The following is a 288,358-nucleotide window of genomic DNA, read 5'->3' as shown; positions in this document are numbered from 1 at the left end:
TTTACATTGTTCACACCCTGCCCCAAATTATGAAAATGAAAAAGAGAAAAAGAGAGTTTGGTACCTCAGTAAGAGACTCCATGGAAATTCATGACTTGATTTGAAAAAAATTGGTGCAATCTTGTATTGTTGCAGAAATCTCGAATCATAGATCAAAAGCCTCTCTTCACGGTCACTGGTAAACAAGGAAAATCTTTCTTCTCTTTGTGTGGACAGGGGCCAGCTAACTGTTTCTGTAAACAGCTGGATAGTAAATATTTTTAGCTTTGTGAATCATAAAGTTTCTGTTTCAGAAACTGCAGTTGTAGTGCAAAAGTAGCCATAGACCATACATAAACAAATGGTTGGGGTTGCTTTCTAATAAAACTTTATTTACAAAAACAGGCATTGGGCTAAATTTGGCCAAGGGCTCTAGTTTGCAGATCTCTAATGTAGAAGAAATGGGAGATTCTTGACAAGATATGTTTCTATAGTAACTTTAGAAATGAACAAGAGAGGATGCTTTTTTATTTTTCCTACACAGATGTTTTACAACTGGACTTGGCTTCTTATTACCCTGGGTGGGTCAACTGATTGATTTTGCAGAGGTTATTTGTCTCTTTCCCTTATCAATTTTATTTTTTTTTATTGCTAGGACAGCATCTTTGAAGCATTTAAAACTAGATCAGAGAGAATTTAGAAAAACTTATTCTCATTTTTTGATTACTCCCTTTTTTTCTTAGGGTATGAGAGCACATAAGTCTTTAATTATTCCATTAATTTAATCAGTTATTTTTTGATCAGTTTAAACTTTTTCAGTTGCATCTCATTTCTATTACAGTGGAAAAACCTATAAAATGATACTAGTTATTTATTTTTTAAAATATTATTTATTTATTTATTTGACAGACAGACATCACAAGCAGGCAGAGAGGCAGGCAGAGAGACAGGGGTAAGCAGGCTCTCTGCTGAGCAGAAAGCCCAATGCGGGGCTCAATCCCAGGACCCTGAGATCATGACTTGAGCTGAAGGCAGAGGCTTAACCGTCTGAGCTACCCAGGCGCCCCAATACTAGTTATTGATAGACATGAGAGGACAACCAACTAGAGAAAACAAACAAACAAACAAACAAACCTCTAATGTTTCATTTCTATGTCTAGATTACTAGAGCTGTTGTCTTTAAAAATACTCTTTAAGCAGCTTAACCAAATCAAAATTTAGAGTAAAATAGAAGCATGAAGTGAATAACTTTCTGGGCTGAGAGGATAGGCGGGGGGCATGGGTTTCAGGAAATGTTGAGCCACATCTGTGATTTTTCCTCAGACCCTTCCTAGCTACATAATGCAGTAGATTCCCCTAGGGCTCAAGCTAGTCGAGATATATTTCTATCGCTTGCAACTTAAAAAGTCCTACCTAATACAGAAGACTTCATATTGGCATTGAGATTCAAAAGATAGTGGCTGCATTCTAGTAGATAAGGGAGGGAACAGGGTCCAGGCAGAGGGAAAAGTAGGCACAAGTTACAGAGCATGGAAGCAGATGAAAATATTGTGTGTTCTGGGAACACCAGGGACTTTACTATTGCTGGAGATTACAGTAAGAACAGATAAAGGTAGAAGATGAGGCTGAATACAAAGACCAAATCATGAAGGGCTTTATGTGCTTTTCTGAGGTGTTTAGGTTTTATACTGTAGGTGAGAATTTTGAGCAGGGGAGCTTGTCTTCTATTCATGTCTTCTGCCCATTTCTTGACTGGATTATTTGTTTTTTGGGTGTTGAGTTTGACGAATTCTTTATAGACCCTGGATACTAACCCTTTATTGGATATGTCATTTGCAAATATCTTCTCTCATTCTGTAGGTTGCCTTTTAGCTTTGTTGACTGTTTCCTTTGCTGTGCAGAAGCTTTTTATCTTGAAGAAGTCCCAGTAGTGCATTTTGCTTTTGTTTCCCTTGCCTAGCAAGAAGTTGCTGTGGCTGAGGTCAAAGAGGTTGCTTCTTGTGTTCTCCTCTAGGATTTTGATGGACTCCTGTCTCACATTAGGTCTTTCATCCTTTCTTTCTTTATCTTTGTGTGTGGTGTAAGAAAATGGTCCCGTTTCATTCTTCTGTATGTGGCTGTCCAATTTTCCCAACACCATTTGTTGAAGAGACCATGTTTTTTCCATTGGGCATTCTTTCCTGCCTTGGTTGAAGATTCTGTTCTCTATTCAGTTCCATTGATCTATGTGTCTGTTTTTGTGCCAGTACCATACTGTCTTGATGATTATAGGTTTGCAATGTCTTGATAATTACAGCTTGAAGTCCAAAATTGTGATGCTACCCGCTTTGATTTTCTTTTTCAACATTCTTCTGGCTATTCAGGGCCTTTTCTCGTTCGATACAAATTGTAGGATTATTTGTTCCAGCTCTTTGAAAAATATCAGTAGTATTTTGAAAGGGATTGTATTGAATGTGTAGATTGCTCTGGGTGGCATAGTCATTTTAACAATATTTATTTTCCAATCCATGAGCTTGGAATATTTTTCCATTTCTTTGTGTCTTCCTCAATTTCTCTCATAAGTGTTCTGTAGTTTTTAGAGAACAGATCCTTTACCTCTTTAGTTAGGTTTATTCCTAGTTATCTTATGGCTTTTGATGCTATTGTAAATGGGATCAATTCCTTAACTTCTCTTTGTTCTGTCTCATTGTTAGTGTATAGAAATGCAAATGATTTCTGTGCATTGATTTTATATCTTGCCACATTGCTGAATAACTGTATGAGTTCTAGCAATTTTGGGGTGGAGTCTTTTGGGTTTTCCACATAGAGTATCATGTCATCTGCAAGGAGTGAGAATTTGACTTCTTCTTTGGCAGTTTCAGTGCTTTTTATTTGTTTTTGTTTTCTGATTGCTGAGGCTAGGACTTCTAATATTATGCAGAACAACAGTAGAGAGACTGGGCATCCTTGTCGTGTTCCTGAATTTAGGGGAAAGCTCTCAGTTTTTCCCTGTTGAGGTGGATATCCTCTGCGGGCTTTTCATAGAATGCTTTTATGATATTGAGGTATGTTCCCTCTATTCCTGTACTGTAGAGAGTTTTAATCAAGAAAGAATGCTGTAGTTCATTAAATGCTTTTTCTGCATCTATTGGGAGGATCATATGGTTCTTGTCCTTTCTTTTTATTAATGTGATGTATCACATTGATCAATTTGTGGATGTTGAAACACATTTACAACCCAGGATTAGATCCCACTTGGTTGTGCGATAGTCCTTTTAATGTACAATTGGATTCTAGTAGTCATTTTTTCCAGAGAAGAATAGATGAACAAGAGAACAGAATAAAAAATATTAACCACAGACCTCAGAGAAATACACACTAGACTAATCTGAAGAGGACAGAAACCAAAAAAAAAAAAAAAAAAAAAAAAAAAAAAGGGAAAATAGAATATAATCTCACGGGTGGACAAAATAGGGTGATCTACTTGGGCCTGGGTATATTTTGGTCTGTTCGTTAGAAGATGCTAACTCCCAAAATTGTAAAGAAAGAAAAAAATATGTATATGTTTATATACAAAAATAAAATTGAATACAGTGAAAGGAAGTGAAAAATGAAGGATATATCTATAAAATATAAACATAAGCATGAAAATTTTAAAAAAGACTTGAAAACAAAGAGTTCAAAAAATAAGAAACTAGTTGAAAGGGGAAAGAAAGAAAAAAGGAAAAGAAAATTTGGACTGAAAGACCAAAGACATGAGAAAAAATATCACATTCTATATACTCTTTTCCCCTTGCTCAGGACTTTTCCAGTTCTATGTGATCCATAAACTTGGTATTCCCTTGATGTTCCTGCTGGTCTTCTGGGGGAGGGGCCTGTTGCACTGATTCTCAGGTGTCTTTGCCTGGGCAGAGTAGCACAGGGGACCAGGCTCAGTGTAAGCTGTTTCCAGTTGCTCTATGTGGTTTTGCTCCCTGAAGGATTTTTGTGCCACTAGCAAAAACTGGTCGTTTTCCTATTTGTGAACTTGTAGCAATTCTTTCTTAAATCTCAGGTTGAATTCACAGTATGTTCAGTATGATTTGATAGATACCTACCTGAATTCAAGGGACCAGATGAAATGCGGGTCCCCTACTCTTCCTCCATCTTCCCTCCTACTTGCGACATGGCCATTTAAACTGTAGTCAGAAGGAATAGTCAGAGAAAGAAGAGAAATAACCAAGGGGTGAAAAAATAAAGGGATGAAATAATTCTAAGAAGAATGGAAAGGTTAAGGGTGTCTGATATTCTAGAGAGGGTGAGCTTTATAAGAGCTGAAAAGAATGTACTGAATTTGGCCACTAATGGATAGCTGGTGATAAGCACAAAAAAAATAATTTCAGTGAGTCTCCATGAGGCAAAGACCCAGATTGAGGAGGTCAGAAAAGGGGTGGAAGATGAGGACTTGCAGGTGGTCAGTGTAGACCACTCTTTTTCTGTGTTTCACCGTGAAGGACAAGAGAAAAAATAGCAGGGAAGATGGGAGCACACGTGTTCACGTGCTGGGGAGAGAGTCGCTGAAGAAGGAAAAGATGAAAATAAAGGAAAGAGAAGGAATATTGATTTAGCAAGGACCATAAAGATGGAGTGGAGCATAAGATCCAACAAACAGGTAAATGGATGCACAGAGGATGAAGTGATTGCCTTGGTATCTGTTTCCTTTTTACCCAATTTTTCCATTGTGGTGAAATACACATACCGTAAAATGTACCATCATAATGATTTTCAAGTGTGCAGTGGTATTAATTACATTCATAATGTTGTACAACGTGACCACTATCCATCTCCATAATTCTTTTCATCTTGTGAAACAGAAACTCTATATTCATTAAGCAACATCTCCCCATTCTTCCCTCTTCCCGGTCCATGGCAACCACCATTCTACTTTCTGTTTCTATGATTCTCACCACTCTAAGTATCTGATACAAGTGGAATCATTATAGTACTTGTCGTTTTGCAATTGGCTTATTTCACTTAGCACAACGCCTTCAGGTTTTGTCCATGTTGTAGCACATGTCAAAATTTCCTTCCTTCTTAAGGCTGAATAATATTTCAATGTGCGAACACTGGACAATTGAGTTCCTTCCACCTTCTCGCTACTGTGGACATGGGTGTACAAAAGCTCTTTGAGACCCGGATTTCAATTCTTGTGTGTATATACCCAGAAGTGGAATTGTTGGGTCATATGGTAATTTTATTTTTAGTATTTTGAGGAACTGTCATACTGTTTTCCACAGTGACTGTATCATTTTACATTCCCACCAACAGTGCACAAGGGTTCCAAATTCTCCACATCCTGGCCAATGCCTACTATTTTCTGTTGTGATGCTATATAGCCCTTCTAATGAGTGTAAGGAGGTATCTCACTGAAGTTTAGATTTACATTTCTTCATGATGAGCGATATTGAGCATTTTTTCATGTGTTTATTGGCTTTCTGCATATATTCTTTGGATAAATGTGTATTTAAGTCTTTTATCCATTTTTGAATTGGGTTTTGTTGTGATTATTAAGAGTTCACTAAATATTCTAAATATTAACCCATTATCATTGCAAATCCCTTATGCTTTGCAAATATTTTTTCCTCATCCTGTGGGTTGCCTTTTTATTCATTTGATAGTTTTTTTTTGATGCACAATACTTTAAAATTTTCATGAAATCCCACTTGTCAATTTTTTCTTTTGTTTCCTGTCTTTTGGTGTCACACTTAAGAAATCATTGCCAGGGGCGCCTAGGTGGCTCAGTGAGTTAAAGCCTCTGCCTTCGGCTCAGGTCATGATCTCAGGGTCCTGGGATCGAGTCCCGCATCAGGCTCTCTGCTCGGCAGGGAGCCTGCTTCCTCCTCTCTCTCTCTGCCTGCCTCTCTGCCTACTTGTGATCTCTCTCTGTCAAATAAATAAATAAAATCTTAAAAAAAATTTTAGAAAAAAAAAAAAAAAAGAAATCATTGCCAAATCCAATGCCATTAAGTTTTGTCCTGTGCTTTCTTTTGAGAGTTTTTTATTTTAGATCTTGTATATAGGTCTTTGATTATTTTGAGTTAATTTTTGTATATGGTGTTAAGAATCCAATCCACTTCATTCTCTTACATATGGATATCCAGTTTTCCCAGCACCATTTGTTGAAAAGAATCCCCTTTCCCCATGGAATGATCTTGTTACCCTCGTCAAAAACCACTTGACCATATATATGAGGGTTTCTTTCTGGACTCTATTCTATTTCATTGTCTATATGTCTTTCTTTATGCTAATATCACCCTATTTCGATTACTATAGCTTTGTTAAGTTTTGAAACCAAGTGTGAATTCTCCAGCTTTGTTTTTCTTTTTCAAGGTTATTATGGTTATTCAGGGTCCCTTGAGATTCCATATGAATTTTAGGATGGGATTCTAGTAAAAAAGTCATGAAATTTTGATAAGGATTGAATTGAGTCTGTAGATTATGTTGGATAGTATTGACATCTTAACACTAGTGAGCCTCCTAATCCATGAACAGGGAATCTGTTTTCATCTATTATGTCTTCTCTAATTTCTTTATGCAGTATCTTGTAGTTTTCAGTGTATAAATGTTTCACCTCTTTGGTTATTCTATTCTTTTCAATGTTATTGTAAACAGAATTATTTTTATAATTTCCTTTTCAGGATTGTTCATGTTAGTATATAGAAATGCAACTGGGTTTTGTATGTTGACTTTGTATCCTTCTACATTGTTGAATTCATTTATTAGCTCAGACTCTGTGTGTGTGTGTTGTGTGTGTGTGTGTGTGTGTGTGTGTAATCTTCAGAGTTTTTTGGGAGGGGGTTGGGTACTATTTTTTATTTAATTTTTTTTTCAGTGTTCCAAACAGGGTTTTCTACATATAAGATCATATTATCTGCAAACAGAGATCATTTTACTTCTTCCTTTCCAATCTGGACACGTTCTACTTATTTTTCTTGCCTACTTGGTATGGCTAGAACTTCCAGTACTATGTTAAATAAAAGTGGTGAAAGTGGGCATCCTTGTCTTGTTCCTGATCTTAGAGGAAAATCTTTCAGTCTTTCACCAATGAGGATACTGTTTGCTGTGGGTTTTTCACACAGGGCTATTATTATATTGAGGTAGTTTCTTCTATTCCTTGTTTGTTTAGTGTTTTTATCATGAAAATGTGTTGAATTTTGTGAAAAGCTTTTTAAAAAATTTAAAGTTATTTATTTTATGTACTTATTTTTAAAGATTTTATTTATTTATTTGACAGAGAGAAAGAACGAGAGAGCACAAACAGTGGGAGTGACACAGGGGGAGGGAAAAGTGGACGCTGAGCCAAGGGAGCTGGATGTGGGTCTTAATCCCAGAACCCTTGGATCATGACCTCAGCCAAAGGCAGACGACTGAGCCACCTAGGTGCCCTTATTTATTTTTAAAATTTGAGCGTAGTTGACATACGATGTTACATTGGTTTCACATATACAACTTAGTGATTTAACGAGGTTATACATTATGTTATATTCACCATATGTGTAGCTACCATCCATCCCATCCCATTACTATTACCAATCACTGACTGTATTCTTTATGCTGTGACTTGTGTTCTTTTTTTTTTTTTTTTAAGATTTTATTTATTTATTTCACAGAGAGAGATCACAAGTAGGCAGAGAGAGATATAGAGGAGGAAGCAGGCTCTCTGCTGAGCAGAGAGCCTAATGCGGGACTCGATCCCAGGACCCTGAGATCATGACCTGAGCCGAAGGCAGAGGCTTAACCCACTGAGCCACCCAGGCGCCCCGTGATTTGTGTTCTTTATGCTGTGACTTATTCATTCCATAACTGAAAATCTGTATCTTCCTTTCCCCTTCATCCATTTTGCCCAAACTTCCACCTCCCTCCCCTCTGGCAACTATCAGTTTCTTCTCTGTATGCACAGTCTGATTCTGCATTTTGTTTGTTAATTCTTTTTTTTTTTTTTTTTTTTTAGGTTCCACTTATGAGTGGAATCATATGGTATATTTCTTCCTTAGGCTGACTTATTTCACTTACCATAATATCCTTTAGATCCATCCATGTTGTCTCAAATGGGATAATCTCACTTTTTAATTTTTTAATTTTTTAAAAAGATTTTATTTATTTATTTGACAGAAAGAGAGATCACAAGTAGGCAGAGAGACAGGCAGAGGGGGAGGGGAAAGCAGACTCCCTGCTGAGCAGAGAGCCGGATATGGGGCTTGATCCCAGGACCCTGAGATCATGACCTAAGCCAAAGGCAGAGGCTTAACCCACTGAGCCACCCAGGCGCCCCTAATCTCACCTTTTTTAACAGTTGTCTAATATTCCATTGTCTATCTGTCTATCTACTATCTATCTATCTAATATCTCACATTTTCCTTAACCATTCACCTATTGATGGATACTTGGGTTGCTTCCATAGCTTGACTATTGTAAATAATGCTGCAATAAACATAGGAGTGCATATACCTTTTTAAATTAGTGTTTTCATTTTCTTTGTGTAAATATAGTATTTCCATTCTAAAAATTTTTTGAGGAACCTCCATGCTGTTTTCCACAGTGGCTGTACCAATTTACATTCCCACCAATGGTGCATGAGGGTTCCTCAAAAACTTTTTCTGCATCAGTTGAAATGATTATGTGGGTTTTCCCTTCATTCTGTTAATGTTGTGTTTTACATTGATCAATTTTAATGTGTTGAACTGTTCTTATGTTCCTGGAATAAATCCCACTTGGTCTATCATTAGGTGTCTAAATATTTATAATTGTTGTAAATTCTTGCTGTATTGAAACTTTTATTAATATATAATATTCTTTGTCTCATAAAATTTTTAGATTTAAAGTCTATTTTGTCTGGCATTAATATAGCTACCTCTGCTCTCTTTTGGTCACTTATTTGCATGAAATATCTTTTTTCCTTTTTTCACTTTCAGATGGTGTATAGTTAGATCATATGTTTTTATCTAGTCTGACGATCTCTGCCTTTTGATTGGAGAGTTTACCCTACTTACATTTACAGTAATTCTTGATAAGGAGGGACTAACTTTTGTCATTTTATTATCTATTTTCTCTATGCTTAGAGCTTTTTTGTCCCTCATTTCCTGCATTGCTGTCTCCTTTTGTGTTTAACTGTGTTTTTTTTTTTTTTTTGTAATAAAATGTTTAAATTTCTTTCTCGTTTCGTTTTGTGTATGTTATAGCTATTTTCTTTGTGGTTATGGGCTTATAATTAACAGCCTAAAGTTGTAACACTCTAATTTGAATTTATACCAGCTTCACTTGAATGATATACAAAAATGGTGCTCCTTTACAGTTCTATTCCTATCCCTTTCAGTTGTCAACGTTACAGAGTTACATCTTTCTACATGGTGTGCCCCAAAACATAAGCCAAAAATTCTCTTAAGACCAATGGTCTTAAGTCTCTTGGGGCACCTGGGTGGCTCAGATGGTTAAGCATCTGCCTTCAGTTCAGGTCATGATCCCAGGGTCCTGGAATCGAGCCCCACATAAGACTCCCTGCTCAGTGGGGAGCATGCTTCTCCCTCTTCCAATCCCCTTGCTTGTGTTCCCTCTCACTGTTCCTCTCTCTATTAAATAAATAAATAAAATCTTAAAAAAGAAAAGACCATTAGTCTCATAAATATGTAGAACACAAAATATGGAGTTACAAACCAAAGTTACAATAATTCTAGCTTTTAGACAAAATCTTAAAAAAAATGTGTTAGTCTCTTAAATCATGTAGAAAAGAGAAAGTAGAGTTACAAAAGTTGTTACAATAATACTAGATATTTTTCATTGTCCTTTTTTGAGATCTTCATTTATTTCCTTTTTTTTTTTTTTTTTTTAAGAGAGAGAGGGAGAACAAGAGAGTGAGCAAGTGGGGAGTAGAGAGGGAGAGGGAGAGAGACAATCTTTTTTTTTAAGATTTTATTTATTTATTTATTTACTTATTTGTCATAGAGAGAGAGAGCACAAGCAGGGAGAGGAGATGAGGGAGAGGGAGAAGCAGGCTCCCCACTGAGCAGGGAGCCCGATGTAGGACTCAATCCCAGGACTCTGGGATTGTCATGACCTGAGCCAAAGGCAGACACTTAACCAACTGTGCCATCCAGGCATCCCAGAGAGAGAGAATCTTAAGCAGCCTCCAAGCCTGCCACAGAGCCCAATGCAGGGCTCAGTCTCACAACCCTGAGACCGTGACCTGCTCCAAAATCCAGAGACAGACACTTAACAGACCGAGGCACCCAGGTGGCAAAGATCTGCATTTCTTCAAAAGACTTTAAGTTACTGTCTAGTGTTCTTTCATTTCACCCTGCAGGACTCCTTTGAGCATGTTTCAAGGCGGGTCTAGTGGTAATGAACTCCTTCAGTTTTTGTTTTTCTGGGAATGTCTTTATTTCTCCTTCACTTTTGAAGGACAGTTTTGTCAGATACAAGATTCTTGGTTGAGTTTTTTGTTTTAGCACTTTGAATATATTGGCCCACTGTCTTTTGGCCTCTAAAGTTCCTAATGAGAAATCTGCTTATAATACTATTGAGAATCCCTTGAATGTGATGAGTGCTTCTCTCTTGTTGCTTTCGGGATTCTCTCTTTATCTTTGTCTTTCCAAAGTTCAATTATAATGTGTCTTGGTATGAGTTTTTTCAAGTTCCTTTTACGTGGAGTTCACTGAGCTTCTTGGATGTTTATATGCACAGTTTCCATCAAGTTTGGGAAGCTTTCAGCCATTATTTCTTCAAATATTCTCTCAGCCACTTTCTGTCTCTCAAGGTCTTCTGAGGTTTTTCTGAGCCTTTCCCTAAACATTTCTAATTTTCTAATTTCCCCTTATATGCAATTGTTTTTGGATATCCTAGTTTGTAATGCCTGGTTTCCAAAAAGGTTTTAAAATGTTGTAAGTGTGGGGAAGGGCACCAGCCCTTTAAGTCCCCTGGAAATCACTTCAGCTGCAGAGAAGGGGGCTTGTAATAAATAGGGGGAGACACAACAATGGCTGCCCACCTCTTTGCACCTCTGTGATCAGAAGCAGCAATGAGCAATGAGCCATTAGAGCACAGATCCCTCATGATCGGAACACAGCGTCCTTTTGCCCACCTTAACTCCCACAAGCTGTGTGCAAGCTGCTCCAGGGACATGGTGCACAGCTGCCTGCCCCATGGCTGAGGGTGGGGGGATGGTTGGTGCTGTGATAAGAGCCAAAATATCCTGAAATTAACTACAGTGTACCATTCAGTCTTCTTCCCCTGGAAGTTATGGGCTTCTCTAGTCTCCAGAGTTCCCACATGGTTACATCAGACATACTCTGCAATTGTTGTCTAGGTGGGCACACAGATTCCTGGTGCTTCTTACTCCGCCATCTTTCCAGAAGCCCTCTCCTTAGCTGTTTGTCACATTATTGTGTATTTTTACAGTTCTTAATACTGTGCTACTTTGTGGGGATTCTAGGTAAGTAGAAGATACAGTACTGATGGCTATCCTGAAGTTCATTTTACCTGGAGAGACAAACAGAAACAAATACTTATTAATGCTAAGCAATCAATAATGCATAACAAAGTACAAGAGTTTTGGCAGGAATGGCCAGGATATGACACTCTTACCCTTGCTTATCTCTTCCTGACCTATGACAAACAACAAAAACTAATCATAGTGTTTTCTCCTATGCCCAGTCTTGGGCTTGGAATGCATCACAGGCTTTCTCTAACAGTTTATAAGGGTGATGCTTGAGTTAAAAGCCCTTTGTCATCCCTGGTTTATGGTAAAAATGTTAAGTACCCTAAGAACTTGAAGAAAGTTACATTGTTTCCTAGGATAAATTGTATGTTTTTCAAGGAAAAGGACAATATGTTCTATTTCTTTGGTAGTTCCCACACCATTATAATAAGAGGTTCAGTTAGGGCTTATTGAATTAATTTTATAATTTTATGAGATTTTACCATAAGGAAACATCAACTTAATATGTATTAACACATGGTTTATAGCACTTCTATAAATGCTAAAGGAAAAGCATACTTTTCTTTTTCTTTTTTCTTAGAGCATACTCTTTTCTTTAAGAGTTTCTATTCCAGCACCCGACAGCTTTTTCTACCCTTGTCCTTTAAACTCATTTTTAATCATTTAAACTCATTTAAACTCAAAGGAAACTCTTGTTTCCTTTGTCCTTATGAAAGATGGAAAACGGCTGGTCAGCATCCTCAGCTAATACATGTTAAATGCCTTCTTAAAAAATACCCTTTAGCTTGAGGACATGATGCTAGATGAAATATGCTAGTCTCAGAAGGACAGACACCGCACAATGCACTTGTGTGCGGTGTCAAGAGCGGCCAGAGCGGCCTAACTCCTTGGATCCGGAGTAATGGAAGCGGCCTGGGCCTGGAGGGAGGAGGCCCCGCTGAGTTATTGTTTTATGGATACAGAGTTTCAGTTTTGCCACATGAAAAGAGTTTTGTGGTTGGAGTAGTGATGGTAGCGCCACAATGTGTATGTACTCGATGCTCCTGAAGTATCCACTTAAAATCCATTAAGATGGTTAAAAAGTCCCTCGCATGCATGTGTGGAGAGGCAAACCTGTGGGGCTATCAGAGAAACCATTGCCAGGGACCTCCTCGTCGGCAGGAATCTTGGCTTTACTTCCCATTTGTTTCTCATCTTCCTTAGTGGCCCCTCTTTCCATGCTTCCAGGAACTTCTGCTCTCTTCTCTGGACCATCTTCAAGCCTTCCACAAACCAGATGTCCTTTTGGAAAGATGGCAAGGCCGTGCAGCAGGAAGGCTGTCTCAGAGGTCCTCCGGTTTTGTGCTGCATTAGGGCCCTGTTGCTAGACAGCAACACAGCATCGCCCGTGGTTTGTTCTAATCCACACATATGCCTTCTGTTCTTTTCATCTGTAAAATTGGGGTCGATGAGCTCCAGTGGAATTTATAGCTCAGAATCACCTTTGATAACAATTACTTTTTCACTGTGGACTTACAGATGAACGTTGCTATCATTTGGGGGTTTAAGTGACAAAATATTATGGTTTGGTTTTTCAAAACTAAGAATTCAGTACAAATTGAAAGCACCTAACTTGTTTTTCCATTTTCCCCTTCTCTTTTCTGTACTGAACTTCACTCTTTCGAAAAAAATTTTTTAAAGATTTTATTAATTTGTCAGAGAGAGAGAGAGTGCACAAGCAGGGGGAGTTGCAGGCAGAGGGAGAAGCAGGCTCCCTGCTGAGCAAGGAGCCTGATGTAGGACTGGATCCCAGACCCTGGGATCATGACCTGAGCCAAAGGCAGACGTTTAACCAAATGATCCACCCAGGTGTCTCTGGAATGATTTTTTAAAGTTAACCCCCCCCTTTTTTTTTTACAGCTTTATAAACATATATTTTTATCCCCAGGGGTACAGGTCTGCGAATCGCCAGGTTTACACACTTCACAGCACTCACCATAGCACATACCCTCCCCAATATCCATAACCCCACCCCCCTCTCCCAACCCCCTCCCCCCATCAACCCTCAGTTTGTTTTGTGAGATTAAGAGTCACTTATGGGGACGCCTGGGTGGCTCAGTTGGTTAAGCAGCTGCCTTTGGCTCAGGTCATGATCCCAGCGTCCTGGGATCGAGTCCCACATCGGGCTCCTTGCTTGGCGGGGAGCCTGCTTCTCCCTCTGCCTCTGCCTGCCATTCTGTCTGCCTGTGCTCGCTCGCTCTCCTCTCTCTCTGACAAATAAATAAAATCTTAAAAAAAAAAAAAGAGTCACTTATGGTTTGTCTCCCTCTCAATCCCATCTTGTTTCATTTACTCTTCTCCTACCCCCTCAACCCCCCCCTTTTTTGATTAAGGATTGTGATTCCTAAATGGAGCACCTGAATGCAATCAGACATTATGTCTTAATTAGTGTGCTTCTTTTCTCCCCAGAAACACTGAGCCAGCTGAAAGTCCTTAATTTCCTAGTTTGTAGCTTATAATTAAGTATTATAGGTTGCAGGCTTTACTGGGAATGCCTCATCGATAAAGTAGATCAGCCTGGCTTGATTTTAAATCTTTCTGCCCTTATCTAGTGGAAGAGCCTCTGGGTGAAGACGTGGAAACTTGGAAAGGAATTCTTCCTCTGTTACAGCAAGTGCATGGCTATTTTTCAGTTTCCTCTAAGAGAAAAATGATCATATAGCAGAGATACGGGTTTACGTCCTTGTCCACATGATTTGATGATAGAGTTGTTGGTTTGGCTTATTATTTGCTTTCACTCATCAGCTGTTCCAGTGAGGTGCAGAGGAGAATGGGGAGGTAATTAGTAGAATAATGGTATTAGTAGAGTAAGAGATTAAGATTCATCCACCTCCCCAAAAATTTTTACCAAGAACCCAACCCAAGCAATTCCTATGAAATTGATGTTGTGCTGGTTAAAAATTGAGTTTGTGTGACTTTCTCTTTTGTAACCACCACTCTGAAGTCTACCTCATGTCCCCTCCCAGCCAATAACCGCCCCCCAAAGGCTGCCGTTGGCACAATTCGGTGTTGTGGCTCTCTGCTCTGTGGACATGCACTATAAGAAATGAGGCTTCAGTTTCAGTAAAGCAATCACATTCAGGACCTAAGTGACTTTGGGTCTGTCCTGGTACTTCATATTGAGGTGACACTGTTGAACAAGACGGTTGTTGACCTCTGTGGTAGGTCCGAGTTTTACCCCGCACCAGAAGAGCTTAGCTGTTGCCATTGATTTATAGAAGGTGATGTTGGTCTGGAGGGTGATCCCATGCTGGCGCCATGCTGTCTGCTGGCCTTTCAAAGGGAATTCTGGCCTTTCCTAATTTGGCTTCATATTTTTTGGATGACCTGTGTGTTTTGGACGGTATGCTGCCTGTGTGGCAGAGTGTAGTGGCGCCATTACCAGAAAGTGGCCCTGCCTTACCAGAAAGCACTCCTGGCCTAGTCCTTACGTGAGTGCTGTGCTTTGTGACCAGAGCCGGCCTTAGGCTTCAGTCCTTGTTACCAAGCTGATGCGCCAAATGGGCCCAGATCAGTTGTTTGTATTAGTCCGTATGCAGTCGACAAAGCAGTGTTTTGATGATCTCAGTAGGTTAAGAAGAAAGCTGTTTCCCCAGTGTCTGGAATGTGCAAATTTGTACTCCCAAGGGAGATGGCATGGCATTTATTAAATAAAATCCATTACGCCACAATGTTGTTGTATTGATGAAGTTAGAGCACTCTAAATTTCACACATGCAATCAGAAAATGCTGGAGAATATTTTTATGCTGCCAAATGAATCATGGAAGCTGTTCCCCAGCCCCTTAACACAATGTATGACAATGAATCTGCACTCAAAATATGTGTGAATAGATGTGTGAACAAATGAACAAATTTAATTAGTAGCTCTCAAAGTCAAGTTCTGCAAATTGTGTTAAAAATTTCCATAAAGCCTCTATATGGTTCCTTGCTATTTTCCTCTACCTATGACATAGCAAAGACCATATCCCCCCAGCTAAGTTGTCTGAGGCTCCAGAATGTGTCTCAACCACTGATGGTGAGAAACGAATCCCAGAGAGCTTTTCCTGGGATCTTAGATAAGAAAAGAGATCCCCTTCCAGTGCCTTCTGAGAATATAACTGAGATTGCAAGAGGTACTCCTCTCAACCCCAGAGAAAATAGCAAAGGCGATCTGAGAACTCAAGAGAGTAGAAGTCAGCAATGACTCACACGTGGGAATCATCAGCTCCAGAGTCAGAACCCAAGTGAATCGCTGCTAGACTTGATGTTATTGACCTGGCAAGGAAAATGTTGTTTTCAGGAGGTCGCTGTAGATTTTGAAGCTGTTGGGGAGGAGGTTGCAAAAGTGGTTTTCTCTCGGGGTGAAAGGGCACAGCCACTTAAAAGGTGTTGGAAAAATAATACGTTCAGAAGTGCAGATCCCAGGGAGAACTCAGCGCATCCGGGACGATGATGGAAGAAATAAAGACCAAAACAAATACGAGAGGACAGAAAAGAGTAAAAAACATGCCTTTCCACCCCAGCTGATGTGCTGCACGTGGAAGGGACACAGAAGGAAAGGTTCTTCTGTTTTTAAACAAAAAATTACTTTTAATTGAAGTCTGGTTTTATTAGTTTCAGGTGTACAACACAGGGATCTGACATTGGTAAACATTACGCAGGGCTCAGCGTGGTACGTGTCGTCACCATCTGTCTCCAGTTATTTCAGTACTATTCACTATATTCCGTCTGCTGTACTCTTCATCTTCCTGACCTACTTACTTTATAACTGGAAGTTCAGATCAGTGTCAAATAGCCTTTTAAACACCAGGTAAGCATAAAGTCCTCATAGAAGGCACATCTGCTTTAGATTGGAAAGACAGTGTTTGTCTTTTTTGTGTTTTGTTTCGATCACAAAGAGTTAACCTAGGTTTGATAGAGTGAGAAAAAGCAGTGCAGCCTGTTTTTTTCCAGTTATTTTCTCTATAAGGGTCAACAACCCCCTCTATGGTGTGTGTTAGTAAGGGTCTTTTAAGAATCAGAGATAACAGTGGGAAGCCCAGGTGACATGGAAATAATGGGGGGATTGTGTCTGCAAAGGCTCTTGCCCCAGCACACACATCCTGGGTTCTAGGACTCCGGTGTCCCTCTCCCTCCCTGTTTCCTTGTTTGAAGTGGCTGGAGGGACAGCCCACACCTGGAAGCTGATAAGACAGACTTGCTGCACACTCTCAGGGTTTTCCAAGAAAAATAGCAAAGAATGTACTTGTGCTGGGGCATGGGGGTTGCTGACTGGCACCGTCTCTCAAGAATCAACATGCCCACATTTCTGCCTCCTCTCATGTTCCCAAGCTGGTTCTCAGCTCAAAATGAATAAAATCGATGTGTTTTTGTAAATCAAAATACAAACCCTCAGCTCATTCTTGAACTGTTGCCGTGCCCATATGAAAGCATTCCCCTCTGTTCAGAACACTCCTCCGCTGACCGCGTTTGCATAGAGGGCATTATCCAGAGAGTGGAAAGGATGGACCTCACTTGCTGTATGTTTGTTCAGATTAATGATAATTCAGCTAAGAGTTACTGAGCATGACTATGAGGTATTGGGTTCAGCTTCTTTCTTGTGAGAAGCTTTGGTATTGAAGAGAAGCTCTTGATTATTTTGAAGGGATATTGTATGGAAAAATTAAACAGTAAACAAAATTGCTGTGTGGTATTACAGGCTATATATAACTCCTCAAAGATGTGCTTTTCATACTTTGGTTGGAGAACAACATCAATATCAAAATTGCTCTCCTGAGTGGCCATAATGAAAGAGAAGGAAACTCAAACCCCAGAGGCTTGCGATGGTAGCTGGAGAGCTTTTTCTCAGAGCGCGGTCTCAAAAAGAATATCTGTGGGAAGGAAGTTTAGCTTTGGTCCTCTCAGAACTTACTGTTCTGTGTTATTGGATTGATTTATAGTTTCTTGACTTATATTTCAGGCAAATTTCCAAATACCCAAGGCACGAGCTTAATGAATGGCTCAAGTTCTCAGTACATTGTGTCTTATTATTTTGCATAATAGTAACTGTATTTGAGAGCAGCATGGAGTCCTGAACAATTTCCTCTAGTGAATCTGGAAGCTCTCCCTGAGACGGAGCAGGGAGTGGAGAAGTAGACCTAACCACGTTCCTGTGGAGGAGTATACCTATTTAAAACCACTGTTCCCTTGGAGCTTTCTTCGTTGATTTTATTTATTTTCTATTTTTTGCTATCTCCTTTTACTGGAAATAATAGCCTTAAGACCATTAGTTCGAGCCTGATACGTTTTACCTGGCAATTTGCCTTTTCTCTTTGTCCTCTTGCCCCTTGCCTGCTTGTCTCTTGAGGCTGCCTCTTCCATGTGTCATTTGTTCAGCCAGTTTGTCTGTGAAGACATTCTCAGCCCTCCATTCCCATTTGCCTTTGTCCCCTCAGTGAGGGAGAGCTTTGATTGGAGGAAATCCCCAGTGAGATGGTGAGCGTTCAGGCTGCCACTCCTTGAGAGCGGTCCCCAAGGCCCCCAGGTGCAACTCACAGGAAGCAGCGAATTTTTATGCCCCAGGCAGCATGCATAATCTTAGGCAAACAAACAGTCCTGCCAGAAGGGGCTTCCAACAGCTCCTCAAGACAGAGCAACAATTCTTGGCTCCTGGATCAGTAAAATTATCTATTTTCAAAACAATCCTTAAAAAAAAAGAAAGAAAAGAAAAGAAACTAACAAAGGGGATAGTGTTGTTTATGTAACTTCTTTGTAAGGTTATAAAAAGTTTTTCTCCCTGGGTACAAAACCGGGTACGGTACGTGTTCCCGAGCCCAGAGAGTTTGTTTGGGAAAGCAGTGCTATCTCTTGGGATTTTCCTTTGCTGATGACTTTAGCCTTTCTCCCTTATGGGAAAAAAAAAAGTTTTCTTTACAACCTGCTCTGAAAGTTCTTCAGAACAGTGGTCGGGAACTCTCTCTGGTCTCAAAAGCTGTAGCGAGCAGCCCCCGGGCCCCTGTGTTAAGATGGGGTGAGGTATAGAGGAGTGATTTCAGCAGCCCCTGCAGCTTGAGACCAGGCATCCGGGCCTCTCTGGATGCCCACCATGACCTCCTTTCTCCTGGGCCAAACACACTCACTTGGCGAGCTCCTCTTTCTTACTGCTTCTTGGCCATTGGCCTCTACTAGTAGCCTGTGGGTTGGAGTTAGCATACCTGAAGTCCACCTGGAAAGACGGCCACATACAATACGTGCTGGGGGAGTGAGGGGTTTTGTGACAGACTTCAAGAGGCCTTCAAAATGGAATCAAAAACTTAAAATTCATAAAGAGATTAAAAATCTGATGTTCTCAGAAGACTTCTGTAGAGGGGGAAAAAGCAAAGATGAAAGAAAGCAAAGGGCACACTGCCATCTTAAACAAGGAACGCAGAATAAATTATTGTGAAGAATCTTTAGAGAAGGAAGAATATCCAAACACAGATGTGTGTAAGACCTGACTTAAGGATCAGGTGAAATGGAATAGGTTCGTGGGTGAATCTGTACCTCACGCAAGTACCGGTCACCCAGCCTGAGGGTGGGAAATGGGGGAGACAGTGGGATCTGTCCTCCACAGAGGGATTCGGGGCTCCCAGTGGGCACCAGTTCCAGGCCCTCTGCCTGGGGACTGCCCCCCCCCACCTCTTCATGTCTCATGTAGTTGTGTGGCTCAGTCAGTGGGGACAAAAATAAAAGTAAGGTAGTTATTTCTTTCACTTTCAGGTCAGCTGTATCTATGAGCTACATTTCATTTGTTTGTTTGCAGGGAATAATTTAGAATCTCCCATCTTAACTGTTGACTTTGCAAGTCATCAGTAAGAAGCATTTCACAACAAATTTCAACTATATGCCACATTTTCATGTCAGGTCCAGGTTTAGACTGGACCTGGTCTTGTGCCCCTCTGGGATCTTGAGGGCATTTCATTTTTCTGTGTTTCTTGGCTTAGTGAGAATTTTCAGATTTGTCTTAACTTATAATTTGTTCAGAGAGAATCTTCAGGACACAATGAGGAGTAAGGCTCTTGGGCCAAAGGTCCTTCTGTTGGTTTAGAATTTCTGGAAACTGGGGCTCCTGGGTGGCTCAGTGGGTTAAGCCTCTGCCTTCGGCTCAGGTCATGAACTCCAGGTCCTGGGATCGAGCCCTGCATCGGGCTCTCTGCTTAGCGGGGAGCCTGCTTCCTCCCCTCTCTCTCTCTCTCCCTGCCTCTCTGCCTATTTGTGATCTCTGTCTGTCAAATAAATAAAACCTTAAAAAAAAAAAAGAATTTCTGGAAAGTATGAAAAATCTTGTTACTTCTGGTTATATGAATTTTAAATTTTAATAATTTTGTTTTTAAAGTGTATCTTTCTCTTCTTTGATTTTGGAGGACAATTTTTATCCGCCAAGTGTTAATTTAGTATCTACTAAATGCTGTCATAGAACAGAGTGTAGAGAGGGCCTGATTTGTGTTGCCGTAGATTTGGGCAAGGTTTCCCTGAAGTGGGCTTTGTCAAATTGAGTAGAAGCTCCTCAGATTGAAATGAGGGAAGAGAACATTTCAAACGCAGCCAAGTCCCAAACTCCTGAAGAAGAAGGACTTGAGAGGGGCAGTGGCAGTTCATGAGTGACAAGAGCCTGTCAGGTGGTGGGGCAAGTGGTCACTGAGGTCAGGGTCAGGCTTTGTATACAAGTGGGTTCAGATTTTATCCTATAAGCACCTGGGCATTCACCTAGAATTCGTAATCAGAATCCTGACCTGGGGGGTTTTAAAGGACATTTTTCACTCTTCTTGGCTGCTCACAGCAAATGATAATGTTGGAGAGGTGATGGAGAACCTACTTCCCGTCTTAGAGGAATTCCCTACCTTATGATGCAGAGTATGCCCCCAGTGTAGTAGCTGAAAGTGTTAAGTACTTTTTTTTTTCTTTTAAGATTTTTAGAATTTATTTGAAAGAGAAAGAGAATGTGAGAGTGAGCATGAGTGGGTGGGAGGGACAGAAGGAGAGGGAGAAGCAGACTCCTTGCTGAGCAGGGAGCCAGCTGTGGTGCTCGATCTCAGGACCCCGGGAACATGACCTGAGCTGAAGGCAGACAATCAACTGAGCCACCCAGGTGCCCCCGAACAGTATGTACTTTCTTTGCCAGTCTCCTTTTTGGTTGACCTAGGCTCTGTCACTCAGATGTGTCCAATCTAGACCTTAAAGAGTGATGTGAGGAACCTGGGACCTCATACAAAATCCATTTGTGGAGTTGGAGCCATCAGTTTCTAGAGGCAGCAGAGGCGAGTACCCAAAGGTTAAGAGAATTGGTTCAGGGTGGTGTTGGAGACTGTGGTGTCTCTGCCCAGCAGCACAATGATTTCTTTACTCTGCCATTTTGCGTGATTTGGGGCACTGCTGCTGGCTGCTTAGCCTCTAAACCTGATTTTTCCAGCTCTCCAAGAAATGCTGTGAGCTGTCCGGTTTCCTTCTTCCCTTCCTGTACTGAGGTGTAATGTATGATCACATGTACTTTTTTAAAGTTTATAATTGAGGGCACCTGGGTGGCTCAGTCCATTAAGCACCTGCCTTTGGCTCAGGTAATGATCCCAGGGTCCTGGGATGGAGCCCCTCATCGGGCTGCCTGCTCAGTGGGGAATCTGCTTCTCCCTCTCCCTCTGCCTGCCTCTCTGCCTACTTGTGCTCTCTGTCAAATAAATAAATAAAATCTTTTAAAAAAATAAAGTTTATAATTGAATAATATTTGACAAGTGTATTCAGATGGTAACCAATACCACCAGATGCAGACTGTTTCCTCCACAACTTCTCTTGTGCCCCTTTGTCAATTGCCGTTCTTATTCCCAGCCCCAATCTTTTTTTCTCCCACTATAAAAATTTATTTGTTTATTTATTTTTACATTTTTCTAGAACAGCTTCTTTCTTTCTCTCTTTTTTATTTATTTTTATTTATTTTTTTATTTTTTAAAGATTTTATTTATTTATTTGACAGACAGAGATCACAAGTAGGCAGAGAGGCAGGCAGAGAGAGAGGAAGGGAAGCAGGCTCTCCGCTGAACAGAGAGCCCGATGCGGGGCTCGATCCCAGGACCCTGGGATCATGACCTGAGCCGAAGGCAGAGGCTTTAACCCACTGAGCCACCCAGGCGCCCCATCTTTCTCTCTTTTTTAAATTAACATATAATGTATTATTTGCCCCAGGGGTACAGGTCTATGATTCATTACACACTTCACAGCACTCACCATAGCACATCCCCTCCCAATGTCCTTAACCCAGTCACCCTGACACTTCCCCCACCACCCAGCAACCCTCAGTTGGTTTCCTGAGATTAAGAGTCTCTTATGGTTTGTCTCCCTCCCTGGTCCCATTTTGTTTCATTTCTTCCCTCCCTGCCTCCCACAAACCCCCGCCTTTTGTCTCTCAAATTCTTCATATCAGAAAGATCATATGATAATTGTCTTCCTCTGATTGTCCCAGTTCCAATCTAATCTGACTTTTTGTCTTTGGAGTTTTTTGCCTTTCCCAAATACTCACATAAAGGTATCCTACAATATGAGGCTTTCGTGTCTCTCTCTCTCTCTCTTTTTTTTTTTTTCCACTTAACGTAATGTTTTTGAGATTAATCCATGTTGTTGTGGGTACCAGATCATTCCTTTTTATGTTTGAATAATCTAATACTATTTGCTTACCTTACAATTTGCTTAGCCATTTATCAGTTGATAGACATTTGGTTCCTTTCCAGTTTTTTTTTAAAGATTTTGTTTATTATCTGACAGAGACACAGCGAGAGGGAATACAAGCAGAGGGAGTGGGAGAGGGAGAAGCAGGCCTCCTACCGAGCTCGATCCCAGAACAGCGGGATCATGATCTGAGCTGCCCGCAGAGGCCCAACCCACTGAGCCACCCAGGCACCCCTCTTTCCAGTTTTTGACTATTGTCATAAAGCTGTTTTGACTAGTGTGCAGAAAGTCCTTCTATGGATATAAGTTTTTCTTAGGTAAATACATGGGAATGAATTCATTGGGTCATATGGTTAAGTATGTGTTAAACTTCATAAGAAACCACTAAACTGTTTTTGCAAAGTGCTGATGGAAACGCACAATGTTGAAATCAAAGTATGAATGTGCCAGTTGCTTTGCACCCTCAAAAGCACTTGGTATTGGGGAGGGTATGTGCTATGGTGAGTGCTGTGAAGTGTGTAAACCTGGCGATTCACAGACCTGTACCCCTGGGGATAAAAATATATGTTTATAAAAAATAAAATTTAAAAAAAAAGCACTTGGTATTGTCAGTTATATTAATTGTACTCATTTTAGTAGATATGTGGTAATAGTACTCATTTTAGTACTCATTTAGTACTCATTTTAGTAGATATGCGGTAATATCTTATGGCATTTATGATTTCTCATGTTTTATAATGTGCTTATAAATGATACTGTTTTAAAATTTCAGTTTCTAATAGTTCATGGTTAATGTTGTCCTTGAAAGTAAACCACCCAGTTATTTTACCAACAAAATGGGTTTATTCCAGAATAACACAGGAATTGCAATTCAAGGCATGCAAGCTCTCACAGGCAAGTCTGGAGATCAAAGGAGGGGAATGATACTTTATAGAGAAAAGGAGGAAGTTGGAAGTGGCTTTTTGAATGAAAGTCCATTGGAGAAATGAGGGGGTTCAGAGTGGTGATGGTTTCATATTGGCTGAGTTGTGGTATTTTTTTATTGGCTGAGCTTGTTGCTGGGCAAGGAGAAAGTCTTCCTTCTTATTATGGGTTACAATTGAGGTCATGAAGAGGTAGGACATGAGAACTCCCCTTCTGGTTTCCTGACTCCATGTTTTTAAGAATGAACTTTTAAGTTATTATTATTGTTTTAATTTTTTATTTAAATTCAGTTTAATTAAAATAAGATATATTAGTTTCAGAGGTAGAATTTAGTGATTCATCAGTTGCATGTAACACCCAGTACTTATTCCATCAAGTTCCCTCCTTAATATCTATCATCCAGTTGTCCCATCCCCCACCCACCTCCCCTCCACCAATTCTGTTTGTTCCCTGTAGTTAAGAGCCTCTTATAGTTTGCCTCCCTCTCTGTTTTTATCTTATTTTTTTCCCTTCCCCTATGTTCATCTATTTTGTTTGTTAAGTTCAATGTAATGAGTGAGATTATATGGTATTTGTCTTTCTTTGACTTATTTTGTTCAGCATAATATCCTCTAGTTCCCTCCATATTGGTGTAAATAGCAAGATTTCACTCTTTTTGATGGCTGAGTAATATTCTGTTATATATAATATATATTATATATAAATACAATAATATATTAGAATATTATATAATATATAATGAAATTTATATAATATATATAAGTATATATTAACTATAAATTCCATTATTATAAAAATATAAATACTATACTATTATAAAAGTATCTATATATCTATATATAAACTTTTTAATCCATTCATCTGTAGACGGACATCTGGACTCTTTCCAGTTTGACTATTGTGGATATTGCTGCTATAAACACTGGGGAGCATGTGCCCCTTTGAATCACAATGTTACTATTCTTCAGATAAATACCTAGTAGTACAATTTCTGGGTCATAGGATAGCTCTATTTGTAACTTTTTGAGGAAACTTCATACCTTTTTCCAGAACAGCTGTACCAGTTTACATTTCTACCAACAGTGTAGGAGGGTTCCCCTTTCTCCACATCCTTGCCAACATCGATTATTTCCTGACTTGTTAATTTTAGTCATTCTGACTGGTGTGAGATGACCTCTCATTGTGGTTCTGATTTGTATTTCCTTGATGCTAAGTGACGTTGACCATTTTTTCATGTGCCTGTTAGCTATCTGGTTGTCTTCTTTGGAAAATCTTCTTTTCATGTCATCTGCCCGTTTCTGGACAGCATTTGTTCTTTGGGTGTTGAGTTTGATAAATTCTGTATAGATCTTGGATACTAATCCTTTATCTAGTGTCATTTGCAAATATCTTCTCCTATTCCATAGGTTGCATTTTAGTTTTATTGGCTCTTTCCTTTGCTCTGCAAAAGCTTTTCATCTTGATGAAGTCTTAGTAGTTCATTTTTGCTTCTGTTTCCCTTGCCTTTGAAGATGAGTCTAGCAAGAAGTTGCTATGCCCAAGGTCCAAGAGGTTGCTGCTTGTGTTCTCCTCAAGGATTTTGATGGATTCCTTTCATCCATTTGAATTTATTTTTTTGTATGGTATATGAAATTGGTCCTGTTTCATTCTTCTGCATATGGCAAAAATTTCCCAACACCATTTTGTTGAAGAGACTGTCTCTTTTCCATTGGATATTCTTTCCTGCTTTGTTGAAGAGTAGTTGACCATAGAGTTGAGGGTCTATTTCTGGGATCTCTATTCTGTTCCATTGATCTACGTGTCTGGTTTTGGGCCAGTACCATAGTGTCTTTATGATTACAGCTTTGTAATAGAGCTTGAAGTCCAGAATTGTGATGCCACCACTTTTGGTGTTCTTTTTCAACAATCCTCTGGCTATTTGAGGTTTATTCTGGTTCCATATACTGGCTAAGGGTTTATTGATCTTAGTAATTCTTTCAGAGAACCAGTTCCTACTTTGGTGATTTGTTCTACTGGGTTTTTGTTTTGTTTTGTGTTTTTAATTTCTATTTCATTGATTTCTGCTCCAATCTTTATTATTTCTGGGTTTAGGCTTTATTAGCTGTTCTTTCTCCAGCTCTTTAAGGTATAGGGTTAGGTTGTGTATTTGAGACTCTATAGTTTCTTGAGAAAGCCTTGTGTTGCTATATACATCCCTCTTAGAACCATCTTTGCTGTATCCCAAAGGTTCTGATCTGTAGTGTTTGATTTTCATTTGTTTCCATGTATTTTTTTTTATTTTTCTTTACTTTCCTGTTTGACCCATTCATTCTTTAGTAGGATGCTCTTTAACTTCCATGTATTTTAATTCATTCCAAATGTTATCTTGAGATTGAGTTCAAGTTTTAAAGCATTGTTATCTGAGAATATGCAGGAAATAATCTCAGTCTTTTTTTTTTAAGATTTTATTTATTTATTTTACAGAGAGATCACAAGTAGGCAGAGAGGCAGGCAGAGAGATAGGGGGAAGCAGGCTCCTGGATGAGCAAAGAGCCTGATGTGGGGCTTGATCCCAGGACCCTGAGATCATGACCTGAGCTGAAGGCAGAGGCTTAACCCACTGAGCCACCCAGGCGCCCCTAATCTCAGTCTTTTGCTACAGGTTGAGACCTGATTTGTGACCTAGTATGTGATCTATTCTGGAGAATGTTGGATGTGCACTTGAGAAGAATGTGTCTTTCATTGCTTTAGGATGGAACATGATAAATATATCTGTGTAGTCCTTCTGGTCCAGTGTGTCATTTAAAGCCCATATTTCCATGTTGCTCTTCTGTTTAGATGATCTGTCCAGTGCTGTGAGTCAGGGGTCAAAGTCCCCCACTGTTATTATATTATTATCAATGTATTTCTTTAGTTTTGTTAGTAATTGGCTTATATAATTGCCTGCTCTCAAGTTAGGAGCATAAATATTTATAATTGTTAGATATTTTTGTTTGATAGACCCTTTTATTATGATATATTGTCTTTCTTCATCTCTTATTACAGTCTTTGGTTTAAAGTGTAGTTTGCCTGATATAAGTATGGCTATTCCAGCTTTCTTTTGATAAATGGTTCTCCACCCCTCACTTTCAATCTGGAGGAGTCTTTGGGTCTAAAATGAGTCTCTTGGGGGTGCCTGGGTGGTTCAGTCAGTTAAGCATTTTTGTTTCTCATGGAAACTCTTTATCTCGGCTTCTATTCTGAATGACAGCCTTCTTGGATCAAGTATTCTTGGCTGCATATTTTTCCCATTTAGCATTGAATATGTAATGCCAGTCCTTTCTGGCCTGCCAGGTCTCTGGGGACAGGTCTGCTGTCAGTCTTACATTTATACCCTTGTAAGTTAAGGGCCTCTTGTCCTGAACTGCTTTCAGGATTTTCTCTTTAATCTCTGAAATTTGCAAACTTCACTATGGTATGTTGAAGGGTTGACCTATTTTAATTTTATAATTTTTATTTTTTTTCAAAGGGGTTCTTTGTGCCTCCTGAACTTGAGTGACTGTTTCCTTCCCCAGATTAGGGAAATTCTCAGCTATAAGGGAAATTCTCAGCTATAATTTGTTCAAATAAACCTGCCCCTCATCTTCTGGGACCTCTATTATTTGCATATTATTTTGCTTTATGGTATTGCTGATTTCTTGAAGTCTCCCTTCATAATCCTGTAGTTTTCTGTCTTTTTCCTCCGCTTCCTTATTTTCCATCATTTTGTCTTCTATATCACTGACTTTTATGTCTCACTTATCCCAGTTGTTAGAGTCTCCATTTTTTTACTGCATCTCAGTAATAGCATTTTTAATTTTGGCCTGATTATATTTTTATCCTTCTATTTCTATTCTTCTATTTCTACAGTAAGGGATTCTTGAGTGTCTTCCATGCTTTTTTCAAGCCCAGCTAGTATCTTTATAATTGTTGTTTTGAGTTCTATTTCTCACATTTTACTTATATCTATATTGATTAAATCCCTGGCAGTGAGTTCTTCCTGTTCTTTCTTTTGGAATAAGTTTCTCTATCTCCTCTTTATGTCCAAAAAAGAATAGAAGAGAGAAAAGACAAAAATAAACAGCAGAAAAAACAAATAAAACTAACTGAAGAAAATAGAAAACAGGGGTAGGTGGGGGGAGAGAGGAAAAAAAATCAAACAAGAAGTAAAACAGAACAATTAACTAGATCCTGGGTGTATTTTGGTCTGTTTGTTAAACAAATTCCAAAATAGGAAAGAAAGAAAAACTAATATATATACAAAAATAAAATACAATGAAAGGAAATAAAAAAATAAAACCTATATATGAAAATAAAAATTAAAAAATTGAAAAAATAAGAAAACAGCTGGGAAAAAAAAACAACCCTGTAAGACTAGAGAATAATAATAAGGAAAAACCCCCCATTAATGCTGTATACTGTTTTCCCCAAGAGCTGAAGTTTTGTAGTTCTCTATGATCAGTAAACTTGGTGTGAGCTAGTTGTTCCTTCTGGTCTTCTGGGGGAGGGGCCTGTTGCACTGATTCTCTTTCTCTCTCTCTTTAAATATTTTATTTATTTGAGAGAGAGAGAGAGCGAGTGCGCAAGCACACAAGTGGGGAGGAGAGGGAGAAGCAGGCTCCTCACTGAGCAGGAAGCCCAATGCGGGCTTGATCCCAGGGCTCTGGGATCAGGACCTGAGCCAAAGGCAGGCAACAACAGACTGAGCCACCCAGGTGCCCTGTGCTGATTCTCAAGTTCCCCTGCCCTGGTGGAATTTCACCTCCCCTGGTAGGGGGCCGGACTCAGTGTAAGTGGGTTTGGGATTGCACTGTGTGGCACGGTTTTGCTCCCTGAAGGCTTTCAGAACCAACTAGGGGGCGGGAAGGTGAAAAGAGTGGTGCCCCATCTCTAGCCCCAGAGCTGAAAGTTTGCACCCTCCATCAGGAGATATACTTTGTAGTATATATTTTCTATGAGGAAAAGCAGTCATAATTACTCTTGTCTCCCTGGTTTCTGTCCAAACTCTGTGTTTACCCACCCTCTAGCAGAGCGTTTTTATTTGAGTCTCTAAGTTTTATGGACTCCTGTGGCATGCACCTGCACTGTTCTTCTTGGGGGAGAAGGGGGATTGGCCAAGCTTCTGCCTTTTGCTGGTCCCTTCCCAGAGAGCAGTTGCACAACTGTGCAGCACTTCGCAGTTTATGGCAACACAGAGCAGAAAGTCAGTGCCTAGACATGCTGTTTTCATCCAGTTTCCCTGCTCTGATGCCTGGGAACTCTGCCACTCTGGGGCACTCCTATTTTTATAATCCTAGGAATTTTAAGACTATACTGGCCCACCTAGGATTCCACCTCACCTCACCATCTGAGCACCTTTAAGCCAGGAATGTCCCCCACCGTAACTGCCTTATTTTCTGACTCTTTTGTTGAAGATTAATTGGTCATATAATTGTGGTTGGTTTTTTTTTTTTTAATATTTTTATTTGTTTGACAGAAAAAGACAGCAAGAGCAGGAGCACAAGCAGGGGGAGTGGGAGAGGGAGAAGCAGGCTTCCCACCGAGCTGATGTGGGGCTTGATCCCAGGACCCTGGGATAATGACCGGAGCAGAAGGCAGATGCTTAATGACCCGGGCGCCACCACCCGCCCCCCCCCCCTTTAAAAGATATAATTGTGGGTTTGTTTCTTGACTTTTTTTTTTTTTTTAAAGATTTTATTTATTTGACACAGAGAGGTCACAAGTAGGCAGAGAGAGAGGAGGAACCAGGCTCCCTGCTGAGCAGAGAGCCCAACACAGGGCTTGATCCCAGGACCCTGAGATCATGACCTGAGCCAAAGGCAGAGGCTTTTACCCACTGAGCCACCAGGGCACCCCTGTTTCTTGACTTTTTATTCTGTTCTAGTCATCTGTCTATTTTGTGCCAGTACCATGCTGTTTTGATGACTACAGCTTTGCAGTATAATTTGAAATCTGGAATTGTGATATCTTCTTCTTTGGCTAATCAGGCTATTCTTTCATGGCTCCATACAAATTTTAGAAATATTCTAGTTCTGTGAAAAATTTTTGTTTTGATAGGGATTGCATTAAATGTGTAGATTGCTTTGGGTCGTATAAATATTTCTACAATATTTGTTTTTCCAATCTATGAACATGGAATATCCTTCCATCTGTTTGTGTCATTTTTAATTTCTTTAATTAGTGTTCTATAGTTTTCAGAGTACAGGTCTTTGGCCTCCTGGGTTAAGTTTATTCCTAGGTATTTTATTCTTCTTGTGCAGTTGTAAATGTAATTTTTCTTTCTGTTGCTTCTATTGGTATATAGAAATACAGTAGATTTCTTACATTGATTTTGTATCCTGTAAACTTACTGAATTTATCAGTTCTAGTATTTTTTGGTGGCATCTTTAGTGTTTTCTATGTGTAGTATCATGTCATCTGCAAAGAGAAAGTTTTACTTCTTCCTTACCAATTTGGATGCCTTTTATTTCTCTCTGTTGTCTGATTGCTGTGACTAGGACTTCCAGTCCTATGTTGAATAAAAGTGGTGAGCATGGACATCCTTCTTATTCCTAATCTTAGGAGACTAGTTTTTAGTTTTTCACCAATGAGTATGATGTTAGCTGTGGGTTTTTCACATAAGGCGTTTATTATGTTGAGGTTTATTTCCTCTAAACCTACTTTGTTGAGGGTTTTTATCAGGAATAGATACTGTACTTCATCAAATGCTTTCTTCTGCATCTATTAAAATGATCATATCGTTTTTATCTTTTATTGATGTGATGTATCACATTGACTTTTGCATACTGAATTACCCTGGCATCCTGGAAATAAATCCCATTTGATGGTAGTGGATGATTTTTTTAAATGCATTGTTGGATTTGGTTTTTTGAGGATTTTGGCATATGTTCACCAGAGATAATCACCTATACTTATCTTTGTTTGTGGTGTCTTTATCTGGTTTTGGTAGTGCATGCCTAGTAGAACAAATTTGGCAGTTTTCTTTCCTCTCTTCTGACTCCATTTTAAATGAAGTTTCCTCTATTCAGTTTCATAATAGTATATGCAATTGATTTTTGTATATTGGCCTTAAAACTTGTCACTTTGTTAAACTTAACTATCAATTTTTGCAACATTCTTTGGTATTCTCTGTGCAGATAATCTAGTCATCTGTGAAAAAGACTTGTTCCTTTCAAATTGGATGCTCTTTATTTCCTTACCTCATTATTATTATTTTTTTTAAAGATTTGAGAGAGCATGTGAGTGGGAGGGGCAAAGAGAGAAGGAGAGAACATCTCAAGCAGACTCCCTGCTGAGCACGGAGCAGATACAGGGCTGGAATTTGTGACCCTGAGGTCACAACCTGAGCTGAAACCAAGAGTCAACTCCTTAACTGACTGGGCCACCTAGGTGCCCTTTTCTTTACCTAAAGGACCTATGTAGGTCCTTTAATGGTTGTTGAGTGAGAGCAGTGAGAACAGACTCAATTTGAAGTCTCCCCACCAAGTATGATGGTAACCATAGGTTTTCATATGCATTCATTACTAGTTTCAGGCACACCATTTATACTACATGGCTGAAAATGTTTATTACGAAGGGATGTTGAATGTAGTCAAGTGTGTTTTGTTTTTTTCTGCATCTGTTGAGATCATCATGGGCTTTATCTTTTCTCCTTTTTCGTGGTGTATTAGACTGATTGATTTGCAAATGTAGAATCAGTTTTGCCTCGACCCTCCTTGGTCCGGATGTATTCTTCTTTCATAGTCGTGGCTTCAGGTTGCTAATACTTTGTTGAAGACAAATATATTTTTCAAATTTATTTTTCTTCAGTATGTTGTTTGGTTTTTGTGTTAGGGTAATGCTGACCTCATATAATGAATTTGGAAGAGATTGAGTAGAATAGTTGTTTTTTTCCTTAAGTGTCTGGTAGAATTAATCAGTGAAATCATCTGAGCATGAAGTTTTTTGTGGGGACTTTTAAAACTAGGCCTCCAATTTCTTTAATAAATACTGGGTTACTCAGGTCATGTATTGTTTTTTAAGTGAGTTTTAGTAGTGAAGTGTCTTAAGTCACCCATTTTATCTAAGTTATCAAATTATTGTCCTAAGTTCCTAATTTTTCCTTATTATCCTTTATATCTTTGACATCAGCAGTGACTTTTCTATCATTGTCAATATTGGTAATTTGTGTCTTTCTTCTTCTAGATCAGTGTGGCTAAAAGTTTATACATTTTATTGAAATTTTTAAAGAACTAGCTTTTAGTTTCATGTATGTTCTGTATTTTTCTCTTTTCCACTTCATTGGTTTCTGTTCTTTATCATTTGTTTCCTTCTGCTTATTATGATAAAACTTGCTCTTTTCCAGGTTTTTAGCCTAAAATGCTAAAGAAAAACTCTTCAAAAAATCTATCTCCACTTTTTACCATCTTCAGGACACTTTAATCCTGTATGACTCCAAATTGCAATCTAGTTTCAGCTGCAAGAATTACCTGTTAACATTCATGCTGAACCAGAGCTGATAATGCATCCTCTTTGCCTAAAAAAAGTTTTTATTTAGTCATTACTTTTGAAAGATGTTTCGTTGTGCATAAAATTCTGACCTGACCTTTTGTTTACTGTTGTTTATGCACTGTAAGACAATGTCACTTGTATGATCTTGAGGTTTACAATTTTTCTGAGAAAAGGTTTGCTCTCTTTCTTTCTTACTACATGATATTTCTTACTTCTCTGATTTTTCTTACTTCTTCTTCTGATATTTCTTACTTCTTCTTCTATCTAGCTTTTCTCTTGAATATTGATTTCTAGCATCTCGACTCTGATGTGTCCAAGTGTGTGTGTGTGTGTGTGTGTGTGTGTGTGTGTGTGTGTTCTGGTTGGATTCCCTGAGCTTTTTGGTTTTGTGATTCATGAATTTTGGAAAAATGAATAACTATTTTCAAATATTTATTTTGCTCCATTATTTATCTTTTCTCCTTTTGTATCTTCAGTTACTTCTTTTTAAAATTATGTCACAATATCTTGAATGCATTTTATATCCCTCACTCTTTTTTCTCTTTGTGCTTCAGTTTGGATAATTTCTATTTACCTATTTTCAGGATCACTAAGTCTTTTCTCTGCTGTGTTGAGTCTTCTGGTAAACCCATTAAAGGAGTATTTCATCTCTGATAGGTTTTTACTTCTCGAATTTCCATCTGACTTAAAATTTTCACCTATCTGCTGAAATTCTCCATCTGTTGTTCTGGTCAAATTAGTTTTCATTTTCTTTGGATAAATACCCAGTAGTGAAATGACTAGATCATAGGGCATTTCTATTTTTAATGTTTCAAGGGACCTGTGTGCAGTCTACTACAGTGGTTGTACCACTTTACATTCCCTTCAACACTCCAACACAGGTTTTTACTTCTCGAGTAAAAACAATCAGAGATGAAATATTCCTTCAATCGGTTTACCAGAAGACTCAACACAGCAGAGAAAAGACTTAGTGATCCTGAAAATAGGTAAATAGAAATTATCCAAACTGAAGCACAAAGAGAAGTGTTCCTTTTTCTCCACATCATCACCAGCACTTGTTACTTATCTCCTTGATACTCCCCATTCTGACAGGTGTGAAGTGGTATCATTACGGTGCTTTTATGCTCCTGGCTAATCATTGTTGAAGTGAAACTTTTCATATATCTATTTGCTATCTGTATGTCTTTGGAAAATGTCTATTAAGATACTCTGCCCATTAAAAAATTTTTTTTTAATTTATTTTCAGCGTAACAGTCAGTATTCATTGTTTTTGCACCACACCCAGGGCTCCATGCAATATGTGCCCTCTCCAATACCCACCACCTGGTTCCCCCAACCTCCCACCTCCCTGCCCCTTCAAACCCCTCAGATTGTTTTTCAGAGTCCATAGTCTCTCATGGTTCACCTCCCCTTCCAATTTCCCTCAACTCCCTTCTCCTCTCTAACTCCCTTCTCCTCTCTAACTCCCCTTGTCCTCCATGCTATTTGTTATGCTCCACAAATAAGTGAAACCATATGATAATTGACTCTCTCTGCTTGACTTATTTCATGCAGCATAATCTCTTCCAGTCCCATCTATGTTGCTACAAAAGTTGGGTATTCATCCTTTCTGATGGAGGCATAATAGTAGCAAGACAGGAAACAACATGTGGTAGAGGGGATGTGGAGAAAGGGGAACCCTCTTACACTGTTGGTGGGAATGCAAGTTGGTGCAGCCACTTTGGAGAACAGTGTGGAGATTCCTCAAGAAATTAAAAATAGAGCTTCCCTATAACCCTGCAATTGCACTCCTGGGTATTTACCCCAAAGATACAGATGTAGTGAAAAGAAGGGCCATCTGTACCCCATTGTTTATAGCAGCAATGGCCACGGTCGCCAAACTGTGGAAAGAACCAAGATGCCCTTCAACAGACGAATGGATAAGGAAGATGTGGTCCATATACACTATGGAGTATTATGCCTCCATCAGAAAGGATGAATACTCTGCCCATTTTTTAAGTGGATTATTTGGGGCTTCTTCGTGTTGAGTTGTGTAAGTTCTCCATACAGTTTGGATATTAATCCTTTATTGGATATAACATTTGCAATATCTTCTCCATTCAGTAGATTGCTTTTTCATTTTATTGATAGTTTTCTTTGGATGAAATTTTTAAAATTTGGTACACTCCCAATAGTTTTTTTTCTTTGTTTCCTTTGCCTGAGGAGACAGATTCATAAATATGTAGTAAAAGCTAATGTCCAAGAAATTACTGCTTGTACTTTTTTCCAGGAATTTTATGGTTTCAGGTCTCCCATTTGGGTCTTTAATCTATTATTTTGAGTTTATTTTTATGTATGGTGTAAGGAAGTGACCCAGTTTCATTCTTTTGCATGTAGCTATCTAGTTTTCCCAGCATCACTTGTTGAGGAGGCTGTCTTTTCCCCATTAGATATTCTTGCCTCCTTTGCCATAGATTAATTGATCATACAAGTGTGGGTTCTCTATCCCTGGGTCCTCTATCTGGGTTCTCTATTCTGTTCCATTGATCTGTGTTTGTTTTTGTCCCTGAACTGTATTGCTTTGGTTGTCATAACTTTGTAGTATATCTTAATCTTTTTCAAGATTGCCTTAGCTATTTGAGGTCTTTTATGGTTCCATACAAATTTTGGTATTATTTGTTCTAGTTCTGTGAAAAACGTTGGTATTTTGAAAGAGTTTACATTGAATCCTTGCATTATTGCCTTAGGCAGTATGAACAATATTCTTCCAGTTCGTAAGCATGGACTATCTTTTTATGTGTTTGTGTCATATTCAATTTTTCTCATCACTGTTCTTTAGCTTTCAGAGTTCACATCTTTGTCCTTTTGGATTAAGTTTATTCCTAGGTATTTTATTCCTTTCGGTGCAATTGTAAATGGAATTATTTTCTTACGCTCTTCTGCTTTGTTACTGGTGTATGGAAACACAACAGATTTCTGTGTATTAATTTTGTGTCCTGAAACTAAATTTACTTATCAGTTCTAATAGCTTTTTGGTAGACTTTTTAGGGTTTTCTCTGTATGATATCAAGTCATCTACAAATAGTGACAGTTTTACTTCTTCCTAACCAATTTGGATGCCTCTTATTTCTTGTATGATTGCTGTGGCTAGGACTTTCAGTACTATGGTGAACAAAAGTGGAGAGAACAGACATCCCTGCCTTCCTGATTTTGGAAGAAAAGCTCTGTTTCTCACCATTGAACATGATGTTACCCATGGAATTTTTTTTTTTTTAAAGATCCTATTTATTTATTTGACAGACAGAGATCACAAGTAGGCAGGGAGGCAGGCAGAGAGAGGAGGAAGCAGGCTTTCCGCTGAGCAGAGAGTCCAATGCGTGGCTCGATGCAGGGTCCCGGGATCATGACCTGAGCTGAAGGTAGAGGCTCTAACCTACTGAGCCACCCAGGCACCCCACCCATGGAATTTTTATATGTGGCTTTTCTCTCATATTGTAGGAAGGTTTTATCATAACTTATCAACAGATGTTGAATTTTGTCAAATGCTTTTCTGTATCTGTTGAGGTGGTTATATGATTTTTATCCTTCATTTTGTTAATGTGTATCACATTCATTGATTTGTGGATATGGAACAGTTCTTACATTTCTGGAATAAATCCCACTTGATTATGGTGAGTAATGCTATTTTTTTTTTTAAGTAGGCTCCATGCTGAGTGTGGAGCCCAATGTGGAGCTTGAATTCATGACCCTGATATTGAGACCTGAGCTGAGATCAAGGTTTAGATGCTTAACCAACTGAGCCACTCAGGCACCCCACTGATCCTTTTAATGTATTGAATTTAATTTGCTAATATCTGGTTGAGGATGTTTTCATCTATGTTCATCAGGGATATTTGCCTATAGTTTTCTTATTTATTTATTAGTTTATTGGTGTCTGTCTGATTTTGGTATCAGGATAATGCTGGATTCGTAGAATATATTTGGAAGCATTCCTTCCTCTTCTACTTTTTAGAATAGTTTGAGGAGAATAGGTATTAACTCTTTCTTGATTATTTGGTAGAATTCATCTGTGACTCTACCTGTCCTATACTTTTTTGGGGGGGGAGGAGTTGCATTTTTTTTTTTTAAAGTTGGTGTGTGTGTGTGTGTGTGTGTGTGTGTGTGTGTGTGTATGTATGTATGTATGTAAATCTTTATACTCAACATGGAGCTTGAACTCATGACCCCGAGATGAAGAGTTGCATGCTCTTCAGACTGAGCCAGCCAGGTGCCCTTCATAGGTTTTTCATTACTGAATTAATTTTGTTACTACTAATTGGTCTGTTCAGCTTTTCCACTTCTTCCTGATTTTGTTCTGGAAGTTATGTTTCTAGGCATTTATATATTTTTCTAGGTTGTCTAATTAATTGGCATGTAGTTTTTTGTAGTGTTTTATTATAACCCTTTATATTTCTTTGGTGTTGGTTATATTTCTCCTTCATTTCTGATTTTAATATTTATTTAGGTCCTTTTTTTTTTTCCCTGAATAAGTCTGGCTAAGGGTTTATCAATTTTTTTTTTTCTAAAAAACCGGCTTCTGGTTTCATTGATCTTTTCTGTTGTTTGTGTGTGTGTGTGTGTGTGTGTGTGTGTATTTCATTTATTTCCCCTTTGATCTGTATTATTTCCTTTCTTCCACTAAACTTGGGCTTTGTTTTTCTTTCTCTAGTTCCCTTAGGTGTAAGATTAGATTGTTTGAGATTCTTCTTGTTTCTTGAGGTAGGCCTGTGTTTCTCTAAATTTCATGACATTCACTGTAACTTGAAGATTGTTGACTGTTTTCATTTTCATATGCCTCCATGTATTTTTGAATATCCTTTTTTTTTTTCCATTGACCCATTGCTAGTTTACTAGCCTGTTGCTTAGCCTCCATGTGTTTGTGTTTTTCCAGGTTTTGTGTTTTTTTTTGTAACTGATTTTTAGTTCCATTCCATTGTAGTTGGAAAATATCCTTGATATGATTTCCATCTTCTTAAATTTATTGAGACTTGTTTTGTTGCCTAACATGTAATCTATCCTTAAGAATGTTCCATGTGCACTTCAAAAGAATGTGTATCCTATTGTTGTTGGATGGAATGTTCTGTATATATCTGTTAAGTCCACCTGAGCTAATGTGTCATTCACAGCCACTGTTTCCTAATTGATTGTCAGCTTGGATGATCTATCCGTTGATGTAGTGGAGTGTTAACGTCCCCTACTATCATTATATTACTGTCAAATTCTCCTGTTATATCAGTGAAGATTTGCTTTATGTATTTAGGTGCTCCAATGTAGAGTACATAAATATTTATAATTGTTAAATTCTTTTGTCTGATTGATTCCCTTCATTATTATGCATTGTGCTTTGTCTCTTGTTAGTCTTTGTTTTAAACTTTATTTTGTCTGATATAAGTATTGACACACTGACTTTTTTTCCCACTTTAATTTGCATGGAATATCTTTTTTTATCCTTTCACTTGCAATTCTTATGTATCTTTGGGTCTGAAGTTAGTCTCTTGTAGATAGAATATTACATGGGTCTTGGTTTATTTTTATTTTTTATTCATTCTGTCACTCTGTCTTTTAATAGGAATATTTAGACCCTTTATTTTTTACTTTTTTTTTTAAAGATTTTATTTATTTATTTGACAGACACAGATCACAAGTAGGCAGAGAGGCAGGTAGAGAGAGAGGGAGAAGCAGGCTCCCTGCTGAGCAGAGAGCCCGATGTGGGGCTTGATCCCAGGACCCTGGGATCATGACCTGAGCCGAAGGCAGAGGCTTTAACCCACTGAGCCACCCAGGTGCCCCATATTTAGACCCTTTAAATTTAAAGTGATAAATGATTTTTTCCATTTTGTTAATTTCCATTTTGTTAATTATTTTCAGGTGGCTTTTGTAGGTCTCTAATGCTTTCTTTTGACCTCTTTCCTTGTAATTGATGATTTTCTTTAGTATTGTGCTCGTTTTCTAATTATTTTTTGAGTATCTATTACAGATTTTTGGTTTGTGGTTCCAAGAGGTTCATATATAATAACATCCTAAGTATATAGCAGTGTATATTAAGTTGATGGTCACTTAAGTTGAACACTTTCTAAAAGAACTTCATTTTTACTCCCTGTATCCATTTCCTAATGTGTAATGTTGCCTCTTTTACATATTTTTATTTTGTGAATCTCCTTTCCTTTCATGATTTTCTTACTTTTAATTATTACCTTTTATTTTCCACCTTAAGGAAGTTTCTTCAATATTTATTGTAAGGCCAGTGGTGACAAACTTAACTTCTGTTTGTCTGGGACACTATTTTTCTCTCCTTCGATTCTTAATTATAACCTTGCTGATTAGAATATTCTTGGTTATAAATTTTTTTTTCCCCTTTTAACACTTTGCAGGACATTAGGGAGTAGTTTGATAATATTCAAAATTTTTGCTGAAAAATAAGCTGGTAGCCTTATGGGGTTTCCCTTATATGTAACTAATTGCTTCTCTTTGTTGCTTTAAAAATTCTCTCTTTATCTTTAATTCTTGATATTGTAATATGTGTCATGTGTGGGCTTCCTTGGGTTCATCTTGTTTGGAACTCTCTGTGATTCCTGAACATAGATGTCTCCAGGCTAGGAAAAGTTTCCACTATCATTTCTTTAAATAAGCTTTAAAGAATAGGCTGACTCCCTTGTTAGGGTCTAATGCAGCTAGTTACTCTAAGTTGAAGCCATTGTTCATTTATTCCAAAAATCCTAGGGCTTTCAAGAATCATGCTAAGTCTATATTACCTGTGCTCTATAAAAACAACAAAGCCTGGATGTCAACACATTTTTTTACAACATGGTTTAATGAGTACTCAAAGCCTCCTGTTGAGACTTACTGCTCAAAAAAAAAAAAAAAAAAAAAAAAAAATCCCTTCCTCAATATTGCTTCTCATTGACAATACATCAGGTCACCCAAGAACTCCGATGGAGATGTACAGTAAGATTAATTTCCATGCCTGCTAACACATGCATTATGTAGCCCATGGATCAAGGAGTAATTTTAACTTTCAAGTCTTATTATTTAAAAAAAAAAAAAAAGTTTTGTAAAGTGATAGCTGCCATAGACCGTGATTCCTCTGATGGATCCGTGAAAACTAAATTGCCATCCTTTTAGAAGGGAGGACAAAATATTAACATTAACAGGAGTTTAGAAGAAATTGATTTCAACCCTCATGGATGACTTTGACGGACTTAAGACTTCAGTGGAGGAAGTAACTGCAAATATGGTGGAAATAACAAGAGAGCTAGAAATAGAAGCAGAGCCTGAAGATGAGACTGAATTGTTGCAATCTCATAATAAAACTTGAACAGATGAAGGGTTGCTTCTTACTGATGAGCAAAGAAAGTAGTTTATTGAAATAGAAATCTACTCCTGGTGAAGATGTTATAAATATCCTTGAAATGACAAAAAAAAAAAAGACTTATAATATCACATAAACTTGATAAAGTTTGTGGTAGAGTTTGAGGGGATTGACTCCAATTTTGAAAGAAGTTCTACAGTGGATAAAATGCTATTAAACCATCATATGCTTGAGAGAAATCACCTATGAAAGGAGTGATTTCATTGTTTTATTTTAAGAAATTGCCACAGCCACCCCAACCTTCAGCATTCACCACTCTGATTCATCAGCAACCATTACTATTGAGTCAAGACCCTTCACCAGTGAGAAGATTACAACTTGCTGAAAGCTCATATAATGAGCTTAGCAGTAAAGTTTTTTAGCAATGAAATTTTTGAAATGAAGGTACATTGTTTTAGACATCATGCTTTAGCATACTAGACAGACTATAGTATTGTATAACCATAACTTTGTATGCACTGGGAAACCAAAAAAATCTTTTGACTCACTTTATTGTGATATGCCCTTTCTTGCAGTGGTCTGGAACTGAACCTACAGTATCTGAGGTATACCTACATTTGTAACTTTTCATTGAATGCTGGACACTGTGTCTAGAATAGTAGATAATGAGAGAAATAAAAAATAGGCACACTTTTTATTCTATCAGTCCATGACTGTGGGGAGTTGAGTTAATCTAATCAACAGTTTTGATGGACTTGAGTTTTGTTGTTTGTATGGTTATCTGTTGTTGAAATTCTTCTGGTAGTTGTTGGCTAGTACCTTATATGTAGTAAGTGGCCCTAGATGCTCAAAGGCTTTTTTAAATTTTGTTTTGTTGCAATGTGTGTTCTCTACCTGCAGCTTTTAGGAGACCTTTGTGACCTGATCATCTCAACAAGTTAAAATTTTTTATACTTAATTACTCAGTTTTCATATGGTTAGGGTATCTTGTATATATTATATATATATATATAATTATAGATATATAATTGTATTGTATATATAATATATATATTGTATATATTATAATATATACAAGATATATAAGTATATATATTAAGTATATATAATATATACTATTATATTATGTAACTATATTATTATATAATAGTTAATATTATAACTATACAATATTTTTTTAATAAACCACTTTTCTGTTTAAATCAGTTTACATAATAAGAATTTTGGCTGATAAACGAGGCAATATATGGCAGTAGTTTAGGGCAAGCAAAAGCATCAGACAGAACTGGTTTTGAATCCCAGCTCTACCACTTAGCTTGTTAATTTTATTAGCTAGGTGATCTTGAACAAATTATTAAACTCTGTCCTTCACTCTCCTCATTTGTAAGGGAAGGATTGAATGAAATAATGTAAAATGGTTAACAATACCCGACCATAGAAAATGCTCAGTGAATGGTCATTATTGCCAGTTTTAAATTTTGTGTGAGTAAGCATGGTTAGAGTGGAGCGCAGACGGTAGGGAAGAGATCCCATGAGTCCAGAAGAGCAGTTAGCAAATACATTCGGGAGATGAGATGAGAATCACGAGGGCTTGAAATAAGACCGCGACGGAAGAGATGGAGAAGATGAAATTAAAAAGGCTTTATGTATAATCACCAGTTCCCTCGTGTGGTGCCAAGGGCCTGTTCTTCCATCATCCCTCTGCTTCTCTCCCTTTTCCATTAACCTCTGTTCAGTCTAGTATGCCATAATCTTAAAGTTGTTTGTCTAGATGTCTTTCTCTCTCTATTCAATGGGAATCCTTTGAGGGATGGGCCAAGTGTGACTCTCTAGTGCTTCATACAGTATCTGGCATATAGTAAGCATCAGCAGGTTTTTTGTAACTAAACAGAAAAGTTGTTCTGTTCTCTTTATTGCTAGTGCAGCTACTGTTCATGTTGTTATTTGATGTACAATTGTTGGGACATTTCCAGTAGTCGCGTCAGGCTGAGTAATTCTTAATTTGAATTTAGCTAGATTGTACATTTTCTGGTGATCTTGTCTTATCTCTTGGTGTTCTGGAGGGAGAAACGGGTGGTACATATGCTGTGAAATATGTTGGGGCTTGGGGCCTCAATCAAACAGCTAGACAATCCCACTGCTTTGATTTGTTTGAGAGTTTCGTACTCTGTTACTTTCTACTTATGTCTTATTCCACAGAGATCATTTCCTTGATTTAGGTCCCTATTTTATTGCCCATGAGTACACAGTTAACCAACGGGTAACCTGAAGGGCAGAAGTTACCTGTGCTGCCAGTGTCTTTTCCCTCCTCACAGGAAACCCATGATGGGGTGTGCTTGCTGGCTTCTAGGGTTTATCAGCTCATTTCCCCAGGTGTAGGTCCTTATGTAACAAGCTGAAGAAAATTATATTTAGCAGAATTCCTTTCAGCAAGAGGGTTGTTTTGTTCAGAAGAATTTCCTTGACAAATTTTCTTGGGGTGAAAAAGAGACCTCAAGGGACCTCACTGGGAAGAGAACAAATGGTGAAAAATGGGAGGTTTGTCTCTGGCGCCTGCAGGAGACCCAGGATCTGGAGCCAAAGAGATGAGGGAAAGCAGCTCGCTTTGTAATGTGACTCCTCTTGACTCCGCTTCACCATCTCCCACATTATTAGTAAACCTACCAGGTTCCTGTCACACTCGTAGTGAGTGGCTTAAAAAAAAAATGTAAAAAAGAATCGAAAACAAAAAAACTTGTACATGAATGTTCATAGCAGCGCCATACATAGTAGCCAAAAGTGGAAATAGTCCAAGGGTCCGTCAGTGAATGACACATGAATAGAATGTGGTACATCCATACAGTGGAGTATTACTCAGCCATTGTAAAGAGTGGAGTACTGAGGCAGGCTCCAACATGGACAAACCATGCAAACACTGCTAAGTGAAAGGGGCCAGGCACAGAAGGCCACATACGTGGCCTCCACTTACCTGAAATATCTGAATAGGCAAATCCATACAGACAGAAAGCAGAGGTTCTAGTGTATAAGGCATGTAGTGCGGAGTGAGTGCTTCCCGGTTATGAGGACTCTGTTTGCAGTGATGAAAACCAGAGCCAGATAGTGATGACAGTTGTACAACATTGTGAATATGCTTAGTGCCACTCAATGGTGCACTTCAAAATAGTATGTTTTACCACATACACGCAGCGTAGGGGCTGGGCTCTGAATGCACATGGGTAGGAGAGGGCAACCAGGGAAGACAAGGGGATGTGAAATCAGAAGAAGTAAATTACAAGAATACCTAGAGAAATGTGGAAGGCCTTTGACGCCTTCAGCCCATGGCATTGGGGTTTGGGTTGAGGTTAACCATATATTTGGCAGCCCTGATGGATACCCAAAGAGAAATGAGAAGTTTAGAGACTGTTAATTAAAATTTGAAAGTGCAAGCAACATCTGAATGATGTGTAGTATAATGAAATCCAAAGTACATAGACATTTATAGACTTGCAGTTGATCTAAATTTATAGTATTGTGAAGAATTATTTTTTTAAGGGGGCACTTGTGTGGCTCAGTCAGTTAAGCATCTGCCTTGGGCTCAGATCATGATTCTGGGGTCCTGGGATCGAGCTCCACGTTGGGCTCCCTGCTCAGCAGGGAGCCTACCTCTCCCTCTACCATTCCCCTTGCTTGTGTTTTCTCTTTCTCTCAAATAAATAGATACTTTAAAAAATGATTTTTAAGTAATTTTATGGGATGAATGTTTATATCCCCCAAACCCAAATTCTTATGTTGAAATCCTAAATCCCTATATAGTTGTATTAGGTAGTAGGGTCTGTAGGAGGTAATTAGATCATAAGGGTGGGGCCTTCATGAATGGGATTAGTATCCTTGTAAGAAGAGACAAGAGAGAACTTGTTTCCTCCCTCTGCTCTCTCCACTATGTTTGGATATGACAAGAAGATGGCCATTTGCAAACCTGAAAGTGGCCCTCATCAGTCACTGAATCTGCTGGCACTTTGATCTCAGATTTCCCTGCCTCTAGAAGTTGGGAGAAATAAATGTTTGTTGTTCAAGCTACCCAGCCTGTGGTAATTTCTTATAGCAGCCTAAACTGACTAAGACCTATAGTGCTGGGTGATCACTTGATCTACTTACCATTATCAATTGTGGGTATGGTTTAAGTCTGTTCAGCGATAGAATTCTCAAAGTTGAGCTTGGTGAATATGGAAGTAATACTGATTCCAGTTTTTACCACCATTACCATATCTCAAATATGGATATAGGAATTCATATAATAAAACTGACCCTAGTATAAAGCTTTCCTTATAATTGCCTGTGGAGGATGATGCTGGGGAATCCCAAAATACTAGAGATGCAGGCTGGGGCAGAGGAAAAAGAAGGGACTTTGTCATCGGAACACATGCTTGCATCGCAGCTTGCTAGCACTGATGGGCCTGGTTGTGAACATTGCTAAAGAGCTGGTGTGGAACCAGCACCAGCAGCTCATCCTGAAGAAGAGCAGAGAAATGCTAGGTTTGTTGTCCTTAGCCCCCATGTCTGTATTGGAATCCTGGAGGGCCACTTGATCCTGAATGCTGAGTCATGTTGGCAACACTCTTGTATGAAGAGATCACAAAGCTTCATCTCCTTCAAGTCTTTGCTCAACTCTGACCTTTTCAACAAAGCCAGCCCTGAACCATTGAACACTACTTTTCCCAAACCTACTTCCCATCCCTGACCTTGTAGTACTTTTTCTTTCTCCAGTAGAATTTATGATCTTTTAACATAATAGGTCATTTATCAAAGTAGTTATTTATGTTGTGTCCTCTCTCTAGAATATAAACTCCATGAGGGCGATGGATTTGTCCTTGTGAGAACTTAGAATCCTTTTCAGTATAAATTATATTGACCTGCCAACTTAGAGATGACTTTACCTATATCATGTCACCCTCCTGTTGGCCCTCAGGGATAAAATTATCATTACTCACCTCATCAAGATCATTCCTGCTGGAAATCCAGTTCATAGGTACCTGACTTCTGTGGAAATCTTCTCAGCAAAAATTAGTTTTTATTTTGCATGTTAACAATGTTGATTTTGAACTTCAGTGAAGTAGTTGAAAGTGCAGTATGTACAATTTCAACCACAATGGAAAACAGATAATGATGTTGCCAATTCTTAAAATAGAACTTGTTTGGCTAGTAAGAGCCACTTTTTTAAATAGAAGCTTTAGCTACATAATTTAACATTTAAATTTTAGCTTAAAAGTAATTTGTATACTTATTATAGCCACAGTAGCTCTGTTCTGAAATGACTCTCAGTGGGGGGACATCTAAGAGGACATGCAGTAAGACCACACTGTCCAGCGACATCTCCAAACATTTCCTTAAAAACACGAAAAGAATAGCCACATTGTTATAGACACAAACAGGTCAGTTCCAGTCCTACGTGAAGATGGGCTGAGGACTTTGATGATTTCATCTTTTTTTTTTTTTTAATGTATGACAGAATGTACATGTTCAAAGGATAATTTGACCTGAGAAAAAAAATGTGGTCAGGAAAAGTGAGGACAGCTTGTGCTTCTTCTTGGTAATGGGTAGGCTCAGGAGATTTTATAATATCAAACATACAATTTGATGTGTGGTCCTAAAATTTATTCATGTGTGCTGCCCTCTCACCACTTCCCATTCTCCATCAATCCATGATTTATGAGCCTTTTTCAAGTATCAGGCCTCATACTAGTTGGGGGGTGCAGACTGAGACGAATAAAACTCTGATTCTGTACCGGATAACACCTTCTGGCTTAGTGAGTAGGTCAGTTTACATATTGTAAACCTCTATCACTTAGATGTGTAACAGGCATCGCGAAGATCTGGTATGGTGGAGAGACACTCTTACAAATAATGCACTAACAGGCCCGAACTAACACACATTTTTCATACCTGAAGAAATATTTTCTTCAAAATTAAGTGTTAAATGTATTCAGGCCTTCCTAATAATAACAATAAATCAGAGTCCAGGCTAAGGGGTAACTGAAATTTTCCTAGCCCCATAGCCATCCAAAGTCCCAGGCATGAGAAAAACACGAAAGGATTTTTGATTAAGACCAGCAGTGTGCCTTAGAGTGGGAGAGCGGTCACATTTGTTAAAAGCAGAAGAGAGTAAAAACTCCAGTGGCAAACCTTGGCTAGCATGGGATGTTCTGCAATGCCTGGAAAGGAGGCCAGACCACTGTTGCTTTGGTTTGGTTGTAGATTGGCCAAGGGAAGTATACAAAAGTCAATGAAGACATGGTAATATTTGTAAGAGATGGCAGTGGCAGGCTCCAATCAATGTAACAGTGGTTTTTTTTTCTTTTTTCTCCCTTTTTAAAATCAGTGCTTTTTGCCTCTCAACTCCAAGAGTATCAGATCTCGTTGTGCAAAAGGAAATAAGATCATGTGTGCAGATAAGTTGGTGGAGATACTGAGACTACATAGAAGTGCTTGTGTGATTTGGGATGAGGACCAGGAAGAGTACCAAGGCAGTAATAGCATGGAAAAGCCAAGCCAGACATATTCCCCATAAGGCACAGTGTCTCAGCTTGTTTGCTTCCTGCTCTGCCTTTGCTAAATCTTGATGTTGTATTGGAAGAAGTAATCATTCCTCAAATATTTTCATTGAAGTAGAAACTGACTTTGGTTGGTACATAGTGTAACAGTATAGTTCTTTTGGTGGTTACTAGCTGTGTGATCAGAGACTCACTCAGCCTAACTCCAAGATTGGGTGGCTTCACTGCACGGACTCACATAGACCCAGGTAACAGTCCTGTTGCCAGGCTCATGGGAACCCAGGAATACCTGTGGCCAGGCTTCATGAGCTGGGGAAAGAGTTCAGTCCCCAAAAGGTCAATGAGGACCCATTGTGACTGCAGTGGTATAGTCTTCTTCCTTTGGGATCAGGACTTCACAAAACCAGCCCTAGTTCTCTACCGTCGCCCACCTCAGCCAGGCTGAGTTCCCTTTGTTCTAATAGTCTCTGAATGTCATTCTGCCTAGGAAGCTGGTCCTAACTGCTCCTTCTTCCTGAAAACTCTTTGAGAGAGAGAATCTTTGGGTTTAGTCACCACCCAATGTGGGATTCCCCTCTCAGCCTAAGATTGCCTTACAACCGCTTATAGGTTGATGTGACAATCTGGTCACCAGTAGCTCCGGTGGTAGGTTACATGCTACAGAATGTGCTTAGGGCAGCGGGGTCAGTAAATAAGGCAGTTCCCCTCAGAAAGGGCCAAGCAAGGGGTAGGTACTCAAAGTTTTTGCTAGAGCAGTTTCACTATTACTAGAAGGCAACTAACCATAGTCCAATCCCCCTGGGTGGGGTGATATATGTCACATGCAAAAGATCAAGGATGGCCATGATGTCAGACCCTATCCAGAGGTTTATAAATAAACCAACAAAATTCATACGAACACATCCCTGTCTCTCTTACACATCTCTGGGGCTATGTCCAGATAATCCAAATGCTGCCAAGGGGATGGGGCGGCAAAGTCCAGTGAGAGCGCAGTCTTGGGAACCACAGTCCTGGCTTCTACTCCCAGCACTGTGACTTGCCTTTCTACACCTGTGATAGATAACTTCTCTCTTTCTTTGTGTGTGTGTTCTAAGTAATCTCTATACTCACCAGTGGGTTAGGACTTACAACCCCAAGACCAAGAGTTGTATGCTCCACCAACTGAGCCAGCTGGGCGTCCCCAGAAAACCTCTTTCTATGCCTCAGTTGCCTTACCTATAAAATGGTATATGAATACCTATCTTATGGAGCTGTGACAAGGCTAGAGAAGAGGGAGTATTGTATCCGGGATGTTCTAGGCTTTGCCGGCACAGTGCAAATACACATGTGATGCTTAATGCCTCTGATGTCAGCTGGGTAGACTCTCACATCTCCCTGTTCTTGGGGCCATTTTGGTGTCCCCTGGAAGAGCCTGGTTATCCACCTTGTCGAAGTGAATTCCTGTGAATCCGTAGTTCTTGAGACACAATAGATATTTCTTCCAGCCACTTGGCTCTCTTTCTACTGAACTTTCTCTCCAACAGGAAGGGAACTCCCTCTTTCCCCCTTATTTCTAGTTCCTATTGGGAGACCAGCAGAATCTACCATGGTAGCCCCTTTCATTGCCCACTTGTCACCTCCTTGGAATGGGGTACTTCCAGCAGCATGGGTTGACTTTGGTGGTGCATTTTGTTTTTACCCCAGAATCTTCCCTTTCCTGGACTTCTAGACTGTCTGCAAAGGGCTAGTTTCACTCTATTTCTTCCCCCTTTACTGGTGATGATCTTCCTCCAGGGGCTTCTCCTGGCTCTCCTCCTTGTCTATTACCTGCATTCAAATACAATCAATGGACAGGGATTCTCTCCATCATGTGGCTCAGAGAAAACTGAGAAGGTATTTGATACAGAACACAGCTCTTCTCTCTGTGTCGTGGGCCCAGCAGAACTCTTGAAGGATGGTCATGCCTTAAACCCACAACCAGGGCCTTTCAGTCCTCTCCCCTCTTAGCTGCAGCCCCAGGATGCATATATGAAGTACTTGGCCCTTTTCCAGCACAGGAAGAAGCTCAGGCACTGGTGGTTACAATCATTTTTATTGTTGCCCAGGACTACTTTAAAATTTCTTTCTGATTTTGTCAATCTAATCTACCCATCCAGCCATCCAACTTATCTGGTCTCTCGGTATTGAAGTTCTCCAGAGAAACAGGAACAAAGTCAGTAGGAATACATACATATGTAAATCTATATCCTTATATGTATATCTATATGTGATATATTCCAGCATGAATGTGTATATATGCACATACAAAAACAGGTATAATGAGAGCTTTGTTATGAGGACTCAGCTTCCGTGATTAAGGGGGCTGGGAAGTTCTAGAGTCTGTTGTCTGCAAACTGGAGCTCCTGGAAAGCCTGGGGTGGAATTCTAACCTGGGTCTGAAGCCCTGCAAGCCAGGGGAGCTGATGGTGTAAGTCTCAGTCCAAGGGCAGCAGAAGACCAGTGTCCAGTGCAAGAAGGCAGGCAGGTAGAAAGAGGTCAAACTCTTCCTCTCTCCTCCCTTTGTTCTATCCATGTCCTCCATGAATTAGGTGATGCCCCCTCACAAGGGGAAGGGCAGTCTGCTCTACTGAGTCCACAGACTCAACTGCTGATCTCTTCAGGAAACACCGTCAAAAACACACCCAGGGATGTTTTGCCTGAAAACCCAGTGATACTGTTAAGCTGACACAAAATTAAACCTCCCACTATACTATCTCGTGTGTGTGTGCGCACGTGTGTATAAAAATAGAAATATATTACATATGATATATTTATAATAAATACATAAATAGTATATGCAGTAAGTATGTACATATAACCCCCAGAATATCCCCACACACGATATACATTACACACACATATGCATATGCACACCTGTGTAATCAGTTCTTTGAAATAATGGGCATTTTGGCTGGTTGCTCACCATACTTGGTATTTTCAAGGATGTTTAGGTAGTTTGTGTCAAGCTTTTATAACTTCAGCAACTGTTAAAAAGAGGCAGCAGCTTCTTAAGAAGAAATTAGCCTTAGACCTTGTTGGTAAGAACAGGCAGAACTTCTGCAGGACATTTGGATTTTCCTCCTTCTGGTCTCCTTTGTACACAACCAAACCTCTCCCCTGAAATGACGTGAGGGAGATGCTGAGTCTCACTGGGGCTCATTTGCGCCGATGACCAGGGTCCCGGCTCTCTGGGTCCATGGGGCACCAGAGAAATCAGGAGATGAGCAAAAGGAAGGCCGGCTGCGATCTGACACCAGAGTCTTTCTGCGATGACGGAGCCTCATGTTTTCTGCTCATGGTGGCAGGTGCCTTTCATCGGGGAGGATGCCAGCAGACCTACTTCCTATAATTCTGTTTGTGGATTCTAGTCCTCATGAACACCTGTGCTGCCCCACAGAGAAGATGATTTCCAGCAAGTGGAACTCATAAATCCTGTGTCATGGTTCATAGTCCCTTTATGACCAGGAAGACTTGAGGAGCCTTCGTGAGCCTTCTCCCTGCAAGGAGACTTCTTTTAGAGACACATGGAAACTTGTAGAATTACCTGCTCTCTGATGGCTGGTTGATAAGCATTTGCTTTAAGCCAGCTTGTGATCTGTATGGTTAGCAGTTTGTCATGCCCATGCTTACATGAAGGTGGTGTTCTGGAACTTTCTTGTGGTTTGGTTCTGCTGTGAGGATGCTGCATGTTGCCTCCGTCTTGGGAAGAAAGCACAGCCCCGTGCCTGGAGGGCTGCTGGCCTGGGTGGGGGCCAGCTTGGTGGAGGGGTCACGGAGGGGATTGGAGCAGTTCAGCTGGGTCTCTTAGGATCCCCCTTCAATTCTGAGTGGCTTTAATCTTACAGTTTCAGAGGTGTTATTGAAGAGAATAATAGGGCAAGGGCTCCTAAACCCTGATGTGCTCTATTCACTTACTACCATTCTTTCTTTCTCTTTCCTTTAAAATGAAATGATTTCTGTACAATATTTGAAAATAGGACATGCAGTCTGGACATGCAGACATAGGGACCTAGTGTGAGGTCTCATGACCCAGTGCTCTGGCTCCTTAATGAGAGTGCATGAGAGCTTCAGATTCAAAGTGGTCTCCTCCACTCTCACCATTGGAATGCTTTCCTCCCAAACATGAGCAGTTCATTACAAACCTGAGCATCATGAGCCCTGGAGCCAAAGCCTTGTCTCTGGAGCTGGCTCTATCCTCAGGTCAGCATGAGGGCTTCCACAGTCCAACATTTCTCTGGATTCAGGGAGCCTGAATGCCAGGGCTCATAAAGCCAAATCCTGGTCTTTAGTGAGACGCGGGGGCAGGCTCTTGATGTCGTGTCAGGATTCAGAGTCCACGCCAAGGCAGATACACGGGGTGTAGACACTGGCGGATTTGTCCACCTGAGCATGCAGGGGAGAGGTGACAGCTGGCATGCATTCCACAAGCAGACCACATGGGCTGGTCCCATAGGATGCGGTGCCAGGAGGGACACAGAGCAAATCACAGATAGTACCTGAGGAATGAGAAGATTGGTTGACTTATTTCCTTCCCTTTCTGTTACAACAGCTTGGAGACAAGTGGGGACATTTTGTGGTGTTCTGAGAGGAGTTGTTTGAACTGCTGCCTACACAGAGGCTGGTGAGGGAGTCTTGCCTCCTTAACTGGGGGAATATGATTGTGTACACACTGGGGGGCTGCGCCTTTGATCCCAATGTTGGGCAGCTGGGAAAGGTGCAGAATGGGGTACAGATTCTTGCCTTGCTGTCTACAGAATTGGACGCCCATGCCCCAAAGCTTGTGCGATGGCTGTAGCAGCCTTTTTTTTTTTTTTAAAGATTTTATTTATTTATTTGTCAGAGAGAGAGAGGGAGAGAGAGCGAGCACAGGCAGACAGAGTGGCAGGCAGAGGCAGAGGGAGAAGCAGGCTCCCTGCTGAGCAAGGAGCCCGACATGGGACTCGATCCCAGGACGCTGGGATCATGACCTGAGCCGAAGGCAGCTGCTTAACCAACTGAGCCACCCAGGCGTCCCTGTAGCAGCCTTTTGAACAAGTAACACCAGTCTTCAGAAAGGTCTTGGGACGTCTCTGAGGGGGCCACACAGCACACAAAGATGGCAGCGCTGAGGGGCGGCTCCTCGGTTGTGGCCTGTGAGAACCACTCTAAGACAGCCCACCGCACCTTGTGACTGGAAAGGTCTCTGTGGGCAAGTTAGCTAGTCCCCTGAAGGGAACAGACTGTCCTGCTCTTTGGAACTTAGGGTGCGGCCCCTACTTGTAGCTGACATGTCCTGAGCTTCAGACCCTAGACTTGCATGGGTGATGTCACTGAATCTGCACAGTGACTTTATGAAGTTGTGATGAGGAGATCAAAGTTTATAGAATTTAAATAGCCTACCTAGGGCCACACAGTCACTGAGCGTTAAGGCTGTGGTTGAATTCAGGCTGTCTGGCTCCAGATGCTCTGTTGGGGATTAATATTTTTAAAAAGATTTTATTTATTTATTTGACAGAGATCACAAGTAGGAGAGAGGCAGGCAGAGAGAGAGGAAGGGAAGCAGGCTCCCCGCCAAGCAGAGAGCCCGATATGGGGCTTGATCCCAGGACCCTGAGATCATGACCTGGGCTGAAGGCAGAGGCTTTAACCCACTGAGCCACCCAGACGCCCTGGGGATTAATATTTTTTAATAGAGACATTAGCAACAACCCTTGTAGTATCAAATAGCTGTTTTTTTTTTTTAAATTTTTTTTTTTTTAAGATTTTATTTATTTATTTGACAGAGAGAGATCACAAGCAGGCAGAGAGGCAGGCAGAGAGAGGAGGAAGCAGGCTCCCTGCTGAGCAGAGAGCCCGATGCGGGGCTCGATCCCAGGACCCTGAGATCATGACCTGAGCCGAAGGCAGCGGCTTAACCCACTGAGCCACCCAGGCGCCCCTCAAATAGCTGTTTTTAATTTTTCACTCCTGTCAAGATAGAGGGAAGTGAGCGGTAATTGTACAAAGTATTCTATGACAAATTCAGTGACACTTTCTTAACTTGATTTTTAAAAAATATTTATTTTGGGGGACAGTGGGGCACAGGGAGAGGAAGAATCTCAAGCAGACTCCCCCCTGAGCATGGAGCCCAACGTGGGGCCCGATCCCACAACCCTGAGTGGAAACCAATTTGGACACTCAACTGACTGAGCCACGCAGGCACCCCTCTTACCTTCATGCTTAACCAGGGTGTGTGACTGTCAGGAATGACTCCAATTGGTACTTTAAGACAAGGAGGCCAACAAAAGAGAATCTCAAGAAGGGGGTAGCCAACAGTGTCCCAGGCTAGAGAGGGAGAGAGTAAAATAGGAAATTGGAAGACTCCATCAGACTTGTGATTAGAGTTTGTGAGCTAAAACTACCTATTGTCTCCTTGTATAGCAAAAGAGGTCTTTCCCCCTCTCACTTTTATTTTTTATTTTTTTTTTTATTAACGTATAATGTATTCTTTGCCCCAGGGGGTACAGGTCTGTGAATCATCACATTTCATAGCACTCACCATAGCACATACTATTCCCAATGTCCATAACCCAGCCACCCTTTCCCTACCCCTTTACCCCGCCCCAGCAACCCTCAGTTTGTTTTGTGAGATTGAGTCTTTTATGGTTTGTCTCCCTCCCGATCCCGTCTTGTTTCATTTCTCCCCTTCTTCCCTCCCATGACCACTCGCCCTGCCTCTCAAATTCTTCATATCTTCCCTCTCTCACTTTTACTGAAGTAGATAATATACACCTGGAACTCGGTCCTAAGCATAGAAAGGGTCTACAGTGAAAACCCCACTGTTTCCCTCCCATCCCTTACCCCAGACACCTAGTTCCCTTTCCGGGAAGCAAACAATTGCCCGTTTATTGTGTATCCTTTCTGAGATTCTCTATACACACCTAGTAAACCTAAATAACTTTTTTTTTCTTTTTTTTACACATAGGTCACCATACTATATGTAGTATTTTACAGCTTTTTGTTGTTGTTTCTAATTTAACAATATATCTGTAGTCTTGTAGACCATCCTATAATAGTACATTAAGAGTTTCCTCATGACTTTTTGTAGCTTCCTGGGGTTCCATGGTATGGATGTATTCAAATTTATATAATGAGGGCATATTTTCAGGTGATACCCTACCCCCCAAACACTGACATTTAGGAAAGATACTGGAAATGGGTTTTTCTTTCAAGGACAGAGATGTGTTATCTGGAGCAGGGGGATAGAGTGGAGGACCAGTCATTTGCTGAGGGTTGTCTGTACTGGGTCTAACTGAACCCAGTGAGAAGCTGGGTTTACTTCTGAGAGGCTTTCTTAAAAACTACCACCTTGAATTATGACTTAAAAACTTTATTTCTGAAAATGGCATACCTTCTATACGCTGGTTAGAAGCGGCCTGGATACTATCTCCAGTCTTTTGGGAAATGATGCAAGTTATAAGTGTTTTTGTTTCTAACTTTGGCATCCCCAGAGTATCTAAGTATCTTTTCTATCTTTTAATTCCTAATATCCTAATACTCCTATTATCCTCTAATTCCTCATGTCAAATGGGAAAGGTTCTAGACTCAGATCTGGCCAGTTCAAATTCCACTACTGAATGATCTTGGATAGTAACTGAACTCTTACCTTGTAGTTCCTTATCTGTAAAGCAGGGTTTGTATTACCTATTTTCTTAATTTTTTTTTATTAGGATTAAATGAGCTAACATTTAGAGCACCTAACAAAGTTCTTGTCATATATTGTTGAATTAACAACAAGCTGTAGAGCACTACATATAGTGTGGGAGGCCACGGTAAGGCTTGAGACGAGGACCAAACCAGGCCCTGACTTGTGCCTCCTTTAAAGGCTGAATAGCCGAACAAAAGGCTTATGTCGATAAAGTCGAGTAGCACTGAGAAAGGGTCTGTGCTATGTGTTGTGTGTTCACCTACGTGACTTCCCACACGCTTGCTAAACAAATGAGAACAATTCAGTTGGGGTCATAAGTTCATGGCTGGTCCTTGCTGCCCTAGTACAGCCCATAAATTACTTTCAGGTTTGCTGTATCAATGCAGAACAATTGTACTGGCATCAGCCGTTTGGTGTCTCGAGGTCTGCTTGTTAAGTGTGTTAAGTTAAGTGTGAAACTTATTATGGGAACTCGTGGTTGTTTAACTAGACACAGGTGTATTGCTTCTCCTATTGTAATATCCCTATATATATGGCCTTAATGCTTTGAATAAACTTAGCACTGTTGGACATCCTCCTCAGTGCTCCTCCTGCCCCCATCTCTCTGCTTCTCGAGTTCTTTTCTTCATCCTCTTACCCTCACGTTCCTGGTTGATTTGTCGTGCCGGCCACGACAATATAGTATGATGCTCTATGTGTAAAAAAAAAAAAAAAAAAAAAAAAAGTTATTTACGCTTATTACACGTGTATAGAGAATCTTGGGAAGGATCCAGAAGTTTAAATTGTTCGCTTCCTATTCTTTGCTCCTCTGCCTCTAATATGATCCATACAATTGATCATTGCTGATTCTTGGATTATAATAACTTATAAATTGGAAAAGATGTTTGTAAATCCTTCTGTGACTTTGGTTGTAATCTTGGAATATTAATGATAGTAGCATACTTGAAGGTTACATAATCTGAGCTTTTTTTTTTAAAGATTTTAAAAAATTATTTATTATTTATTTGACAGAGAGATCACAAGCAGAGCAGCAGGCAGAGAGAGGGGGAGAAGCAGGCTCCCCACCGAGCAGAGAGCCCGATGCAGGGCTCGATCCCAGGGCCCTGGGACCATGACCCAAGCCGAAGGCAGAGGCCCAACCCACTGAGCCACCCAGGCACCCCCTAAGCTTTTTATAAAGGACCAGAAACTCATTTGTGCATGAACTGCAAAATTTAAAAATAAAAAAGCTCGCAGAATTAACAATTTAAAACATATTTCAGCAGCACAAATAAAAAGGAGTCCAAAAACAGTTTAGTCAGTCTTATTCTCACAAAAGTTTATGGTTGTAGACTTAGTGTAAGTAACTGTGGAATAATAAAAATCAGTGAAAATTCTGACATCTAGGGGTACCTGGATGGCTTGGTTGGTTAGGCATCTGCCTTGAGCTCAGGTCATGATCCTGAAGTCCTGCGATCGAGCCCTGCTTCCGGGCTCCCTGCTCAGCGGGGAGTTTGTTTCTCCCTCTCTCACTGCCCCTCCACTCTGCTCATCATCTCTTTCTCTCTCATAAATAAATAAATAGATAGATACCAGAATTTTCTTTTCTTTTCTTCTTTTTTTAAAGATATCTAGCAGAACAGGGACTTCTCAATTTGTGGCTTGTATTCTCCTGGCGCATTTCAATTCTGAATCTGTGTCCTTATCAGCATCAGTTTTAGCAGTTCTGTGAAACAATGTGTTCCTCAAAACCAGTTAGACTGATACATTGTCCAGAATTTGTCAGTTATTTCATGACTTATTTTTCCCCACAAATAGTAGAAACTGCTCTCAAACTGTTTTAAGCCCAAAAGTAAACATACTGATATGGGTAATTGGAAAGAAAAAAGGAAAAAAAGAGCTCCAGGTATGTCTTGATCCTGTCTATGTACGTTTTTGGTCATAAAAAAATTTGTAGGAGCTATTTTTGTTCAAAAAGTTTACTTCTGGGGTTTCTGGGTTTCGGTTGGTTAAACATCCAATTCTTGATTTTGGCTCAGGTCACGATCCTCAAAGTTATGAGAGCAAGGCCTACATTAGGTTCCGCATGCAGCAGGGAGTCTCTTTGGGACTCTCCTCCCTCAGTCTCTCTCCCCACTTGTGCACACACACTCTCTCAGTCTCGCTCTGAAAAAAAAATTTTTTTTTTAAGATTTTACTTATTTATTTGACAGAGATCACAAGTAGGCAGAGAGGCAGGCAGAGAGAGAGGGGGAAGCAGGCTCCCTGCTGAGCAGAGAGCCCGATGCGGGGCTCGATCCCAGGACCCTGAGACCATGACCTCAGCCAAAGGCAGAGGCTCAAACCACTGAGATACCCAGGTGCCCCTGAAATATTTTTTTTAAAAAGGTGACTTCTGGTTCAGTAAACCTGATCTGAAAAGCCCAGTTCTTCTTAGGGTTTAAATTCTATTCTATTCTATTTTAGATTTTATTTATTTATGATTTTATTTATTCCTTTGACAAAGTAAGAGACACAGCAAGAGAGGGACCACAAGCAGGGGGAGTGGGGAAGGGAGAAGCAGGCTTCCACCGAGCAGGGAGCCTGATGTAGGGCTCCATCCCCAGACCCTGGGCTCATGACCTGAGCCGAAGGCAGGTGTTTAATCACCCAGGCACCCCTGAATTCAATTTATAAATATTATTCTACAGATATATCTAGCAATTTTTAAATCTCTGACCTTGAAGTTGATCATTTCTAGGAGTCCTTTATGGGCCTTTAAAAATATTTCCTTGGGGCACCTGGGTGGCTCAGTGGGTTAAGCTGCTGCCTTCGGCTCAGGTCATGATCTCAGGGTCCTGGGATCGAGCCCCACATTGGGCTCTCTGCTCAGCAGGGAGCCTGCTTCCCTCTCTCTCTCTCTCTCTCTCTCTCTGCCTGCCTCTCTGTCTACTTGTGATCTCTCTCTATCAAAATAAATAAATAAAAAATCTTAAAAAAATATTTCCTTTACCTTAATGTCCTACCTTCTTGAATATATGGAATATAGTTATAGTAACTATTTCAGGGGCACCTGGGTGGCTCAGTGGGTTAAGCCTCTGCCTTTGGCTCAGGTCATGATCTCAGGGTCCTGGGATCGAGCCCCACATTGGGCTCTCTACTCGGTGGGGAGCCTGCTTCCCCCTCTCTCTCTGCCTGCCTCTCTGCCTACTTGTGCTCTCTCTCTCTGTCAAATTAATAAAATCTTAAAAAAATTATTTCAATGTCTTTGTCTCTTAATTCTGTCATCTGTGGCATTTCTCAGTCTGTTTGTGTTGAAATGTTTTCTCTTCATGATGCTCTTTCTTGCCCTGTGTCTCATCTGGTAAGATTTCATTGGATTGCAGATACTAAACTGACTTTGTTGGGTGCCTCCTTTTGTACTCCTCTATTCCTGAGCTTTCTTGCACGTGGTTAAGTTGCTTGGAACAGTTTGATCCTTTTGGGCTTTGCTTTTAAGGTTCGTTATGGGGGACTAGAACAGCATTTAGTCTAGGCCTAATCTTCCCTATCACTGATGAGTACTTGTGAATCCTCCATGAATTATGAGGTAATTGGTTGAAGGGACCAGATGCTATTCCTGGCCTCACTTGAGCAAAGAAGGTTGTTCCTGCTTCCTGTGATCCTTGTAGGTGGATCTTTGCCTGGCCTCTGGTTATTTCCTCACTATCTGCCCTGATCAGCATTCATCTGATCCTCTGCAGATCTCTAGAATTTTCTTCCTGTGTAGCTCTCTTTGCTCTATTATTCTGCCCTGTGATTGCTAGCTACCTTGACCTAATGCCCAACTTTGTTTCAGCAATTCAGGGAGCCCTCTCCCTCAGCTCTACTTGTGCTGCAGCCTAGAAAAAAAAAATCCTGACAGGAAGAAAGATGGGGCAATTGTAGGACTCCTCTTTTGCTTTCCTTCTCTTAGGGATCACTGGCCTGTGCTTCCTGATGTTCAGTGTCTGAGAATCACTGTTTCTTACATTCAGGGTGGCATTTCTTTGGCTCTTGTATGATGTTTAAATCATCCATTGGATTTTGTATCTTGTTTAAGGCTGTGTCTGCTACTGGCTGCACCACTCAAGTTATACTAATGATAGACCCAAGGGTTCAAATGATGTCATTAGGACATGTCTGAACTCCACATTGTCTTCATTCTCAGGTGCCTTGTGGCCATATCCATAGCCTCATTTTAAGGCCCTCTGGTTTATGTCAGGTAGACGGTGGCCCTCTTGTGCCTTTCCAATCAATGACATCAGCAGGAATCTAATTGCTTCTCATTGTCTGGGTTTGACTTCTCCGCTATCCCTTGATAAATTACTGTTGTTGTCGGGGTATAGTCAGCTCCACCCAACACACAGGAGTGAATGAAAAGGAAGACAAGATTAGGGTGACAAATATAGGAGAAGATGATGCTGAGAAGCAAATCAGCCTCTGACAATCACTTAGCCATAATTCTTCAGGAGATCCTAGAGTTCCTGGGGCTGTCTCTGCATTCTTAGAACATTCTTAGGACACAGTGTCATCATCTTGGTACCTGGAGCTTGCTTTTTCAGCACAATCAACTGTTCCTGTTTCAAGCTAGTCACACTGATGGGGTTGATGCTTGGTAATTTAGAACCATCCTGAGGTTTCCGTTGTAAAAGTAGTTACAAATATTTAAAGTCTGGTACACATTCATTAATATTCAGGGGTCTTTTGGATATCAATTTTTGAAATTCCATGATTCTTTTGAACCCAGGGTAACTCAAGAAAGTGAGGTCGAATAGTTCCTAGTTCTGTTTAGTCTGTGTTTATTGTGATGTGGTCATGACAACACAAGAGAAATTGTTTCCAGTTGTCTTTATTCACCTGTCACCTCAATATAGTCTCCTCAGCCTGTGGAGTCAGGTAGCTCTAGGCCTTGCAATTTGAAAACAAGAAATTTCTGTGAATGTTCACTGTCTGATAACCTGGGTATATCAAATGGAATTTAAATCTTCACACCTAGCTTCAAAATTCTTTTGAATATTACCTAAAAATTTTAAGTTTTAAGGGCATGATTGGAAGATGGACAATTTAGATCATACTAGGATGTATTTGTCTTACAGTTTGTCCCAGAACTAAGTATGTGATGGAGCTGAAACTGAAGCTTTGGTTTCAGGGCAAATGTTTTGACTTGAATATTCTTCTAATCTTTTTTTATTTTGCCTTTTATTTTGGAGCCCCATCTATGCCAAGTGAACTGATCTTACTATGTTGATACCAAACTACTCAAATTCTGTCAGGTGCCTATGCTTGCCAGTCCATGCGTGAGCTCATCAGGCGGTTTTGGTGAACGTCCTGTGCTGGCTAGCCCAGGTGAGCTGCATACCTTGAGGGCCCTGGGTTAGCCGCCCTTACTCTGCACAACTCATTCCACACAGGAGGAGAAAGAGGGAAAATGCCTGGCTCAGGCTCATCAGTGAGGAGTGGCTTGGCAAGACTTGAAGCCTCCTGCTTCTTGAGCTAGGTGGTTTCGAGCAGTGGAGAGAACGGATTTGGAGCAGATGGATGTGCACTCCATCTATGGCGCCACCATGTACCAGCTGTGACTTTGAGCAGGGTCCTGAGCTTTGAGCTTTGTTTCCATCTGTAAGATTGAGCTTTGTTTCCATCTATAAAATTGGTGCTGTACCACCTGTTAGTGCTACTGTGAGGACTGATGTAACTTTTGTAAATTGCCTGGCACAGCATTTCCCTTTCCTATTGACCTCTACTCCTGATGTGCACTTTACAATGGCAGGAATCAATTCCTGTGACACCCTTGGGGGCAGATAAAACTGGTTCCTGAATCAGCTAAGCTGGGGGCTTGCTGGGTAGACTTGTTGAGCTGCCCATCCCAAGACCACAGCAAAGTGACCCTTGCCTTATTGTGGACTGCCTGCTGGGGAACCCACACCAGAACAGATGGTGCTAGGCTGTGGACAGCTACAGAAAGGCCAAAGCTGTCCCAGGGGTTTTTTTTTTTTAATAGGTCCCACAGAAAGGTTTCTATCTCAGAACCTTGGCAATGACCTTCTTTTGTGTGAATTTGAGGCAAACTTCGAAAAAAACTGTGTATTCATTGATGAGACTAGTTTATTTTTGGCTGCAAACACAACATGAATAGAGACCACCTCCTGTGTCTTTCATGTAGTTTTAACCTAAAACATTACTTTCTGAACAAAAAGTCAAACTTCTTTGTTACTGAGGAAACTGGGACATTGCTTTATCTTCTCTATAGCTTATCACCTTGATCAACATTACTGTCTCTATAACACTGTCTCCTTAAGCCCTGAGCATGAAAGCACTTTGATCGTTTTGGCAGATGATGTGGTATCAGGTATCAAATGTTCCTGTTCCTTACAAATTCTTTTGTTGAAGCCCTTACTCCGAATATAATGGGATTTGAAAGTGGGGCCTTTGAGAGGAAATTGGGTTTGTATGAGGTTGCAGGGGTGGAGCCCCCATGATAGGATTAGTACTCTTATAAGGGGATCACAGTATTAGGACTCCTTACTCTGTGAAGATACCAGAAGATGGCTCCCAGCAGTACCAGAAAGAGGGTCTTCACCAAACACAGATCTGCTGGTTTCTTAGCCTCCCAAGCTATGTGAAATACGTATAAGCCATTCATCTATGGTTATGTGTTTTAGCAGTAAAAACATTAAATTCTATCTCAAGTCAGATTAGTAGGCCACTAACCAAATAGACCTCTTTTTCTTGACCTGAGCTTAGAATGATGGCATTGACTCATGAGGGCTGGGAGTACAGAAAGAAACAGTCCTATGACTGACTTTTCCATTTTATTATCAGGATGTTATCTATAACATTATAGATTCCTCTTAATGAGGCTCATTAGGAGGAAAAGGTCCCTGGCTTTTCAGTAAGAATTTTTTCTCTGTAGCAACTGCTTGCTTTTATCTTACAGCTGCCTTGAGTTTTAAGACTGATCAACATTCCTTGTTGGTGCTACATACCAGGAAGTTCTGAACCAAATTTAACACTTAATTTTACATATTTTTTTAGAACTTCATGGGATAGATGTTTTGTATTGGTCCAATCTAGATATTTGTTGTTGCCATTAGATAAAGAAGGATACTGTGATAAAATGTACATAGGTGTGCCAGAGGAAGATTATTATTAAAGTATCCATTAAAGGCTAGAGGCAACATGGGGGGACCAGAAAAACATGGGAAAGTAATTTTACAATTAAAATGCATACAAGTAAAAAAAAATGCATACAAATAGGAGATTCATGAACCAGTCAAGCAACATTTGCATGTTTCTTAAATTTTCACTGGCTTCAATCATAACAAATCAGTTACCATACTGATATATATATATATATATATATATATATATTTTTATTTATTTTTTTTATTTTGCCATACTGATATTTTAACATTATATTCAGGCAGAGTTTTCTTTCCTTCCTAAGCACTTTGTTTCTCAGTTGTCAAACATGAGAGAGATGTACAATTTAAAAAATTTATTTCTGAAATACTTTATTCTTTTAATTAGTACACATTATATTAAGTATAGAATTTCCTTAAAAATTAACTCTTAGTTTCACGGTTAGGACACTGATATGAAGAAATCCTCTGGCTCTTTTGACTTTTCTTCTACATTTATCCAAGTAGATTCTCATATTAAAGTTCTTCCGTGTTATTTCTGTCCAAGTTGTGACAGCTAAAACAAAACAGAATAACTTTAATCAAAAAAAGAAATTTATGCATTCAAACATATTTGTAAACACCTTAAAAATGTATTCTTAAATCATGGTAAAATCCTAGGTTCTCATTTCGTTCACTGCGTTTGTATATAGAATAATAAATTTTCACTCAATGTTTACCACCAATTCAAATGTTTAAGTAGATCTTTTAAAACTGAGTAATAATAAAGGCTGTCATGGTAAAAAAAAAAATCAATATAGGTAGAAATCAACAAATGGAAAACAAAAACTCAGAATAAAGTCAATATTAACTCAGTATGAGACGTAAAGGAAAATATCAGTTGCAGCTTTACTGTTGAGAGTTTACTTCTTCACATAATTAGTTTGATATTTCTAGCACATCATTGAAAATTTAAAAAAAAGGTTTTCAATTCTGGAAGGCTGGATAAACTACTGGCCTAATTCTCCCAGGGATAGCAATCATAAACCTTAAACAAAATACAAAAAACCAACTACTGGACGGCCATGGAGAGCAAGTGAAAGCTGGTAGGTTTGGGAAGAGAACAGATACTTGGAAGGGGAGACTAGCCAGCACTGGCTGAGTTCCCTGGTTCTTTGGCTCTTAGCCTAAAGAACCAGAGTACAGGGAGCAACTAAAGCCTCTGAATATTAGAGGAAATCCTGGAAACGAGAGGGAAAGAGTGAAGGAGCCCTAAATTTTGTGTATAAACTTTTCCTAAACCTGTAGTGAAACCCTGAACCATGCATGAATGAGAGAGACTAAGCAAGATGTGAGCGCTGCGCAAGAGACAGTTTGACACGTTGAGTCTAACCAAGTTAATTGCCTGCTCAAAGCCCAAATCAACACTCAAGAGAAACAAAATTTAGTTCCCCAAAAATACATTCACAATGTTTAGGATACAATCTATCTAAAATTAATGTATGAAGGAACAGGAAGATTGGAACCATTCTCTAGGGGTAAAGACAGGAGATACAGTGAGATAGATGATCCATGTGCTATAATTTAAAAAGACAGGGTTTAAAAGCAGCTATGACAATGATCCTCAATAAGATAATGGAGAGTATGTTCACAATGAAAAGACAGAAAATCCCAGTAGAGAAATACAAACTCTATTAAAAAACAAAAAACACGGGTGCCTGGGTGGCTCAGTGGGTTAAGCCGCTGCCTTCGGCTCAGGTCATGATCTCAGGGTCCTGGGATCGAGTCCTGCATCGGGCTCTCTGCTCAGCAGGGTGCCTGCTTCCCTCTCTCTCTCTCTGCCTGCCTCTCCATCTACTTGTGATCTCTCTGTCAAATAAATAAAATCTTTAAAAATAAAAAATAAAAAAAAACCCAACAAAAAAACCCAAAAAACACAAATGAATATTTAAAACTGGTAAATACAAAATTATTCAAATAGCAAAAAGAAGATAACAAAAGAAAGAGTGAATCTGAAGATAGTACAACTTAAAGTATATACTCTAAAGAACAGAATCAGGGGTACCTGGTTGCCTGAGCTGGAATGGCATGCTACTCTTGATCTTGGGGTCCTGAGTTCAAGTCCCATATTGGGTGTAGAGATTACTTACTTTTTAAAAAAAAAAAAAAATCTTAGACAAAAAAACCCAAACAGAATGTTCAGAGATGTTTGGCATAATATAAAAGGTTGAACATATAGGTGACTGGAGTCCAAAAAGGAGAGGAGAAAATTGGGCATAAAAGAACAGCTGTTAATGGCCTAAATTTGGTGAAGGTACAAACTGACAGAGTCAAGAAGCTCAGTGATCCCCAAATAAGATAAATATACAAGAAGTCATACATACACAAGAAGTCATATCTATATACACATCCTAACTGCTAAAAACCAAATATAATGAGGAAATAATGAAAAATTTCACATCACATGTAAAATTGTATCTTAATACTGCTGCCTTCCTATCAGAAACAATGGAGAGTATAAGACTGTGAAATAACATCTTTAAAGTTTTGAAAAACTATCAATCCAGATTTCTATATCCAGCAAAAAAATTTAAGAATAAAGGTAAAATACCTTCTCATATAAAAGAAAATTAAGAGAATTCACTGTTAGTATACCAGAGCTATAATAAATCCTAAAAGAAGTTTTGCAGTCAACAGATGGGAATTAAAACCTAATAGAGGTGGTAGGGATGAAGAACGCTGGAAATCTCAAATCTGTGTAAATGCAAAGGATTTCCTTATGATACAGATGACCGAAGTGGAAATGGTAACACTGTCCACTGTCTTGTGAGGTTAATGACACGTAGATGTAAAATATATCACAATCACAGAAGAGCTGAGGGAATGGTCTATAGGGTTGCAAGGTTTCTATATTTAATGCAAGTGGCAGAATATTAACTGTAGTTTCTGAACAGTTAAAGATGTATAGATTGTGATCTCTAGAGCAACTGTTAAATAATGCAGAGCTCAGCTAAAATACCGAAGTGTTCAAATAATACAAAGGCAGGCAGGAAAGGAGGAACAGAGGATAGCCCAACTATTTCAAACTAGCAGAAAGCAAACAGTAGGGGCACCTAGGTGGCTCAGTGGGTTAAAGTCTGTGCCTTCAGCTCAGGTCATGACCACAGGGTCCTGGGATCAAGCCCCACATCGGGATCTCTGCTCAATGGGGAGCCTGCTTCCTCCTCTCTCTCTGCCTGCCTCTCTGCCTACTTGTGATCTCTGTCTGTCAAATAAATAAATAAAATCTAAAAAAAAAAAAAAACCCGACAAACAAACAGTAAAATGCTGGATCTACACATTACTTTGTAATTACTGAAGTTGTAGCAATGAATTGAATAAAGAATGGATAAATGAGTAGGTATCTTATAAAGCCAGTACAGTAAAATGTTAATGGGGAGTGCACCTGTGTTCACTCTACCTTCTTGAACTTTTCTGTATTCCCCTATCAGTGGGCAACTACATTAAGGTTAAAAATACAAAAAAAACCATCCTGAGGATAAGAAAGTTATGCCAGAAAAGGATGGTAGGAATAGGGCATTGTTGGGGTTTTTTTGGCAGCCCAGGAAAAATGAGTGAACATTACTGGTTAGACTATGGAGCATTCCCAGTAGTTAGCTTCAAGAAAGTTAATTTCTTAGCCCAATTTGTGAGATGGTTGGCAAAGTCAGAAATGTGGACAGTATAAAAGGAAATGGTGAACTGAATTTTGCCTGAGTACACTACTCCACTTTTAAGTTCTCTGAATTTATCTTTTCATAGATTGGGATACTAGAAATAATGTTACTTATCAGGGTTTTCTGTATAGTTGTTCATAGCAAAATCTTGTATGTAGCAAAATCTATGGGTTTTGGCTTCAGCTGGTTTAAATGAATATGATGATTCTCTTGCTCTCTTTTGAAAAACATCAAGTTATGGTTTGTTAAGAGAAACTAACAAGGTACACTTTACCTGTTTTATGAACTGTGTAGCATTAAAAAGTTCACTGCAGCCATATAAAATGTGTTTGCCTTGTTTCCCCTGTAAAAATAAGAGAAAACTCCTATACATAAGTAACAAGTAATATTTTCAATGTTCCTAAGAACAGTGATCAAGGCTAATAAGACTTTTTATTATTCTTTAAGGTTTTCTTCAGGGGTGGAGGCAGCTGTTGAATTTTAGTGTACACATGTTGATCCTAAAACTAATGGAAAATGGTGAAATGGGAATTTTTTTTGAAAAATGTATTAGGGTACCCTGTTGGTACCATTTATATACTGAAAACAGAAGGAATCTGATGACCACCATATTTCACAGGAACAACAACTGTCTACAAAATCCTAGGCCAACATTCTTCCAATGTAGGATTTGTACTACTTGAAGAAAACATTCCTATGGTTTGGTTATGCTGACAGTAGGATATGGTACAAATAGCATGAATTGTCTCCGCAGTTTCATTTGTGCAATACAGTATTTATATATTAATACATTTCATTTTGTTACTCCTAATGAATTTCATTCCTAATTTTGGCAGAATGTTATAACTCAATTATAGCAGTCAAAATGTCTACCGCAGAATTTTGGTAAGTACTTATTCTATGTATTGTGTACTTCAAGGAAAATTCATTTCTTCTTTAATGGAAAACGTTTATTCTACAACAAAGCAAATATGGTAATTTGTCAAGAAACAGAATTATGGCTTTTGTAATACAAGAGAAGAACCTTTTTTTGTGATGTATCAACTGTATTAAACATGGTTGGCTCAATAAATGTCCTAGCTGGCCATTTCTGAGAACAAATAAATCAACAGTCACACATCACTCTCATTTTTTCAAAATGAGATGTTATGTGCAGCAACTACATAGGGTTGGTCATATAAGTGGGATTCTTGAGGCTCCACAGGATATACTTACACAAGACATTAATAAAGTTAGAGATCACAGCAAAGGAGGATAAAAAAAGCATAGGAAACATTAGAAGGGTCCAAATATCCCAGGCACAGCTTCCAGGATTCCATCTCAGTAGCATAGGGCACACCTAATTTTCAATTGTGAACCACCAAGTTATAGTGAAGATAGACACACCCTGGTTGCAGGGGAGCCCCACTCTTGTCTAAGGGGTCTTTTATACCTCTCTGATCATGTAACCAAAATCAGGGTGCATAACCAGGCTCAGTAGCAGAAGAAAACATGACAGAAATTGGGCGCAAATCATCAATATTTACATTTCTATTAAACAGTACTGACAAGCTAGTGCAAGTTGCCCCCAGTCTATCTTGGGCCCTAGCCCAGGACTGTATTAATGACTAGTTAGTACATTACATTCACAGTTAGCCAGATGTCAGCACATGGCTCCCAAGGTTCCCAGAGATAAGCAAGCACAGGGTTGAAACGAACTAGCTGAGATTAATCCTGTACTATAGATTTAAGCATTGCAGTTTACCAATATTCCTGTGCAAACTTCTCAATTATGCACAAACTTGATACTTCCTTCTTCCATTAAAAACTGAACTTTAAGAAATATGCCAATACCTGGATTCAAGGTAGCAATTATTAACTACATCTAGTTCATTCTCTAGCCAGTCATCTTCCATCAAGAGCACAATCTGTGGTGGCTTTTAAGTTCAATTACCAATACATCTGGTTACTTATTACCACCTTTTTTTTTTCCTTTTGGGGTCAGCATGCTTTTACTTCCAAATTGCTTTTGGATATCAGTGCATATTATTTCTGCAACTATTATAAGAAACAAAAGGCTACAGGTACACTTATTCAAAGCCTATTGTATATTTTATATATTTGTTCAGAGCACCTTTGCAAATGACTGAGTCCCCAAATACCCTCAAGAGTCTGAATTATTCCTTTTGGAAATTTACCTTATAACTTCAAAATGTCTGATACTATTACTGGAGAATCAGATATTAGAAATTTCTAAAGTATACTTTTGCTTTAATAAATATACCTCCACATGTAAATGTCTGCTCTCAAAATTAGACAAAGTAAAAAGATGGTTACTTAGGGGCACATGGGTGGCTACTTCAGCTAAGTGTCTGCCTTTGGGTCAGGTCATGATCCTGGAGTCCTGAGACTGAGCCGAGTCAGGATCCCTACTCAGCCCAGCACCTGCTTCTCCCTCTGCTCATCTTCCCTGCTTGTGTGCTCTCTCAAATTAATAAGATCTTAAAAAAAAAAAAAAAAGGAAGATGGTTATTTGTATGATGGAGGATTGACTACCAGTTTCATTTCACAGCTGGTTCTACTGGTATGTTCAGAAGGTCAATGTCCATGCATTTTTTTCTAGTACATTTCATGTGTAAGGCAGGTACATCTTTGCAGAGATGTGAAAAGCCTTTGTGAAGCATATTGATTTAGAGGCTACTAGAGTGTCATTTATCTAACCGCTGTCGTGGCAGAGCTAGTATGTTCTATGTAACAATCACAAATAATTTTCTTGTATTTTTGGAAAGTTGAGTCTTAGTCTCAGTATATTTGAATTTTTTTTTAACCTTTTGACCCCTTTCACCCATTTCTCCCACCTACCTCTGGCAACCACAAATCTGTTCTCTAAATCTAAGAGCTTTTAAAATTAATTAATTAATTTTGAGAGAGAGAGAGAGAACACGTGGGCAGAGGGGCAGAGAGAATCTCAAGCACACTGTATGCTGTGTGTGGAGCCCGAAGCAGGGCTCAATCTCATGATCCCAAGATCATGACCTGAGCTGAAACCAAGAGTCGAATGCTTAACTGACTCAGCCACGCAGGTGCCCCATGAGTTTCTTTTTCTTTCTTTTTTAAATGAGTCCACATATAAGAGAAACCATATGGGGTTTGTCTTCCTTATTTCACTTAGGATAATGCCCCCTCCATCCATCCATGTTGTCACAAATGGCAAGATTTCATTCTTTTTTATGGCACATATGCATGCACAATTGCTTTACCATTCATCTATCAATGGATATTTAAGTTGCCTCCATATCTTGGCTCCTGTAAACAATGCTACAGTGACTATGAGGGTACATATATCTTCTCCAGTTAGTATTTTTGTTTTCTTCACATAAATACTCAGAAGTCGAATTGCTGGATGGTAGTTCTATTTTTACTTTTTTGAGGAAACTCCATGCCATTTTCCGTAGTGGCCGCACCAATTTACATTCCCACCAACAATGCATGAGGGTTTCCCTTCCTCTGTGTGGTTGACACACTTGTTATTTATTTATTTATTTATTTATTTATTTATTTTGGGGGGAGGGGATAGCCATTTTAACAGGTATGAGGTGAATTTCATTGTGGTTTTGACTTACATTTCCCTATGATTAATGATGTTGACCATCTTTTCATCTGTCTGTTGGCCATATGTAGGTCTTGTTTGGAAAAGAATGTCTGTTCAGGTCCTCTGCACATTTTAAATTGGATTATTATTTTCTGGTGTTGAGTTGTATAAGTTCTTTGTATATTCTGGATATTAATCCCTTGTCAGATACATTATTTGCAAACATATTTTCCCACTCAGTAGGCTGCCTTTTCCTTTTGTATGGTTTCTGTTGCTGTGGAGAAACTTTTTACTATGATGTAGTCTCATTTTTTTTTTGCTTTTGTTGCTTTGGCTTTTGGTGTCAGATTAAAAAGATCACTGCCAAGAAGTATGTCAGTCACGGAATTGACTGCTTGTTTTCTTTTATGAGTTTTATGATTTCAGGTCTTATGTTCAAATCCTTAATCCATTTTGAGCTAATTTGTGTGTATAGTATAAAATAGAGATGGATTTCATTTTATTCTGTTACATGTGGCTGTCTAGTTTTCCTAGCACCATTTATTGAAGAGACTGTCCTGTGCCCTACTGTATATTCCTGACATCTTTGTTGTAAATTAATGTGCCATATATTATATGGGTTTAATTCTGGGCTTTCAGTTCTCTTCCACTGATATATGTGATTGTTTTTATGCTAGTACCATACTGTTTTATTACCATAGCTTTGTAATACAGTTTGAAATTAGAACATGTGATGTTGTCAGCTTTATTCTTCTTTCTCAACATTACTTTGGCTATTAATGGTCTTCTGTGGCTTCTGACAAATTTAGGATTGTTTATTCTATTTCTGTGAAAAAGTGCCACTGGAATTTTGTCAGGGATTACAATGAACCTGCGGATTGGTTTGAGGAGTATGGACATTTCAACGATATTGATTCTTTCAATCATGAACACAGAATATCTCTCTGTGTCTTCAGTGGCTTATAGTTTACAATAAACGCGCCTTTCATTAAATTTATTCCTAGGTACTTAATTTTTTAAAATGGGACTGTTTTCTTGATTTATCTGATAGTTTGTTATTAGTGTATAGAAATGCAACAGATATCTGGGTATTATTTTTGTATCCTGCAACTGTACTGAGTTCTGACAGTTTTTGATAGTCCTTGGTATTTTCTCTATATGTCATCTGCTAATAGTGACATGAGTTTTACCTTTCTTTCCAATTTGGATGCCTTTTCTTTCTTATTCTTGCCTAATTCATACTACATGCAAAATTAACTCAAAATGGATCAAAGATCTACATCTAAGAGCGAAAAGGTTTTTCTTTTCCTTTAGGCCTTTTCTTTTAGAAGTCTTTTCAAGACCTTGGATTTGGCAAAGGACTCCTAGATATGACACCAAAAGCATGAGCAACAATACAAACTGGATTTCAAAAAAAATAAAAAACCTCTTGCACTTTAAAAAACACCATCTGAAAGTGCAAAGGTAAAGAATGGGAGAAAATATTTGTAAATCACATATCTGATAAGGGACTTGTTTCTAGATTATATAAGGTACTCTTAAAACTCAATAATAAAAGGGCAGAATACCTAAATTTTTAAATGGGCAAACAATCTGAATAGACATTTCTCTGAAGAAGAGAGAGAAATCACCAATAAGTCATGAAAATATGCTTCACATCCTAAGTTATCAGGGAAATAAAAATCAAAACCACACTGAGATACCACCTCACTCCCACTAGGATAGTCAGAATCAAAAAGTCCAATAACAAGTGTTGGTGATGACGTGGAGAAGTCAAAATCTTCATACACTGCTTCTGTGAATGCAGAATGGTGCAGTCTGTTTGGAAAACAGTCTAGCAATTCCTGAAACAGTTAATCATAGAAGTTACAGTGATCCAGGAATTCCACTCCTAGGTATACACCTAAGAGAAATGAAAACATATATTTACACAGAATGACAATAGCATTGTCTCTGGTTCCAGGTGGACAGCAACAGGTTTCATCCAGAATCGACAATCATTTTGGATTTGGGTTTGTACACCTGGTTACTGCAGCAAACACCTTTAACACTCTATTAGAAGCCTCAGCAGAAACCATTTCATTTTGGGCTCTTTTTATATTTTACTTGACAAACCCATTTTGTTACAGGTGCAGTTCATTAAGTGTGCTAAGAAGCCTCATATACAACAGACTGACTTACATACCTCACCAGAAACAAAGTAGCAGACTGACTAAAAACTGGAACAGACATTTAGACACATTTCCTAAACTGGACACCTGTCCTGCTGAGACAGAGTAGCTTGTATGATGGAATGTGTGTTAAAATATAACAGGCATACAATTATATGGGACAATCAACAGGGGATAGATCTTTAAGATACTGCAGGAAGAATAAGGGAGAGAGGAAGAGGGTAATAACATAGGAACTAACAAAAATTTATTCTGCATTTCTAAAAATGTTTTTTTTCTCTATGTGATCCTGTAGTACAGGGACATGGATTAATTGCAAACATGACACCAAAATACTACCTCTAAATCTGTCTGAGGCATGATGGAAAGGGCTGTTTCTACTTGCTGCCTGTCTAAATTGGGATTACCAGGTGGACCAGACAGTCCTATAAGCTTGCACTTACCCAACCCTACGTCTTGTCACTAGGAAAGGACCAAGGGGAAAGCACTCTCACACTGCTGCCCGCACTACGGATCAGCCATCTTGCTGAATCTGACCGTCTTCTAAACCTGGGGTCAAATTCTGAGAAAAATGACCGACGCATGGAAAGAATGAAATCTTGGACTCTCCGAAAAGGAGTTAGTAAGTGAATAACACAAAAGGGAAAAGGTAACATTATCTCTGTACCTTGTAAGAGGCCAAGAGCAAGAGTAATACTTTGAGCTATCCTTACACATGCCCACAAGGTTTGCAGAAAACTGCCTCCTTCATTTGAAACTGAAGGTCCAAGATGGGTTCCAGTTCAAAAGACTGAATTTGCAGTTACCCATACTGTAAGAATGGTCCTGATGATGCTAATAACATCTAGGGGATAGACACTTGCAATAATTCTAATCCTTTTTCTTTTACAGGTTCTCATTTTATAGGTTTGACGTATTTTCTAAGATCCCTCTGGGGAGGCAAAATTAGGATACTACTGCCACTAAAATGGATACAAAATAATTCGTTCAACAACAGAGCTGAAGACCACAGTGTAGCTGTTAACCTAAGTAATGATCTGTTAAACGTGCTTGGATATGGGAACTTAATATCTACTACATGCCTGACCGGTCATAGTATCATGTGCTCTACTACCTATATGCCATGTTTTTGTGGGTAGAGGATAATAATCAGGGGAAAAAAATACTTAGTAAACTGTAATCAAGTAAAAGATAAAGGGCTTACTATTGCGGATAGCTTGATGTTCTTCTGATCAAAGTGACTGATCAGAGAAAAAAACTAGATTTAGTTATCAATTACTTGTTACAAAGAATCAACTTACTAAAACATTTCACAAAATTAAAAAAATTCTGTAGTAGAAAGAGATAAGTAGTCAAAATTATACATGATTAAAAACAAGTTTGCAGTAAAATATTTAGTAGACTGCAATGTTTCTTCAAAATTATGCTTGCAAATCTCGACCTTTTTAAAGCCTTACATAACATAGGACATAAGGAATGATCATTATTTAATGTTAATTCTGTTGCCCCTACATTTTAAGTGGTGTTTTCCTCTTGAAGTTACACCCTCTCCTTCATATACTTTTGCACAGCTGTCCTGGTCATTCCCTGCTGCTATGAGCTTCGAGTGGTCTCTGAATATTTAAAGTCAAATTAAGATAGCTTCCAAGTACATTACATCAATAAGATACATTATTTTCCAGAGTAACTACAATTTTAGGCTAGAAATGTGACAGGAATTGGAAAACAATGAGCTTACAGGCATTTCCCCTTTATGAGGACTTTTAGCCTACGTCCAGGAAAGGGGATATGTAAGAGTCAGAAGAGCCATCAGAGAATGCTAGTATGCTAAAGACACAGAACAACTGTGAAACATCAAAGGATTAAAGAATAAAAAGGCCAACATGTACCTTTATATAGTCAACAAGATTTTGGTATTCAATGTAGTTGCCTCCTCCTACTACAAAAACAATTGCCTAAAAATGCAGACAAAAAAAAATAGGTAAGTTGAAAGAAACAGTATTTTACCTTTTAAGCAACATGGTTTTTTGTTCAAAGCATTATTCTAAAAACTTACATAAAAAAAATACAAACTAGCAAAAGGTCACATCCTAAGCACCTAATGCTACTTCAATTAAAAGAAATTTGTTTCTAAAAAGTGTAAAGAGGAAAGTAAACCTCACTCTTCAGTTAAGTAATAGCAAGTAAATCTAAAGGGCTTCCTCTAAAAGGCTTTTTAAAAATTTAAGGTTATTTACTGTAGGTAGGAAAAACGAAACTTGGCATATAATTTCCAAAACGTTCTTTACTAATTTTTGTTAAGAAGCTTCTTATATTTCAAATGAAAACAGAGTCATGGTTATCTTCACAAAAGTTTGGAAGCCAATTTTAGAAATGAGTTCCACACATATAAAACTTTTACCATAGTCTTAGACTTCTTTTTCATGAATTACCTAATTTTGTGTCCCTTTTTAAAAAGATTTTTACTTAAATTCCAGTTAGTTACTATACAGTGTAGTATTAGATTCAAGTGTATAATACAGGGATTCAACAGTTCCATAAACATCAGGTGCTCTTTGCAGCAAGTGTACTCCTTAATCCCAGTCCCCCCACCCACATCCCCTCTTGTCACCATTAGCCTGTTCTCTATAGTTAAGAATATGTTTCTGGTTTGTCTCTTTTTCCTCCATGCTCATTTGTTCTGTTAATTCTACATATGAGTGAAATCATAAGGTATGTCTTTCTCCGGCTTATTTCACTTAGCATAATATACTCTAGCTCTATCCATGTTGTTGCAAATGCCAAGATTTTGTTCTTTTTATGGCCAATAGTCCACTGTAAAAATACATCTTCTGTACCCATTCATCAGTCAATGGACACTTATATGAAAAGATGCTCAATCAGCATCACTCATCATCAGGGAAATACCGATCAAAACCACCATGAGATACCACCTCACACCTGTTAGAATGGCTAAAATCAACAACACAAAAAACAACAGGTGTTGGGGAGGATGTGGAGTAAGAGGAACCCTCTTACACTGTTGGTGGGAATGCAAACTGGTGCAGCCACTGTGGAAAACAGTATGGTGTTTCCTTAAAAAGTTAAAAGAACTACCTTACAATCCAGCAATCATACTACTTGGTATTTACCCAAAGGAGACAAAATACTAATTCAAAGGGATACATGCACACCAATGTTTATAGCAGCACTGTCTACCATAGCCATACTATGGAAACTGCCCAAGTATCACTGGCTGTATCAGTCATTTTTAGCTTAAACTATTCTCAGTAGTTTTATAAATCATGAAAAGATGGTTACTAATTTGGTTACACAGAATTGGATTTATGAAAATTACCATACAATAATTTTAATAAAGCCATATTTAAGATGAAGACAATTCTTCAAGACTGCTTGGTAATCTGTTTTAGAGACAGAATTTCTATACAGAACTTACCTCCTGGAATGGATTTTTGTTCCTTGGAACTGAGCTGCAACAAAGAAAAAAACGGTGAAAATTTCACTGAAGGCTTTCACTATGGATAAAAGAAGTAGGGGAAACACACGTGCACACACAATTAGATACGTATTACAGTTCTTCCCCCTTCGCTTTCTTTGAGACAGGGTCCTTTAGTTCTGTGTACCCAAATAGTGAATTGGGATGCAGAGGAATATGAAGTACATGTGCAGTATCTAAAAGGAAGTAGGGCAATCTGTTAACTTTAAAATAAAATCTAAGAGAAAACTGGAAGGGAGAAGGAAACACTGAACAGCAGCTCTCAGAAGGAATAAGCTAAGTTGGTAAAATATATTTTAGTGGTAAATTATATGAGATTTTACTATATCCAACATAATTTTACAGTTTGTCAGTATCTACATCTGTGGAAAAAACTATAAACGCATGTATGGGAAGTAAAAGGAGGAGATGGGGGGGATGAGAGGAGGAATTTGCATTTTGCTACAGCTTATTTCTTTGTATTTCTATATACCACTATATGTTATTACATGTATTAGTCTCATATTTATATACTTAAAATGTATTTTAAAAAAACTTTTGGTGTCCAAGAGATCTTTTAATAAAGATATTTTTCAAAGCTTTTGTGAATCACATATATTTGTTTTGGTGTTAAAACAGGCTATACAAAGAGAACTTAGGTTTTCCTCACAAGCAATTTTTAAAAAATCTCAAGAGAAGAGTGCTATTACACCATCCTTAATTACTGAAAGGCCAATTTCACTGCTTTATCATCTTTTCATCATTTCTATGGCTTGTCTGAATGAATTCTCCATAGAAAGGGCCAGAAGCCCACTCGACTTCAACACCTCATCAGCAATTAACCTCCTTCCAGAGTGCTTTAGGTTCCTCTAAGAGTACACACAGAATGAGGAGAGATTTAAATAGCACAGTATTACTAGTTACTAATAACCAAGGTTAATCGTGATGAAATAGCTCAGGAGAAGGCAAAGAAGTTTCTAAGAAGCGAAATATGCCTACTTGTTAGCCATACGCAAATACAAGGATAAAACGTAAGCCGGAGAATATCAAGACAGGAAAAGAGTTGTAAATCCACTGTCTTAAAGTATACAAATCAGTGGGTTTTACTATATTTACAGAGTTGTACAACTGTCACCACTAACTTCAGAACATTTTGACCACTCTCAAAAGAAGCCCCATACTCATTATCTGTCACTCCTCATTCTCTCCCTTCTAGAATGTATTCTTTGCTAAATTCTCCTTTGCCGGCTGCAGCTGCTCTTAGCAGCTTCTTTCTCAACTTTAGCAATATTTCTGTTAAGAAAATAACCTTTTAAGTTACAGTATAATCTAACAATCAACTATCTAGTACTAGATTATCTGTTCTACTGATAAAGATAAAAGCTTAGGATAAAGCAGAGACAAAGTTCTAAAGATCCCAAACCTAAAATGTAGGCAAGAAACCAGCTTCATTCAAGTCTAGGTAGAGAAAGAAGATCATTCTAAGAAGGTTTTTTTCCCCTCCTATTTAGGCCTATTCTTTCTCTATGTCTTGTAGGCTATTTTTCATACTCCCATGAAGTAAATCCTGAAAAATGATATCCATAGTGAAGCAAACAAGAACCTTACCACACCATGTTGTGTTTGTTATAGAGAAATCATCTGTAGAATGTTTCCCTACCATAAAGAACTATTTACAATAATCTATGGAGGCTTAGCTTTTATGGGCCAGTTAAATAAAAATAACTGGTATCCAACACAAAGTTCCTGTCTTTGCTTTGGTTCAGTAAAAATGTTCATTTAAATACACATCCAAATTCCCCTCCCCCAAACGGTCTGTAATACTGCCATCTTGTCATAATAAAATACAAGCCCAATGTATTTTTTTGGTGTGTGAGTATATATACTTGAAAAGAACCGAATGTCAAGATTAGCAGTGATTATCTCTAGGTAATAGGATTATATATTTTGTTTACTTACCAGTTTTCTACATAGTTTGAATTTTTTAATAAGCAATTACTGATTTGTAACAAAAATTATTTCCATTCTTAGCTAGGTGGGAAGACCTACAAAACAATTACACAAGTCAAGAGCTGCTTACCTGTCATTGCCCCGTAACATTTTGGGATCAAAATATCTATAGTCATCAGTTTCCTATTAAAAAAACAAAATAAAACAAAACAGAACTTGATTTCTCTGTAGAAAGTTCCTGTTTGGCTTTGTATATGTTATTTAATTAGGCTATTAATCTGGTAGATTAATTAAATAAATCTGTGTCACCACCACTACTACTAACAGAGCACTTACTACATGTTAAACATTATTCTAAATCCTTTAGATGAAATTACTCACTTAAATCCCCATAACATCTATGAGGTAGTTATTGTTACCTCTGTTTTTATCAGATGGGCAAAGTGGGGTACAGAGAAGTTATCTAAATTTCCTAAGGTCATAACTAGTAAGTATCGGAAGTACAGGATTTGAACCCAAGTAGCCTAGTTTCAATGCCCAAGCTCTTAACCACTGTACTATACTACACTAATATTGCTATACTGTCTTGAAAATATACCCATTTTATAAACCAATATATTTTTATTTTGTTTCTGTTTTAGAATTTTATATGTCCATGATTTTACTGAATACACAGAATAACCTAATACAGGTTCATAATCTCTATTATTTGAAACATTTGGAGTTAGATGTATTCTGGCACTTTGAATTTAAAAAGTTTTTAGTGGTATCATGCATGAACGATACAGTATGACATTCCCAGTTTTGGGAGTGCAGGTATACAAAATCCTTCAGTTTTCAGAACTTTGCAGATTTCTGACATTGTGGATAAGGAGTTATGGAATCTCTCAACTGGAGACTAGCTTCTAAATAGTAAAGGATCTGCAAAGTACTGTTTTACTGCTAGCAGTGTAACCACTCCCTAATCTCTGCCTCCCTCTCCTTCTGCAACAGTCAGCCGAAGCAATCTGTGGCTTGCTGGAGCACAGATGGCTCGATGCAAACCTGACTGATGACAAACCATGCATTGGTTGCCACCACCTAGTACTGTACTCAGTGGGGGACAGTGCCTAACCAATCACAAAACTCTCAGTGCACTCAAGAGTAGCATCAGAACCCTTCAGCACGTTGCTCCAGGAAACCATTACCAACCAGAGTTATAAGACGAAACCCAGGGACACCTGGGTGGCTCAGGTGGTTAAGCGGCTGCCTTCAGCTCAGGTCATGATCCCAGTGTCCTGGGATCGAGTCCCTCATCAGGCTCCTTGCTCGGCAGGGAGCCTGCTTCTCCCTCTGCCTCTGCCTACCACTCTGTCTGCCTGTGCTCACATACTCTCTAACAAATAAATAAAATCTTAAAAAAAAAAAAAAAAAGACAAAACCCATCTGATATTTCTTTAATTCCCTTTTACTTTATCCAGTCAAGACAAATCAAAGGGGAACACCTACTAAGTGGTAAAAATGCATCTAGAATTAGGTTATAGCATTTTCAGGCCTTTGAGATAAGATGCACTGAAGACTACTAGCCAGATGTAACTTAGTCCACTTTGCTAAGCTCTTAAGTATTTTGCTAATCTCTCTTTAATGCCTCCAAATCAAGTTGTCTATCTGGGAACAGGAAAAGGATAAGAGAAAGTGCAGGTAACTGCCTCATCTAGCAGATGGATAAAGAAATGCTTTCAAAGCAGAAAATTTACTCTTTCTAGTTAAAAAATATCTGTCTGTAGTAATGTGTTTTCCGTTATACAGTTAGAGTTACCAGTTAACTAATAAAGGAACTTACATAATCTGGAGAAACATTAGAATAAGAACCATAATTTAGCCATCCATGTGCCTATGACAAATATTGTGGAACACGTGTATGCTGGAATGAGCAGTAAGCAGAAATACAGGAATAGTAGGTTTTTGGTTCCAATTCTGCTATTAAAAATAGTGTGACTTGGGAAAAGTCATTTAATATCTCTTGGTTTCCTCTCCTCCACTGTTTAAATTACTTCTAATGTTTCTTTAAACTCTAAAGCTCTGTGATTCCATGAAAAGCATGTTTCTTGGCCTCATCGATATAGCACGGTGAAAAATATGGCCTGCCCAGCTCTGCCATTTATTAACTTTGTGTCCTTGGGCAAGTTAATTAACTTTATTGTGCAGTTTCCTCACCCATAAAATGAAAATAACAATAAAACGGCATTTTCTCAGGGCGCCTGGGTGGCTCAGTGGGTTAAGCCTCGGCCTTCGGCTAAGTCATGATCTCAGGGTCCTGGGATCGAGTCCCGCATCAGGCTCTCTGCTTGGCAGGGAGCCTGCTTCCTCCTCTCTCTCTACCTCCCTCTTTGCCTACTTGTGATCTCTCTCTATCAAATAAATAAATTAAAAAACAACAACAACCCCCCCCCCAAATAACAAAAAAACCCGGTATTTTTTGTAGAAGGTTCTAATAAAAACTAAATGTGAAAAATGTTTTGAATGGTTCCTGACACATAAAAAGTATGTAATAAAAATGAGCTATTATCTTTATTATTGTCATTATTCATTATCTCAACTTCAAAATTAGGGACAGTAACAAAATATCCTAAATTTCCTTAACCCTGTGTGTATTTGGCATCTAAAATTCTGCATTTATATATATACATATATATATATTTTTTTTTAATATTTTATTTATTTGATAGAGATCACAAGTAGGCAGAGAGGCAGGCAGAGAGAGAGGGAAGAAGCAGGCTCCCTGCTGAGCAGAGAGCCCCATGCAGGGCTCGATTCCAGGACCCCGAGATAATGACCCGAGCCAAAGGCAGAGGCTTTAACCCACTGAGCCACCCAGGCACCCCTGCATTTATATTTTTAATCTTATTAGTGTTTGGGACAGAATCTCCCACAAATTGAAAGTTTATTATGAAGCAGTATTCTCTAAGATAATTAGTTATAAATGTATACTTCTCTCAAGCTTTCAGGCTTTTCAAGAACTACGTCTTTGTATATTCCAGGATGTTTTAAGGAAATCTATTGTTACACTACACTGTATACCATTTTCTCTGTATAAATTCCTAGACTGGAGAATCCAACCCTTTTTAGCTTATCATTCTAGAACATCCTCTCATTCCTTTCATAACTGTAATTTTCCCCCTTGGGGATGTTTTACTACACTCTTTGTTTTCACATGGGCAGATTTTTAAATATGTTTGTTAATTTAATGTTATTATCATGTTTCAACAATTACAAAAAGTGACATATTTATCTCAAGATTCTGTTCCATCTTTCTTAGCATGGGATCTTAAGCCTTGCTGCCAAAATCTCCAGAGACCCAGATCCACCCAAACTAGGGTTCTGATGCTGCCGTTCTTGATTCTAGACTCGTGATAACCACTTTCTAGTCGCCACAATAACAGGATGACCCGTTGTATGAAACGGACTGTGACGACCTTCACCTTCCTTTCTTGAATTGTAAATGGACAGCTTGGAAAGCCAGTAAAGGCTAACAATATTTACCCATTTCTCTATTCATCCAACAATTTCTCCCTCTCAATTTACTTTTCAGCTCAAGACTTCTGTGACATCTGAACACATGCACTATGTACTCCTCTCCTAATTTTCATAAAGTTAAATTGGTCTGGTATTCCTTATACTACACCAGCTGATGCCCACTAGTTCTTTGTCATTTACAGAAGCTTGCTCCTTAGAATATGTTTTACTATATAGAGAATACAATCTGCAATTAATTTCAATGAGAGCTGGCCAGAACAGTCAGAGCAGCTGAGAAAACCAATTCTCATTATCTGTGATAATGGCTAACAAGGCTCTTTGAGAACATGGACTCTTTCCTTAATGTAGTCTGCTGTATGTAGCCCACAATGAACTCAGATTTTACTGCTTTTCATGTACCGAGTTTGATATGTTCATGAACTTATAAGTACACTGTTAGATGCTACTCACAGGATTTGACTTCATCTCCATGAGGTTGTCTAAAATACGAGTAACAGGTAGATTCTGTGGAAGAGATAAGTATTTTGTTAAATATCAGAAGAAAAACTGGAGTTTTTCTCTATTAAAAAAACAGGTGAATCATTCCAGCTAAGTATGCTTACTTTTCCATTAAACACATTCTAAAATTAAGTGTTCTGTGAATGGTGATGTAGATGTAAATACCCCTGGCGCTACTTAAGTTTCCAGAGAAAAAATACAATTCTAAATCAAAAGGTCCTTTTGATGTGAAAGTGTAACCAGGTTTTAATACAAATACAAGTTTGGGATTTTTACGTTGCTGGAATGTTTGCTTTTTAATATGACCAATTGCAAACTTTTGATCAAATAAGAATCCCATTTTTTCCCCTATTTCCTTTGTGCAGGTAGTAAGAGTTTCTTTAGAAACAGAGTAACTTAGAGTTTGAAAATGTATGAGATTAAAGAACCTCAAGAGTCTTTCATTTCTAATGTATATTCTTCTGAGCCAAAAGGATACTTGTGCTCTTTGAAAAATGGGGAAATGGATACATAAATTTTATTGACCATTTTTGTTTTGCCTGGGATAAATTCCAAATTTCCAATGATATACTGCACTGTCTTCTTACAGAAGAAATTCCACTCTGAACATGAAATGTGTAACACTGCTGTTGGCAGAAGACTGACTCTTGACATGCTTTATGCCTTGGGATAAGAAACAGTATTGTGACATTTCAATCTACTTTTGCTGTTATTTTGAACAGAAGACATGAAGTACAGAAACTTTACTATTAGGCTTATTCAAAATGCATTCCTACTGAGATGGTATTCTGCCTACTATGAACTGATATTTCCTTTGCAAACTGTGGAGGATGTTCTATAAAGAATATTTTGTATCTTAGAGACTTCCTACAACAAAGGCGACATTAAATCTGATTATTTAAATAAATGTAGATAAAACATTACTATTTTAACAAGAGTTTTGCTTTCTTTAGGTTATAAAACATTTTATTGTTATTAAAATGGACTACCACTAGAGAAAATGCTGCTTTGGCCAGACAGAAAATATGAATTTTTTTTCTTTCTCTAAATTAGCAAATAAAACCTTTTAATATAATCTTAGCCAAGTAAAATTAAAGCTATTTGATTATTCCCTGATATCTGTGTTGGCCAGAAACTTTTTAATATAAACAAAAGCACCCAAGGTTCAATCTAACTGAATGTACTTCCTGAAATCTATTATCTGGAATTGAACAAAACAGCGTAGCTCAAAATTTTACCCTGTAAGTTTGGTTTCAAATAAAATTGAGTTTGTACATGTAGGAATAAGTCTAAACCATGACTTTCTCTGAAGAATGACAGGGGGCAGATTTACATCTATAAAAATGTTTTATCCCAAAGAAATAACTACAGTTATATATTTGTTCCAAGTAACATTAACAAACGATGAAGTACTTTGCAAAATAAAAGGAGGGAATAATTTTTAAAGACATCTGGAGAAAGAACACATTAAAATTGTAAGATTTTAGTAAAGTCAATTTTATATCAATTTCTCTATTTACTACAGCTCTCCACTGAGCTCCCTGAATTGCACTACTAGATCCGTGCCATGGAGAAAAATTCAGAAAAGATGTTATATAATGATAAAGCTGTAAGAGTCATATTATTTTTATATTTGTGACAATAATTGGAAATTTGAATATATCAACGTGTTACGATAAATCCTCATGGAGTATAAAAATGAGATTTTTCTAAAAGGTACAACTAAATTTTGCTTTGTATTTTATAGCAATACAAAATAGGTATCTGCAATACCTAAAGACAAGCCTGCTAGTGAACAGGTCATTAAATAATGCAAGAAAAACAACTTTCTAGCAGAATAATCCCAAACTTCATGAGCCCAGGGACAGTTCTTCATGTTTTTATCTGGTCTTTATAACCATATAACACCCAAAGAATCATCTACCACTGCTGCACCATAGGATATTCGCATACTACCAGAGGTTTAAGGAAAACTTCAAGTGTAGAGAATGATAAAGGTCCATAATGTTGTTAAAGGCATAAGAGTACTTCAGAAAACAACTTCTGAGATCCTTGTCACCAACTAATGCTCTACCTAGCTTTTGTTCTTTATTTAAATGAAGACTTGAACTGAGTTAATCATTAAATTAATATTTTTGAGAGAGTATTAGCAAGAATGGGGGTGGGGGGTGGGCAGGGAGTGGCAGAGGGAGAGGGAAAGAGAAGAGAGAATCCTAAGCAGGCTCCACACCCAGCATGGAGCCTGAGCCTGACGTGGCACTTCACTTCACAACCCTGAGATCATGACCTAAGCCAAATCAAGAGTCAGACACTTAACCACTAAGCCACCCAGTTAATCATTTAAAAGTTTTTTTTTTGTTTTTATTTTTTCTTGAGAGAGATGGGGATGGGGCAGGGAAGGGCAGAGGAAGGAGAAAGAATCTTAAGAAGGCTCCATGCCCAACCTGATGCAGGGCTCAATTCCAAATCCTGAGATCATAACCTGAGCTAAAATTAAGGGTTGGACACAACTGACTGAGCCATCTAGGTGCCTGCAAAATCAATTTTATATTAGTAATTTATATACAAGACTAATCAACTTTTGAAAAAAACTAAACTGTGGCAGCTAAACACTAACAAAGAGAAAACAACAGAACAAAATTATAAAATTTTCTTCGTTCAACAAATGTTACCTTACTCATCTTTGGAAACAAAAAATTTCTGTAACTCAATAAATGAGGTATAAATGAAATTTATTCAAATAAAAACCACTCCATTAACTGTTTAAAAAAAATGCCCAAGCATAGTTTTCAAGGTTTTTGGAAACTGTTTTAGAAAAGAATATAAAATATTATCATATAGATCAGCAAATAAATCTTCAGTAGTCAAAACCCTTATTACAGGGGGGCCTGGGTGGCTCAGTGGGTTAAGGCCTCTGCCTTCAGCTCAGGTCATGATCTCAGGGTCCTGGGATCGAGCCCCGTATCGGGCTCTCTGCTCAGTGGGGAGCCTGCTTCACCCCCCTCTGTGCCTGCCTCTCTGCCTACTTGAGATCTCTGTCAAATGGAAAAAAAAAGCCTTATTATAGACACAGATTTGAAAGACAAGTCTCATACACATGAAAATCCTAAATTAAAGATCAGTATTTATAAAATCTTCAAATTTCAGATACAAGAACTGGAACTTTTACTTCGAGAAAAAAAATCTATTTCTAAAAAACCCTTACAAGTTTTATGACCATAGTCATGTTGTATGATTTTAGTCACTGGAGAAGTTAAAACAAAAACAATGTTAGTTTTATCTTTGACAGTGTCATTGCTTAAAAGCAAAACTGAAATAAAATATGCAGAGAAATGAAAAAACAATCTAAGAAAAGCAATACAGCTTTATACCCAAAACAGTTAAAATTTTTTTTCCCTTTAGTTCTCCTAGAATTAGCTACTTGTTGCCCTATATTGCCATCTGGTCTATGGTGACTATTTCTAACTCTCCCCTTGCAGCCCTGACCTTAGGATGATATTCTGATGCTGAAGTCAGCATTGAGGCTGGGACAACAGTTGCTGCTTCTGATTATCAAAGCCCTAGACAATGAATACTAGTAATGTGGACTTCCTTGAAGAAAATGCTTACCTTGAAGACCGTATTAGCTAAGTAAAGAATAAGATGAAATGTGTGGACACCAGAAAAACAATGGGAATGAGCAATTATCAGTGATGTAAGGGACAGAAAGCTGTCAGTGAAGTAAAGACAGGAAAAGGGAGGGGGAATAAGATAGATCATCTATTTCCAAAATTTTGAAATTATAAATCAGGGATCTCTGAGTGAATCCAATATCCACATCAGTATCTTACAAATGAGGAAATGATAAAATACATAGTGTGTGTATATATATATAAAATGATACAGTATATATATATTACATATACAAATGATAAAATATATAGTCCTTTCATTTTGCATTTTTATATGAATAAATAATTTTTATATGAATAAAAGCTATAAATGAAATAAAAAGAGCATCTATTGTCTAGTTTTCTATGATGCTTGTAAGAGCTTTGTATACTTTGTTTATTGGGCAAGGTAAGTTTTATGCATCACAAGTATCAGTTACCACATAAAACCACCTGAATGATACTCACAGATTTGGAATTTATTTGTGTAATTGTACAAGAATGTGATGAATAATATAGCACGAAGTTGCATAATTTAGAAGTCTTATTTAATTTTTGCTTATTTGTTAAAATAATCCCTTTTAAAAATGAATAAACTGCAAGCACTGGCAATCAGGTTAAAAAAAGAGTTAAAAGAGTATTACTAGGGGCACCTGGGGGCTCAGTAGGTTAAGCGTCTGCTTTCCACTCAGGTTGTAACACCGGGGGTTCTAGGATCGAGTCCTGCATCGGGCTCCCTGCTCCTTGCTTCTCCCTCTGCCCTTCCCCCAACCCATGCTCTCTCTGTTTCTCTCTCAAATAAATAAAAGCTTTAAAAAATTATTAAACTGAGAAAGCCTACACACATACACACACACATATGCACACACAAAGGTTAGGAAGGATGTAGAGAAACCAGAGCTACAAGTTACTGCCAGTCAGTAAGTATATCCTTTCTGGAGGGCAATTTGGTAATATTTATTAAGAACAATGAGAAATGCTCACCCCTTTGATTCCATTATTCAGCTAGAGGAATTTATCACATGGAAGTAATCAGAGATGAATACTCACCCAGAAAAAAAAAAACTAACATTTAAAAATTAGGCATGTAATCTTCAGTATACTTATTTTTTTCTTTTTTGAAACAGAAGATCATATTAAACTTTATGTTTTTTAATATGGCATTTCTTTTTACTTCACAGTATAAAATGAACTACCCTCTGACCACCCCCAAAATCAATAAATATTTCTCTAATTTGAGCCTGAAGTGTATGTCTTATTAACACACACTTTAAAAAAAGCGACATGGCTCTTCTAGCTGTGGCAGCAGAACATCCTACAGATGGTGATAACTACCAATCATGCCAAATTTTACTATTTCAAAGTAGTTTGTTATTTGCAATGTTAAGAAAAGCAAAGGAATTTGAAGTTACAGATGCCAGTTTGTTTTTATACTAAATGAACTTTAAACAAAACAACTTTTGTGTTAACACAATAAAATACTTAAGCTGATCAGTTCAGACACTTCTTACAAACATTAGTGGACATGCAACATGTGACTCATATGGTAGTAAGTTAAAAAATTGATCATTTTTTTTTTTTTTTTTTTTAAAGATTTTATTTATTTGACAGAGAGAGATCACAAGTAGACGGAGAGGCAGGCAGAGAGAGAGAGAGAGGGAAGCAGGCTTCCCGCTGAGCAGAGAGCCCAATGTGGGACTCGATCCCAGGACCCTGAGATCATGACCTGAGCCGAAGGCAGTGGCTTAACCCACTGAGCCACCCAGGCGCCCCAAAAAATTGATCATTTCAAAGGTTAAGTTTCCTTTCTTAATTTCCATGCTACTTCTATACTACTGTGATTTCCTTGTAAGAGTGACCCGTTAAGAAAAATATGTAAATCTCCTTACACATCAATTTAACTGCATGTGGTTATACAACAGCCACTCTGTCTAGGGAAAGGCTGACAGTGTCTTAGGGGTTGGTGGTTCCCCTTCTGTATCACATAACAAAATCATCTTGTCCATAGTTAATGATAAATTAAGTGGTGTGACAGAGATTATCTCCTTGACAAAACTCTACTCAGGGTCCCCTGAGCTCTCTTTCAATGGGGCCTTGATTTCTGAACCGTGTCCATCTTTGCATAGTCCAATTTAAAAAGAATTCTGTTAAGTTGGCTTAGTGAGAATCTCTCATCTTCAATACCTGATCACCCTAATATCTGATCAGGTTCCTCATCCTCTACCATCTCCCAGGTGATGTCTGATCATTTGGCTTGCCTTTAGCAAAAATCCTGTTGGGTTGGTTTAGCCAGAATCCTCTTTCATCCCTGATGTTTCCTTGTAATTTTATATTCACTGATGCCTAAACTTCCTTGGCTATTAATTTCCACTTTTCCTTGATGGATTTGGAATTGAACCCAATCTTCCTCCTGAGCTGCAAAACCCTACGGAGATGGTCCCAATACCTTTTGCAGATATTGCAATATCTCGAATGTCTTACTATTCTTTAACAAGAGTCATGAGTAATCTTCTCTTTAAAGGTGCTAGGTTAAACTTTAAAATACAATACGTTGGTCTTTAATGTGCCCAACTTCCTATTTGTGCCTTTTGACCTTCTACAAAGAGAGTGAAGAACCTAATTCAGGGAAGTACAATAAACCAGCAAAAGAGTGGAGTAAGTACTTACTAGTAACTCCTTACCCAGAGACAGCTAGACTGGGAGGGAATGACCTGAATTCCTAAGAGGGATAGCAAAGCTCAAAAATATTCCCAAGTAATTATGAAATAATGCAAACTATCTGGAATGTATCCTAAGTAAAGTTTGGAAAGTCATCAGCTTTTTAATTAAATAAAACAAATTAGATTGTTTTCACTGTTCTTCACTAATACTACATGGCTTTTATAATAAAATGTTACCGAAATAAAAAACTGAATACCTACTGTATGCAAAGTGCTATTGAAAATTCAAAGATGGGGAAGGAACTGCTTTTCTTCAAGGATCAAGAAGTAGTAAAACACACATCAATTTTATCTCAATAAAACTATCGGGGGGGGCACCTGGGTGGCTCAGTGGGTTAAAGCCTCTGCCTTCGGCTCGGGTCGTGATCCCAGGGTCCTGGGATCGAGCCCCGCATCGGGCTCTCTGCTCAGCGGGGAGCCTGTCTCCTCCTCTCTCTCTCTCTGCCTGCCTCTCTGCCTACTTGTGATCTCTGTCTGTCAAATAAATAAATAAAATCTTTAAAAAAACAAACAAACAAAAAACCAAACTATCGGGGGGGGGGGAGTAAAAATAATGTCAATACAAAATACTACATGTAAATATTGTAATAAAGGTAAAAAGTATGGAGGAAGTTCAGAGAAAGAAAAGATCTATTTTTTTCTGAAAACAAGTCAATACTTAATATTCACATCTGAATAACTGCTAGTTAACTCTTTTTAAAATCTGTCTTTAAAATCCTTCTCATTATAAATTGAAATATTTACATGTACAATATTATGTCTCAGATTTTCCTTAAACTATCTCAGTAAAAATAAATTAAAAAAATATATATTAGGGAATACAAAACAAGAATGACAGGATGTTGAATACTGAAGCCTGGTGAAGGGTTCAGGAAAGATTGCTATACAATGCATATTTGAAAATTTCCATAATAAAAAGTAAAAAATCCTGTTTGAAAAGAAACCAAATTAATGGTGACTCTGAAGCAGAATATCTATATACTGGAATAAGAAAAATCAAAAGATCATTAAAAAGTGTCTTCTGTATAAAACTAAAACTATTATTACAAAATTAAGTGTAAAATCAAGCTACAGTTTCATTACCCCCAAACATAAATTCTACTTAAAATATTTTATTCTAATTTACACACTTTTAGACTACTAATTCATTCCCTTATTCTCTCAATATATAATAAACCCCTAAATCATAAGCATTAGATAGCAGTTCATTATTCCAAATAGGCTATGTTCATTTCTCAGTTAATGTACTTTCACAAACCTGACAGCAGTTAAAGGAAAATCAAAGTGTCAATAAAGTCCAAATGAAGAAATTAAAAAAAAAAACCTCTAACCTATGTATGTAAAAAGACTGTCATATTCTTAACTATGCCAGAACCAAAGACCCTTTGATTTTACTTTATTCCAAATATTTATAACTTGAATATATCTAGAAAGTTGTTCTAGCTGAACAATCAACCTGTCAACATCTATGTTACCAGAATGGGGGGCACCTGGGTGGCTCAGTCAGTTATGCATCAGCTTTTGGCACAGGTCCTGATCTCCAGGTCCTGGGATAGAGGCCGTATCTGGTTTCCTGCTTCGCAGGGGGTTTGCTTCTCCCTCTCTCTCTCCCCTTTCCCACTGCTCGTTCTCTCCCTCTCAAAGAAATAATAAAATCTTTAAAAATAAAGTTACCAGAATGTTTTCTAGTAAGTGTACTCACTTGCTGTTTCAATACCAGGTTCTTCACTCCTTCCATAACAAACTGTGATCCTGTATTCATGACTCGTGATAAGAGACTAGGGGCAAAAGAAGAAGATCACACTAAGTATAAATTATCTTTCTAATTTGTTCCAGATAAAGTATTGCCAATACACGACCTGCTGATGCTCACTTACTTACCACTTTTATTCTCAGTAAACAGAAGTGACCTTAACATTTTTGCTTCTATAGGTATCACTGCTGTAATTTTATCTAACAATAAAAGTGATAAAATACTCTGATAAAATACTCTAACTAGGGCTCCTGCGTGGCTCAGTCATTCAGTGTCTGCCTTCAGCTCAGGTCAGGATCCCAGGGTCCTAGGATCCAGCCCTGCACTGGGCTCCCTGCTCAGCGGGGAGCCTGCTTCTTTCTCTCTCACTCTCCTTGCTTGTATTCCTTCTCTGTCAAATACATAAATAAAATCTTAAAAAAAAATACTCTGACTAGTCAGTAATGATTCATAAAATCTAAAAAGCTGTCTTCAAATTAAACATTTTAATTGCTTAGTCTTAGCTGTTCAGGCATACCTTGTTTTATCATGCTTCAGTATAATGCACTTTGCAGATAGTGCTTTTTTTGAACAAATTGAAGATTTGTGGAAACTTTGCATGAAACAAGTCTATTGGCACCATTTTTCCATCAGCAGTTGCTCACATCATGGCCCTGTGTCACATTTTGGTTACTCTCACAATATGTCAAACTTTTTCATTATTACTATATTGGCTATGGTGATCTGTGATCAGTGGTCTTTGATGTTACTACTCAAACTGATTAGGGGTGCCACAATCCTCAGCCATGTAAGAAAGCAAACTTAACTGACAAATGCAGGGTATGTTCTGAATGTTCTATCTACTGTCTATTCCCTTCTCTCTCTTCCTCTCCTTGGGCCTTCCTGTTCCCTGACACACAATATTAAAATTAGGTGAATTAATAGCCCTATAATGGCCTCTAAGTGTTCAGGTGAAAGGAAGAATCACATGTCTTTCACTTTCACTTTAATTTTTGATGTCTGATCTTATTTATTTGTTACTCTCGGACAATCTCTTTTCACTGGACTCAGAGGTAGAAGCTTAGAGGACAGCCTCTGCCTCTTGGCAATCTGGTCCTGGTGTTTTCCTTGGCCTCCTTCATTCTCTTGGCAAAAACTTTAGCATATTCTGCAGCTTCTTCCTTACTTTTCTTAGTATGCTGTCTCTGCAGAGCAATATGCTGACGTTTGTGTTGGAGGACACGCGGAGAAACAAGATGTTGAATCTTGGATGCTTTGATTTCTGGTTTCTTACCTTCTTTGTTGAGGGCATTTCTTACAACACAGATGGACACCACCTTTACAGAGACTAAAAAGTTTACAGGTTCTGCTAGCTCATTTGGGCCCCAAGCAATGAGTACCAGTAGTATCAGTGAGTCCAGGTACAACCCTAGGAACATCCCTTCCCCGCTCTTTTCTCACAATGACCAAGTTGAGAACACTGAGATTGGCATCCACAAAGCAACCCCAGGCAGATTTATGCTTTCTTTCTTCAGTCCTCCTTGGTCTTTCTCCAGTCTTCATAAATTCTGTTGATAAAGCAGTGGCTAGGGTTTGCAGGACTGACCCCAATTTTCTATTCCAGGTAAAATGCTATCAAGCCATATGCACTGCTACAAAAAAACTGTGAAGGAAGAGTCCATCAACGCAACAAACCTTACTGTAATCTTACGGTAAGAAACTGCCACAGTCACTGCAACCTTCAGGAACCACCACCCTGATAAGTCAGCAACCGTCAACATCAAGGCAAGACTCTCCACCATCAAAAAGATTATGACTCAATAAAAACTCAGAGGATGGTTAACATATTTTAGCAATTAGTTGTTTTTAAATTAGGTATATACATTTTTTGACAATATGCTGCTACACCTTTAATTGACTACAGTATTGTGCAAACATAAATAACCTGCATGCATGGGAAACCAAAAAATTAATTTTGAGTTGCTTTACGGCGATAATCACTTTATTGCAGTGGTCTGGAACTTAACGCACAATATCTCTGAAGTACGCCTATAGTTTTTAGGCAAATTATAATTTGAAGAGAATTCCCTGCTTTCTTGATTGACTTAATACTAAAATAATAAAATTAAAGATAATAAATAACTTGTTTTAGGAATTCAAAACACACTAACAAGCTGAAAATATATATGAGTGTAAGTATTATATGAGTAGGTCAAAAGTTACTATTTTCTCTACATCACAGAAGCTAGACCAGTCCTGTTTATATGATCTCCCCACAATACATAACATCTATGATATAAAAATGTGAAGCACAACATAACTCAATTCTGAAGCAATGTTTATTGTCTGAATTTTTAACAACAAAAATAACACCAAAAAATGACGTGCCACATTGGGTTTACATTTGTGGCTTAACCTCTCACTGAATCAAAGGATGCTTTGTGGGATGGAATGGTATTCCTGTATTATGATTATCAGAAGGCTAGGGATATCCTTCAAATCAAGATTTTCCTAGAACACATTTTATTAAAATTCTCAAGTATGAAATCCATAAGAAACCTAATAGGCTTTTAATATTTAGTTAAAATTTTATGACATGAAACTGGAAAATCTATTAAAAAAGATGAGAGTAATTTTCCAAATAAATTTCCTTTTCCTTTACTCCTCTCTGAAATGAAGACCTGGATAAGATGGAAAATCCTTCTTTAATAGAAATAAGAGAAAGTAATCTTTGTTTGAATAAGAGTTCAGAGACAGTTCCCTGGTACCAGGAAACTTGAGTGCTAACCTACACAGCACTGCACGAAGGTGAGACTAGCTGCATTAATTTTGTCAAAGCACTTAAAAGGCCCTGCCTTAGGCTGAGTGTTTTTGCTTTTTGCAAATTGTTTCATTAAAACCTGAAGCTCAGGGTGGGGCTAGAATAAGACTTTTCCCCTGGGCTACACACTTTTCTTCTAAATTCTAAAAATTAAGGAATTTGAAATAAGTATGGTATAAAAAAAAAGAGTAGTGGGAATTACCTTGTTCAGCTACTTTGAAAATCATGCATACTATAGGATGTTCTGGAATCAGAAGTCAGACCCACCTCTGGGGACTTCCTCTTTTTATTTACCAACATGCCCAGATCTATCCTGAAGCTAAGTCTAGAATGCCAAGCTCCAAATCTATATTTACTTATCAACGCTGATTTAAGAATAGCTTTAACCTTCATATAACTTCTGAAAATGGAAAATGTAATTTTTTAAAAAAGATTTTATTTATTTGACAGACAGAGATCACAAGTAGGCAGAGAGGCAGGCAGAGAGATAGGGGGAAGCAGGCTCTCTGCTCAGCAGGGAGCCTGATTTGGGGCTCGATCCAGGAACCCTGGGATCATGACCTGAGCCGAAGGCAGAGGCTTAACCCACTGAGCCACCCAGGCGCCCCTGAAAAATATAACGTTTTAAGAAGGCAGCAGGAGAAGCCAATATCTCATACCATGTAAAATATATTAACTTACATTTAAAAATGAGAATTTAAACTTAAGGAAGGCAAAAGCATGTTGACATTCATAGCACAGTGAAAACATTCTGAATTCGAAGTGTCAGTGTGTTTCTGGGTGCCTGCGTGGCTCAGTTGGTTAAGTGTCTCTTTGTTTCAGCTTAGGCGCCCTGCTCATCAGAGAGTCTGCTTGAAGATTCTCTCCCACTGCCTTTCCCCCATCGCTCACTCCCTCTTTCTCTCTAAAGTAAATAAATCATTAAAAAAAAAATTAAAAAAACACCCCAACCTCCCCCCACCCAAAAACAAAGTGTCAGTGTATTTTGAAGGCACGTGAGTCTAATTATGATCTGCAGTACCAGACTTATTCAATCAGAATTATTAAAAATACTTACCCCATTGGTTTCGTGGTAGTGTTACCATAGCTGGTAGGAGCTGAGGCCATCTTGGCAAAAGCTCTGTGAAATAAGAAAGTTATATTAAAAAGTTGATTATCAGAGCTAACATTCAGCATCACAAAATTGAAAACTCTATTGGCTGTAACTTTTACTATGCAGACATTTTCTGAAAATAGCAATAATTTTTCAATACACTGTTTCAGTACAATTAGCACTGGAACAAGTACATAAATACCCTTTATATGATTTTTAATCACATAAAATGATACCCAAGTACAGTACAATTAGTGCTGAAACACTGAGATCCTTAAAAAAAAACACAAATGCATTTATTTTCTAAACTTCAAGATTTTTTTCCTATTATTATAAACTTATCATTAACATGAAACAGACTTGCTGCCTTAAAAGAATAATCATGTACTGATTAAATCTCTTTATTGTTCCCCACATTCCATACTTCCTCATCCTCAGACATATATTTTGCTCATGCTGTCCTTTGAGGGGAATAAACTGACTGCTTTCTTCTCCCACAGAAATTATGCATTTCCTTTTAATACTCAGCTCAAAACCACTTCCTTCATTAACACTATTCTATTTCTACTACCCGATGATTTTTCCTTTTAAGAGTTATATTCTACAACACACACTTTTATACTCAATTACATACATTTATTTTCAAATCTTTCTAAATGTCCAGAATCTACTTAACTAAACTACAGAACTCTGAGGGCTGGGCAAAAAGATGGCACTTAGATGTGTTTTTAAAAATACTTCCCTTCTGAAAATATGTTTACTGTGGAGAATCCAGAAAACAGAATGGTCCCAAAAGAAGCTTACCACTTTGAGGATCACTATTAGGATTTTTGTGTATATTCTTCTAATTCTTGGATATATGTATATTAACATATAGACTTTCAAAAATAAAATATTATAAATACTGTTCTATAACATTTTAACAGCATACCATAAATATTTTTATGCGACTCAATATTCTCTTGTAATAATTCCTAATTATTTCAACTGTTTTTGTAAAAGAAGAAAAGTCTGTTTAAATATAAGAAAACTTCATGAGAGTAAAAAAGGAATGAGAATCACTATGATGTGATAGTTGAGATGCTAAAAATACTCTTTCAATCTGGACAAAATTTGCTGATAATACCATTAGAGAAATCCCAAACACAAAAATCATACTCTTGTTCAGAAAGGAGGATGTGAATCAAATGTTTTCAGAAGTAGATGAGAATTTCTGCCCTCAACCAATATCTATTTTTCACTAGAATTAACTGAATCTATACAATAAAGAAGGGTTAAATATATAATGGTACACTTTAGGGCTGAACATCATGCAAACACTAAATACCACCACTGCAGAAAATTTAAAAAAACACTACTTAAGAAAACAAATTGGTAAAATGAAAGTTAATGAAAAACTAGAATACAAAACTGTATCTATAATAATGATTTCCAAGTCTTAAAAAAACATGTAATTTGCATATAAAAAGATATACACTAATGTTTAGTTGTAGGCTCTAGATGATGAGATTACAGGTAAATTTTTACTTTATACCGGAGTTTTCTAAAATTTTCTTTGAAGAAGTGGTGTTACTCATAATTAGAAAAAATAACCTGTTAGAAATTACATATTTTATAACTATATAAAATGATGCCCAAGGCTGGCTTTCCTCTTTTTTTTTTTTTTTTAAGATTTTATTTATTTATTTGACAGAGAGAGATCACAAGTAGACGGAGAGGCAGGCAGAGAGAGAGAGAGAGGGAAGCAGGCTTCTTGCTGAGCAGAGAGCCCGATGTGGGACTCGATCCCAGGACCCTGAGATCATGACCTGAGCCGAAAGCAGCGGCTTAACCCACTGAGCCACCCAGGCGCCCCAGGCTTTCCTCTTATTAACAACAAATGTTTGATTAAGGAGTTCCAGACAAATCGTAATATAAAAACGCAGTTTACAGTTTGTCTTTTTAAAAAGACATTTGTTGTATGTTTTTCTTATTGCCAAGAACACAGTCAAATAAAAAGAAATTTGAAAAAGCAGGGGTGCCTGGCTGGCTTAGCCAGTACAACATGTGACTCTTGCTTGAGTTTGGAGTCATGAGTTTGAGCCCCACACTGGGGGCAGAGATTACTTAAAAAAAAAAGGTGGGGGGAGTGCCTGGCTGACCCTCCAATCCTCCAGTCAGTGGACTGTGTGATTCTTGATCCCTGGGTTCTAAGTTTGAGTCCATGTTCAGTGTAGACATTACTTAAAAATAAAATCTTAAAAAAAAATCCGAAAAAGCAAACAAAAGTATAGATAATAAAAAGCACTCAAACTAAAAAACTCAGAGATAACCCCTGATAACAACTTGGCACATTTCTTAATACAGTTCAGCTTGGAAAGTATATTAAATCTTGTAGTTTTAATTAACTTAAGAAATATTGTGAGGTAAAGTTTGTTGTAGACAATTTGAAAAATAAAGCACACAAAAATTTAAAAATTCTACTACTTTGAATTACCCACTATTAACATTTTAATGTATGTCATTTCAGCTATGTAATGATATGTATATGTTCATACATACATACAAACACAGAGATGCATGGATAGAGAGCATACTGTAAAAATTGTCATCTAAGTTTTAGCTCAAATACCACCTACTCAGAGACTTTCCTGATCTCCTTGACAAATTTAACTCTCACCCCCAAGTTAAGATCTTATCACTTGCACTCGTATGTGGAATTTAAGAAACAAAACTGAAACTGATGAACATAGGGGAAGGGAAGGAAAAATAGAATAAAAACAGAGAGGGTGGCAAACCATAAAAAGCTCTTAAGTACAGAGAAAAACCGAGGGTTGCTGGAGGGGAGGTAGGTAGGAGGATGGAATAATTAGGTGGTGGGCATTAAGGAAGGCACTTGATGTTATAAGTGGGTGTTAATGATGAATCACTAAATTCTACCCCAGAAACTTAATACACTAAAAGTTAACTAATTTGAATTTAAATAAAATCTAAAAAAAAAGAAAAATCTTATCACTTGCTGTTATTTTTATATCACTTAGTATGGTTTAATATTATTCTGTTCATTTTTCACTTATTGGTTGATTTATTGCTCCCTCCATGTAAATTCAGTGAGCATAGGGGCTTTCCACATGTTCACAATTGTATTTCCAATGTCTAGAAGAATCCCTAGGCATCGAGAAGAAGAAATCAATGAACAGTGTTGTAAACTATTTTTTTACTTTGTCATATAACATACACATTTTCCAGTGTTATTAAATAAGTCTTCTACAACATGATTTTTTTTTTAAAGATTTTATTTATTTATTTGACAGAGAGAAATCACAAGTAAGCAGAAAGGCAGGCAGAGAGAGAGGAGGAAGCAGGCTCCCTGCTGAGCAGAAAGCCCCATGAGGGGCTCGAACCCAGGACCTGGGATCATGACTTGAGCCGAAGGCAGTGGCCTAACCCACTGAGCCACCCAGGCGCCCCTACAACATGATTTTTAATTTTCAATTGTATTCTATCTTTTGGAAATGCCTATTGTAGGACATTTAGGTTGGTTGCTTCTAAGATTTTACAACACCAATTACTTCCTTGGGATAAATCCTTAGGAGCAGAAGTGTGCTGTCAAAGATTTTTTTAAAACAATTATTTTTAGAGGGCTAACAGGATGGCAGAGGAGTAACCTAAATTTCGTCTGGTCCCAGCAACTCACCTAGTTATCAAACCATTTGAATACCTACGAACTCAACAGATCAAAGAAAAGAATAGCAGCAACACTATGAACAGAAAAGCAACCACTTTTTGGAAGGTAGGATATGAGAAGTGAATCCAAGGCGATATACTGGAATATAGACCATGGGGGGTGGGGGGAGCTCTGTCAGCTGGCTCCTGGCAACTGATAGAGCAGCAGAACACAATGCACAAAACTGGAACTTTTAAAAGTCTGGTTGACTGAGGGAGTGTCACTCCAGTGGCTAAGTGGGGGGTAGAGCCCTCACTGGCACACTGGTCTCAGGACCCTCAGGGTCACAGAAAGACTGAGGGTGCCTGAGTGTGGCAGAGCTCCCAGGTATCAGAGCAGGGAAGCCGGCTGCGAAAACAGAGCCAAGGAGTGGGCTCTTGGTTTGAGATTGCCATAAACCAGATCCACAGCACAGGTGGGCCACTGCTCTTTAAGCAGGGACCCAACAAGCAGCAAATCCAGGGAGACTCCCCAACCTCCCCCTGGGAGGAGTGGCATGGGAGCACACTAGAGGAATCTGCTGGGTTTGGAGATTCCAAATGGGGCCCTGTGCTAAAGATGGAAATGTTCAGTCATAGGCCAGGTGAGCAAGGAGTGTGGCCCGAGACCAGGGAGACAGGAGTGACTGACTGCTTTTCTCTGAGGGTGCACTGAGCAGTGGGGCCCTGAGCTCTCAGCTCCTCCAGGGCCAGAGATTGGGAGGCTGCCATTTTCATTCTCTCCTCCAAAGCTGTACAGAAAGTTTTCAGGGAACAAAAGCTACCAAGAGCAAACCTGAGCATATTAGTTAGCCTGACCCCTGGCAAGTGCAGTGCAATTCTGCTTGGGGCAAAGACACTTGAGAATCACTGCAACAGACCCCTCCCCAGAAGATCAGCAAGAACATCCAGCCAAGACCAAGTTTACCAATCAATGAGAACTGCAAAACTCCAGTGCTGGGGGAATATAGCACATGGAATTCATGGCTTTTTTCCCCATGATTCCTTAGTCTTTCAAAGTTAACTTTTAAAATTATCTTTTTTTCTTTTTCTATTTTTTTTTTTTTGAATTTTTCTTTTCCTTTAAATATTTTATTTATTTGCCAGACAGAGAGAAAGAGAGAGAGAGTGAGTGGACAAGTAGGCAGAGCAGCAGGCAGAAGAAGAGGGAGAAGCAAGCTCTCCGCTGAGCAGGGAGCCTGAAGCGGGGCTTGATCCCAGGACCCTAGGATCACAATGCCAGCTGAAGGCAGACACTTAACCAACTGAGCCATTCAGGCACCCCTCTTCTTTCCTTTTTCAACCAACTTATTATCTTAACAATTCCTTTTTTAAAATTTAATTTTCACTTTTACAGTCATATTTTATTCCTTCATTGTAGTTAACCTTATCTTTTGTATATATATAAGTTTTTCTTTCTTTAAAATTTTGGCAGGCAGTCTCTTCTAAAAAGCCAAAATACACCCCAAAATCTAGTGGGTGCCTCTGTTTTATTCCCCAGCCTGATTTTACTCTTTTTTTTTTTCTCCCCTTATCCCTTCGGTTTTGGGTCTCTTCTGATTTGTGTAGTGCATATTTTTCTGGGGTCATTGTTACCTTTTAGCATCTTTTCTCTCATATATCTATTCTTTTCTGGGCAAAATAAAAAAAACAGAAAAATTCACCTCAAAAAAAAAAAAAAAGAATAAGAGGCAGTATCAACTGACAGGGGCCTAATTAACATGGAAGGCAGCTATGCTCACCACTATACCAACAACGCCCTAATTAACATGGACGTTAGTAAGACATTGGAACTACAGGTCAAATGATGATTATAAAGATAATAGCTGGGCTTGAACAAAGCATAGAGGATACTAGAGAATCTCTTTTGGAGAAGTAAAGTCTAACCAAGTCGAAATCAAAAAGGCTATTAATGAGTTGCAAAAAAAAATGGAGGCTCTAACTCCTGGGATAAATGAGGCAGAAGACAGAATTAGTGATATAGAAGACCAAATGATGGAGAATAAAGAAGCTGAGAAAAGAAAGATAAACAATTACTGGATCACGAGGGGAGAATCTGAGAGATAAGTGATATCATAAAACAATATAATAATAAGGATTTGAGAAGAAGAGAAGGGCAGATGGTATACTGGACCACAGTATAGTGGAGAACTTCCCTAATTTGAGGAAGGAAACAGGTATCAAAGTCCAGAAGGCACAGAGAGCCCTCGTCAAAAATCAATAAAAATAGGTCAACACCCGATCATCTAATAGTAAAACTTACAAATCTCAAAGACAAAGAGAAAATCCTGAAAGCAGCTCGGGACAAGAGGTTTATAACCTACAATGGTAGAAACAATAGATTGGCAGCAGACCTATCCAGTGACCCAGCAGGCCAGAAAGGACTGACATGATATATTCAGAGCACTAAATGAGAAAAATAATGCAGCCAAGAATACTATATCCAGTTAGGCTGTCATTGAAAATAGGAGAGTTAAAAAGCTTCCAGGACAAACAAAAACTAAAAGAATCTGCAAACACCAAACCAGCCCTACAGGAAATACTGAAAGAGGTCCTCTAAGCAAAGATAGAGCCTTAAAGTAACATAGACCAGAAAGGAACAGAGACAATACACAGTAACAATCACCTTACAAGCAATGCAATGGCACTAAATTCATACCTTTCAATAGTTACTCTGAATGTAAAATGGGCTAAATGCCCCAATCAAACTGTTCAAAATCCTTGGGATTCAGCAAAGGCAGTACTAAGAGGAAAGTATACAGCAATACAAGCCTTTTTCAAGAAACAAGAAAGGTCTCAAATATACAACCTAACCCTACACCTAAAGGAGCTGGAAAAAGAACAGCAAATAGAGCCTAAACACAGCAGAAGAAGAGAAATAATAAAGATTGGAGTAGAATTCAGCGAAATAGAAATGAAAAGAACAGCAGAACAGATCAATGAAACTAGGAGTTGGTTCTTTGAAAGAGTTAAGACTGATAAACCCCTGGCCAGACTTATCAAACAAAAAAGCTAAAGGACCCAAATAAATAAAATCATAAATGAAAGAGGAGAGATCACAACCAACACCAAAGACATACAAACAATTATAAGAAGATATTATGAGCAACTATATGCCAACAAATCAGACAATCTGGAAGAAATGGATGCATTCCTAGAGATGTATAAACTACCAAAACTGAACCAGGAAGAAAGAGAAAACCTGAACAGACCTGTAACCAGCAAGGAAATTGAAGCAGTCATAAAAAAATCTCCCAAAGAACAAAAGCCCAGGGCCAGACGGCTTCCCAGGGAAAATCTACCAAACATTTAAAGAAGAATTAATACCTATTCTTCCAAAACTGTTTCAAAAAACAGAAATGGAAGGAAAACTTCCAAACTCATTTTGAGGCCAGCATTACCTTGATCCCAAAGCCAAACAAAGACCCCATCAAAAAGGAGAACTACAGACCAATATCCCTGATGAACATGGATGCAAAAATTTTCACCAAAACACTAGCCAACAGAATTCAGCAGTACATTAAAAAGATTATTCACCACAACCAAGTGGGATTTATTCCTGGACTGCAAGGTTGGTTCAACATCAATGAATCAATCAATGTGATACACTACATTAATAAAAGAACAAGAACCATATGATACTCTCAATAGATGCAGAAAAAGCATCTGACACAATAAAGCATCCCTTCTTGATTAAAAGTCTTCACAGTACAGGAACAGAGGGAACATAACTCAGTTTCATAAAAGCCATTTATGGAAAGCTCACAGCAAATATCACTCTCAATGGGAAAAACTGAGAGCTTTTCCCCTAAGGTTAGGAACATGGCAGGGCTGTTCATGATCACCACTGCTATTCAACATAGTACTAGAAGTCCTAACCTCAGCAATCAGACAACAAAAAGAAATAAAAGGCATCCAAATTGGCAAAGAAGTCAAACTCTCACTCTTTGCAGATGTTATGATACTGTATGTGGAAAACCCAACAGACTCCACTCCAAAACTGCTAGAACTTGTACAGGAATTCAGTAGAGGGGATATAAAATCAATGCACAGAAATCAGTTGCATTTCTTTACACCAACAACAAGACAGAAGAAAGAGAAATTAAGGAGTCAATCCCATTTACAATTGCACCCAAAACCATAAGATACCTAGGAATAAACCTAACCAAAGAGGCAAAGAATCTATACTCAGAAAACTATAAAGTACTCATGAAAGAAATTGAGGAAGACACAAAAGAAATGGAAAAATGTTCCATGCTCATGGATTAGAAGAACAAATATTGTGAAAATGTCTATGCTACCTAAAGCAATCTACACATTCAATGCAATCCCTATCAAAATACCATCAACTTTTTTCACAGAAATGGAACAAATAATCCTAAAATTTGTATGGAACCAGAAAAGATCCTGAATAGCCAGAGGAATGTTGAAAAGGAAAGCAAAGCTGGTGGCATCAGAATTCCAGACTTCAAGCTCTATTACAAAGCTGTAATCATTAAGACAGTATGGTACTGGCACAAAAACAGACACACAGATCAATGGAACAGAACAGAGAGCCCAGAAATAAACCCTCAACTCTATGGTCAACTAATCTTCAACAAAGCAGGAAAGACTGTCCAATGGAAAAAAGATGGGTCTCTTCAATAAATGGTGCTAGGAAAACTGGACAACCACAGGCAGAAGAATGAAACTGAACCATTTCTTTACACCACACTCAAAAATAGACTCAAAATGGATGAAAGACCTCAATGTGAGACAGGAATCCATCAAAATCCTTGAGGAGAACACAGGCAGCAACCTCTTCAACCACAGCCACAGCAACTTCTTCCTAGAAACATCGCCACAGGCAAGGGAAGCAAGGGCAAAATGAACTATTCAAGGGACTTCATCAAGATGAAGAGCTTTTGCACAACAAAGGACACAGTCAACAAAACCAAAAGACAACTGACAGAATGGGAGAAGATATTTGCGAATGACATATCAGATAAAGAGCTAGTGTCCAAAATCTGCAAGGAACTAATTAAAGTCAACATCCAAAGAACAAATAATCCAATCAAGAAATGGGCAGAAGACATGAATAGACACTTTTCCAAAGAACATATCCAAATAGCCAAGAGACACATGAAAAGTGCTCAACATCACTTGGCATCAGGGAAAAATAAATCAAAACCACAAGGAGATAACCACCTCACAGAAGCCAGAAGGGCTAAATTAACAAGTCAGGAAATGACAGATGTTGGTGAGGATGCAGAGAAAGGGGAACCCCCCTACACTGCTGGTGGGACCTGCAAGCTGGTGCAGCCACTCTGGAAAACAGTATGGAGGTTTCCCCAAAAAGTTGAAAATAGAGCTACCCTACAACTCAGCAATTGCCCTACTGCATATTTACCCCAAAGATACAAATGTAGTGATCCGAAGGGGGGCATGTGCAACCCCAGTGTTTATAGCAATAATATCCACAATAGCCAAACCATGGAAAGAGCCTAGATGTCTATTGATAGATGAATAGATAAAGAAGATGTGGTATACACACACACACACACACACACATATATGTATGTGATGGAATATTATGTAGCTATCAAAAATGAAATCTTACCATTTGCAATCACATGGATGGAACTAGAGGGTATTATGCTAAGTGAAATAAGTCAATGAGAGAAAGACAATTATCATATGATCTCACTGATATGTGGAATTTGAGAAACAAGGCAGGGGATCATAGGGGGAGAGAGAAAAAAATGAAACAAGACAAAACCAGAGAGGGAGACAAACCATAAGAGACTCTTAATCTCAGGAAACAAACTGAGGGTTGCTGGAGTGGAGGGGGTGGGAAGGATGGGGTGGCTGGGTGATGGGCATGGGGAGGGTATGTGATATGATGAGTGCTATGAATGGTGTAAGACTGACAAATCACAGACCTGTACCAAATAATAATGCATTCTTATGCATTATATGAAATAATGCATTATATATTAATTAATAAAAATTAATCAATTAAGAAATTACCACCTGAAAAAAAATTCTAGTTTTCTAAAAAAATTATTCTTATACCATCTAGCAAAAATTGTGACAATTTGTGTTTTTAATAGCAGAATTTAATGCACCAATTAACCTGCCTATATCCTTGGCATAGCATTTTGCTAAATCTTTGCCCTATGTTAATCTGCATTTCTCTACAAGTGAAATTAAAATCCTCTTTTAATGTTTTTGAGACATGTGACCCAAACATTTCAGTCTTTGATGTTCTTAATCTAATCAGTAAAGAAAATATAAACTTGTCTAGGAAAGAAAGTTACCACCATTTTATGTAATTTTAAATTGTGGACAGGGAGGGCCAGATAGGGAAATATTTATGCTACTGAATTTAAGAAAAAGAAGAAAAAAAGGTACTATTAAATTTTCTTGTTAACATTCCCATTTTATTGGGAACTTTACTTCTATTGTACTCTCTTATATAAGAAGAAAATAAAACTTACTTCCACTGTTTGATATATTGTAAGGGATTAAGGTTGCATCCTGCATCAGTTAAAGCTTTTTTGTATTGCTCCAAATCAGCCTGAAATAAGCAAAGAATGGTATCATAAAAAATTTTACTTTTGTGAAAGAGAAGACCATTTTGTTTGTTATTATTTGATTAATCAAAAAGTTAGACCAAAGGCATGAGTTTAAATTCTAGGCACCCAAGTAGAGTGGAGTCATATTTTAAGTGAGTATGTAAGTGAGCACCTGAGACAAAAATCATATCTAATGAAAATTACCTTTGTCAGGCTCCAAAATCACCTAGCCAGTATTCTGTCATCCCTCAGTGAGTCCAACAAAGCCAGTCTTTTCCTCCATTTTTGAAATAGACTGCCTTTCCTTGGGATAAGCACTAAATGAATATCTGACTAGACAAAGAGTATTTTAAAACCAGAAACACAAGGGGACATTATGACATGACACTGACTGAAGGTAAATGTAGATTCAGGTTTTCCCCTCTCATATGCACTCTTATGGTCCAAATTCATTAACTGAGTATCAGGTGTCTTACACTTTTTAAACTATTGTTTTCTCTTTCTTGCTATTTTTGTTTCCTGATGAATAAGTGTAGTTGAATTCTTGTACTTTATAAAAGCCTATCATCATAGTGACTCCACCATAAAAATTTTACAAGATAGGCATTTAAAGCTCAACAGAGATGTTTACTACTTTGCATTTTTGGGGCTATCAGGCTGTCATAATTTGCTTTAAGCCTCTTAGTGATCACTTAAACTTATGAAAAGACATGGTCCTTACCAAAAATAAATAAAAATATGTGGTCATAATAAGGGAACATGGAATTAAGTTTTAAAATAATAAATTCTTAAGAAAATACTATAAATAGGCTATAATCCTTTATATATATATATATATATATATATATATATATATATATATATAAACCTATATATAAAGCCTGTAAAAATCCCCTAAGATACAGGTATGAGATACTCCTGAAAAGAAAACCACACTTTCTTACTGAATTAAAATAAAAGCTATATGCCTAAAATAAAGCAGAATTGGCCTAACGGAAATACTGGGTTTAGTTTACTGTTTTAAACTAGAGATTTCTGACCAAAAGAAGTGTTATGATCAAACAGACTTTTAAGAATAAATGCTGCCAGAGAAGGAAAGAAGTTTACAATTATATCATTCTAGATGTCATCTCTAAAATTCTCATGCTTGTTGCTCATCCAGTAAAATTTCACTGAGTTAACAGTAGAGAGAGTTAGTTGGTCTCTAACCCGGCAACAACACTGACACCAAAATCACCATTTGCCTTCAAAATCAATTACCTATACATAAACATTTTTTTTTTCTTCAAAAGCAACTGATGGCCTACCACATAAAATGAAAAACAACAAAATTACCCACAAAATTACCCAATCTTCCAGTGAGGGAAAAAAAATCTTTCAGAAAGGAAAATGTATCATTTTCCAATCATTCTGAGAAATTTATTGATATAGAAGTTATTTGATTGCAATACAAAAAAGTCAACTTTATTTTTCTATGAATCATATGACAGATACAAATCTGAAGTTTAATCTCATTAAATTTAAAATTACAGTATTTACATAACTTTTTGGAACTCTGAGTATTCTCTCCTACAACTGACTCCTTATATTCTATAATGAACATTAGTTTTAATAACCTTAAAATATTACCAAATTTTTACCTTAGGTTATAGATAAATTCACTGGAAGACATTAGTGGCTATAGCTCAAAGAAACAGAGCTTTTAAGATTATCACATAATAAGAAATAAGACCAATGTTTCAAAAAGCATAGCAAACTTGGCTAATTTAGTTTACAATAGCTATTTTCCAGAAATAAGAATCTTGGCCATTTGAATCCAATTTATATTCCAACAACTTAGAAGTGGTCAGACATTTCATGAGTGGATAGTTCTCTTTGTGACAACAAATATTGCTATAAAACTCAGCAATAAATAGAACTAGCCTTAACAAACTGTTTTTCTTTTAAAGAAAGGAATGAGGTAGTTATTTGGCCATAGTGATCTGGTCTTCTATTTTTGAAACAGACAAATATTTCCCCTTCTACCCAATAACTGAACAAGGAGGACATACCTCAGAGGGTGCTTGCTGTGCACTTATATAATAAATAAGAAACAGCCTCATTTTATCTTCTGGAGTTCCTGCTACATAGGGGAATATAAATAAAAAAACTTTCATAATTCTGGTTAAGTATTATAGTCAACACAAGTGTATAAAAATTTAAGGCACATAAATGTGAAAAGATAAAATATGGTTCTTGACTTAACTGACTTAAGATTATAGGCACTATAACTATAACCATGGACAACACAGATATGGAAAAAATATTAAATGCTATGGGATTAAAGGAATGGAATACAGAAGTATGTCCATTCTATCTTTCAAAATATCTGTAAGAGATTTACATTTTATATGTGAACTAAGAAAGAAAGAAAGGCATAGGTAGGGTAATCACAGAGATGGAAAGGGGATGCCAGTAATAATTATGTAAGGACAACAGATATAAAAATGAGACTGTTCTGGGAAAGTAGCTATATGGTCATTCTAGGTTTCGGGTTACAAAACTTTGGTACTTCTCAAAAGTGTGGTCACCATATAAACGTCTCTTTCTGAAGGGTACCGTATCACAAGATTTGGAAAAAGAATACATTTATATTAAAATAAACACTGTTGTATAATACAAAATATATTTGCCTGAAATTGTTTAAGACAAAACATAAAATTTCAAGGAAATTTGCTTGTAGTGGGTCTGATCTGCTACTCCTATTACCCAGAACCCAAAACTGGACAGAGAAACTCATTTATTTCCCCCTCTGCTACTGGGTGTACTCTGGTGCAAAGCACTGGTCAGAGGTAACACAATTTCACCACCAACAAATAACAATATGCACTCTCACTTCAAAGTGTGTCCTAATACTCAAGAACTTGAAACTGTTACACTTTATTATAAAATAAAAACTAGGAAAATTTTTTCAAAACATGACTAATGAACTATCGATTTTTTATATGGTTCAGAATCCAGATAACCATTCTCAAATTATCCTTATTCCCTAAATATGACAACAAATGGTAATAAAGATCAATAATGGGTTTTCCAAAGTTCTGATATTTACAAATAAATGTATCTTGGACATTTTGAAAATCAGGTTATGAAATTCAGGGTCTTGTTTAAGTCCTAGGAGAAAGCTGCTATTTTTGTTTAGCAGGTAATTTGTTGGTTGGGTTCAGGCCAAAGTTCCAACAGCTTTCTGTGGGTTGTGGCTCCATCACACTGATTTATATTTTCAAAAACTTCTGCAGTGCTACTGGGATCTGTCCAACCATCTAGTGGCCACTATGGGAACTGGGAAACTGTCTAGCCCTTCAACTCGCAGTCTTTGAAATAATACTGTTTAGGATCTAATTCACGTATGTGCAGCTCAGGGGTGAGCCCAGGAATTCATAAACAACTTTATGAGGCTGCTTTCCTGAGCTCCTTCCTCTCCGCAATCTTGGTAGTTTCCAAATCCCCTGGCTTTCCCTTTTTGATGCTCTATCCTGAAAGCTTTGGCTTTAGTTACCCTGTTCCACTGTGCATTTCCTGCAACTATGGCTAAGTAGTTAGAAGGCAAAGAGAAAAAACAAACAAACAAACAATGAGGCTTGCTGCAGGCTCTTGGGACCACTACTCCTAAAACAGGAGACAAAGACTCCCCTCCTTCAGAGTGTTAGGGGACTGTAATGCAACATCCTCAGCATCTAGCATAGCCTTTCTAATAGCAGGCACTTATTCTGCTTAAAGAAGAGAGAGCTCCCATTCTCTTCTCCAAGGAGAAACATATTTTATAGTTGCTATAGTGTTAATAAAAAGCCCTCAAAATTTCTCCTAAGGGTTTTAAGAATACTATGATGGTAAGAGTTGGAGAATATCCTGATGCTTATAATAATATTAATCACAGGGGCGCCTGGGTGGCTCCGTGGGTTAAGCCTCTGCCTTCGGCCCAGGTCATGGTTTCAGGATCCTGAGATTGAGCCCCGTATCAGGCTCTCTGCTCAGTGGGGAGCCTGCTTCCCCCTCTCTCTCTGCCTGCCTCTCTGCTTACTTGTGATGTCTCTGTCAAATAAATATATAAAATCTTTACAGAAATATTAATCACAGAGGAATCAAATGGAAATTACAAAAATGTATCCTTTACAACTGCAAGTACTCTAGAACCTCTGGCAGCCTGGATCCTTTTGTCATACCTAAGATTCCACTGGAACTGCTTCAATTTTAAGGTCAGTTTTCTTACTGAGTAATCTGATGTATCTTAGGGAAAAGTTTTAAGTAGAATTCAGAAAGCTTTTTATCTACCTGAACAATCTGCGAGTTAAAGTTTCTGACCTGCTGTCCCCATCATTCCCAAATGTCAGAAATTCCCCAATATAATAAGCTCAATATAACAACTATTAAAATCAGGAAATCAGCATCGATAAATTAGTAATAACATATAATCCTCAGATGTCATTTCAAGTTTCACCACTAGTCTGTAATATCCTTTATGACAAAAGGATCAATTTTAGAATCATGTGGGATATACAGCTGCCACACAACATACAGTTAACTTCTTCTGTATGAAACAGTTCCTCAGTCTTTCCTTGACTTACATGGCCTTGATGTTTTAGGAGATGACAGGCTTTTTTTTGTTTTTGTTTTTTTGGCAGAATATCTCACAATTAAATTTTGTTTGATATTTCCTTATGATCACCTTTGACTTGAATATCACAAGGGAAAACTATATTCTTTGTACTGCATCTTTGTACTGGATGGGACATTATTTCAATATGTCTCATTACTGATGATGTTCACTGAGATTACCTAGTAAGGGATCTATCATACTTCTCCACTGTAAAGTTAGTTTTCTCTTTGTAACTAAGAAGTATTTTACAGGGAGGTAATTTGAAACTAAATATCCTGTGAAACTTCAACATTCATTTACTATATCTCTGTGGACTGATGGCTTCCTATTTCATTCAGTGAGTTATAATCTGTTATCAACATTTATTTTGATACTCATGATGTCATGATCTCGCCACTGGGGGTCTCTTCAAGCTGACTTCTGGGTCTCTTTGACATGTCCCATCACTTTCTGAGTATATTCTTTGTTTTCTGACACAACAAACTGTTCTAGGCTCATTTTGTATTTTCTCTGCCTACCTCAGCCCTGGAATCAACTACTTCTCCAATGAGTAGAAAATGGTATTTATAAGCTAAAATCTTTACTACTGGAGTATTGTTACTCCACCCCTGCTTATTTGGCTGGACTAGGGAACACATATAGGTGTACACACCTATCTGTATTTATTTCTCTGACAAATACGTAGTGAAAACACAGGTCTACAATGACACCTTAATTCCAATCCAACATTACAGGGCTCATTATATTTTTCTCCCTTTCCATATTTATAACTTCCTTCCCTGACAGCAGGAAACCTAGCTCCTTTTGTATTATCTGACATACACATTTATTTAACCAGTCTGTGGTATGTAACAAATTTCCTATCTCTGCAGCCATCCCCTTGCCTGCATGGACGTCCTCTCACTCCATTTGGGCTCTGATTCCCTACAGTGGACTCACTCACATGCCTGGCCACACTTATTACCCCACTTAGATTGATGCTGGGTTGCTCCTGTGTATAGTCACCTTCCTCAATCTGTTAGAGCTTTTTTTCTTTTTTAAGATTTTATTTGACAGACAGAGATCACAAGTAGGCAGAGAGGCAGGCAGAGAGAGAGGGGGAAGCAGGCTCCCCGCTGAGCAGAGAGCCCGATGCGGGCCTCGATCCCAGGACCCTGAGACCACGACCGGAGCCAAAGGCAGAGGCTTAACCCACTGAGCCACCCAGGCGCCCTGTTAGAGCTTTTATATACCATGCTTTCACATGTGGATACTCTGCTCAATTCACTGGGGGCTTTGACACTTCATGGTTGATCACCAGTCTTCCCTCTACCCCACATGTGGTTGCCCTTTTCATCTTGCTCAGGTTCCAACATCTTGTTCTGGGCTAAAGTGGCACCAGACTTCCACTCTGCATGAAGGCCTACCTTGTTCTGCAATTCTTAATGTTTACAAATAAACCAAAAAAGTAAGGGAAAGAAAACAGGAAGGGTCTCATTGTTTTTCTATCAACACGTTTATTTGCTTCAACTTTACTAAAAACTTATTGTAAATAATAAGGAATAGCTCTGAAGGGATGGGCTTATATATTTTGCATTTTTTCATTACAAATGCAGGAGGTTGAGCTCCACATTGGTGCTAGATATCACAAGTGTAAATACCTTCAAAATGCTAGGTTCTCACACTACAAATCTAGCTTCTTAAAAGTGTGAGCAATATTTACAGCTTCTTAGAAGTTTTTAGGAGTAGAATCTCTAATTACAATTTGTATTTTATTATTTTTCAACTTGGAATAAGGTCTAAAACTCATACCTAACTCTAACTCAAAAACCATCATCATTCAGCTAAATAATTTGTATGCAAAATATAAACTGAACAGCTTATATACTTTTTTACTCATTTTGGAAAAGCACTGAAATTTGAATTGAAAGCTATTCTGAAATGATCAAATCTCTAAAGTATAATTTTAGTATATGTGCTGCCGAAGCGAGCACTCTGAAGTATAATTTTAGAGGCTAAAACCTATGTGGATCCCATGATCATTGTAATTGAAAGCAATAATTACAATACATTTTTTAAGTACAAAGAATCCTATCTTGTTTTAAGAAAAGCTAACATATAAATAGTTAAATGCAAATATAAAGGGACTGATTTACTTTCTTCAAAAGTAAATTCCCTAAATATTTAAAACAGAATTCAGTTTTAGATATATCTTTTTAGGAAACTCTTTAGGGTTAAACCAAGGTAATTAGAAAGTATAACACTTAGAGACACCTGCTTTGAATGTTATACCTTTAAAAATCTTCCGAAAATCAGCAGAAATTGAACTTCAGATATATTATCACATTAAATAAATGAATATAACAAGTTCTTAAATACCATGAGAGAAAAGTTCAATAAAATAAAATGCAAATCATTTTTCCACTTTAAGAAATGCTTTGCTACAAACTTCTCAACAGAAAATAGCTCATTTAGTTATCTCATTATTAGCATGGGTTGTCAGAAAAAAAAATAATTCTATTCAGATATTACTTAAATTGAAATGCTGGTTTCATCAACTGTGAATCTTAACAGTAACCTTGAATTTATGGTACATACCATCAGGATCTGATATTATATCTAGAAGAGATTTATCCAGAGTAGTTTTGCTCATTATTTTTTCTTCGTATTCAAAATATACATCTAGTTTTCTTTCCTGTTTCAAAATAAATATTAGATTAGGCTACATCAAGTAATAAAAACATACTAAGGGCCTCTCAGCTTACAAGTTTCTATTTTTTATGATCAATTTTTAAAAACAAGCATTTTCTAATAGAATTTATTTTCAAAGTTTCTTACTTTTGATTACTTAATGTAAAAAATTGCCTATTTTATCATATCTGACTTATAAATTCAGAATTAATTCTGCATATTATATATATAAATTAACAAAGAGAAAAATCACACCAATCTCATTTACTATATTAATTAGCAACTAGCATATAAATTATATTGTATTCCATGCAAATTAATGTCAGGTGGTCATGTTATGTTTACTTTTTTAGTGCGCAAATCCATACATTTTCAACCTTAACTACTAGACAGAATATTACCCTAAATAATTTTCAGCAGTTTTTAAATAAAACTAATTTTCCTATTTAATACTTTGAAGTTTTAGGTAACGGAAAAGTAGTCAAACTTAGCTTTTCTGTATGATACCCCTTCTGATTTAAAATTATTAAAATTATCCAAAAGAAGTTAAAATGTTAGGTTCCTCCAAAGTAAATAAAAATTATCATTACCGAGTATCTACTAAATTATGATTCAATAATACCAAAGAGAAAAGAATATGATTTTTATTGAAAGTGTTCACAATCTAGGTGGGAGTAGAAATCATTCATGAAATAAATTAGAATACTCAGAGATACCAATGAAGAACCAAACTATAAACATAGAACATAAATATATTAAGCTAAAATGATAGAATGAAATAAACAGTTAACCAACTGTAGAGAAGAAAGTAATGTATTTTGACTTAAGTTTCGAAAGTGATTTGGGGACATGAACAGAGTTCATGTCAGTGAAATGGATCATACCATGGCATAATCAGTGCAGAATTCTGAATGGTAGACTAAGGAGTGATTTCATATATAAGGTAACAGAAAGTCAGTCAGAGTCCTTCAGTCCCATCCCCCCGCAGTGGCACACAAGGCCAGAGTTTTAAGTAGATGAAATACTTTAAAATACTTTAAAAATCAAAACAACATATAAAGGTGTATTTTGAGACCTGTCCTCACCCATCTTCTCTTCTACCCCTATGCCTATGGATATTTACTTCAATTATTTCTTCTATAGTTGTCCAGTTCCTTTATACAAAATGTAAGAAAACAGGGTCTATATCCTAGTATTCTGCTTTCTGACACAAAGGGAATATACTATATTCTTCTGTTCCTTGCTTTAACTCAACAATCTATTCTGTATCAATACATAGGGAATTCCCTTGTCAGTCAACTCCTGGTAAGAGTATAATAAACGCTGTAAACAGAGTTTTCCTTCTTACAAATCTTTTGACCCTTCATAGTGTTCAGGCACTATTTTAGCTACTGTATAAAGCTACTTTCAGTACCACAGATTAAGAGGTGAAGTCCTAGGAATGGAAAAATATAACACTAAAATGGACAAAAGAAATAGAAAAGAGATCCTAGGAAAGAGACCATGATAGTGGCTGTGGGAATGGAAAGAGACAGATATGTAATAACATATGAATGGATATTCACATATCCACAATGGATATTCACACAAAGTAGTGAAAAAAAGTCAAAGATAACTCCAGGGGAACTAGGATGATGGCAGTAGCAACTATGTTAATGTGAACTGAATATTAGACCGGAAAAGGCTAATTATCTGTAGAGTGAAGCCAGGAAAGAGGAGGAGAGAGGTGATAAAACTGTATTAAGCTGACTTTCAGGCCCTCACAATCTTCTCTAGCCAACCTTTTCTGTTTCACCACTATTCACTGTATTTAGTTTCCTTTAGTCACATCAAATAACCTCACTTTTCATTAAACATCATGTATGCTTTTAGTCCTCTAAGCAGAGGCTTGGGTTATTCTCTTAGCTTTTTAAGAATATATTCCTTCTTCATTACCTGTGCAGTGAATTCTATTCATTAAGGATGAGCTTCTCTGCAACTCTCTTCAATCTCTATTTCTTTCTCTTCTTGCCCCTCCCTCAATCTCCTTCTTGGCTAGAAGAATTTATTATTCCCTTGAATGTGTACCATCAGCATCATATATACCTCTTCATAGTATGATCACACTTTATTACTCTTCTTTGTTTACATCCCACCCCTCTAGAAATTGTTTAATCGTTTCACCCACGGAGTCTAAATAGCACCTGGCTGATAACAAGTACTTGACAAAGTATTTGTTGAATTTCTCAACCAAGAGCAGGACATACACAGATCAAGTAGTCATCTTTAGAAGTCATGAGAGTAGATAAATGAACTTCTAGAAGTGAACAATGCAAAGAATTGTCTTTGGTGATGTAATATATAAAATTAAGCATTCTAAGGGCCATAACGGACTTTAATGTCTGTACATACAAATCAGGGAAGAAACATGGTTCATTAGATTTGTTTTGCTTTCTTCTTGATATTCAACATACTTACATTTAAAGTTCTAATAAGCAATTGAAATAGAATCCAAAATAAGTTAGTTTGACTAATAATGGATAGGGAGTTTCTTTTGGAGGTGATGGAAATGTTCTAAAAGTACATTTTGGCTGTGGTTGCACAACTCTGTAAATATACTAAAAACTAATGAATCATACACTTTAAATAGGTGAACTGTATGGTATGTGAATTATACTTCGATAAAGCAGTAAAAGAAAAGTAACTTAGCACTTTAATATACCAATTCCCATAAAGGAGGGAACGGAGCAACGTCCAGATTTTCTAATCTGCATATGAGACCTAGTTTATGTCCAGGATCTATTTGTGCAAGGCACTTTACTTGCAGCTATGGTTTTCAAATGTTTTTAAACAGAGAACCTCAGGACCCTCTATCTCAAACCATATCTTCTGCAGAACCCTAAACATAAAATAGATATAAATGACCCATCAAATGTCCTTATAATGATCTAGAGTACCAGTACTAGTGTTTAAAAACTACTAATTTAGATAATCTCATTTAATTCTCCAAGTAACACTATAAACTACGAATAATTAGTCCCATTTTAAAGATGAAGAAACAGACACACAGAAACATATATTTATTCAAGGTTACCAGAGTAGAAGTAGTAGAGAGTTGAGATTCAAATCCCGGTCAGACTCCAATGTACACCACAGATAAAGAGTAGGGAAAATTATATTTTCCTCAAGTACAATTTATTGCTTCTTTTGTATATGCTTTATGAAAGAAAGTATATTGTTGATTAGTACATATTTGGGCTATTTTTGGTAATACACATAATTTATGTATATGTGGTAAAAGGTTATTTTGGCCAATATATATATTATCTAGAGATCCTTTCTCAGTTTCTTGAAGTAAAGGAAAATACCAAGAGAAGTAATTTCTGTAATCCCAAAGATTAATTATTTTTATATAATGTGAGTTCAAAGGAGAATACAATTTGGATAACAATAGTTATATGTAAAACAGACAAATTAAAAATATAAAACAAAATAACAAGGTCAAGATAAACAGATTTTTGGTAACTTCAATAAATATCAAGAATAAATAGCAGGAAGGGAGTATTATAGAAAACCAAAGGACTATGCAAGGAATACAAACTACGTCTAATGAATAGGAACTCTGAAAGCCATGAATTTCTCAAAAATCTCTTTAAAAGGGCTAAGTAAAGAATCTGATTTTTAAAAAATTCTAGTGTTTTTCTCCCAATTTCAGAATTGCCAGCGGAAAATCAGCCTGATGTTTTTTACTCTTCAGTATACTACCTCAACATTTATATTAAATTAACATAAAACACACAAGCACAACTTTTTTGATTGATAACAGCCTATTTTGAAATAAAACAGAAGTGGGCACTTTTAAAAACCAGCTTGCCCCATTCACTCACAAAAATGGAGAATTCTTAAGAGTTATCTGGGATGTACAAATAGTATTCCTAATTTGTCTTCTGAAAAACCATTACCAAGAGACATTTGTCAGATGACCTGTACAGGGCATGAAATCAATTCCTTCTTCCTTTCTGTAACTTTAAGGGATTTTTCCTTCTCTTACCCATTCTTTCCATTCTAGCTACAAAACACTACCATTCTTGTGCTCCCTGCTCACTGCTAGCTACAATTCTCATTCCTCACCTTAGTCTATAACTGGTTGATGACAAAGTCTAGAGTAATATTTCTTGGCCTTCCCTCTTTTCCAAACTCCAATTCTATCCCCTAGCACAAGTTAGCAGTGAAAGTAAAGGTAAGAAGGATTAGAGTTGGGGCACCTGGTCAGTTGGTTAAGTGTCCGACTCTTGACCTCAGCTCAGGTCTTGTTCTCAGAGTCATGAGTTGGGCTCCACACCCAACTTAAAAATAGAAAAAAGGAAGGATGAGAGTTATATTTCCTTTTACTATTAGGAATCTCAATATTCTTCTTCTCCTACTTCTCACAGGAGAGAGAGGGGATGATAAACCCTTCTCAGTTGAAAGACAATAGTAGGAAAATTCCACATAATGAATTAAACAGAGTTTGAAAGAACAGGGGATCTATGAATCACATCTTATCTATAGTAAAGTAGAGCCTAAGATAAGATGAACTTAGAACTGTATTTTTAGAATATAACCTATACCTAAGTTGAAGATCATTTAAAACTTAGCTTTTCCTTTTCTTTCTTTCTTCACATGTTTAATCCCTACCATCCTTTAGTGCTGTATTTGGATATCCAATCCCCTGGGTGGGTAGCATTTGTAAGCTCTATCATAAGTCTGCAGTTGCTCTGTCAATAGAATATGAACTCCTTGTGACTACTTATTTATTATTATATGCCTGTCCCCTGCAAGGTAACGATTTCTCCAAATCTCAACTGCTTTTTAGGATATAACAAAATAGCAGTTAATATATTTTCCATTATTTAGGTGTACATTTTGTTGCATTTCACGCTGGTGGGTTTGAACTGGTTTGCCATCATAAAAAATTATGTAGTGCAAAACCCAGATAATATATGAAATTATCTTTGAAGGTGTTCTATAACATGGGTGGATGAATATATTTACTCTGGAGTACTTGTTCATTTGACAGAGTGACTTAGAAATCATAAATAAACTTCATCTATGCAGTGATGGACATTGATTGCACTTTCAAGGTAAGGAACTTGGTTAGGATCTTCAATTTTTACAAAAGGCCAACAATCTAACCACTTATCTCATTGCCAGATAGATACATTTTTCTCTCAACCAAGAACACTGAATTTCTAGCATTTCAGGCCCAAATCAAAATATGCAACTTCAACTTCTCTGCTATCAAATCCCTACCAAAAGCCCAAATGAAAAAAAGTAGGAACATACTATTTAAAGAATATGCAATGTTTCCACTCTAGATACTAAAATGTTATAAACTTAGACCTAACTACATTGGAAACTCATCAACTCCCTCACTGAATTATATATATGTTTTAATTTTTTAAAAGATTTTATTTTAGAGAGGGAGACAATATGTAAGCAGGTGCAAGCGAGGGTGGAGCAGGGCAGAGGGAGAAGACAGAGAACCTCAAGCAGACTCCCATCATGACCTGAGTGGAAATCAAAAGTCGAACACCCAACTAACTGAGCCAACCAGGCACCCCGAATTATATTTAATATTAAACCCTTGACTTTCATTAAAGTTTATAGAAGTAATTTTATATTAAAATATAAATTTTATATGTATAAGAGTTAAAATTATATTAAAATTAATTACACAAAAGTGTAACTGATATTAATATACTGTATCATTACATCACTCAATTTATTCTAGATAATGCCCAATATGAGCAATGTATTTTGTAATATGATGCTAAGAAATAGTTTGCTTAGAATAAAAAATATACTTAAAATAAATAAATATATAGAAAGAAAGAAAATTTAAGGGTCCCTGGCTGGCTTAGTCAGTGTAGCATATGACTCTTGATCTCGGGGTCATGAATTTGAACACCATAGTGGGAGTAAAGCTCACTTAAAATAAATAAATAAATAAACTTTAAAAAAGAATAAAAAACTTCTCCTTTCTGACAGGAAGGTTTTTTGTTTTTTTTTTTTTTTTTAAATAACTTAATCACATCTGTCTTTTTTTGAATCTTGGTTGCCTGAAAATACAAAGCCAAATTTGAGAATTATCATTATAACTGTATGTCACCTATTCCATTTTTATTTCATTATTTTTGTTCCATGCGCTATTTGTGAAATCTGCCTCAAATCTGCTCTAGGAAACAGAAACAACTTTAATCTATAAGTTATACTAAATATTGACTCCTAAAAATAAAATGACTAAAGTAACCTATGTCGTAAAAAATTTAACATGTAAATGAAATTGTCTTTATAGATAAGAAGTATTAAAAATACAAATATTAGCAACCTTATTGTAATGAAATACCCAAAACTGCTTTACTTATAATATTTCCAGAAAAAATAGAGATTTATATGGCACTTATAAACATAAGAAGTCTTAGTTTACTATGACTCTCAGAAGCATTTAGTTTTAGTTTATAGCAACAATGTGTTGAACTCTTAAAAGATATACCCAGGAAAGGAAGAGTAAATTTAATTTAAAGTAAGTGCCAGAAAGGAAATCAGTGAAATTAAAAATAAGAAATTAACAGAGAAAAATCACTGGAACCAAAAGCTGACTCTTCGAAAAGATCAATAAAATTGATAGATATCTAGCAGGTTAACTAAGAAAAAACGAGAGAAAACACAAATGGAAAATATCAGAAATGAAAGAGAGGCCATTACTACTGATCCTATGACATCAAAAGGATGATGGAGTATTTGAACAATTCTGTGCCCATAAACCTGAGAGTCTAGGTGAAATAACTCACTTCTTTAAAAGACACAACCCATGAAAACTCACTAAAAGAGAAACAGATAACGTGAATACATCTACATCTATTAAAGAAATTGATCAATAACAAATAACTTTCCACAACCAAAAGCCTAAGGTCTAGGTGTGCTCACTAGTGAATTTTGTCAAACATTTAAACAGAAATTATAACAATTCTCTATAATCTCTTTCAGAAAATAGAATGCAAATAACGAGAAACTAGATGCTTTCCAGCTAAGATCAGGAACAAGGCAAGGATGTCACCTCTCGCACTCCCATTTAACACTGTATGGCAAGCCCCAGTTAATGCAACAACCAAGAGAAGGAAATCAGAGATCTACAGATTGGGAATGAAAAAATAAAACTCTTCATTTGCAGAAGACACAACTGTAATGTAGAAAATGTCAAAAAAACTTCTGGAACTAGTAAGAGACTATAGCACAGGTGTAGAATACAAGGTTAATATACAAAGTCAATGGCTACAGTAGGAAAAAGGCAAGGATGTCCCCTCTTGCACTCTTTCAACATCGTAATGGAGGTACCAGCTAATGCAATTAGAAAAGAAAAGGAAATAAAAAGAAAAAAGACGGGGAAGGAAGGAATAAAACTGTCTTTGCTCACAGATGACATGCTTTTTTATATAGAAAATCTGAAAGAAACGACAACAAAAACTCCAGGAACTAGTGAGTGATTATAGCAAAGCTGCAGGATACAAGGCTACTATATAAAAGCCAACTTCTTTCTGATATATTAGCAATAACCAACTTAAATCTGAAATTAAATCAAAAATACTATTTTTCTTTAGTACTCAAAAAGTAAGTAAATGAAATAGTTATAAATCTAACAAAATATGTATAATATTTGTATGAGGAAAGCTATAAAACTCTGATTAAAGAAATCAAAGAACGAAATAAATAGAGATTCCATGTTCTTCCCAACTTGATCTATAGATTCAATACAATCTCAATCAAACTCCCAGCAAGTAATCTTGTAGGTATCAACAAACTGATTCTAAGGTTTTATGGAGACATGGGAGACCCAGAATAACCAAAACAATACTGAAGGAGAAGAAAAAAGATAGAGGACTTTATGACCTAAAATACAGCCACAATACCTAACTATGTGTTACTAGTCAAAAAGGAGGACAAATATATCAATTGAACAGAAAAGAGATATGCAGAAATAGACCCACACAAATACAGTCAGCCTATCTTTCACAGAAAAGCAAAAGCAATTCAATGGAAAAAGGACAGTCTTTTCAACAAACAGTGCTGGAACAACTGGATATCTACATGCAAAGAAAAAAAAAATGAATCTAGATACAGACCCTACCTTTCACAAAAATTAACTAAAAATGGATCATAGACCTTAAGGGAAATTCAAAACTATAAAACTCCTAGAAGATAACATAAGAGAAAATTTAGATGAATTTACATATAGCAAAGACTTTTAGATACGACACCAAAGGCATGATCCACTAAAGAAAAAAATCAATAATCTGGACTTAATTAAAATTAAAAGCTTCTGTTCTGTGAAAGATACCAAGATACCATCAAGAGATTGAGAAGACAAGCCATAGGCCTGGAAAAAATATCTGCAAAAGATACATCCATTAGAGGACATTTCCCCCCAAAATACAGAGAACGCTTAAAACTCAACATTATGAAAATAAACAACCAACTTAAACAACAGGCCCAAGAGGGGAACAGACACGTCACCAAAGAAGATCCAGATGGCAAGTAAGCATATGAAAAGATGATCCACATCATATGTCATTAGGGAACTGCAAATTAAAACGATATTAGAATCACTGAAATCCAACATTGACAACACCAAATGCTGATAAGGATGTGAAGCAACAAGAACTCTCATTCACTGCTGGTGGGGATGCAAAATAGCACAGCCACTTTGGAAGGCAGCTTGGCAGTGGGCAGTTTTGTTACAAATCTAAACATACTCTTATCAGATGATCCAGCAACCAACTCCTTGGTATTTATCAAAGGAGCTAAAAACATACCCACCCATAAACCTCATGGGCATTCACAGCATCTTTATTTATAACATATATATCCAGATAGTGATTATACCTTTCACTACCCAGAAAAGTTTCCTTGTTGTAATGCCTCCCTTTTGGCCCTCCAACACTCTTCTCCAAGTTACTAGGCAAGCACTGATAAGCATCTTGTCACTGTAGATTAACTTGCATTTTTATGAATTTTATGTAAATACAATAATAGATTCTGTTCTCTTCTTTAATGTGGCTTCTTTCACTCAGTGTATTTGAAATTCAAACATATTACTGTATGTGTCAACAGTACCTTCCTTTTTATTGATGAATAGTATTCAATTTTACAGATATACCATAATTTATTTATCTAATTCAGCTGTTGGTGGACATTGAGTTGTTTCCAGCTTTCGGTTATTACAATGAAGTTGCTATGAATATTTATGCTGTGTACAATAAACACAGGCTTTCATTTGTCTTGGGTAAACACTGAGGAATAGAATGGCTGGACCAATGATAGGTCATTTTAAGAAACTGAGAAACTATTTTCTAAAGTGGATATAACATTTTATATTTCTACCAGCAGTGTATCAAAGTTCTAGTTCCTCTGTATCTTTGCCAAAGGTTGGCATTATTGATTTTTAAATTTTAGACATTTTTAATAGATGTGTAGTGACGTCTCATTGTGGGTTTTGCTTCCATTTTTCTAATGATTACTGAGATTGAACTTATTTGTCACCTATGTATCTTTTTCAGGTAAGTCTGTTTAAACCTTTTGCCCACTTTTTAATTAGGTTGTTTATTTTCTTATTATAGAATGTTCTAAGAAATCTTTATTTCTTTGAATTTAACCTTTATACTTGGGTCTCAATGTCAATGCTTCATCTTAACATAAGCAGATGGCAGAGAAGTAAGAGCAAAGAGCCAGAGAAAGGTAATTTCACACTTTTTTTTGGAAAGGTGGAAACGGTCTCCCGAAATTCACAGTGAGTGAGATGTTAAAGGATATTCCAACTCATTCAAGAGCCACCTTTGGTCCTAACTGAAGAAAACTTCAAGTTCTGACAGTGACTAATCTTATTTGGGTAAGACTAGGTAAAAGACGATGATAGCTTATCCACTGGGGACTTTCTATTATAGAATATACTGTCCCCCTGCCTTGAAAAGACAACAAGGTCATATGAACATTCGCTTCATATATATACTGAGATCATTTAAAATACAGCCAGAGAGGGGCACGTGTGTGGCTCAGATGGTTAAACGTCTGCCTTCAGCCCAGGTCATGATCTCTGGGTGCCAGGATCAAGCCCCTCATTGAGCTCCTGGCTCAGTGGGGAGTCTGCTTCTCCCTCTCCCTCCTGTTCATGTTCTTTCTCTATTTCAAATGAATAATAAAAAAAATACAGCCAGAGAAATGTTCTGATTTTTAGTACAGTAAAATTTCTTCCCTACTGTGACAGGGGAGTGGTGATCAATTAATCAAAGTTAGTTAATGTAAAGAATGACCAAAACCCCCCCACAAACCTGTGTTGTGTGTGTGTGTGTGTGTGCGCGCGCGCGTGTGTGCTTGTATTTTCTAAATACTGCCTTTTAACTTAAGACCTAAAACACACAATCGTCTGTCAATCTTGATGTATGTAGGTCTGATACCTTTTGAGTACAGAGGTTTCACTAAACTTTTTTTCCTTTCCTACATAAAGCACACCTATAAGGGATCACCTATGATTTCTAGGTTCAAATTCTCTGAAGTGGAACCAAAAACCTTAACAGACATTTACAAAGAAATTTTAGTTTTTTTTCAAGATTTTCCACGTTTTATAATTAAATTTTCTTTTTTTACCCAGTACAAAGTTAAACAGTTAAATCACCATCTTCAGTAAGTCTAAGGTATATACCTTAGTTTTAAAGAAAAAAATCCTCTTTTCCTCCTCATACAATTAGCATAAATAGTTTGGAATCAAATATAAATAACTCTTAGATAAACAAAATTCAACCTGTGAGGCATCCTAGCTGCCAGCTGTCTGCATGTCATAACATGGCTGGCAGCCGCCACGTTTTATAGCGGGAATAAAGGGCACCAATTAATTTGGTGCGTTGACTAGTGGAAATAAATGAACAGAGTGGCAACTTTATTTTTAAAGCTTATCTTCGCCTAAAAGAGATAAAGAAGTTGAGCCAAAGTAAAATAAGCCCCTTGAAGGAGATGCTAAGGTTAAAAGCTAGCATTGCTACCAACGGCTAAGCCTTGTTCAGAGTATAGACCTAAGGCAGCAGTACATCTGCTTGATCAGATGATGTCTTTAGATCTAACTCAGTACCTCTTAACATTCTCCAGAAGCAGCAGCAAAACAAAAATGAAAAAAATGAGCACCAATGAAGCCTCAATCCATAACAGCTTTCTAATAGTTTGTTTTTTGCTCATTATATTAGGATAGAGTGTTCGGATGTTACAGATCTTTCTTTAAGATGGGAGCATTAGGGGAAAAAGTACACCATGCTGCCCTTATCTCTCATCTATTATGACTTACACATTGGTGTCTTTTCCTTATCTTAGGTAATGCTGAAGAGTATTTAATTCACTTTGACTATGCAGGTGGGATAACAACAACTGAAGTCAATTAAAATTTGTCTATAAATTATTTAAGTAATCTCAGAAGTCATTCTCCCAAAACCAGCAAGTAGTGAAGCCATATTTGTATTAGAAATGAAAGAATTGCTACAAAGTGATTAAAGAGGTATGGATTACTCAAAACAAATGAGAACTCAACAATTTAATCTATTAAGCTAAAGTCAACCACTCAAGCCACTAAAATCATTAGAATATTAATAAACATAGGTATTAATATTTGCCAAAGTTGTGGCAAATAGATCTGCTGTTTCTAGCTTTCCACTAAAACAAGGATTGCCAGGTAACTCATGACTATTTCCCCCTAGTATCGTTTCAGAAAATGATCTAAGGAAATGTAAAAAGCAGCTATGATCTAAACATCCCAAAAGGAGAAATATGCAAAACTACAATGAAGATGAATACCAAGGGAAATGTTCTCAGATCTCTGCATAAAAAGTCATAATATTCTTCCTAATGGTAATAAAAAAATATTTACTACTTAGATGAATAAAAGTTTACAAAGAAATTAAGCTCAAACAGTCAATAAACTCTGGTGAAAAGCGAAGAGGTCATGGAGAAAAAAACTTACTTAATATTAACATTATAGCCAGAGGTACATGGTATAGAATAGTAATGGTACAAATAAACATGCCACTTAAAAAGTAAGTATTACAAGGTTGGAAATTTAATAATTATGGAAGACTTTAAGAAGATATTTTATAACCAGGAGTAATGAGAAATAATGGGAATAGCAGAATTTATATGCTAATTTTGACAAGGAAGAAGAATAACTTAAGAGAGGGTCAACATTACAAGGACTCATCACAGAAAACATATATCAGAATATTTCTTAGAGTATGCAGTTTATTAAATACAACTGTAACTGCTATGTAAATATTTAAGATAAATATGCTCCTTTACCAATGATATTTAAAGACGTTTTGTTGTTGGCTGGGTCTCTCAGAATGACCCAAAGGGAACAGTGTATCCTACAGAGGGCATCATTTTCCCTCTGCAAGTGAATGTCCTTTATAGCACGGTTTCTTTAAATCAGACCCTATTAAAAAGGGTGTCTTCCTTGAGTTACAATAAAACAATCATCCCAAAATGTGTGGCTTTTATATAAAACCACTTAACACACTGAATGACAAATTAGTTTGAACTTGTCTTAAAAAGAGAGCCAAAATACCAGGTCTTAAAGCAGAATTATGTAGATCATGCATGGCAGCATGTTAATGTCAGACAGACGACCTCTATTAGCACAAAGTGACTTTGAAAAACACATAAAATCATCAGTGTAAAATTACAAACAAACATCATTAAGAATTTATAGTAAATTCTGCCCTATACAACACTATTTTTCATTTAGACAGCAGTAAAAGCTATCTTTCAATTCCACGCTTATTTCCAAAACTCACCCATCACTCATACTCTTCAGTTCTCCATTTGAAACATAGATCTGTCATTAATCTCCAATGACTTCCCATCCCACTTAAATTGCTATTTCTCTTGATACCATAGTCTATCACTTTTTCCCTTCTCACCATAAGCACTATTAGTCTTCTTTTGTGTCCTTAAACACACCAAACGCATTCCCTGTTTTAAGGCTTTCGCACTTTTTTGTCTCTCTGACTGGTACAGTTGGCCCTGAGATTTTTACTAAGTGGCTCCATGTGATTCATGTCTCTAGCTCAGACATCACATCAAAGGTGATTTCCCTAACGACTAACTCCTAACCACTTAGAGTAGCCCTCTCAGCTGTTCTCTATCATCTCCTATCACCTTATTTTTATATCACCTAAATGACTGAAGTTATCTTGTTTTCTAATTTGGGTACTTTGTTTTGTTACTACAATATTATTTGTTATATATATTTGTTATATATATATATATATATATTTGTTACTAAAATATTCTCCAAGAGAATAGAGACCTTGTCTTATTTATCAAAGAACTTCTAGGGCATAGCACAACACAGTTATTCAAAAAACATGACTTAATAAGTCAATTAATTTAGCTAGAATTTTCTCAAACCATAAGCTCTAGTCTCTGACCTGGAGTATATTCATATAAATTTGTAGCAGTATAATATTTATGAAGTTTTCTGAATAAGATGAAACTGAGTGCTTTCCATAGGTACAATAATGAATTATAGAGTTACACAAATCAGGTTTGATGGTAGGAGCTGAGCTTGGCATTTTTCTGGTTTTACAGCTATGAGACCTGAGGTCAGAAAATAAAATGTTAAGGATCAATAAACTTTACGATGAAAAAATAGAAAAAAACCCCTAAAGTCAAAGAAAATCCAAAGAACAACTTATATCTTACAGCCTATATAGGATTATTAACAACTGTCAGAACTTCCTAGAATTTTTTACTTCTTGTCTATTTATTTGCATGTAGCTCCTAGCACCCTGCCCAGCACACAGTAAATACTCTAAAAATGTTTGTTTAATGGAGCATAAGACCCCTAGAATTTAATTACAATTTAACAGATGTAAACTAGACTTATATTTTATTTTGAAACAATAAATTTTTTAAATAACTTTTTATATTAGAGTCATTCTTCACCTTGTAAGCAAAGCTCTCTGCTGCATAATGATCTCAGGTATTTACAGATCTGAGTAACCTTTTCCCATTTTACAAAGATGGTACATATGGAAGGGAAAATATCATCAATAGAGTCATCTATAGACAGTGCAATTATTCTATTTCTATTCCTGTAGGTACATGAAAATAGCAAATATCAATACTGAGATGTGGAACAAAAGAAATTATACATGTTTAACTTCCATGTTGCACAATGTCCATTATCTATCTGTGCTAGCTCCACCCTATTCTCTATAACTTTTTAGATCATTAAAAAAGGAAAATATTTAAGTCCCCTTTCCATAATTCAAGGTGTTATCAACATCCTTGATAGGCAACAAGCATATTTAGCTTTTTTACATTGCTTTTTCAAATGTAATGTATCACATGGAAAGCAGGGGTCCATAATAATCATGTCCTAACATATGGTCAATCTGTCATTGAAATTCAGCTCCACACCCAGAGAATAAGTGACAGTAGAATACTGAGGGACTGATTAAGTGAGGCTGATAGGGGATAATCATGAACAAAGTAAGGAGATAAAAGAGCTATGGTAACAACATATAGAAAATATAATCTACTTTTTTCAAAACCACAGAACAAGGGACAGCAGCTTTAATGGTGAAAGACTCATCTAAAACTAAAAGTTAATGGACATTTTAGATAGTACTATAGTAAAAGGGGTGGCTAAATCTGTATAATTGATGGTTAGACACAAGTCTACTGTTAAGAGTAATAAGCGGAGAGGAAATATTGAGGCAATGTAATAGAAATATCACAGATTCTAACTTCTATTTACTGAACATGTGACCTTGCCAAATCACTATTCTTTCTGGATTCTTAAGCTTCTTCATTTGCAAAAAATGAAGGTAATGATGTTGCCTTTGGTAATAGTATCTCATAATGTTATAGTGAGGCCTCAATGGGATAATGAATATGAAATCATTTTAAAAAGTATAAAACCCTACATAAACAAAATACATAAATACTGTGGGGGGGGGGGAAGTTAAATTTACCTTTATATGTTCTAAAACAGCAGTGGCAACATTTGTATGGAGATCAATAAGTCTTTTTTTTTCAAGAAGTTCTGGCAAAGAACTACAAGTATCAAAAAATTGAAAATTAACCATTAAATTTTCTAAGAAAATGACACAGACCTTAATAAAACACACACCTGGGCGTTTCCTCTGAGGAAACTTAGAACAGTAAAAAAGTGACAAGATGACAAGTTAAACTGTTACCAAATTTAATCTCTAAGCTTTACCATATACAGTATTCACTACTTTAATATACGTAAAATGCTTCTTGGTTTAAGTAATCTGTCTATTAAATATCACTATTTCACCATTTCACTTTCTGATTCCAAAATCTGGAGGTTTAGAATATAATCAGATTAATGAAAATATGATTTTAACTATAAATGTAAAACACATTTCCTCTCTTCTTGATGGCATTTTATATCAGAAAGAAATTGTATTTAACCTTTAGTTAATAAAATAATAGCAGCAATGATAAAATTAATAATAACTTATTTTATCACCACTAATATCTTCTTGGTAAAAATATCCCCATTTAATAATTCTAACTAGAGAAAGAGGCAAATGATCTGCTATATGAAACGGAATTTAAATCAGTTTGAACATGTTAAAAACACAGTTTAGTTTTTTAAGGGTCTATGCTATTACCTACTATTTCTTCTTATTAAAAATATTAGCCAAATTTTTAACATTCAAAATAAATCTTTCTGTAGACTTAAAGAGCAAAATAAGTCTTTATGTAGACTTAAAGAGCAAATATTGCTTACTTACCTAACAGCTGATGTAAGCTTAGCAGTATTGTCAGAAAGCATACTTATGGCTCCTTCGTCTTCCCCTTCTAGTCCCTGAGGAGGAAAAAAAGATCTCAGAAGCATATAAACCAATATATTCCTAAGATCAGTGATAAACACTAAGGTTTAAGGTCACCCAGAGTAACAATTCTTCGCCTCTAAGGAACAAGCATATCCATTTTGACAATTCCAGAAAAGTTCTGGTCACCACCAGTCTAATTAGTTGGATGATTAAGGGCCAGTGGGTATTTTCAGGTAAAGAAAAAGGGCCAGAGACTTGCCACAGGTCATGTAGTAATATATAGCAGAGCTGAACTCTGAGGTCAGGTCAAAGTGTAGTAGAGCGAGCAGCACTGGAAAATACATCCCTAAAATAAAGCCACATTATATATTTTTTCAGATCATAAATTCAGACTGTTCTTTTATTTTTATTTACTTATTTATTTTTTAAAGATTTTATTTGAGAGAGAGCGAGCTTAAGAGGAGAGAGGTCAGTGGGAGAAGCAAAATCCCTGCTGAGCAGGGAGCCCAATGTGGGACTTGATCCCTGGGCTCTACGATCATGACCTGGGCTGAAGGCAGCCACTTAACCAAATGAGCCACCAAGGTGCCCCAGACTGTTCTTTTAAAACATTTTGCTCTTCTCATTATTCAGGTTTCTTTTTGACAAAGATCTTTTCTGTAAGTTAAGAATACTTTTCTTACTAAAAACAATGAATGGTTTAAAATTTTCTTGAGAAGAAAAAGTTAATCTCTTTCTCTCTCCAGATGTCCTGCTTTTCTGTAATTCTAAGAAAGCAAAAGGAATCTTACCATGATGCTTTTAAGTCGTTTAACCTCATCTTCCTGTGCTCTGTAAGATTCTAGTTCTTGCTGAACTGATTCTGCAACTTCTGGGAATGGACTGAAACAGTATTGAGCAAGAGGAACTATGAGCATGACATTAAAATGTTGATTTTTATGTGATTCCTGAAATATATTGAGGATTTATTTTGATTTTAAATGTACCTACTTGAATATATTTAACATATGACACAGCATAAATTTAGCATAAATATAACCACATATCTCCGTGGATATCTATTTAGATTATTAATACTATTTCTTTAAAATGCCTATCATAATTCTTATACACCTAAGCAAATTTAAATTTATTTCTATTATTTTCATTAACTAGATCACATTTTTTTCACCTATACCCTATTAGAAAAAAAAGTAAAATATTTAAGTGACTGAAAAACAAAGAAGAGAAGGCATGGTATATGAAACATCAATTAAATATTATCACCCAAATTAACACAGAGTGTCACAGGGTTCATATAATTACAAAGATGGCATGTAAGTAAGTCTATAATTTCTATAGACTTCAGACACAAGTGATCTGCAATCACTGAGAAGCTTTGGTAGAAAAAATTTCATAAGGCAATAATCTTAAATAATTCTAAATAAATGTATGTTGACCATAAAATGGTTCATAATGTAAGTATTTTTCATTTACAGCTTTAGAAGTGGCCCGAAGCTTTTCTTCCTTTAAGAAAGAAAAGGTCATGTCTGTGCAGCAATGAAACAAAAACCTTTTAACACTTCATTAATGATCAGCACATTTCATCCAGTAGAGACTGAGAGAAATGACAGAAGACCCTAAGAAGATTTTGAAGATCATGGTCCAGTTTTGCATGACAATCACAGGTGCTAAACTCAGCTTCAAAAGACTGTATGGTGGCAGAACATAACACTGAGCATTATTAAAATGTGCTGGTTGAACTAGAAGATCCTAAAATCTCCAGTATCTTCAGATCTCAGGGCTAAAAGACATCCATAACAGCTAACATTTACAGAAGGTTTACTGTATGCCAAACACAAAGTGCTAAGACTGCCTCTCTATTCTTTCATATAATCTAACCACAGTCTTGCTAAGGTATGCGCTATTAATAATTAGGACCACGCCTTTTGGGATCTTCCAGGACTGGGCTTTATTCTTGCTTTTATCTCTGATAACTGAATGACTCTGGGCAAGTTACTTCTTTATTTCACTTCATCTTCACAACAACCTTCTGAAATAGGGCAACAGATAGAATAATCATACCTACATTTTACTGATACAGAAATTGAAGCTCAGAGAGATTTAAATTACTTGTTTTACTCTACACTAACTGCCAGTGTCTTTGTGCCCACATTACTGTATTTCTAGAATATTGTAGTATGACATTCAGAATGAGAGTTATTCAGGGCTATTCTTATTTACAAACAAAAAATTAAAATTCTTACTATTCAACTGACTTCTAAGATTGTTCCTAAATATATAAAGGAAATATTCAAATCTTCCATATTTGAATGAGATTTTTTTCTTAAGGTCTTTTCTACCAGAAAATATAAATCTTAAAATTAATTTTAAAATACCCTGTGCCTTTTCTAGAAATAATGTAAATGTAATTTCTTGTACTTTGCCATTATGGCAAAAATCACAGACTATGGAATTCCAAAGAGAAGAAAATTATTTAAAATAAATTATAACAGTACCCAAATTGCCAGTCAGAAAGAGGAAAACAGTGACTTTTCTCTACAGAGAAAATAAAATTCCTTGTTATAAGCAATGTGACTTTGCAATGTTAAAAAAAAAAGTTATAAATAAAAAGATAAAACACACAAAAAACCCAGGTGGTTGAATCAAGTCTCTATCTTACTTCTCTATTAACATAAATGAGGTCAAAAAGAACATCCATATCAAGGACTTGGTCACATATATAGGTATAGTAATACTTTAAATACTCAAAATAATAATAATAAATAATATTTTATTTCCATAATTGTTGGTAAGCAGCATTTTTCTCTCAGAGGAATGCTTTTTTGGGGGGGGGCAGAGGGTTTAGAATGATTTTTCTAGCCATGATGACCACTAGATAACTATTTTAACAATTACTGAGCTGATAAAATACCCTAAACTTTAAGGGCATATAGCAATACATGGGATCTGTATATCTGCCTATAAGAAAACACACAACTAATTATTATTTCTAATGTGCTTTAAATAAATGTTTTTCGGGTTTAGGTATTCTCTCTCCATAGAGATGTAAAACTGTGTTTGTATGAAGGCAAACATGGAACAAAGAGGGAAGATTACACTGACGTTTATTACTAAAACCTATTTTAAAGAAAGGCAGAAATGATCTTGCAGAAGGTCAGTGGGGACAGCAACAAAATTTAGAAAGACTATCTGTAAAACCTACAAAATCATATGGTATGAGCTTACTGAAAAACAACCAACCAGAAACAACCTAGGAACTGAGAAGAAATAGATACATCCCTATAGACTATGTAATTATAGCTTCTACTCATTGTGTAGAAGAACCACCATCATCTTTTTGATTTTTTTCATCAAATTCATTAATTCAGATGACATCTTCATTTCCCTGTAAAGGGGTGAATCTTTAACTTACTGATGTTTTTCTTACCTTCCCTTATGTTTCTGCCAAAATTTATCAACTGGAGTTAAATCGTAAGACTTCTTGTTTTTTCTCTTTGGTCTAGCACCAGCTGGAGAATTTTCTACTCCTGAAGATTCTTCCAAATTAACTCTGTTTAAGTGGAAATCCTAGGAAAAAGTAAACCTTTCTTAAGTAACAGTTTAAGAACCATAACATTTCCTACAACAAGGAAAATAACACAGATTTTTACTGCCTTTTCTAATAATTCTAAGGACAAAATATACATTTGAAATTTAAAGACCTCCTTCCAGTGTTTCATTACACAAAGGTACCTTTAATATTTATGTATTTTAGTTAAATAGTAGATGCAAATGATTAAAACTTCAAAAAATACATAAAAATCATGTTAAGGTTCTTGTGTATCCTTCTAGAAAAATATTTTTGCATATGCCAGCATACACATATCCTTTTAATTTTAAAGAATTGCATTACATTATACATTGTATACATTATACATTATATTTTTTGTACCTTACTTTTCTCACATAAGGATGTATTTTGGAGTTCTTTCTCTACCTATATGTGTACATCTACCTCATCTTTATCATGGTTACATAGTAGTCCAACATTTAGACATATCTACTTATTTACACCCAGGTCTTCTGATGTTTACTTGTTTCCAGCAACAAACATAATCTTAAATAAATATTTAATTTTTTTTGAGAGGGGGAGAGAGAGAAAAAAAGAAATAGGGAGAGACGGTGAAGAAGGGAAGGAGGGGCAGAGGGGGAATCTTAAGCAGGCTCCATGTCCAGTGTGGAGCCCATTGCAGGGCTCGATCTTACAACCTGAGATCATGACCTGAGATGATAATCAAGAGCCAGACACTTAACTGACTGAGCCATCCAGCTGCCCCTTAAGTATAATTTTTAAACTCTTAGAGTTTTAATGTTCTGATCTGTTGATTGATGTATTTTTTAAAAACAACTACAACAGAAGCTACAATAATAATAGCACTTCCTTTTACATAAATTCTAGGAGCTAGATACCACTACGTAATTATAAATTTTTCTGCCTAGAACTAATTTGACTGACATGAGGCTTGATTTTTGCTCTTTCTCAGAAAAATGAACACACAAAAACCAAAATAAAAGTATTTTATCTTTTTCCCCTTCCTTCCTGCCTTAGACCTGGGGGTTCCTTCATGTAATAGCAGTATTTTATGGTTCACCTCTACTTTGAAGAATAGTGAGCTAAAGACAAAATATGGCTATCAGGACGCCTGGATGGCTCAGTCGGTTAAGGGTCTGACTTGTGGTTTTGGCTCAGGTCACAATCTCATGGTCCTGGAATCGATCACAGCATCAGGCTCTGAGCTCAGTGTGGAGTCCACTCAAAGATTCTCTCTCTCTGCCCCATTCTCCCCACTTGTACACACTCTTTCTAAATTAATAAATCTTTAAAAAATTAATAAATACAAAATATGGCTATCAAGAAGTGAGTGAATGGCGAACAAAAAATAAATTATATGGAGAAATTATCTAGCATGGCAATATTGCTATCATCTCTATTCTAAGATATGTCCTTAATTAATAATTAAACTTCTAGGTCTTAGCAGATTAAATGTACTGAATATAATTTGATCTCTTGATAAAACTAGGTCAACAATACTGACTCTAATACACTAGACCATATTCTGCAACTTTCTCAAGTCCTTTATACAGTAATTTATTTGCTTGTTAATTTTTCCTATGACACAAAAACAAGAGTGCAAAATATACAGATGTCCAATTGCCATAGATGATTAGTAAGTCTATTGATAAAGAGTATACAATGCTGTATTTTGGCCTGCTAACACTGTATCTTTCCTATAGACTCTTCACATCCTCATAGGATAAATATATCAGTAAATTCAATTGCTCTTTGCATCCTCATACTGTAAAAATAGTTTATATAACTAACCATCCAAATAGGAAGAAAACATAATAAACAGATAGTAACAGCTAAATCTGAGAACTCTTGCTTTAAAAATTAACAATAGATACCAATAGTTAAATAGTTATGCCTTATTAACTAGAATTTCTAGCAAAGTACTTTCCATAGTGATGAGACAGCTCATTCAAAATAAAGTAACTTGTTAACAGAACTACTTGTTGAAAAGTAAGAGCACACGGGGTGCCTGGATGGCTCAGTCAGTTAAGCATCTGCCTTCAGCTCAGGTCATGATCCCAGGGTTCTGCGATTGAGCCCTGCATTGGGCTCCCTGCTCAGCAGAGAGTCTGTTTCTCCATCTCCCTGTTTGCTGCTCCCGCTGCTTGTGCGCTCTCTCTCTCAAACAAATAAATAAAATCTTAAAAAAAAAAAAAAAAGAAAAAGAAGAGCACATATTATTACTGAAGTACTGATGGATACTTAAAAGAAAACACAAAATGATAAAGAAAGAAAAAATGGTAAGAATTTTGAGAAACAACATAATAGCGGAAAGAAACTTCACTGTTCGCACAACTGCCAGGCAAATAAGGAAAATTCTAGTCTTGGAAATTGGGAAATTAGAACATTCTGTGCTGAACTTAATCATGTTAAAGAAAGTGGACATTTATACACAAATAAAAGACAATAGAACTGGTTTCAACATGATAGAGTCTAACCTTTCCTACTGATAGTCATACTTTCTTGCCTTAGAAGACAGGACAATGGTGTCCCAAATCATGAGATATAAATAAATACCATTGAGATGAAAAATATGGATACGTCTTCATCAGTCTTAGTTTCCTTTTGCAAGTTAAAGTAGACCAGTAAACCCAAACAGAGCTAACATATGGATGATATGGGTGATACTCATTTATGCAGAGCAAAGATTCACATGAGAAAAAAAGCAAAGTAAAATAAAAGTAATTTTTCTTTTGGAAAACAATTGAGCCAAATCTAATCAAGTCTCTAGATCTATCAGTTTATAGAAAATACTAGGGATAGAGAACCACAACAAATTGCATACCTCAAGAATACAATCAAACAAACACAGAAATGTAGGAAATTCTTTTTTTTTTTTTTTTTAATATTTATTTATTTGACAGAGAGACATAGCGAGAGAGGGAACACAAGCAGGGGGAGTGAGAGAGGGAGAAGCAGGCTTCCCACCAAGCCGGGAGCCCGATGCGGGGCTCAATCCCAGAACCCCGGGATCATGACCTGAGCCGAAGGCAGACGCTTAACGACTGAGCCACCCAGGTGCCCCCAGAAATGTAGGAAATTCTTTAGAAAACCAACCCTATTCCTTTAACCAAAAAATGGCAATAAAAAAGGAGTGGAAAGAGAGGAACTGTGGTAAACTGAGAAACTTAAATATGTACCAACCAATGTAACGTAAGGATACTGTCTGGATCCCTATTCGAACAAAGCAACTATAAAGATGTGTCTTTGAAACAATTAGAAAACACTGAATACAGAGATAGTAACAGATATTACCAAAGAATAATTGTTAATTTTGTTAGGTATGATAATAAAATTATGCTACTTTTTTTTTTAGACAAACACTGGAATATTTATGCATAGATCATATAATGCCCAGGATAAGATGCATATTGTCTGGGAAACTAAGTGATGCACATGGGGGGTTCATTACAGTATTTTGCAACTTTGTGTTTCTATAAGAAATATTCCCTAATAAAAGTCTTAAAATTTTACTTATAACAATGAAACAGGATTTATATAGAGCCCACAATTGTTTGCCCCTTGCCATAGTAATTGTGAAAGTATGTGCTGAGATGGGCCTCATTAACCTTAATTTGGAAGTGACTACGATATGTTAGAGGTCCTCCTTGCTCACCCACATTGGACAAGAAACAAGAAATACTGTGAACAAAAATAAGTATTTGTTATTTTAATCCACTGAGGTTTGAGGGTTCTTTTATATTGAACAGCACTACCTAATTTATCCTAATTCAGATGCCGAGGTATTCTATATAGAATGAGCAAGGTCAGGAACTTTGATAAGCTTGTTCATTCCTATTAAGGCAGAATTCCTTATAACTCTAGGAGTCATGGGCTAGAAGCCTCTAGAGATATATTGCTGACAGTATGCAAATACTTTCTACCAGTGTTCATGTAATAATCTCAATTTACAAGTAATTTATTTAGTCTCTAAACTAGTAAAGAAGTTGAGCTGTAGTGATTTAGAAACATGCTATCCAATACAGTTGATACCAGTCAACATGGCTACTGAGAATCTGGAATGTGGCTAGCCTGAATTCAGATATAAGTATAAAATATATATCAAAATCTTAAGACTTAATATATAGTAAGAGAATATAAAATAGTTTTAAACTGATTATGTGTTTAAATGCTAGTAATTTAGACTTATGGGATTATATAAAATATATTACTAAAATAAATTTCATCTGTTCCTTTTTATCTTTTTAATGTGGCCATTAGAAACCCAAAATTAGACCTGTAGTTCATATGTTATTTCTCTGAGACAACACTGATTCAGAAACCCTGAGTTTTGGTCAGAAGGTGACAAGAAGGAAAAGAAATATATGTGCAGAAGACCAAAAAAAGGAAAGAAAAATCTAACTTAGAATATTTAATTGAAAAAAAATCTGTATAATGCTCCATCACTGACATAGACAAATGCTCAAAATCTTATGTACTGGGGCACCTGGGTGGCTCAGTGGGTTAAAGCCTCTGCCTTCGGCTCAGGTCATGGTCCCAGTGTCCTGGAATCGAGCCCCACATCGGGCTCTGTGCTCTGCAGGGAGCCTGCTTCCCCCTCTCTCTCTATCTGTCTGCCTCTCTGCCTACTTGTGATCTCTGTCTGTCAAATAAATAAAATCTTTAAAAAAAAAAAAATCTTATGTACTAAGCAACTGGGATATAAGGGAAAAAAATAGTATCAACCTAAAACAGATCAGTAAATAGCAAATAATACATACAGTAATGAATATGGAAACACACTGGGACAATATCACTTTTTAATAAATGAATGAAATCAATGTGTTTTCTTGGACTTCACAGAGTCTACACAACTTTAGTAGGAAATTCCCATGAACAACTTGGATTTAAGTAAAAATTTACCTAAGACATGAAAAACCAAAGCCCAAGTAAAGAACAAGATATCAACAAGAAATAATGCCAACAGGTTTGCCTAATGGTAACTACTTACCACAGAAGAAAAATCGAATCTACCCCCCAACAACCAAGATATAATAAGAAGGAGTTATGACTTTCTAATTATTACTTTTGCTTCTTATATCCCAGTAAAAGCAAAGGCATACTGTGAAGTTTTTCACCAGAAAAGTTTACTTCCCACGTTAAATGACAAGAATCTTTTTGGCATGCAGGGAAGTTGTATGAATTTTCAGTTGTTTTCACAGTCTGATATATAAATACTATCAGTGTTCGAGATTTTAAGGTAAAGATATTTAATATAAAAAGCAAGCTCCAGGGGCGCCTGGGTGGCTCAGTGGGTTAAAGCCTCTGTCTTCAGCTCGGGTCATGATCTCAGAGTCCTGGGATTGAGCCCCACATCAGGCTCTCTGCTCAGCGGGGAGCCTGCTTCCTCCTCTCTCTCTGCCTACTTGTGATCTCTCTCTGTGTCAGGTAAATAATAAAATCTTTAGGGAAAAAAAAAAAAAGAGAAAAAAGCAAGCTCCAATTTCAGGTTAACAGTTCCTATCTAGAACTTTTACTCCATCTTGTGGAGGTAAAGGGTATAATTATTAAGAGTTTTAAAAACTCCAAAGAAACTTCAAAAGCAGTAGTTTTAACAACAAAAAAAATGACATGATAACAATTTATGATATCCCAGTTATAGTTGTTTCACATCTAGAAACTGCATTAAAATTAACAGGAACTACCATATGATCCAGTAACTGTGCTACCGGGTATTTACCCAAAGAATATGAAAACACTAATTTGAAAGAATATATGCACCCCTGTGATTACTGCAGCATTATTTACAGGAGAAAAATTATGAAAGCAGCCCACTGTCCAATAGAGGAACGGATATGGGTACCTTATTGGTTCAGTCAGTTAAGCATCTGACTCTTTGATTTCAGTTCAGATCGTGATCTTAGGGTCATGGGATCGAACCCCACAGTGGGCTCCCCTCTGAGCGTGGAGGCTGCTTGAGATTCTTTCTCCCTTTGCCCCTTCCCCTGCCTATACATACACACACTATCTCTCTTAAGTAAATAAATAAATCTAAAAAAAAAAAAAAAAGATGATTGGGGGGCGCCTGGGTGGCTCAGGGGGGTTAAGCTGTTACCTCCAGCTCAGGTCATGATCTCAGGGTCCTGGGATTGTGCCCTGCATCGGGCTCTCTGCTCAGCAGGGAGCCTGCTTCCCCCTCTCTTTGCCTGCTGCTCTGCCTACTTGTGATCTCTTTCTATCAAATAAATAAATAAAATCTTAAAAAAAAAGAATGGATAAAGATGTGGGATGTGTGTGTGTGTGTGTGTGTGTGTATTGGAATATATATGCCTGAATAATGAAACATTATTTAGGCATAAAAAAGAGTGAAATCTTGCCATTTGCAACAATAGGGATAGATCCAGAGAGTATAGAACCAAGCAAAGTAAGTTGAGAAAGACAAATACCATATGATTTCATCTATATGTGGAATTCAAGAAACAAAACAAATGAACAAAGGAAAAAAAAAAAGATAAACCAAAAGAAACTTTTTTTTTGAGAAACTCTTAACTATAGAGAACAAAGAGATGGTTACCAGAGCCAAGATGGGTGGGAGGATGGGTTAAATAGGTGATGGGGATTAAAAGTATACTTATCTTGATAGGCAGACTAATATACAGAATTGCTGAATTACTATAATGCACATCTGAAACTGTAACACTGTATGTTAATTAATTATACTGGAATTAAAATACTTTTTAAAATTTAAGAAATTTTTTTAAATTGAAAAATTAAATTAATAAATAGGAATGAGTCAATATAAACTGTGGAGTTAATCTTAACCAATCTCTTTAAAGAGACTATTTTTGTAAGACCTAAACGTTTTGATAATAATGCTGTGAAAAGAGTGCCTAGGGTAATATGGAATCTGACACCCTAACCTAAGAGAGTTGACTAGAGGTGCGCATGTATATATATAATATATATATGTATATGTATTATATATATATAATATATATATGTATATGTATTATATATATATATATAATATATATAACAAAAACTAAAACCAACAATAACTAAAATGTCCACAGGAACCCACTAGTCTAACCTTCATGCATCAGGGATAACATCTACTTGGTTCACCATGGTATCCCAGTGATTAGCAGTATCTGATACAGAGTTAGGCACTTAAAAAATACTTGTTGAACTGAATTTCTAGAAACACACGGTTGCCAACTTTTAATTGGCTTACTGTCTATTTTTACTATCTTGTTTTAATGTATGTATGTATATATTTCTTGATTTATTTAAAAGATTGATTTATTTATTTCAGAGAGAGCCTGAGGAGAGGGGTAGAGGGAGAAGAAGAGCAGCAAACTCCATGCTGAACATAAACTTGACTTGGGGCTTGATCTCAAGACCTTGAGATCATGACCTGAGCTGAAATCAAGAGTTGGACACTTAACCCACTGAGCCACCCGGGTGCCCTCACCTTGTTTTTCTAAAAAGGATTATTTTAACTTCCGAAAACAGGAAATAAAAAATTAGTAAATTATGTATCTCAAAAAATACAAGGATAATAAAACAGGTAAGCACACACAAATTAGTAAAAAGGTCCATTAAAAAAAAAACTTTGGGACGCCTGGGTGGCTCAGTTGGTTAAGCAGCTGCCTTCGGCTCAGGTTATGATCCCAGCGTCCTGGGATCGAGTCCCGCATCAGGCTCCTTGCTCGGCAGGGAGCCTGCTTCTCCCTCTGCCTCTGCCTGCCACTCTGTCTGCCTGTGCTTGCTCTCTCTCTCTCTCTGACAAATAAACAAAATCTTTAAAAACAAACAAACAAAAAAACTTCTTTTCTTAGCCCTTGGTATTCTCATTTCACTCTGGAACAGTGAAAAACTCAAGGACCAGGATTAGCCTTGTCTGCTTTGGGGAAATCTCTGTACTAAGTTATGTTTCCCAATTTTCTCTTCCAACAACGGAATAAGAGCATATTCCTTCATGGTGCAATTAGTTGTATATACATATTATCTCCTATGCTCAAAGCATGAAATACTTTCATCAGAAAAGGAATGAAAAAGATTGAAGTATCTCAGTGCCCCATCCTGATCTGTATCACCTCTTGCACCCACCTTAAAGCCAGGACCCCACCAACCAAATCTAATTTGAGATTATGAAAACTATTACATCATGCCAATCTCTCTATGGCTCCCTCTATCACCAGCTTCAGATTCCACCTCTCATTCTTAACCAATTCCTAAAACCTTTCTGTCATTACCCTTTAGAACTCAGACTTGGTCAACAGCAAAATCTCCTATTCTGAACATCTACTCTAAACTTCCACTGTACTTTCTTACTCTAATTGAACTTCAACTGGGTGGACCCAAGACTGAGATAGCTGCCTTCCCTGCTACTCCCACTCTTCACTTGTCTTCTTCCCTAAAACAACTCCAGCTTTCAAACTCCTGTCATCAGTCTGTTAACAGCAATTCTCACTCAGAGGCAATTTTGCCCCTCTTCACAGCCTTGGTCTATCTGGCAATGTGTGAAGACACTGTGATCACCAGAAGTGAGAAAGTGCTACTGGCACCTAGAGGGTAGAGGCCAGGGATGCTCCGAAACATCTCACAATGCAAAAGACAGCCCTCCACAACAAAAAAATTATCGGGCTCAAAATGTCAATGCCAAGGTTGAGAAATCCTGGTCGGTAATGATCCTGATCATTAATGCCTCCTACAGCTCTACAGGACACTCTCTTGGCCTGCATCAGCTTTTCTCTTTTGATCATTCCCACTGACCTATAAACATGCTGGAATGACTCTCATTTAAAGATCTTTTTTGACCTCACACTCCCTTCTAGCAATTACCACTTTTCTCAACTGTCCTATATAGCAAAAACTCTTCTACAGTTTGTGTATATTCATTCTCTCTTCTTCCAACCTCTCTCTTAAACCCAATTTAGTGAAGTTGCTCTTACCAAAGTTAGTAATAATCTTGATGTTGCCACATGCATTGGTGACTTCTTGGTCTTCAGCATTCGTCCAAGTTGATTCCTGCCTCCTCTCTGAAAACAGTTAATTCACTGGCTTCCAAAATAACAGATTTTAGTTCTTCTATCTCACTACTCGTTGCTTCTTTCTACATTATATTGCTGGTTTCTATTCATCACCCTGAATTCTAAATGTTGAAATGCTTCAGAGTTGTGTTCTTGGACCTCTTTTCTCTTCTATTTATGTTCATCCCCTTAGTGATCTCATTTTATCTCTTGGCTTTAAATACCATCTATAAATGGACTACTCTTAAATTATTTCTCTAGACCAGATGTTTTCCCCAAACTCTAGACTCATACATCTATTTGGTATCTACTTGAAAATCTTAATAGGCATCTCACATTAACATGTCTCATATTCAACATCTGATCTTCCCCTCGAAATTTCTCCTTCCATGTCTCTATCTCAATAAATGACATTTGTCCACTTGCAAAGGCCAAACTCTGGACTCCTCTCTGACTCCTCTTTCTCTTAGATCCACATCTAATTCATCAGCAAATCCTATTCTCTGCACTCCATAGATTATCACAACCCTCACCATTTCCATCCTGTTGTAAGCCAACATCATTTTTTGCTAAGATACTGCAACAGCCTCCTATTGGTCTCTTGACTCTTCCTATGCCCCTCATGAGTCCGTTTTCAACACAGGAGGTAGAGTGATATTCTTAAAATGTGTATCAGATGCCACTCCTTTACTCAAAACTGCACTGGCTCCCCATTTCTCTCAAACTGAAAGTCAATATCCTTATAATGGCCTCTAATGCCCTATGGTATACTGCTTTCCATATCCTACTTAACTTTTCCTCCTGCTATTTTCCACCTGCCTTACTTTGCTCTGGCCATCTTGGCTGCCTTGCTATCGTTTAACATATTAGGCATCTTTCTGCCTAGAAAGCTGTTCTCTTCCACACAGCTATGTAATTTACTACCTTACCTCCATTAGATCTTCCCTTAAATGCCTCTTTTTCAGTGAGATCTTTCCTATTTTAAAGTTACAATCCTGTTTACCATCACCTGCTTTATTTTCCTCCAGAGTATTTTCCATCTTCTAAAATGTCATGTTTTATTTTATTTATTTATTAATTTATTATTTATTTTAGTTACTGCCTGTCCTATCATAATGTAAACTCCAGGGAGAAAAGAGTATTTTCATTTGCTTTCTTTATTGCTAAAACTAGGATCTAAAATGTTTTGTCAGACAGCAGACCCACCAGTAGTGGCTGAATTCTTCTTCGGCCTGATACTTGACCTCCTACAACTACTTCCCTGTTCCATTACTCGGGGTTTAATTCAGTAGTCCCTCTGATTTTTCTTGCCCTCTCAACTGAATCAGAGTTGCCTACTATTTCTAAAGACACTCATCCTAGAGTCTAGAATGACACAGGACTCTAGGATACAGAATGGTACAGAACTGCCAATTTTCATCAGTAATCCTGAAATCTGATTTATTTAAACAAATACCTTAAAGCTAGAATCTGAGTTTTAATGAAATAAAACAAACAAAAAACCACCTATTATGTGTTTTCCATTTCCATATGTTATTTCAGGCACTCCTTGCAATAATGATATCATTATATACTATAATCCCTAGAGGTGCAGGCTAGAAGGTAGTAAATTATAGAGTGCTAGTCTCAGCAAAGCCAATGATTTGGGTTCAAATCATTTAACTTCTGTGTCTAAATTTTTCTATCAAACGGGGACTGTTCTGGCTTTATTACATACTGCCTTGTACAGAATTTGTGTACATATCTTCTTCCCATTGACTTTAATGATTGCACTTGTTTTATTTATCTGTGTATATCACAAGCTATACACAATATTTAGTAGATGAATATATGCATGAATATAAATACAGATTTTTGTTTTAAGCATGATTTTAGAAATGCTGACTACCTCAAAAAACATATGGTGTAACATAAAAAAATACTATTTACGTTTACCATAAAATGAAGCTTAACTGATTCCCAGGAAAAATGGAAATTACAGCTTTCCGCCCCAGGGAGAAACATACTTATTTACTTCCTCAAAAATCACTCACTGAGGATGATGTCTTGGTTGGTTAAGTGTCCGACTCTTGGTTTGGGCTCAGGTCATGCTCTTAAGGTCGTAAGATTGAGCTCCACTCCCATCAGGCTCCACACTGGGCATGGACCCTGCTCAAGAGTCTCTCTCTCACTTTCCTCTGCCCCACCCACCACCCCCTACTCCTGCTCTCTTAAAAAAAAAAAGGAAGAAAAAGTCACTCACTCATTTTCCTTTCTTCCTTTTCTACCCATCATTGCCAACAATACAAATAATTTATCTTACACTTTAAAGATCATAAGTTTAGAACTTTCCATTTCAATGCTTCACTATTCTCCAGTATCCAGACTCAATGATACCAAATTCCATCACTTTTTTGTTCATATTTCTCAGCTCCATCCTTCTCATCTGTGTTTCTGTAGCCATGACATTATTTTTTAAGTTAAAAGGACCATTGAATATAACTACATTTTAGTAAAATGTGATATATTTAGCCTCTTACCAGTACATCATGCACCAAGGCTTGATATGTCCAAGTATGGTGTAAAGGAGTTGCCAAATCTATGTTTCTGTCAACAAGGACTAATAAAGGTCTTTGGAAGCTGTAAATATATTAAAAAAAATTATATAACTCTTGATAACAGTTTCTACATCTCAATTTTTCTAATGCTTTCTGGTTTTATCATTTTGACATGAACAGGAAGTATGTCATGTTGATATGCCATAACAGTCTGCTTTAAAAAAATTTTTTTAAGTATAGTTAGTCAAGTAAAGTAATAGTTTGGACTACTCAGAGTCTGTGTATAGTGCTAGATTATAAGTATTGAGGAACTGTCTAAAAGAAAAAAAATCTATGCAAGTACTTCTACAGAATAATTTTTATAGTTATCAACGTAAGAATAAGTTGCTTCTACTTAGATTTTTATTTCAAATTTTCTGGGAAAAAAAGGAATAGCTATTATCAGTTCCAGGGGAAACTATTAGAGCAGAATCTTATAAATTTACAGAAATGTTTGACAGTTTCATAAATTACAACTTTTTTCTGTAAACACAAATTCAAAAAGCAGACCCTAGAGAAGACCCTCGCAAAGCATCCCATTATAATACATAAAACTAAAACATTAAGTCACAATGGTACCTATCTATATAATTACTCACTTACCAAACACTTCATATATTGTTTACTGAATTATTACAACTTAGATGTGAAACAGACTATACTTATAAAGCAAAGTGAGGCACAAAGTCGTCTCGTTGCCATGCATCTCCAAAAGCTGTAAAGGTCTGCTTTGGCAATATTGTTTCAAGGGTACACATCAATTTTCAAAAGATATTGTTATCTAATTATATTAACTATTCATATTTTGTCCTGCAAGAGACTCTGACCATTTTAGTGACTCATTACACTGCAATGACTACAAATGCACACTGCACTGATTATAAAACTCTGCAATAAATAAATAGGAGTGGCACCTTTACCAGCTACCTCATTTTTTACTCCAGAGCTAGGTGAAAGGCAAGGAAAGATTGCCTATGGTGAAGTTTCTTGGCTCAGCACTACTGAGATTTGGGGTTGGGTAATTCCTTATTATGGAGGCTTGTCCTGTGCATTGTAGGATGTTTAGCAGCATCCTATAATGCAGCCCACTAAATTCCAGTATCATCTACCCAGCTGTGACAACCAAACATTTCTCCAGGCATTACCAAATTCTTATTGAGGATCATTAACTTACAACTGGATTCAAATGTCCAAAACAACAGTCCAAAAAAGTTACTGACCCCTATAATTAATTTAGAAATGCACCCAACAAATTAAAAATAAGACAACTATATTATAACATTAATAAGTTTTTAGGAATTATCCAAATAAAACAGCATCTTTATGTTAGTTTCTAAGGCTTTTATAAGAACACTGTAGAAAGGTAACTATTAAGTAAGAGATGCTATAGTGGGCGGTTCTGTGGGAAAAAAAAATCAGGTGAGAATTTGATGTTTCTGCTCTCCTTAATGAGAAGCTTTCTGAAGAGTATTTAAGACCAGCAATGAAATCACAGAAGAGTTTAAAATAATGTGGGGGCTGAGACAGTTGGAACAAACAACTGAAACATAATGTTAGAGTTAACTCCAAATTATAGGAGTAGTATGAAAGACAGTAGGAGCCATCTAAATTGACTTGAAATGAAGTCTATGGAAAGTTACCATAGAATTATTATCCCTGGAGGGCAGTTATACTGAGAATCAATTTATTTTTACAGGCTTTATTTATTAATTCACTTAAAATTGGGGGCAGGGATTAATTTTCCAAAATACTGTCTGTTCCCCTTGAAATAATTCTCAGCCATTTTTGTGTGTTTCTTTACTTCTTCATCCCAATATCATCTATTATTTTTAATAAACAAGTATTTCAATGTAAAAACAGAAACTAGTTGATAGGTAGAAATAGACATAAACATCACAAGTTTTACACTTACTTTTGTCATTACCAAGAGACCTAATGATAACTGAAATTAAATAGCTTCTGACCTTCAAAGCCATATAAACAGGAAAATCTCTCCTACAGATGAGAAAAATGCAGAGCAATTTTCAAGGGGCTTGAATTCACAACCCTGAGGTAGAGACCTGAGCTGAGATCAAGAGTTGAATATCTAACTGACTGAACTACGCAGATGCCCCCCAAACAGAAATTTCTAAGAGAAGGTAAATTAAATAAAACATTCCATTTGTATTTCAAGAACAAACTGAGTCAAAACCCTGATAAAACATAATACCTGAATTGGCCAGCTCCAAGAGTGTCACCTGTAAAAAGACTGTTTCTTGCATCTCTTAGATTTTCTCGAAGTTTCTTATCTAGTTTCTGAAAAATCAAATTTGATAATAACTCTTAAAGAAAAATTTCACAGAATTTTATACAGGATAATAAAATGTGTTATTATGAACATTAAGAACATAATGTGTTCTTAGTTTCATAACCAAGAAACTTGGAACTTCATTATAAAATAGCAATTCTAAAATCTAAATATTTTAGTTTCTTTACTATTCAATAACATCTTAACTTGGACTTGAAAAGACCAATGCCTTTTCTATTTGACTCAGGCCTGATTTCACTAATAATCACTTTTCACGGACTATTTTTACTTTAGGTACAGGACTGATTTGGAGTAATGAGCCACCCTCTTACCCAATCATGATTCTGTTTCACAAGGAATGTCTCTACATAGTGATGGCTGCAAGAGGCTCCAGAATAGAAATGGAAAATATCAAAGAAAGCAGCCCTCCATCAGTCAATGATTCATTGTGGCTAATAAAACTCAAAAACGTCAGTGTATCTTTCATCTTTCCATATCACTTATCCTTTCCTTTCAGTAATTCTATGTCTCTAATCCCTTACTTGTTTTTTAATCTTTAAAGCAAATTTTTGAATGCCCAGTTTATACTGTATATTTTACTCCAATGTAGTGGGAGAGCAAATGCACTGCATTTTAAAAATGGTTATAATTGCCAATAAACATTTCCTAAGTGAAGTTAAATGTAAAATGATCTGGGGGATCAAATAAGTGTAAAAACTACTTGGAGAAAAAAGGCAGAAAGACAAATATACATTTTAGTAAAAAAGAAACAGCTGGAATAACATGTCAGAGTAAATAATTTTCTCCATCACATAACAGTATACAATGACTATTTTTTTTATTTTTGGTGGAAACCCAATGTTATAAAATACAAATATTTGCTTTAGTATTTAATATATAACCCATAGCAATCATACACTTAATATTAACAAAAACACTTGAGGTACTTATGGAAAACAACTGATAGAATATTATTTGTCATCAATGGATATCTGTATGAACTCACCACTGCTACCATTTCTGCTGCTGTTCCTCTTGAACATCTGATTATAGGAACAGCACCTATTTTAACAACAGATGTTAGCAATGATTTCAGCTTAAATAAAATACCAAACCATCAAAAATACAAGAGAAGTATAAAATTTCAGGCAGAAACATGAGGATTTATCATCTCAAGAGTAAAAGCAAGATTTCAGAAATGGACACTTCCGTTCAAAAATAAAATAAAAGGGAGTAAAAAAAAAAAAAAAAGTCCATTTCTGTATGGTATTGGCTTATCAGTGTGACCAGATTTTTTTCAATGAATTAAAACTAAATTAGGATTTGACTCCCTACAGGCAGTTTCAAAGAGTTTGCTCACAGGAATCACTTTAATTTGACTTAATGGAAAGGAATGAAAAGAGATAAGTTAATTTAGCAGTTCGGTATTATTATTCATGATTTAACAAATGAACAATGAAGGATTATAGTCTTTTTAAAAAATCAGTTTAAAAAATAAAAAACATATTCTTTCAATGTGAAAAGCTCCTAAAACGTGGCCTCAGTTCATTATTGAATCAGCTCATTAGACCTCTTAATTTCTCTTTCTTTATTACTCCAAGTTGTATCAAAGGCTGAAATCCTAAAACGACAGGAAAAAACCCAATTGCACTGAAAACCTCAGAAAACAAACTGAGAACACTGTAATCTTTATATGCTAAAACTGTTGCATTCTAGATTCTATACAAAGCATGTTCAACTAGAAAAGTAAAATTGTAGAATATTAGCAAATTTTATAAAAAACGTTTTCTTCCAAGTTATACATGCTTGTCATATAAGATTCAAATACTAGAAATGTATAAAGTTAACCCTTTGATTCTAGCACCTAAAATAATCTCCATTAAGAATTAGATATGGATGGTTTCAGATTATTTTTATATGTAGTCTTAATAAATGCATTAATGAAGACTACAGAAAAGAAAAATATAGTATTATACAATTATACATACTATTCTTAAATTTGCCTTTTTCCACTTCATTTTTTGTTGACATCCTTCTACGTCAGATTGGCAGTAGTTTCAATTTCTCTTCTGAAAAAAAATCACTTTCTGATACTTTACATAATAAAGGTTGCTCTAACACTTCAGTGGTCTTTTATGCTTCTCTTTTTCAATCTACCTTTACCCTGAAAATGTATCATCATGGAAAAATAAGCTAATGTCCACAAAAAACCTAGCATTCAATGAAATTTTGGAGCGTGTGTAGGATGGCAAAATAGTAGGTTACTTAAAAGACTAAAAGTTGTATATCAATGTGCTCTGTTTAAAGCAACAACAACCTCATTTGAAGGTACTCAAAAGAATGCAGGAAGTACGGGTGTGTGTGTGTGTGTGTGTGTGAGAGAGAGAGAGAGAGAGAGAGAGAGAGAGAGAGAAGCTCTGAAGGAAGAGATATATTTGAAAAAGGAGATACATTTTTAACCAGCTTTTCTCCTGAGGGTACTTTTCAGCTTGCAAGGCACAGAGGAGAAAGAGCTCAAGCAGAAAACATAATCAGAAGACATAACGAGCTGAGGAATCAAAGACTGATATTGAGGGCTGGAGATTAAAGGAGAAAAATCCCTGAAAGGAGGGAGCCCCAAAGCTTACATGTAAATTCTCCTCAAACCTCTTTTATATCCTAAACTATTCATGGTGTCTCTCTTTTCTTCAATTTTCTCATTTGTGAAATGAAGAGAACCTTCAATAATTTAGTGTAAGGGTCATTTCAACTAGGGTTTTCAGTGTCTGCAGAATTAAAATGGCAGTTAGAAGGTTTCTAAACAGATCCATTAGTAATAGGAAAGCATAAAATCACACATTAGATACTGAACACAAAGTAGCTGTAAGTAAATTTAGATGTACCAAAGGAAATGTTTAAAATTCTGAGTATAGTGGATTAACAGTATACGTAAATTTAGTGTTTTCTGGAACCTTGGGAGTGTGCCTTAATAATCACATTTATCTCTATACAACTTTACTAATGGAATATTAAGTATTTTGAACTTACCCAGTGTAACAAAAAAGCAGAAGAGGCTGTCAACAATAGTGTCCATAACAGTTTCCATCTCTGTGTCTGTGATATCTGGCCTGTTAATAGCTAAAATAACATACAGAGGAAAAAGTTACCAAACTTCTATGCCTTAATAACATTTGTAATACTCAAACAAGTAAAATTTTTCATGTGTTACACTTTAAAGTGAACAAGTATCCATTAAAAATTACACTACCTTAAAAAAACACACAGCACTTCAGTATCAATAGTGGTGAGTAGTATCAACATCAGACTAGTACTAAGAAAAAAATCTACCATATAATATATATAAAATTTTTGCCAGAGCAAATAAAAAAATAAATATCCTATTCTATAATTTTATTCACAAACATTAGATAGCCTCAAGAAACTACTGAACTTATTACCCAACTACTGCCAGAAAGGACAATGCAAATCAATTATCACAAGACCAGTGTCCCACATCATTTTTTTTGTATTATAGTAAGTTATAGGAACTTATTTTCTGATGTATTACACTGTACTAAAATGGTTTCTAAACTTAAGTGGCTATATAAATCACTCTAGAAATATGAAAGTCTCTCTGGAAGCTATTAAATATTCAAGATTTTCCCCAGGGATTCAATTCAATACATAATTCTGGATAATTCTATGAAATCTGCAATTTTGGCAGGCACCTTAGGTGATTCTTAGGGCTACACTTAGGGGGGAAAAGTTGCTCTGAAGACTATACTTGACAAAGACCTTGCCTTACTCCTCCCATCTCTCACAATACCTAGGCCTAGTATCTGACAAGTGGATGTCCAATAAGTGGTTGTTAAAAGGCTGACCAGACTAAAATATTATCTATATAATATTTTAAATTTCCCAACACCCTGAATGTGAAAACAAATATAAAATTCAATACAGCTTGTAATTATCATGAGAGGAAAGCAGAATCCAACTGTATATATCAAAGTATTTAAAGAAAGTATGAACCATCCAGAGGACTTAATAAAGAATTCAACCAGGCAATATAGAATCTGGATGAGGAAATATACTGCTACTTGGTGTTGCAGATTCAAATCAGAAGACAGAAATGGCCAAAAGACACAATGTTAATTATGTAAATTCAAGGAACACCAACCCAGGGAAATACTCAGCTCATTCCATTAATCAATGGTGTAGGTAAAATCCAAACGGAAGCCTCCAGCCCTTAGGTTCTATACCCGGTCTCACACCTCTAAATAAGAACTGACTCGAAGAGTCAGAACATTGTCCATCAATAACCTCAACTCCCTTATATTAACAACTTGGTTTGTCTGAAATAGTATCCTGACTTTAAGAAGATAAAATCTACTTCCTTTAAAAGGATAAATAAATTTCCAATGCATGAAAAGTAGGGAAAATAAATAAAACCCAAGATAGTAACATATTATGTTCGGACCAATCTGTTTATCAGCTGAAGCACTTGAGACGTTTGAGAGGATCTGGCATATAATTATGTAACGGTTAAGAGCACTGACTCTGGAGTGAGTGACTTGGTTCAGTAATCTGCTTCTGCCATTTCCTTATCAAGTTACTCAGTATCTGTGCCTCAGTTACTTCATCTGGAAAATATAAGTAATAATACCACCTACTTCACAAAGTTACTCTGACGAGTAAATGAACTTACACTGTAAAGTGCATAGAGAACAATCTGTTATTATTATAAATATACTACTGAGAATCTGGGTAATTAACCATATAATTATACTTTAAAATTAATAAATTACACTTACACTTTAAATTTAATAATTTCAGACTTGTGATTCTTTAAGTTGAGAGGTATAAGAAAATTAGTTATATTTATAAGTACCTGAAGGTTTAATGAATTTAGACTCACTATAAATTTAATTATTCTTAAAAGTTACTTGAATATTTGGGCAGATTTTGCTTATTAGATTAATAAATTTGCCTGGCTTCATATTTAAAGTACTTAAAAATGAAAATGCTAAACTTACAGATGCAATTTAAACTAAGGGAATTCAGTGAACCAAGTTTGCTGACTAAGCTTGTTAATTGGGGCTGTTTAGAATCTAATCTGTTCAATCTGAATTAACTGATCAAAGAAAAAGCTAAGGTGCTTGTTGTGTTTTTGCTGTTGTTACTGTTGTTGTTTTTATGGAATACCTCATGAATTTGCATGTAGTCCTTGCACTGCAGCCATGCTAATATCAGTATGGTTCTAATTTGAGCCTACATGCTGCTGAAGTGAGCACAAGGTGCTTTGTTTTTATATGAACATATTATAAGTAACAATTTATAAAAAACAATTTAAAAGATTCACTTACAGGCTTCAGGAAAACTAGGCTTTAAACACGTAACTTAAATACTTAAGTAGCTAGTTAATTAAAACTCAATTAACTGTAAATAGACTTCTGTAAATAACAACTAAAACTGTCAAAACTCTCTGACACAGGCAATTCAGCAAATGCCTACACCCTTTAGGGATGTTGTTTAATTTCTAAAACACAGCACACTATGGAGCTCAAGAAAACAAAAAACTGATGTTCCCTTCTCAGGGAGCTTAACATCTGGTCCAGTATTTTATAACAGGGTACCACTGGCATAGTGGGCAGAACAATTTTCTGTTATGAGCATGTTTACACACTTCAGAATATCTAGCATCCCTAGTCCCTGCTCACTGAATGATAGTAGCAGCCAAACTTAACATAACAATCAAAAACATCCTGACACATTTTCAAATGCCCCCTTCCTGGGCCACACTCTCCACTCAGGAACCAATGAAATTCTAGTCAGCCCCAAACATCTCAACCCTTCAGTAGCAAATTAATGATTATTTGAATGAACTGGCTAATCGTATCTACTACAGTTTGTGTTTTTCTCTAAAATATCTGACATAATTAGTGCACATAATATTTCAGTTAAGCAAGATGAGTAACTTTTAGAGATCTGCTATACAACATTGTATCTAGAGTCAACAATACTGTATTGTACACTTAAAAAGATAAAGGGACAAAAAAGTGTTCTGGAAAAAAAAAGCAACATAGATAATAAAATGGGGTTTGGGTGTTGTGTGTGTGTATGCATGTGTGTGTATTAGTTTTAATCAATATCCAGGAATGGTCAGTTTACCAAAATACTGAATACAAACTCCAAAGGTAGTTAGATAGCATTTGCTCAAACGCCAGTATTCAATCCACTAGTGCACGAACAGGGTGTAAGAATCAAGGGAGTCTAAAAATCTGTATTTGAGAAAACACCTATGCTTCATTCCATAACAGTGCTATAACAGCTGTTGACGCCTGCTATACTAGAAACTTTTCCAGGCACTTTATACAACTAATTCATTTAATTTCCACAAAAACTCTGTGAGGTAGATAGTATTACTATCCCCAGTTTACAGATGAGGAAACTAAAGCACAGAGAAGTAGAGTAAGTTGGTCTTGTCTAAGAGTCAAAGTACTAGAAGATTCCTTGAATCCTACTACTAAAATACTGTCTTATTTGCCATGACTAAACCATTCAGGCAAGCTGCTATGTGGTACCTAAAAGGTCAAAGCATTGGTACTTCACTGAACTTACAAAACAACTTTATTACATGTTGCTTCTAAGTGACAGAATTCAGTCTGAATTCTGTGTTTTCTTTGCGTGCTTTAAGATATCTTTTAGAGTTCTACTGCTATAAACAAAGCTGGCTTTTGACTATACCAAATATGCTATTTTTGTTTACAGTACAATAACTCATTTTGTTAACAACAAATTATAATATTCCTGTTTTACATACCACGATATGAAACAAGCTCCTTATTTTGATTACATAATACAAACATATCATCTTCCAAAGTAATAAAATTGAGATACTGATCAAAAACCTAGAAACAAAAGAAAAAGGTTTATAAATCAGTTTTACAATATATTTTTTTGAGCAGACTCCATGCCCAATGTAGGGCTTGAACTTATGACCCTGAGTTCAAGAGTCACATGCTCTACCTACTGAGCCAGCCTGATGCCCCAACTTTACAATACTGAAAGCACATTTGGTTTGATTTAATCAACCAATGGTAAAATTATAATTATATTAAATAACTGAAAATTATACTATGTAGCAGACAGCCTCCCTGGGTAAGAATAAGGAGTTAATATCAAAAAGGAATATAAACAAGACTTTAGACAATAAATTATCAAGGAGGGAAGTAATATTTTCAGAAAACAAAATTTAAGAAGTTATAAAAATTTGTTTAAAGATTGTGGTAGGGATTGAAATTTCTATCAGTTTTGAAGAAAAAAAATCACAATTTTATTCATTTTAATCACATTTTCCTAAGAAAGTCGTAACTATTTTTCCACCACGAACACTTATAAGTGGGAAAGAAGTTATACTAGTTCTTTAGAGGTGCAAATCAGGGGAAAAATTAAGAAAACCCTTTTTGAAATACATTAAATTTAATTAAACAAACAGAACTATTTCTACTATTTTATGTAAAGTTAATGATAAACTTTGAAAAGACGAACATTTAAGACATAGGCCTCAAAAACTAATCGGTAGTAGCAGACTATCTAAATCTAATCAGCGGGGAAAAATGGGAAGTAAATACATAGTTGTTTAGTCTTTTATTTGCCCTCTATCATTCCTTAGAATTTCAAGTGTTGTTCAAATTCAAGAAGCACAGGGCACAGTAGGGCTATAACTAAGAATAAATTTATAGATTTATTTGTAACTAAGCTGAACCTATCTAAAAAGTAACCATGATATAGAATGGATGGTCCATCCTAAGTTCCTTCTTTTCTCACACTATGCAATTGGATCCTCTCTCCTAAGTAGATCTGAAGTAAGAATGGTGACAATAGTGATTATAAATAAAATAATGTCAACATATTTTTAGTATAATTTATAACAACACAATTGTCAAACTATTTTTCCTTTTTTTCAAAAGATTTTATTTATTTGACAGAGCAAGAAGGCACAAGCAGGGGGAGCAGCAGAGGAAGAGGGAGGAGGCTCCCCACCGAGCAGGGAGCCCAACATGGGGCTTGATTCCACGACTTTGCGATCATGACCAGAGCTGAAGGCAGATGCTTAACCATTCTGAGCCACCCAGGAGCCCCTGTCAAACTATTTCTAAGTCAAACTAAAAAGATTACAAATCCTAGCCTAAAACAAAGACAGATTTCAGCATTTTATTTTTATCTTTCAAATTCATTGGGTAATAGGTACCTTTAGTTTGGTTTATTTTCCCTAGTTCAAACTGTAGATAATTTGCATTATCAGAACTCTTTCTAAAAGTAATGAGCCTAAATATTTGTTAGGTTGATCTGGTCCTCTATAAATTAACAAATTTCAGAATATACTAAATCTTACATTAACAAAACATCATCAGCCAAACAAAATCTCTTACCTTGGCTACTTGTGTTACTGCACTGGCAGCCAATGCTGCATTCGCAATATCTTCCAGTTTACTTCTTGAAATAGCAGAAATAAAATTTAAATAATATGATTCATAGAGTTGATTTCGCAGATCCTAGAAATACAATGAATAGTTCATTTTTATGAGCAAGTATAAAGGATGACCACAAATAAGAATCTTTTAGATAACTATAAGAGCAAGATTCTGGAGGATAATATACATATTTAAAAGATGGATTATATAAATGATATAAATGACAATCAAAAACAAGAATCCCAAAAGAATAAAGTCATGAAGAAGTTACTGGTTATTTGTTTGCCAGATATAATGGACCTATATATTAATAAAGTTATGATATAATATTACTAATAAAATTCTATTTTAATTACAATGTCACATAAAACCACTTGAAATAGTATATCTGCATTTTTATTAAAAATATCCAGAAATGGCTCTCATATAAAACGCTTATTATATTTTGCAGATACGGTCTTCTACTGCTCTGGTCATGTAATAATACAACCTATTTCCTTTGCTGCTCAGACATAATTTCAATGACCAATTCCAGAAGTATTACTTCTCAATCATCCAAAAGTAGTATAATTTAAAGTTATGCCAATTCTTAAATCAAATTTACTCATGTTTTCAAACTCTAGGCAAATAGGTATCTAAATAACCATACAGAAATACCTTGTATATACTGCAGGTTCAGTTTCAAACCACCACAATAAAGCAAACATTGTAATAGATAGAGTCAAAATAAATTTTTGGATTCCCAGTGCCTATGAAAATTATGTTCACACAATACTGCAGTCTCTTAAGTCTACGAGAGCATTATGTCTAAAAAAAAGAGTATATACCTTACATAAAAATACCCTATTGCTAAAAAATGCTAACCATCATCCAAGCTTTCAGCAAGTTATTAGTGATCACAGATCACCATAACAAATATAATAATAATGAAAACGTTTGAAATAGTGTGATAATTACTAAAATAGGACACAGAAACATGAAGTGAGCAAATGCTGTTGGAAAAATGGCACTGGTAAGACTTGCTTGATGCAGGGTTGCCACAAACCCTCAATTTCTAAAAAGTGCAGTTTCTTTTTTTTTCTTTTTTAAGATTTTATTTATTTGACAGACAGAGATCACAAGTAGGCAGAGAGGCAGGCAGAGAGAGAGAGGAAGGGAAGCAGGCTCCCTGCCGAGCAAAGAGCCCAATGCGGGGCTCGATCCCAGGACCCTGGGACCATGACCTGAGCCAAAGGCAGAGGCTTTAACCCACTGAGCCACCCAGGTGCCCTTAAAAAGTGCAGTTTCTGTGAAGCACACTAAAACAACGTATGCCTGTATTTCCTCAAACCTAAGATACTGTTGGTTGCAAGAGGCATCATTATATAATACCAAGAAAGAATTAATTCTGCCAATAAAATTCTGTAACACATCATCAATTTTTTTTTAAGATTTTATTTATTTATTTGACAGAGAGAGAGATCACAAGTAGGCAGAGAGGTAGGCAGAGAGAGAGGGGAGGGAAGCAGGCTCCCTGCTGAGCAGAGGGCCAGATGCGGGGCTTGATCCCAGGACCCTGAGATCATGACCTGAGCCAAAGGCAGAAGCTTTAACCCGCTGAGCCACCCAGGCACCCCCACACCATCAATTTTAAGATGCATCTGATATCAGAGATGTTTAAGTGTGAAAACCTGAGGGTTTGGAGCATGTGTGAGGAAGGCTCCTGAGCAGGGCAGGGTTTTAAAAAAGGTTGAGGGGTTGATTAAAGCATAAAGGATTGAGAATTAAGACAAATGAGGAAATAAGTAAGTATGTTGAAGATATTGGGAGTCATGTTTCTCACTGTCAGAAAAAAAAGTTCTAGATTTGTAAAGGGAAAAAGAAAAAACTAGGATGAATCTTGTATTTCTGAAATGAAATAGTTTTGGATATTACCTGTCTTTTTATCTAGAGATAAGGAAGATTTTTAGAGTCAAATATAGATATAAAAGTATTCGTGTATATATATATACACACACACATATACTTCCTAGTTCTGTCCATTTTGATGTCCTAAGAACTCTAACACCTTAGTAGCAATAACTATGCCTTATTCCCAGTTGCTGATTTCTAAATACCATTCTCTACAAAACACAACCTTAGAAAATGGCTGAATCTTGGGCTAGAATAAAGTATGAGATGAGACTGAACAACTGTATTGTGCCTGAAAGTAAGGAAGTGGTCTAAGAATGAAGACATTTCAAAAGGATGCAGAAATGCAGGATATAAGATCAATATATAAAAGTCAACTGTATATCTATACACTTGCAATGAACAATCCTAAAAACAGAATTAAGAAAATAATTCTGGGGCGCCTGGGTGGCTCAGTGGGTTGGGCCGCTGCCTTCGGCTCAGGTCATGATCCCAGGTCCTGGGTTCGAGCCCCGCATCGGGCTTTCTGCTTGGCAGGGAGCCTGCTTCCTCCTCTCTCTCTGCCTGCCTCTCTGCCTACTTGTGATTTCTCTCTGTCAAATAAATAAATAAAATCTTTAAAAAAAAAAAAAAAAAAGAAAATAATTCCATTAACAATAACATTAAAAAACATGAGGGAATATATTTAGTAAAAGAAGTGCTTGGGGGCGCCTGGGTGGCTCAGTGGGTTGGGCCTCTGTTTTTGGCTCAGGTCATGATCTCAGAGTCCTGGGATTGAGCCCTGCATCGGGCTCTCTGCTCGGCGAGGAGCCTGCTTCCCCTTTTATCTCTGCCTGCCTCTCTACCTGTGATCTCTCTGTCAAATAAATAAATAAAATCTTAAAAAAAAAAAAAAGGAAGTGCAAAACTTATTTGCACAATACAGAACATTATTGAGAGAAATTAAAGAAGATCTAAATAAATGAAATGGTATTCCATGTTCATGGATCAGAAAATTTAATATTGTAAAGATGACAATCTTCTCCAAATTGATCTATAGATTTAATGCAATGCCTATCAGATGCAAACTCCAGGTAGCTTCCTAGGGAAACTGACAACCTAATCCTAAAATTAATATGAAAATTTAAGGTACCTAGAAAAGCCAAAAAAATCTGGAAAATGAAGTATAAAGTTGGATGACTCAGTTTCCCAATTTCAAGCCTTGCTACAGAACAAGAGTAGTAAAGACAATGTGGTATTGGCATAGGACAGACATAGAGATCAGTGGAATAGAACACAGAGTCCAGAAACAAACCAATGTATCTACTGTTAATTTTCTTCTTTTTGAAGATTTATTTGTCAGAGAGAGAGCACAAGCAGTGAGACCGGGAGGAAGAGGCAGAGGGAGAAGCAGGCTCCCCACCTAACGGGAAGCCCAATACAGGACTCGATCCCAGGACCCTAGGATCATGACCTGGCCAAAGGCAGATGCCTAACTGACTGAGCCACCCAGGTTTCCCTTATTTAATTTTCAATAAAATTGCCAAGACCATTCATGGGAGAAAGAACAATCTCTTCAATAAATGATGCTGGGGCAACTGGATAGCCACATGCAAAAGAATGAATGAAGTTGAACACCTCACTCATACTGTATATAAAAACTAATGCAGAATGGATCAAAGATCTAAATTTAAGAGCCAAAAGCACAAAAATCTTTGAAGAAAACACAGAGATTTGGCCATGGGTTCTGAAATATGAATCAAAAGCATAAGCAACTAAAGAAAAGACCAACTTAAAACTAAGTTTAAAATCAAAATTAAAAATTTTTGTGCTTCAAAGGATACAAACCCACAGAATAGGTGAAAACATTTCCTGATATACTTGATAAGGGTCTAGGATCCAAATAAGAAAGTACTCTTAACAACTCAACATTAAAATAACAGCCCAATTAAATACTGGACAAGGGATCTGAATACATCTTTCTTCAAAGATGGACAAATGGCCAATAAGCACATTAAAAGATGCTTAATATCATCAGTCACCAGGAAAATGCAAATTAAAATCACAATGAGAGGGGCGCCTGGGTGGCTCAGGGGGTTAAGCCTCTGCCTTCGGCTCAGGTCATGATTTCAGGGTCCTGGGATCGAGCCCCGCATTGGGCTCTCTGCTTGGCGGGGAGCCTGCTTCCCCCCACTCCTGCCTACCTCTCTGCCTGCTTGTGATCTCTGACAAATAAATAAAAAAATTCTTTAAAAAAAAATCACAATGAGATAACACTTTAGGATGGCTATAATCAAAATTTCAGATAATAAAAAAGTTCTGACAAGGATCTGGAGAAACTGGAACCCTCATATACTGCTGGAAAGAATATAAAATGATGCAACCACTGTTGAAAACAGTCTAGCAGTTCCTCAAAAGGTAAACCACATACATGCATTTATATAAAAATATTTGTGTGTGTATATTCTTCAAATGCTACATAAACAAAATTAAAGTAATATTCTATATAAAATTTTGTCTCCTGCCTTAAAAAAATAGTTAACTATAGAGTTATTTGACCCAGGAATTCTATTCCCAGGTGTTTATGGACACAAGAAAAATGAAAACACATGTATACACAGAAATGTGTACAAATATGTTTGTAGTAGCATTATTCCTAATAGTCAAAAAGTGGAAGGAGTTGATAAATCCTCTTTAAAAAATGGCACGGTCAGGTTTATGCAGTATAAAAGAGAAAGCTGGGCATCACCAGCTACACAGCATGCAAAATATGTGACCTTCATTAATAATTTAAATACAGGTGATCCTTGAACAACACGGGGGTTGGGGCACTCACTGCACAGTAGAAAATTCACACGTAACTTCTGATTCTCCAAGAAATTAACTACTAATAGTCCACTGTTGACCAGAAGCCTACTGTAACATAAACAGTCAATTAGCACATATTTTGTATGCTATATGTATTATATACTGTATTCTTACAAAAAAATAAGCTTGAGAAAAGATTAAGAAAAACCATTAAGGGAGAGAAAATACATTTACAATACTGTACAGTAAAAAACCCACCTATAAGTGGACTTCTGTAGTTCAAACCTGTGTTGTTCAAGGGGCAACTGTAGTACTTTGATTCAATAGTCAGTAACAAGATGCTTGTGATGTTTGTGGCAGACACAGTTAGCTACTTATCCATTTTCCCCTTCTTTTTTGCTAGAAGAATCTAGATTTTGTTTGGGGACAACATCATTTAAATATTAACTTTTGAAACCTCCTTTGAGGTTAATTCTATCCAGTGAAACATAAATAAATGAGTGTTTTCTGGGGATTTCTGGGAAATCTTAGCTTTCATGATTAAAACGAACAGTTAGGACTGGCATAATTTATTTCACCCTTCTTGCTCTGAACATAGATGTGATTTCACCCTCAGCTGCCACATAACATCCAGGAAGCAACAATCAAGACATTGAAAAGGAGAAACCAAAGAAAACAGATCAGAAAGACTGAAGGAGCCGGAGTCTTTGACTACTTCATAGAACTACTATACCAGCTTGCACCTCCTACTCACAGACTTCCTATTATCTTAGAAAAATAAAACCCTATTTTTAAAGTTAATATAGTTAGATTTTCTGGGGGTACCTGGGTGGCTCAGTCAGGTATGTGCCTGCCTTCAGCTCAGGTCATGATTTCAGGGACCTGGAATCGAGCCCTTTGTGGGGCTCCCTGCCCCGTGGGGAATCTGCTTCTCCTCCTCCCTTTGACCCTCTCTGCTGTTGGTGCTCTCTCTCTCTCAAATAAATAAATAAAATCTTTTAAAAAAAGATACAGGGTGCCTGGGTGGCTCAATGGCTTAAGCCTCTGCCTTGGGCTCGGGTCATGATCTCAGGGTCCTAGAATCGAGTCCCGCATCGGGCTCTCTGCTTGGCAGGGAGCCTGCTTCCCTTCCTCTCTCTCTCTCTGCCTGCCTCTCTGTCTACTTGTGATCTCTGTCAAATAAATAAATAAAATCTTAAAAAAAAAATACATATAGTAAGATCTTCTGGTTTTTAAAACCAGGGTAAGTCTTAATCAATATGCTTCCTCAGCCAAAAAATTTAAAAATTTTCAGTCTCTTTAAAATTCAAAGATAGGGGCGCCTGGGTGGCTCAGAGGGTTAAGCCTCTGCCTTCGGCTCAGGTCATGATCTCAGGGTCTTGGGATCGAGCCCCGCATCAGGCTCTCTGCTCAGCAGGGAGCCTGCTTCCTCCTCTCTGCCTGTCTCTCTGCCTACTTGTGATCTCTGTCTGTCAAATAAATAAATAAAATCTTTAAAAAAAAAATAAAATAAATAAAATAAAATAAAATTCAAAGATAATCTCAAAAATTAAAGTGGGTAATTAAGTAAGACAATTTTGGATTTTTTCACACTGGAAATCTAAGAAATTAAAAAAAAAAAAAGATTTTATTTATTTATTTGTGAGAGAGAGCGCACAAGCAGGGGGAGCGGGAGGCAGAGGGAGCAAGGAGCCCAGTGAAGGACTCGATCCCAGAAACCTGACCCGAAGGCAGATGCTTAACCAACTGAGCCATCCAAGCATTCTGATATCTAAGAAATCTTTTGGAAAAAACCTGTTCCCACATTACAGGGTCAGGAAATTAAGAACTCCTATTACCTGGCACATTCTGTCAATATTTTCTTCAGTTGGCATTACAAAGTACACTGCAGGAACATCTGGTATAGGATCTCGATCAGAGTGCAAAAGCCTAAAAGACATAAAGAATGTAAAATTCACTTTTTTCTTAGTCACTTATCTAAAAATATAGTTTTTAAAACAGTATTTCTCAAACTAGGAATTAACCAGTTCAGGGACAAGGAGACAAGTATACTAAAAGCACTTGGTGAAATTAAGCTTTCTCCTTGTATCAGTGCTAATATTATTTATTAATGAGATCCTAATGTCAGTCTTCATCTCCTCTACTACAATCACCTGGTACAGAAATACCAATATTCTTCCTGATGAAGAACTAAAGCACATTCATTATCAATTTTATTTCCAGTTTTTGGTTGGGGGAAGGTGAGTGGGAAGAAAAATGCAGTTCTGGAAGAAGATAAATAGAAACCTGAAAGAGCCTTTAAAAATAATGAAAAATTTTACCCATAAATAAAATCAAATATTTTAAGTAAAAGATGTATGAATGCTCCCTTAAAACTTTAAGGCAATCTGTTTTTTTAATATTTATTGCATCATAAGAGAATGCACAAGAGATCATCTAGGCATCTCATAGATTATACCACTTGATAGTTTTCTCCTACAATTCAGAGAGTACCTTGATTCAAATATCCCAGTATCAAATCACAAAATGTCTTTATTCTTCACTGTAAGATTCTGCTATACTTATATCAGGAAATATGACAACATGCTACCTGTACAATATTCTAATCATCCTTCTGTGAAAAATCTACATACAATCTTCCTACACATGCTTCTGGACACGATATTGTAGTCACCTCTCTATAAGAAAGAGAGTGAAAGAGGCTGCCACTGTGTCTGCATTTAATGACTTCCTTCCATTTGTTTGGCTGCTGCTACTGACACCAGAAAGATTACGCTGTTATGGCAGCCATTGTATGTTAGCTTCTTATGCTGGCTGTCCAACGGCCTAAAGGGCTATAACCACCATTTCATCTTCTGGAAACTTATTATTTCCTACAAATCAGCCTAAACCAGCAAGCAGTGTATAAAGTAACTAACAAAGTATTCTTCAGCAGGTAGGGAAGAATAGTCAGATGCACCTTGCACAGAAATTCACAAGGGTAGCTGTGTGATCTTCTCATGTTCTGAGCATGAGAAGCAACAGGTAGGCAGAAAGAATCAATTACTCTCAAACTGGCAGTCTAGCTTGTCACCCCTTAAGGAAGCACTGAGGCTCATCTCTGTTAGTCACTGTTACTGACCCATTATGGTTCAGTAGACAAATAGTACAGAATTCATGGTCAAGCAATCTGAACACTGTTACTAACTAGCTGTATAATCATGGGACAATCACTTAAGTCTAAAAACTTTAATCATTTTGTTAGTAAAATAAAGGAATTAATCAGTAAGGCAGTAACAGTAACCAATGCTCGTTAATAAACCACCATTTCCAAGGATGACATCAAGCCAAATATTCAGGTAAGAAGGATGAACACATTACCAACAACAAATTTTTATTTTAACTCTGAAATAAAAATGAAAGGAAAATCCATATTCCATGTTTCATCAAACCTAAGGTGCTTATCAATTTTAAAACATATTATTAAAATAATTTCTGTTAAAAGTGACAGAAAAATGCTGCCAATTTAACCATGATATAGCATTAATTAGAAGATATCCTAATTTCAGAAATATAAAAAAGTGAAAAATATATTTTAGAATTGATGCAATATAATATTCTATTAATTTAAAACAAATGCTCAACATAAAATTGAAGAAGAATTTAACCACATTCTGATATGTTACTCACTGGAAATCTAAAACCACATGCCCACTAAAAGAGCACATTTCACTCCAATATCTCATAATAGAATAAGAATTGGTTATAACATCATAAATAGAACAAAATGCAAATAGTTAGAATATCCTAAAATTGGACTCTTTTAGTACATAAAAGTATTAGTACATATGCAGGAATGCAGCCCTTCTCTAAATGTTCAGCCAAATCTACAGCTGTATAGACTTAATTGCTTAACGCAATTTGTTTTATGAAACATACCAGAAATAATATAATCAAATACAGTCAGTAGTTAAGAAGACAACATAGATAGTTCCTATGGTGATTAATAGTCATTATTTCATAGATACTTATATTTTTCTTATTAATGATAAACTAATTTAGATATTCTTCTTTTTAAAAAGTATATTTAAATTGAGGAATAAAAAATTTTCAGAGATGGACGAGACCTTAACACAAACAGTTCTTTTTCTTCATTTAAGAGGGTAAACCAGTCTATACAAAGACACAAGAGAGAAAATTTAAATTCTGAAATTATAAAGCCTCAGATTAAGAACTATTTTTAACTTCAGAAGAAAACAGATAAAAGGAGATAAGAGAAAAAAATGCTGTTTTATACAAGTACAATAGCTAGTATTATTTTCTCTATAAATGTCCCTTAATAATCTGATTTCAGTGTGGCCAAATATATCCTTTAACAATGTATCTGAAAACAAATGTCACTATTAGAAATATGTTAGAACTCACAAATGCAGAGTGATTCCCATGTCTCTCAGCTCTTTCACAGACAGCAATGGAGAGATGATGTCTTGGCCGAATCTGTCATAAATGAGCACCTAGTTAAAATTAAAAAAAAAAAAAAAAAAAAAAAAAAAGGCATTTTTAAAGCATCATTATCAGTAAACAGTCATGAAGAACTCATATTAAGACAATGTTGAAGTATATTTTATTTTAATAAATCATGCATGCGGAGTTCTTTTGCTTGATCTCAATTTAATATTTTCCATCTTTTACCAAAATGTCCATTCATGTCATAACCTACTTTTTAAAGCATTACCACTTATGCTAAAATAAATTAATGTTACATAAATTTATTTCCTGAAATATATTTTTCTAGAATAAAAAGGCATACTAGAAACTACAAAATATTCATAAAATTTTCATAAACTAATAATAAAGGACTTTGAACATACAGCAAACTCAAATACACTTCCCCACCAAGTTCACATATATCCTTTCTAAAAAGAGAGAAGTAAAAATTAATCCCTCTCAAAACTAATGTGTAACAAGTGTAAAGAAAATTTGGTAATTTAAGCATCTCGGGTTATAAGATTCTCATTTAAATAATTAGGTCCTTTAAGAGTACTTGCTAGCCTTATTTTGTCACATACATTTTTTCACATCCTAAAATATTAAAACTGACATATTTGAGGGGTAGTAAGAGTCTTCTAACAAAATTAGTTTTAGAGTTAAAGCAAATAAAAGAGAAGCTTCAATTCGTGTTTTTTTTATAACTACCTCAATAATTCTTTATGGAGTAAGAAATTGCTAAAGGGAGGATGAAACATGCTATCATAAAAAAATGCTTTGGCTATATGCCAGCATTTTCATTAGAAAAGCTAAAACTCAAGCCATCTGGCTGGCTCAGTTGGAGGCACTTGCTACTCTTAATCTCGGTGTCATGAGTTTGAGCCTCACACTGGGTGTAAAGATTACTTAAAAATAAAATCTTTAGGGGCACCTAGGTGGCTCAGAGGGTTAAGTGCCTTTGCTCAGATTATGGGATCTCCAGGTCCTGGGATTGAGTCCTGCATCAGGTTCCCCTCTCAGAGGGGAGTCTGCTTCTCCCTAAAATGCTTCTGCTCCAGTTGTAAGAGGTTGGATGTTTCATCTTTCAAAAGTCTTCCCTCTTTAAACCTCAGCATATTTGTATCATTAATCTTGTGATATGGAAGTAGTGGGAAGGGAGAGAATTTGATAAATCTGTACCCAAGAATTTCTCAGGCTATTTAAATCAAAAGCTTAATACAGACTTTAGAGACAATAAATGAGCATTGCTTATGCAAGGGGCAATAAGAGGATGCCCGCAAATAAACATGAAGAAGGCAAAAATTAGGGGTACTCTGAAGCTTAACCTATGAATTCAATATAGAGGACTTTAACCACCTTCAGAGTTAACCCAAAGGACTTTTTTTAAAAGGACTCATCAGAGTTTTTGAAACATCCATAATATCAGGTTGACTTATTCTCAATTATTAGCAAAAAAGAAATATAAAGTGACTATAAACTAGTAAGTTTAAACCTAATCAGCTGTTTTCTAATCGCTCTGAAGAAATAAAGTAGCAAGTTTAAAATGAAGAAGCTCAAAGTACAGGAATTTTAAAGGTTCTCCAGCATTTCTCAAAGGAGAAATTTTATCGATTGCTTTTTAGCCCAGTTAGCAGTTTCACTGACAGTTTTATAGATCATAAACTAATAAACTGGCATTCTAGTTTACAGATCACTCTCTCATTAAAATGGACCAGTTCCCCTGAGTCTGACTAACCTTGAACCAGCTTGTAAGCTCCAAATTTGGGACTTGCAAAACTAAGGAACAAAACATCAACCTACTAGTGAGAGGCCAAGATATCAGCTGGATTCCCTAAGTGAGTATTACTATCCTTGTCTCCCTCCACAACGTGTTTATTAAAAAGATTCACATTAAGAGGCTCCTGGGGCTCAGCTCAGTTGCGCATCTGACTCAGGTCATGATCTCAGGCTGTAAGATAGAGCCTTTATATTGGGCTCCTCAGTGACCGTGGAGACTGCTTAAGATTCTCTCTCCCTACCCCCCACCACTTCCTAGCATGCGTACACTCTCTCTCAAAAAAAGAAGAAAAAATAAACTATCCATGCTTTACAACTAAAATGTGCTACTCTTCAGCATTAACAAGAAATTCTGTCCAATCACCACCAATAAGAGCCAAGAAAAAAGGAAAGAGTCCCCATTAAAATAGTCTCTTACCTTCCATACTGGTTCTCCAGTGCTATTTTTAACATGAGGCACATTGAAATTCAACATACGCTTCAAAGCCACTGGAAATGAAAACAATCATCATTATTTTTCAGGATTTCATTCCATGCCCCCCCGCAATTATTACTCACGACCTCAGAACAAAATGTGCAAATCATTCTAATAAAACTGATTAATCAAACGACTGGACATACAAAAGTAGAAGACTTCGTAAGACCATCTCATCTAACAGCTAATTGGCAAGTGTTTAGGAGATTTTTCTGTCGCCAGGTGAAAATGTGAAAAATGTTCAGGAAGAAGCCTTTTTCATTCCTCATGACGATGCCACATAACTTTTAAGTGTCAAAAAATTTTAATTCCAGTATAGTTAACATACAGTGTTATATTAGTTGCAGGTATACAATAATACACAACTCTGCACATTAGTCAGTGCTCATCAGGGTAAGTGTACTCTTTAATCCTCATCACCTATTTCATCTACCCACCCCCACCTCCGCTCTGATAACCATTAGTTTGTTCTCTATAGTTAAGAGTCAGCTTCCTGGTTTGTCTCTCTTCTTTTTCCTTTGCTCATTTTGTTTTTTAAGTTCTACATATGAGTGAAATAATATGGCATTTATCTTTCTCTTACGTATTTCACTTAACATTATACTGTCTAGCTCCATCCATGTTGTTGCCAATGATAAAGGGTTAGCCTCTATAATATAGGAAGAACTTATACAACTCAACAACCAAAAAATAAGTAATCCAGGTAAAAAATGTGCAGAAGACACAAACAGATATTTCCCCACACTACTTTATAAAGATGCAAAAAGAAATTTTGTCTACTGCAAACTTTCAGTGGTCCAATAGATAACTGGAGCTATTGTCTATTTACTGTTGGGCTAATAGCATAGATCAGAATCACTTGAAAAATAAAAATTATGTATACTTAAGTGGTTCATATACAAAACCATCATACAGCAGGTCTATGTTGTAGTTATCTTGCAGTATATTTTATGACCAATTTACCTCAGTATCTCCTGAAAAATTGTACTGTTTAATATATGCTCTGAAAAAAGTGAGACTTTCCCACAGATATGGCAGGTAACTCCTGCTAAGAAAATACACAATTTCTAAAATCAAAGCAGTTATACTCTATATGTTATTGTACTTTGAGGTTTTTATTGCTCATTTTTATGTATAACAAACTCAGAAACATACATTTGTTTATTTATTACATATAATGTACTATTTGTTTCAGGGATACAGGTCTGTGATTCATCAGTCTTGCACAAGTCAGAGTGCTCACCATAGCACATACCCTCCCCAATGTCCATCACCCAGGCACCCCATCCCACCTACCCCCGCTTCCACTCCACCAACCCTCAGTTTGTTTCCTGAGATTAAGAGTCTCTTATGGTTTGTCACCTTCTCTGGTTTCATCTTGTCAGAAACATTTTCTAAGGAAAATAAAAATCTCAAAATACTTCTATGTGAGGTTGAGAATGCCAATATTGAGGAAGGGTATTAATTGGGTAATTTAATTTTTTAGACTGTCAGCTCTGAAATCTACCTGGCTTTTTTTAATTTTTAATTTTTTAATAAACATGTAATGTATTATTAGCCCCAGGGGTATAGGTCTGTGAATCTGCCTGGCTTATTTTTAAAACCATTTGTATTAGGCTTCATTAAGTAGTACAAAATAATCTATAAGTCAAAATTCTACCTACATAATATGTAAAACTACATACTGTATACTATATATAGAATATAGAATTTATCATATAATATTCAAATCACCAGTGTTGTCAATTTATAGTAGACTGATTCATTCACTAGAAAAACTTCTATTAAATGCTTATATTTCTTTGGGTAGGTATAGTAGTATCAGTGTGTATACAGACATGACTTTTTGGTAAAATGTTAGTAGTTAATGCCTAGTCATTAATACACTTTGCCAGTAATTTACATCTGCTTCAAAAGCTTACAGATGTTAGGATATTATATAAAAACACACAAACACACACAAAAAAACCACTTTGGTATTTAAAATCGAAATAACTAGAAGGCATATAGGGTGCTGCAGAATAACTCTCCTTGAGCTTTAAGAGTTCTTCCTCCCACTTCCAGGTAATATAGACAACACCACCTTGGCACCCATGGCCTAACGGAGAGAAAATCTTGTTTGTGGGAATAGCTATTCACATTCTTGACACAAAACAATTAAGAAAAACCACAGGCTGGGCTGCATGTGAGTCCCAGGTGTATAGAGGTCTCTAGAGCTAGGCCTCACCTTACTGAAAAAAGTGTTTCAGCAGATATTCCCACCTTTGCCTTCTCAGGCCCATCTAGGTTAAGTTTCCTCAACTTGGACCTTTGGTTAACTTGTTAACAGATTTTGACACAGTGGATTTGTTAATAAAGTACAGGGTCTGTTTAAGGAATGTGTAAGAATATAATTTTACTTTCATCAGAGTAACTCCCTAAAGGCGTAAATGATTGCTTTTAACTGAAATAGCAAACCAGTTTTCTTTTTTTTTTTTTAATATTTTATTTATTTGACAGAGAGAAATCACAACTAGGCAGAGAGGTAGGCAGAGAGAGAGGAGGAAGCAGGCTCCCTGTGGAGCAGAGAGCCCGATGTGGGGCTCGATTCCAGGACCCTGGGATCATGACCTGAGCCGAAGGAAGAAGCCCTAACCCACTGAGCAACCCAGGCACCCCACCAGTTTTCTTTATTGACCCTAAATATACTATCCACATTTGTAGGCTTTGTTAATGTAATTTCACGGTCACCTGGAATGTTTTCTTCACTCATTCGCTATATATTCAACTCTACTAACCATTCAACAAATGTTTAGTGATTGTTTACCATTTGCTGGACACTGCTCCAGCTATTGGCAATAAACACAAAAGATTGAAAAAAAAAAAAAAAAAGGACCTATACTCAAGAAGCTTTCATTTTAGTTTGGGGAAAGACAACAAAGTAAAACATGTAGCATGTGAGATCATGACAAGTGCTACTGAGAAAAACAAAGGAAAGAGGGAAAAGAGAATTGCAGTGTAATTTTAAATAGAGTAGCCAAGAAAGGCCTCCTGAGAAGGTAACATTTGAATAAAGGTCTAAGGGAGATGAGGAGTGAGACACCCAGTTACCTCTTAAAGAATATTCCAGAAAGAGGTAGCAAATAAAAAGGCTCTATAGTGAGAGCATTCTGGTGTGTTCAAGGAAAGAGGAGAGTAATAGAGAGTGAGGTCAGAAAGTTAAGTGGGTAACAGATCATATAGGGCCCTGTAGCCTACTGTAAGATTATTTTGGCTTTTACCGTGATTGAAACAGGAAGCTGTTGGAGAGTTCTGAACAAATATGTGACAAGATCATTCTGGTATTATATGAAGAAAAATGAAGAGGAACAAGAATATAAAAACAAGGAGACTAAATAAGAGGTTGCTACAAAAATTCATGGTGTTTTGGACCTGTGTGGTAACAATGACAATAATTAGATTGTGGATATATTTTCAGAGTATAACTGTTAAGATTTACTTACAGATCTGATATGGGATATGAAAAACAGAAGTCAAGAAACCTTAAAGGCTTCTGACCTGAGCAATTAACTACAAGGATGGAACTGACATTCTGACCTAAGCAACAAGGACGGAGTTGCCATTAATTGATATGGTAGACAGAGTCCAGAGGAAAGGTCTAGGGCAGAGATATAAATTTAGAGATCATTAGCATATATACAGTACCTAAAGCCAAGAGGCTACATAAGATCATTGCAAGAAAGAAAGCAGTTGATCTCTGGCTCCCCAGTGTTGAGAAATGGGGACGTTGAACAAGAACCCTCAATGGAGAGGCACGCATGAAACGCTATGGTAACATAAGATTCTCCCTGTTGTACTGAAGGTAAGAATAAAGAGGGGAGTGTTCCTGGAAACTCACAAACGAGATGACTTTTGAGGTGACCTTTAAAGGATAAATATTCTTCAAGCAGGCAGAGCAAAAAACTGGCAGGCTAGTTACCCTCCCTATGCCTTGGTTTCCTCATCTACAAAATGGACAATAATACATGTAAAAATCACTTAAAACAGTGCCCAGCAATACTAAATGCTCAATATCAACTATTATCTACTCAAATAGATTGCAAATCCCTCTGTATCATAGTGTTCTCTCCCTAGAATATTTGAGAATTGATTTTGATTTACTTCCCAAAACTTTCTCAATAGTTAAGAGGGAAATGTTTACTTCTGCTACTATAGCACATATGTAGGTTTTTACCCTTCTCTGAAAATAGGACAGAACTCAACTAGAGTAGTAATTTGATAAATGATTAATGTGGCATAACCTATCTGGTTATAAGATGAAATCACTATAATGAAGTTTATTTCCACAGAAATCAAAATTATACTGTTGGATTTTAATATTCTACAAAGTTTCTGCATATAAAAATTACGACCATACAAATTTCATTTTTTGAAAAGCTCCTTTGTATTGGTTAAGTCTTCCTTGATATGTTGTTTTATTTTAATATGTAGTATGACCTAATTCATTGAGCTTCATTAAGCAGCCAGAACCATACTGGAAAGACAAGTGGGGCTTCAATTTGCTTACAGATAAAATGTATGGCAGGTATTCCCCAAATCTTATTTAAATCGTGCCTAACTTCATCTGATAGCTTATACTAACTTATCTAATGGGAAAAGCAGAACACAATTCTGTATGTACTTGGTGTCATTACTAGATTAAAAATCTATCAATTTTTTTCTTTGAATTCTAAAGGAAGGAATCAAGCACAACCAAAATCCCTTCTGTAAGCCATATTAGTTGTAACCATTTATTTATCCTTTCAAATTAACATGCAGAAGAACGTGATTACAAGGGACAGAATTTCCAAATATGCATATTCTTTTTTTTTTTTTTTAAAGATTTTATTTATTTATTTGACAGAGAGAGATCACAAGTAGACAGAGAGGCAGGCAGAGAGAGAGAGAGGGAAGCAGGCTCCCTGCCGAGCAGAGAGCCCGATGCGGGACTCGATCCCAGGACCCTGAGATCATGACCTGAGCCGAAGGCAGCGGCTTAACCCACTGAGCCACTCAGGCGCCCCCCAAATATGCATATTCTTGATGGTTTGTTCCTATTTGTTCCTCAGAATTAACAGCTTGCCAACTTTCAGGGCAATTAGCTAACAGGCATAAACCATTAGTCGATAGCTAACAGGTATAAACCACGTATTTGCCAGAAATTTACAGAAAATAAGGAAAAACAAAGTATCTAAGATAGAAAAAAATTTGAAGCTCAAGAGAAGAAATATGTACCTTAAAAAAAAAAAAAGATTTCTCTGTACAAATGGAAGCTATATAACTGCTCTATCGAAAATGAAACGAACAGTTCTAAAATACTAATCTATCAAACGGTTAAAATGACAAAGGTACCAATCCATTTGCTTTTTGCCATTCTTCAACTCCATTCTGGCAAGCTAAAGAAGGAAATCTTTATCACTAGGCATTTCTCTTCAGGTACCCCCAAAAGACTGGTCCAAAGGAGAGAAACAGCAGAACGTAAACTGCTCTGAAAGAATGCCTAAATTTTGTAATTGTGGAGGAAGTGCCCAAAACGAAACTCCCTCAACATTAAAATTAGCAGAGAACTGAACCACGCATAGAAACAAACCCAGAGACTTGATAGGTGGCAACAAGGGGTAAAATGTCAGCTGCTAGATCTTCTTGTGATGCCCTTCTGAGCAGGCCCAGTAGAAAAGGGGCAAGAACAGGACCGTAGCAAACGCCCCACCCTGAAGCCCCTTCTTCTGAACCACATATGAGGGGCCGAGTTCTCAAGCTACTGGCATCTTTCCTAAAAACTCAAGAGGGGCTCTCATTGCTCTAGGAACTGGACTGAGCCTCTGGAGGGCCGTCTCGAACTGCATGCACCGCGACCGAGGGAGGGGGACAAGCAGAGGAAGAGGATGTCTCCACCGCAGGCTTAAAACCGCGGGAAGAAGGGAATAAATCGTACCGGTTTGTCTCTCTCGAATACTAGCTGCTGCAGCCGCCGCCATCTTGACTCCCACCATCCACTGCACGGCTGGCGAGCGCAACCCGAGGATTACGTGGCCGCCCTGACTGCCCCGGAAGCAAAGCCCGGAGGGGCGGGGCCGAGGGAGGCACTTGGGGCCTGGATACCGCCTCCTTCAGCTTTCCTCAAAACTGGGGAGAACCAGGGAGTTAATGCCTGAACACCTCGTAGTGTTTACTTTTCAGCTGTGAAATAGGGGTTTTTATCCTATCTAACCAAGCTACAGCTTCTCAAATGGTAGCTGCTTTAAGTCGAACTTCTAGGGAGGAGCGTGGTGTTAGTAATTAAGTACTAAATTGGTCGTTTTCAGATCTCTTAAATGTTGAGAATGCTCTAGGGGTTTAAAGATCACTAAAGTAAACGAAGCTCCAGAAACAAAGTAGGGGTTAAAATGCTAGTTCAGGGACGCCTGGGTGGCTCAGTTGGTTTAGCAGCTGCCTTCGGCTCAGGTCATGATTCCAGCGTCCTGGGATCGAGTCCCGCATCGGGCTCCTTGCTCAGCAGGAGCCTGCTTCTCCCTCTGCCTGCCATTCTGTCTGCCTGTGCTTGCTCTCTCTCCCTCTCTGACAAATAAATAAAATCTTTAAAAAAAAAAAATGCTAGTTCATTTCTGTTTCCAAGTGCCGCAGAAGTCTCCCCCTTGTCCCCTTTTTCAGGGAAACAGGCAGTTTTGGAGCATTGCTCTAAATTCTGGCAGATTTCCCAATCTCATCTGTTAGGCGAAATGGTCTAGTTTTATGCTGATTTTGCCTACATGTACACAGGAGCTAAGAAGCTACAAAATGGCAAATTGGTAGCCTCCTCCTTTCCTTTTAAGTAACGCCAAGATCACATAACAGATGGGGAAAGTTAGTGGACAGAGCTGGTATTTTAGCAGTGCATCGCCCTAACCACTCGGCCACCTCGTCCCCAGAGCTGGTATTTTAATGTACGGGTGAAGCCATGATTGACAAAACGTATCTGCTGATTTTAGTTTTCGTGTAAAAAAGTTTTTCGACTTTGAGGTATAACTGACAAAATTTGTAGTTTACATAGCTATGATTTAATAGAATTACAACACTATGAAAGGATTCCCTCCATCTAGTCATCACATCCATTACCTCAAATATTCATCTTCGTTTATTTTGGTGAAAATATTTAAAACCTACTCAGCAAATTTCAGTTATACAATAGTTATCAACCGTAGTCACCATACTATATATTATGTCTCAGACCATATTCATCTTACAGTTGAAAAGTTATCATTACATCAAATGAACTAAAAAATAACAAAAACCAAAAAACTCCAAATTCATGTAAATAGACCAAGAGTGGCTACCAGGGGCTGGTGGGTGGGAAAAATAGGTTGACAAATGATTATGAACCTACATTCTTTACCTTTAAGAGTTTCATCATCTCTCATTTTTACAGCTAACTGGCATATTCACCAAGAAAATATTTTTTATTCAGTGTTACTTTGAAGCACTATTTTGAAGGAAACACCAATGATCTAAGTGTACTGTAATTAAACAAATGACAATTCCTGCCCTAGGGAAAAATTCTACTTCATTGCTTGTTCTCATGGAATGTAAAACATACATTTATCTTATTCCAATATGTGAGAGCCCAATCTTGTTGATTTGGGTACTTTCACTTTCAAATGCAAATCTATCAGCTAACCATTTCAGTTCTATCACAGACTTCTTCCCTAGACTGAGTCATATTAATATAAAACATTAAGACAATGTTTAACATTTATATACAGTATATACATATGAAATAATAAAAACTGTTTTGACTAAGGTGTGCACATAGAGTGGACAAAAAAACTTATAAAAAAATATACCCCACAAAATGGTGGCAGTAGACAAATAGACCCTGTAAGGCTGAGACTGAGAAAGGAATTTGTCATGCATTCTTAGAATCAGCAAGAATCAAACTATGGCTTCAAGGTGTTAACCTAATTTACTGTAGACTTTTAACTAACTGGCTCTACCTATCCAGATTTTTGGCTTAAATAATTTATTCTGGTAAACTTATTTTACATTAGGGAATAGTTTTAACACAGAATGTCTCAATATGGCTCATTAAAGAGAGGTTCTGGGGTGTCAGTCAACAACTGCTTACAGGATCTCTCAAATATGAAAAAGATCTTGTATCTATTTAGCATTGTCAGAATCTTAAAATCCTAACAAGTTATTTAAAATAGTTCATATAAGCACTTCACATTTAGTAGCATGAACATATTTATTTAGGAATGTCATTATCAGTATCATGTTTTCTGGTTACATCTGAAGTCAAAAAAAGGGGAGGGAGGAATAGGCTGCCACATCAACTATCACCTAGCATAATACCTGGTATACAGCAGGTATAGGATGGAATATGTTTGGCAATTGGAAAAGATTAACAGTCAAAATTAGAACTTGAAAACTGGGTCTTTTCAAAGCAATCCAAATTTTTCTGAACTACATATACATTCAAGTAATCCATTATACAATGTGAAGTTCTACTTTGTACTGAATTACTTAAAGCATAAAGCTTTTTATTGCATTACTTAAAGCATAAACAGTAATTTAATAGCTTCTTGTAAAACTAACAATGAAGAAAGTGATAATCCTTATATAAAAGAATTACATTTAAATGGAATTTTGTTCTAATCACTTTCTTACAATGACTAAATACTAAAGGCAAAGTCATGGAGAAAACTTACCTATTATAATCTCCTTCACTTTGCATTCATCACTGAGTACAATAGCTTCCACAAATTTAGGGAAAGAATTATTACAAGTTTGGCATAAAGTAGAAGCCAAAGTGAATTCTCAGATTAGTAATCAAATGAAGGCTTTTTACTTGACCCAAATAATGGCTTATTCATAATGTAGAAATTAAATATTACAATGTGTAAAAACATAACCCAGTTTCTGATGAGATATTTTAAAGAAACTTTAACCTTAAATACTAAAAAATTAAAATGACTACAAGAATAGTAAAGAATTGTATAAAAAGGTCTTCAGATGAACTTCCCATACCAAAAGGTTTAAAAAGTGTCTAAAAACAATGAATTTAAAACTAATCAAAGACTGTTAATAGTAGATATACAATAGATGACTTTATGGTTTTCCCCAATATTGAGTATAGAAAACACACTTGAAATATATGGCATTTAGACGAATGAAGTAGTTAAATACAAATACACATTTATAAGGGTTTATAGCATAATTACTTTTAAAAATCAATGTCAGCAAGAGTTGTCTACTGGCTAGAACAATGAACAGAAAAAGAACATCACAATATCAACCATGTGACATAGTAACACGCAGAAAAATAAATAACCTACAGGATTCTCTATTACGCCTTGACTATACAGACTAACTTAAAACTCAAACTAATGGAACATCCTTAAACATAGAAAATGCTTTGCAATGAGTATGCATCCCTTTAGAAATGTGAATATATGAAATTATTTACATCACACCATATCCCAAAGGCCCTGTCTACACATAAAATAGTGAAATGAGGAACTGAAATACTGTTTTTTTAATCATAGTCAACCCAAGCACATCGCTTCCCTACCAACCCACCCCACCCAAAATCTGTGTGAATGTTCATTAATTTTAATTACCACTGTAGGAAAAATTAAAACTACAAATGATAGAAAATAGCTTTAATTAGATTTTTGGTTTCTATTTGTTTAATGGCTTTTTAAATTTTATAAAAACTGGGTACGGTTGAGAAATATCCAATTTATCACATTTGGAATAAAAGCTATATGGCAAATTTGAAGTTTAGATATTCAAACTCTTAAACAATCCTTGAATTACTTTTGATGATCTAACAATTCAATATAAGACAGGGGCACCCAGGTGGCTCAGTTGTTAAGCGTCTGCCTTTGGCTCAGGTCATGATCCCAGGGTCCTGGAATTAGGCCCCACATTGGGCTCCCTGCTCAGAGGGAAGTCTGCTTCTTCTCTCCCACTCTCCCTCCTTGTATTCCCTCTCTTGCCGTCTCTCTGTCAAATAAATAAATAAAATCTAAACAACAACAACAACAACAATAATAACACAATATAAGACAAATGCCTTCTATAATGTTCTTAAAAACTTCAAGTCAAAATGAAACTTTAATTTGCTGGGTCTGCCAATAAATGTAACAAGGAAAATTATACTAGGAATATGTTTTAGCTTTCCTTTGGTATTAAAGAGTTACATCACCAGTATCAAATCAATCCTGTTGTTTTTCTTTGAAAATATCAATAATTTAAGGATGTCTTGGGAAGGATGAGAATATGATGATAGTTGATAACTGCTTTTGTATATAAAAAAATGTGGTTAAAACCAACCTCTCAGGGGCACCTGGGTGGCTCAGTGGGTTAAGCCGCTGCCTTCGGCTCAGGTCATGATCCCAGGGTCCTGGGATCGAGCCCCGCATCGGGCTCTCTGCTCAGCAGGGAGCCTGCTTCCCTTCCTCTCTCTCTGCCTGCCTCTCTGCCTACTTGTGATCTCTGTCTGTCAAATAAATAAATAAAATCTTAAAAAAAAAAAAACCAACCTCTCATAATGATTTAACTCTCATGCAATTTAAATTTACTTTGGTGGAAAACGAATTTATGTTTGATAATAGATTAGGAACATAAAACTTTTCCACTTTCTCCTTTTGCAAGAATATAAACATGGGGACATAACTATGGGACTATCTGTTTTCAAATTGTTATTACATGATTTCTTGTTACTTTAAGGTATTCTTTGACTTTCAATAACAATAAAGTTTAAAAGGAAAGGAAAATAGTTTATAGTAAGAATAAATGAAACATACTAGTTAATTCTGCACTGTGAGATTAGAGTGGGTTTTTCATTCTGTTTGTACTTCTTTCTTACACATTTTTCCATTGCTTATATAATAAAGATATCTTTCAAGAGCAAAGAAGGTAATATATAATGCAATGTTACCAGCTTACCTATCATACAACCAACTTGATAATAAATAACTGTCAAAGAGTCATGGTAATCCACAAAGATAAATGACACACCCCAAATGATTCTGAATCAGACATAATGTGGTTTTAATACCACACATGGGCTATAGAGAAAAAAAGAAAATCCTATGATCAAAGCCAAGCCTTTAAACACTTTTTAAGTTATTTTCAAATATATTTTATCCACCTCAGAAGGGTTCTTAAGACTATGGAATGTCCATAGGTTCTACAATATTTGTGCAATTCTGCTTTTTCATAATACTTCCCATTAGGCATAGTCTAATTGCAGTGTGGGTCTGTTTCAATATAAATCAGTAATCTAAAACATTTTTAACCAATTCAGTGCCATCCTAGGAAAAATATTTATAACACATACCCCAGAATATATGCCTTTGATTTATATAACACGATTTATCAATTTGCTTTTCTATTTAATGCTTTAAAATAAAATAATAATTTGAAAATTATATAAAACTAGAAAAATCATTGTGGTATCCTATAGCTAATCCTTATTTGCAGAAACAGTGAATACAAGTTTTTTTCTTTTATATATATATATCTCAGGTTATTATACTTGAAAAAAGTCTGTACAGCTGTTTTAAAACTATTTATATTAAAGTTTATGATGCATGTATATTAAGAAAATAGAAAAATATCATCAATTTTGACTGGTACACGTTAACAAAAAATTTTTTAGCTTAAGTGGCCAAAACATTCCTTGTTCATATGTTCATATAAATTTTATTGGGCCAAGAAGCTAACAAGTTTGTTCAAATAATGGACAGATTTCTGAAACAAAAAGTATCAATAGCAGCTTTTCAAGAAGCATTTCTTTGTTCAAAACATTTTAATGTCCAATGTAGTGAGAACTTCCTTCCTTTTCTAGTCTTAGGGTGTTTCTTATGGCAAAGTCCATATTTTCTTGAAATTCTTGGTATGTATTGGTGATTGGAAGAGCTAAACAGTTATTACACTTGTTCCCAACAGGAAAATCCATATGAAGGCACTCAATTGAAGGAGTGGGTTTAAATCCTGCAGGTGGAATGGAACTGCAACCAGTTGCAAAAATAAGAATATCTTCCATTGTCACTGCAGATTTACCATCTGAAAAGTTTACCAAAAAAGAAAATCCACGTTATATATATATTACTATAAATATAGACGCTTTCCCAACTAGACAGGGAATGTTTAAGAGACTCTAACATCTATCTATCTTGGGCAAAATAAATCACCAAATCAAGCACAGTAACAGGAAGATAGTACACTCAATAAATGTTTACTTGAACCTCCAAATATGACTCAGAAAGTCATTTAGTTGCTACTCATTATATATTTGAATGTCTTCTCTAATATAAAATTATTATACAATCCAAGAGGTTCAGGGGGCATGATCATAAAAATAATTTTAAGCCATTTTTAGATCATCACTATTTGACACACTAGTTCATCAAACTCAGGAAAACTAAGTGGTATAAACTAACTGAATAACCTAGCTAAAAAAGAATTTCAACTCATATTTTAACCACTCTATTAAACGGGATGATTTTACACTGCTAATGCTCAATGATATTTAACTTAAAATTGAAAAAGATGAAATAGAAGATGACTAGCTTTAAGATTATGCTGTGGCAGTCACCCATATAAAGTTTTCTAGGAAGAATGCCTTTTACCTCAAATTATCTAGAGGAAAACAAATTGCAAAATTGAAATTTACTCTGTAATCCTTCCTCATCACTTTGAACTCAGTCATATACACTTGTCTTGAAATAAATTTTGTAAATGTGGAGTTAGCAGATGAAAGTCTTATCATCAAAAAGCAAAACTCAAATAAATAAATTAATATACCAAAACAAATGTTCTATGACAGTTAAATAAAAATAAAACATCCGCATACCCTCAACAGCCTGTAGATAACTGTTCCAAAATCCCAAAGCCTGTACATCAGATAATGTGCGTACTGTAAAAAGATCACTAAGGATTTTTGCAGTAAGATTCTCAGGTTTATGACAGAAGATGTTATAAAAGGCTTCTGGGTAAGTCTGAATTTTCTCCAAAACACCAAGAGTTTTCAGACCCTGCTTAAAACTTATAAGAAGATAAACAATAAGCCAACATTCATACATGTGTTTGGTATTACAACTACAAATTAACATTTCTAGCTAACTTACTATCACACATAGTTAGATGTGAGGAAAAAACATATAATAATATAGATATACATGATATGATACTTTAAAATCAATAACAAGCAAGTATATCAATATAAAATTTTATCTGCCCATACTACTTGATTTTGTAAGATAGTTTTAAAATTAAAACAATAAAAAAAAGAAATAAAATTAAGCTAACAATTTTTAAGGGGAAAAAAGTAGACATGTGAAAGTATTTTACACTTCACAGCTAGAGTATAAAATGAAGTTTCCTAGAAACTGCAAAGAAAGAGAGTAATAAATCTTAGCCACAAAAAAATTCAACTTATGTACTGCTAAAAAGAAATTAACGACAAAAACAAAGTGGTAACGTATATAACAGAAAACTAATTTCTCTAATATACAAAAAATACAAATCATTTTTCTAAAAGAACAATTTAACAGGAAATTAGCAAAATATGAAGGGATAATTAACAAAATACAAGGAACAAGTAAATTATTTTAAATGCGCATTCTCACTTGTTAGGAAAGAACTGAGGTATATTTTTATCTATCAGACTGACTAAGCCCTATCGGTGGCTCTGAATCCCCTACCCACCTCCTCAGGTACCCTGTTACAGATTCATCCCCCCTTCTACTGGGTTATTCTCAAGAGCACAGAAATGTGCTTATTTTTTCCATCTTTAAATGGAAAAAAAAAATTCATTCAATGCCTTGTTTTCCTTTAAGACAACCTATCTGAAAGACTTACCCACATTCACTATCTTCACTAATTTCCAACTCACTTTTATTCTACTCTTGTCTACACCTGAGGAAAAACTGCCCTAATTTATGAATGATCTCCTTCTATGGCATCAGTCTTCTGGTTTCCCTTCTTTCTCTGGCCAGATCTTTTCAGTCTCTTACAAAGCTTCTTCTTTCTTTACTTTGCTTTAAATGTTGATGTTTATGTCTCATGGATCTGTAACAAGGCCAATTTCTCTTCTCTCTTATCCTCTCCCATGGCTGTATTTAGCAGGTATACACTCATAACTATAAAATCTATTATTTCAGTGAGCCTGGGTGGCTCAGTCAGTTAAGCATCTGCCTTCGGCTCAGGTCATGATCCCAGAGTCCCAGGACTGAACCCTACATCGGGCTCCCTGCTCTAGCAGGGAGTCTGCTTCTCTCTCTGCTCCTCAACCTCCTCATGCTTTCTCTCACTTTCTGCCTCTCTCTCTCAAATAAACAAATAAAAGTTTTAAAAAATAAAATCTGCCTTGTCTTTAAAAAAATAAATAAATTAATTAAAAACAAAATAAACTCTAGTATCTCTAGCTCAGAAATATATCCAACAGGCTAATGGTAGCATATATTTCAAGTACTCAAACTTATTAAGTGCAAAAGAAATTTCATCACCTTACTACTAAAATCTAAACCATAACTAGTGGATATGCCTCCATTATCCATCAAATTAGTATAGCTGAATCTAAAAGTCCTCTTTAACTGTTTCCTCTTCCATTTCTTATTACCAAGTCCTATGAATTTCCTTGTCCGAAATCCCTTTTATCTGCTCATTTCTCTATATATTGCTTTACCACCCTATTACGATCCACCTGCAGAAGAACTGCTCTACCAGGTGTGCAAATTCCCGAGTTCATTCTCCACGCTGTAGCTCCAGAGACGTGCCAGAAATAAGTCCCAATACTGTCATTTACCCCGATGTAGATTGAATGGAGTCCTAGCCCACCAACCCCGCCAATAAGTCTATATCCTATTTCCTGGTACCTATGAATGTGATCTTATTTGGAAAAAAATTCTAAACAGATAAAATTAAAGATCTTGAGATCATCTATATAGGATTTGGACTGGCCCAAAATCCAATGACAAGTGTCTTTACAAGACACACACACAGAGGAAAAGGCCACGTGATATAGATTCTAAAAATAGAAGTATTTATCACCATGAAATGATCTCCAGTATATATTGCCAATTTTAAAAAATGACTAGAAAAAGGGTGGATGTAATGTTACTATTTATCTAATAAAAGAAATTAGTACATATGCACACATATATTTATCATTTAAAAAACCAACAAATAATGGCTAAACAATGTCACTAAAATGATGACTTCATACGGGGATGAAAAGTGGATGTGGTAAGGATGAAAGCTATACTTCTTTGAATGCAATTTGTATCACAGAACTGAGTTCTTTTGATATACTTTCATTATAAATTTGATTTTGGAACCATGTAAATATTTTATAGAACAGTAAAACAATTTTTTAAATCATTTTTAAAATTTTTTAAAATCAATCAATTTAAATAAAATGAAATAAAAAATGAAAATGAAATGTATGTATAGCTCATAGTAGAACACCACAGAATAAATTTTCCAAATGTCTTTAAAGTATATTAACTTGACTACACAGCCCTAGAAAAATAATGTTAACCTGTTTTCAATAAAGTTATTGGTAATAATGTTGGTAATGTTACTGAGACTACTGTTTATGAAATGTGGAATAAATGAAGTGAGTAATTATTTCATAGTCTAATTCTCCTGTGTTGTTGAGTTGATAACGGAGGTTCTCAACATGGGACAAAGAAAAGGTTAAAAATCTTATAGCAGTGAATTTGAAGTATCAGTAAAACTCAAGATGTATTTTACCTTAAAAACCTGAAACCAAAACCAAACCAAAACAACCCTATATGACCTAGTTTGGGTCCACTGAAAAGGCCTATGAACACTGAACAATCTGGCAAAAAAAGCATCCCTAGCATCTAGACTGTATTTTGGAAATATCATTCACCATTCAAAGAAACAAAGGTTCCTCAGTCGAAAATGCACAGAATGAGCCTGAAATACTCTGCTATATACCAAGAAAGCTATCAAAGATCATTAAGGTCAATATCAAAAGAACTCAAAAGAATCATAAGAACATTTACAATGGCCAAACATGGAGACAATGAGAACTCCAGTAAGTTTAAGAAGTATAACAGTTGTGAACACATCAAATATATTTAAACCCATAGGTTAATGACACTTAAAATTTTTCTTAAAAAATGATCACTTCTGAGATGGTATTATGTTTGGAATTTGCTTGAAAATAATCCTGGAGTCAGGGCATCTGTGCTCAGTCAGTTAAGCATCTAACTCTTGGCTTCGGCTCAGGTCATGATCTTACTGGGTGTGGGATCGAGCCCCACATGGGTCTCCATGCTCAGCGGGGAGTCTGCCTGAGCATTCTATCCCTCTGCCCCTCCCCCCCACAGGCACTTGCTCTCTCTTTCTAAAATGAATAAATATTTTTTAAAAATAAAAGAAAGAGGGGCGCCCGGGTGGCTCAGTGGGTTAAAGCCTCTGCCTTCGGCTCAGGTCATGATCCCAGGGTCCTGGGATCAAGCCCCACATTGGGCTCTCTGCTCCTCGGGGAGCCTGCTTCCTCCTCTCTCTCTGCCTGCCTCTCTGCCTACTTGTGATCTCTCTCTGTCAAATAAATAAAAATAAAAGAAAGAAAAGAGAAGGTAAGGGAAGGGAAAGGAAAGGAAGGGAAGGGAAGGGAAGGGAAGAGAAGAGAAGAGAAGAGAAGAGAAGAGAAGAGAAGAGAAGAGAAGAATCGAATCCTGGAGTCAATAATAAAGGTAGGCTAGATGAACAAGACTGGCCACAGGTTGACTGGTAATCATTAGATCTGTGTGGTAACTGCATGGTGTACCATTCTCCCTATTTTGATATACATTTTATACATATACAAACAGAAAAATGTGAGAATAACTAAGTTTTCAAACTTCTTTTAAGAATTATAAGAACAAAAAGTCTGAAGACCAGTGCTCTAAGGTAATGAAGAGCAAGACTCATATCTACTTTGTTAATCAAAGAATGTTTAGTACCTATTACCTAGCAGACAACAGGTACTCAATAAATAGTTATTAAATGAATGAAAGGAAATGGAAGAGTTGGCTTACATGCTAAGAATTAAAAAAAAATTTTTAGAAGGATAATTATAAATTGAGGTAATGATTACTCTTCCTACCCAAGCATCATACATTCACACCAATTCTGTATAAAATGGTTAGAACGGCAATCATTCTTAAGACATTACTTTTAAAGGATTACTTTAAAATAGCACTTAAATTTTTATCAAATATATCTTATTGTAAGACAATCACTTTAAACATGTAATTTGAGAGAATCACATATAAACAACTTACCTTTCAAAGGGTGCTTGGACTCTCTTAATTACATGATAAACTAGTATGTCTTTTGCCAACATATATTTATCACTTAATGAAGTTATAAGTCTTAAACATCCAATAAGCTCTAGGTAGTTATAGCATTCATTTACTACTGAGTTTAAGTCAGCCACATTTGTTGCAGTATTTACCTATAACAAAGAAGAAAATATACCCAGTTTACTCATTTACTTGTGAATGATTTTTACATTTCAAATAACACTTATTACTTTACACTCAATTCTGGAGAACACCAGTGTGGAGTAAAAGTATATCAAGAATTATTTTTCTAGAATAAAGGACAATCTAGTTTAATTAATATTGTCAATTTCTGCCTTCAAGAACCCTGTAGTAGGGGCGTCTGGGTGGCTCAGTGGGTTAAAGCCTCTGCTTTCGGCTCAGGTCATGATCCCAGGGTCCTGGGATCGAGTCCCGCATGGGGCTCTCTGCTCAGCAGGGAGCCTGCTTCCTCCTCCCTCTCTGCCTGCCTCTCTGCCTACTTGTGATCTCTGTCTGTCAAATAAATAAATAAAATATTTAAAAAAAAAACCCTGTAGTAAACTGGCACTTTAATATAGGAAATTATTTACATGAGAGATAATAATTGACACAGAACAGTTACATAGCATGAGAGAAGTAAGTGAAATAACCTGAGATTTCATGAAAGAGAAAGAATATCAGCTGTTAGATTTGAATGAGGGACTCAAAGACTTAATGAGGTACTTTAAATAGGGATAGAATCAAAATAGTTCAGGAAATAGTATAAAAAAAGGAAACTTGACCATTAATGTGCCAGACACTTTCATATAGATTAGCTCTTTAAAAGAGTTACACAAGGAAAGAAAGACTAAAAATAGGAAGCAGTCAATGGTCTATTTGAATACAAATTTTACTTTTTATCTCTTCTTTCCAAAAAAACTCTTTCCCAGTGATTTATATGACTTCCCTCATTCACTTCAGATCTCTGCTGAAATTCCAGAAGTTTTTCTGCTCAAAATACTACCTTCACACACTGTCACAAGTAGTTAGGTAAATATTACCTTTGTTCCCAAACCCACCACCCTGAATTTTAGTTGACAGCCAAACTTTCCTTACAGCTAAATCTGGCTATATGTGACTGAGAGCTATCCAAAAGAATGTGAGTGAAAATGTGTCAAACTTTCCAGAACTCTACTTCTATTTCTTCCCTTAAGAGCAAGCCTCATATAGATGAAGATAATAACCTAAGTGATTACACAGAGAAGAAGGAATCCAATTCCCTAGATGTATCATAACCATACCGCTAAAATACAAGCTGCCTGAAAGGCCAGACATCTTATGCTTTGTGGGCATTAACTACTCAACTCTTCCACTATAGTGTGAAAGCAGTCATAGACACATAACAAATGGTAAGTAGGTATGGCTGTGTTCCAATAAAACTTTTATCTACAACAAGAGAGGCAGCAGGCCAGACTTGGCCTATAGCTATAATTTGCTAATCCTTACACTAAAATCTAGATAACAAATTTTAGAGAAATAAAACATCTGTTGGGGTCTCTGTTACAGAAGCAAAGCCCAAGTTCCATCTTATTATACCCCAAACTTTATCTCCTTTCTCTTATTCTTTTTTATTTTTACAATACACTTTACTATACGGCAGTATATTATATATTTATTTATCTTCTGTGTTTCCTCTAAAATGTAAATTTCAAAGAGGCAGGGACTTTGGTTCACTACTATATCTCCAGTGATGAAACAATATGAGGTACATAGTTATTTGTTGACTAAATGAACAAACATTGGATAGGAGCACAGAAACAATAGATAAAGCCATGAGAAGAGCTGGAAGTCTTAAATACCCTAAGGAATAGCTTGAACTTTGTTCAATAGGCAATGAGAAGCCACTGAAGATTCCAAAGAAGGCAATGTTGTCAAAACTATACTTTTAAAAGAATCATCCTGATTATTAGAATAATATCCTAATTGTTTAAACCTAGAAATAATTTGAGTTTCATATAGTAAGTACATTAGAAAAAGAGGAAAATGCTGAAGATAAACTTCACTTTTAGAAATAGATGACTTGATATATCCTAATAAATGGAATATGGCAGAATGAAAATGACACTTCTCCAGAAAGGCATGGAAATAAGAAATTTTTTGAAAAGAAAAATCAGGCAAGCAAGCAAGCAAACAAACCAAAAACTCTGGGGGAAAAAAAACGGTTGGCTTAAATATGTTGGCCTCAGTGTGTTAGAAAGACTCAGACCCTATCTAGGTATAAAAGTCTAGTGGCTCAAAAACAGAGGTCTGGGAATCATTCAGAAAGGTTATGGGCAGGAAGCAGCTTTCCAAATAGTACAGAGGGAGGACTAGGATGACACAGTTTAATAACCTAAGTTTCGGGCGCCTGGGTGGCTCAGTGGGTTAAGCCGCTGCCTTCGGCTCGGGTCGTGATCTCAGGGTCCTGGGATCAAGTCCCACATCGGGCTCTCTCCTCAGCAAGAAGCCTGCTTCCCTCTCTCTCTCTGCCTGCCTCTCTGTCTACTTGTGATCTCTCTCTGTCAAATAAATAAAATCTTTAAAAAAAAAATTTAAAAAAAAATAACCTAAGTTTCAGGGGTAGGAAGAAATGCAGTATTAAAACAGAAGAGATGAATTCAAAGACAGTGGTGATTACAAAAGGAGATGAGGAATTATTAGCAAAGAAAGGCCTTTGCATGCAGTCATTTAGATCCCTGGAATCAGCTAAAAACTAGCTGACTTGGAAGAATGCTCTGTGGGAACAGAAGCCTCACTATAAGAAGCAAAAAAAATGAGTAGGAAAAGAGGAAGCTGAGACAATGAAGTCATACTAAAGTACGTGTTTTGGTAAAGAGGAAAAAAGGAAAAATCACTTGAGTTAAAGGATAAATTTTAAGACGAGACATCTTGGGACAAATAAAAGGACACACTTCCATGTTATTTACTTTGTGATTTTGAAACTGAGGCTTAAGATTAACTAAGGTGCCCAAGGTCACAGAGCTTATAGTAGCTATTTCAAACTAAAATCTGACTTCTGAACATTTGCTTTTTTTTTTTAAAGATTTTTATTTATACATTAGAGAGTAAGAGAAAGCATGAGAGGGGAGAAGGTCAGAGGGAGAAGCAGACTCCCAGTGGAACTGGGAGCCTGATGCAGGACTCCATCCCGGGACTCTGGATCATGACCTAAGCCCAAAGCAGTTGCTTAACCAACTGAGCCACCCAGGCACTCTGAGCATTTGCTTTACACCATTAAACTATACTGCCTATTAATGGAGACAATGGATAGAGTAGGTTTAAGCAGGAGGGAGGAAAAAAAGCTGGATGACTTTCATTGTCTCAATTAGTTTCCAAAATCAGTAACATGCCGGCAATGATACTTAGAGGGCATTATTATAACTAAACTGAGTTTGTACAGGTAATATGTAGTACAGGGCTTAATAAATGATAACTCTTTTTAGGTAGAAACATTGAGTCTCCCCACTTGTTTCCATAAAGAAATTCAGCCTGGTCCTTCTCTGCACTTATCACACTTATCTCCCTGTAGGAGTGAGACTAAGTTTTTTGAGAGGTAACCTAAGTCCTCCTTCCTTACAGATCCATCTACCTATAGAAAGTGCACTTTTCCCTGCTATCTAGCAGACAATAAGGAACCTGCCTTATATTGTCTCTGGCAGGGTAGATAAATCCATTTAACTCTGAGGAGTGGTAACAAACCATTTTGACCACAGACCAAAGTCAAATACATTATCTAACTGGTTATATCAACATTAAATGTGGCCCTTTGATCTCTTAATTGTTTGTGAACTCTGCTGGTAATATTGTTACTTCTTGATTCCTGCACAAAGAGTTATTATTCTATTGTAGATCCATCATTTACATTCATATAACTAGAATGTAGTCTGTATTTTAATAAACAAGTACATTTCTTACCCTGATTATAATTTGTGCCACGTCAAAGTCTGAAACATCATCTAAAATTGGTTGGGTATTTTCTGGTCCATAAACAAGGCAGTTATACAAGGTTTTAGAAAAGAAACCAGGTGAAGGACCACCATGGACCAAAGAAATGGCAAGGATTTTGCCAGCTTCATAGTAAAGATTCTCTTTCAGAGCTGTAGATACAGATGAAAATACATCAAATATAATTCTTTTATTATTGTAAGATAATCATATATGATGAATACATATACAGTAAATTAAAAGCCCTAAAAAACTAAGAATTAGATAAATGTAAATTAATTTACAGAAACTAGAATCATATATAAAATACAGATCTCACCTAAATACATTTTTCTGAATACAAAATAACCTATAATAGAAAAAATGTAAATACAGGAAAATTTAATAAAAATTACATATCATACCATCACAATAACCAGTATGCACATTTTGATGTGTATTTCTAGTATGTATATTAGTGCAAATAGTTTGACTTGTGCTTTTTTTTACTTACTATATTGTAAACTTTTCTATATTATACACAATTATTCAAATCTACAGTTAATGACTGATTAAGACTAAATTATAGATGTGCTGCAAAGCAAACCATCTCCTTATTACTGGCTACTTTGGCTAAGTTATACTTTCAACTATATGAGACATAATATTCTAATCAACATCTATTCCCATATTCTTTTTTATATATCTTTGATTATTTGATTAGTATAGAGTCCTACATATGCTGTTAGGAGGTCATAGGATATAAACATTTTTAAGGTTGTTGATAAATAGGGATAAATTATTTTCCAAAATGGCACAAAGGTACTCCCAGGAGTATATGCTATCTAACCATGTCATCGCAGCTTTCAGTATTTTTTAAATTGTCATTTAAAATGTTTTAGCTATGAAGCAAAATAAGTCAGAGAAAGACAAATACCACATGATTTTATACACATGTGGAATTTAAGGAACAAAACAAACAAGCAAAGGGGAAAAAATGAGAGAGACACACACACAAATCAAGACACCAACTCTTAATTAGAGAGAACAAACTGATGGTTACCAGAAGGGACAAGGAGGGGGGAGGTGGGTGAAATAGGTGGTGGGGATTAAAGAGTGCACTTGTGTTGAGCATAGGCTGATATATGGACATGTTGAATTACTACCTTGTACACCTGAAACTAATATAACACTGTATGTTAACTTAAAATAAAAACTTAAAATGTTTTAGCTACCTTGATAAATCAAAAAGATATAATGTAAATTTTCCTTTATTTCTCTCAATATCATTAAGAGCAAATTATTAATAAGTAACATTATCACTACATGAATAAGAAAATCTCAACAATAACCTTATATGCTACGTATTAGCAGTAATACTTTCTGTATCTGTTAAATGAATTCCAGAGAGACTATATAATTAATCAAAGGAAATAAAGCAACTGAAGTAGGTGTGTACAAAACTGAATTCAGATTTTGTGAATTCATGCACTCACCTACTATACCAAAACTGTCTTGAGTTAATGTTACTTATTATTTAGAATGATTTGTTTTAGGGAGTTTTGAATTAAACCGTGTGTACTACACATAGTACAAATAAACCCTGGTAGTTTCTCAACTATTTTCATGATACTTTCGCAACAATAAGGAAGTTCTAGCGACTATACAGGAGAAAATTCAAGTGGAATGAAGTAAGTCTTCTCACTTGTCTGAATTTCCTATTACAGCAAAAGTGGTATAAAAGCTCCTAAAAAAGAATGCTAGAATTAATCACTCTTCTGAAATGCATTTTTTTAAATTCATCATAAGACAGAAAAGTATCATATACATAAATATGCATGAAAAATTCTTGAAAGCAAAAGTACATTAAAAAATCTGTTAGATGTGGACCAGAAAATTATGTGATAAAATCCTAGGTTGTGAAGAAACATCCTATCTGCAAATTCCAAAGATGTGAAAAGAAGGGCTCAAATAATCATCTATTCCATTTGGTGACTCTATTCAAATGAAATAAGAATGAATATAAAGTACATTTTTAAAGAAGTTACACTTAATTATAAATTCACTCTAAGGAGGATATTACTAAAAAAAATTAAGCATATTCTTAAATAAAAAGTTTCACTAGAAAATTTAAAAAATACCACTCCCCTTTCTCTACTCTTCTGTGATTCAATCAGTATTTTATAACCAAGTAAACTATACATTTCGACCACAGGGACTAAATATTAATTCTAACCAGCTATCTCTTTCACATGGTATATATATTCAGCAGATACAATAATAAAATTACCTTGAGAATTTAGAGACAAATTCTTTGACAAGGACCCTTCAAATATTGGTGAATTCTCAAGATGTTGCATTAAGAGACTTAGGAATTCTTGCTTTGATCCAGGATGCTCTCTTCCAAAGTTATCATTTTCATCGACATATGCTACTTCAATTGTGTATGAAGGATTAAAGTTTTGATTTCTGAATCCATCTAAGGCACTATTCCAGACATTGGCTTTATTAATCCATAATCTTTTAGTTTTTTTTTTAATTTGAAAACCTAATTCCACCATTATTGTTGAAACTTCTTTTCTAAATTTATTGCCTTGCCTATAAGACATGAATTTAAACATAAAAGTTAAGTACTCTAAAGTACTTTGCATGACACAGCAGTTATTCAGCCAATAAAAAATAGAAAAATTAATTAAAAAGGAAATTCTTCCCTAGCTCCCACCCAAAAACAGACAACAGCTGCCACCAGAACCAAAAAGCTATTTGACTTGATTCTAAATTCTTGACTCCCTCCCCAATTTCCTACTAATTAAAATCTAGTATCATAAATGATCTATGAGAATATTGATAGATCACTATCTCAAATTTGATCAATTCAGTGGATTCAGATGTAAGAGTCAGAAGCTCAGAATCTTACCCTCCTGGCCAATGGCTATAACAAACAGTTGCTTCACGGCATTTCAAGTTTACTAGATCCTTTAAAAAATAGAAATGTAATCTCTGCTTACTCTATGAGACAACCATAGTTTTAAGAGATTACAAATTACAATGTATTTCTCATCATAAAGTTAGTTAACAGTAGAGTTATTATTATGAACACAACTCACAACCCTTTCAATAGTACTTTTTAGTCCATAGCTATAATTCTTAAAGTGTGGTTCCAAACCAACAGCAGCAACAGCATTTGGAAACTTGTTAGGAATGCAAAATTTTTTTCCAAAGACTTTAAGTAATCTCTACACCAAATGTGGGGCTCGAACCTAGAATCCTGAGATCATGAGTTGCATACTGCACGGACTGAGCCAGCCAGCTGCCCCAGAAATGCAAATTTTTGAGCCATGACAGCAAGTAAACAGAATTAGAACCTCTGAGCATGAGGCCTACCAAGCTGTCTTATTAAGATCTCCAGGCCATCAGGTGGTGGGTACTAGAGAGGGCACGGATTGCATGGAGCACTGGGTGTGGTGCAAAAACAAGGAATACTGTTATGCTGAAAATTAAAAAAAAAAAAAATTGCAAAAAAAACAAAACAAAAAGATCTCCAGGCAATTGTACGGACCAAATCAAATGTCTCTGCCTCAATTTCTCCATCTGTAATTGAAATTAATGTACTCAAAATTATCTCGTTTGGAGCAATGTCCATGGATCATCTTTCTATATCATGTATAAATTTTTCTCATCATAAGACATTACGATGCCCCAGTGAGGATCAGGCTTTGCTTTTTCTTTCTTCACACACCCCCTATTCATTAACCCAGGTTGCAGAAAAACTTAAGTCTTTTGGAAGTAAAACAATCCTTCAGAAATATGCCTTTGTGTAGCAGGTTGATTCCTTACTCCTACCTGGAATGGAAATGTTGTTGTTATTCTTTTAGAATATGATGTTAAAGCATGGAACAAGGAATCAAACTTCCCTGGAATAACATCTTTGGAAACCTACATATTAAAAGTTTTAAAAGTAATGTGAACATCTTTTTTGATACTAAAAATATTATAAAAACATCTGTAATAAGTTTTCAGTTAACGCAAGTGATATCTTAAAACAGCAATTCTTCACTTTTTGAATAGTACTTCATATTCCACTTCCATCTATAAATCCACTTATCAAGTATTTTTGCAGAAATTCTCTTTACCTTCTAAGTTTTAACTTTATACTATTTTTCTTTAAGATTTTATTTTAGAGAGAGTGTGTGCATGGGTATCTGTGCTGGGAGCAGGGGATGTGGGAAGATGTCAGGGGAGAGACAGAGGAAGAGTGAGAGAATCTCAAGATTTCCTGCTGAGCACAGAGACCCATGTGGGGCTGGATCCTGCGACCCCAAGATCATGGCCTGAGTCAAAACCAAAAGTCGGAAAGACACCTGACCGACACCCAGGTATCCCTAACCTGATACTTTTTTTAACAAGAAAGTACTTCATCTAGCTACTTACGTTAGTTTTGTGTATTTCTTCTAAAAGCTACATATACTTAAAAATTCTAACTTAAGCTGAATAAATAAATACCTGGACATGGTACTAAGTTATAATTCTAGTCTTATTTAAATGTTATGAATGATTTTAAAAGTTACTTATTTTACTACGTACGGTGGCATACACCTGTAGTCCCAAGTACTCAGGAGGCTGAGGCAGAAGGATCACTTGAGCACAGGAGTTCTGGGCTGTCGTGTGCTATGCCAACTGGGTGTCTGCACTAAGTCTGGCATCAATATGGTGACCTCCCAGAAGCTGGGAACCACCAGGTTACTTAAGGACAGGGTGAACCAGCCTAGGTAGGAAAATATGTAGGCAATAATACAACATAATAATACTTGTAAGTATGCCTTAAATTTCTAAAGAGGTGACATTTAGACCTCCAATACTGACAGCAAATATATTAAGCACATGATTATACAATTAAAAAAAAATCACTATATTAAACATGATTCCTTCCTTTCAACCAAGTAACATGGTATACTTGATATTTTATATTACCTTGACAATGATCTATAATATGTATTTTATATCACAATTCAGTATACAATAAAATAAATTTCATATATATCCTATTTGCAATGCAATCTGGTATTTCACACTCTATTCTATCCTGTTTTGTTTTCTATTTATTAATGCTGGCTGCAATGACTTCATGATCAAATCTTGGTCCTGTAGTTTGAAAAACACTCTTCCAGAATACTAAGGTCAGTTAATATTCCAAGTGTGTGTGTGTGTGTGTGTGTGTGTGTGTGTGTATACTTCCCAGTCTAAATTTTCTCAAAATAGAGCTTTATAGGGATGCCTGGCTGGCTCAGTTGGGAAAGCATGTGACTCTTTAGCTGAGGGTAATGAGTTCAAGTCCCACACTGGGCACAGAGCTTACTTAAAAAAAAAAAAAGAAGAGTTTTGTATTTTCCTACATTTCAAAATACATACCTCAGAAGATCTTTATGCTGGGCTCCAGGTGACTGTCTGGGTAATTTAGGTGATGATTCTTCCAACAAACAATCAGTTATTCCCACACTATTAGTGTTGGGTAATGTATGCTTTTTGGCTTTTTGGAAATCCTCTGTATATTTAAAACCCAATGTTAACAATACAGATATACAGGAAGAATTTTAAAATAATATACATTTCAAAAAACATCTTTATTCAAAATTACAAAATATTACCTGAATTGTAGAGAATACCTCTACATTCCAAACACTCCCAATTTTGTTCCCATGATCGTAACGAGGAACAAGCTAAATGTGTTCCGCTAGAACCACAACACTGACAGCGCTTTATTTCCCATTTGCTGAGGAAATAAACAGAAGCAGATGTTTACATTTTGGTATTAACTTGGTCTAATTCCAACCACCTGCACTGCCACAGGATATACTGCCCATCTCACATATAAACAACTATTCTTCCAAAGGAGTGAAAATAAGATTATCTGCTTTGAAACTACATGACTTTTTTTTTCTCTTTCACTTATGTTTGTAACCTCCTGCTCTAAATATTCACTAACTTAAAATACCTAAACTAAATATCAGCATGTACACAAGACCATAAACACCAGAAAGAATAGGATTAAGAAGGAAAAAAATTTCTTTTATATTTGGAAATTACTAGCTCATGGGAAATTGCTATATAAATGTAGCCAACATGGAAGAAGCATCAGTAAATACATTATCTTACTTAAAATATTATTTTTCACATTCATTGTGAGGAATTACTTCCTATAAAACTTGTTTAGACACCCAGTATTGTGCAGCTCAACAGGATCCAGACTTACCATCTTGCTCATATTTATATTTTCTTATTTGCTCCCTTCCAACCCCACCTCCATGTCTCTCTACTGGATTGTGTGATGTATGCCAGTCCATACTCACATTTTTTGTATAGGTGTGGGGCCTACTTTTTGTTTGGTTATGAGTATACGCTCTATGAATAAAAAGAGACAAACTCCCTGAGTGTGTGGATGTGTAGGTGATGAGAGAGGTAGTTGGGGGGCACCTGGGTGGCTCAGTTGGTTAAGCATTTGACTCTTGATTTAGGCTCAGGTCATGATCTCAGGGCCATGAGATGGGGCCCTGTGTCAGGCTCCATGCTGGGTGTGGAGCCTGCTTAAGATTTTCTCTCTCCCTCTCCCTCTCCCTCTGCCCCTGCTCCCTGCATGTATGTACACAATGCTCTGTCTCTCAAAAAAAAAAAAAAAAGAAAGAAAGAAAGAAAGAGGTAGTTGGATACCCTGCCCTTCATTAGGTGTGGGTGAATCTCTCTGTGTAGATATGGGTATGGAGGTATGTGTCCTCTCTGCGTGTCTCCCCCACTTTCCCAGATAGTTCTGCCAAAGGATGAAGAGAAAGAAAGAGGACAACTAACATGAGTGCTTACTATATTCCAGCCCTAGTTCTTAGTCTACATAAAAAGTTTAATCCTCGTAATTTTAAATGATAGGAAAAATCGTTATTATCCTTCATTTTATTTTATTATTTATTTGACAGACAGAGATCACAAGTAGGCAGAGAGACAGAGGAGGAAGCAGGTTCCCTGCTGAGCAGAGAGCCAGACATGGGGCTCGATCCCAGGACCCTGGGACCATGACCTGAGTCAAAGGCAGAGGCTTAACCAACTGAACCACCCAGGCACCCCTTATCCTTCATTTTAAAGAGGAGGAAACCAAGGCATAAAGGGATATATAACTTGCCTAATTAATTTCACATGGCTGGTAAGTCCCAGAGCAGGGCTTCCAACCGGGGCTTCCAACCTAGTCTACCTGGCTTCGGACCCATTCTCCTAACCACTACACCATGGTGCCTTTCAGCAAAACCAGCTTCCTATCACTAGGATGAGGGAGTGAGATTAAAAAAAAAAAAAAAAAATTCAGATGGCTAGTATTATGTCCCAGGAGAAAAGACAAGGGAAAGCAATCTCAAGTAGCTGCCAGAAAGGAAGGGAATTTGGTAGCTACTGACCGGGCGATCAATAATATATAAGCAATATATACAGGTTAACTAAAAGAGCCCAAAATAGCGGCACCTGGGTGGCTCAGTCAGTTAAGTGTCTGCCTTTGGGCTCAGGTCATGATTCCAGGGTCTGGGATCGGGCTCTTCACCAGGCTCTCTGCTCAGCCAGGAGACTGCTTCTCTCTCTCCCTCTATCTGCTGCTCCCCACCCCCTGCCATCTTGTGCTCACATGCTCTCTCTCTCTGTGTCAAATAAATAAAGTCTTTAAAAAAAATAGCCCAAAATAAATTTAGAAAATATCAATATTCGTAAATGTATTGTTTCTTACAAATCTAAAGTGCTTTATTATTTACAAAGCACATTTATATACATTATCTCATCTGTGCCTTAGCACAACCCTTTAGAGGTTTACAAACGAATAATCAGGGTCACCAGTCACATAAGCAAGAATATACCATACCTGACATCTTCAGTAAGATCTTTGCCCTTAAATAATTTTTAGTCTAATGACAAAAACAAATTCCAATAATGTCAATTACACTGTAACAGGCAAACAAAAGAAAAAACCCAGCCCAGAATGGGAAATCACGAGTGGTAATAGCTGTTTAGGGAAATTTTTAAAAACTGGGAAGACATCAGCTGCGTCTTTGCAAATAAAGAGCATACTCAGCCAAATCACTTTCCATGAGAAACAAGGCTCCCAATATTCTGCCTTGCATTTTCAGTTTCAGCTTGCAATGTTAAGATTGTATAACAGATATTAAAAATTTATTGAAATATCCTCCACAAATTCAAGAAAACTGGATTTGTTACTGTTTATTCTGCATCTTAAAAAATGAAGACAGTCTTGGGGCGCCTAGGTGGCTCAGTGGGTTAAAGCCTCTGCCTTCAGCTCAGGTCATGATCCCAGGGTCCTGGGATCAGGCCCCGAGTTGGGCTTTCTGCTCAGTGGGGAGCCTGCTTCCTCCTCTCTCTCTCTCTGCCTCTCTGCCTACTTGTGATCTCTGTCTGTCAAATAAATAAATAAAATCTTTAAAAAAAATGAAGATAGTTTTGATTTCTAGTATCCAATATAGTATAGTGTACATGGAAGGCACAAAATAATGGGTCAATTTAGAGGCAGTATCTACTGACATTTCAAAATAATAATCAATAAATTTCAAATATCAAACCCTTTTTATAGTGATCCAAAAGAACACTGCTAGATTACTTTAAGCTCTAGAACAGTGCCATCCAATAGAAATACAATGCAAATCATTTAATGAATTTAAATTTTTCTAGTAACCTGATTTAAAAAGGTAAAAGAAGTAGGTAAAATGAATTTCAACATTTCTAAATTATTATTTGCTTTACATGTAATGAATATAAAAAGTTATTAATAAGATACTCTTAGTTCTTTTTGTCTTACTATTATGGGCTGGATTGTGTCTCCTCTAAATTTATAAGTTGAAGTCCTAAAACCCAGTACACCTCACTATGTGTATTTGGAGCAGGGCCTTCAAAGAGATAATTAAGATATTATAAGGTCATAAGGGTAGGCCTTAATTTAATATTACTGGTGTCCTTATAGGAAAAGGAGATTAGGACAGACAGAGGGACAATAATGTGAGGACACAGCTAGTAGGAAACCATGTACAAGCCAATGATAGAGGAAATAAAACCTGCCAATACCTCTATTTTGAACTTCTAGTCTGTAGGATTGTTAGAAAACAAGTATCTGTTGTTACAGCAGCCATAGCAAATTAAGACAATGAGTCTTCACTATATTTCACATTTATAACATCTCTCAATTTGGAATAGCCACATTTCAAGTGCTCTATTAGCCACATGTGGCTAGTAGCTACCATATAGGGGAGTGCAGCTCTAGGAAATGAAGCCTCATGAAAATACACCACAGAAGTAAGTTACCAACTATGCTGATAGCAATAATTTATCTGTAAACAGATGTAAACATGCATTTAATAAATATACTCTTCTCAAGTTAAAACTTCAAACATCCTAAGAGCAAAACTACATTTAACTAGAAAACCACTTCCTTAGCTGACAGTTTAAATAAGTACAATAAGCACAACTGGACTTCCCAATATACCTATCAGGTGCATTATAGTCTCGCCCTTCTTTGCAACGACATCTTCGGACATCACAATGCTCATAGTGCTGCAGAAGTTCTTGATAAGCATTTTCCTCTAATTCCCAAGATGCATCTCTGTAAACAAAGAAAGATATAAAACACACTTTGAACCAAAATGTTACATAAAAGGATTAGTAATGAAATCTAAAAACAAAAACTTGTCACGCACTTAGGAATAAGGAAAAAACTTTCTTTCTAGGATTCATCATTCTGTTCAAGATATGTATCTATTAGTATCATTTTATCCTGCAGTTAATTATTCTCACAGTGAATTTTCAAATGTTAAATGAAACATTAGAAATTTTTTAAAACTTAATTTTTCCTAATATTTCACTTCTAATTTTTAAATTTCAAGTTTAATAACATTATTTCTGGATTCCTCATCTATAAGTATTATGAAAATCCTTATTATATATTTTAAACTACATCTTGATTCTCTTAGATAATTTATACATGCCATTTTGAAATCTTATTATACTTGTGTATAAGTCAATCAATTAATATTGTATACACTTGAGGTATTTATTAAGAGACTATAAGTCAACTAATGAGACATTAAAGTCACAGTCCCTGCTCTTAAGAACTAGCAATCTGGGGTCGCCTGGGTGGCTCAGTGGGTTAAGCCGCTGCCCTCGGCTCAGGTCATGATCTCAGGGTCCTGGGATCGAGTCCCACATCGGGCTCTCTGCTCAGCAGGGAGTCTGCTTCTCTCTCTCTCTCTCTCTCTCTCTCTCTCTCTCTCTGCCTGCCTCTCTGTCTACTTGTGATCTCTCTCTGTCAAATAAATAAATAAAATCTTTAAAAAAAAAAAGAACTAGCAATCTGGGAAGGAAAAGGAAGCCGTGGTAGGGGTAGGTTTCAATTTCCCCATTTAAAATGACTGCTTCTCTATGATAGACATAAGTGATTACTTTCACTGTTATTAAATCCTACATTTAACGAAAATAAATCTTTTTGTTAAAAGACTAAATGGTACTCACTTTTCAGGAATATGAATTCCCATTCTTAGCATCTCTTTCTGAAATATATCACTATTATTGCATATTGTGCATCTAAAGAAAAACACTCCTGCATTTATTGCTTGAACCTATCACGGAAAAAAGGAAATCTACTGTTAACAATTTAACCGGGTATCAGGTCATAAATTAAAATAGCTAACAGAATATGTGCTACTTTTCACTTAATATATTATGAAAACATATTTTCTATGCCAGTTCTCAAGCTTTGATAAATGAAGTTATTCTACTGCTAAAATTTTGAGATTTCCACCCCCCCCCCCAAAAAAGTTAATGAATTGGCTGTTCTTAGCTTTACATCTATCTTTCTCAACCTTTTTATTCAATGTCATTTCCTCACATATCAAGCTGTCCATCACTCTTAGTGAATAAAGCAGTAAGAATATTGAATTACTTCATCTAGGAGGAATGTTTAAGTGTTACTTTATAAAACATCCTTGATTCTGTTTTTAACTCAATCTCTAAGCTAGTTTTTTTCCTAAAAGGGGAGAAGTATAAAACCTACTCTCACTGCTTCAGTAAACAGATATACGGAAGCCACAGACAGTGGGAACTCAGGAACAGAAAAGTATAAATCTACTAGAAAGAGTAGCCAATCCCTAAAAACAAAACTAAATAAAACAAAACTAGTACCGCACATTTAGCAGCTATTTAACTCGTACTGTGTAGGTAACAAACACTATTTTATGTACCAAAAATAGAAACAAAATAACTTAGATCCTATTTTTAAGGAATAATGGTGAGATACAATTATAGGACTTTGTAAAATGTGTGTGTGTGTCTGTGTGTGTTTTAAAGTATATACATGGAAGAAAAAGGAATAAGTACCTAAGCCTACATAAGAGCCTGACAAAAATGTCAAAAGAATAGTGAGGTCAAAGTTAAGTTTGGAAGAAGAAACAAAGGTTTGCCAGGAAAATGGGACAAAAGGCATTACAAGGATAAGGAATTGCATATACCAAGTCTCTATGGCAAGAGTACAACATGATCAGGGAACTAATTAATAATATGCTTAGGGATTACATAATGGCAATTACATTGTGTCTAACTCAGTAATGAGATTAGACAGAAAAATCAAAGCCAATATTGTATGTGAAGAATTAATATAGATTAAGGTATGCAGGAGAAACGGCCAGTTAGTAGGCCCCTTCAAAAGTCTAATTGTTTTGGGGCGCCTGGGTGGCTCAGTGGGTTAAGCCGCTGCCTTCGGCTCAGGTCATGATCTCAGGGTTCTGGGATCGAGTCCCACATCGGGCTCCTTGCTCAGCAAGAAGCCTGCTTCTCTCTCTCTCTCTCTCTCTCTCTCTCTCTCTCTCTCTCTCTCTCTGCCTGCCTCTCCGTCTACTTGTGATCTCTCTCTCTCCGTCAAATAAATTAAAAAAAAAAAAAGAGTCTAATTGTTTTTTTTTTTTTTTTAAGTGTCTAAAGTTATATCACAGAGGGTTTAAGGCAGAGGTTAGGAACAAAAAAAGATATACAGAAAATATCTATTAGGTAGACCTGATAGACTTGGGGATGGTTTATGAATGATGAAGAAAACAAAAGAATTCAGGTTCAAAAAGCACTAGCAGCGGGGCACCTGGCTGGAGCAGTCAGAAGAGCATGCAACTCTTGGGTCTCGGGGTCATAGGTCTGTGTCCGACATTGGATGCAGAGATTACTTAAATAAAATTAAAAACAAAACAACAAAAAAAAATTAGTCTCAAGTGGGACATACACACAAAGAATGTGGGAGGAAAGCAACCAGTTACTGAAATGTCTGAACCTAAAAGGCCTTTAGTAGTAATTGTACACAGATATCAAGACCTTAGTAAATAGATATGAGACAAGGGAGTGCCTAGTATAGAGCCAAAAAAAAAACCAAAAACAAAAAAACCACATAGGGCATAAAGAAGCTACAAGACCACTGCAATGATGGAGAAATCCAAATTCAACAATAGTGGCAATTCTCTATACACACAGAATGAGAAGTTAGCTTTAAAATACTAATCTTCACTCTCTCCTTATAAAATCCCAATGTATATAGCATTGTAGAGGCTACAAAAGATGAAATATGCTTAACTACATACAATTCTCATTCTATTTATAGGACTGTTCTTCCTTCAACTCTTGTATTAATGAAGTTCAGAGAATAAAAATATTTTCTTCAGGTATTGTTATATAACAGGGTAGACTCCATTCACTATTACAGTTAAGACTTGTGACAAAATGGAAAAGGCACTGTAGCTCCTTTACAGAACATGACTCAAGAATTAGTTCTTACTGGTCTCTAATCAAGTAACAATTGCATGTTCATATTTATGTCATAGGGAAGTGTCCATGTGACTGTGATTTTGTTTTACATTTGCATAAAGTAGACCTACATTTTTGTAAGTAATAATATTTTCACTTTTTAAAAATTTTTTTAAAAAGATTTTATTTATTCATTTGACAGAGAGAGATCCCAAATAGGAAGAGAGGCAGGCAGAGAGAGAGAGGAGGAAGCAGGCTCCCTGCCAAGCAGAGAGCCCGATGCGGGACTGGATCCCAGGACCTTTAGACCATGACCTGAGCTGAAGGCAGGGGCTTAACCCACTGAGCCACCCAGGTGCCCTATTTTCACTTTTTAATGACAGGATTAGAAATTTGGTATTTTCAGTGCTCACAAAAAGCTCTATGAATACTAGAGCCAAGTTTGAGAACCTCTCTGCATTTCATTACTAACAAATAACTGAAGCAAATCTTTTTTATTTTCTTATTTGTTGACTGAGGCAAATCTTAATTGTTTTGAAAAATAACATGCCCTTATAAAATTAACAAGATGACATATTTGACAGCAATTACATTCATTCAAATACAAACTCTTAATTAAGGTAAATTACTTTTGTAAAATTCTCATACAATGTGAAATTGTTCCTCATTAGGTAAAGATAAGTTTTTATGGTATTTATGAATTACATTCTCTAGATACTTGTATAAATACTTCTTTATAAGAAGTAACAGAATATAGGGACGCCTGGGTGGCTCAGTTCGTTAAGCAGCTGCTCAGGTCCTGATCCCAGGGTCCTGGGATGGATCCCACATCCGGCTCCTGGCTCAGCAAGGAGAGTGCTTCTCCCTCCCACTCTGCCTGCTGCTCTCCCTGCTTGTACTCTCCCTTTCTGTTAAATGAATAAATAAAAATCTTAAAAAAAAAAAAAAGAAGGGAAATTTATAAAATTTAACCAACAAAATAGGCTTCATCCTGACACTTTTAACAGAATAATCCTAAATATAAAAAAGTTCAAGCCTCATGCAAAAAATTAATCAAGTACTTTTCTTTATCCAAATTATGTTTTTATTAGTAAAACAAGTAAAAATAGTTTAATCAATCTTCACACAGACTGCAGATGAAGGCGTAGTTTTAAAACAAAATGCACCACATATATAAGGGCTTTGGTTCTATGGTTTCATTAACTAGAATTGTCATACTTCTTCCCATATACCAGATGCTAAGCCTGGAAGTCAAGGCTTTGATACTTATATAAATCACCTGTAATAATCCTACTTATTTTAAAAATATCCATTTGCATGTTAGTCATCATGATCTCCTACCTTTTGTTACATTTTCAGCACTTCCCTTCACCCCACCGTAAGTATGGATATATAATTTCATAATTGTTTTTTTTTAATGTATAGTTATTTCTTTTTCTTGATTTCATTTAGTTATATATTAGTTATATATATTCCTGGCCATCTGAATATTTGCTCTTTATAAAAATATATTATCAGAATAAAGAGATGGCTTAAGGTTGCTTCAGTGTTCAAATTTTGCTTTTTCTTTTTCCAGGTTTTCTTCAGTTGTCCTAAATATGATTAGCTTTGGTTTACAAATACACGATACTGCCATCACATTATGTTTAGATACTGAGGGTCCCAACAGTAAGGCATTTAAACCTCTCTGGAAACCAAGACTGTCGGTACTGCAGCTATTGCTGGTTTTGAAAACTGTACTTTCCCAATAGTAATTTCTTGTGAAAGTTCTGTGGGACACCAGGCAGATGAAACAAGCTTAAACTCAAGCTTAACCTTGTTGCTCTATTATTGGGTTAAATATATTTTAAGCTTCCCTGTGGAAGATTCACACTGTGTCGTGTCACCTACTGCTAAAGTCAATATATGGTGTGACTTTATAGACATGAGTCTTGTAATATTTCTGCAGTTCACTGGGCACCATCTGTCTGCATCTTCGTAGAACATCAGCACTGACAAGGGCAAAGTACACTAAACGAAATAAAAATTTTATCTTAAGGCACTTCTCTCAGGTAAGGCTTAAAAAGGGACACGATCGTGCTTAATCACTAAAAGGGGAAAAGAAAATCAGTTAACAAAAGACTACTGTACTATAGAAATAGAAGAAAACAATAAAGAAGGAAAGAAATCACTTAAACTCAAGAGACTGGTACAGTAGGAAAAGCTTTGGGATATTTCACTGTATGTTTTTATAGACAATGCATGCTGCTTTCCTTTTCATCTTTATACCCTATATGCAGGCTGGCTTCACAGAGTGGAGACATTTTTAGGGAAGACAAAGAAAAGGCCAAGAGTACCAGGAAATCATGAAGTTTGTCCCCTGTCCAATGGCACCATGAGGCAGCAGTTTTTAAAGAATTAAACCTTGTTTCTTTTCTTAATGTAAGTAGTGTTTCACCTAAGGCTTTAAAAAAAAAAAAAAAAGAAAGAAAGAAAGAAAGAAAAGAAAGAAAGGTATGAGGTGCCTGGGTGGCTCAGTCAGTTAAGTGGCTGACTTTTGATTTTGGCTCAGGTCATGATCTCTGGGTCCAGGGATCATGCCCCATGTTGGGCTCTAGGCTCAGCAGGCAGTCTGCTGGAGGATTCTCTTTCTCCCTGTTCTTCCCCTGTCCCGTCCCCCACAACACTCTAGCTTTCAAATAATCTTAAAAAAGAAAGCAAGCCACTGTTCTATTCCTTCATCCTATCAAAATTCAGTAGTGACATGAGAGGCAAAGGTATTGGGGACTGAGGGTTATATGTTAGCAATGAATCACTAAATTCTACTCCTGAAACCAGTATTACACTTTATCTTAACTAACTTGAATTAAAAAAAAAAAAAAAAAGGTGCTGGGAACACCTAGGCATTAATACATTGAGAATTATCCACAATGGGCTCCTGAGAACACTGTACATGATCAGGCAGCAGGCAATCAAATCTTCAGCAGATTACCATTCACGGGATGAATTTCAACTGTCCATGACATTGGACTGAGGTATTACTACCTCTGTGGACTGTTATTTAACATTAGCAGAGCACCATCTTGCCACACCTTCCATTTGACAAAATCCTAGGAGGCTGTAGAACTTTGATGACAGACTAGTTTCTTCAGATGTGATTTTAGAGATATAGGGCCTTTTGGCTCAGAAATGCCTTGGCATCTTTCACTGTTCACAGCAGATTGAGGCAGTCAAGTATGACTCAAAGAAATACAGGCAGTACAATTCCATGGAGACCCCTCATCATTTTCTGTGTCTTGAGTCCTTGTTTTTGTTTTTTTTTTTTTTAAACTAACATATAATGTATTATTTGGCCCAGGGGTACAGGTCTGTGAATCGTCAAGCTTACACACCTCGCAGCACTCACCATCACATACCCTCCCCAATGTCCAAAACCCAACAGCTGTCTCGATAACCCCAGCAACCCTCAGTTTGTTTTGTGAGATTAAGAGTCTCCTACAGTTTTGTCTCCCTCCCGATCCCATCTTGTTTCATTATGCTGAGCAAAATAAGTCAATCAAAGATAGACAATTATCATATGAGCTCCCTGATATGAGGAATTTGAGAGGCAGGGTGGAGGGTTTGAGGGGTAGGGAAGGAAAAAATGAGTCCTTGGTGTTTTAATGGTGGACCCTTGATCTTTGGGTTTTAGTGGTAGAGGATCTACAAATCCAATTCTGTCATAAAGTCACGAATAGTACTAAAAATAAAATGTGGTCCTTGTACCTGAAAAAGACAATTTCTTTTGTTAATGTCAATGTTAATCTGGAGTTGTCTATTACAGATTCTCAACTGCTGCCTTTCTCTGAATGAAGGTATTTGATATACGGAATTTGATCTTTTCAGGTACCTTTGAATTAGATTATTTTCCATTTCTTTGACCTCAGATTTTAGTTTACCCAGCTTTTTCTTGTGAATGTCAAGTTCTCTTTGAAGTCGTTCCATTCTGGTCTTTTGGTGTACCAACAGACCTTGAGTGTAGGCAGCAGCATCAAATCCCATACTCAACTTCTGTGCTTCATGCATTCTATCCACGTGTGCTATAAAGTATGGTCCATTAAGATACTGAATACTCTGTTTCTACATATAATCAAGATGGCGTAGAAGATTTGTAACTTCAAAGGCAGGGGACATCACCCCTAGTAAAACTGCAGGGGTTTAGTAGGATAAACTTTAATTTTGAAAGTATATTTTGCACTAGGTTGAGTGATCACTACTGTGGCATAATTACTGTCTATTGTTCGATTCACTCATGTACTTTGACTATTATTAGTACTTTTAAGACTTTCTTGAAATATAAGGGCATTTACAACATCCCCTAACTTTCAAAAATACGTTTGTGAGTAACCTGTAATCATTAATAACATTTTATTTTACTAAACAATAATAAAAGTCAGCTCTTTAAAAAAAAGTGTTAAATTTAATTAAATCCTTTGTTAATTTGGCATTCTATTAACTGTAATTGTCTATCAGTTGGCACTTTCACACATGTACACTATTATATTTGATGTCATTAATAAGTGAGATCTTCCTAAAATCTTCAAGAATTTTCTAAATCAGGGGCGCCTGGGTGGCTCAGTGGGTTAAGCCACTGCCTTCGGCTCAGGTCATGATCCCAGGTCCTGGGTTCGAGCCCCACATCGGGCTTTCTGCTCAGCAGGGAGCCTGCTTCCTCCTCTCTCTCTGCCTGCCTCTCTGCCTACTTGTGATTTCTCTCTGTTAAATAAATAAATAAAATCTTTAAAAAAAAAAAAAAAAGAATTTCTAAATCAAGTAAATATTAAAGTGTTTAATGTTGTATGTTTTATGATATTTGCCTAAAAACTCATTATTAGGCGCGCCTAGGTGGCTTAGTTGGCTAAGCATCTGTCTTCAGCTCAGGTCATGTTCCCTCGGCTGAGTCGTGTTCCCTGCTCAGCAGGGAGTCTGCTTCTCCTTCACCCTCAGGTCCCCCTCCCCTCCCCCTCCCCAGCTCATATTCTCTCTTTCTCTCAAATAACTATATAAAATCTTAAAAAAAAAAAATCAAAACATCAGGTCATCAGGTTTGACATATAAGGTGGCTTTCAAAAAGAATACCTTTAATTCAATAAACAGTAATCAGTCCCTGTCAAGAAGCTGTGATAAAGTGTTTACCATAGTTGTTTTTCTTTAAAAGGCCTCAACATTTAGATATTTAAGCTTCCCACTAAATTATCATTTCACATATCTTGGTTTTCTAAGCTTAAATATGTAAATGAACTTCGCAATTAAATCTGTGTTTTAGGGGCGCCTGGGTGGCTCAGTGGGTTAAGCCGCTGCCTTCGGCTCAGGTCATGATCTCAGGGTCCTAGGATCGAGTCCCCGCATCGGGCTCTCGGCTCAGCAGGGAGCCTGCTTCCGTCTCTCTCTCTCTCTGCCTGCCTCTCCGTCTACTTGTGATCTCTCTCTGTCAAATAAATAAATAAAATCTTAAAAAAAAAAAAAAAAATCTGTGTTTTATTCATTGTGAAATACAAACTAAATCCTTAGGTCAAAACAACAAAAACTTTTAAGTGTAAATATACATTAAAAGGTAGTGTTCTAAGGTATTTATTAAAATATTAGTTGTACACTTTAATAGAACAAATTTTATATGTAAAATATGCTCTAATAAAGCTGTTTTTAAGTTACAAGTAGAGGTTGACACAGGTCAACTCTTTACATGAGGTGCCTGGTTGGCTGTCAGAAGAACATGCAACTCTTGATCATGAATTTGAGCTTTATGTTGGGTGTAGAGATTACATAAATCAGTAAGTAAATAAACTTAAAATAAAATTCTAATCAGCAAGGAACAAATTTTCTATCAGAAAAAGCCTACAAAAGAACTTACCTGTAAACAGTCTCTATGAAACCAAGCATTCTTACAACAAGGACTTCGTAATATGTTGTAAGTTGGAACAGGCTCAAGATATTCCAAACAAATGGTACATGGTAAGGAGTCTCTATAATTATTAGATGTAATTATTTGAACAGGTCGATGCTTCCAACAAAATGACCTAAAAATGTAAATTATTTAAAAACAACACCTAATAAATTACAAAACACAATGAGGCTAGCAATAGCATTACAATTCACATTTATAAGAGGAAACTCAGTTGTATCTCCCTCATAATTAACCTACAAGACTGGAACTTTGGCATTCTTAATCAGTCTCACAAACTATGACCAAGGAGAGCAGGACTTTCAGAATGTGAACCTTTTGGTGCTAAGACTTAACTCATAGAGGGGCACCTGGTTGGATCAGTTGATTAAGCATCTGGCCTTGTCTCAGGTCACGATCCCAGGATCCTGGGATTGAGCCCCATGTTGGGTTCCCTACTCAGTGAGAAGCCTGCTTCTCCCTCTCTTCCCTGCTACTGCTCTCTCTTAAATAAATAAAATCTTAAAAAGGAAAAAAAGTCTTAACTCCTAGAATTTCAGTAACTAATATTATGTTGAGAATTCTATGTAATATTGTTAGCAACACCATTATACTCAATATTACATAAAATTAAAGAGGGAACATAAAAAGAAATATTTTAATTATGTAACATAAAATATAAATAAAAGCCTATTCCTAACCCACTAAATTTATTTCCATTTGCTAAAGTCCAGTTTTATACATGCTAACAATCCATTAAATAAGTCAAGAACACAAAAACTAAAAGAAATAGAACATTCATAAAATCAAATACTAAAATTCATAAATCTTGATGTTTAAAGCTGGATCCAGAAAGTAAATACTGTAAGGAGCACTCCAGGGCACAGTATTAATTTTTTTGGACTCCACCAAATTTAAGTGCCTTCAATTTACTCAATGAGAAATACATATGGCCTTTGGAAGAAGAGTAGACCATAAATCTAAAGAGTGACATAAAAATCTAGAATTATGTAAGCTGGAAATTTTTATAAAATATTAATAAATTAACAGTTTCATATTATATTCTAGAGCTGAAAATTAAAGGTGAATATTAATTGTTAAGCCCATTTAAGACTGGCAGTACCCAAGACTTTTCAGATAGAGATGACTCCAAAAAGGAAGAGGGAAGCAATAAAAAAAAAAAAAAAAAAAAAATATATATATATATATATATATATACACACACACACACACATATATTCATATATTATGTAACATATACATGTAAACTCAGTACAGCTCTGAAAAGAAATTTTACAAAGGATTTATATCATTGGGATATCCATATCCATTTTCCACTTTTCCTTAACACTTATCTTTCATATTCAATGATTAACTTACGCAAAATTGCCAGTAAATTGGAAAATACATTCTCTCTGAAGTCCACATGGGAAATGATAACTTCGTTTACATCGGGGTGTAACACATCCGATTGAAGCACCAGTCTTCTTGCAAATACAGCATTTCTAGAAGAAAATATGAAGCAGAGGACATAACATACAAAATCTGAGTAATATAGTATGACTAAGGTATAAGTGAATATTCCTGTGGGGACTCTGAAAATTATTTTCATTACACAACAGCTATGATGATGGTTTATTAAAGCAATTTCCAAAAAAAACTTTTCTACACAGAGACAGTCTAAGGACACTAAAGACTCACTCCTATAACAATTTCTGGTAAGAGTCATCTCTAATCTAACATGTGGATAGGACAGAGAAGCTTCTTTTCCTTCCTAACTGGTTAAAATATTTTCAACTAAAGGTTTGTAAACATAATGGCTATACATTAAAGTCTCAAATCTCAATTAAAAAAAACACATAAATAGGAGGCAGCGCCTGGGTGGCTCAGTGGGTTAAAGCCTCTTCCTTCAGCTCAGGTCATGATCCCACGGTCCGGGGATCGAGCCCCACATCAAGCACTCTGCTCAGCGGGGTGCCTGCCTCTCTGCCTAATTGTGATCTTTGTCAAATAAATAAAAATCTTAAGAAAAAAAAGGAAAAAAAACCCACATTAATAGGAAATATTCATCAAGGAGAACAGCAAAACAACACTAAAAACCAATCTGTGAAAATAAATCAGCTAGGCTCACCCTATCCTAACCAAATGAAAGAGTATTACATACCCGTAACGTTACATAGTGACACCCCTCATCCCCCACAAAAGATATGTTCTAGTCCTTATTCTTGGTACCTATGAATTTCCTTTAGAAATAGGGTCTTTGGGGGCGCCTGGGTGGCTCAGTGGGTTAAAGCCTCTGCCTTCGGCTCTGGTCATGATCCCAGGGTCCTGGGATTAAGCCCCACTTCTGGCTCTCTGCTTGGCAGGGAGCCTGGTTCCTCCTCTCTCTCTCTGCCTGCCTCTCTGCCTACTTGTGATCTCTGTCTGTCAAATAAATAAATAAAATCTTTAAAAAAAAATAGAAATAGGGTCTTTGTTTTTAAATATTTATTTATTTTAGAGAGAGAAAGCTAGTGCCTGTGCAAGTTGGGAGAGAAGCAGAGGGACAGAATCTTCAAGCAGACTCCCAACCAAAAACAGGGCCCAACTTGGGGCTCAATTTCACCACCCAGGAGATTATGACCTGAGCCAAAACCAAGCATGGTACACTTAGCAGACTGAGCCACCCAAGCATCCCAGAAACAGGGTCTTTGTAAATGTAATTAAGTTAAAGATCTCAAGATGAAACCATCCTGGATTTAGGGTGGTCCGTAATCAAATGACCAGTGTCCTTATAAGTGAAAGGAGAGGGAAATTTAAGACATATACACACAGACGGGACGACCATGTGAACATGTGAAGCTTGAAGCAGAGACTGGAGTTATGTTGCCACAAACCAAGTAATGCCAAAGGTTACCAGCACCCACCAGAAACTTGGAGAGAAGCACAAATAGGGATTCTCCCTCAGAGTTCCCAGAAAGAACCAATCCTTCTGAGAGGCTGATTTGAAATTTCTAGTCTCCAAAATTATGAGAACAAACTTCTGTTTTAAATGACTCAGTTTGTGGTAATTTATTATGGTAGCTCAAAGGAAAAAAATACAGTACTGCTGCCACTAATTAAAATAAAACAGTGGTATATGAACACAAAGACTATTAGATGATTCAGTCATTACTAAGATACAGAGCAGTATCTAAAACATCTTGGAACCCTTGAAATAGCCATTATAAAATGGTCACTGATGAAGGGATTATACAGTCTTACACACACCCATGAAGTAACACTAGGTTACTGGAGAATACCTTGCCAACATGAGGCTCTTCCAGTAAACTGACATAAGGAACTCTAGCTTAATGTCACAAATGGAGACAACTTCTTCAGGATAAAGATATTCTCCAAGGTTCACAACAAGGGAGCCTGGGTGGCACAGTAGGTTGAGCATCCGACTCAGTTTCAGCTCAGGTCATGATCTCAGAGTTGATGGTCAAATCCCAACTTGGGCTCCATGCTCAGTGCAGAATCTGTTGATATTCTCTCTCCCCTTCCCCCTACCCTTCCTGCTGGTGCTCTCTAAAATAAATAATCTTAAAAAGGGGGTGTGTGTCACAATATAGTCAGAGAGGATTCAGATGTTTTAAGAAAACAGGTATTTCCAAAACTGAAGGTTGTTGGAATGGAAGGGGATGGGAGTGATGGAGCAGCTGGGAGATGGGACACCGGGGAGGGTATGTGCTATGGTGAGTGCTGTGAATTGTGTAAGCTTGATGAATCACAGACCTGTACCCCTGAAACAAATATTGCATGTTAATAATAATAAAAATAATAATCTTCAAAAATAAATAAATAAATAAATACCCCCAGATATTTCCAAAATGCAAGGAGACCTTTTGAGGTCATCTTTCACCACAAGTTCACTATCAGGAGGTTGAGGAATTTTAATACAAATACTCTCACATGGTCCTTAGATAAATGCCACTGCTAACCCTTCTCCCAAGATTTTCTCGTGTCCCATAGCCTCTATGTTACCATCTGGTCCCCAGAATCCTCAACATCTTCGAAAATAGCTGCCTCCATTTTTTTTTTTTTTTTTTTTTTTGCCTCAACTAAAATAAAGGTTTCTATATGGTTGCTTCCCTGATAGGATTTCTTGAAGTTACTTATTTTCCCATCCTCCTTTACTCTCATCCAGACTTGGCAAGGGTTAGGAGCAGGATATGGAAAAAGGCAAGGGTGGTGGGGGGATCAGAACATTATGTTAGTTCTCTGTTGCAGGCTGTAGGCCACAAATTTGCCTTCATACTTTAAAGAATCTGGTCCTTTGAGCCTGATGCTATTTAACCTCTGCCACCTACTAACTTCCTCCACACTTTGGCACCTTTATATCTTATCTTGCTACCATTGTAAACAACTTCTACATTGATGAGACAACCTTTGACTCCTTCAACTATGATGGGTCAATACCTTCTATCACTACTCCAGTATAATAATGAAGTCTCTCATTACCCAAAACTGCTCCTCCATTGAAACCATCAGTTCCAGCTATATTCTCTGAAGAAATTCCCTGTACTTCCAACATTATTTTTTTAACATTATCATTTTCTAACTCATTCCTACTCAGACCAAATGGAAACCTAAAATCCTCTCCTTGCATTTAATATAGTAGGTATCAAAGAGAAGATTCACAAACTACAATTAAATGAACAAGGGGTTAAAGTGTAGAATACTTATCTTGAAGAACATGAGAAGGCAATGAACAAAGGTACACAATGTCACAGAATGTCCACAAGAGATGGAGATATCATAAATTACTGGTCTGCATAGCTGTGTAATTTTCACCTCAACCCATCATGTCGACCCAACAACCGAGGTATAAGAATGAAAGGTGAACATCCAGGTTGACTGAGTGGAAGTATGGTCATTATTCTGATGGTAGGAGTGGGTGAAATGATGGATAGGTTGGAATAAAATAAGGACGTGAAAATAGCATTGTCACATATATTATTCAGGGTTGGTTAATCTCACTTTCATTTGCAAATAGTTCTTATAAAATTTACCCAAAAAAACCCTTTTTTGTAAATTTGCAAATAGTTCTTTTAAAATTTACAACAATTTCTTCTAAAACTTACCTTATTTGACAAAAATAAGCATTTGAACATAAAACTAAAGTCTTTTAGGTTTCCAGAACAGAAAAAACTTCCCTAGTATGATTATATTTATGGTATTTAGTATAATGAATAAAAGAATTTACTTACCAGTTTAGAAGCCCTGTTCACTTCTTTTCTGATGTCTTCTATTAAAAAACCGTAAACTCCTTCTTCTTCTTTACCTCTCTGCCAAATTCCACTTGACATCAACTATAAATATATTCTCAATTAGAAAACAGACTTCAAGAAATTAGAATATATATACACACATATATGTATTTATATACATATATATGTAAAATGTGTGAATATATAAAGCATGTGTGTTTATATATATTAATATACACATATAATATAATGTTCCAATAAAAAATGGACATAACTTAGAAAATTTCAAGCAACCCTTTCTATAATAGTTATATTTCATGATCAAAGTAAGAGGCTACTCACATTCTTTGATTTGGAACCAAAGTGATTTCTAAAAGTATTCCAGGAAATAACAGAAAAAGGAAGAATGCAAGGTAGAAAACATCTATAATGAAGATTTAGGGGGGCGCCTGGGTGGCTCAGTGGGTTAAGGCCTCTGCCTTCGGCTCGGGTCATGATCCCAGGGTCCTGGGATTGAGCCCCGCATCGGGCTCTCTGCTCAGCAGGGAGCCTGCTTCTCCCGTCTCTCTCTGCCTGCCTTTCTGCCTACTTGTGATCTCTGTCTGTCAAATAAATAAAATCTTAAAAAAAAAAAAAAAAAGATTTAGGAAAAAAAGGTGGCAAATGCTGAAAGGTGTAAATGTAATAATAGTAAACTTTTAGGAGCTAATTCAGTTTATCAGTGATATTTCAGGCTAACTTTAAATGTAGCTGGATTCTCAATCTTAAAAGGTATATTTATGGAAACCTAATGAATCATGGTTAACATAAATGTTTGAGTCTTTAAAAATCTTTTAACTATAGTTTAAATATGTTAAGGAAATATGAATCAAGAAAACACATGGAACTGTGACTAAGAAATTCTGGCTTGCAAACCAGGCTCTGTGTCCAACTTTCTGGAACTCCAGGCAAGTTATTTAATGTCTCTCACCTTAAACGCAAAAATAAAAACTGTACTAGGTTGTTTCTAAGTCTCTTTAGGCTCTAACATTCCATTACCATTTATAACATTACTGCACTTTCCTGTTCACAGTGAAATAGGATCTTGTAAGTGTTGAACCTAAGATGGGTATCTTTTGAATTATTGTATTCATTAACGAAAAACAGAATATAAAGGATATTTGATCAAATTAAATATATGAAATAATTCAAAAATACTTCAAATTTGTGATTAGAGGATTATTTTAATCAGTATAATATATCCTAGAGAAAAAAAAAATACATATTACTTAAGAATTGTTTAAGAAAAAAAACCCCAATGACTAATAAAATAGCTTTCCTAATTCTACTGCATAAAAAGTAAAATAAACTCTCCAAAAAATGAAAAGGTTTCCTTTGGCGATACAAAATATAAGACTTCCAACTTAGAAACAAATTTGGAATGCCAAGTTCATGTTCCCTTAAATCTCAGTACAAAGTAATTAGGTTCCTAGACCAGTCTAGAAGTCTATTTAACCCACAGAGTACTTGAGACAGAAAACTGTAGTCTTAGAGAACCACCAAGAAATATGTTAGATGGTTTCTCAAGGAAATATCTAGAGTTTTAAAAATGGATGCTGAGTAGGTATAAAAACAGATCTACAAACTTGTTGATACTTCTTCCTTTAAGAGATGGGGCCTAACTCCCTTCTCCTTGAATGTGGGCTAGCCTTAATGACTCACTTCTAACAAAGAGAATAAAGTAGAAGTGACAGTAGTATGTGATTGTGAAGACTAAGTTATATGGTTCTACCTTGGTGTCTTGTCTATTCGTCCCTCCCTCCCTCTTTTATCACTTGCCCTGGAAGAAGCGAGATGCCATGCTGTGAGTACCCTATGGAGGTACCCAGGAAGTAAGAAATGGAGGCCTCCTGTCAACAGTTATTAAGTACTAAGGCCAAAAGCCATGTGAGTAAGCCATCAGAAGTGGATCCTCCAGCCCAGTCTAACCTTCATGTGACTGAACCCGGGCTAACATCTCATTTGCAACCTCATGAGAGCCCCTGAGTCAGAACTACCCAGTTCAGCCAATACCAGATTCCTGACCCTCAGAAAATGTTAAGGATAATAATTGTTTAAGCTTCTAAAATTCGGGATAATTTAAGTGGCAATATATAACTCATACAGTATCAAGAAATACTGTGTCTATTAGCTGCAGTCTTGGCATGCTAAGGCAGTGATGGTGCCATTAATATCTTAAGACACAGATTCAGGGAGGTGAAAAGTTGGTGGAGGGAAGGGGAAACAAATGAAAGACTAATTATCAGTACGAAACCACTTTTTCTTTCTTCCGAGTGACCCGAGTAGTGAAATTCATCTACTTCCTCGCCCACAACTTTCTAGTACCTTTATTTAGAACTTTTCTTTCTAGGTTATCTGCAAAATAAAATACTTCCCTTCTTCTCCCTGAACCTTCAAGCAACTCTTTTCTGAGATTTATCACTAGCAATAATGGAAAAAAAGAAAGTGATAAAAAGACAACTCCCTTAGAGACCTAACCATTTTTTTCCTTTTTTCATTTAGGCCCTAAAGGGTAGGCAAAAATAAACAGATAATGATGACAGATCTTCCTACATACACACCAAATAATTTCACAATCTTATAATTTGATAAATGAATAACCTTATTTTATATATATGCAAAATGAGATGCAGAGAAGCAAAATGACATCCAATTCTCAGAAACCAGCCATCAAGATCTAATTGTCTTCTTTAGAAGAGTATCAAATTTCCAGGATTTAATTATAAATTATACTCACCAAACAATAGTAATGTACAGTGAGATTCCATTTCTCATTAGTTTTCTTTTCTCCATATTTATTAGGACAGTCATCATTTTTTCGACAAAAAACACAAGCTAACAGTGAAAAAAGTAAATAGATATAAAAAATATTTTTAAATTTTTAAAATAAAACCTATGGAACTGGAGCTTCTCTCAAGTGATGTATTCAATTCTTTCTGAGAGAGCAAATCACATTATATCATCAGTAACTTAAAAATTTCTAACACCTATTTCTAAAGCAATAAACATCACTGTTTAAGACTTTACATTTTTAAATAAATTTTAATGATGAATTCCAGTGCATAATTAAAATAGCAACTTGTAGGGTAACATCACAGAATGTAATGGATTAGAAAACTCCAAAACTCTTATCTCCCCACTAAAGCAACAAATTAAGCTGCCAAAATGTCAGAATCAACTTTTCAGAAATTCTGAAATCTAATTTTAAAAATTACAACAATTAGGAGAATGCTCAATAAAGAAACAGAATGGCAAATTCCGGTGAGCACTTTGTGGCATTTTAACTTACCTGCCTACCATCCCCCACTCTTCATCTGAGCAATGAAGGGCCTTAGGTACGATGGCCCATGTTCCAGGTTTGCACTGTCCAAGAGGAGGTAAAATGAACCTCGTTCTTAAAGAAAAGTGATTATGTGGTTTGATCTGTGTGGTGGATCCCTGAGGAATGGGCTCAGGTGCCTGCCACTGTTTTGCCTGCCTCAGGACTTTCTCTGCCAAAAGCATTTAAGACTAGATGAAGTACCTGGCGTAAAGGGGACAAGCAGGTGACAGACCAAAAGACCAAGGAAAGAAGTTGGGAAAAGGAGATACATGGGGAAATAAAGGCTTTGAAAAGCTCCCACAGATAACAGGGAATCTAGAGGATGCACACACGTTCAAGGATGGATGATCTTTATGTAAGCCAGTATGAAAAAAGAAAGACCCCCAAATCAGTAACAATTTTAACCTTAAAGAACTAGAAAAATAAGAGCATATTAAGCCAAAAGCTAAAAGGAAGGAAGGAAAAAATAGAGAGATGACACAGAAAACAGAAACAATAGAGAACCGATAAAAACCAAAGCTCCTTTTCTGTAAAGATCAACAAAACGGACAAAACTTTTTAGCCAGACTGACCTAGAAAAATGGAGGAAATTCAAAACTTAGAAAAAAGCTACAAAATCAAAAGTGTTGTAGTGGCATAAGGACAGTGATACAGAACAACAGGAAAAGAGTCCAGAAATAAACATATATATCGATGGTCAATTAATTTTGAACAAGAAATGCCAAGGTCATTCATGGGGAAAAAAATAGTCTCTTCAATAAATGGTACTAGGACAGCTTGATAGCCACATGTGAGATAATGAAAACGAACCCCTACCTGACACCATATACAAAAATTAAATCAAAACAGATCAAAGATGGGGTGCCTTGGTAGCTCAATGATTTGAATAAACATTTTTCCAAAGAAAAAATATAATTAGCCAATAAGCATATTGAAAGAGCATATTGAAAGATATTAACTGTCTTTACTATTTTAATAATCAGGGAAATGCAAATCAAAACCACAATGAGCTATCACTTCACATCTATTAGGATGGCTATTATCAAAATGTAAAAAAAATAACAAATGCTGGCAAAGATATGGAAAAATAGGAATCCTCACACACTGCTGGTGGAAATGTAAAATGGTACAGTGACTTAGGAAAAATAATTTGAGAGTTCCTCAAAAACTTAAACATAGTTACCATGACACAATACTTCCAACTCCTGGGTATATATGCCAAAGAACAGAAAGTGGATGTTCAAACAAATACTGGTTTTTTATTTGTAACAGTGCTTTTCTCAAAAGCCAAAAAGGGAAAATAAACCAAATGTCCATCAATGGATGGATGAATTGGATAAATTAATGTTATATCCATACAATGGAATATTATTCAGCTGTAAAAAAAAGAAAGTACTGATACCCACTACAACATGAATGAGACATTATGCTAAAACAAACCAAGCACATGAGGTCACATATTATATGACTCCATTTTATATAATAGCTTACATTTTCCAGAATAGGTAAATCCACAAAGACAGACAAAAAAGCAGATTGGTGGTTTCCAGGAACCAAGGAGAAGGGAAATGAAAAGTAACTGCCTAATGGGTAGTTTCCTTTGGGGATGATGAAAATGTTCTGGAACTAGATAGCGGTGATGGTTGTACAACACTGTGAATGTACTAACTGCCACCAAACTGCACACTTTAAAATAGTTAAAATGCTGAATTTTATGTTATATATATATATATATATATTTTTTTTTTTTAAACCGTAAAATAATAATTTACAAAGGCAAATTGTAGAGTCAGGGAGATCTGAGTTAAATCTTGGCACTACATTCTTGCTTGTCTAAACTTGGAGAAGTCACAAGTATAATTAAAAGGGCATGGTAGCTACATATAACTGAATAAACATTAGTAAAATTATCAATCTTTTCTAATTTATGATGTTAACGTCTACAGATAATTTCTAATAACATTAATAAAACAATGAGAAAATCACTAGCTGAAGAGAAAAAACTGAGACTCTCAAGACAGCAGATGAAAGGAGCTTGAATCTCTAAGTGATTGCATGGAACAGAAACTCCCCATTTGTTCCAACCCCTAACCAATCCACACTGAATTATAACATAAGGAAGTAATAAACTTTTGTTGTGTTAAACCAGTAAGACCACAGCATTTACCTATTACAGCAGCTAGTTCTATTTACTAATTATTTAGCCAATATATGTAATCAAGAATGGATATCATGCATTGAAATGGTAAATTTGTTAACAGGCTAATCACAAAATAGATTTCAGGACTGGGAAAAAACATCATGAGCTAATATTTAATGTCATTAAAATATCTCCCCTATATTTGCCCTCCCTCACTACAGGTTAATGAGATAAGCCATAACTGAAAGCCCTTTCCTTAATCTTTTGAAAGATTAAAACTCCTCTTTTTTCTGACATAAACTCCAGAAAATTGCCATTTGTTTATTGGACATCTTATACCGGCAGCTCTCATCTTAATTCCATCATCCCCAGTGCCTATACTCTTAGCTGTAAATGTGCATACAAGCTATCAAAAGGAAAAGGAATACAAGAAATGAGCTGAGACTTGAGAACAGAAGTACTCATGATGAGCGCTGGATGGAGCTGTTTTTGCTGTTACACTGTGGACCAGTAGCTTTTCCATTTGTTCCCTTTCCCTCTCTTCATCCAGTGTATGGAGACACTGGATGCAGAATAGACTAGGTTTTAGGCATGCATTTTTTTTTCAGGCCTGCATTTTTATAAGTAGACTGCTTTTGTTCATATTTGCACTTAGTTGTTTTTTAATTTTAATATTTAAAATTCAGTAACATTGTTCTGACTTCACTAAACTAAGATCACCTTCTAACTATGGCAAATGATACTGGCTGTATTAAAATGACATAAACACATTCATGTAAGTAAAAAACTAAGTCAATCTTAAGGAAGAATAAGAGTAAAGGTAGTATTTTCAGTCCACAAATACATGAAGGTAGACCATGAATTACTAAGTTTCAGAACAATTAGCACAGTGGACAGAAGTCTACTGGTAGAAGCAGAAAAGCAAAGTAGAGGGAGGATTAAGAGCACAAATTTCCTTACCCAACATGATGTGGAGTTAACAGATACTATCAGTGATAGTCAAATTAGGGTTTTAAGTATCATATTTTAATTTGTGAGGGAATTAAAAAAAAATCTTAAAAAGGGTAGATGAGAGGAGTAGTGGCAAAAGAATATAAAATAAAACAACTTAAATTTCTCATTTTCCATGGTAGCAAATAAATACATACTGTTAAAACTAATAAATGAAGAAATCAACAACTAAAAGCAAAAGTCTCTGAATCTATTTTAGATTGTTGTGAGCACCTACAGATGAGTTTTCCTTTTCATGTGAAGTTTTGTTTAAAATGTTTAAACAATTTTAACCATAGTTTAAAATGGTCTCACCTGCATTTTTCTTTATATAAGAGAAAGTCATACAAAAAGATGATAAATACAAATAGAGAATACAAATAAAATTTGGCAAATTGTCCCCTTACAGCAGATTTTTTTTGAAATGAATACATGTAATACTATACTTTCATATATGGATGAATGAACAAAAGCACGGATTAGGGAACTCATCCTGTATTTTGAGTCAGAATTGTAAAAAGTTTTTGTAATAAAAAGGCAAGAATAAAATATCTTAATATTTTAAATTATATTTGAAAACGTTTTAAGTATTTTACTTACCGAGATTTTGTGAGGCACCAGGTTTATTTTCATTCATTTTACTAGGAAAAATGAGAACATACAATACAGCCATCTTAATTTCCAAAGTTTCAAATTATCCACCTTAATAAAATTTAGTCACTGCATAATTAGAAATAAGTTGTATAATTATTTATTTCCCTAGTACTTAATTTTCCTTACCTTTCACACATCTAAAGCCACTAGTTTTCAACAAACATGTTATTAAAGTCTGGGACCAGTGTTAAAATCAGAGGAAATGGGGGTGCCTGGGTGGCTCAGTGGGTTAAGCCTCTGCCTTCGGCTCAGGTCATGATCCCAGGATTCTGGGATCAAGTCCCGCATCAGGCTCTTTGCTAGGCAGGGAGCCTGCTTCCTCCTCTCTCTCTCTCTCTCTCTCTCTGCCTACTTGTGATCTCTGTCAAATAAATAAACAAAATCTTAAAAAAAAAATCAGAGGAAATGTTTTTTAGTGGTCAAGAAGATGAAGATGACAACTGGGATTTAGTGAAAAGACGTTAGGACTGCAGGATAACCTTAATGCACCAAAAAGACCTACATAACAAATAGTTTAGACCTCCAAATTTCCAGCTGAACATTTGAATAGGTTAAAAAATATTGTAATTACATTAACCTAGACCCTAAGCCCATTTGACAAATAAACACAAAATCTTTTTTTCCTTGCTATTCTAGAACAAAATTAATTATTTTCAAACTACAACTCCTATGTAAGTCAAGAAAATCTGTATTTTATTATTGTTTATAACTTTATCAGGAGTTGTTCATTATTTAGGGGAAAAAAAGTTGCATCATCAATAGCAATGCCACTGAGTAGCCTACAAAACAATTCTTATCAAGCTATATTTGTGACCTACATTTTCAGGGATTCTTCACAGAGCTGCAAGCATCTGCCATATCACATCTTCTAGTAGAACGTTCAACCTTGTGCATACTGAAAGACAGTGATCTGCCTGTCTCCTCACTCCCTACTAGTTAACAAAGTTACTTATATTCATTACTGAAACATACCTTTTTCTAACTGTTCTCTAGTTTGAAAAGATCAGAAGAATATTATCTTAACATCAAAGTTTCACTTTACCAAAAATATATAAACAGCCTACTTAAAATGCTATGAGATTTAAGTAGACAATGTATGTGTAAGCTCTTGGAATTTAAGTAAAAAAGAATAAACTTAATAATGCTACTAGGTAAATAAATGTAATCTCATTTTAGTTTTCAAACCAATGCTCAGAGAAGTTAAATATGAGTCAGAGCTCATTAAGTAGGAAGAGACTAACCCGTAAATGAGTGACTATGCCACTTCACATGAAAATAATAAAAAACAACAAATAACACAGAATATTAAATGGCAAAGGACAAAACTCCCCTACAAAGATTACTATCAAATTCCATCAATGCTTTTTTACAATTTGGAATTTATATTTCATATTCATTGTAAGAACTGTTTTGGGTTTAAGTACTGATTTTCTCATATCACTTTTGTGTTTTATAAAAAGTCACAGTCCAGGGACGCCTGGGTGGCTCAGTTGGTTAAGCAGCTGCCTTCGGCTCAGGTCATGATCCCAGCGTCCTGGGATCGGGTCCCACATCGGGCTCCTTGCTCATCGGGGAGCCTGCTTCTCCCTCTGCCTCTGCCTGCCATTCTGTCTGCCTGTGCTCGCTCTCTCTCCCTCTCTCTCTCTGACAAATAAATAAATAAACTCTTTAAAAAAAAAAAAAAAGTCACAGTCCAAATTTGGATCATTTTGTCTCCAAGCCTTTGGTATTTCCGGAATCGTCCTTATAAAAAAATCATATGTGCCAATGAGATTGGTAGCTCTTAAAAGAATCCATTAAACAGAGGTGCCTGGGTGGCGCAGTGGGTTAAAGCCTCTGCCTTTGGCTCGGGTCATGATCTCAGGGTCTTGGGATGGAGCCCCGCATGGGACTCTCTGCTCAGCGGGGAGCTTACTTCCCCCTGTCTCTCTCTGCCTGCCTCTCTGCCTATTTGTGATCTCTGTCTGTCAAATAAATAAATAAAATCTTAAGAAAAAAAATCCATAAAAGAACTAAAGAGCCCCACAGTAAGTAAGCTTTGCAATTAAGTAGGTCCAGCCTATCTTTCCCATCTTCTCCCCACAACCATTCATGCAATATTAAAGCAGTATTTTAGTGTTTTCTAGGGGCACCTGGGTGGCTCAGTTGGTTAAACATCTGCTGGCTGAGGTCAAGAGGGTCCTGGGATTGAGCCCCCCATCAGGCTCTCTGCTTAGCAGGGAGTCCGCTTCTCTCTCTCTTCCCATCCCTCTACCAATTCGTCCTCGCTCTTTCGCTTACTCTCTCTCAAATAAATATTTTTTTTAAAAAGTGTTTTCTAGAGGTTTTTTTGTTTTGTTTTGTTTTGTTTTAAGAAGCACGGCTTTTACCCTACAGGCATATGACAACACTTTTGATATATATACATGTTCCTACAATGACTGCGGACTGCCCCACTGGCCAAACTAAGGACCACAACCTGATTTTATTTTATTTTTTTAAGATTTTTATTTATTTATTTATCAGAGAGAGAGAGAGATCACAAGCAGGGGGAGCATCAGGCAGAGGGAGAAGCAGGTGCCCCACCAAACAAGAAGCCTGATATGGAACTTGATCCCAGGACCTCGGTTCACAACCCAAGCTGAAGGCAGACCCTTAACTGATCGAGCCACCCAGGCATTTTAAAACATGCTAAAAGATGTATGTAGATAGGGGTCCATCTTAAAACTGATGAAATACAATAAATACAAAAATTAAATGCCTCTTTTTTTTTTTTAAGGATTTTATTTATTTATTTGACAGATAGAGATCACAGGCAGGCAGAGAGAGAGAGAGAGAGGAGGAAGCAGGCTCCCCGCTGAGCAGAAAGCCCGATGCGGGGCTCGATCCCAGGACCCTGGGATCATGACCTGAGCCGAAGGCAGAGGCTTTAACCCACTGAGCCACCCAGGGGCCCCTAAATGCCTCTTTTATTAGGAGTTCTTTATAATTCAACTTCCTTTTTTCCTCCAGTTATATTATTTTTATTGCTTCAGAGGTAGAATTTAGTGATTCATTGGTTGCATATAATACCCAGTATTCATTACAACAAGTGCCCTTCTTAATTTAATGCCCATCACCCAATTATCTACTTCCTCCTACCCACCTCCCCTCCAGCAACCCTTAGCTTATTTCCTAGAGTCCAGCCTCTATAATTCAACTTCTGATGAATTCTGTATAAAAATCTATTCACACATAAGTATTGAGGAAAATTCCATAAACATAACTGTAGTTCACCTAAACATAAAAATTTTAATTTATAAGTGATGTTTAAGCAATATCCAATAACAAAGATTTACATCTGAGAGCCACTCTCTCCAGTTTATTAATTCCTTACCTTCTCCCAAATTGCAACTGTTTTTTACTCTAAGCTTCGTTGTAACTCAGAATAATGATTGAGGTCCACAACACAGACAACTATAATAAAGATATCTTAAATTCTCTTAATGACCTTAAAGCAAACATTAACCACATATTACTTTGTATTATGTTTATTTCAATTCTTTTAATTCTTCAGCTACACTGGCAAATTCCCTGAGGGTAAAATTCCTGTATCATCTAGCACAGTGCTAATACATTTTTTTTAAAAGATTTTATTTATTTATTTGACAGACAGAGATCACAAGCAGGCAGAGAGGCAGGCAGAGAGAGAGGAGGAAGCAGGCTCCCCGCCAAGCAGAGAGCCCGATGCGGGGCTCAATCCCCGGACCCTGGGATTATGACCTGAGCCAAAGGCAGAGGTTTTAACCCACTGAGCCACCCAGGCGCCCCAGTGCTAATAACTTTTTGAATATGACTGATACATATTCCAGAGATATTGATATGACAGGCAATGTTCTACACTACATTTTCTATGTGGCTACATCTCTTCCTGTTCCCCTTCCCACCGCAAGGACCCAAGGCATCTGTTGGTGGATAGTGGGATGAAGTTCTATCTAGATCTTTGTAACATATATCAGATAATTATGTTACTTTAAGAAAAAAGGTGTCTGAATTTTTTGTTATTACTAGTCTCAGAATTCTGTTGTTTTAAACAGCTTTCTCGGGACGCCTGGGTGGCTCAGTTGGTTAGGTAGCTGCCTTCGGCTCAGGTCATGATCCCAGCGTCCTGGGATCAAGTCCCACATCGGGCTCCTTGCTTGGCAGGGAGCCTGCTTCTCACTCTGCCTCTGCCTGCCATTCTGTCTGCCTGTGCTCGCTCGCTCTCCCTCTCTCTCTCTGATAAATAAATAAAATCTTTAAAAAAAAAAAAAAGTTTCTCCTAATTACAAATAAATATAAAAGAATTAAAAGTGAACATCAATCTTACGTCTCATACACACACACACACACACACACACACACATCATAGAAGTATGTAGAGAACCATGCTGAAAAGCCTCCAAATGTCATTGGCTATAAGCTGATCACAAGAAAGATCTCTAATGCTAGCAAAACACATATGGGCAAGATTTTTCCTATGTATGCCAATACCTAAAAAGCACTTCATGTAGTTTTTCAAAAGTGTATTAATATACACAATTCCACATAGACCAATGGAACAGAACTAGAAAGTCCAGAAATAGATCTTTTTTCACTTATTCAATTTTTAACAAAGATAACAATGCAATCAATGGGGAAAAGCAAAGCCTTTTCAACAAATAGTGATGGAAAAACTGGATATCCATATGGAAAACAAATGAACAAATGAACCTTGATCCATACTTCACACCATGAAAATACTAATTTCAAATGGATCATAGACCTAACTGTGTAAGCTACAGCTACAAAAGTTTTAACAGAAGAAGTAATTACACTACTTAAAAATTACACTACTTAAATTACACTACTTAAAAATTAAATTACACTACTTAAAAATTACACTACTTAAAAATTAAAAGCTTACACTACTTAAAAATTAAAAGCTTCCGGGATGCCTGGTGCCTCAGTTGGTTAGGTGTCTGCCTTCGACTCAGGTCAGGACCTCCCAGGGTCCTGGGGTCGAGTCCTGCATGGAGCCTGCTTCTCTTTCTGCCTGCCGTTCTCCCTGCTTGTGCTCTCTCTTTTCCTGGCAAATAAATGAACTCTTTAAAAAAAAAAATTAAAAGCTTCCATTCATTAAAAGATATGACTAAGAAAGTAAATAAGTATGCCACAGACTGGGAGAAAGCATTTGTAAAGATGTGTCTGACAAAGACTTGTACCTAGAATATATAAAGAACTCCTACAACTCAACAAATACAAAGCAAACAATCCAATTTAAAAAAAAATGGGCTAAAGACATGAACGGACACTTCATAAAGGAAGATCATGTGAATGGTTAATAAACACATGAAAAAACACTCAACATCATTTGTAATTAGGATAATAAAGATTAAAACCGGGGCACCTGGGTGGCTCAGCGGGTTAAGGCCTCTGCCTTCAGCTCAGGTCATGATCCCGGAGTCCTGGGATCGAGCCCCACATCGGGCTCTCTGCTCCTCGGGGAGCCTGCTTCCTCCTCTCTCTCTGCCTGCCTCTCTGACTACTTGTGATTCTGTCTAATAAATAAATAAAATCTTTAAAAAAAAAAAAGATTAAAACCAAGGCACTGCTGGCTGACTCAGTCGGTAGAGCACGGAACTCTTGATTTCAGGGCTGTAAGTTTGAGCCCCAACACTGGGTGTAGAGATTGCTTAAAAATAAAATCTTAAAAAAAAAAAAAAGATTAAAATCACTATGACAGACCATTTCATACCCACAATAATGGATAAAATTAAGAAGACTATCAACACCAAAGATTGGAAAGGATATGAATCAACTGAGAAACTCACATAAATTGTTGGTGGAAACGTAAGAGTGCAAGTTCTGGCACTTTCTTAAAGGTTAAACATATACCCAATACACTAGTCTTTGATGTAGGAATTTCACATCTAGTTAATTATCCAAGAAAAATAAAAACAGACAGAAACCTTATGCAAGAATGTTCATAGCTTTCTATACAATACTCCAAAGCTGAAAACCACTAGTTTACCACTAAGAAAATGGATAAACAAATTGCAGTTTACTAATAAAATACAATACTATTTAGCAATAGTGACACCTGGGTGGCTCAGTCTGTTAGACATCTGCCTTTAGTTCAGGTCATGACCTCAGGGTCCTAGGATCTAGCTCCACATCAAGGCTGCTGCTCCGTGGGAAGTCTGTTTCTCCTTCTCCCTCTGCCCCCACCCCCACCAGCCCCATGCTCACGCTCTCTACCCCAAATAAATTAAAATCTTTTGGGGGCGCCTGAGTGGCTCAGTGGGTTAAGCCGCTGCCTTCGGCTCAGGTCATGATCCCAGGTCCTGGGTTCGAGCCCCGCATCGGGCTTTCTGCTCGGCAGGGAGCCTGCTTCCTCCTCTCTCTCTGCCTGCCTCTCTGCTTACTTGTGATTTCTCTCTGTCAAATAAATAAATAAAATCTTTAAAAAAAAAAAATAAAATCTTTTTAAAAACTACTACTTAGCAATAAAAAGGTAAGTGCTGTAAGATGCAAAAAAACAAATGAACCTCAAAGATATGCTGACAAAGAAACTACATACCATTCATATTTATATTATTACATTCATATGATATTCTGAGGCTGGCAAAATTAATCTACCATGAAAATATCAGAATAGTGCTTGTCTCTCAGTCAAGGAAATGACTGGAAAAGGTCATGAGGAAACTTTCTGATATATCCTATTTTTGCTAAGAGGACCTAAATCATTAATGATACAGAGAAGAAATTTCAATTTCAAAAAAAAATACACAGCTATACATATGGGTTTTCTGAACACAACATTTCTCCTTCCTCTTAATTTTGTAGTTTTCAAGGAACAAACACCATAGGCCCACTGTGTAGTCCAGATCTGATGCTGACTCCTTTAGTTTTACACACAGCTCTGGCTTTGCCTGACCTTATCAAAACACTAGTTCATTTAAATTTCACCTAAATGTCACCATTCTCTACAATCCTTTAAGAAATTGTTTTACCCGGGGCGCCTGGGTGGCTCAGTGGGTTAAAGCCTCTGCCTTCGGCTCAGGTCATGATCTCAGGATCCTGGGATCGAGCCCCGCATCGGGCTCTCTGCTCTGCAAGGAGCCTGCTTCCCTCTCTCTCTGCCTGCCTCTCTGCCTACTTGTGATCTCTCTCTGTCAAATAAATAAATAAAATCTTAAAAAAAAAAAAAAAGAAAGAAATTGTTTTACCCTTTGTTTGGTGAGAAACCCAGAGGTTCCTCTGGTCTGCAATCTCTCTCACTACAATGAGTTAATAAACCTAACTTTACCACATTACACAGGTTTATATCTGGTGGTTTTAGGCTTTTAGGTCACAAAACAAACAATTGCTGAATACTATGCAGGAGTTCTGTATACTATTCTTGTAACTTTTCCCTAAGTTTAAAATTATATCAAAATTAAAAGCTACCCCCAAATTGGATGTTCTAAAGACAGTACATAATCCATACTTTCTACCAGTTGATGTTAGCCTTCTTAATCCCCAGATCTGAAATAAAACTTTTTTCTATATCCTGAATGATGATCACTTTCAGTCTCCAAAACAAAACTTTAGCCAAAAAAAAAAAAAAAAAAAAAAAGAGGGGGCACCTGGGTGGCTCAGGTCATGATCCTGGAGTCCTGGGTGAGTGGCAGGCTCTCTGCTCAGCAGGGAGCCTGGCTATCTCTCTCCCTTGGCCCCTCCCCCTGACTCATGCTCACACTCTCTCTCTCTCAAATAAATAAATAAGTAAAATCTTTAAAAAAAAAAAAAGACTATTCACATATTTTAAAATTGATTTTATCATTTGTTTTCCTTCCAGTGTATGAACTTTGAAACTTCCTAAGTGGAAGCCCGAGAATATGCTGATCAGGTCCACCTTACTGATGCCACCATGCCAGGTGGCGCTCAGGCGGTCCCAGCCGTGGAGCCTGAATGGGACTACCAAGATGGCCAAGATGGGCACCGGCGCCGTGACCGCATGGTCCAGTGCCTTATCACCGGCATGCGGGCTGCCTCTAATAAGGGCAGTCAACTATGATAAACTTAGGGAGGAGAACCCGGCCATTTTCCTTAACTGACTTACTGAGGCGCTGACTCAATACTTTTGCCTAGACCTGGCTTCTCCGGCAGGGGCAACTGTTTTAGCTACTCTATTTCTCAGTCAGCTGCCGACATTCGGAAAAAATTAAAGAAAGCGGAGGAGGGCCCTCAAACTCCCATTTCTGATCTGGTGAAAATGGCATTTAAAGTCCTTAACTCCCTCCTCCCGAGAGGAGGCAGCAGAATTTAAGCGCCAAGCCAGACTCCAACAGAAGGTCCAACTGCAGACCCAGGCCCTGGTAGCAGCCCTGAGACCAGCAGGTTCTGGGGGTCAACAGAAGGGAGCACCTAACCTCGTCCCTCCAGGGGCCTGTTTTAAGTGCGGAGCCAAGGGACACTGGGCCCGTCAATGCTCCAATCCAAAAGCGCCCACTAGGCCGTGCCCTCACTGCCGCATGATGCGCCACTGGAAATCAGACTGACCCAATCTCGAGGGATTCCTGGCACCTCCACGCTGGGGAAACCCTGAGAAGGTAAGTCCTGCCTTCCAACTTCTCGGATTGGAGGATGACTGACGGAGCCCAGACTCGGGACACCCCTCTCACCCATGCCAAGCCTAGGGTCACACTCCAGGTATCGGGTAAGTCCATTTCCTTTCTGTTGGACTCGGGGTACCTATTCTGTCCTGCCTTCCTACTCGGGTCCTACTCATCCCTCCCCAGTTGCAGTTATGAGAATTGACGGTACTTCCTCCACTCCAAAGGCCACCCCACCCCTTACATGCAGCCTGGATGGGTTCCCCTTCTCACACTCCTTCCTCATTATCCCTTCCTGCCCAGCTCCCCTACTAGGCAGGGACATCCTCCACAAACTTCAGGTCACCATTCGTCTCTCTCCCTCCCCCTCTACTTCGGCTCACCTCATCCTCCCTCTGCTCCCCTCTGACTTATCCCCTATCCCAGACTGTCTCCCCTCTGTAGACCCGCAGGTATGGGACATTTCCAGACCTATAGTAGCAACCCACCACACCCCAGTCAGGATATGACTCAAGGACAAGTCTACATTTCCATCCGGCCCACAGTTCCCTATCTCAATGACCCAACAGCGAGGGCTTGAGACCATCATCAACCGCCTCTGGCAGCAGGATCTCCTTATCCGCATTAACTCTCCATGCAACACCCCCATCCTCCCCATTAAAAAGCCCTCAGGAGCCTATCGCCTTGTACAGGACCTGAGACTTATTAACGAGGCCAGTAGTCCCACTCCATCCAGTTGTGCCCAACCCCTACATTCTCCTTTCCAATGTTCCCCCACACACTACCCACTTCTCTGTCCTGGATCTCAAGGAGGCATTCTTTACTATCCCCCTTCATCCGGACTCCTATTCCCTCTTCGCCTTCACCTGGGAGGACCCGGAAACGCATGTTTCTGGACAGCTAACCTGGACGGTCCTGCCCCAGGGCTTCCGAGATAGCCCTCACATCTTTGGTCAGGCCCTGGCCAAAGATCTCCAATAGTGCACCCTCGCAGCCAGCACTCTCCTCCAATATGTAGGTGATCTCCTCCTCCGCAGCCCTTCCCTCCCCTCCTCTCAGGAGGATACCACCACTCTGCTCAATTTCCTTGACTCCAAGGGATACCAAGTGACACCCGCCAAGGCCCAACTCTACACTCCCTCAGTCACCCACTTGGGAATATTACTAACTCCCACTTCTAAATCCCTCACAGGAGACCGTATCCGCCTTCTACAGAACCTACAACCCCCTCAGAACGCGGATGATATACTGTCATTTCTAGGACTGGTGGGCTTTTTTAGACACTAGATCCCCAATTTTGCCATTCTGGCCCAGCCCTTATACAGGGCCGCCAAAGATACACCCCAGGGACCTCTAACTGACCCAGGCTCCATTAGACATCTGTTCTACCAGCTCAGGAGCCACCTCATTTCGGGACCAAGTCTGGCCTTGCCTGACCCTTCAAAGCCTTTTCACCTTTTTACTGACTAACGGTCTGGCCTGGCCTGGCCTGGCCTGGCCATGGGCCTTCTGGCCCAACCAGCTGGTCCCACCTACTGGGCGGTGGCCTATCTCTCCAAGCAACTAGATGTCACCGCCCAGGGATGGCAGCCCTCCCTCAGGGTCCTAGTGGCAGCCGCTTCTCTTATAAAGGAGGCCCTCAAACTTACCTTAGGACAGCCCCTCACGGTCTTCTCCCCCCATCGACTAATGGACTTAGTCAGCCACAAATCCTTGGCACAACTCACTCCTTCCTGTCTCCAACTCTACCACCTGCTATTCATAGAAAACCCCAGGTCACACTCTCTGTCTCCCCTCGCCTAAATCCCGCCACTCTCTTGCTGACACCTTCGTCTACCCCCACTCCTTTCCACTCCTGTTCTCAACTCCTGGAAGAACTCTCTCCCTCCCATCCAGGACTTTCGGACCGGCCACTGCCTAACCCCGATCGCACTCTGTTTGTGGATGGGAGCTCCCTCATAGCCCCAGATGGACGGGGACATGCGGCCTATGCAGTGGTCACCCTGGATGCAGTCATAGGAGCGGCCCCCCTTCCCACTGGGACTACTTCTCAAAAAGGCAGAACTCGTGGCTCTTACCAGGGCCCTTCACTTATCTGAGGGCCAACGGGTCACTATTTATACTGATTCCAAATATGCTTTCCTTATTTCCCACACTCACTCTGTCCTCTGGCAAGAAAGGGGATTTCTCACAACCAAGGGAACCCCCATAGTCAACGGGCCTCTTATTGCCAAACTCCTCGAGGCTCTCAAGTACCCTACTGAGGTGGCTACTGTCCACTGCCATGGCCATCAGACCTCCAAGGACCCCATCTCTTTGGGGAACAACAAGACTGACTCTATTGCCCGACAGATGGCCTTAAACTCCTCTCCATCCCCTCTCCTGTTTCTCAACACTCCTCACAGTCCCTCGTAGACTGATGAGGAGACTTGGGCCCTCAAAACATTAGGTGGCAGGTTGGGTAACAAGGGATGGTATTTTGTCCAGGACAAAATTGCCTTCCCGAACAGCCTAATCTATACCCTCATTACTGACATCCACCAGTCTCTCCACATCAGTCCAAAGGCCCTATACCAATTTCTCCAACCTCTCTTTCACCACCCCCTTCCTCCAAAAGACCATTAAGAAGGTACACCAGGCCTGCAGAACCTGTTCTGCAGTCAATGCCCAGGGCGGCCTCCGCAGACCGGGACACACCCACCAGCTCCGCGGGCATCAGCGAGGCAAGGACTGGCAACTTGACTTCACTCACATGCCTCGACACAAAACCTTTAGATATCTACTAACTCTTGTGGACACCTTCACAGGCTGGATCGAGGCATTCCCCACCACCAGGGAAACAGAAGACGTGGCCGCCGCCATTCTCACTGAGCACATCATCCCGAGGTTTGGACTCCCTCGAACCCTACAATCAGACAACGGACCAGCCTTCATCTCCAGCATCACACAACAGATCTCCGAGAGCCTCAACATCACCTGGAACCTCCATACCCCCTATCACCCCCAATCCTTGGGTAAGGTGAGAGGGCCAATGGCCTCCTCAAGGAACAACTCACCAAACTCACTCGTGAAACCTGCCTCTCTTGGCCAACCCTTCTCCCACTAGCACTCACCTGCCTTAGGGCGTCCCCTAGTGGCCCGTCAGGACTCAGCCCCTTTGAGCTCCTGTGCGGCAGGCCTTCCTACTCAATCACAACCCGCCTGCCTCTCCTCCACCCCTCCTATCCTATCTGCCCTATCTGACCCTCTTACGAGCCCTCCTAAGGGCTCATGCAGATTCAACCATCCCCGCCCCTGACAGCCGGGAGGAGACTTCCCCCAGGCCCTAAATCCTGGGGACCAAGTTCTCCTACGAGAACTTCACCCAAAGTCCTTACAGCCCAGGTGGACCAGTCCCCATACTGTTATTCTCACAACTCCCACAGCGGCAAAACTCCTAGGACACCACCCATGGGTACACATTTCCAATCTAAAACCAGCCCCACCAAAAGATGGTTGGACTTCCCAAACCCTGGGGCCAAGGTGGTTGCAGATTTCCAGCACTTCTCACTCTCCCCTTCATCCTAACCCTCCCTAGCCACTAATCCATCACACCCGAGTTCAGGTGGCGCTTTTACCTGAGGGAAAACTGGACCCATGGGGAGACTGCACAGTATAGCATATTAGCTACCACCGATTGCCAGCCCAGAGGGTGCCAGGCGTCTATCAACTTCACCATCCCTGCCTTCCTTTCCATTCGGCGGGGGCACTCCAACCCCACTATCTGCTTCACCTACGACCAAACTCATCCTAACTGCCGAATATACTGGGTCCAGACAAATAGGGGCTTCCCATATACCTACTGCAAAATGCATAAGGCCCGACTAGATATTTATGGAAACCAGCGCTCCCGATATCGCTTCACCACTGATGGGAGTAGTACTTGGTACCTCACCATCCCTGACCCTTGGGATCCACAATGGGCTACTGGAGTTGAGGCCAAACTTTACACATGGCCCTCTGATTCATATCCAACGGCCTCCTTGCACATCTACCAGGCCTATGTTAGAAACATTCCCAAAAATCCTCAGGACCTCTAGAGCCAGTCGTGGTCCATCCAGGCCCAGGAACAAGCAATCCGAAATGTCCTACTCGCCTCTCCTACTCAGGATTCTGACCCATTTTCTTGGCTCAAACTGATTTAACAAGGCCTTACTCTGACCAACCTTTCCGGTAGGGGCAACCTGTCCCACTGCTTCATCTGTGCAGCTCTCGGTGCCAACCCCCTTATCGTGGTACCCTTACCACAACCTTTCGAAATAACCACTCCCACTCTTACCTCTTCGGCACCCACCACTCTACAGGACATTCCCCTATTTGTTGATCCTCAAAACTCAGTACTCCCATTCTGCTACTCATCCCCAAACCCTTCCTTATGCAATTTGACTGATTCATCCTCCCCTACTCACGCTCCTCCCGGAGGTTTCTTTTGGTGCAATGGCACTCTGTCGAAAACCCCCAAGTTCTCAGACACCCTCCTATGCATCCCAATATCCCTGGTCCCCCAACTAACCATCTACACACAAGCTGAAGTGGATATCCTCACTGACACCCTCCAGCAACAGAAAAGGGCTGTGTTTCTTCCTCTGGTTATTGGGGTCTCCTTGGCATCTTCCCTAGTGGCCACCGGGCTGGGCACTGGGGCCCTAGCTCACTCCATAGATGCTACCCGAGATTTATCCAAACAGCTCCGAACAGCCGTGGAGGCCTCAACCGAGTCTTTGGCATCCCTACAACGACAGATTACCTCAGTGGCCCAGGTAGCCCTACAGAACCGGCGAGCCCTGGACCTGCTCACCGCAGACAAGGGAGGAAACTGTTTATTCCTCAATGAAGAATGCTGCTATTATATCAATGAATCCAGTATAATCAAAACCAATATTGGTGCCCTGGCAAAAATCTGCGACTCCCTTGGTGGCTGGCATTGCCCTGGAATAAACCCCTCTCAATGGTGGCTCTCCCCCTTAACGACCTGGCTCCTTCCAATCCTAAGTCCCCTTATTCTCCTCTGCCTATTAGCACTAATGGCCCCCTGTGTTCTTCGCTTTATTCAGGATAGCATCCGTGAGGTTTCCAGGGTCACCGTCAACCAACTCCTCCTGCATCCTTATACCCGCCTACCCACATCCAAAGGACCCTATGACGACGCCCCTTTGCCAGCAGGAAGTAGCCAGATCTGAGTCTCCACCCCTATTACACCAAAATGGTCGGCGGGCTCTGGGAGTGCAGAAGGAACAAGAGAAATGACCGCCGGGTCCCACCGTCTTCCAGCCTCCTCCCCCCTTTCCTTCACCCTTGACTCTCCCGCCAAAAGGATGTATGCCCAGGTCAAGTCTCCATAGGTAACCCGATACCTATGCAGGAAACAGATAAAAGACCCCCGCCAACTCCCTCCCAGTGGGAATTCCGCCCACTCTGCTTTCCAGAGTCTCGGAACCTCGCCTGAGGGTGCCCTCCTCCTCCCAGCACAACTTTCCTGGCTCTCCTCCTGAACCCTGAAACTTCGCCGTAGAGTACCTTTAATAAATCTTGCCTTGCGCCTACCTCGCCTGGTGTCGTGTTTATCTCGCCTATAAAACTTTACAGAAGTAGGAAAATAAGGTTATGTAAATCTATGTCTCAATTAACAGCCCTAGTCTCAACAGACTTGGTCTTCTAAATAATAGCAAACTATTCTCTCCTTCCTTGAGACACCATGAACAATTTAATGAAGAATTCCAAGAAGCCACTGTCAAAAAGTATTCTGAGTCTCTTCTACTACATACCTCCATTTGGCCATCAGTGATACTCCTCCCTTCAAAAGGTGAAGCCTGATTTCCCTCTCCTTGAGGGAGTAACTTGCTTCTACCAAAGAGGTTCGCAGAAATGACAATGTATGACTAGGTCATAAAAGTCACTGTGACTTCCTCCTTACTCTCTGTCATGGAGGAAGCTGTCAGGATATAAAGACTTTGAAGATGCTCCTTGGAAAGGCCTACTTAGAAAGAGTGAGCCATTTTAGAAAAAAGCAAATCCTCCAACACCAATTAAGCCTTCATATAACTGACAACTAGCTAACAAAGAGAGTAACTTCATGGAAGACCCTAAGCCAGGACAACACAGCTAAGTTGCTCCCAAATTTCTGACCCACAGAAACTGTGAGATAATGTTTGTTGTTCTAAGTCACAAAGTTTTGGGCTGATTTGTCACACAGCAACAGAAAACTAATACAATGAAGTAAGCCAAATTCCCTTCTTGTTACAGCTGGATGGCTATTCCAAAAGTTTTTTGGTGAGATTTTCAGGATTTTCGATATATAAGATTGCATCATCTACAAATTAGACAATTTTACTTCCTCCTTTCTGATTTGGATGCCTTTCATTTCTTTTTCTTACCTGACTGCTCAGGCTAAGAATTCCAGCCATATTACATAGGAATGGTGATAGGGGGCACTCCTGTTTTAATCCTGATCTTACAGGAAAAGCTTCCAACCTTTCACCAGTGAGTATTTTAACTGTGGGGTTATTATGTTTGGCCTTTAATATGTTGAGATAAGTTCCTTCTGTACTCAATTTGTTGACAATTTTTATCATGAAAGGATGTTAAATTTTCTTAAATGCTTTATCTGGCTCTATTGATATGACCACTTGATGTTTATTTCTCATTCAATTAATTTGATGTTACACATTTACTGATTTGCATAGACTGAACCATCCTTGCACCTGGAATGAATTCCACTTGAAAATGGTGTATGATTTTTTTTTTTTAAATTGAAGTATAGCTCACATACAGTATTAATTTCACATGTACAACATAGTGATTCAAAATTTACAAACATTACAAAATGCTCATCAAAATAAATCATTACTCTTGCCATATAATATCACTGATTATATTTCCATACTGTACTTTTCATCCCTCATGACTTCTTTATTTTATAAATCTAAGTTTGTACCTCTTAATCCTCTACACCTATTCTACCCATTCCCTCTCATACCCCCCTGCTCTGGCAACCATCAGACTGTTCTCTGTATTTGTTCTTTGTATTTAAAAATCTTGGGGTGCCTGGGTGGCTCAGTTGGTTAAGCGACTGCCTTCAGCTCAGGTCATGATCCTGGAGTCCCGGGATCGAGTCCCGCATCAGGCTCCCAGCTCCACGGGGAGTCTGCTTCTCCCTCTGACCTTCTCCTCGTTCATGCTCTCTCTCACTGTCCCTCTCTCTCTCTCTCTCAAATAAATAAATAAAATATTTTAAAAAAAAATCTATTTCTGGTTTTTTGGTTTATTTGTTTTGTTTTTTAGATCCCATATATAAGTGAAATCATAAGGTATTTGCCTTTCTCTCACTTATTTCATTCTGGCAGAAGAAGGGAAAAGGTACCATTCTGAAATATGTCAAAGCATTCCATTCTTCTCACTAAGGCCTGCCCTCAGGAGAAACTAGTTAACCAAAGCCTAACCTACTAGGGTATTATCAGAGCCTAACTGACTCCAAGCTACTCTAGCCATCCTATCTCATATGAGGGGGAAGATGGGGGAAGTTGAGAAATACATGTAAGTTCACAGACATAAGCTCATGAAAAAACTAAGACCTAATCATAGGACTACTAAACTCTTTCCCTTCACCCATACCTTAACACAACACTACTAACAGCCTATTTACAGCGATTTACCCAGTCTGGCTATCAAGAAAAAATTACAAATCATTGTGGCAAAAGGCACAATTCAAAAAGATAGAGCAAACATCTAAACCAGACATGGTAGGAATGTTGCAATTATCAGACTGGGAATTTGAAACAACTCTGATTAATATGCTAAGGGCTATAACAGATAAACTACACAGTATACAAGAACAGATGGCAATGTAAGAACAAAGATGAAAATCCTAAGCAAGCACCAAAGAAATGCTAGAGGTCGAAGAACACTGTAACAAAAATGAAGAATGTCTTTGATGGGATTCCAGGCAGACTGGATGCAGTTAAGTAAAGAATTTCTGAGCCTGAAGATATTTCAACAGATACTTTAAAACTAAACAAAGAGGGGCGCCTGGGTGGCTCAGTGGGTTAAGCCTCTGCCTTCCGCTCAGGTCATGATCCCAGGGTGCTGGGATCGAGCCCCTCATCGGGCTCTCTGCTCAGTGGGGAGCCTGCTTCCTCCTCTCTCTCTGCCTGCCTCTCTGCCTTCTTGTGATCTCTCTGTCCAATAAATAAATAAAATCTTTAAAAAACAAAACAAAACAAAAAACTGAACAAAGAGAACAAACATGAAAAAAGAAAAATAAAACAAAAAAACAGAACAAAATATCCAAGGACCTTGGGACAATACAGAAGATGTAACATAAACATTTTGGGAATACTGTAAGGGAGGAAAGAACAGAAGGAATATCTGAAACAATTTTAATGATAAATGCCTGGCTGGGTCAAATGATAAAGCATATGATTCTTGATCTTGGGGTCACGAGTTCAAGCTCAAAAAAAAAAAAAAAGCTTAAAAAAAATTAATGATAAGTCACTGTCAAACATCAAACCACAGATCTACTATATTTAGAGAACACCAAACAGAATAAATGCCAAAAAACTATACCTTGGTATTTCATGTCAAACTACAGAAAATCAAAAATAAAGGAAAAAAACACCTTACTTACAAAGGAACAAAGGAAGGAATTACATCTGATGTTGCCTCAGAAACCATGCAGGCAAGAAGTGATGAGGAAAAAAAAATTCCAATCCAGAATTCTGTATCTTGCAAAATTATCCTTCAAAAGTGAAGAAGAAGGTGCATTGGGGTGGCTCAGTTGGTTAAGCATCTGACTTAATTTTGGCTCAGGTCATGATCTCAGGGTCACGAGATGGAGCCCTGCATCAGATTCTGAGCTGGGATGGAGTCTGCTTGGGATTTTCTCTCTCCCTCTCCCTTTGCCCCCCAACCCCAACTTGCACACATGCACAACTCCCTCTTAAAAAAAGAAAAAAGATATTTCTCAAACAAAAACTGAACTTGTTGCCAATATACCTGCTTTATAAGAAATGTTAAAAGAAATTCTTGAAAGAAAAGGAAGATAATATTCAGAAATTCAGATCTACATAAAGAAAAGAAGATCATCAAATAAGGAATAAGTGAATGTAAAATAAAAACTTTTATTTTCCTTATTCTTAATTGACCTAATAGAGAACAGTTTGTTCAAAATAACAAAACCGGGGCGCCTGGGTGGCTCAGTGGGTTAAGCCGCTGCCTTCGGCTCAGGTCATGATCTCAGGATCCTGGGATTGAGCCCAGATCTCAGGGTCCTAGGATCGAGCCCGAGATCGACATCGACATCGGGCTCTCTGCTCAGCAGGGAGCCTGCTTCCCTCTCTCTCTCTCTGCCTGCCTCTCTGTCTACTTGTGATCTCTCTCTGTCAAATAAATAAATAAAATCTTTAAAAAATAAAAAATAAAAAAATAAAAAAACCAACAATGTTCAATTATTGTTCTAATTGTAAATGCATACTTCAAATTGTAGGACAACCACTAAAAAGTTAGAAAGGAAATATAGCTAATATCCTAAGAATGGAAAAAAAATTCATATGAAATGATTAATTAAAACCACAAAAAGGAAGAAAAAGAATGGAGACAAATACGAACAAAAAAGAAAGGCAGCAAATAGAAAACAGTAACAAATAGAATAGACATTAATCCAACTATCTCAACAGTCATGTTGAATGTCAACAGTCTAAATGTACCAATTAAAAAGACAGATTTGTCAGGCCAGATAAAAAAATAAGACCCAATTATATGTTTTCTACCAAAAAATCCACTTTAAATATTAATTAAACATAAATGGATGGAGAATAATAAAACATGCTAAGACTAATCAGAAGAAAGCAGGAGTAGCTATGTAATTTCAGACAAAGCAGACTTTAAAGTAAGGAAATTACAAGGGATAAATAGGGCATTAAATAATGACAAAGGGATCAACTCTCCAAGAAGATGTAACAATACTTAATATGCATACACCTAAGAACTATGTTTAACTATGTTAAATTATGTGAGGAAAACTATGGGAAACAAAAACCAATTGCACTATAAAGAGAAACAAGTAAATCCATAACCACAGTTGGAGACTTAAACACCGCTCTATCAGAAACGGACAGATCTAGTAGGAAAAATCAGTAAAGAACTGATTGATAGTTGAACTGAACATCATCATGAAACAACTAGATAGAATGGACTACTTTATCCTACAACAGCAGAATGCATATTCTTCTTAAGCTTACATAGAGCATATGCCAAGACAGACCATATACTAGGCTGTAAGACAGTCCTTAACAAATTTAAAATCGAAATCAATGTCTGCTCAGACCACAATGGAATTAAACTAAAAATTAGTAACAGAAAGATAGCTGGGAAATCTGAAAAATATGTAGAGATTAAACAACACAATTTTAAATAACACAAGAATCAAAAAAGAAATCTCAGGAGAAAATACAAAATATTTTGAACTAAATGAAAATGAAAACACAACTCAATAAAATTTGAGGGATGCTGTGAAGCAGGGCTTGGAGGGAAACTTAGATCATTGAATAATACTAGAAAAGATCTAAAATGACTCATCTAAGCTTCTACTGTAGAAAACTATAAAAAGAAATTAAATCAAAATTAAGTAGAAGAAAATAAGTAATAAGATTTAGAGCAGAAATAAATGAAATTGAAAACAAGAAATCACTAGAGAAACAAAACCAAAGCTGGTTCTTTGGAAAGATCCATGAAGTCTAGATGTGCTAAGAAAAAAATCTCTAGATATGCTAAGAAAAAAATCAGAAAGGACACAAATTACTAATATAAGAAATTAAAGAAGGGATATGATGACAGATCCCATGGCATTAAAAATATCATAAAGGTGATGATATAAAAATATCATAAAGGTGATGAAGATGCCTGGGTGGCTCCGCCAGTTAAGTGTCTGCCTTTGGCTCAGGTCACAATCCAGGGTCCTGGGATGGAGTCCCACATTGGGCTCCTTGCTAGGTAGGGAGCCTGCTTCTCCCTCTGCCTGCCACTCCCCTTGCTTGTGCTTGCACTCTCTCTCTCTCTCTGAGAAATAAATAAAATCTTTAAAAAATATATAAAATAAAGGAATACCGTTAACTCTATGCACACAAATCCAGATGAAATGGGCCAATTCCTTGAAAGACAATTTGCCAAAACTCACACAAGGAGAAATAAACACTCTGACTAGGACTGTATCAGAGAAACTGAATCAGTAATTAATCACCTTCCCAAACAGAAAGCACCGGGCCCAGATGGATTCGCTGGTGAATCCTACCAAACATTTGAGGAAGAAATTATACCAATTCTCTACAACCTCTTTCAGAAGATAGAAGCAGAAGGAATGCTTCCTAGTTTAGGAAGCTATAAACTATCATCATTACCCTCATACCAATGTCAAAGACATCACAAAAGAATTTCAGACCATTATCTCTCAAGGATGCAAAAAACCTCAACAAAATATTAGCAGATCAAGTCTAACAATTTATTTAAAAAATTATACACCACAACCAAGTGGAATTTACCTCAGTTATGCAATCCTGCTCCTTAGTATTTACCCAAAGGAGGTCAAAACTTACATCAAAGTCAAAGCATTCCCATGTTCACAGCATCTTTATTCACAAATGCCAACCTTTAGAAGCAACTAAGATGTCCCTCAGTAGGTTAATGGAAACTATGGATCATCCAGACAAACTATGGACAAAAGAAATGAGCTATCAAGCCATGTAATCATGTGGAGAAAACTTCAATGCATATTACAAAGTGAAAGAAGACAATCTGAAAAGGCTACAAACTGTATGATTCCAATTATCGGATATTCTGGAAAGGACACAACTCTGAAGGCAGTAGAAAGATCAGTGGTTGGGAAAAGTGGAGGAGTGTAGAGGATCTTTACAACAGTGAAAATACTCTGTATGATATCATAATGATGGACACTTGTCATTATCCATTTGTCCAGATCCAAACAATGTACAAAATCAAAAGTGAACTGTAATTTCAACTACAAACTTTGAGTACTTATCATGTGTCAGTGTAGGTTCAACAATTTCAACAAATGTACCACTCTAGTGGGGTATATAGGTAACGGGAGAAGCTATGCATGTGTGGGGAAAATCATTATCTTTCCCTCATTTTTGCTATCAAGCTTAAACTACTCTAAAAAAAATAGTCTTAACAACAAAAGGAAAAGCAATAAAGTTATGTTTTACTGACTTTTTTTTTTTTAAGATTTTATTTACTTGGGGCGCCTGGGTGGCTCAGTGGGTTAAAGCCTCTGCCTTTGGCTCAGGTCATGATCCCAGGGTCCTGGGATCAAGCCCGACATCGACAACATCAGGCTGTCTGCTCAGTAGGGAGCCTGCTTCCCTTCCTCTCTCTCTCTGCCTGCCTCTCTGCCTACTTGGGATCTGTCAAATAAATAAAATCTTAAAAAAAAAAAAAAAAGATTTTATTTACTTGACAGAGAGACAGACACAGCAAGAGAGGAAACACAAGCAGGGGGAGTGGGAAAGGGAGATACAGGCTTCCTGCTAAGCAGCAAGCCCAGTGTGATTTGGGGCTTGAACCTAGAATCCTGTGATCATGACCTGAGCCAAAGGCCGACGCTTAACGACTGAGCCATCCAGATGCCCCAGTTTGACTGACTTTTATAACTAGTCTCTGGAAAACACGTTGCCCTCCCCCACTGTTTATTGGCTTCGTCTGCTACACTTTCTTATTCATGATTCCACTGTGATCTCAGCAGTATAAGGACCTTTCTGGCTTGGCTCCAGTAGTTTTTGGTATTTCAATTCCAAAATTCAAGAAGAAATAACGTGAGTGGTCTAGATATTCAGCTCTTATTCAAATATCTGGTACTACTTTGGCTGGAGAAGGTGTGTGGAATGGGAGCATATAAGGATCATAAGTTCCTTAGACCAAACCCTACTCAATGGTCTTTAGAATGATGTCCCTGTATTTTGGGGCAGCTTTTTAAAGAAATGATTATGGGCAAAGAGATCAAGTAACAGCTATTCAAACTCAAAAGGAAAGGGAAATTTTGCTGTTTTTTCACTCCCCAGTATTTTCTTAATTTAGAATTGAATTAACATAGAAATGAATACTCACGTATGTACCTCTCGATTATATAGTTTACTATCTAATTACACTAAACATTTATTCTTACTCTAAAAAAATTCCACCAGGAGAAAATTAAATGCAAAAAAAAAATTTTTTAAGTTGCTAAATCTTTTGATGACTAGTTTCTTCATCTTAATATGGGGATAATAGTAAAGTCGCTATAAGGAATAAGTGAGAAAGCATGTATAAAGCATCTGGAGTTCTGTGAATGTTAGTAAATAGTACTTGTAATTCTTTACCACTTGAAATGTCTTCTGAACCTACAATTTCTATACATGTTTTTCTGTATTTGTGAAATTTACAAACCATATGGTATCACTAAAATCTCTACTAAACTATTCAGAATTACATTCAATCACTTCAGAAAAAAAGTTTAAAAACAAAACAACCTTCCTCAGTATTTCACAACACACAATGTGTTAAATTGTTAAAATAACAAACACTCATGAAACATATACAGTTTCAGAGTACAAAGACACTCACTGTTCCTGTACCAAGAATTGCAGATATAAAGACAAAGAGGACAAGAGCTCTCAGTCTAGTGCTATGTTTACAACTAAATTGCACTGAGGAAACACTCTGCCTGAGGAAGTCTAGGAAAGTACTGGAAACACACTGGGTAAAATCTTACAGGGACCTAAAAAAGTTGATGGCAAAGTATATATATATAAAAATGAGAGAGAACAGATTTGGACAATGGTACTAGTACAGATAGAAACATCACAGGTTGGAAAAGAGTGGTGGAGTATTATGAAGCTTGCAGAGGTTGGAACCAGACTGACAAGGGCTTTGTAAAAAATGAAAAAGTTAAGAAATCTTGAATTATATGTGGTAGAAAAAGAGGAGTGATCAGAGATTTGTAAAAGGCAGTATTTGGAAGGATGGACTGCTGAGAGGCTGGAAGCATTATTTAAAATAATAATGACCAAAAAAGAGACATAAACTTTATAATTAAATATAGTTTCTGAACCTGGTTTAAACATTTTTGGTAGTTGTGTAAGGACTGAACCCTCGTAGCCTCCATTTTCTTATCTGAAAATAGTAAATATTGCAATGTTATATGTGAAGATTGAGATAATGTATGTAATGTGGCTTGTACAATGCTAAGTAACTCAGTATAATCGAAGATACATGTATCATTTACTATGTGCCACACACTAAGATTTTTTTATGTGTTGAGTCATTTGACTCTCACAATAATCCTACAAGGTAGATATTGTTATTATCCCATTAACACAGGTCAGGGATTTCAAACACAGAACAATAAAGCAGCTTGCTTGGGCCATACAACTACCAACTGGTGGAGATGAAATTCGAACTGAGGCAATCTGACTCCAGTTCCCTGCCCTTAACAGTATATTTTAATGCCTCTCTAGGAAAGATCAAGTCAGTGCTCTTAAAACTCTTGTCAGCGGGGAGTAGTTGGTTGGGCTACCGACTCTTGGTTTCTACTCAGATGGTGATCTCATGGGCTGGGAGATCAAGGCCACCATGGGCTCTGCACTGGGCATGGAGTCTGCTTGGGACTTTCTCACTTTCAAATAAATAGATCTTTATTTTCTTTTTTAAAGATTTCATTTATTTATTTGACAGAGATCATAAGTAGGCAGAGAGGCAGGCAGAGAGAGAGGGAGGAAGCAGGGTCCCTGCTGAGCAGACAGCCCGATGTCGATGTCGGGCTCGATCCCAGGACCCTGAGATCTGGGCTCAATCCCAGGAGACTGAGATCATGACCTGAGCCGAATGCAGAGGCTTTAACCCACTGAGCCACCCAGGCGCCCCTAAAGAAATATTTTATTTTTAAGTGTACGAATCAGCACCTAACGAACACTTCAAGGTAATATGTACACAATAAAATTTGAAATTCGCTAATGATTTAGGTAGATAGAGCAAATATAAATGAAAAAGTCCAGGTAAGGCCAAGAAACATATTAAAATGTAGGAACTAATTTTTTTTTAATTACTATTTCCTGGTAGCTCGCGTAAAATGAGCAGAACAGCTGTCTGCAATTCTTAGGAAAGTACAGCTAACGCCTCCACTGCAATCTTACACAAATCTAGACAATCATAAATACTGAATATTTAATCCTATTTTTCCTGGCTAATAATGAAACAAAAGTTCACTAGCAGGGATGGGAGAGTAGGAGCAGCCAGTAATAGATGTGAAATGTCTACTTTTTAAAAGATATTTATACATTTTTATGGTACGACACCCTGGTGTTAAAATCTTAAAAGGAACATAAAATATCGGTTTCTATAAATCAACACAATATTAGTCTGATTGTTCAATAAGGCAAGATGTAAAATTTCTATACATTTAAACTCATTTATATTTTAGATGTAGGGTACACATTTAAACTATTCCAGAAGAAGGCAGACTTTCCTATGTGGTTAAACAGCGTTTGATATTTGAGGTAGTTCATCACCAAAAAAAATAAAAAATAAAATAAAATAAAACAAACAACAACAACAAAAACCAAAACAAACAAAAAAAAAAAAGAAAATCCAATTCTGGAAACATTAGTAGAATGCTTCCATAATAACTCCACAATAACCCTGTTGGCCAATGAATGGAGGATGTGAAAAGGCAGATCCGTGGAATTAGCTAAACCTTATCCCTATTGTTACCAAACTAAAACCTTTATGACTTACCGCTGTTACTGTAGTCAGTTTAAATGACCAAGAGCCTCGGATTTTTGCGGTACAAGAAAAATGTCGATCGTGAAAGAAAAATATCCGGGTTTTATATACAAAGGATGCTCAGATTTCAGTTTAAATCCCCACCGGGCATTTCAAAGACTGTCACTTCCTTGCGGCCCAGAGAAATAAAGACTACTCTGAGTATCCCTCTTAGGAGGAACTCGGAGCCAGGTACAGTAGTACAGCATCTCCTCATTCTAAACCTGCCCCCAACCTTCCATCTTTAATAAAGGAAGATTCTTTTACCTGTCGTAACGCTTTCGCAATTAGATCTAACTACCGTTCAGCTCCAGCATTCGATTCCAACTGGCAGAAATATTTACCAGAAAGATTAAACAAGGCTTAATCTCGGGGGCGGGGGACCTCGGAATCCTCAGTATGTTCCGAGTTGGCTCATGTGCGCCGTCCTGGGAGACGCTTCCCAGCGCCCCGAATTCCAGCCCAACCCCACCACCCGACACCCCCAAAGGCACTCCGCGGCCTCCGCTTTGCTGTCCCGCCTCTCGACCCCTGTCCCATCCAACGGCCCGAATTCTGTCCCTGGAATACTCAGTTACTTCCCGTTCTCTATTCACTCACCAAGGCACGCTGGGCAGAAGTTCCAGAACGGTCGTGTCACTTTTCCCTTCTTTCGCGGAGCCGCAAAGCCGACCGCGAACAGCCCCATCCAACGGTCCACAAGATTCAAATTCGTCTACTTCCGCCTGCAATCCGGAAGGTGCGCTAGGCTCCGCCTCCTGTGGGGCGGAGCCCGCGGCATCGCGGGACATGGGGGTGGGTGAAGCACGCCCCGCTTTCCCGTGGAAGAGTGCGATAGCTCTGTTGTGCTACTTGCGCTTCAGTGTCTTTTGTCTGTGTTCTTACTTCACAAGTCATAGAAGAGTACCAGTTAGAGTCGGCGTTTCTGCCTGGTGACTCTTGAGAGGATCTTCTTGTTTGTGAAATGGACAGAGACGCACTGAAGTTTAGTTCCTTCAGGGACTGGAGAGAATAAAAGCACTAATGGGGCCCTGACGTTTTTACTCCTCCCATCGCCCCCGCGTAAACAACTACAGCTAAGAGGAAAAAACAAATCCTGCGCAAACCCATTTTCCCTGGGCCGCCTCAATTCCCGTACAGTCGGGACATTTAAACTCCCCTCCCCTGTTTGAGGAAGACAAAAAGCCAAGTGCACCAATCACGCTTATTCCAATCACAAATTGAAAGTAAGTGGTGGTCTAACGAGTTCCCGGTACCAAATAAAATACTTGAGGATAAGTGTTAGAAGGCGACAAATCTCCACCCACCCACCCCCCGGCCTCCGATAAGAGACTATTTTACATGATTATTACGTAGTTGTCCTGTGAGATTCTTAGGAGAACAGTGTCATTTTCCTTTACCAAGGACTGCTTCTGAAGAGGGTCGGGGGGCGTCTGGGATCTGTAAGAAAGGAAAGAAAAGACTGAACATTTTTTAGCCCCAAACCCCTCTAAAAAGGAAACTAAACAACTCTGATTTTGACGTTGCCACCAGATAATCCTCACATCTAATAGTATTGATTTACCTAAACAGATCATTTCAAACCAAGCCGTGACAGAACACCTTCAGCTTCTGTCAAGACTACAATTTGGAAGATTAGATTTCTATAATTTGTTTTACATATAATCTGACAGAAGGGAGTATAAAGCTATTAACGTGTGTACTGTGTTTAACTGTGGAAAATAGGAAATAACGTGTTTATCAATAAGGAAATGATTAAATAAGTTATGATACGTTAGGATCTGATACACTCGACACTGTACAGGAACTAAACATAAAGATGTAGGTCAGTAGGTACTCAAATGAAATATTTAAAAAAAAAACTGTAGAAGGACTATATATTGTATCATTAAAAAATATGTGTATGTGCATGGCATACAAAGTTTCCAGATGGACAGTAGACTGTAAAAAGTTACCTCTGGTAGTCAGATTGGTGAATGGAGATGTGAAGAGACTTTTTATCTTCTGCTTTATAACCAGTTGAATTTTTAAAATAAAAACATGTTTTACTCTTGCAATTTCAATTGTTTTTTAAAAAAATTGTTAGAGGGGCGCCTGGGTGGCTCAGTGGGTTAAGCCGCTGCCTTCAGCTGCCTTCGGCTCAGGTCATGATCCCAGGTCCTGGGTTCGAGCCCCACATCGGGCTTTCTGCTCAGCAGGGAGCCTGCTTCCTCCTCTCTCTCTGCCTGCCTCTCTGCTTACTTGTGATTTCTCTCTGTCAAATAAATAAATAAAATCTTTAAAAAAAAAAATCAAGAAAAAAAAATTGTTAGAAATTGTATGTTCTAGATACAGAATCAGACTTGATAAATGTATAAAAGTATAATGTTTGAATAGTCTGTCTCCATTTATTCATACATTCATTCAATAATTATATGATAATGGTTTGACCACACATTTTATCATCCATGATATGTTGTATTATTTAATGTCATTATTTAATGTCATTATATGGCCACATTACATACATTGCTCCTTCAAGTTCTTTGAAGGCAGAAATGATGTCATATTTTCATATGTCTCTCATAATTCTTGGCAACTTCCCACTGTTAAATTTCATCCTTCACAGGAATTAAATTCTCAAGTTAATCTGAAAGCAAAGTTAAATATTCAAATTGCCCTTGAAAAGCCCCCAAGACAATCATAAAACATAAAAAAATATGATTTTTTTATATAACTGTATAGGCATAAGTTTTGTTTTAACTTATTTTAACTGTTAACTTTTGTTTTAGTGTTTTCCTCTGAGTTTTCCTTACTCAGTTCTTCTTTTTGGACTCTAAATAAATTCAATTTCTTCCACCAAGATGTTGACAAAGTTATCACTAGCAGCCTGCCATCAGTCAAACCAATGATATTAATTTCTCATCCACAATGGAAGATCCCTTAAAGTCACTGACATATTTTTTTCGCAGAGGACTAGCCAGGCTTTATTGTATAAATTGTCTAGGGCTTGTGTTTATTATTTACTATCTAGTAAGACACATTGCCTACTATCAGCTTCTGCTACTCTTCTTTCTTGTTATTATTGAGTGGAATATCAGGTGATTTGCACTTTTTAAACTGTTACTCCCCTACCAAGAGTGTATATAGATGATTTTTTACTACAATCAGTATTCAAGTAATGCAATAGCATTTCATTAACAAAGAAGACCTGCAATAAATACCCACTGACTAAATCAAAGAGCCTAAGTAATAGACTTAAGAACATTTTAAAGAAAATATTCAGGGGCACCTTAGTGGCTCAGTGGGTTAAGCCTCTGCCTTCAGCTAAGGTCATGGTCTCAGGGTCCTGGAATCAAGTCCCGCATTGGGCTCTCTGCTTGGCAGAGAGCATATTTCCCCCTCTCTCTCTGCCTGCCTATTTGTGATCTCTCTCTCTCTGTCAAATAAATAAATAAAATCTTTTAAAAATATACATTAGAAAAAAAGAAAATATTCACTACAGGATATATTTAAATCTAACAAATCAAGCCATCAAGCTGTGCATTCAGATACCTAATAAATTTTTTAAATTGAGTAAAATACATTGATATGAGTATTCCTCTTACTAAAAGCTACAAAAACTGAAGAAAAAAAAACCCACAAAAGTGTCTTATTTAGTTTCCAATAACCCCTCAGTAATCTGAATTAACTGAGAACTGCCCCATAGAAAATTTGAATCATATCTAATATAACCTTCTCTCTTCCCTGCTATCCTCCTCCTGCTAACACTATACGTTGCAGAAAACAAGACAAAAACACTTCTGGGACCAATGGTCATCAGTTCACACAAGAGCCAACACAAAGTGCTTTGGCAGAAGAGCTCCTAGAACTTACTTTGAAAGGTTCTTATCACAAGCAACATGACTGACAAGAACAATAAAATGCCTAGAAATAAATTTTTTAAAAGTACAGGATATGTAAAAAATCTGAGAATATAAATGATTTCAATATTTACAAATGGAAGATGAATATTTAAGAATGGTTTAGAGAAGAAGAGTAGCAGAAGCTGGTATTAGGCAATGTGTCTTACTAGATAGTAAAACTTAACACAAAGCTATTATGATCAAGGAGTTGTAATGGAAAAATTTATTAGCATAAAAAGATAAATACATAGAGAATGCAGAAAAATTCAACTGTACTTGGAATATTAATATAAGGGTGGCATTTCAGTTTAGTGAGCAAGGAATATTTTCATTCATTAATTGGTAAGAGAAGGCTATCTATCTGGAAGATAAAAAGTTAGGCGTCTACCTGGCACCATATGGCAGATAAATTCTACAAGAATTATAGGTTGAAATATAAAAAATATAGCAAAAGTGTATTGGGAGAAAAATTAGAAGAATAACTGTGACTTTAGGTAAAAGATTTCTTAAGGAAGGAAGGAAACTTAAAAGCCATAAAATAGAAGATGCATAAGCCATGCCAACACTTCAGAATAAAAATTATTTTGAGCTGAAGGCAACTGAGAAACAAACACAGGAAGAACTCTACCTTCCCCCATCTAACAAAAGCAGGGCATAAATTTCCCTTTGTGAAGATGTTCCTTTCTTCTCTAGTACCCAAAGGAAGAGAACATCCCTTAGCACTGGAGATGGAGTTGGCACTGGCATAAAAAAGTCTTACTAAATAACATTTATCTACCGTTAGTTTCCCCCATTCCTACAATTTACCACTCCTGGAAATTTACCACTCCTGGAAACCCAAACTCCTTTGTCTAGTCATTTCACAATTTATTCTCCTTCATTAAAATAGCATAGAGGCTCTCAAGCCTAACCACTTCTTTGAGTTTTTACTTTTTTCTGTGGACCCCTTTGCATGTAAAATTAAAAAGAAAAATTTACAGCTTTCTTCCTGTTAGTCTGTCTTTGCCAGTTTAGTTTGCAGAACTCCAAATTCTACCAAGAGGGTAGAGGAAAAATCTTTCCTCTCCTGCAAATACACATGGCTATGTTAAAGCTTAAAGTATTTTGTTGGCAAGATTAACCATCAAACCTCAAAAGATAAATGAAATAGTTGTGATAACATTTAAAATACATATGATTTAAGGTTAACAACTGTAATGGAAACAATTTTTATAATTTGATTTTTTCAAAAAGTAATAAAAATGTGCAAAATAAGGGGCACCTGTGTGGCTCAGTGGGTTACGCCTCTGCCTTTGGCTCACATCATGATCCCAAGGTCCTAGGATGGAGCCTGAGATGGCCTCTCTGCTCAGCGGGGGGCCTGCTTCCCCCACCGCCCACCTGCCTACTTGTGATCTCTCTCTCTGTCAAATAAATAAATAAAATCTTTTAAAAATTAAAAAAAAATTTAAATGAGCAAAATAAGTGATCAAGCAAAGAGAAAATGAGAAAGGACAATAAACAAGAAAATACTCAAACTTACTACCACACAACCAAGAACCAATTTTCCTTTCTTGGAGTGGCAAAAATTGAAACAAGTCATAACCTCTAATACTGGGGGGGTATGGTGGTAAAATGCACATTCTTGTCTACTGGGTGCATGCATTACTACAACTCTTTGAAAAATAACTCTTTGACCAAATTTTCTCACCTTTGGGATTCTCCTATAGGAATATGCATGATAGTGTGTTTTGAGGCACTCCTAATTAGCAACAACCATCCATCAAGAGGGAGGTGATTGAGAGTTAAGGTACATCTATACTATCAAAAAACTTCACAAAACTGTATTGCTTTGTCTCCTAAACTATTGCCTCCAAAGTTAGGGCTACTGAACCCCCAAAGACATATAAGTGAAAATAAAGAATGGCATTACTGAATTAGAAAAGTAATATTCTGCTCTACAGTAATACTGATAAACCTGGCCCTGCAAAATGGCATTCATTCTTACATTGGCACTCACCCAGAACTGACACACATTGATGGACTAAATTGCTCTTTACAACAACTCATTCCTCCCTGGGTTAATCACATTGAACTTCTGGTAATCCTTTCTACCTTTCACATGAGTCAGATTTTCTTTCTTCCTTCCTTTCTTCCCTCCTTTTTTCTTCCTCCCTCCATCCCTCCCTCCCTCCCTCTACCTTTCTTTCTTTCTTCCTTCCTTCCTTCTTTCTTTCTTCCTTCTTTTTTTCTTTGACAGAGACAGAGTGAACAAGATTTAGAGCACAAGCAGGGGGAAGGGCAAAGGGAGAGGGAAAGGCAGGCCCTCCATTGAGCAGGGAGCCCCACTTGGGGCTCAATCCCTGAGCCAAAGGCAGGCGTTTAACTGACTTAGCCACTTAGATGCCTTAGCCACCCAGGTGCCCCAGATTTTCTTGATCCTCGTCTCCTAACGACACTTAAAGCAAACAGTTAACCCAGACTTTCAGCAGATCCTTGTCTCCCCTTATTCCCTGGTAGGTCCCTGAATGTTGTTCACCTTGAGGATAAATTTTTAGCTTTCCGCCATTAAATCATTCCTTATGAATCCCTATCAATATTGTGCCTGGTACCCAAGGTTACCTCATCTATCTCTCCAGACTGGTGACCGTCCCTGAGACCTTGGAATGAAACTCTCTACTGTGTCAAGTTTCTTGCTACTCAGAACCCTATCAGAGTCATACAATGAAATGTACCTCTAGAAGGGACCACTCAGAGTCTAATCAGGGGCACCTGGGTGGCTCAGTCAGTTAAGCATCTGCCTTTGGCTCAGGTCAGGATCTTGGGATCATGGGATTGAGCCCCAAATGGTGCTCCCTGCCTGACAGGGAGTCTGCTTCTCCCTATTCCTCTGCCCCTCTCCCTGCTTGTGTTCTCTCCCTTGTTCACTCTCTCTATCTCTTTCAAATACATACATACACACACACATACATACATACATACATACATACATACATACAATCTTGGGTGCTCCTGCTTGTGTACTCTCTCTTTCTCCTCTTTCTCAAATAAATAAATAATTAATAAATAAATAAAATCTTTAAAAAGAAAAAAAAGAGTCTAGTAAGAGGCATACTCAGGTTCTTATAATAGGATACCTAGCCTAGAAACAGCATAGGTGTGTTTGGGTTAGGGTGGGGAGGGAGGAAAGGAGAGGGTTGGGTTATTGGTAGCTGAGGAGGCAGGCAAGCATGTAAAAACAGTGTAACTTTTATTTTTTCCAGTCATGATTTCACACTTCTTTCTTCAGGATCTCTTATTTTGTCATTATAGACTTGACTCTAATGTCAACATACTGCTTTACCAAAAAGGTATTTCTTCTGGAGATTATGCTAGGGGAGCAACAACCTAGAATAGGTCCCATGTAGTCTGTCAACAAATTCTTTAGACCAGCACTGCCCAAGACAAATGTTAGCCACAAATAGAGTTTTCAGTTTTCTGGTAACCACCTCAAAACAAACTAAGAAACAAAATAAACAGATGAAATTAGCTAAATCATGTATTTTATTTAACCCACTATATTTAAAATATTTAAATGTTAATATGTAATCAGTAGAAACAATTATTCATGAGATATTTTACAATCTTTTTTTGTGTTAAGTCTTCAAAATTGATTGACAATTGACTATTGAACAATATGTATTTGAACTGTGCAGGTCCATTTACATGTGGATTTTTTTCAATAAATACAGTAATAGTACTCTAAATGTCTTTTCTCTTCCATATAATTTTCTTAACATTTTCTTTTCTCTAGTTTACTGTATTGTAAGAATACGATATACAATACATACAATATACAAAATATGTGTTAATTGACTGTTTATGTTATCAGTAAGCCTTCTGGTCAATAGTAGGTTATTAGTAAAGTTTTTTGATGAGTCAAAAGTTATACATGGATTTTTGACTGCATGGGGAGGTCGGTGCCCCAACACACGCTATGTTCAACAGTCAACTCTATATTTTACACTTACATCACATTTCAGTTGTACTTACTAGCCATATTTCGAGTGTTCATAACCACTTGTGACTAGTGGCTTCAATACTGGCCAGCACAGTTTAAAATATGTCACAATTAGTCCCTCCAAAGAATACAGGCTACCAAGAGACTCGATTCCCCCAAATTCTTTTTCCCTAACTCCTAAAAAACATTTGAATGCATGAAATAGAAGTAATTATCTTTTCTCGAACTAACTTTGTATCTTAACTATTCCTACTCTACTCACGATCTTGTGACTTCTTCCATATATACCTCAGATTTGTTGTTTTCACTTTCTTCTTTAATGATCCTCTCTGTGCTCATTTTTCTTTTCTGTTCCATAGGCTTTTTTTCTACAATTCTCAGTAATATTCAAATACTTTGGAATATACTTATTTGCAAAACAAATTAGCCCATCTAATCGATCACTTCTTGTGTATGAGTCATAATGAGAATACTGTGCAAAATAAGTATATGACTATTATTAGTGTCTGATTCCATGATCAATAAGCATTTATTAAACATCTACTATGCTATCAGCAGTACAAATAAATTTCTGAATGGAGTTTTCACTGTGTACACTAAAATATTCCTTATATTAGTTTGCCTGACCAGTCTTTTTACATCAATTTTTAAACTTGAATCAGCATACATTTTAGAAGTAGGCTGTTTGCTACCAAACAGAATTCTTTTCCTCAGTGTCTCAATCACATAAATGTTTTGATCTAAATTTTTAATCTAACTGTGGTTTGCTGTCTTTTAAGTCAAACACACCACCTCCTGGCAGCAGGAAGCACCACCCAAAACAGCAATTTCAGGTTTCTTGTTTCAGGGTTGTTTGGATAATAAGTAGGTTTATTAACAACAGTGATTTGGAATGATACCATTTCTGCTGGGTAACTGTGTGATTTTAGCAAGAAGGGCTCAAAGTTTGTTTGTAGCCAATATGAAACATGGTGTTCTAATATAGGTCAAAGTTATGATCTGTTTTGTTAACATTCTTCCTCTCCAGACTGGTGTTTCAAATGATTGTCTGGATTGATTTTCTTAATTGCTGTCTTTTGGCCTGAAGTGTTTACATAGAAATCAGAGCCCTCTTCCAGTTAAAAGTAACTCCACATGCAGGCACACACATTGGTAATGCCACCCAGAATAAATCCAGTAATGAACATGTTTGAACTGAATCTTAAAATTCTCGGATACAATTGCTGGCAATCAAAACTGTTTTCAGGTTATTTTGTGTACTTTGATTTTTTTAATCCCTCCCAGAATACTCGAGGGAAATTATTTCTCAAGTGAGTTGATAAAGTGATTCAATTATAATGAGCCCAATTCTCACCTGCATGTTTTGATGGGGATGGAAGAAAATTTCAAATTCTTACTAAGGTCCAGGGCACAGAATTACCATTTAGGAAGCAGGCACTTGCTTAAATCCTAGACCTTGATGGCTGTTCTTTAGGGAAAATTCTTCAAGAATACTAATAGTACAGTGCTAAGAACCTGGCCTTTCGACCTAGACAGCCAGGGATTTAGCACTATTACTTACAAACTAAGTATAAAGGACTCAATCTTTTAAGTATCACTATTGGTTTATAAAATGTAGTTACTACTACCTCACAGGTTTGTTGTAAACTTTAAATGCAAAGGCATTTTAAAGGTAGTTATGAGTAGGCAAAATGGGTGTAACATAAGTCAACATCCTCTTCCTTCCCTCAATGGCATGAAGCATGCCACGTCCAGTTCCTTTAGGTGGGTGGTCTGCTTGGAGTTGCCCAGACTCTCCTCCCAAGTGAATCTTCACCTTGTTTATCCCCTTTTCCCTCAGAGCTGATGATAAATTCCTCAGTGACTTGCTCTTCACATTCCGCCTCGGCAACTAATCTGAAAAATTTATCCTTGTTAATATAAATTATAAATATAAAGAGTGAATGGATTAGTTTTAATAAACTCTACCTGTAGCTCAAAAGGACAGTGAGAAATTTGTGGATAGTCAGATATGATGTTCAATATTTAACTCTCCCTCCTCTTTTTTTCAATAATTTCAGCTTATAAGTCTGGTCTCTCAGAAGCAGTTCACATCTTTTTTCGGCATTTGTACAGTAATAGATATTAAACTTCAGTATGTGGGAAAGTGATTATAATGGGCAACCAGATTTCTCATAAATGGGATTAACCAATGAAAGGCATATATGATTGGAAAAGAAAAAGGAAACTAACATTTATTCAATAATTTCCATATTCCAAACACTATACTAAAACTATTCAAAAGTTGATTTACTTAATTCTGACTACTAAAATACGAAATGAAATTAAGTTTTAATGCAAGTAATTTACCCAAGGCCACAGTAGGCAGAATTGGAATTTAACTCCAGCTCATTTGCATACAAAACCTGTTCTTTATCCATCACAATGTTTTAATTCACATACCCCAGAGATAAGAACAGCTATAGGAAACCTGACATTAACCTAAAACAATCAACTAATAGTATAGTTTGGATTTTATGGGAAATCTGTTTACTTATCTGCAGAATTATAGGATGTCAATTTGGTAAAAGACCTTACATATATTATCTATTCTCTACCCCATAGCATGTAGAATCCTCCCAACGTTCTGGGCCTTTTGGAGAACATGTTTTCGAGAGAACTAAGGGGAAAAGAAAGCGGTCCAGAATTCCCCTTGAGAAGATAGGGTTTGGATCTCAAATCAAGCTCCAGTTTTCTGCTTATATAATTATCTATATATTTATTTTTCTAAGAGGGGCACTGACGTCTAAAATGAACCCAGATTGATGTCTCGCAACACTTCACCGAGGTACAATCCTTGCCCAATTTTCAGGTAGTGACCAATATGCTTTTGTAGCACAAATCCCATACCTGGGGTTGACCACTTGATGATCGGTTTTCTACTAAAATAGTCCCAGGAGTTGTCAAATAGTGTGGTAACATTTTGACATCACTGGTACCAGACAATGCTATCTGTAATACTGAGATGTTTAAGATAGATTTAAAGCAAAAGAGATGCAGATCTCATTTATAAAATCTGTGGCAGTGAGACAACCTTCCAATATATATTATCTGCTCCTTAGAGGTCTTTAAAGTTCTATTCCTCTAAATAACTGGTTACAAAATCTAGCTCCTATGAAAGCACCCTAATTATTATTTCAGCAAAGATTGAAAACTCCATTTCTATCATAGAGACAATATGATAGGGGATTTTAGATTTATGGCCGTCTGGCCCATTATATTGTTTACAATCTAAATATCCATCTAATGATTGAGTCCAGTTACCCAGGAAACCTTGGATTTCCTTGATTCATTACAAGAAACTGGTGCCAAAGAATCCTGAGTGTCTCGCAAAGGAAAATGTATACAAACCCATGAGTCAGTAAGATTTTACACTTTAGTCAATTCAAGATTAAATTGCAGCCAGGTGTTGGATTCATACCAGCAAGTGACTAAAAGCACAAAAACTAATATTAAGAGCAAGAGCTTTAAAGAAAAATAAATAAAAGGCATTTAAATATGAAAGAAAGAAGTAAAACTTTATTTGCAGATAACATGATTATCTATATAAAATTCTGAAGGAATCTACAAACAAGGAGCTAGAGCTAATATGTGAATTTAATAGGTTTTTGGATGTACAATCAATATACAAAAATAAGTTGTATTTTTATATACTAGCAATGAGCACTTAGAAATTGAAATTTATGAAGTCATCTGGATTAGGTAATGACTTCTGAGACTCAATACCAAAGCACAAGTGATAAAAGAAAACTTTGATAAACTGAACTTCATCATTTTAAAAAATATGTGCACTTCAAAGCATACCACTAACAAAAGTAAAAGACAAACCCACGGGCTGGAAGAAAATATTTGCAGATCATATAATATGACAAGGAACTTATATCCATAATATATTAAGAATTCATAACTCAACAATAAGACAACCCAGTTAAAGGAGGGACAAAAGATTTGAATGAACAGTTCTCAAAGAAAAATACACAAATGGTCAATCAACACATGAAAGAACACTCAGTGTCATTAAGCAATAGGGAAATGCCAATCAAAAACCACAAAAGGGGGTGCTTAGGTGGCTCAGTCATTAAGCATCTACCCTTGGCTCAGGTCATGATCCCAGGGTCCTGAGATCAAGCCCCACATCCAGCTCTCTGCTTGGAATGAAGCCCTGCTTCTCCCTTTCCCACTCCCCCTGCTTGTGTTCCCTCTCTCGCCGTCTCTGTGTCAAATAAATAAATAAAATATTTAAACAAAGCAAAATAAAACAAAATAAAAACCACAAAAGAGGGATGCCTGGTGGCTCATTCAGTTAAGTGTTTGCCTTCGGTTCTGGTCATGGTCTCTGGGGTTTTGTGATTGAGCCCCACGTCGGGGTTTCTGCTTAGTGGACAGTCTGCTTCTCCCTCTGCCTCTACCCTCACTTGTGCTCTCTCTCTCTCTAATAAAGAATAAAAAATATCTTTTAAAAACCCACAAAAGATATCACAAGAAGTACAGCCACCAGAATAGTGGTAAAACAAACAAAACAGTAAATAATCAGTACTGATAAAGATGTGGAGAAAACAGAATATAACCGTATCCCAAGCAGCCTAGAGACAACATATCTCTAACTCACAGAACTCTAGCCTCTGGCTTATAGCTTGTGGCCTCTAGCTTGTAGTTTGACTAATTATAACTTCTTTGAGATTTCAGTAGACCACTGACTCAGGGGAAACATGGAGCACTAGTCACTCACTGCTGCTAATGTGAACACTTGTTGGAACAGTCATCCACAGCCTTGGTCAGCATGGTTATTCTAATCCTACAGTTATCCCTGTGTATAATTTTACTCATGTATCCCCTTGAATGATAGATTTACTTCCTGTGTCACTTACTGGGTCCATCTGGTAAGCCACCATCCAGTCTCCTGTTTCTTCCTTACTCAACCCCTTATCAAACATCATGTTCAAAGCAGGAATGAAGACACACAAACTTACAAATATCTATTGGCTGAACGGAATCCCTAAATTAACTACCTATTGTAAAAATGCTACTGTTATGGTCTTTGCAGAATCACCTGCTCTAAGCTATTTTATTGAGAAGTGCTTCAACTCGTTAGATGGAGATCATCAGATCCCTGTTTGTAACATAATACACCCATAAACAACATTCATTAGGATTTGGGAAAATTAACTGCCTGCCAGTTAAGAGGAGGAAGTAAGCTCCCCCACACAAACTCTTGGTTCCAAAATTTAACACCTATTATACCTAAAAATGCCTCTCTAAACTTTCCGTCAGGGTTGGGTCCTGTCCGCACACCCCCTAGTTTTGTTTTCAGCTGTGGGGATAATAAGAGGACTCCACCGGCTCACAGTTGTTTGAACGGTTGGGCAATGGGAGGCATGTGCTTGTTAGGCTTTCTCACTACTCCCTTCTCAGTCCACAGTAAGTCTAAAATTGCCCTTTGGACTAGCTCTTTCAAATTATTCACCCAGAACACTGGGAACCTCCCTGGGGGAATACCAGAAGGAGATGAATATTTCTTTGGTTATATTTTGCTCCCCTAGTGGGGAATTTTAACTCATCAACATGTGTTAGAAAATTTGTCTACTGGGCCTTAAGGAGGGCACTTATGATGTAATGAACACTGGGTTTTACATGCAACAGGTGAATCACTAACTTCTACTCCAGAAACTAATAATACACTATACATTAATTAAATTGAATTGAAATAAAAAATTTAAGAAAAAAAGAAATTTTGTCTATTGCTAACGGAACACCTAACTCTCCTGCCATCCTGCAAAAATGCATAGACTCTTTGGTTAAAGTGGTAATAGACAACAGAGTAGCCTTAGACTGTTTTAGCAGCTCAAGGAGGTATATGAATAATGGCCAACTCTTCTTGTCGTACTTACAATAACACCTCCATGCAGGTTGAAACTAGTAGACAAAATTAGAGAGCAGGCCACTTGGTTGCAGCAGAGCTTAGAACATCACACCCCTCTGCTTCAAGGGGGTTAAGATTTGTTTACTGGCCTGTTTTCTTGGATGCCCTCTATATCATATCTATTTTAGAGGGAGTAATAAAAATGAGCCTTACAGCATTACCGATACTTATTAGAATATATTTAGGGGCAAAACTACTAATGTTATGTGCCAACAGGTTATGCAAAAAGTGTCCAAAGTGTTAAAGAACTACCTCTGATATCCCCCACCCCCCCCACCTTAGAACAAGGGACCAAGACTTATGTCCTACACCATGTCAGGACCTTCCATTCCAAAATCCCTTCTATGCCCGGATTCAGCTTGAAGCAGCTACAGAAGATAGACGTTGCCCCATAGTCCATAGAAATGGAATGAACAATTGACAATGGGGATTTGTAACCGTGTCCCAAGCATCCTAAAGGTGACATATCTCTAACTCACTGATCTGTGGTCCCTAGCTTATAGCTTTATTAATTATAGCTTCTTTGAAATATTGGTAGAAAACTGACTCCAGGAAACAAGAAACCAGAGGTTCCTGGAAGATCGAGCTTGGCTGTGCTAGAAAATAGCGTGGTGCCAGCAAGTCGTTTGAGATCATATAGAGAATGATTAACCGCTGTACCACTGCTTCCCTTGTGGTGTGGACCCTTACTACTTCCCTGTGCCTCTCCCTTAAAAACTCTCTGCCTGATCTGGAACTTTGGAAATGGTCTTTGGACATTACTCTTCCATCTCCTTAGGTTGCTGGCCTCCTGAATAAAGCAACCTTTCCTTTCCAACCAACACTTGTCTCTGGAGTATTGACTATTCAGGGGCAAGAAGATGAACTTGGGTTTTAGTAATAAGAACCCTTACACATTGCTGGTGGCAATGCAAAATGGTACAGCCTCTTCTGAAAACAGTTTGGCAGCCTCTTACAGTTTTTAACAGAATTATTTTATGACCCAACAAAATTATTCCTAGGAATCTCCATAATAGAAATGAAGTATGAGTGCTCACATAGAGACATGTACACAAATGTTCATAGCTCTCTTATTCATAATTCCCAAAAAGTAGGAACAGCAATGTTGAATGGATAAAAAAAAAAAACTTAGTGTATCCTCAGAAAGAATACTATTTAGCAATTAAAAGGAATGAAGTACTGATACCTGTTGTAACATGGATGAGTCTCAAAAGCATTATACTCAGTGAAAGAAATAAGATACAAAAAATCATATACTGAATGATTACATTTATATGAAACATCTAGAAAAGGCCAATCTATAAAGACAGAAAGTGATTAGTGATTGCCTGGAGCTGTCAGGAGGAGATGAGGATCGACTGCTAATGTGCCCAAATTTTCTTTGTTCATGTGATCAAAATACCCTAAAATTAGATTGTAGTGGTTTTGGTACCAGTCTCTAAATACACTAACTGCCATTGCATTGTAGACCTATCATGAGTGAATTTATGGCACGTAAATTATATATCAGTAAAGCTACTTAAAAAAAATTGTAACTTCTGTGGGGCGCCTGGGTGGCTCAGTGGGTTAAGCCGCTACCTTCGGCTCAGGTCATGATCCCAGGTCCTGGGTTCGAGCCCCACATCGGGCTTTCTGCTCAGCAGGGAGCCTGCTTCCTCCTCTCTGTCTGCCTCTCTGTTTACTTGTGATTTCTCTCTGTCAAATAAATAAATAAAATCTTTAAAAAAAAATTGTAACTTCTGTCTTTTTGGATAAGAGTTTCCTGGAAAAATAATGACAAGTCATGTCATTAATGACAAAGGAATAATAAACTTTTGTTAGTGAAGACAGCAGAATAGTAAAGCCAATTTATGTAGACAGTTAACTTATGGGGCTTATGGTTTCAGTTTTTAAAACCAATATACATCTTTTTAAATCATAAACACATCAGATAGTTAAAATTTCAATGCAAAAATTAAAATAGAGTATGTGATAGAGTGAATGGGTGGCTATTCTAGATTAAGCATTCAGAGAAGAGTTTTAAGAAAACACCTTTTATTTATTTATTTTACTTACTAAACCAGAGATTTGAATGATATGAAGAAGCCAGCCTTGTGAATATGGAGGTGGTATGGGGGAGAAGAATGGGGAGAGCATTTCAGCAAAGGAAATAGCTGGTGCAACTAGGAGGCTCTTTGTTAGTTAATATTTCTCTAAGGCCCTAAATGAACTCTTCAATTCCATCTTTACTTCCATTTCTCTCCAATTCCATTCTTCTATTTCCTGCCAGTGTTCAGCAAACTCTTGAATTTATTGGTCCTTCTTTAATTAAAAAAAAATCTTCATTGAGCTATAATTCACAGACCATAAAATTTACCCATGTTAGGTGTACAATGTAATGATAGCATATTTACTGATTTGCTCAAAAATCACCAAAATCCAATTTTGATGACCTCAAAAAGAAACCTGTTAAATAATGTGACTCCTCTTTATACTCCTCTCCTTCTTTCCTTTCCCTCTCTCTCCCATCAACCAAAGGTTGGTGAAAACATTTTCACTCTTCTGCATTGGCCCACTGACCAGTGGGAGCCACAATTTTATAACAGCTTCCAACACTAAAATTTTGTGATTCTCTGACTTATCCATTCTTTCACTGCACTTTTCTTTCTTTCCTGAACTTCCTAACTTACTTTCTAGTTGACAGGGTAGGGGTCAAGGGCAGGCTTGCCAGGCCAAGATGGGTACTTTGGCATGAAGATGATTCGGGGTTGAAGGCAATGGAGAAATTTTGTCCCTCCCTTCACTATATAGAAAGATCTAAACTGGGGGTCTTTTCCAGAATAAGGGTTATCAGCAGAGATAAATTTTATCTGAACGACCCCTCTGTCTAGCAGGGCAAACATCTCATTACCAGGCATGTGCTCTTCCTAATGCCCCATGAAGTACAGTCCTTTCCTCTGAAGTCCCAGCCCTGACCGCCTTCCCCTTAGTTCAGAACGATATATAGACCTCGTTTTGCCTATCTTCGGAATTTCCATGTCTGTGTTGATTCCCCATACGTACACTTTTAAATGTGACTTTCTCCCGCTTATTGACTCATGCCGATTTGATTCCTAGTCAAGCTAGAAGGACGCTTGAAGGGGACAGGGATTCTTGCTCTCCAACAACGCATTATCTTTACTATCTCAGGGAAAATCAGAATTGTTACAGCAGAAATCAAGGCAAGTTTTACTATTTTTAAGACTTCAGCTAAGCCTCTTAAGAATAAAATATTAAAGTGGCCACTGGGTGGTTTGGTTGGTAAAGCATTTGCCTTCAGCTCAGTCATGATCCCAGGGTCCCGGGATCAAGCCCCCCATCAGGCTCCCTGCTCAGCGGTATGTCTGCTTCTCCCTCTGCCTCTGCCCCTCCCCACTGCTAGTAGTTTCTCTCTCTCTCTCTCTCTCTCTCTCTCTGTGTGTCAAATACCTCCCCCACAAAAAAAGAATAAAATATTAGGGTCCTAAAGGATAGAAACACAAAATTAGTGCCAAGACAAAGAAAAAAAATACTGAAATAGATGCATATATACCTAATTTCTTCCAAGGCCTCCTGCCACCTCAGTACACCTCATTCTGCCCTGAGATTTTGTCGAGGATACAATTTAACGCAATGTATAAACACTCTCCTTTTCTTAACAGAACAGTAGTAAACTTCTTCCCCTATTGGAGGATGGGGGTCCTTAATCTCCTACATCCCTGTGGGTGACAGTGATAAAGAAGGGAAAGCTCTGGTGGAATCAGAGAGAGTCAGAATAGTGGGAAAACCTCCCCTGATTCTAATTCATTTAGTAAATATTTATACCAAGCATTCCAGACTCTGACTGTGCTATGACTTTATGACAGTGAAATTTTAGGTGAACAATGCACTGTAAAGAATTATAATTTGGTAGATTTTGTAATAAATATTCATGAAATTTATTGTTTATAACATTCTGGAATGAAAGTTTCACTATGTTTCCATCTATTCAAGTAAATTAATGTCAATAGCCCTTGTCAATGTTTTTACACTGAAAACTAAGCTTTTAAAAAACTATTAACCATCCACTAAATAAATTCTATACTTCCTCATTTGCCTTTTGAAAATAGTAAAGTCAGCAGGAGAGGAGTCCTTGCCAGCATTTATTCAGGTTCCCTCCTGCTATCCTTCTCTTGCCTCCAATCAACCTTTGCTAACTCTTGCTAACATTTTGTTTGCAGAGGGAAGATGTAAATAAAAATTTTCATTGAAGAAGAAATAATAGGCTTGTTCCAATCAAAATTCTGACTAGAAGCCAAATATGCAATATGCATGGTGTTTTTCTGGATCCCTAATTATTTATTTATTTATTTATTTATTTATTAAATATTTTATTTATTTATTTCACAGAGAGAGATCACAAGTAGGCAGAGAGGCAGGCAGAGAGAGAGATAGAGGAGGAAGCAGGCTCCCCGCCAAGCAGAGAGCCCGATGCTGGACTCGATCCCAGGACCCCGAGATCATGACCCGAGCCGAAGGCAGAGGCTTAACCCACTGAGCCACCCAGGTGCCCTTATTTATTTTTATTTTTTAGAGATTTTATTTATTCATTTGAGAGAGAGAGAGAGAGAGCAAGCATGAGTGGGGGTTGGGGGAGAGGGAGAAGCAGGGAGCCTGACACAGAACTTGTGATCCCAGGACCCCAAGATCATGACTTGAGCCAAAGGCAGACACCAGACAATCTGAGCCACCCAGGTGCCCCCAGGATCCTAATTTTATTTTTATTTTATTTTATTTTTTTAAACATTTTATTTATTTATTTGAGAGAAGAGAGAGACAGTGAGAGAGAACATGAGCGAGGAGAAGGTCAGAGGGAGAAGCAGACTCCCCGTGGAGCTGGGAGCCTGATGCGGGACTCGATCCCGGGACTCCAGGATCATGACCTGAGCTGAAGGCAGTCGTCTAACCAACTGAGCCACCCAGGCGCCCCAGGATCCTAATTTTAAATGAATTTTTAGAGCAGGTTTTTCTAGATAGCTATTAGATTGTCTATAAGAATTTATAGTCAAATATATGCCAGAAAAATATTGGTAAGGTAAAAATATTGCCTTATTTTTACCTTACTGTACTTCATATATTATCTTTTTCAACACAAATTTATTAAATGGTTATATTCATCTAATTGAGGAATACTACAATGTATTCCATGCTGGCATAGCCTAAAGAGGATGCTCCTCTCCTGTCCCTCCTTTTCATTTGTTACCCCATCTAGGTTTTTCTTGAGGCCTGGTTTCCGAGATTTTCTCTTCTGTATGGAGCAGATGAGAAAAGAACTGTGTAAAATGTGCCTTTGAATTACCTGCTGGAGAGACAGAAGAGAGGGTATTTATTTTCAAGCTCCTGTTGCCTGATTTATCAAGGGGCCTGTAGATGTGCCAGAAGGGCTGAGAGGGCTCCCAGGGCATCCCAAACAATGACAGAAGACAAGTCTGACAGAAAGTAAGAGAGCCTTGCTTCAGCTCAGACAAGGTGCTGCCTGGCCACACCTTCCTATAGTTTCTTGTGGCAACAGTTCTGGAACCAAAAAGTGAGCCAAGATCATGTAATACAAAACATGAAGTGTAACACAGCCCAATGGTTCTGGACCCAATTCCAGTGTGTATGTGTTGGAGGGAGGGGTCAGTTTTTCACATCACCAAGCAACCCTCAGACACTAGCTGGGTGTCTAGAAATCCAACTCAATTCTGACACTGTCTACTGGGAGATAGCATCAGATTCCTCTGGTTAAGGGCTCAATCCCACAAGATTGCTTCTCTGTCCCAACTTCAGGCCCCAGTCAAAGACCATCTTACCACCTGTGCTTCTGACTGACATGCTACAGATTGGGGGTTCCAACAACCCCATTCTTGGGCTTCAGAAGTCAGTCAAAAGTCCATGTCATGGGGCACCTGGGTGGCTGAGTGGGTTAGGCCTTCAGCTCGGGTCATGATCTTGGGGTCTTGGGATCGAGCCCCGAATTGGGCTCTCTGCTCAGCAGAGAGCCTTCTTCCCACCTCCACCCCCACCCTCCCACCCTGCCTGCCTCTCTGCCTACTTGTGGTCTCTGTCTGTCAAATAAATAAAATCTTAAAAAAAAAAAAAGACCAGGTCATTACCTATACTTCTGACTAATTGGCTGTATATCAGAGATTCCCACACCCCCCTCCTTGGGTTTGATTAATTTGTTAGAATAGCTCACAGAACTCAGGAAACTCATTTGTTCCCTAGATTCACCCATTTGCCATTTTACTATGAAAGGCTTTAACTCAGGAAGATAGAGGGGATGCATCAAGGCAAGTTATGGGGGAAGGAGGTAGAGTTACTATCCCTCTCCAGGCACAGCACTCCCCCTGAATCTCCATCTGTCCACCAAACTGAGAGCTCTTTGATTCCCATTCTTTTGGGTTTTTATGGAGGCTTCATTATATAGGCATCAATCAGTTCAACCTCAATCATCTCTCCCCTTCCTGGAGGTCAGTGGTGGGACCGAAAGTTCTAACACTCTAATCACATGGTTAGTTCTCCCAGCAACCAGACTTTCTTCTTAGGTGGGGTCCAAAAGTCACTTCATTAACATAAAAAACACACCTTCATTGTCACCTAGGAAATCCCAAGGGTTTAAGAAGCTCCAGGGGCTCCTGGATGGCTCAATTGGTTAAGTGTCTGATTCTTGATTTCAGCTCAAGGTCCTGAGATCAAGTCCCACACCAAACCCCATGTCAGCCTCCATGCTCAGTGGGGAGTCCACTCCTCTCCCTCTACCCCTCCCCCAGAGCTCACTCTTTCTCAAATAAATAAATCTTTAGAAAAAAGAAGCAGCAGCAGCAGCTCTGCCAAACAGGGATGAACACCAAATATATATTTCTTATTATTAGTCACAATATCACACGGTCTACTTCTAGCCTAGGCAAAAGGAGACCTTAATGGGTCGTGCCCGAATCAACTAAGGACGTTTTTTTAAGATTCTAAGTAATCTCTACACATAACATGGGGCTCAAACTCACAACCCCAAGATCAGAAGTTACACACTCTACTAAATGAGCCAGCCAGGTGCCCCTCAATTGAAGACTTCCAAGTTTGGAACAAAGGTTTCATGGTAACAAAGATTATACATTCCTCTAGTGTTATCTTCTCTGCATATACATTCCTGGGGAGTCTGGCAAGGACATTTAGCTATGGTATAATGAGATTTGGGTGTTTGGGGACCTGGATTCTTGCCATCTCTCCATACCATTCTACCTGGTAGGTATGACTGAAATAGGCCGTGGCTCTTGACCTCACACAGTACAAGTGTTTCTGGCATATTGTCAACTGAAAAGTCTTACCTTTTTTTTTTTGTTTAATTTTATTTATTTATTTGACAGACAGAGATCACAAGTAGGCAAAGAGAGAGAGAGGGAAGCAGGTTCTTCTCTGAGCAGAGAGCCTGATGCGGGGCTCGATCCTATGATCCTGAGATCATGACCTGAGCTGAAACCAAGAGTTGGACACAACTGATGGAGCCACCCGGGCCCCATCATTTAGACTTTTAAACTTCCTAGAGGGACTCCTTTGGCTTGGGTCATGATCCCAGGATCCTGGGACCACGCAAGCATCAGGCTCCTTGCTCAGTTGGTAGCCTGCTTCTCCCTCTGCATGCTGCTCCCCCTGCTTGTGCTCTCTCTTTCCCTCTCTCTGTCAAGTAAATAAAATCTCAAAGAAAAAAAAAATAAACTTCTTCTTACGTCCTGCTTTAATTTTATGACTTCCCATAAAATTTGATATGTTATGTTTTCATTTTCATTAAATTGAAAATATTTTCCAATTTCTTATTTTGATTTATCCTTTGCCCATGGATTATTTAGAATTATGCCATTTAATTTTCAAGTATTTAAGCATTTGCCAGAGATCTTTTTGTGATTAATTTCTTTTTTTTTTTAAGATTTTATTTATTTATTTGACAGACAGAGATCACAAGTAGGCAGAGAGGCAGGCAGAGAGAGAGGAGGAAGCAGGCTCCCTGCTGAGCAGAGAGCCCGATGCGGGGCTCGATCCTAGGACCCTGGGATCATGACCTGAGCCGAAGGCAGAGGCTTTAACCCACTGAGCCACCCAGGCGCCCCTTGTGATCAATTTCTAATGAAATTCCACTGTTGTCAAAGAATATACTTTATATGACTTGAATCATTTAAAAACTTTTTTTTAAAGATTTGTTTATTTGACAGAGAGAGACATAGCGAGAGGGGATACACAAGCCGGAGGCAGTAGGAGAAGGAGAAAGCAGGCTTCTTGCCGAGCAGGGAGCCCATTGCAGGGTATCTGGCACCTGAGCCTAAGGCAGATGCTCAACGACTGAGCCACCCAGGCACCCCTTGAATCATTTAAAATTTATTGAGACTTGTATCATGGTTCAGAATGTGGTCTATCTTGGTTAATGTTCCATGTGTACTTATAAAGAATTCTGAAGTTCTTTGGTCGTGTTTTTATAAATTCAATTAGATCAAGTCAGTTGATTACCTTGTTCGAGTCTTTTATATCCTTACTAATTTTCTGTCAGATATAGAGACTAGGGTGGGGTTTTGAAATCTCTGACTATTATTATAAATTTGTGTTTCTCTTTGCTGTTCTATCAGTTTTTCTTTTATTTATTTTGAAACTATTATTTGGTGCATACATGTTTAGGATTTTTACATAATCTTTATGATTTACACATTTACCTTTATAAAATGGCCTTTTATATATCTAGTAATCCTCATTCTAGAGTCTACAGTATATGATATTAATATATTAATATAGCCATGATAGCTTTTTGGTTTGCCTGTTTATTGTAAGCATGATATACCTATTTCTATCCCTTTACATTTCCATAGAAATTACACAAGCCATAAATCAGTGCAGCAATATCTTTAAAGTATTGAAAAAACAAACAAAAACTACTGTCAACCCAGAGTTCTATGCCTCATGAAAATTTTTTCAAAAATGAAAGAGGAGGGACGCCTGGGTGGCTCAGTCGGTTAAGCCGCTGCCTTCGGCTCAGGTCATGATCCCGGGGTCCTGGGATCGAGTCCCGCATCGGGCTTCTTGTCCAGCAGGGAGCCTGCTTCTCTCTCTGCCTCTGCCTGTGACTCTGCCTGCTCTCTCTCTGACAATAAATAAATAAGAAATCTTAAAAAAGACTTTATTAAAAAAAGAGGAATAAAATTTTTTTCTGAACTTTTTCAGACTTTCATTGCCAGGAGAACTGGATTACAAGAAATGTTAAAGAAATTTCTTCAGAGAGAAAGAACATATACATGATACCAGATGGGAATTTGTATCTATGCAAAAAGATAAAGTGTTCTAGAAATGGGTAAGAATGAGCACAGCATTATAATTTGTTTCCAGGAATTGTCCATTACTCATGCCTCTTCAGCCTTTAACTCTAGTATAAAAATTTAAATACATTTGAGCAAACTTATGATAGATAAAATGGAAAAACATTTCTTATTATCCTCTGAAATACTACCAATTCATTTTTCTACACCTCAGGTTTTTTAAGCTATATCTTTTATGTATGAAATAGTTTTCATTTCATATATGGAACTCATAGGCAATTTTCCTATTAAAGCAAGTTTATATAGCACTTGTGTTTCTGTAAGCAGAAACTTAAATCATAGGGCCAACATAATTTACTAAAACTCTGCTGACAATCAGAATGAGTACAAATGGCATCTTGACTGAACAAAAGTCCAGTAATATATGGCCTAAAACCATTTATGTCTTAGGGTGCCTGGGTGGCTCAGTCAGTTAAGCATCTGACTCTTGGTTTTGTTTTGGGTCATGATCTCAGGGTGGTCAGATCAAGCTTGCATTGGACTCTGTGCTGGGCATGGAGCCTGTTTGGGATTCTCTCTCTCCCTCTCCTTCTGCCCCTCTTCCCCCTAAAAAAGAGAGAGAGAGAGAGAGTATTTGTGTCTTGGCTCTCCTCTTTTAGAATATTCATTTATTTAAAAAAATTATTCATTCATACAATCAACAATGATTATTGAGTACCACGTATTGTTTTAACCCCTGAAGACAGAAGAGTAAACAAAATCCTTATTCTCCTGTAGCTCATATTCTAGTGGAAAGAGACATAAAATAAACAAGTAAACAATATATATACAATATGTCTGATGACAGTAAGTACTGAAGAAAAATATAACAGAGCAAAATAATAGGAGGGAGGTTTTAAAGTGAGAGATCTTTGAAGTCTTTTCTGATAAAATGACATTTGAATAGCAATGAATAAGGTCAGAGAATGAGATCCTGGACAGAAATGTGCTTGACATGTACTAGGAATAGGAAGGGTCAACTGGTTGAAATAGAGTGACTGAAACAGGATTGAAGGAGATGAGGTCTTGGCGGGGGCAAATTATGTACACTTTTGGCCTATAATAATGACTCACATTTTATTCTGTGTGAGATGGAAAGTTACTGAAGGTTTTGGGGCAGGGAAGGGACACTATTTGACTAGTGTTTTAGTTTTTTTGTTTTTTTAAAGATTTTATTTATTTGACAGAGAGAGAAAGATCACAAGTAGGCCGAGAGGCAGGCAGAGAGAGAAGGAAGCAGGCTCCCCGCTGAGCAGAGAGCCCGATGCAGGGCTCGATCCCAGAACCCTGGGATCATGACCTGAGTTGAAGGCAGACGCTTAACCCACTGAGCCACCCAGGTGCCCCTTGACTAGTGTTTTAAATGTATAACCAGCCATTCTGTTGAAAATAGAGCGAATGAATGTCAAGAGAAGAAGCAGGAGGACGTGTTACAAAGATAAATCACGTGACATAAAGAAGCTTTAGATCACTCCATGCACCTTGTGCTCTGCTGATAATAGAGTCCAAGCGTCAGTTGAAGGAGCAACTGAAACAGCGCTACTTCGGAGCTTCCTGAGCTTGTGGCTCTGCACAATGGCCTTCGTGTCCATTTGGCAGCTACTCTGAGGAACTGTTCTAAGCATTTGGGTCGCAGCTCATTTTGGTGTTGTTCCAGTTATCTATCGCTACCCAATAAATATCCTTAAAACTTAGAGGCTTAAAATAATGGCATTTGTTTTGTTCACAAATCTGTCATTTTGGCAGGGCTTGTCAATTCAGATCTCTGCTCCACTTGGCAACTGCTGAGAGGGCTGGAATCCTCTGAAGGCTGGGTCACTCACATCTGGCATTTGATGCTGTCAGCTGGGTCCTTGGCTGTGGTTGTGGTCAGAATACTCGCAGACGATCTTTCCATGCAGCTCCACGGCTCCCTCACAGCACGGTGGTTTAGTTCTAAGAGCCAGTATCCCAGTGGTGGTTGGGTTCCAAGAGTGAGCCACATGGAGGCAATATCACCTTTTCTAACCTTGCCTTGAAAGTCATGCAACACTCCTTCTGCGGCCTTCTAGTCATTAGAAGCAAGTTTGCAAGGCCAGCCCACATTCAGGAGGCAGGGAATTAGTTGCCACCTTTATGATAGGAGGAACAGCAAACCCCACTCTGACGCAAGTTGAGTTGACAGACTGGATGGCCTTAGTAATATCTCTAGGCCTTGATAAAAGAAACTTTCTTTTCTTAGGTTTAAGAGGACACAGAGTTTTGGAAGAAAAGCATGTGAAATACAAGGTTAAAAAAGAGAGAAAGCATCAGAACCAAACTTGATAGCTTATTTTCCAAACAAACAACTGAATCCTTGTCACATTTTAGGAATCCCAACATGCAAATTGCAAGTCTTTGAAGAACTCATGGTCTAATGAAGAGAAAACACACAAACAGATCGTGAGGTTGTCAATAGAAAGGCCCATTTCTCAGTCATGCATTCTCAGTACCTAGCACTGTTCCTGCACCATATTAAACACTTAACAAATGTTGGGTAGTTGAATATTCTATTGTAACAAGTGTTATATACAAATATTTTAGAGAGTACAGAGCAGGGGGAGATATACCATAGGGGGATCTCAGATTTTGCAGAGGATGTGGCATCTAAATTAGGTCCTGGGGTGCCTGGGTGGCTCAGTCAATTAAGCTTCTAACCCTTGATTTCTGCTCACCATCTCAAGGGTGTGGGATGGAGCCCAGAATTGGGCTCTACACTCAGTACTGAGTCCGATTGAGACTCTTTCCCTTTCTTCTTCCCCCTCTGCCCCTTTGCTCTTCTGGTTCATGCATGCTCTCTCTAAAATAGATAAATAAAAAATCTTAAAACAAATTAGATCCTGGGTGCCTAGGCGGCTCATTGGTTAAACATCTGTCTTCAACTCAGGTCCTAGGATGGAGTCCTGCATCTGGCTCCCCTGCTGGGTGGGAGGAGCCTGCTTCTCCTTTTACACTCTCACCTTGCTCGTGTGCTCTCTCTATGTCAAATAAATAAATAAAATCTTTTTAAAAAGTTAGATCCCGAAAAATAAAGAGACATCAGAAATATGTGTAAAGACTTTGAAGCATGAAAGACCATGATTGATTAAGAGAACAGCAAGTTTGGATGACTATGTGGCTAAAATCTATCCTTGATTCAGAGTAGGCACTCAGAAATTGTTGAATAAACGAATGGATGAAGAGTGTTGGATGGTCAGCCTAGAAAAGTGAGTTTTATATTGGGTTGTGAATCTTTATGTCATGTAAAGAATGTTGGAGTATATCTTACATGCAACATGGAGCTATATAATGTTTTTACACAGGAAAGTGATGTAATTAGAAGTGTTTAAGAGAGAGAACTCTTGTAACAAGAAGAATGGTTTGAGGTGAGGGAAGATTGAACCTTGGCCAGACTAGTTTGGAAGCTACTTCAAGAGTAAAGTAAGACAGTAAAGTAAGGGGAAGAGAGAACAGACAGAAGAGATAGTTTTGATGGTGGAATTGATAGGGCTGGATAACTCGATTAAATCTTGGGGAGTAAAAGTGAAGGAGACTTGTTAGTTTTCTAGTTGGGTGACTATATGCTAATTATGCCATCAAATGAGATAGAAAATATGGGGGTCAAGATATGCTTTATATGTTTTGTTTTGTGTAGATGTATGATATAATCTGATCAGTTCTCTGTATTATATACTAGATCCTCAAGTGGGACACACAGAGGGAATGACTAGTTTACATTTAGAATGATGTAGGATTTTCTAGGGCCCACAGGCTGAGACATAAAATAATATTCAAACGAGAGATTTAAAATTAGATCTCATCGAACTACCCGGAAATCTAGCTTCATATTTTTTGTTCCTGGTTCAACAGTATTTCTGAGCTGTTTAATGTGTCCTAGCAGGTGGTGGTAATAACCTACTTCTTCCTTCCCTGAAACATTCTCTCAGTTTCCCCCTGAAGCTATCAATATCAGGAACTGGTTCTGTGGTTGAGCACTGATTCTTTTTTATTTTTATTTTTTAAAGATTTTATTTACTTTTAGAGAGAGAGAAAGGTGGGGGAGGGGTAGGGGAAGAGAGAAAATCTCAAGCAAACTCTGCACTGAGCACAGAGCCCCACATGGGGCTTGATCTCACGACCCCGAGATCAAGAGTTGCATACTCCACCGACTAAGCCAGCCAGTTGCCCTGTCACTGAGTCTTCAAGACAGTTCTTGTTTCTGTTTCATTCCTTGATTTTTTACTTCCATCATGGGGACCTCACTCAGGGAGTTCCCATGACAATGCTCTGATGACAACTTGGAAATTTCTGAAGGTGGCATGGCTGTTTTTCCATTCTTTTTTTTTCTTTTTAAGATTTTATTTATTTATTTGACAGAGAGAGATCACAAGTAGACGGAGAGGAAGGCAGAGAGAGAGAGAGAGAGAGGGAAGCAGGCTTCTTGCTGAGCAGAGAGCCCGATGTGGGACTCGATCCCAGGACCCTGAGATCATGACCTGAGCTGAAGGCAGCGGCTTAACCCACTGAGCCACCCAGGCGCCCCTGTTTTTCCATTCTAATTCAGGAGACACCATCATGATGAAATAAGAAAAAATACTCTCCCCCATAGTTGTGTGCTGGCCATAGAGGTGTGCCTCCTGCACGTCCCTTCGAGATAATCTCTTCTTACTTGCTTATTGACTGACAGCCTCCAGGTGCACATCTTTGGATCCAGTGTGGCATTTATCCCGGAGCTATGTTTCTTGAGGGCTGTTCCCAGTCAATAACGGAGCATGGCTGGGGGACTAGAACTGAGCTACCTCAACATTCTGAGACATTCCAGTGGTTTGGTGGAGGCTTTGGTGGAGGCTTTCTCAAAATGACACTCTAGTTTGAAAATCTTCCTGTCTTGTGATCCTAAGTTTCTTCTCATCTATTCTTGTTCTTTCCCCTTTTATCTTTCACAGGTGATTTTTTCCCCAGGAAGTTCTTATACATCTAGTCCTGTTTGGGCATTCGATTTTTGGAAGACCTGAACTGACATGAGTGGTCCCAAGAGTGGAGCTGTGAAGCAAGAATTCCTACTATCTATGTTCCCTTCCCTCAAATCAAAGGTGACTTTTTTTTTTTTTTAAAGTGGTTCCAAGTTGGTAGTTCCAGTGGGCATTTTTTATTTTTTTATTTTATTATTTTTTTAAGATTTTATTTATTTATTTGACAGACAGAGATCACAAGTAGGCAGAGAGGCAGACAGACAGAGAGAGAGGGGGAAGCAGGCTCCCTGCAGAGCACAGAGCCCGATGTGGGGCTCGATCCCAGGACACTGGGACCATGACCTGAGCCGAAGGCAGAGGCTTTAACCCACTGAGCCATCCAGGTGCCCCACCAGTGGGCATTTTTTAGATGCAAACCCAAATCTTTCTGAAGAAACTCACTTTAAACTTGGTCTTCAAATTTCATATACGAAGTTCTGGTAAGTGTGAGTTCACAATAAAAAAAATCACAAAACACATGAAATATATGCTTTTCAAAAATAAAACTCATACCTGTAAATGGGAACAAATGGAGCAATATTGTCCTATGCAAAGATTCATCACAATTGATAGATTGATAACACATATAAATGGAATAAAAGCAAGAATTACAGACAATTTTATCATAAAATATGGTAAAATATCTTGGATATACTAGTTTATAACAACTGACCACAAAGGTAGGATCCTCAAATGCTGGTTTTGTCAAGAGAAAGAACATGGGATGATAATGAGAGGCAATAAATAATACAATTAATAAATACTTCAATGCTTAGAATTGTTTGGAAAATACACCCCCTAGGAGTACTTATACTCTCCAAATGGTATCTTTAAAATCATTTAATAAAACTTCTATTCTTTTAAAAATGAGTTATTTTATATTTGCAGAAGTTTTGACACTGATGTCTTTTAAGAAAATCCAATACCCTTGGGACTGGTGTATCTAATTAATAAAATGCTCTTTGCAAACAAAATAAATTCAGCAAAATTCATGCCACAATTATAATATTGAGATAAACATTTGCATCAAAGCAATTTGATTTCAGATGTTGCATCAAATAACAAGCTGAACACTTCACACTGTATTTATAGACATTCCAAGAGACTAAATTATGCATAATTTATTGTAACTTTGAGCTTGCAACTCACTATGTAGTGTTAGCAGCAAATACTGTGGGATACATATAAGTATCAAAATAAATTATGGAAGGTGGGAGAATATGTCTTTAAAGCTAAAAGCCTCATCAGCTCTTTTTTGTATTTTCTACAAAACAAGAATTAAAGTCCTGTCCTTTAAGATACCAAATAATGGTGAATAAAAATACTCTTGTGATCAATTCTTTCTAGAGCTTCTCACCACAAAGATGCTTATTTTTCCAGGTTAATTTGACAAATACTTTGGTAAGCTTGAAAGTACAGGTCTTTTCTTATGTTTCTCTCTTCCATGTTTGAATCTATCCACTTTCTCTAGATGATTTCTGTTATGAACTATCAGCTGAAAAGAGCAATGCAGGCCTAGATTGTACGATGAGCACATCAAGATTATACATCATTAGACCTGTACACTACATTACCACCAGCAGGTCCAGCTCAGGAAACTTCTGAGTCACTCTTTCCATTTGGGGCAGATGTGGGACCAGGGGCTTCTGCTATGAAGAGGGAAGAACTGGCCTGAGGAATTTCAGAGAAGGCAGGTGCAGCAGCCTCTTGCAGCCCTATACCGGCAACATCCTGGGATCTCATTGGGGATGAAGAAACACGGAAGGAAGTGCAGGAGATTGGAAGTGTGTGAATTACCTGATATAAATGTGATGTTCTTTGCTCACAAGAAGGCACGGAAGCTGTTTTCTTTCTTTCTTTTTTCTCTTTCTTTCTTTCTTTTTTTTTTTTTAAGATTTTATTCATTTATTTGAAAGAGAGAGATAGAGAGTGAGAGAGGGAACACAAGCAGTGGGAGTAGGAGAGGGAGAAGCAGGCTTCCCGCCAAACAGGGAGCCCGATGAGGGGCTCGATCCCAGGACTCTGGGATCATGACCTGAGCCGAAGGCAGATGCCCAAAGACTGAGCCACCCAGGCGCCCCAACAGAAGCTGTTTTCAAGAAAGACCACTGTCAATTCAGACTCTGGTGCCAGGAATGCAGGGACCAAAGAGAGATGGAAAGAGAACACTAGAGATGGAAAGAGAACACTAGAGATGGAAAGAGAACACTAGAGATGGAAAGAGAACACTTGAGGTTTTAAATAGATGCAATATATGGTAGGTGAAGAATGTGGCTTTGGAAAAGACTTTATGAGGAGAGGTGCCCCAAATACAATTTGAATGCAATATGAAAGAAAACAGGAAGGGATTCAAGTATGTATCCTCTGAGGGAGGCAGTGCTGCAGTATGCATAAATGATGGATTTCCTGCTGGCTCCCCTATCCCTTCCGAATATGGAATTCTAGGGTCATACCTCCTCATGGGCTCTTGCTCCTAAGTGACGTTTAAGTTCACAGATGGGAACTGGGATGGGTTGACTAGCATCCCAGTGAAACTAAAACCGTTAAGTTTTTTTTGTTCTTCTTGTGTGTGTGTGTGTGTGTGTGTGTGTGTGTGTGTGTGTGTGTTTTGTTTGCTATAGTTTATGGCTGGTAGAAATCATGTGGGACCTGATTTAAGTATTTCCTGATTTGGGTGCATTGGTTTTTGTTTGGGAAATAATATTTAACAAATAATTGATACTTGTATTGTAAATTGCTGAGGCAGTGGTCACATTTGTTCTGGAAGTTAGTAATTATGTTTTGTAATTTTTTTTGTTGAGTGTGAGGTTTGAGATCATATTCTTCATTCCACCATGCTGTACCTCTGGCATTTAAAAAAAGTAGACATGATATGTTTGTGGTCAGAGAAATTCAATTTTATAGAGGCTTACTGAGGTACATTAATTCCAGTGGAAGACCGGAGGGGGTTTATTTTTAGTATTGTAGCTTGATTAAGCCTATCACTATGATAACCAATTTTTCCCAAACACAGGACACTGTTCTGTGGTGCCTTTGGTAGGAATCTTATGGTAAGAGAGTTCGTGGCCAAACAAGTTTGAGAAAAACTTTCTTGAGAAGACTGACATCATTTTTCTTTTTCTGGAGAACTTCCAGTTTTTAATTGATTAATATGCATTTTATTTTTATTTTTTTAAGATTTATTTATTTTAGAAGAAGTGGGGGAGGGATAGAATCTTCAAGATTTCCTGCTGAGGGGTGCCTGGGTGGCTCAGTGGGTTAAAGCCTCTGCCTTAGGCTCAGGTCATGATCCCAGGGTCCTGGGATCGAGCCCCGCATCGGGGGGTCTCTGCTCAGCAGGGAGCCTGCTTCCCCCTAACCCCTGACTACTTGTGATCTCTCTCTCTGTCAAATAAATAAATAAAATCTTAAAAAAAAAAAAAAAGATTTCCTGCTGAGCACAGTCCTGGATACAGGGCTTGACTAGGGGCTCAATCTCAGGATGCATGAGATCATTACCTGAGTTGAAATCATGAATTGGGTGCTTAGCTGACTGAGCCACCCAGGTGCCCCAATATACACTTTTAAATACCAAGAGGGAATATACAATGCAGTATTTCCATGATATTTTTGGTCAAAGAATACTTACCAATTAACATCTTTTAAATAGTTTCTTAGGAAAAGAGTTGAAGAAACATCAAGCTATGGAAAGGGACTGAGGTACTGGTTCTTGTTAGTTCATACTCTGTGGCTTTGGACCAAAGCTTCATAGTGATAAAGAAGGGACATTTACCTGGCTTTAGGCTCTGCCTAAATTCCTTAGGCATCTTGCAAGGGGGCTAGGGAAGTAAGGGTAGTTTGGACAGAGGGAAGAAAAGGCAAAGAAGAGGGATGGTTATGGCAGGACAAAACACAGGCATTTAGAAATCTCCCATCCTGTCCAAATGCTGTTTCACTTGCACCTTTGACATGTCTTATTGAACCCAGAGAGATCTGGGTTGAAATCAAAGCTATACTACCTATCAACAAGGTGACCAAAGGAATGTTACTTAGCCCCTTTAAACTTCAGTTTCCTCATCTATAAAATTGAGGGACTCTAACTAGCTCATTGAATTAGCTTAAGGATTACTAACAACCTACCTGGCACATAAGAAGCATTCAATAAGTATTCATTGAACAAGTGTACCTAGTTTAGTGTCTGGGATATAATCCTCAACAATTAGAAGTTTATATGCTTACTACTGTCATTATGAGGTCTGAATCACAAATATAAATGCAGTCAGAATGGACATCAGTGTTGAGAAAGATGTATTCACCAAACCTAATTTTAGACATGCTTATGGATATTTTTTGAAGGGATCATATATGGGTCTATAAGTTATCATAGAGCTAATTCTAGACTTACAACTTATCATAAAGATTATTAATTGTCCAGATTGGGGAGGAACGATGTACCATGTAATCAGGGCAGCAGGTATCTCATCATTGCTCATGCTAGAGAAAAAACGGGCCCATATATAAAAGTTCTCTGCTCATATCAAACTATCCCACACACCAATGCCAGAGGAATCTTCCCAAATCTAAATATGTCAGTTTGAGGCTCACAACCTTTAATATTTGCCTATTAACAGAGCAGCGAACCCCAGCTAGAATCCGATGACAGTTATGGATATCCTCCCTAGAGAAATGCATGTATGCTTATGCGCAGAATAACTTCCCTATTCTAAGAAATTCTTGGACACACCCAAACCCATATGAACCCTGTATATAGTCCATGGATGCCACCATCATAATTTCTGGGATTGCATCTAGTGAGATACAGTCTAGCATTTTAATCATGACATTAAGACCCCATACAACAGATCTACAATAATTTTATTTTCTGTCTTTCTCACCCCTGTTGACCACACACACGTAAACTCATTTTTGCAGGGAAAGGATTTATCTACTGTCTTTCAAAAATGCCAGAGCCAGAAAATTCTTGTGTCTGAATCTTGTTTGTAACTATTCCTCCAGCCTGAAATATTGTTCTCAGTCTTCTCTCGTTATGTAATTCCCACCCTCCCTTTAGAGACTATTTTATTTTATTTTATTTTAATTAATTAATTAATTTTTAGAGGCAGAGAAGGGCTGAGGGAGAGGAAGAGAGAGAATCTTAAGCAGGCTCCATGCTGGCGTGCCTGGCTGACGTGGAGCTCCATCTCACAATCCTGAGATCATGACCTGAGCTGAAATCAAGAATCGGATGCTTAAGGGCGCCTGGGTGGCTCAGTGGGTTTAAAGCCTCTGCCTTTGGCTCAGGTCATGGACCCTGGGATCTTGCTGCGTCGGGCTCTAAGCTCGGCGGGGAGTCTGCTTCCTCCTCTCTCTGCCTGCCTCTCTGCCTACTTGTGATCTCTGTCTGTCAAATAAATAAATAAAATCTTAAAAAAAAAAAAAAAGAATTGGATGCTTAACCGACTAAGCCACCCAGTCATCCCTAAGACTATTTAGTCCCATGTATTCCTTTTTCAAGCCTTTTTCAAGCAAAGGTGACCATCAAAAACCACACCTTCCTCAGAATTCTTATATCTGCCTTTCTCACTTGATAATACTGTTCTCATTTATCACCTTTTTGTATACATATGTCAAGTGTCTTGTAACCAGAGACTGTGTTTTATTTCTGGGCTCAAAGGTGAAACACTACAAATAGTATTGCCATGTTCCTACAGACTGAAATAAAATCTTTCAGAAAACTTACAAAATTTAGCCTAATTCTCCACATAAATACAATGATCTGATACAAGCATGGATATAAAAACAAAAAGACATTTAAATAAAGGTGAAATCTATTTTAGAATTTGGGAGAATTACAATCGCTTACCACTAGATGGAGGAAGTGATTTTCTTAGTCTCTGAAATTGAAGTTTTTCCTTTGAAGAATTACAAATGCTTACTTACTTAGGCCTCAGATTGTTATAGATAGGAATTAATCAGATTATCAATGTCTTTAAGAAAACTAGTTTTCTTCCTAGTTTTATAAAGATTTCCTTTCTCAAACCCCCACCACTAACAAAGGCAAAACAAAAAAAGCAAACATAAAACTTTATGAAATGAAACCCACTAAATAAGTGATTTAAAACACACCTTTAGACTCCGGAAAAAATTTTATTGTGATTTCATCATATGTTAGCATAATTAATGTCTTTTTATAAGATAAGATCTTATTTATGTAGATAGGATCTTATTTTATAAGATAAAATAAATGTGCTGATGTTTACAGACATTTATAGACCTCAGTGTCTTTCAGGGTAACATGCTGTTTGACTGTATTTATTGCTAGTGTTGTATTTTAGACATCAAGCACGCCAACTTTTGCTTCAATTTACTTTTGTTTTGAAAATCCCTTTGTGTTCCTTCAAAAAGGTAAACTTGCAACTTGGAAAAAAATGAAATCTATATAACGGTGAAAATCACTTTTCACTAAGAGCAAAATTGGTATCATTGCAATTGGTTAGAAAGTAAAACCCTTCACCTTCCTTTCTTTCTTTTTTTTTTTTTTGGTAAATGTTGTTACTTTTCTGTAACTCTAGCAGAAATGTTAGAATTATCATAAATGAGCTTTTGCGCATGCTGTTATTTCATCTTCTGTAAAAAATTTCAATCATATTCTTAATGTTTCTGTTTCCAAGCCAACTGTTTAATGCTCAAGGCTTTATTTCGGATTGCAGCTCAGACTATTCATTTATGCTAACAGTAGAGCTTGAACAATACTCTAAATTAAAGAAAATGTAATTTTGGGATTTGTCTTATAATTTACCATTTTCAAAAAGCACTCTCTGGAGAAATTAATAGCTTAAATATTACGGGAATAATGAGGATCAAGTTTGAGGAAAATATAGCTTGAAAGTCTATTACTGAAAATGATGGAAATAGGCATTTTTGTATTGCTATCTGAGCAAATATAATACCATACCATTTATCTCTAATTATCCTTAAGAAAAAGAACAAGAAGCACTGAAAAAACAAAGAATAAAGATTTAAATGGATCTGTTATTCTCCTGCTTTCCCTCACCTACTATTTCTGTTATTATAAATATTAACAAAAATCAGCAAATAGAACTACAGAGTAAAAACAGAAGGCCGATACAGTCTTTGGGCCAACAAAGAGCTTCTACCTAGCACATTGAAAAATCTTGAGCCTGTTATTCTGGGAAAATATCCTCACATATAATCCAAATGTTCATTTTCAAATCCATTCATGTTCAATGAAGTGTGTGATTTTTCTATTCAAGTTAAAGAAAGCCAGATTGAGAATTTATCTAAATTCAGCTAATTACATTTGGTCAAGCATTGTCCTTGGCACGATTAATCTCCAGATCTAAATTTTTGTACTTTTAATCAGCTATGGCTGCAGGGGCCATTGGCTGCAAAAATAGGAATTTTAATTACCTTGGGATACGGTGCTACCACTAGACCTTTATATTTTCGTGTTGCTTCTTCCTGTCCAAATAAATAGTTAGGTTTATGCAACAAATGTGTCCTAAAGAGGTAAAACAGGGACAGACAACATGGAACAGTTCAGTGAGATTAATCTGTATCTTAGTTCAGCTTCGTCAAGTTTAGAACTTAATTTCTGAATGGTAGGTAGGTAGCTTCTGACAGCCATATGCGTTGTATCTTTTACGGCAGAGTCATCATTTGGGCTGGGCCGTTTCGCCACTACCCAATGAATTTTTAAATTATACCACAAGGAGTTGACACATTGTCTTGATGCATTTACATCTGTGATCTTGAAGCTTTGATGCTTCCCTTACCTCTGCCCTCCCCAACTTGTGAGAAAGACTTCTCTCCTTTGTAAAGGCGGGGATATGAAACAGAAAAGAAGCAGGCAGCATTTTTACACCTCCTCTTGTCAGTCTGGATGATTCACTAAGCCTGGTAGGCTGTATGCCCTGTATCAATACAATTACATAATCATTACCTGTAAGTTAAATCACTTCACACACCCACTGGCAAAAATATAACAATAAAGCTATTCTTACGATTTTTCCCCTTTCAAAGTAATTATATATAGTTGAAAAACGAAACTGCCTTCAAACTAATGTAACTTCAAACATTACCTTTCCCCTTATAAAACTTTTTGCTCTTCTTATCTTGCACTATACTGAATTAAAAAAAAAAAAAAACTAGTTAGGGTGAAGAGATAAAATGAATTTCTCAGCTATTCAACAGATATATTCAGAAAAAAATAATGGAAAAATAATGAAAAAATAATGGAAAAATAATGGTAGCATTTTCACATTACCTAACAGGTAGTAGGTGCTCAAAAAGCACTCATCAAAGAAATGTTAAATACATAAATTTCTTTCAAAATGACCTGAAAAAAATGTCAAAATTTCCAAGAATAAAAATGTGCTTAGGGGATTATTTTTCTATAATAAATGCAAGCACTAATAAAATTTCCATGAATTAAGGGTAAAATAAGGATGACTTTCTGATTTTATAATTAGTTAGCTTTGAAAATTAGTATGCCTAAATCCGGAGTATTTAAAGGATTTAGTGATAGGGGAGGAAGCCATGTAATTTCCAGGGGCATGCCTTTGAATCCAACGAAGGTTGTCACAAAAAGTTGATACCATTTGACAACTATTTTGTGAAATGAGCTGGTCTCAGTCCAGTGGACAGATGTCCATACCACAAAATGCTCTAATTGGCAGTCTTAGTGGCAGAGCCAAGAATGGAACGGGCCTGGAATCTGAACCCTCTTCTCACTCTCTAGAGGGGCAGACAGAAGTCCATTCATAAAGGGAGCTTAAAATTGCTGATGGCAATCATATATGTTTTATGGATAAACAGAAGATTTTGTGTTTAAAAGCTGTCAGTCTAATTTTTCAATATACTCAAGTACTTTAAACAAGGCTCCCCCAAGTTGAGGCAAGTGTTCATTACTTTCTGGGGCAAAGTAATATTGCGAGCTTGCATTTTGTTAAAGAAAAACCAGAGCTGGACAGTATTTAAAGCGGTAGAAACAGATATTTTATTCAGGAACGGTTGTAATTTGGAAAAAGGACCTCGATAGAGAACTGGGCTCAATTCTAAATACAGCATGGAGAAGTGAGGATCAATAGCCAAGGAGCAGGGTGGTGGTTGGACTTGGGGGGGGGGGTGCAGTGAATGGAAAATTACTAAGAGGAAGCATCAGTTGTAAGGAAAGGTTTGGCTAAATCAACTTGATAGGATCCTTGCTCAAGACAGGACTGGGTCATCATATCACCTGGGGAATGAGGAATTGGATCAGATACCAAGGGTGATCAGACACTGAGGGTGGGGATTCTTGGTAAACTGACTTACCAGGATTTTTGCGAAAATTGGGTGATATAAAGTTAGACAGGGAAGTCTGAAGGTTGAGGCCTAGTTGAGAAGATAGTTTAGAGAAACCTGACTAAAGTTTGCTTAAGGAGAGAGTCTTTGTCAAAACACTAGTGCGTTTCTCCTATAACATGTGCACTATTGTTGGGTTTAATGACTATCAGCAGTCAGCTAAAAATATCACACATGCCATGAAAACTGGCAAGTAAAATCCAGTAAGTAGTTGAACTTAGAATATTTTGCCTGTGGCTTAAAATATGCCCAATCTGCTGTAGCTTTTCTGTGTGCCACATTGAAGCAGATATTCCCAAGGTCTGCGAAATCAGATGCATTGAATTACTGGCCATGTCCTTTTAGAATTAATGACAGAGCAGTAGGGTTGATTGGGGTCTTGATACTGAAAAATGACAAATGACTGCCTGTTGATATGATTTTAGCAGCTATGAGAATGCCTATTGTCTCCATATGCCTAAAATTCCAACCTGAAGGGTCATTCTTAAAGCTTTGGTTTGTGCCTTTGGGAGAGGTCATTTTCTACAGTTCATGGAACACCATTAGCTCTATAGCTGTTCCATTAACCTCCCCTCCCTCCCCATCACACCCAGAAATGGGGGATGTGTTTGTGATTCTTCCATCATACAAATTTGGGGGAAACTTAGTTAAATAATGTTAAATAGGTTTATTTACATAACATTTACAAATCCTTTAACATACAAAAACGTCTTTTGACTCTCAAAGAAGAGAGAGTATGCAGAATTTCATGTAACATATCTAACTCAACTGAAGCCCAAGGTGGCCCCAGACTGGCCCATTAACAACCCAGATACCAAACCCTGCCCACAACAGGCAGAGAGCATCACTGCAGACAAGTGGACTGAATGCAAATGCAACTCAGCCGCAACAGTAGGGAGCTTGCAGCCCACCCAGGAGACCCCCACCCCCACCCCCACCCCGGAAGTGCCAGGTTCTGGTGAAGAGGGCATACTACACTGGCAGGTGCAACAGGACCTCTTCTTTATAAGGCACTACTTTTAAGAGCAGGAGACGTAGCTGATTTTCCCAACACAGAGAAATGGATGCAGATAATTGGATGACAAGAGGAGACAGAGGAATAGGTCTCAAATGAAAGAACAGGACAAAATCACAGTGAGAGAGCTAAAAGAAACAGAGATAAGTAATATGCCTGATACAGTATTTAAAGTAATGGTCATAAAGACACTGGACTTGAGAAAATAGTGGAGGACCTCATTGAGACCCTCAACAAAGAGATGGAAAACATAAACAAGAATCAATCGGAGACTGAGAACTCAATAACTAAAACATATAATAGCCATTAACATTGCTGGAGACTAGTGTTCTAGGGACCACAGATTGAGATATGCCTTTCTCAGTCATTTAGAGGTTGGTGTGCGCCAATTGCTAATTGTCACCTGACAGCAGAATTTCCAAAGGAAAGGGGGGAAATGGGCAAAATTTGTTACCTGGAATTCCTGGGGACTAACTGTTTTTCTACAATTCTGCTGACATCAAAACACTGTTAGAAGAAATAAACCTTTCTGCAGAATGAAAACGGTTTCCTCTTTGAGAAGTTTAGTAGATTCTCAGTAGTGTGTTGTTACGGGTAGACTATTCTCAGTAAATCCTCAGGACAGTTCAATTTCTTGTTATCAATTTTCTTTGAAATGTTAGATGAGTAAAGAGCTATTTGAAGTCCTTCAGTGCCCTTTCTCTTTAAGCCTGCAGTCCTCCTCAGCTTGGGATTGTCACAGCAGGCTACCACCAGTAACATCCGTGTAGTGGAGGAAAAATATACGGGACACGTATTCAGGAGAACTATTTGTGGAAAATTCTTTCAATCATCATATGTGGAAAATTATGGGATTTGATTCGCACTGACTCCAGTCAATTTTTCCCCTGTCAGAAATATATTTGATAATGGAGCAGAGACAATTAAAATTACAAATGTGCTACTCATTTTTTTCTTTATTAATAGAGCAGAGACAAAATTACAAATGTGCTACTCATTTTTTTCTTTATTAATAGGAACTGCAAAAGATAGAACTTATTTTATGTTCCTATTTGTAGGGCACAAACTTGTAGCAATACTATTATTCTTTCTATAATGAGTATTGTAAAATCATTGCCATATGAGAAAGGATTCAAAGAATATGAAGTCAAAAGATATGGGGGGAAAAGTATCATAGAGGTGTGTCAGGGAGTTAATTCACAAAAATATTATATCATTTTTCTGGCATTTGGGATTTACATAGCATTTGTAAACTTTTAATATTTTTAAACTGTTTTGATTACTCTCATTAAAAATTAATATTTGCTCTTATACTTAATTTTGTACTATTTAGCTTTAGGCACCACAAAACCTGGCTCTCTCTCTGATATACTGATCCTAAAATGAATTAAAGTAGTATTCTTTCATATGTTACATTAGTTACATTAGTCGAGTATGCTTTCAATTAAAAAAATCAGTAAACAATTCTCTCTCTCTCTCTCTCTGTCTCCAATTTAGAAGGAAATCCTTAGTTGATGAAAGTTAATTTTTTAAAAATTGTGGTAACTCCACAAAAAGACATGTGTTTGATTGGGTGAAGATGCGGAGCTCAAAAGAAGACTAGAAATAAGGACGATGAGGAAAAGATGAAAAAAGCGGTAGTACAATTTGAAAAGAAGAAAGTTAAGGCAGAAGAGAAATAAGAAAAAAAAAAGGAGTTAGCAAAGAACAGGAAAAAAAAAGAGAGAAAGGCAAGAGAAGAAGAGAGGATGGATAAAATACTAACAGGCTTTATAAATAGTTACTGACAGCTGACTTCCATAAATTACAATCTCTGAGTAGGAAACATAGTGTAATGATCAATTTTCTGTGGCTTTATTTCTTTTTTAGTTTCATCTGTGTTTTATACCATACACACTCCCCCCTCACACGATCTAACGCTCATTCATACGAAAGTGGTAGAAATCAATTGTATTACATAGGAATTTAGGAATTACCACGTTTGGGTGAGATTTATGGTCTCTCAACTCAGCATTTTGTTTAAACAGGGCCTCCAAGATGTGGGAGAAAGTGTTTTTAAACTGTGTTTATATAGATTTAAAACTGCTGGAAGTATTCTTTATTTCAAGCAGTCCATAAGGAAAAGCTAGACCAAGAGAGTTTAAAGTATTCTGTTTATCAAGGAAACCTAAGTAATATAGGACCAGTGAGTTTGTTCATGTACAGCTTAAATTAGCAGATTTAAGTTATAACAATTCCACAGATTAAATTGAAAAATATAATTTTCTATTAAAAATGTTTATTACAGGGCGCCTGGGTGGCTCAGTGGGTTAAGCTGCTGCCTTCAGCTCAGGTCATGATCTCAGGGTCCTGGGATCGAGTCCCGCATCGGGCTCTCTGCTCAGCAGGGAGCCTGCTTCCCTCTCTCTCTCTCTCTGCCTGCCTCTCTGTCTACTTGTGATCTCTCTCTGTCAAATAAATAAATAAAAATCTTAAAAAAAAATGTTTATTACAGTGCGCCTGGGTGGCTCAGTGGGTTAAGCCGCTGCCTTCGGCTCAGGTCATGATCTCGGTTACTCGGGATGGAGTAACACATCAGGTTTCTCTGCTCAGCGGGGAGCCTGCTTCCCTCTCTTTCTCTTTGCCTGCCTCTCTGCCTACTTGTGATCTCTGCCTGTCAAATAAATAAATAAATAAATAAATAAATAAATAAAATCTTTTAAAAATAAAATAAATGTTTATTACATACTTTGTGATTAAAGATTGAAATAATTAGGAAAAAAACTGTAATTCATGGCCTGGTAAAATCTTTGAATCACTGACCTCCTGATCCTCTATTTTTTTTTCCATTTTTATTGATGGAAGCATGATCTCTCCAGTTATTTAAACTACAAATTTTAGATCTCATAAACTTCTGCCCCCTTAGCCACAATATCCCATTTGTCACCAAGTCCAGCCATTTCTACCTTCTTAATGTTTCCGGAACTGTCTCCTCTGTAATGTCATGTCCGGTGCTCTAATTCAAGCTCTCATTATCACGATTATTGCAGTTACTTCCAACTGATCTTGTTGCTTTGGGATAAATCATCTAATCCAGGGGTTGGCAAACTATATAGCTGATAGGCCAGATCCAGCCTGTTGACTTGTTTTGTTTAAATAAAGTTTTTATTGGAACACAGTCATGCCTATTCATTTACCTTTTTATGGTTGTTTTCATGCAACAACAGCAGAGTAGAGTAGTTGTGACAGAAACTGGCCCATAAGGCCCCAATATTTACTATCTGGCCCTTTATAGACATTCGGCAACCTCTGATAACAATCCATTCTCCACTCGGTAGCCAAGGTGATATTTCAAAAACTCAAATCTGGTAATTACTCCTGCTTAATATCCTGTACAACTTTCCATAATCCATAGAAGAAAATTCTTATACTTGTATACCAAATATAATTCAAGGCCATTATTTTTTTTTGGCCCATGCCTACTTTTCTAGTCTCATCGTCTATTTTTCCACCCACTTTCTGTATTCTATTATGAAAAAGTACTTGCAGTTCCCTGGGGTTGCAATGTTTTTCCTCAAGTTCTTGCTGCTGGTAAATAGTCATTTTTCAGCGCATGCACACTGTTGATCCTTAATGAGATTTTCTAGGTCTCTCCATGCAGAATTAGATTCTTCTTGTGAATTTATCATTTTAAAAATAGTTATCACTCATTTTAATTTGTTGTCATTTTCAATGACTGCTCTGACCTTCCTGATAGATTATGAGCCTTTGAAGGATCTGGATGGTATCTTATTTATTCTAGTATCCCCCGTGTCTAACACAGTGCCTTATGTATAATGAACACTTATGAAACATTGCTGAATAAATGAATGAAGCAGCTTTAGCTAAATCTTCCTTGCATTAACTTTAATGTGATCTGTGGAAAAGTGAACTTTTTGCCTCTAAGAGGGTAAAACACTATTGAATGCTTTTATACCAAAATTTGCTGAGGACTATAAACGTAAAACAGAAGAATAGCACTTCTCCATTAATTTATGTAGAAGAACAAAAATCACTGTTTTAAAGTCAGAGGAATGAAAAAAATTTTTAATGAGAAAAACAAAAAAATGTTTTTATTATTGATTGTGACTATAAATATACTACTATTTAAATTAAATTATGTTGTTATAAGTTGAATTCATGAAGAGATTCAATTTGGATTCATAACATAAGATGATTTTTTAACTTCTAATAATGCTTTACCAGGTTTAATAAACTGAGCTGATTTGCAGAGACTAAAGTTAGAACTTGAAAGGCTTCACACTTCTTTCTTTTTTTTTTTTTTTAGATCTTTTCGTTTATTTATTCATGAGAGATGCAGAGATAGAGAGTGAGAAAGAGAGGCAAAGACAGAGGGAGAAGCAGGCTCCCTAGAGCCAGATGTAGGACTTGATCACAGGACTCTGGGATCATGGCCCAAGCCAAAGGCAGACGCTTAACTGACTGAGCCACTCAGGGACCCCTGAAAGTCTTCACATTTCTTATGTGAAGGTAAAATTAAAGGCTCTGAATCCAAATAACCAACAGATGTAATGAATACACCTATCAGAGTGCACAAAACATATAATAAGGTAAATATCCATGTAAAAAGACAGATAATAAAAAAATAATTGGAAGAAAACAGAACATGAAAACATATATTAGATTTAAACTTTTAGAAATAGCAGAGCAACTTAGCCAGAATAATCTTCTTGCAGATAACAATTATATATATATATATATATATATATATATATATATATATATATATGAACAAGATACATTTAATACCCTCCCCCACGTCAAATATTTAAAAGTACTGAAGAACATGAAAATACTCAGATACCAGAGGGAGCATACCCCTGAAAGACAGAACTGCTACTAGTCAGATTTGGGAATATGTACTTTTTGCCAGAGGGTACATCCCAATCTGTACCAGGCTGCTGGCACAACTTTATGGCTTGAGATAAAAGAAGGCAAAATTCTAGGCAAGCAGAGAAACTAGGAAAACTAGGGGGGAAATCCCAGAAGAAAGGAGGCTAAAAAAAAGAGTGAACCTCAGGTTCTGTATATAAATTCCTCTCAGACCCTTGATTGACCACTAGACTATACATGTTCTAGAGATACTCCAGTATGCCTGGTGAAAAAGCAGCCATCTGGAAGAGGAAGGACTTGGGCAGAGATTCTATCCACTGCCCACCATAGGGAGATACATTTGGGATTCTAAGTATAGCCAAGTTAACTGCCTGCTGTAATTAAAAAAAAAAAATACTCTTCAAAGAAATGTAACTGAATCCAGAGTCTTCAAAATATAGTTTTCTTTCTTTCTCCCTTTCTTTCTTTAAGATTTTATTTATTTATTTGTTCAATAAATGGCACTGGGAAAACTGAATAGCTAAATACAAAAGAATGAGACTGGACCACTTTCTTACACCAAACACAAAAATAAACTAAAAATGGATTGAAGACCTAAATGTAAGACCTGAAACCATAAAACTCCTAAAAGAAAACATAGGCAGTAAACTCTTGGACAACAGCCTTCGCAATATGTGTCTGGATATATCCCCCTAGCCAAGGGAAACAAAAGCCAAAAATGAACAATTGGGATTATACCTATTTTGGATATTAATCCCTTATTGGATAATTGTTTGCAAATATCTTCTCCCATTCAGTAGGTTGTCTTTTCATTTTGTTGATAGTTTCCTTTACTGTGCAAACTTTTTATTTTGATGTAGTCCCAATTATTTGTGTATTTTTAGAAGGTTTAGGTCTTACATATAGGTTTTGGGTCTTACACTTAGTTTTTCTTTTTTTTTTTTTTTTAAAGATTTTATTTATTTATTTGACAGAGAGATCACAAGCAGGCAGAGAGGCAGGCAGAGAGAGAGGAGGAAGCAGGCTCCCTGCTGAGCAGAGAGCCCAATGCGGGGCTTGATCCCAGGACTCCGAGATCACGACCTGAGCCGAAGGCAGCGGCTTAACCCACTGAGCCACCCAGGCGCCCCTTACACTTAGTTTTTCAATCCATCTTCATTTTATTTTAGAATTTATTTAAGGGCACCTGGGTGGCTCAGTGGGTTGAGCTGCTGCCTTTGGCTCAGGTCATGATCTCAGCGTCCTGGGATCAAGTCCCACATTGGGCTCTCTGCTCAGCAGGAAGCCTGCTTCCCTCTCTCTCTCTCTGCCTACTTGTGATATCTGTCAGATAAATAAATAAAATCTTAAAAAATATTTATTTAAGTTCAAGTTAGTTAACATATTATGTATTATTAATTTCATGGGTTAGAATTTAGTGGTTAATCAGTTGCATATAACACCTACTGCTCATTACATCAAGTGCCCTCCTAAATGCTCATCACCCAGTTATCCTATCCTCCCACCCACTTTCCCTCCAGCACCCCTCAGTTTGTTCCCTATAGTTAAGAGTCTCTTATGGTTTGCCTCTCTCTCTCTCTTTGTAAAGTTTTTATTTATTTGAGAGAGAGAGAGAAAGAGCATGCATGCACAAGCAGTGGGAGCTGCAGAGGGAGAGGGAGAAGCAGGCTCCCCACTGAGCAGGGAGCCCACTGCAGGGCTCAATCCCAGGACCGTGGGATCATGATCTGAGCTGAAGGCAGACACTTAACCAACTGAGTGGACCAGCCACCCTTTCCTCTCTGTTTTTATTTTATTTTGCTTCCCTTCTATGTTCATCTGTTTTGTTTCTTAAATTCCACATGACTGAAATCATATGGTATTTGTCTTTCTCTGGCTGACTTATTTTGCTTAGCATAATACACTCTAGTTCTATCCACGTCATTGCAAATGGCAAGATTTCATTATTTTTGGTGGCTGAATAATATTTTATTTTGTATATATACTACATCTTCTTTATCAGTTCAGTTGGTGGACATTTGGGCTCTTTCTATAGTTTGGTATTGTGGACATTGTTGCTATAAACACTGGGGTGCATGTGGCCCTTTGAATCGCTATTTTGTTTGTTCTGGATAAATACCTAGTAGTGCCATTGCTAGGTCATAGGCTAGTTCTATTTTTAACTTTTTGAGGAACCTCCATACTGCCTTCCACAATGGCTGCACCAGTTTGCATTCCCACTAACAGTATAAGAGAGGTCTCCTTTCTTTGCATCCTCACCAAGATCTGTTGTTTCCCGAGTTGTTAATTTTAGCTATTCTGACTGGTGTGAGGTGGTATCTTATTGTGGTTTTGATCTGTATTTAACTCATATTGAGTGTTGTTGAGCATTTTTTCATGTGTATGTTAACCGTCTGTATGTCTTCTTTGAAGAGATGTCTGTTCATGTCTTCTGGCCATTTCTTGGCTGGACTTTTTTGTTTTTTAGGTGTTGAGTTTGATAAATTCTTTGTAGATTTTGGATACTAGCCTTTTATTTGATATGTCATTTGCAAATATCTTCTCCTATTCCATAGTTGCCTTTTAGTTTTATACATTTTTTCCTTTGCTGTACGGAAGTTTTTTGTCTCGATGAAGTCCCAATAGTTCATTTTTTTCATTTGCTTCCCTTGCCTCTGGAGATGTGTCTAGTAAGAAGTTGCTGCAACTGAGGTTAAAGAGCTTGCTGCCTGTGTTTTGTTTTTGTTTTTGTTTTTTCTTTTAAAGATTTTATTTTTTCATTTGACAGACAGAGATCACAAGTAGGCAGAGAGGCAGGCAGAGAGAGAGGGGAAACAGGCTCCATGCTGAGCATAGAGCCCAACGTGGGGCTCTATCCAGGACCCTGGGATCATGACCTGAGTCAAAGGCAGAGTCTTTAACCCACTGAGCCACCCAGGTGCCCAGCTGCCTGTGTTCTTTTCTAGGATTCTGATGGATTCCTATCTCACATATAGATCTTTCATCCATTTTGGAAATATTTTTGTGTATGGTATAAGAATGTGGTCCAATTTCATTCTTTCACATGTGGCTGTCCGGTTTTCCCAGCACTATTTGTTGAAGGGACTGTCTTTTTTCTATTGGATATTTTTTCCTGCTGTCTCAAAGATTAGTTGACCATAGAGTTGAGGGTCCATTTATGGGTTCTCTATTCAGTTCCACTGATCTATGATACAGGAATTCAGGAAAGCTGCAGGATAAAAAATCAATGCACTAGAAGTCTGTTGCATTTCTATTCACCAATTATGAAGCAGCAGAAAGAGAAATCAAGGAATTGAACCCATTTACAACTGCACCAAAAACCATAAGCTAACCTAACCAAAGAGGTAAAAGATCGGTACTCTAAAAATTATAGAACTTATGAAAGAAATTGAGGAAGACAAAAGAAATGGAAAAAGATTCCATGCTCATGGATTGGAAGAACAAATATTGTTAAAATGTCTATATTATCCAAAATCTAAACATTCAATGCAATCCCTATCAAAATACCATCAGCATTTTTCACAGAGCTGGAATAAACAGTTCAAAAACTTGTATGGGAACCAGAAAAGAGCCCAAATAGACAAAGTTATGTTGAACAAGAAAACCAAAGCTGGAGGCATCACAGTTCCAGACTTCAAGCTGTATTATAAAGCTGTAATCATCAAGACAGTATGGTACAGCATTTTTATTTTATTTTTCTGTATGGTATAAGTAAGTGATCCAGTTTCATTCTTTTGCATGTAGCTGTTCAATTTTCCCCAGACCATTCATTGACTAAATGAAATTCTTATTTTTTGATCTGGGTGCTGAATATATGGATATGTTTACTTTGTGATAATTATGGAACTGGACATTTATGATTTGTATACTCTTCTCGATGCATGTTATACTTAAATAAAAATGTTTATTCACAAAAATAGGCTAAGATCAGGCTGTGTAAATTTAGAAAGATACTATACAATTAATCATTCCCCTAGTAAAAGCATATCAGTGCAAAGAAATAGTATATTTTAAGTCAAATATGTACAAGCAATGATCAAGTATAAAAATTAAATTTTAAAAAATCTCCATAGTTTGGAGCTGTGGGGAGTGAAACCCAGTCATGAGTGACTCCATAGAATTCTCTGTAAATGTTTTTTTCGAAGTTCACTAAAGAAAAAAACAAAAACAAAAACAAGAAAACCGGTACCATAGTTAAGGAGAGTACTGATGGCATTTTGTAAATCTTGAATTTGTAATAATCTTTTTATTACCATCTTTGCACTTCAAGATCTCCTTCTTTCTATATTCCTTTACAAATTACTTATAACTTTGTTGTGCTATGTTGCAGATAATATTCATAATAATCACAGTAAGAGCATTGTATTTTTCTTTGTGGTATTAGGACTCAAAACTGTCAACTCCCATGACTAGGGTCATGTTTTTGGTGTCAGAGAGATGTAGTTATTTGGATGTTTGAGATGGAAAAATCCTCGACTTATTATTATTTAATTAACTCAGACTACCTGGGCTCATATTTTTCAAACCTGCTCCTCAATATATGAGGTTAACTGATGTTTCCTTTAATAGTATCTTGCCAAAGCACATGTCTTCAGCTCCTTTATCTTCAGTTTCCTTGAGCTAACATATGCAGGAATACAGCTCTAATATTGCATATTTTTTTCCAGCTCTAGCTATCTAAGAATTCATTCCTAGATCCTCTACTAATTCTTAGCTGTTTCTTTACCTTTCTTTTTGAGTTTTAAGTCCTTCTTTTTCTGATATTCCCATTAGAAGTGACTACAGTTTGAACATATATTGAAACTTCTATGGTTTCCAGAAAAGTATACTGAAATAAATTTAGACATTTCATAAGGGTTACTTGTGGTAGGCACTAGTACTATATACCATATTAACAATGACTATCTCTGGCTTTTAGAATTGTAGGCTATTTTCTTCTCATCTTTCTAGTATTAAGCATTTTCAATTTTGTATACCAATTACCATTTTAAACAGAAAAAAAAAAATCCTGAAAACAGAGTCAACAACCATTTGTGGAGTGCTGGAACTGACTCTTACTGGATCACAGGAACAGGCTATGTAACTTTCTTCCCAACTTCTGCTCAGTGATCTCATATTGGTAGCTTGAAATCAGCCACGGTGGGAACAGTTACACCATGAAAACCGCCAACATTAAACATCAGGGCTTTAGTTTTGGAAAGTCTGCTCACCAACACAACATAGGCAACCAGTATCTCTACATGAACTGCAGTAGTCAGTTGGCTCTATAAACGACAACTAGAAAGTCCACAGACACACAAGAGTTGGGGCAGGCCTGCCCTTACACATCACTCCCTTTGGTAAAACCCAGCCACAAGCAACACTGGTGAAGTGCTCACTAGAAATGAAAACATTAAACTGCTGGCTGGTTGGGTAGTGAGGAACCACTGGGATGAGAAAAGTAATCGCAGCTCTCAATTCTTTGGTTCACTGTAAACAAAGCCACAGAAGGCCTGAGAATTATCTTGTTCCTTACATAAAAAAAAGAAAAATCTATTAGTTTAATTGAGAGTTAAATCAGAAAGGGCAAATTTACATTTAGCTGTATGTGCAGTTTGGATTATATATAAATCTTGTGAACTGCTAGAACATGTGACAAAATTAATCACCTAAAGTCTCTTCCTTGGTGACTTTTCAGATAATAGAATGTGGTTTTTTGGGGGGGGGGGTTGGGTTTTCTTTTTCCTGAAGACAAGGAAAATTACATGGTATTTTCGTGTTTCCTTTGGACTTCTGTGCTTATAAAAATTATTTTGGTGGACACATTTTTATAAGAATTATATTCACTTAAAAATAGTGGGAGAAATGCTATTTTCTTCTCAGTCAGAGTTACTGGGTCTTAGTATAGTGCTTTTCTCACCATGGTAGTGTCAGGGAAAAAGACTACTGCTGAGGATGCATTATTACTATTCATAGCAATATTTAAAGACACAAAAATAGAAATGTTGATACTCAGCTTTAATGCACTAATCAAAGCGATTGGAAATTGCTTAAGTGGACCAATTTTAAATCTTCTAAATGCAGGAGACTTCTAACCCAATACCAAGCAAGAAATGTGCTAGAACCTAATGATTAGAATGTTGTGCTTGAAAATGATTTTACTTGGAATTTAATTTGATTGGATTAAACAGACATTTGTGAGTTATTTTTTATGTGGTGGCCACTGTTTCAGAAATGAGAGAACATTGGGGAGACACACAGTGCTGGTTCTCAAGGGGTTCAAAGCCTAATTGCAGGGATTGTCATGTAAAAAAAAAAAGGCCACCATTGTTAGAGACCTACGCAAATCCCAATAACTCTAGATTCATGATATTTGATAAAATATTTCAGCTCTCAGAACCCTGAAAAAACAG

At 37.2% G+C, this 288,358-nt stretch overlaps 2 protein-coding genes across 5 annotated transcripts; both read right to left on the bottom strand.

The window, feature by feature from the left end:
• Positions 1 to 60,538: 60,538 nt before the first annotated feature.
• SCFD1 (sec1 family domain containing 1) lies at positions 60,539 to 167,863 on the bottom strand. Its single transcript, XM_047737274.1, has 25 exons — positions 167,746 to 167,863; positions 161,736 to 161,806; positions 159,479 to 159,567; positions 156,913 to 157,003; positions 150,356 to 150,478; positions 148,744 to 148,831; positions 144,972 to 145,061; positions 142,951 to 143,006; positions 141,867 to 141,952; positions 139,601 to 139,700; positions 127,924 to 128,063; positions 125,285 to 125,375; positions 124,452 to 124,525; positions 123,660 to 123,741; positions 108,535 to 108,631; positions 103,373 to 103,443; positions 101,244 to 101,323; positions 91,045 to 91,107; positions 87,137 to 87,212; positions 79,017 to 79,070; positions 75,181 to 75,233; positions 73,062 to 73,095; positions 71,515 to 71,580; positions 64,158 to 64,226; positions 60,539 to 60,744 (listed from the first exon to the last, which is right to left on the bottom strand). The coding sequence occupies exons 1-25, from the start codon at positions 167,801 to 167,803 to the stop codon at positions 60,721 to 60,723; spliced, it is 1,926 nt and encodes a 641-aa protein (XP_047593230.1). The 5' UTR covers positions 167,804 to 167,863; the 3' UTR covers positions 60,539 to 60,720.
• Positions 167,864 to 168,828: 965 nt separating this feature from the next.
• Positions 168,829 to 239,476, bottom strand: G2E3 (G2/M-phase specific E3 ubiquitin protein ligase). Of its 4 annotated transcripts, none has more exons than XM_047737400.1 (16): positions 239,160 to 239,465; positions 214,087 to 214,127; positions 209,772 to 209,869; positions 206,996 to 207,097; positions 203,145 to 203,269; positions 201,735 to 201,846; positions 193,598 to 193,704; positions 192,576 to 192,692; positions 188,707 to 188,831; positions 188,471 to 188,603; positions 185,352 to 185,659; positions 183,053 to 183,234; positions 179,099 to 179,271; positions 174,652 to 174,842; positions 172,334 to 173,861; positions 168,829 to 172,124 (listed from the first exon to the last, which is right to left on the bottom strand). In XM_047737400.1, exons 1-15 carry the CDS (start codon positions 239,348 to 239,350, stop codon positions 173,605 to 173,607), a joined length of 2,262 nt encoding a protein of 753 aa, XP_047593356.1. In that variant the 5' UTR covers positions 239,351 to 239,465; the 3' UTR covers positions 168,829 to 172,124; positions 172,334 to 173,604. The 4 variants fall into 4 exon arrangements, with proteins under 4 accessions (XP_047593356.1, XP_047593355.1, XP_047593357.1 ...); XM_047737399.1 differs by having other exon boundaries at positions 201,735 to 201,900; positions 239,160 to 239,459; XM_047737401.1 differs by lacking the exon at positions 209,772 to 209,869 and having other exon boundaries at positions 201,735 to 201,900; positions 239,160 to 239,283.
• Positions 239,477 to 288,358: the final 48,882 nt, after the last annotated feature.

This window comes from Lutra lutra, chromosome 7 (assembly GCF_902655055.1).
Source record: "Lutra lutra chromosome 7, mLutLut1.2, whole genome shotgun sequence".
Classification (NCBI taxonomy): domain Eukaryota; kingdom Metazoa; phylum Chordata; class Mammalia; order Carnivora; family Mustelidae; genus Lutra; species Lutra lutra.
The sequence above is the reverse complement of the archived record's forward strand: the minus strand, read 5'-3'. Positions and strand labels throughout refer to the sequence as shown.

Excerpts from the sequence above, each read along its gene's own strand:
- SCFD1 (XM_047737274.1), bottom strand. The coding sequence starts at position 167,803 with ATGGTGGGAGTCAAGATGGCGGCGGCTGCAGCAGCTAGTATTCGAGAG. Across the intron at positions 103,444-108,534 it reads TATAATATCAGATCCTGATG|CAGGAACTCCAGAAGATAAA; the intron begins GTATGTACCATA and ends TCCCCTATGTAG. Across the intron at positions 73,096-75,180 it reads ATGTTACGGGGCAATGACAG|CTCAGTTCCAAGGAACAAAA; the intron begins GTAAGCAGCTCT and ends TCTTTGTTGCAG.
- G2E3 (XM_047737399.1), bottom strand. The coding sequence starts at position 239,350 with ATGTCCCGCGATGCCGCGGGCTCCGCCCCACAGGAGGCGGAGCCTAGC. Across the intron at positions 183,235-185,351 it reads TTTGTCTCTAAATTCTCAAG|CTCTGAAAGAGAATCTTTAC; the intron begins GTAATTTTATTA and ends CTGTATCTACAG. Across the intron at positions 173,862-174,651 it reads TTATCTACAGGCTGTTGAGG|ATGGTAAATCTGCAGTGACA; the intron begins GTATGCGGATGT and ends TAAACTTTTCAG.